We start from the raw sequence: 234,516 nt of genomic DNA on the forward strand, positions 1-234,516 counted from the left end.
ATTCATCCATTCACCTATCCGATATCTATACTAATAATAATATGATATACTATACATAATAATAATACTAATATATACTACTACTACTAATATAAATAATAATAACCATCTTTGTATAATATAATATTGATAAATTATTAAGTTTTGATGTCTTGCCAATGGAGGCTCAAATCCTCCATGGCAGGACCCTTCCATACCGCATTCTCACCGACACAGACACACAATCACGCACCGTTTCCCCCTCCCCGGGGGGGTCCAGCACCGCCAGAAGGCGCCCCAGGCTGCACGGCGAGCCCCGCCGGGGCCGGGTACCCCGACCCACCTATCCCAGGCCGGTGAGGGAACGCGGGTGATGTGGGACCCCCTCCCGCCCCTGGTGTTGAGTGCATGCAGTGATTAATGCCATAAAAACAGGAGTGGGGAGGGCCAAGTATCGATTTGACACCGACCCGCCCCCTCCCGAACTACGTGTCCTTGTCAAATGTATTTATTAAGTGTTGAATGTGCAGTGTCTATTTTGCTGTTAAAACCGTGAGGCGGGGAGTGCCGGGCCACGCGGGACAATGCCCCCCACGACCCGGTCCCCCCGCCCTTTGCCTATGTGCGTATGAATCGTGTAGGGGGGGAAGGAGGGGGAGCGGAGGCCGAAGCCAGGAAGCAGGACCAGCAAAGCCGGCCCTGATAAGACACCCGCGTCCCCCCACCGGCCATCCAGTAGACGGGGGGCCAGCCCTCCGAGCCAGGCCAGGGCCCCACCGTACCTCCACGGGCGCCCCCGGCGCCGCCGGAGCCCCAGACGGAGGGGAAACGGTCCAACATCCTCCCATTCATACTGACAACATAAGACATAGACACCTGGAATGGCTCCACCCCGCCGCCGCGCCCGCCCGTGCACCCCCCGGTCAGGGGAGGCCCGATCCCCCGGACCCGGCCCCACCCCCCCCCCCCGAGGCCACCCCGGCGGACACCCCAAGGGTCACGGAGTCCCCACATCCGCAGGGGCACTCGGCCCCCGCCCAGCGACAGAGGACCAAGGCAGCAATGCCCCCCCAGCGCCAGACAGCCACCCCCCACCCAGGCAGGGCCGGGGTGTTTGGCTGGGAACTTAACTTGTTTCGTTTTTTTACATTTGAACTAACTCGTCTTGTTGTAGGCTATGTGCGACTGCGGCATTTTGGAGGGAACTTTGAAAGAGGAAAAATAAAAAAATAAAAAGCACCAGTCTGGATCGTTAAAAAGAAAGGTAAAAGAGAGAAAGGAGAGGGCTAGTTGCTTCCTGTCCGCCGCTCACCTCATATTTTGCAACGGCGCGGTGGCTGATGAGGAGGCTAGTGTTAGCTGTAGTGCAGAAAGAAGTTTCAGCCGCCTGAAGCTCATAAAAACCTGTTAACGTTCGTGCATGGATGAGGCCAGGCTGTAGACCTCACTTTGCTGAGTGTTGAGCGGGACATTAACATCGATAAGGAGAAAGTGGTTGGGCAAGTTCGCCGCCATGAAGGAGAGGAGGGTAAAAACTTTAAGAAGACCACACAGCATGTACATAGTTCTGAACCGTTACATTGTTTTCCACGTTACTTGGAATATATTGTTCGAACCGAGGATGATGTTCTGGAGTTCGGAGTCTGTGAATTGGTGCAGCGGCAACAAGCGCAGAGACAGCAATCGGTGAGTACATAAATAATGATCAGAATGTTGTTATTGCCTTGACCACCTTAATGTACCTTGTGTTGTTGTCAACTGTAATAGACCGCCGAGTCTATTTTCTATTTGAATGCATATTGTGTGCAGTTGATACATTTTTAATAGGCTATGCGTTTTGTTGTGTTTAGACCGCCGTGTCTATTTTCTATTTATAGATCTCATTAATGGCCTTATAGACAATTGTGTCTATATTCTATCTGAATAGATTGTGTAATTGTAGTTTACATTTTATGTTTTAAGTTATATTAAATGGTTCGGCTCAGACTCTGTGAGTCACTGTCGACCAGCACCAAGGACAGCGATGCTGTCAGATTGACGGCTGTCAGGCTGCGTGTGTGTGTGTGTGTGTGTGTGTGTGTGTGTGTGTGTGTGTGTGTGTGTGTGTGTGTGTGTGTGTGTGTGTGTGTGTGTGTGTGTGTGTGTGTGAACTGGTTTGTGGCGTGAGCATTTGTGTTGTTTGCTGGGTATGATGAGGTGTCCGTTATCTTTAAGTTGTTGAATAGTAAATAATTATCATAAGGGCCATTGAGAATGCTCCGCCCCTCTGTGCTGAAACCCACGCTCCGACACTGAAGACCGCGCAGATGGCTTTTAATATGGGGACAATATCGCGTCAATACGCATCATCTAATGCAATGCACATTATTTATCATGAAACCTCAATTCGGAAGTAATGGGCGTAGCTTGTACCCAGCACTTTTCAAACTTACTCAGGTTTATGGTAAATGTCCCCAGCACTTCTGAAATCAAACTGACGCCCATGGGAGACAGGATTTAGGCTGCGTCCCAATACTCCCCCTCGCCCTCGTTTTCTTCACTAACCCTAACTTTTGCGCGTTCCGTGAAGGTAGTGGTGTCCCAATTCTCTTTTCACCTAGGGGGAGGGGGCATAACGAGGGCTAGGGGCTGAGAATAGCCCCTTCAAATCGAGGGATTTCAGATGCTGACTTGGCGAGCGAGGGGGTATGAAAATCTCCAGAATGCTTTTCGTCGTCATTTGCGGACTTAATCAAAAAAAAACATGGAGGACATTTCTTGTTTTTTTTGGAATAAAATCAATATTTAGAGTTAGTTTCTGCATAAAAATGCGTTTTGATTACATTTCCTTTTGCAAACCGATATTTTACTTTCATAATATCACTCAGTGAATGTACATCATCCTCTTTTTTGTCCGTTGTTCGCTAAGATCGCGCCGGAATATGGTTACGTAACCTACGTAAGCGACGCCGTAGGTTACGTAAGCGACGCCGTAGGCTGCGTCTATTTAAAGCTCGCCGATCCGAGGAAAAGGAAAAAGGAAAGTTTTTTTGAGTCAAATGGCGACCCGCAAAGAGCAGGAGGATATTGAAAAGAAAACCCACAAATGTAAGTATAATGTCCCATGAATAAAAAAAAAAGTTTTGTAATCACAGTGCTTTTGTATGTTTGTATGAACAGTACATAGAAATACGCGGTAGATAACATTGCCGTGTCCTGTTAACTACTCGTTAACTCTCATACTTTCTACAAATGTGTTGGATATTTCACATTACTATAAGGCAGCAACGTTATTTGGGGGGGGGGGGGGGGTGGGGGGTTACGAAGTAATTAACGTTGCTTGCTGCCTTGTTATCATAGTTCAAACGTGTTTTTTTTTGTTTTTTTTGTTCGAGGAGTTTGTGCATTGCATTAATCACATTTCATTCCAGGGACTCCGGATCAGGTCCGACACCTAATAAGCTTTAGGGCTACCAACGAGGAGAATTTTACTAAGAAGAAATATGCTGCTAAACCACTGTGGGAGTGAGTGATCTATCTGCTTGCAGAATATCTGTGATGGGGTCCTTAACCATGGTATAACTACTATTCATCACTGAAAATCTTAAAAAAATATATAAGGTAAGCAATGGTTATGGTTATGGTAAGTAATATTATCTGCTGAAGAGGTGATGCTTAACAAAAAAAAATCCATGTACAGTATTTATTAATAATCTTCTGTAAATTTTGTGTGTGTGTGTGTGTGTGTGTGGGTGTGTGTGTGTGTGTGTGTGTGTGTGTGTGTGTCTTATGCAGGACACAGCAGCCTCATGGCCTTTCTACAAAGAGATGCATGAGGTTTTGGGGGTCCAGACCTTCAATCCAGCCTCCATGTTTGTTGGCCTCTTATGAAGATCCCTCGCAAATACTCATGGTAAGTTTAGCAGTAAAAAAGTACAATCTTATTCCCCAGTCCTTCTTCCTATAGCTAGCTTGTGCTACGACCGGTGGTTCCTCCTGATTGTGAGTGATAAGACACTACAGCAGTGATTCTTAACCATAGGGCCGCGGCCCACACTTGGGCCGCGAGCGCCATCTAGTGGGCCGCCAAAAAAAATTCAGTTTTGTACATGTGGGCCGCGAGGGCCGCGGGACTGCATAGCAACTCCCAACCAAATGAGGAGAAGAAGACACTCAGCTAGCTGTACGTGTAATAGTAAGAGAAATGGTGTGTATTTACAGAGAAAATCCTTCATTTTGCACAGAGTAGGTTTAGATCCGCCAGGATCAGGGATCGATTACTTGGGTCTGCGCCCAGAGCGAGCGAGCACGGCGTGCTCATTTATCCCGGCGCGGCCGGGGAGGTCGGCTGAGGCTGCCGCTCGGGTGGTGGGCTCCGTCGTTACTGCTGAAGGATGGTAGATGTAGATGCAGGGCTGTCGTGTCTGCTGGACTGGACTGTTCGGGCTTTCGAAAAAGCATCGGAAAGTTACTGCTGCAGCGCGACCAGAGAGCTGCGGTGCGGGCTGTGCCCGTCGCAGCTGATCAGGCTCGGATGAACCCGACACACTGAGTCCTGACAACTTATTAATGTAAATAACTTAAAGTAAAATCAAACTAAGTTTTGTCCTCGCTGTATTTTTAAATATGCAACCCGGAATGGACAAATTCATCCTGTTCAGTCTTCCCACTGGGACAAAACCAGTGTCTCATACGTTCAGAGACCGTGGCGTTCAAAGTGCGAAAGTGAAACGCCACTGAAACAAAACACAAAGTTTTTCATCAAACATATCCACTCAAGTCTGAATTGAAGTCACAGAAAAATAAACTGACCATCTTAAAACATCCTGCCATGCATGTTTGGGTCCAGATACAGCTGTGAAGCAGCTTTCTCCACAATGAACATAATTAAAACTAAATATCGTTTCAGGCTCATCAATGAGCACCTCCACATGCATATGAGAACCTGACACCATCCAGCCCAGATTTAAAGTCCTGACAGGAGAAATTAGAGCTCAGTTCTCTCACTGAACAACAGAAAGTGGAGGCATAAGATTATAAGAGGAAGAAAAACTGCAAAACTGTTAAATTGTTAAGATGTGTTTATATTAATTTAGTATAAAAATGTGTTGAGACAATTAACAAAGAAAAGGGGAAATTCAAACTGCTGGTAGAGAAATAAAATAAGATAGCATTTGAAAAATAAAATAAAATCTACTTTATTTTTAAGAGAAAAAAATATGTTTAATTCAAGCATGTTAATTGGCAAATATGTACTTTTTTTAATATAACAGTCAGATGCAGATGTTGATACAACTATGAGGCTACTTGAATATATACACACACACACACACACATATATATATATATATATATATATATATATATATATATATATATATATATATATATATATATATATATATATATATATATATATATATATATATATATATATATAAGTTTTAGTTGAATACCCCTGCTATACAGTGTTAATATTTAATGGGCCCCGGGCCACTCTGTACTGAAAAAATTGGGCCCCAAGGTCAGAAAGGTTAAGAACCCCTGCACTACAGTACCTGAAGATCTAACTGTTATTTTCTTTTCTGAACATAATCGACCCTCCATCCTCACCGGTGTCCTCTCTGACAAATTCAGAGGAAAGCACAGAGGTAATTTTTATTTATACAGTGATAATGAACCTGGTATGATGTTGTGGGTGTGTATGATAGTCCAGTCATGTGTGTAATCAACATGTGTATCCATCTTTTTATCTCAGAACCCTTTGGAAGACGCCAGCACATCGGCCTCAAGCTCTGCCTCACCAGCTGGAAGAGGAAGCTGGAAGCTTCAGGCATCAGGTCCGCTTTCCCCCCGATCCCCCAAAAAAAGAAATTCTCTATGCAGGACTTCCTTCAAGCTGAGGCCGCCAAAGAAGACAGAAGATGTCAAAAGAATGAAGAACACATGGACAGGTTCCTGAACCTTTTAGAGAAAATGGTGGACCAGACACCTCATCAGCAGTAGCAGCACATACACTGCAAACTTTTTTTTTGTAAATATTTCTGTGCAAATTTTTTTATATGGAACAGCACCTTTCTTTGTTTTGCGTGCAATGTTTACTTTTTTCTTTTTAAAAATTGTATTTGAATATAGCAAATAAAGCCTTTTTTACTGCAGATTCTCTCACTATCCTTATTTTACTATTGATCTCGTTGTACAGTTTATAATTTGAGACATTACCTTACTTTGAGAAACCCCAGAAGAGAAAACTGTTGTGTAACAAGTTTTATTAGACAATTTAAAAGTATTTCCAAGTGAGTAAAACCACACAAATACAAAACTATTTACACATATGCACAGCGTTATTTGGATAAACTGAGCCCCTGTTGCGGATCTTAAGGTTACCTTTATGCCTGAAAAAATATTAAAACTTAATAAAGTGCCATATTAACAGAGCTACAGCTGAGGTTAAAACAGCTTTTAGCTCTGGGCTTCCAGATCAGGCTAGGGATGAAAACGAGGGGGAGTATTGGGACAGGCACCTGGGCCACGTGCCCTAGATTTCAAGTGCCCTAAAATCTCCCCCTTCTTTTTTAGGGGTTAGGGAAGAAAAGAAGTGCGAGTGGAGAAAAGAAGGGCGAGTGAAGGAGAATTGGGATTGGGCCTTACTCTTTGGTTTTGCACCGAGACAGTTCCAGGGAGGATTATCACTCCATGATTTGTTATAATGCACAGACTTGGCTGTGTTATCTGTGCTCCTTAGCTATGTGTTAGCTTGCTCTTAGAAAGAAGGAATAAATCAGGGGAAAATCAGCATAAAATCAATAACATAAGCAAATCAAGCAGAGGAAGTGTCTGAACTGTAAAGCAGCAGGAATGAGGAGGAATATAGTTTTATTGTCCGTACCGCCCAATCATGATCTGAACTTTGAACAAGTTCCAGTTAATTTAAGATAAACAACATTGTAAAGGTGAATGTTTGAACAACGAGCTGCAGACGAGGCTTCACTCCGTCTTATTCATCACATCAACTCTGCTGTTTGACAATAATCCTGTAAATCAGAGGAAGGAACCAGAGCAGAGGGAGGAAGGAGGAAAGTTCAAGTGTGACGGAGCAGAAATCCAGTCCAGAAGATTCCTGTTCGTCTCTGAAAGAAGATCCAAGCGAGTCCATCGGGTTTTCCTCCACAACACAGCAGAGTCTCTGAAACACTGGTGAGTACAGAAGAAAACATTTACTGTGTTTCTGTCAGCAGGAAGACAAAACTTCAACTCAGTTTACTAAATGTTATTCTGGAAAACTCAGTCTGACTCTGGTCAAAGAACAGGAACGTTTAGAGGAAAATGATTCACATGAAATAGTTAATTATTGTGGAGTCGTGACATTAATAATCTAAACTTGTGTTGAGGAAACGTTCCTCCTTTTACTGTCAGACGGGTGTTTTCTCTGAGGATTCATGACATTCTTTGTTCTGTTTCCTTCTCTCTTGTTGTTTTTCACTTCTTCATTTCATTATTGCAGCTTTGATGTTTCACACTTTCACTTTTGTTTCCAGAGAACCAACATGTCTGCTGGCAGCAACCTGAGATCTGCAGATCAGTTCCTGTGCTCCATCTGTCTGGATGTGTTCACTGATCCAGTCACCACACCATGTGGACACAACTTCTGTAAAACCTGCATCACTCATCACTGGGATGGTAATGTTCTCTACAAGTGTCCCATCTGTCAAAAGATGTTCAGTACAAGACCTGACCTGGAAGTCAACACCTTATTGAGAGAGATGGTTTCTGAGTTCAGACGTGAAGCTCAACAGAAATCCAGCAGCAGCAGCTCAGAGCAACAAGCTGCAGAACCAGGAGAAGTTCCCTGTGACGTCTGCACTGGAACCAGACTGAAGGCCCTGAAGTCCTGCCTGGTGTGTCTGCTGTCCTACTGTGAGACTCACCTGGAGCCTCATCTGACAGCTTCACGTCTGAAAAGACATCAGCTGGTGGAGCCTGTGGAGAACCTGGAGGACAGGATTTGTACGAAGCACGATAAACCTCTGGAGCTGTTCTGTAAGACCGACCAGACATGTGTCTGCACGCTCTGCCCTGTTTTAGACCACAATAATCATAAGTTTGTTCCTCTGAGAGAAGAATATGAAGGAAAGAAGGCAGATCTGGAGAAGACAGAGGCTGAGATTCAGCAGATGATCCAGAAGAGACGACTGAAGATTCAGGAGTTCAAAGAGTCTCTGAAGATCAGTAACGATGCTGCAGACAGAGAGAAAGCAGAAGGTGTTCAGGTCTTCACTGATCTGAAGGAGTCTGTTGAGAGACGTCTGAAGGAGTTCATGAAGGAGATGGAAGACAAACAGAAAACTGCAGAGAAACAGGCTGAAGACTTCATCAAAGATCTGGAACAGGAAATCTGTGAGCTGAAGAAGAGGAGCTCTGAGGTGGAGCAGCTCTCACGCTCTGAAGATCACCTCCACCTCCTCCAAAGATTCTCATCCCTGGAAGATGCTCCACCCACCAAGAACTGGACAGAGGTCAGAGTCCATCCACCTTCATATGAGGGGACTGTGGTGAGAGCTGTGGACCAGCTGGAGAAGAACCTCAGAGAGAAGATGAAGAAGCTGCTCGCTGAAGTTGAGCTGAGGAGGATCCAGCAGTTTGAAGCTGATGTGACTCTTGATCCTGATACAGCAAATCCTAAACTCATCCTGTCTGATGATGGAAAACAAGTGTATCATAGTGATGTGAGGAAGAATCTTCCAGATAATCCAGAGAGATTCTCTCAGTCTGCTTGTGTTTTAGGAAAACAGAGTTTCTCTTCAGGCAGATTTTACTTTGAGGTTCAGGTTAAAGGAAAGACTGACTGGGATGTAGGAGTGGCCAGAGAGTCGGTCAACAGGAAGGGAATAATCACACTGAGTACTCAGAATGGTTACTGGACTGTTATTCTGAGAAAAGGAAATGAATACGCAGCTCTTACTGATCGTTCAGTCCGTCTCCATCTCAGTTCTCCTCCTGAGAAGGTGGGGGTGTTTGTGGATTATGAGGAGGGTCTGGTCTCCTTTCATGATGTAGATGCTGCAGCACTTATCTACTCCTTTACTGGCTGCTCCTTCAGGGAGAAACTCCACCCATACTTCAGTCCTTGTTCCAATGATGGAGGTAAAAACTCTGCTCCTCTGATCATCTGTCCTGTCAATCAAACTGTCTGATCTTTGATGTAATGAATCATCATCAACTCTGAATGTTCAGTGTGTGTGTGTGTGTGTGTGTGTGTGTGTGTGTGTGTGTGTGTGTGTGTGTGTGTGTGTGTGTGTGTGTGTGTGTGTGTGTGTGTGTGTGTGTGTGTGTGTGTGTGTAGACAGACAGAAGGCCTTATCATGGACGTACAGAGGTTTTTTAGAATAAAAGATCCAGGTTCAGGTAGGAGTGTATGATCACATGATGTGACTTCATTTCTCATTGCAACCAAATATTCAATTAGAATGATGTAATTTGGATCAATTTATATTGTTTATTAGATAGAAATTATTTCATATTATATAGATTATTATACAGATTATTTCAGATTTGGTTGACAGCACAAATAAAGAGAGGAGAAGAGAAAGGACTTTATTACTATTTTTATTATAATTTTTATATTAATGTAAGGAGACAGAGAAGGATCTTACAGACCACAAATAAGAATGCACCTACTTGTGTGGTGTCAAGGGTCATCCACCATGAATTGCACTTCAATTTGATCAAAAACACGCTCTGGTCCAATTATTCTTTGATAATACGTTAATAATCTTGTAGGTTTCAGTTAAATTGTATTTTTCAGTCTGTAATGTGTAATGTGGAGTTATTTCACCTTTTCTTTCAACACATTCTGAATAATACACTTGAATTTAGTTTGTTAAATATTGTTAAGTTACCTTTTAAGATTTAGCCAAATATTCTTCAGGTTTAAACTGGAAAATGGAAATGGGTCAATTTACTCCCAGATGCAGATCAACTTACCCCTAAACTGGGGCAAGTTGAGCCACAAGACAACTTTTCCTTGAGAAGTCATATTTTCATTGCCCGTTGTCATGGAGACGTTATTATCATTTCCAATGACAGGATCCTGAAATTAATGTAGATGTTTCTTTTTTTTATGGTGATAAGCAATGGACAATGAAATGATAACAATTTGAAAAAAAGTTTCTATCTCTCTCTCTCTGCTTTTCTTTCACAAATGTGGGAATGATGGTCCAAACTTGTGTTAAAATGAACAAAACAGTGAAGTTTATTTTGCCTCGCCGGCCAGTGAACTCTGAGTGCTCAGCACGCCTAAAGTTCTGATCCTAGAACCAACCCTGGATCATATTATTACATTTGTTTGTTGTACTTCTACCTTTTTCCTGTTTTTGTTCCTCCTCTTTTTAAAGGAACGTTTGAGATTTTCCAGTCGAATGTAACATCATGTGATCTAATTGTAACATCTGCAAGTGTGAATGATCCTACAATATCTGATGATGGAACGAGTGAAAACTGCTGGATTGTTGAAGTTTTTACTGAATAAAGCAGAACTCTGAAATCTGTGTTTGTCTCTGATGTTACAGTCTCGATTTTAAAAAGCTCCATTTTAAGTTGCTTTTAGAGTCAGTTAGATAGTTGGTCTTGCAGGGGTTAAAACCTGTATAAATATCAACTCTTTTGACCAGAAATTCATGTTAAATGAACAACTGTGATGGAAATTCTTAGCTGAGAGTAACCAGTCACCAGCAGAACATGTTTTTACTGATAAATCTTTATTCAGTATAAGAGCACACTGGGAATGGAGAAGTCACGATGTTGGGTTTTTGTTTTCCGAGGCGACCTGAAGGCATCACTGAAGCTGCACCGTAATTACTGATCCCTGTCTGTGGAGCTAGAATAATGTCAATATTCACAAATGTACAGGACGTTTCACTGGTGCAGAGTTTTCTGAATCAATTTATATCAATCTCTGCTGGTGTTAGATTATCATTTAAAGACTTTTAGTCAAATGTAACTGATCTTTTAGTGAAAAGTGTGATATAGATGAATAGATGAATTACTTTGATTATTTTTAAAGATTAGTGATTCAGAATGATTCGTAACAATATACAATGGAAAACATTTGTAATTTAAAAATATGGATTATAAAGGAATGCATATAATAAAATAATAATTAAATAGATAATAAAAGAGATAATTGTAATAGCAAGGATTAATTCACAGCCAAATACCATTAACTCTAAATTAGCTCCCAGATGTTGAAACTGGTTTATCTAAGAATTAAATTCAAAATCAGAGGGTATTACCTGCATCACACTGATCCACAGATAATACCCTGCCAAACACTATCCATGAGGCTAAAGTAAACCTTCATTTATAACTCCTTTGTGCTTTGGTTATTATCTTAATTGGAAATTTCTCCCTGGATACTGTACATTAATGTTTTTATTTTTAATAACTATGTTTGTTTTTTGTTTCAGTTATTTCCAATAATCATTTTTAAAAACCTACAACAATGGCAGAGGACACATGAATGGAAAACAGAATCAAAAACATCTCACTGTACGACTTGGATCTGCTTCATTCTGGGTGAGATGTCAATAATGTTGTACACCTCATATATGACCTTATACTATATATACTATTATAATACCATATATACTTTTTCTTTTAATTCATATCCATACATACTGTTTCATTTACCCATATCCACTACATATATAATACTGCTCTCCTGAGCTGCTGTGTTTTTATATTTAACTGCTAGAGTTAAGTCTGATTTCATTTACCCAAGCAAGTCTCTGTTTTACCTTTAATGGCTTTTTCTGGACTTGTTTTAAGGAAGATTCACGAAGGGTTTTACAGGCATTTCCACAAATGTCAGCGTGGGTTCAGAAAGTGTATAAGAGCATAAAGCCCTGGCCTCTGAGCCAGAATAGAAACTGCTGAAGATCATCATTCCACTGTTAGCACATGATTGGACGTTTTCATCCTGCCATCATTGTCAGATGACTGTACACATCAATGATCAATACATGACTGTGACATCACTGTTGTCTGCGGCGGTTTCCAGACTTATCAGGTGAAATCACAGCTAAAAACCCTGTAAGATGTGTTTTATTACAGTCATCATTCTCTTATTCACTATTTTGTAATTTAAAGTCATTAAAAGTCTGCTTTCTTTTTTTTTCTATGACATCATCACTGTTATGAAGTAAAAACTAAACCAAAAACCCCAAATAATATGGTCATTAATTCCATTGAAGAAGATATGATGTCATCAAGTTATGATGTCATTAATTCCATTGAAGAAGATATGATGTCATCAAGTTATGATGTCATTAATTCCATTGAAGAATATATGATGTCATCAAGTTATGATGTCATTAATTCCATTGAAGAATATATGATGTCATCAAGTTATGATGTCATTAATTCCATTGAAGAAGATATGATGTCGTCAATTCCATTAACATTCCATTCCATCAACAAGCTTGTAACAGAGTTTATAAATAGAACTCCTTCTTACTAGTTCTCATCACATCTTTTGACAATGCCACGCAGACGCAGACAGAGCTCTCGCCCCGTCCGCAGGCGCCGGAGAGTCCGTAGGACCCGCGTCGCCCGCAGACGCAGGAGAGTTGTCCGACGCAGACGCTGAAGGTCAACAGATGATGGAGGGAATCCTGAATGAATGATTTAAAAAAGGAAAAAATACATAAAAATAAACAATGAAAAAAAAATAACGTAAAAAAACAAACCCAAACCCTGATCTTAGTCCCAGAGATTGAGATCTGTCTCAAGTCTCCTTAACCACAGAGGGACTAAAACTCTCAACCTTCTTATCCAAAGTCAGATCCTTGTCCTTTAGGACGTGTGGTCCACCAATGTCTTCTGTTTCTCATTCCAGCATGTCACACCTCTAAAGGTCTCACTGTTTTGATGTGTGAGACGAGGTAAGTGAGAGGTTGTGGAGGCCCTGTGGCTTAGTTGGTCAAAGCACCTGTCTAGTAAACAGGAGATCCTGGGTTCAAATCCCAGCAGAGCCTCTAAACTCATCTGTCTTTGGATGAGAAAAAGATTATACATGTCTCATTCATTCATGGTTCAAACATGGTGGTAAAATGGAAAAATTACATGTAGCTTAAAAAAATAGAAAGGCACATTGAATGTTAATGTTCAATGTTAATTCACACATTCCAGTCTTAAAGTTCTACTAAGAGATGTGGACTGCGTGAGAGGGAGGTAATGTCTGGTTCTTCTATTAGTCACTTTAATGCTTTGCTGTTCTTCACTCGTGCCACAAGGTGGGGCACTCCTCCAATTCTTCTAGAACAAATGTGTATTTCTTTACGTGGTGTGTCTGACAGTCAGTTACTTTCCAAGTTTGACCTCACTTAAAAAGGTCTCTACTTGGTTTGGGAGACTGTGCATGTAATTCAAGATGTTGTAAACCAGGCCTGGATCAAACATGCACATACATACATACATACGTACATACATACATACGAAAAAGAAACACTCTCCACGATGGCCGGTTAGCTCAGAACGTCAGATTCTGGTGCTAATAACACCAAGGTCATGGGTCAGTCCCCATACTGGCCAAACTGTTTACCACTGAAACTCTGGTTATCGTTGAAAGTTTCAGGTTATAAAAATTGTGTTTTGACCTGTCCAGGGGTCTGTCTCTCACCTGAATATTAGCTGGGATAAGCTCCAGCAGACCCCCGTTACCCTGAGAAGAATATAGCGGGTATAGATAATGGATGGATATACCATCAAGTACTTTCAGTACTAATCAGTTAGCTGGACTAGAGCTGTGGTGGTTGAATGACACTCTCTGTATTCATGCTGTGAACTTGGGATCAGATTATTCATGATAAAATTATTTTGGATTGGATTAAAAACTATCTTTTCTAATAATTTGCTTAGGACAGGGAGTATGCTTATTGGACGGCTGTGAAGTTAGATTTATTGTCCTTTGGTATTGGAATTATCTTAGCCTCTTTCCAAATCCTTGGGCAAACCCCGTTAGTAAAACATCTATTAAAGATGTGACAAATGGGAGTTGATATGTAAGCTGCAGCAAGTCGTAGCAGTTTACCATCTAGCTTGTCTGTTCCAGCAGGTTTTTCAATGGGCAGAGATGGTAATAGTTTATTTATGTCAGGGACAGCAATCTGGACAAAGTCAAACTTACAGTTCTTATGTGGTAACAGTTCCACTCAGATCCTACAGCTTTTTGCACGCGCTTAGGGCACTTCAACTCCAACAAATAAGCGCTTTTACAGTATTGTCATCAACAAATCAATCGCTTGCATTCAACTCTCACGCACAACGTTCTATACCGATTCTACAAATTAAACCTTTTGCAATTCTTCCTTATTGTTTTTTAAATCCAGCAGGTGTGCCTGATGCCTTTTACTCCAATAAAGCCACCTCCCACGCCTGTGCTCCAGGAAGACACTCACTGACACTGAGTCCAGTTGAATAAAGCTTTTGTTGCACATCATCAGCTGTTGTGCCAACGACAGTCCAGTCAGTGATCCAGTCAGATTTCACAGTTTCAAGCTTCCTCCTTCAGACCGGGATGCAATGAAGACGGCAGACATCTGAGAGCACCAGGGCAGATCTTGTAACAGAGTCAGACAGTATGCATCATCTTTTACACTCAGTAGAATTACATGCAGCTCAACAAGCAGTATGCTAGTCATTGCATATTGGGCTGGCAGTGTGAACACAGCTATAGAGACCAATGCATGTGTTAAATCAATATCACTGAAAGCAATTGGAACTCATTCGTACAAGAAAAGCTGGCGTTTGGTTTTTTTGGTCATGACAAAACTTTAAATACAGTGTCATCCACGACAACTTCTGTGTGCTAAAATGTAACGATTAGATAGCAAGATCATGTTTTATTGGAGAGGTATTAGAGTTTTAAAATCAATGGGATTAACTCATAAGAATGCTTGGTAAGATGTTTCATCCTGAGCTGGAAGACATTTTCACATCAACTCAGTGCATAATGTGTTGTTTTTGATAATACACAAGCTTGTTTTTTAACCTCTCATTCAGCACCCGGGTATTGTAGGTGTTGTTTTTTGAAGCTTTGCACATGTAAAATAAAGTGTTGAATCAGCTCCCTGTCGGACCACTTTTTTTGGAACCAGCATGAGTTGGAAATGTCTTCAAATTCCCTCACATGGCATTTTTTGTTGTTAGATTGCCATTACAGTTATAATATTTTCATGGTCCTGTGGCAAAATAATTTCACTACTTCTGCTGTGCTTTTAAACAGCTGTGTGTGTCTGGTTTTCTGGTGTTTATAATAACAAGAAAAGAAATACATCTTCACTCTAATGTGTGCTTTTACGTGTGCTTGTTCTTCCACTATTCTTCGTGACGTCATCAAAGACGTCACATTCTTTGATGACGTTCCAAGGCTCCATGAAAGAGCATTTGAACGCTACGCGTCTGAAGCTGGAGCTGATTTGCTGCAAACGAGGATGAATGTGCACATGTTCCCAAACGTAGCAACAGCGCCCTCTGCTGGTTCATGGCGGTATGGTCGTAAGCGGCAGCTGCGGCTTCACAACTGTCTTCTATAGGCACTTACCGAGTGTACTGTCACGTTTGTGTTTGTTTCATCATAACTGAACAACACAAACATCCGTATGCTGTCCTTTGACGACCGAGTTACTCCTTCAAATAAATGGATGGCGCTCCTATAGTTTATTTCTTTAGTTCAGTCACACAGAAGTGTCTCATAAACACCGACACACGGCAGCTGCAGAGTTTCAGCTCCGCTACAATCCACCAGCTCCACTTGTGAATGATCCACTGACTCTGGAACACACCGGTTTTACTCTCCGTCTCAGACATCGGGGATGTGGTTGAGAGAAGTGAACACTATATAAGAGCTATTTCAGGGTTCAGCTTTCACTAAAGTAGTTAGAAACGACAACTTAAAATAACCAAAATTAAACTTTGTAATCTGTTTCTTGGAGTGCCAGTAGAAAAACACTTTTCCAAAAATGCATTTATTAGTTATTTTCAAAAATAAGACTTCATTATATCTGTTGCAATAGTACATTTGATATATGACGTAGGTTGATATGACGTAGGTTGATATGACGTAGGTTGATATGACGGTGGAATTCTCTCCTCCTTTGATCCTTTGTGACGTCACCAGCAGTATATTTATCTGTAAATATTCCTCTGGACCGAGTCAGTTAGTTATTCACCTTCAGCTTGGTATCTTCTCACTAAGGATGTCGTGGAAACAGTTCTCATTGAGGTTGGTCGTGTTTCTTTCGGTTATTTGCTGGTATTTGGTGGTTTGTCCAGCGCGACATCAGTCCGTCTCCCTGTGTTTGAGTTTTATGTAAAAGTCCGGTAAATTTAGCTTTTTTTTCTTTCGTTTCTTTTCTTTTTTATTGTCAATAATCAATTTTAAAAAGTTCATTGCGTAATTACTGTCTGGTCGATTTAACAACAGCGGCTGGATATATTTTTCCAGTTTTTCCTCCATCCAGGCTCATCCCATTTTTCCAGTTTTTCATCAATCGACGCTTCGTTTCGTTTCTTTAATTGGAAATTTCTCCCTGGAAACTGTACATTAATGTTTTTATTTTTAATAACTATGTTTGTTTTTTGTTGCAGTTATTTTCAATAATCATTTTTAAAAACCTACAACAATGGCAGAGGACACATGAATGGAAAACAGAATCAAAAACATCTCACTGTACGACTTGGATCTGCTTCATTCTGGGTGAGATGTCAATAATGTTGTACACCTCATATATGACCTTATACTATATATACTATTATAATACCATATATACTTTTTCTTTTAATTCATATCCATACATACTGTTTCATTTACCCATATCCACTACATATATAATACTGCTCTCCTGAGCTGCTGTGTTTTTATATTTAACTGCTAGAGTTAAGTCTGATTTCATTTACCCAAGCAAGTCTCTGTTTTACCTTTAATGGCTTTTTCTGGACTTGTTTTAAGGAAGCTTCACCAAGGGTTTTACAGGCATTTCCACAAATGTCAGCGTGGGTTCAGAAAGTGTATAAGAGCATAAAGCCCTGGCCTCTGAGCCAGAATAGAAACTGCTGAAGATCATCATTCCACTGTTAGCACATGATTGGACGTTTTCATCCTGCCATCATTGTCAGATGACTGTACACATCAATGATCAATACATGACTGTGACATCACTGTTGTCTGCGGCGGTTTCCAGACTTATCAGGTGAAATCACAGCTAAAAACCCTGTAAGATGTGTTTTATTACAGTCACCATTCTCTTATTCACTATTTTGTAATTTAAAGTCATTAAAAGTCTGCTTTCTTTTTTTTCTATGACATCATCACTGTTATGAAGTAAAAACTAAACCAAAAAACCCCAAATAATATGGTCATCAATTCCATTGAAGAAGATATGATGTCATCAAGTTATGATGTCATTAATTCCATTGAAGAAGATATGATGTCATCAAGTTATGATGTCATTAATTCCATTGAAGAAGATATGATGTCATCAATTCCATGAACATTCCATTCCATCAACAAGCTTGTAACAGAGTTTATAAATAGAACTCCTTCTTACTAGTTCTCATCACATCTTTTGACAATGCCACGCAGACGCAGACAGAGCTCTCGCCCCGTCCGCAGGCGATGGAGAGTCCGTAGGACCCGCGTCGCCCGCAGACGCAGGAGAGTTGTCCGTCGCAGACGCTGAAGGTCAACAGATGATGGAGGGAATCCTGAATGAATGATTTAAAAAAGGAAAAAAATACATGAAAATAAATAATGAAAAAAAAAACATAACTTAAAAAAAACAAAAAAACAAACCCAAACCCTGATCTCAGTCCCATTATTGACTAACATGACCTTCCAGTACGTAAATATGTGTAGCAGGTATAAGACGGTAAACTGAAGTGACCTGTAAAGAGTGAATGTGAGGTAGACACTAGAACTTACTGTCTCAAGTCTCTTTAACCACAGAGGGACTAAAACTCTCAACCTTCTTATCCAAAGTCAGATCCTTGTCCTTTAGGACGTGTGGTCCACCAATGTCTTCTGTTTCTCATTCCAGCATGTCACACCTCTAAAGGTCTTACTGTTTTGATGTCTGAGACGAGGTAAGTGAGAGGTTGTGGAGGCCCTGTGGCTTAGTTGGTCAAAGCACCTGTCTAGTAAACAGGAGATCCTGGGTTCAAATCCCAGCAGAGCCTCTAAACTCATCTGTCTTTGGAAGAGAAAAAGATTATAGATGTCTCATTCATTCATGGTTCAACCATGGTGGTGAAATGTAAAAATTACATGTAGCTTAGAAAAAAAGAAAGGCACATTGAAGGTTTCTTAACCAAAGTTAATTCACACATTCCAGTCTTAAAGTTCTACTAAGAGATGTGGACTGCTTGAGAGGGAGGTAATGTCTGGTTCTTCTAATAGTCACTTTAATGCTTTTCTGTTCTTCACTCGTGCCACAATGTGGGGTACTCCTCCAATTCTTCTAGAACAAATGTGTATTTCTTTACGTGGTGTTAGGCTCAGGCTGTCAGGTCACCCACCTTTTCTTTTCATCTCGCTCCCACGTCTGGGGTCTACATTCTTTTCACTTAAAAAAAAAAACTATTTATGTTAAGCATAGGATAAAAAGTTGAACTCGGAGTTTGAGGAAGTATTTTCACAATCGTTATTTTAATATCGGGACTCTTTCCAGCGGCGCCCGTGTCGAGGAGCGCTGCGGCTGCGTCACGTGATCACACTGGACCAAATAACAGCGGCCCCTGATGTAAACAAACCTGACGTAATCCAATGTGGATGCCACCTTCTCTTCCCAAATATGTAGAAAAATACAATATAATGAGCCGAAAAGTGCACAAAAATGACTAAAAACAGTGTTATATGATGCCACAATGAAGATGAATTATAAACTAAAGCGAAATAATAAAAAGTGCCCATAATGTGATTTCGTTTTTACCATTGTGTATCTATCTTTCTCCATAGACATCTCTATGCAACACTATCCCATTAATGTCACGACCATGATGTCACTTTAATGCTTTGCTGTTCTTCACTCGTGCCACAAGGTGGGGTACTCCTCCAATTCTTCTTGACCAAATGTGTATTTCTTTACGTGGTGTGTCTGACAGTCAGTTATTTTCCAAGTTTGACCTCACTTAAAAAGGTCTCTACTTGGTTTGGGAGACTGTGCATGTAACTCAACATGTTGTAAACCAGGCCTGGATCAAACATGCACACACAGGTGATCATCAGGTGCAGGGGAACTAGGAGCTGGGAATCCACACAGTTTTTCAACCGTGCATGGAGTGTGTGTGTCCGCATGGTTTGTTCTGTCGCCAGTAGCCTAATGTGTTGTTTTTGATAATACACAAGCTTGTTTTTTAACCTCTCATTCAGCACCCAGGTATTGTAGGTGTTGTTTTTTGAAGCTTTGCACATGTAAAATAAAGTGTTGAATCAGCTCCCTGTCGGACCAATTTTTTTGGAACCAGCATGAGTTGGAAATGTCTTCAAATTCCCTCACATGGAACTTTTTGTTGTTAGATTGACATTACAGTTATAATATTTTCATGGTCCTGTGGCAAAATAATGTCACTACTTCTGCTGTGCTTTTAAACAGCTGTATGTCTGGTTTTCTGGTGTTGTTTATAATAACAAGAAAAGAAGTACATCTTCACTCTAATGTGTGCTATTACGTGTGCTTCCTCTTCCACTATTCTTCGTGACGTCATCAAAGACGTCACATTCTTTGATGACGTTCCAAGGCTCCATGAAAGAGCATTTGAACGCTACGCGTCTGAAGCTGGAGCTGATTTGCTGCAAACGAGGATGAATGTGCACATGTTCCCAAACGTAGCAACAGCGCCCTCTGCTGGTTCATGGCGGTATGGTCGTAAGCGGCAGCTGCGGCTTCACAACTGTCTTCTATACGCACTTACCGAGTGTACTGTCACGTTTGTGTTTGTTTCATCATAACTGAACAACACAAACATCCGTATGCTGTCCTTTGACGACCGAGTTACTCCTTCAAATAAATGGATGGCGCTCCTATACTTTATTTCTTTAGTTCAGCCACTTATAGGCTCTGCAAAGCGATTTAGTCTTTTTCCTATTCACCCGTTCAGCCTCTTATTTCAGACACTCACAATGTGACAGCAACCCCCGGTGAACATGTGGGAGTGAAGTGTCTCATAAACACCGACACACGGCAGCTGCAGAGTTTCAGCTCCGCTACAATCCACCAGCTCCACTTGTGAATGATCCACTGACTCTGGAACACACCGGTTACTCTCCGTCTCAGACATCGGGGATGTGGTTGAGAGAAGTGAACACTATATAAGAGCTATTTCAGGGTTCAGCTTTCACTAAAGTAGTCCGAAACGACAACTTAAAATAACGGAAATTAAACTTTGTAATCTGTTTCTTGGAGTGTCAGTAGAAAAACACTTTTTCAAAAATGCATTTATTAGTTATTTTCAAAAATAAGACTTCATTATATCTGTTGCAATAGTACATTGATATATGACGTAGACTTGATATGACGTAGGTTGATATGACGGTGGAATTCTCTCCTCCTTTGATCCTTTATGACGTCACCAGCAGTATATTTATCTGTAAATATTCCTCTGGACCGAGTCAGTTAGTTATTCACCTTCAGCTTGGTATCTTCTCACTAAGGATGTCGTGGAAACAGTTCTCATTGAGGTTGGTCGTGTTTCTTTTGGTTATTTGCTGGTATTTGGTGGTTTGTCCAGCGCGACATCAGTCCGTCTCCCTGTGTTTGAGTTTTATGTAAAAGTTCTGTCAATTTAGCTTTTTTTCTTTCGTTTCTTTTCTTCTTTATTGTCAATAATCATTTAAAAAAGTACATAGCATAATTACTGTAACTGGTCGATTTAACAACAGCAGCTGGATATATTTTTCCAGTTTTTCATCAATCGACGCTTCGTTTCGTTTCTTTAATTGGAAATTTCTCCGTGGATACTGTACATTAATGTTTTTATTTGTAATAACTATGTTTGTTTTTTGTTGCAGTTATTTTCAATAATCATTTTTAAAAACCTACAACAATGGCAGAGGACACATGAATGGAAAACAGAATAAAAAACATCTCACTGTACGACTTGGATCTGCTTCATTCTGGGTGAGATGTCAATAATGTTGTACACCTCATATATGACCTTATACTATATATACTATTATAATACCATATATACTTTTTTCTTTTCATTCATATCCATACATACTGTTTCATTTACCCATATCCACTACATATATAATACTGCTCTCCTGAGCTGCTGTGTTTTTATATTTAACTGCTAGAGTTAAGTCTGATTTCATTTACCCAAGCAAGTCTCTGTTTTACCTTTAATGGCTTTTTCTGGACTTGTTTTAAGGAAGCTTCACAAGGGTTTTACAGGCATTTCCACAAATGTCAGCGTGGGTTCAGAAAGTGTATAAGAGCATAAAGCCCTGGCCTCTGAGCCAGAATAGAAACTGCTGAAGATCATCATTCCACTGTTAGCACATGATTGGACGTTTTCATCCTGCCATCATTGTCAGATGACTGTACACATCAATGATCAATACATGACTGTGACATCACTGTTGTCTGCGGCGGTTTCCAGACTTATCAGGTGAAATCACAGCTAAAAACCCTGTAAGATGTGTTTTATTACAGTCATCATTCTCTTGTTCACTATTTTGTAATTTAATGTAATTAAAAGTCTGCTTTCTTTTTTTTTCTATGACATCATCACTGTTATGAAGTAAAAACTAAACCAAAAAACCCCAAATAATATGGTCATCAATTCCATTGAAGAAGATATGATGTCATCAAGTTATGATGTCATTAATTCCATTGAAGAAGATATGATGTCATCAAGTTATGATGTCATTAATTCCATTGAAGAATATATGATGTCATCAAGTTATGATTTCATTAATTCCATTGAAGAAGATATGATGTCATCAATTCCATGAACCATTCCATTCCATCAACAAGCTTGTAACAGAGTTTATAAATAGAACTCCTTCTTACTAGTTCTCATCACATCTTTTGACAATGCCACGCAGACGCAGACAGAGCTCTCGCCCCGTCCGCAGGCGCCGGAGAGTCCGTAGGACCCGCGTCGCCCGCAGACGCAGGAGAGTTGTCCGACGCAGACGCTGAAGGTCAACAGATGATGGAGGGAATCCTGAATGAATGATCTAAAAAAGGAAAAAATACATTAAAATAAATAATGAAAAAAAAAAATGTAAAAAAAAACAAACCCAAACCCTGATCTTAGTCCCATTATTGACTAACATGACCTTCCAGTACGTAAATATGTGCAGCAGGTGTAAGACGGTAGCTAAACTGAAGTGACCTGTAAAGAGTGAATGTGAGGTAGGACACTAGAACTTACTGTCTCAAGTCTCTTTAACCACAGAGGGACTAAAACTCTCAACCTTCTTATCCAAAGTCAGATCCTTGTCCTTTAGGACGTGTGGTCCACCAATGTCTTCTGTTTCTCATTCCAGCATGTCACACCTCTAAAGGTCTCACTGTTTTGATGTCTGAGACGAGGTAAGTGAGAGGTTGTGGAGGCCCTGTGGCTTAGTTGGTCAAAGCACCTGTCTAGTAAACAGGAGATCCTGGGTTCAAATCCCAGCAGAGCCTCTAAACTCATCTGTCTTTGGATGAGAAAAAGATTATACATGTCTCATTCATTCATGGTTCAACCATGGTGGTGAAATGGAAAAATGACAAAATGACAAAAAAAAAAGAAAGGCACATTGAATGTTTCTTAACCAAAGTTAATTCACACATTCCAGTCTTAAAGTTCTTCTAAGAGATGTGGACTGCTTGAGAGGGAGGTAATGTCTGGTTCTTCTATTAGTCACTTTAATGCTTTGCTGTTCTTCACTCGTGCCACAAGGTGGGGTACTCCTCCAATTCTTCTTGACCAAATGTGTATTTCTTTACGTGGTGTGTCTGACAGTCAGTTACTTTCCAAGTTTGACCTCACTTAAAAAGGTCTGTACTTGGTTTGGGAGACTGTGCATGTAACTCAACATGTTGTAAACCAGGCCTGGATCAAACATGCACATACGTACGTACATACGAAAAAGAAACACTCACCACGAAGGCCGGTTAGCTCAGAACGTCAGATTCTGGTGCTAATAACACCAAGGTCATGGGGTCAGTCCCCATACTGACCAAACTGTTCACCACTAAAACTCTGGTTATCGTTGAAAGTTTCAGATTATAAATATTGTGTTTTGACCTGTCCAGGGGTCTGTCTCTCACCTGAATATTAGCTGGGATAGGCTCCAGCAGACCCCCGTGACCCTGAGAAGAATGTAGCAGATATAGATAATGGATGGATGTTCCATCAAGTACTTTCAGTACTAATCAGTTAGCTGGGCTAGAGCTGTGGTGGTTGAATGACACTCTCTGTATTCATGCTGTGAACTTGTGATCAGATTATTTATGATAAAATAATTTTGGATTGGATTAAAAACTATCTTTTCTAATAATTTGCTTAAGACAGGAAGTATGCTTATTGGACGACTGTTAGCATCTGTGAAGTTAGATTTATTGTCCTTTGGTATTGGAATTATCTTAGCCTCTTTCCAAATCCTTGGGCAAACCCCGTTAGTAAAACATCTATTAAAGATGTGACAAATCGGAGTTGATTTGTAAGCTGCAGCAAGTCGTAGCAGTTTACCATCTAGCTTGTCTGTTCCAGCAGGTTTTTCAATTGGCAGAGATGGTAATAGTTTATTTATGTCAGGGACAGCAATCTGCACAAAGTCAAACTTACAGTTCTTATGTGGTAACAGTGACCACTCAGATCCTACAGCTTTTTGCACGCGCTTAGGGCACTTCAACTCCAACAAATAAACGCTTTTACAGTATTGTCATCAACAAATCAATCGCTTGCATTCAACTCTCACGCACAACGTTCTATACCGATTCTACAAATTAAACCTTTTGCAATTCTTCCTTATTGTTTTTTAAATCCAGCAGGTGTGCCTGATGCCTTTTACTCCAACAAAGCCACCTGTGCTCCAGGAAGACTCTCACTGACACTGAGTCCAGTTGAATAAAGCTTTTGTTGCACATCATCAGCTGTTGTGCCAACGACAGTCCAGTCAGTGATCCAGTCAGATTTCACAGTTTCAAGCTTCCTCCTTCAGACCGGGATGCAATGAAGACGGCAGACATCTGAGAGCACCAGGGCAGATCTTGTAACAGAGTCAGACAGTATGCATCATCTTTTGCACTCAGTAGAATTACATGCAGCTCAACAAGCAGTATGCTAGTTATTGCATATTTGGCTGGCAGTGTGAACACAGCTATAGAGACCAATGCATGTGTTAAATCAATATCACTGAAAGCAATTGGAACTCATTCGTACAAGAAGAAAAGCTGGCGTTTGGTTTTTTTGGTCATGACTAAACTTTAAATACAGTGTCATCCACAACAACTTCTGTGTGCTAAAATATAATGATTAGATAGCAAGATCATGTTTTATTGGATTGGTATTAGAGTCTTAAAATCAGTGGGAATAACTCATAAGAATGCTTGGTAAAATGTTTCATCCTGAGCTGGAAGACATCTTCACATCAACTCAATGCATAATGTGTTGTTTTTGATAATACACGAGCTTGTTTTTTAACCTCTCATTCAGCACCCGGGTATTGTAGGTGTTGTTTTTTGAAGCTTTGCACATGTAAAATAAAGTGTTGTGTTGTTTTTTTGGAACCAGCATGAGTTGGAAATGTCTTCAAATTCCCTCACATGGAACTTTTTGTTGTTAGATTGCCATTACAGTTATAATATTTTCATGGTCCTGTGGCAAAATAATTTCACTACTTCTACTGTGCTTTTAAACAGCTGTGTGTGTCTGGTTTTCTGGTATTGTTTATAATAACAAGAAAAGAAATACATCTTCACTCTAATGTGTGCTATTACGTGTGCTTCCTCTTCCACTTTTCTTCGTGACGTCATCAAAGACGTCACGTGTCTTTGATGACGTTCCAAGGCTCCATGAAAGAGCATTTGAACGCTACGCGTCTGAAGCTGGAGCTGATTTGCTGCAAACGAGGATGAATGTGCACATGTTCCCAAACGTAGCAACAGCGCCCTCTGCTGGTTCATGGCGGTATGGTCGTAAGCGGCAGCTGCGGCTTCACAACTGTCTTCTATACGCACTTACCGAGTGTACTGTCACGTTTGTGTTTGTTTCATCATAACTGAACAACACAAACATCCGTATGCTGTCCTTTGACGACCGAGTTACTCCTTAAAATAAATGGATGGCGCTCCTATAGTTTATTTCTTTAGTTCAGCCACTTATAGGCTCTGCAAAGCGATTTAGTCTTTTTCCTATTCACCCGTTCACAGCCTCTTATTTCAGACACTCACAATGTGACACCAACCCCCGGTGAACATGTGGGAGTGAAGTGTCTCATAAACACCGACACACGGCAGCTGCAGAGTTTCAGCTCCGCTACAATCCACCAGCTCCACTTGTGAATGATCCACTGACTCTGGAACACACCGGTTTTTTAGTCCGAAACGACAACTTAAAATAACGGAAATTAAACTTTGTAATCTGTTTCTTGGAGTGTCAGTAGAAAAACACTTTTTCAAAAATGCATTTATTAGTTATTTTCAAAAATAAGACTTCATTATATCTGTTGCAATAGTACATTTGATATATGATGTAGGCTTGATATGACGTAGGTTGATATGACGTAGGTTGATATGGCGGTGGAATTCTCTCCTCCTTTGATCCTTTGTGACGTCACCAGCAGTATATTTATCTGTAAATATTCCTCTGGACCGAGTCAGTTAGTTATTCACCTTCAGCTTGGTATCTTCTCACTAAGGACGTCGTGGAAACTGAACAAACCATGAGTCAAAGCTCACAGGGATCGTGGAGAGATGATGCCGTTCACAGTTCTCATTGAGGTTGGTCGTGTTTCTTTTGGTTATTTGGTGGTTTGTCCAGCGCGACATCAGTCCGTCTCCCTGTGTTTGAGTTTTATGTAAAAGTCCGGTAAATTTAGCTTGTTTTTCTTTCGTTTCTTTTCTTCTTTATTGTCAATAATCATTTAAAAAAGTTCATAGCATAATTACTGTAACTGGTCGATTTAACAACAGCGGCTGGATATATTTTTCCAGTTTTTCCTCCATCGACGCTTCGTTTCGTTTCATTTATTGGACATTTCTCCCTGGATACTGTACATTAATGTTTTTATTTTGAATAACTATGTTTGTTTTTTGTTGCAGTTATTTTCAATAATCATTTTAAAAACCTACAACAATGGCAGAGGACACATGAATGGAAAACAGAATCAAAAACATCTCACTGTACGACTTGGATCTGCTTCATTCTGGGTGAGATGTCAATAATGTTGTACACCTCATATATGACCTTATACTATATATACTATTATAATACCATATATACTTTTTTCTTTTAATTCATATCCATACATACTGTTTCAGAAACTTTATATTCTCAACATTTATAACATAAAAACTTTATATTCTCAACATTTATAACATAAATATTTATCAGACATGTGTTTTTATTTATAAGGTCTTAAAGGAGGAAAGCATTCCTGCTCACCTCAAAGACTATTTCACTACAAACTCTCAGGTCCATACTTATGCAACCTGTCGAGCGTTAGATCTGCATCCTCCAACATGTGTTACAACCAGGGGTAAATATGCAGTACGGTACAGGGGTGTCAAACTATGGAATACACATTCCCATTTAGCAAAGTACAAGGTTTTAAAGGATGTCTGAAACATATGGAGCTAGAACAGTCTCATAATTCACAAATGCACAGGACAAGTTTTACAAATGCACAGACCGATTTGCAAATACACACACCGTTTCACACGTGCACAGAACAAGATTTACAAATGCACAGAACGATTCACACGTGCGTAGGACAAGATATACAAATGTATTTTTGATGCACACACAAATATAACCTGATTTACAAATGTTTTTTTGTCTGTGAGCTGCGCTGGATTTGTGTGTGACTTTTGAGACTCCCTTGACGTGACTCGATCCACAAATGTGGGTTTTTTTTAACACGGAAGGATCTGCAACCAATCAGATGTCTTCCTTTGTTTCAGCCAATCATAAGAGCGCATCCCACGTGGGGGACCCAGAGCAGTGGATAACACATGATTTACTCTAAACCAATCAGATTAAAGGGGCGGATACACCTGCTGTTTGAACTGCGTTCACTTAGAAAAGTGATTAATATTTCGAGTTGGTGGAGTAAAAGATAAATAAATATCAACAGGAGATAAAAGATAAATAAACAGGATGGAGAGGAGATCACTGTTCTTATTTTCTTGTGATCCCGGTAGATAAAACAACGCGATCGGAGATGGTTTGTCGGGCTGATCAACCAGAGCTGTCAGGAGAGCTCTTAGTCCTGCCGATGCAGCAACTGATGATGCGAAACAGCGGAGCTATTTCTGTATTTGAACTACAGGTGTCTTTCAGGAGAACGAGCCTGTTGACAGGGGCGAATATTGCTGCAGGTCGTTCTGGCTCTGGCCGCGAGTGGCGCTGGTCCCAGTCAGACACCAGCTGACCACAGTGACCAGACGTGGAGGTCAGAAACAAGCAGCTGTTATCCTCACATTCATGAGGTGACATCGCCACCACACAGAGACAAATATGTGTCAAAACAGCGGTGGCAGATCAACACATTCCCGGTGCAGATAGAGTCATGCTCATGGGAAGATGCAGCCGTGATGATGCTGGTCGGGGTTTAGTCCACCGATCATCAAACATCTGAGCTGGATACAGAGGTTCTTCGGTTATCAGTCGACTGATACCGACTTTACTCCAGATATTTCGGTAAATTAATCTCCTGACATGAGCTGCTGCTCCACCTGGCCGCTGCAGCTCGTCCCCGTCAGGCAGCGCAGCAGCTCTCTGCTGGTCTGTCTGGTTCTGAGCTGAATCAGCGGGACAATCCCATCAAACACGTCGTGAAACCAAACGGAGCAAATATATGAAAATCTCCGCTGTTTCTCATCAGTTGCTGCATCGGCAGGACTAAGAGCTGTCCTGACGGCTCTGGTTGAACGGCCCCACAAACCATCTCAGATCGCGCTGTTTTCTTTAGATCACATGAAAATCAGAACAGTGATCTCCTCTCCATCCTGTTTATTTATCTTTTATCTCCTGTTGCTGTTTATTTATCTTTACTCCACCAACTCGAAATATTAATCACTTTTCTAAGCGAACGCAGTTCAAACAGCAGGTGTATCCGCCCCTTTAATCTGATTGGTTGCAGATCCTTCCGTGTTAAAAAAAACCTATTTGTGGATCGAGTCACGTCAAGTCATACCTGCCAACACTCCCATTTTATGCGGGAGTCTCCCGATTTTCAACCATTTCTCCCGCCCTGCTCCCGATTTGTAATTTCTCCCGCTTATCTCCCGATTTTAAAGTGAAATCAGCCCCCCCAAAATTAGAGCACATTTTTCCCTTTCCAACGATACCAATATTGTGTTTGTACAATTTAAAACTGCGTTAATTTGGGGCTGATGCAGCTGCGTCTCTCTGCCTGCAGTCACTGCATGTGTCCAGCATGTCCCGCCCACAGCTCCGTCTGATTGGTTACACACAGAGACAGGCACGGGAAACAGCCAATCAGCGGTGAAGGCTGTGCATGCTCTGTGAGAACAAACAGAGGAGCGGAGAATTAAGTTTTGCCGGTTAGAGAAGCTCCGCAGAGCATATGTATGTTTCCAAGGTAAGTTAAGGCAGCAGACTCTCCCGAAATTGTAATAAACATCCCAGTCCTCTACAACTCACAACTACTAGTAACGTTACTGTGAGCGTGTCTGTTAATCACCTCAAACAAGGTTGCTGATAATATTGACATGAAAATAGTCCGTGATAGTAGGTGTGTGTGTGTGTGTGTGTGTGTGTGTGTGTGTGTGTGTGTGTGTGTGTGTGTGTGTGTGTGTGTGTGTGTGTGTGTGTGTGTGTGTGTGTGTGTGTTGTTTTAATTTAAGAATACGTTGTGACTTTGTTATACTGTACATTTTGTACAATGAATATGGCTTGCATTGTGTTCAGTGAAGCAAAGCATACATAAGTCTTTGTGGCAACAACAAATAAGACTTTCTAAAGTTGATATCTTTCTAGTCATAATTGAGTACAGTATAATGATATAGGCTTTTATAAACTGCTGTGTGTTTAATTGTTATAGCTAATGATGCCATATGATGACATGAGATGGTAAAATAGAAGTAGGCGTGTTGCCAGGATGATTCTCTCACACGTACATCGTCGTCTACCTCACACTAAAAAACTGCAGAAACTTCACTCATCCCAGTGATCAGCCCCAAACATTCTGATCAGATTACCCCTATTAAATTGTTATTCTAGCTTTTCAAAGTGCACCAGATTGATGCATTTAAATGCATTATGCTAAAAAAATTTCAAGAAATTTGGCTCCAAGAAGGCTTTAGAGTTATTTTGGGAGGTACATTTTAGCACATTTCATTGTAGCTATGCATTTAAAGTTCATTTAAAGTCGTCTTTTTTTATATCAGGGCGGGATGTTGTGAGTGGAGCATTCCAACCGCTACCCCAGAAAATCTCCCTCTTTTTCACAGCCCAATGTTGGCAGGTATGACGTCAAGGGAGTCTCAAAACTCACACACAAATCCAGCGCAACTCACAGACAAAAAAACATTTGTAAATCAGGTTATATTTGTGTGTGCATCAAAAATACATTTGTATATCTTGTCCTACGCACGTGTGAATTGTCCTGTGCACGTGTGAAACGGTGTGTGTATTTGCAAATCGGTCTGTGCATTTGTAAAACTTGTCCTGTGCATTTGTGAATTATGAGACTGTTCTAGCTCCATAGAAACACCACTTAATTTTTGTTTCTCATGATTGGACTTAATTTAATTTTTGTTTCTCATGATTGGACGTTTTCATCCTGCCATCATTGTCAGATGACTGTACACATCAATGATCAATACATGACTGTGACATCACTGTTGTCTGCGGCGGTTTCCAGACTTATCAGGTGAAATCACAGCTAAAAACCCTGTAAGATGTGTTTTATTACAGTCATCATTCTCTTATTCACTATTTTGTAATTTAAAGTCATTAAAAGTCTGCTTTCTTTTTTTCTATGACATCATCACTGATATGAAGTAAAAACTAAACCAAAAAACCCCAAATAATATGGTCATTAATTCCATTGAAGAAGATATGATGTCATCAAGTTATGATGTCATTAATTCCATTGAAGAAGATATGATGTCATCAATTCCATGAACATTCCATTCCATCAACAAGCTTGTAACAGAGTTTATAAATAGAACTCCTTCTTACTAGTTCTCATCACATCTTTTGACAATGCCACGCAGACGCAGACAGAGCTCTCGCCCCGTCCGCAGACGCAGGAGAGTTGTCCGACGCAGACGCTGAAGGTCAACAGATGATGGAGGGAATCCTGAATGAATGATCTAAAAAAGGAAAAAATACATAAAAATAAATAATGAAAAAAAGATAACGTAAAAAAAACAAAAAACAAACCCTGATCTTAGTCCCATTATTGACTAACATGACCTTCCAGTACGTAAATATGTGTAGCAGGTATAAGACGGTAAACTGAAGTGACCTGTAAAGAGTGAATGTGAGATAGGACACTAGAACTTACTGTCTCAAGTCTCTTTAACCACAGAGGGACTAAAACTCTCAACCTTCTTATCCAAAGTCAAATCCTTGTCCTTTAGGACGTGTGTTCCACCAATGTCTTCTGTTTCTCATTCCAGCATGTCACACCTCTAAAGGTCTTACTGTTTTGATGTCTGAGACGAGGTAAGTGAGAGGTTGTGGAGGCCCTGTGGCTTAGTTGGTCAAAGCACCTGTCTAGTAAACAGGAGATCCTGGGTTCAAATCCCAGCAGAGCCTCTAAACTCATCTGTCTTTGGATGAGAAAAAGATTATAGATGTCTCATTCATTCATGGTTCAACCATGGTGGTGAAATGAAAAAATGACATGTAGGTGACCTATTATGGCATTTAATGTATATTTTAAACAGGCCTTGAATGTCTTAAAAACAATCTAAAGCTTGTTTTTTCTACATAAATCATAAATCCAGCCTGTGGGCCCTGTCACTAGTTTTACCGCTTCTAACCTCTTTTTCTGCGCCTCATTTTTAGGGAAGGGGGGGGTATGATAATGAGGCTCTGTGCTGATTGGCTCCCTGAATGACGTGTAGCAGGGGAGGAGAATAAACCTGCTCCGCCAGAGCAGCCCGAGCCTGTAAATTATCACAACACTGAATTTTCACAAATGGAAACTTTATTGTTAAAAAAATTAAATATGAGTTGTATATAAATAACATTTATGCACTATTTAAGCCGGATCTGCACAGCGGATTCTGAACGCTGGCCTCGCTGGCCACGCCGGGCGCCCGGCTGGAGCAGCGCGCATCACCGCGGCTTTAAATCTGACCGGTTCCGACCGGCCGGGACCGCAGGAACCGGCCTGGACTGGTAGCAGGGACTCCCGGGGACCGACCAGCGGAATTTCAGCAGGATCTGCCCGGCGGATTCTGCGCGACGAGCGCCGCAACCGCACGGCGGGCGCACGGATCGGCTCCGGGGCGCATCCTGTGATCTCCGTTACCGGTGATCAAACCGACAGATTTGCCTGAAAATCTCGGAGGGTGAAGCTGGTCCAGCCTGGGACAGACCCCCGAGGACCCAGCTCCCAAACCACCCGGGAACCTGGATGATTTAACCCGGATCCGCTCCGCCGCGGCGCCGCGTCCGACTGGCTGAAGGAAAGACCGCTCCAGCAGCGGAGAGAGCTGGTTGTGGGCGTGGTTTCAGCAGCGGAGGCTGAACCTATGGAAATCTGCTCCCGTCGTTACGTAACGACGGGAGCAGATTCTCATCGGCTCAAAAAAAACCACGTGACACTGGGGGATTCTGTCCGGCGGGGGTCAGAGACCCTGCAGAAATTCATGGTATTTTGTCTCCCCTGTGCTGGCAGGGTGAGGGGAGAACACTTTATATATGTTAAAACAAGAAAAAACATGTTTTTCATAATAGGTCCCCTTTATGAAAAGCACATTGAATGTTTCTTAACCAAAGTTAATTCACACATTCCAGTCTTAAACTTCTTCTAAGAGATGTGGACTGCTTGAGAGGGAGGTAATGTCTGGTTCTCCTTTTAGTCACTTTAATGCTTTGCTGTTCTTCACTCGTGCCACAAGGCGGGGTACTCCTCCAATTCTTCTAGAACAAATGTGTATTTCTTTACGTGGTGTGTCTGACAGTCAGTTATTTTCCAAGTTTGACCTCACTTAAAAAGGTCTCTACTTGGTTTGGGAGACTGTGCATGTAACTCAACATGTTGTAAACCAGGCCTGGATCAAACATGCACACACAGGTGATCATCAGGTGCAGGGGAACTAGGAGCTGGGAAGTCACACAGTTTTTCAACCGTGCATGGAGTGTGTGTGTCCGCATGGTTTGTTCTGTGGCCAGTAGCCTAATGTGTTGTTTTTGATAATACACAAGCTTGTTTTTTAACCTCTCATTCAGCACCCGGGTATTGTAGGTGTTGTTTTTTGAAGCTTTGCACATGTAAAATAAAGTGTTGAATCAGCTCCCTGTCGGACCACTTTTTTTGGAACCAGCATGAGTTGGAAATGTCTTCAAATTCCCTCACATGGAACTTTTTGTTGTTAGATTGCCATTACAGTTATAATATTTTCATGGTCCTGTGGCAAAATAATTTCACTACTTCTGCTGTGCTTTTAAACAGCTGTGTGTCTGGTTTTCTGGTGTTTATAATAACAAGAAAAGAAATACATCTTCACTCTAATGTGTGCTATTACGTGTGCTTCCTCTTCCACTATTCTTCGTGACGTCATCAAAGACGTCACATGTTTTTGATGACGTTCCAAGGCTCCATGAAAGAGCATTTGAACGCTACGCGTCTGAAGCTGGAGCTGATTTGCTGCAAACGAGGATGAATGTGCACATGTTCCCAAACGTAGCAACAGCGCCCTCTGCTGGTTCATGGCGGTATGGTCGTAAGCGGCAGCTGCGGCTTCACAACTGTCTTCTATACGCACTTACCGAGTGTACTGTCACGTTTGTGTTTGTTTCATCATAACTGAACAACACAAACATCCGTATGCTGTCCTTTGACGACCGAGTTACTCCTTAAAGTAAATGGATGGCGCTCCTATAGTTTATTTCTTTAGTTCAGCCACTTATAGGCTCTGCAAAGCCATTTAGTCTTTTTCCTATTCACCCGTTCACAGCCTCTTATTTTAGACACTCACAATGTGACACCAACCCCCGGTGAACATGTGGGAGTGAAGTGTCTCATAAACACCGACACACGGCAGCTGCAGAGTTTCAGCTCCGCTACAATCCACCAGCTCCACTTGTGAATGATCCACTGACTCTGGAACACACCGGTTTTACTCTCCGTCTCAGACATCGGGATGTGGTTGAGAGAAGTGAACACTTTATAAGAGCTGTTTCAGGGTTCAGCTTTCACTAAAGTAGTTGAAACGACAACTTAAAATAACGAAAATGAAACTCTGTAATCTGTTTCTTGGAGTGTCAGTAGAAAAACACTTTTTCAAAAATGCATTTATTAGTTATTTTCAAAAATAAGACTTCATTATATCTGTTGCAATAGTACATTTGATATATGACGTAGGTTGATATGACGTAGGTTGATATGGCGGTGGAATTCTTGCCTCCTTTGATCCTTTATGACGTCACCAGCAGTATATTTATCTGTAAATATTCCTCTGGACCGAGTCAGTTAGTTATTCACCTTCAGCTTGGTATCTTCTTGATTTGAGTTTTAGAGTTTTTGAGTTTTTTGTAAAAGTCTGGTAAATTTAGCTTTTTTTTCTTTCGTTTCTTTTCTTCTTTATTGTCAATAATCATTTAAAAAAGTACATAGCATAATTATTGTAACTGGTCGATTTAACAACAGCGGCTGGATATTTTTCCAGTTTTTCATCAATCGACGCTTCGTTTCGTTTCTTTAATTGGAAATTTCTCCCTGGATACTGTACATTGTTTTTATTTTTAATAACTATGTTTGTTTTTTGTTGCAGTTATTTTCAATAATCATTTTTAAAAACCTACAACAATGGCAGAGGACACATGAATGTAAAACAGAATAAAAAACATCTCACTGTACGACTTGGATCTGCTTCATTCTGGGTGAGATGTCAATAATGTTGTACACCTCATATATGACCTTATACTATATATACTATTATAATACCATATATACTTTTTTCTTTTAATTCATATCCATACATACTGTTTCATTTACCCATATCCACTACATATATAATACTGCTCTCCTGAGCTGCTGTGTTTTTATATTTAACTGCTAGAGTTAAGTCTGATTTCATTTACCCAAGCAAGTCTCTGTTTTACCTTTAATGGCTTTTTCTGGACTTGTTTTAAGGAAGCTTCACGAAGGGTTTTACAGGCATTTCCACAAATGTCAGCGTGGGTTCAGAAAGTGTATAAGAGCATAAAGCCCTGGCCTCTGAGCCAGAATAGAAACTGCTGAAGATCATCATTCCACTGTTAGCACATGATTGGACGTTTTCATCGTGCCATCATTGTCAGATGACTGTACACATCAATGATCAATACATGACTGTGACATCACTGTTGTCTGCGGCGGTTTCCAGACTTATCAGGTGAAATCACAGCTAAAAACCCTGTACGATGTGTTTTATTACAGTCATCATTCTCTTATTCACTATTTTGTAATTTAAAGTCATTAAAAGTCTGCTTTCTTTTTTTTCTATGACATCATCACTGTTATGAAGTAAAAACTAAACCAAAAACCCCAAATAATATGGTCATTAATTCCATTGAAGAAGATATGATGTCATCAAGTTATGATGTCATTAATTCCATTGAAGAAGATATGATGTCATCAAGTTATGATGTCATTAATTCCATTGAAGAAGATATGATGTCATCAAGTTATGATGTCATTAATTCCATTGAAGAAGATATGATGTCATCAATTCCATGAACATTCCATTCCATCAACAAGCTTGTAACAGAGTTTATAAATAGAACTCCTTCTTACTAGTTCTCATCACATCTTTTGACAATGCCACGCAGACGCAGACAGAGCTCTCGCCCCGTCCGCAGGCGCCGGAGAGTCCGTAGGACCCGCGTCGCCCGCAGACGCAGGAGAGTTGTCCGACGCAGACGCTGAAGGTCAACAGATGATGGAGGGAATCCTGAATGAATGATTTAAGAAAGGAAAAAATACATAAAAAATAAATAATGAAAAAAAAATAATGTAAAAAAAAAAACCAAACCCAAACCCTGATCTTAGTCCCATTATTGACTAACATGACCTTCCAGGACGTAAATATGTGTAGCAGGTATAAGACGGTAAACTGAAGTGACCTGTAAAGAGTGAGTGTGAGGTAGGACACTAGAACTTACTGTCTCAAGTCTCTTTAACCACAGAGGGACTAAAACTCTCAACCTTCTTATCCAAAGTCAGATCCTTGTCCTTTAGGACGTGTGTTCCACCAATGTCTTCTGTTTCTCATTCCAGCATGTCACACCTCTAAAGGTCTCACTGTTTTGATGTCTGAGACGAGGTAAGTGAGAGGTTGTGGAGGCCCTGTGGCTTAGTTGGTCAAAGCACCTGTCTAGTAAACAGGAGATCCTGGGTTCAAATCCCAGCAGAGCCTCTAAACTCATCTGTCTTTGGATGAGAAAAAGATTATAGATGTCTCATTCATTCATGGTTCAACCATGGTGGTGAAATTGAAAAATGACATGTAGCTTAAAAAAAGGAAAGGCACATTGAAGGTTTCTTAACCAAAGTTAATTGACACATTCCAGTCTTAAAGTTATTCTAAGAGATGTGGACTGCTTGAGAGGGAGGTAATGTCTGGTTCTTCTCCTTTTAGTCACCTTAATGCTTTGCTGTTCTTCACTCGTGCCACAAGGTGGGGTACTCCTCCAATTCTTCTAGAACAAATGTGTATTTCTTTACGTGGTGTGTCTGACAGTCAGTTACTTTCCAAGTTTGACCTCACTTAAAAAGGTCTCTACTTGGTTTGGGAGACTGTGCATGTAACTCAACATGTTGTAAACCAGGCCTGGATCAAACATGCACACACAGGTGATCAGGTGCAGGGGAACTAGGAGCTGGGAAGTCACACAGTTTTTCAACCGTGCATGGAGTGTGTGTGTCTGCATGGTTTGTTCTGTCGCCAGTAGCCTAATGTGTTGTTTTTGATAATACACAAGCTTGTTTTTTAACCTCTCATTCAGCACCCGGGTATTGTAGATGTTGTTTTTTGAAGCTTTGCACATGTAAAATAAAGTGTTGAATCAGCTCCCTGTCGGACCACTTTTTTTGGAACCAACATGAGTTGGAAATGTCTTCAAATTCCCTCACATGGAACTTTTTGTTGTTAGATTGCCATTACAGTTATAATATTTTCATGGTCCTGTGGCAAAATAATTTCACTACTTCTGCTGTGCTTTTAAACAGCTGTGTGTGTCTGGGTTTCTGGTGTTTATAATAACAAGAAAAGAAATACATCTTCACTCTAATGTGTGCTATTACGTGTGCTTCCTCTTCCACTATTCTTCGTGACGTCATCAAAGACGTCACATTCTTTGATGACGTTCCAAGGCTCCATGAAAGAGCATTTGAACGCTACGCGTCTGAAGCTGGAGCTGATTTGCTGCAAACGAGGATGAATGTGCACATGTTCCCAAACGTAGCAACAGCGCCCTCTGCTGGTTCATGGCGGTATGGTCGTAAGCGGCAGCTGCGGCTTCACAACTGTCTTCTATACGCACTTACCGAGTGTACTGTCACGTTTGTGTTTGTTTCATCATAACTGAACAACACAAACATCCGTATGCTGTCCTTTGACGACGAGTTACTCCTTAAAGTAAATGGATGGCGCTCCTATAGTTTATTTCTTTAGTTCAGCCACTTATAGGCTCTGCAAAGCGATTTAGTCTTTTTCCTATTCACCCGTTCACAGCCTCTTATTTTAGACACTCACAATGTGACACCAACCCCCGGTGAACATGTGGGAGTGAAGTGTCTCATAAACACCGACACACGGCAGCTGCAGAGTTTCAGCTCCGCTACAATCCACCAGCTCCACTTGTGAATGATCCACTGACTCTGGAACACACCGGTTTTACTCTCCGTCTCAGACATCGGGATGTGGTTGAGAGAAGTGAACACTATATAAGAGCTATTTCAGGGTTCAGCTTTCACTAAAGTAGTCCGAAACGACAACTTAAAATAACGAAAATGAAACTTTGTAATCTGTTTCTTGGAGTGCCAGTAGAAAAGAACTTTTCAAAAATGCATTTATTAGTTATTTTCAAAAATAAGACTTAATTATATCTGTTGCAATAGTACATTTGATATATGACGTAGGTTGATATGACGTAGGTTGATATGACGGTGGAATTCTTGCCTCCTTTGATCCTTTGTGACGTCACCAGCAGTATATTTATCTGTAAATATTCCTCTGGACCGAGTCAGTTAGTTATTCACCTTCAGCTTGGTATCTTCTCACTAAGGATGTCGTGGAAACAGTTCTCATTGAGGTTGGTCGTGTTTCTTTCGGTTATTTGCTGGTATTTGGAGGTTTGTCCAGCGCAACATCAGTCCGTCTCCCTGTGTTTGAGTTTTATGTAAAAGTCTGGTAAATTTAGCTTTTTTTTCTTTCGTTTCTTTTCTTTTTTATTGTCAATAATCATTTAAAAAAAGTTCATAGCATAATTACTGTCTGGTCGATTTAACAACAGCAGCTGGATATATATTTCCAGTTTTTCCTCCATCCAGGCTCATCCCATTTTTCCAGTTTGTCATCAATCGACGCTTCGTTTCGTTTCTTTAATTGGACATTTCTCTACAACAATGGCAGAGGACACATGAATGGAAAACAGAATAAAAAACATCTCACTGTACGACTTGGATCTGCTTCATTCTGGGTGAGATGTCAATAATGTTGTACACCTCATATATGACCTTATACTATATATACTATTATAATACCATATATACTTTTTTCTTTTCATTCATATCCATACATACTGTTTCATTTACCCATATCCACTACATATATAATACTGCTCTCCTGAGCTGCTGTGTTTTTATATTTAACTGCTAGAGTTAAGTCTGATTTCATTTACCCAAGCAAGTCTCTGTTTTACCTTTAATGGCTTTTTCTGGACTTGTTTTAAGGAAGCTTCACGAAGGGTTTTACAGTCATTTCCACAAATGTCAGCGTGGGTTTAGAAAGTGTATAAGAGCATAAAGCCCTGGCCTCTGAGCCAGAATAGAAACTGCTGAAGATCATCATTCCACTGTTAGCACATGATTGGACGTTTTCATCCTGCCATCATTGTCAGATGACTGTACACATCAATGATCAATTCATCGATATCATGTAACGTCACACAGTACTCGCAGCGCCATCTTGAGGACCGACTTCCAACATGCCGTCTATCTGTTGTGCCGTGGGATGCGACAACAATAAGTCTAAAAAAACGGGATTGAACTTTTATAATGTCCCCAAAAACACTGAGCGTCGAGAGAAATGGTTTGCTGCTATCAGGAGGGACCACTGGACTCCTACAGAGCACTCCAGACTTTGCAGTGAGCACTTTGTTTCGGGTAAATAACCAGGCTCGCCACCCATCCCTTGAAATACAGAATTGTTACGTAATTGGGAATTAAAAGTTGCGTTCCGTATTGAACCAACACGGAACGCAGTTTATTCTGTATTTCACAATTGTCCCATGCACGTCTGTCACACACAGGAACAACGAACTAACAGTAATAAACAAAATAAAGGAGAGGATATATTAAAGACAGCAACATGTGTTGGTTCGCTCTGTTATTTATTAATGTCATGTCATTTCATTCGTTTCAGTAAATTCAACTAAGGTGAAAACAAATATATTAGATATATTATTTCCCACTGCATGCAAAGTGATATATTCCAAGCCTTTATTTATTATATTTTTGATGATTATGGCTCACAGTTTATGAAAAGCCCAAATAAAAAATCTCAAAAAATTAGAATATTTTATAAAATCATTAAACAATTCAATCATCAAAATGATAACAGATAAAGACTTAATATATCTTGCTTTGCATGTAATGAGACTATGTAATATATTAGTTTCACCTTGTAAGTCTAATTATTGAAATAAATTAACTTTTACACCATATTCTAAATTTTCTAATTTCACAGCCTGATGTGAGGTAGCGGTAAGCTTCGGTACTTTTAAAAGCTTTGAGAGCTTCGCCGGTGTATGGAGAAGGATTGTGGACCAGGTAGATATGTCCGCAAACGACAAATCTGGCAGGTTTTTGGCAGACTGGAGTGGAGTCAGTAATTGATTAGATATTAGATACGGATCGAAACCTAAAGTGTCAATTTTCTGTAGATACCGTTGCTGTTCTTCGGGAGTTAAATGAGTTATTAGGTGAGACGTCATATTGGCTGCGCGACGTGAAGGTCCCCGGCGTTTTATAATAGATCCATGGTCCCCGGTCGGTCCTCAAGATGGCGCTGACAACAAAAAACGTCACGTGACTGAAACCCATGAATACATGACTGTGACATCACTGTTGTCTGCGGCGGTTTCCAGACTTATCAGGTGAAATCACAGCTAAAAACCCTGTAAGATGTGTTTTATTACAGTCATCATTCTCTTATTCACTATTTTGTAATTTAAAGTAATTAAAAGTCTGCTTTCTTTTTTTCTATGACATCATCACTGTTATGAAGTAAAAACTAAACCAAAAAGACCCCAAATAATATGGTCATCAATTCCATTGAAGAAGATATGATGTCATCAAGTTATGATGTCATTAATTCCATTGAAGATATGATGTCAACAAGTTATTGTAATAAATGTTTCAGGCGGTCCCTTTAGGTACAAATGAGGCAGAGGAAGAAGGTGTTACCAATAACAATCTTTATTTAGAACATTTCATAGGCAGCCTGCTTCAGAACCTGTAAAGGAGCCAGGATAAGTCAGCGGAGTCTCCAAGGGCGGGAGTACCCCACTGATTACTGTTCATGTACGTGAATTGGGGAAGAACCAAACACTGGCAACCACTACACACCACTAAGGCACAGCAACAACACACCACTTAAAGTCTTAAGACCAGCTCTCACAGCAAGCTAGGACACTGCAAACCCCCCCAAGTATCACAAGGGTAAGCAGAGGGCAGCACCCAACCTTCAAACTCCTCCTGTTCTCCCTGATTCCCCCCAAACAGGATTCCCACTGGCTGTGGCTAAAAACGCTAAGATCACTCAACCATTCACACTCAGACATACACACTTAGAAAAAGGCATTTAAAAGACTTTGCTTCCCAGAGGCTCGAGACCCTCCCCCAGGGTCTGAGCTTAGCGCTGGTCTGGCACAAAGAAGTCTCTCTCGTTCACCAGCCCAGTGCAGCGAGGTCTCCGATGGCGGCCGGAAAACCTCTTCCACAGCTGGAGAGGGGATAATGGCTCCTAGATGGACCCCGCTAACTCCCTTCTAGCCCTGCCTGCGCAGCAGCCTTGCCCTACGGCCCCACTGACTGTCTTCGCCGCCGGCAGCCCTAACCAGCTGCGATCGGCACCCTCCCCGCAGGATTAATTGAGCCAGAAACAGTTCGCTTGGCTGGGCTAAGCCCAATAGCAATCACCAAGCTCCTCTCCAGTCACACTGTTCCACACTGACTGAGCTCTTTTAAAAGCTGACCTCTTGCAGCTCACCTCTTGCCACACAGGTGCTGCCACTCAGGCAATCAGTGCTCTGCAGCAGCACTACTACTGCTGCTGCTGCTCCTCTCCTGTTCTCCCCATAAACCCACCAAACTTCACTACATTATGATGTCATTAATTCCATTGAAGAAGATATGATGTCATCAAGTTATGATGTCATCAATTCCATTGAAGAAGATATGATGTCATCAAGTTATGATGTCATCAATTCCATTGAAGAAGATATGATGTCATCAAGTTATGATGTCATTAATTCCATTGAAGAAGATATGATGTCATCAATTCCATGAACATTCCATTCCATCAACAAGCTTGTAACAGAGTTTATAACTAGAACTCCTTCTTACTAGTTCTCATCACATCTTTTGACAATGCCACGCAGACGCAGACAGAGCTCTCGCCCCGTCCGCAGGCGCCGGAGAGTCCGTAGGACCCGCGTCGCCCGCAGACGCAGGAGAGTTGTCCGACGCAGACGCTGAAGGTCAACAGATGATGGAGGGAATCCTGAATGAATGATTTAAAAAAGGAAAAAAATACATAAAAATAAATAATGAAAAAAAAAAATAACGTAAAAAAACAAAAAAAAAAACAAACCCAAACCCTGATCTTAGTCCCATTATTGACTAACATGACCTTCCAGTACGAAAATATGTGTAGCAGGTATATAAGATATACATTATGTAAATGCATTCCATCAAATATCCCTCACGCCATATTATTTTAGTGTCACTTTTATTTTGTTATTTTGGTTTTATTTTGGTGGGGTCCTCGCAACTGCGGTGACGTCATCCACCTTTCGCGTGTTCTCTCTCTCTTTGCCTGAGAGCTGAGAGAGGTGCGTGGTTTATTGTTCTCCTGCTACAATTTCGTATTATAAGTGTCTTTAAGTTATACAAACGGTGGAATATTTTTGTAGTTTAAAACTTTGTTACTGTGTGTTTCTTTTGTGTGCAGTTTCAGCGTTTTGGCGATCGTGATCGTTTAGAGTTAGTTTGTTGAAGGTTTGTTTTAGCAGCTTTGTGAGGACTCTCCACTCTACTCTGCACTGTGACACACACACACACACACACACACACACACACACACACACACACACACACACACACACACACACACACACACACACACACACACACACACACACACACACACACACACACACACAACCACTGCAGCACGTTTGTTCACACTTCCTCCTTGCAGTTGGTGTCGTGGAGGCCGTAGTGCTGTTACAGTCAAGCACTAAAGCCTTGTGTCTTTTCATGTTTATTACAGAATAAACATGCCACTGGCTGAATAGCATCCCTGAGTCCCCGTGTCCGGCTAGACCGGTTACATTTGCATCTTCAAGAAAATTTCCATCCAGTTTGGATCGGCCTGCAGGACATGGTGAGAGAGAACACCTTCCTTTGGGTCAATGGAAATGGTGTCACGGTGGATGTAAATTACTGGAAGGAAAATGAACCTAACAACGCCATCACCTCCTGGGACAGTGATGGGGCAGGACAGGACTGTGTTGCCATTGTGCCACCGAAAAATATTGAAAAGGAAAGTTGGTTAAACTCCTGGGATGATATCATCGGTGCTGGACGACGGCGCTACATATGTGAGACCACGGCTCTCATCTTACCCAGACCTTGATCCTGCTAATGCTCCTTAAAATTGGCTCCAAATATTTTTTACAATGTTTATTCTTAATAATTGTTTTATTTAGTTTATTTATGATACAACATCGACTTCTTGCTATCATATTGCTATATATACTTGCTTGATATTACAAAGTATATTATGTACCTCACCGGCTGCAAAACCAGTTTGTCCCAAGGCCGCTACACCTGGAGACACAACCAGGTCCTAAGACAACTGGCCATCATTCTGGAAGGAAGGAGGACCACCAACAATGCCCTCCCTCCCCCAATGCCTAGACGCTCAAACACCACCCCGTTTGTAAGAGCAGGACAACTCCCAGCAAAACCACCTGCAAGATTGGAGGAAACCCTGTTGGACTCGGCCCGGGACTGGAGGATGCAGGTTGACCTAGACCAGAAACTCATCTTCCCGGCTGAGATCATTACAACTAGCCTCAGGCCAGACCTGGTCTTGTGGTCAACCTCCCAGAAGGCTGTGTTCATTGTTGAGCTAACTGTACCATGGGAGGCAGCAGTTGGTGAAGCATATGAGCGCAAACGACTGAAGTATGCGGACATAGCAGCTGAGGCAGAGCAACACGGCTGGCGTGCCCGGGTGCTTCCGGTTGAGGTCGGGTGTAGAGGCTTCGTTGCCACGTCCACAACCAAGCTTCTGAAGGGAATGGGAGTGCGAGGACAGGCCTTCCGACGAGCCGTCAAATTGCTGTCAGAGGCTGCCGAACGAAGCAGCAGATGGATATGGATCAAGAGAAAGGACCCCACCTGGGCTGCAAAATGTCCCTAGGGGTAAAAGCAGAGGGGGGCACACCTGGGACGCCAGGTGTTGCCGTTGAGCCCTCCTGAGGTGTCGTGGGCTTATCAACGAAACACCGGTGAAGGGGGGTGCCCACCTGAAGACCCCAATGAAGCGTTTACCCCTTTACCCCTTTACCCTTACCCCCCCACCCACTCACTACCAAGTGCTGATCGATCTAAGGGATTGTACTATCTAGTCCTATGAGCTCAACTGTTTTTATTGTGATGAATGACTTGTCACTTAGTCTCAGAGAAACCTATCACGTGCAATAAATAATGGCAGTTACATGCTGTAACAATGCACCTTCCAGCAATAATCATGTCTGCCTCATTCTGCTGCACCTCTCACTTTTGTATAATGGGTTTTATTTTATTTTTATTCAGAGCCGTCTTTTTTTTTCTACCTCATACTGCTGCACCTTAGTTCTTAATTGTATATATGTCAATAAGTGCCACATTTGTTTATTTACTGTTTGATATTCTAAATTATTCTGTTTGATATTCTGTTTGATATTCTAAATCTAAAGAGCGATATAACCGGAGTCAAATTCCTTGTTGGACGATGTTCGAACCCGGCCAATAAAGACAATTCTGACTCTGATTCTGATTAAGGACATAGTATTGTACATGTGTTATATATTGGTTATGTTTGGATTTTTATTTTAGCTATGTCTTAGCTATGTTTTTTTTATTTGTCATAGATACCTGAGAGCTTTGAAAGGCATTTAGAATTAAAATATATTATTCTTCTTTTTCTTATTTCATCTGTGAGTTTTCATGAAATGAGTGGTAATAGTGTGTGTATAAGTATATTTCAATCCTTGAATCCTTCCCTTTAAACCCAGAAAAAAGTCAATGCAGACCTTAGAGATGATTAAAAAAGTATTTGAAGTGTAGGCAATAACGTTTTGTACAATTTTAAAGGATATGGTGAAACTGACCAAATAGCTTCGTATATCAGTGTTTGAGTCTGTTTGAGTGAATTAATGTAATGATAAGTAGCCTTTTTATTTATTTATTTGCAGTAGCCATCTGTATTTAGATTAAAGCACTCTGACATTTTGTTTAAGTCTCTGCTGTAAGCTTTTTGATCATCAGTGATCACCATTTTGATCAGAGCTTATATCCTTGTTCAGAACACACTTGTTCAACTCCACTTGAGTAAAACCTTCACATCCAAATTGGTGGAATGTAACCAAATTCCAAGAATATCCAATTTAAGAATAAAGGGCCAATCCCAATTCTCCTTCACTCGCCCTTCTTTTCTCCACTCGCACTTCTTTTCTTCCCTAAGCCCTAAAAAAGAAGGGGGAGATTTTAGGGCACTTGAAATCTAGGGCACTTGGCCCAGGTGCCTGTCCCAATTCTCCCCCTACCCCTCGTTTCCATCCCTACCCTGATCAGGAAGCTGAGAGCCAAAAGCTGTTTTAATTTCAGCTATAGCGCTGTTAATATGGCACTTATATTCCATATAAAAAAATGTGCACAGAAATATTTACAAAAAAAAAAGTTTGCAGTGTATGTGCTGCTACTGCTGATGAGGTGTCCTGTCCACCATTTTCTCTAAAAGGTTCAGAAACCTGTCCATGTGTTCTTCATATAGTTTTGTACTTGTGTGGTTTTACTCACTTGGAAATACTTTTAAATTGTCTAATAAAACTTGTTTCACAACAGTTTTCTCTTCTGGGGTTTCTCAAAGTAAGGTAATGTCTCAAATTATAAACTGTACAACGAGATCAATAGTAAAATAAGGATAGTGAGAGAATCTGCAGTAAAAAAGGCTTTATTTGCTATATTCAAATAACATTTTTAAAAAGAAAAAAAGTAAACATTGCACGCAGAACAAAGAAAGGTGCTGTTCCAAATAAAAAAATTTGCACAGAAATATGTACAAAAAAAAGTTTGCAGTGTATGTGCTGCTACTGCTGATGAGGTGTCTGGTCCACCATTTTCTCTAAAAGGTTCAGGAACCTGTCCATGTGTTCTTCATTCTTTTGACATTTTCTGTCTTCTTTGGCGGCCTCAGCTTGAAGGAAGTCCTGCATAGAGAGTTTCTTTTTTTGGGGGGATCGGGGGGAAAGTGGACCTGATGCCTGAAGCTTCCAGCTTCCTCTTCCAGCTGGTGAGGCAGAGCTTGAGGCCGATGTGCTGGCGTCTTCCAAAGTGTTCTGAGATAAAAAAGATGGATACACATGTTGATTACACACATGACTGGACTATCATACACACCCACAACACCATACCAGGTTCATTATCACTGTATAAATAAAAATTACCTCTGTGCTTTCCTCTGAATTTGTCAGAGAGGACACCGGTGAGGATGGAGGGTCGATTATGTTCTGAAAAGAAAATAACAGTTAGATCTTCAGGTACTGTAGTGTCGTATCACTCACAATCAGGAGGAACCACCGGTCGTAGCACAAGCTAGCTATAGGAAGAAGGACTGGGGAATAAGATTGTGCTTTTTTACTGCTAAACTTACCATGAGTATTTGCGTGGGATCTTCATAAGAGGCCAACAAACATGGAGGCTGGATTGAAGGTCTGGACCTCAAAACCTCATGCATATCTTTGTAGAAAGGCCATGAGGCTGCTGTGTCCTCCCCACTGTCTGTCCCGGAGCGCACACACACACACACACACACACACACACACACACACACACACACACACACACACACACACACACACACACACACACAATTTACAGAAGATTATTAATAAATACTTTACATGGATTTTTTTTTGTTAAGCATCATCTCTTCAGCAGATAATATTACTTACCATAACCATTGCTTACCTTATATTTTTTTTAAGATTTTCCAATTTTTTGCCAATTTGTGCTGTGGTCACCTTTCCCTCCAGTTCCAGCTCTTTGATGAGTTTCCTGTAACAGAAAACAGTGATGAATAGTAGTTATACCATGGTTAAGGACCCCATCACAGATATTCTGCAAGCAGATAGCTAGATCACTCACTCCCACAGTGGTTTAGCAGCATATTTCTTCTTATTGAAATTCTCCTCGTTGTTAGTCCTAAAGCTTATTAGGTGTCGGACCTGATCCGGAGTCCCTGGAATGAAATGTGATTACTGCAATGCACAAACGTCCTCGTAAAAAAAAACAAACAAACAACAAAAAGAAAACGTTTGAACTATGATAACAAGGCAGCAAGCGACGTTATTACTTCGTAACCCCCCCCCCCAAATAACGTTGCTGCCTTATAGTAATGTGAAATATCCAACAAATTTGTAGAAAATATGAGAGTTAACGAGTAGTTAACAGGACACGGCAATGTTATCTACCCGACTCATCATGAACAGCCACATATTATCTTACGTTAACTCAGAATCAGAATCAGCTTTATTGGCCAGGTTCTAACATTGTCCAACAAGTAATTTGACTCCGGTAATTTCACTCTTTGGTATTAAAAATAAACAATAAACAATGTGGTATTTCTGTGTACTGTTCAAACTGTTAAAACATACAAAAGCACTGTGATTTTTTTAATTCCATGGGACATTATACTTACATTTGTGGGTTCAATATCCTCCTGCTCTTTGCAGGTCGCCATTTGACTCAAAAAAATGAAAAAATGCTTGCTTGCTCAAAATCGAGACGAGTCTGTAAAGGATGTTTTCCTCGGTCGGCGAGCTTTAAATAGACGCAGCCTACGGCGTAGCTTACGGAACCTACGGCGTAGCGTACGTAGCTTACGTAACCATATTCCGGCGCGATCTTAGCGAACAACGGACAAAAAAGGGATGATGTACATTCACTGAGTGAATATTATGAAAGTAAAATATCGGTTTGCGCCGAGAAATGTAATCAAAATGCATTTTTATGCAGAAACTAACTCAAAATATTGATTTTACTCCCAAAAAAACCAGAAATGTCCTCCATGTTTTTTTTTTTGATTCAGTCCGCAAATGACGACGAAAAGCATTCTGGGAAATCTTCATACCCCCTCGCTCGCCAAGTCAGCATCTGAAATCCCTCGATTTGAAGGGGCTATTCTCAGCCCCTAGCCCTCGTTATGCCCCCTCCCCCTTGGTGAAAAGAGGAATTGGGACACCACTACCTTCACAGGAACGCGCAAAAGTTAGGGTTAGGGAAGAAAAGGAGGGCGAGGGGGAGTATTGGGACGCACCCAAAGCCTGCACATTACAAATCTGTAGGAGCATCAAAAGCACAGTTACCTGGGCCTTGATATGGTAACACATTTTATATTATATCCATTATTCATTAAATCCAAAATAATAAAAGGGTTCGATATTGCAGGAGACCTATTATGGCATTTGGCACATTATGGCACTTTATATATGTTAAAGCAAGAAAAAACATGTTTTTCATAATAGGTCCTCTTTAAGACTGACATTACATCAGGTTCTGGAAAAAGTACCAAGTTCAGGGTATCTACCTGAAGCCTAGCATGGCCTTGTAATTGTGAAAATATCTCCTCTCAGCCCGCCACCTGATTATGTCCAATTCTGTCAGGCCATAAAGACACAGGTGGCTAGTATAAATGATTAAAACACATATCAAATATTTCAATTATTCCATCACACAAGTTTTTTTTTTGTATAATACAGATGAAGGAAAAGCAGAAGGTTTAACTTCATTTTTTTTTAAAATGTTTTTAGAGAGGGCAGTTTTGAAGAACTTTTACCAAACAAAAAAAAAAAAAAACTCAGATCTCTGCAGGCTTTTAAGCCTGTTAACTATTGTAGTTGCATTAAATCTTTTTGTGTTTTGGTTTATGTACAAGATGATGTTGGCTGACAAAGCATTTTAAAGATGTTGGGAAAGTTCCCGTTCCTTGTCTGTCGAGTACATACGTGAGTCCGGAGTGAATCCGATGACAGCAGAGAAACGTACAGATTGTTAGATTTGATAAACCTTCTTGAGGGGTCTGTTCAGGGGTTAAGTCATTTTTCCATACAGAAATGTGAACCATTTCTTTCTTGAATATGAGAGTTTGATGCTGCTGTGAACAACCGAATCAACTCTGTATTTTTTATATTTTGGACCAGGGATCAGTTGTGCCTCATTGTGCATTTAAGTAAGTAAGTAAGTAAGTAAACTTTATTTGTAGAGCGCTCTTCACAGACCATGGTCACAGAGCGCTTCACAGTTAAAATAAAAACACAGTTAAGGGATACATACAAATTTAAGATTAAAAAGGCCAAGACAACACATTTACAATCATAACAGCCCCAAGATAATTAGGCAAAAGCCTGCACAAATAAAAAGGCCTTTAGTTGCCTTTTGAAGGAGTCAACAGACTCCATGGAACGCAGAGAGACTGGAAGATCGTTCCAAAGCCTGGGAGCAACGGCCTGGAAGGATCGGTCTCCTCTGGTCCGGAAGCGAGTACGAGGAGCCATCAGCAGATTCTGATCCACAGACCTCAGAGCCCGAGCTGGGGTGTAGGGCTGGATCAGATCGCTGATGTAAGGTGGAGCCTGACCATGCAAAGCTCTGAAAGTTAAAACCAGAATTTTAAAATTTACCCTAGAGGAAACTGGCAGCCAATGAAGAGCTTTGAGAATAGGGGTTATGTGTGACCTCCTATTAGCGCGGGCCAGAATTCTTGCTGCGGAATTCTGCACTAGCTGCAGGCAAGACAGCTCCTTCTTGTTTAGACAAGAGAATAAACTGTTACAGTAGTCCAAACGCGAGGACACAAATGCGTGAATGACCAGCTCCAAATCCATTTGCGACAACATTTTCCTGAGTTTCGAAATATTCCTCAGATGAAAAAAGCAATTCCTTGTCAGCTGTTTGCAGTGTTGCACTAATGACATGTCTTTGTCAAACACAACACCCAGGTTTCTTAGGCTCGGTTTAACAGACTGGCCCAAATCACCCAAATACTGGTTAATCCCAGGAATGGAGGCATCAGGGGCAATAACCAGGGTTTCTGTTTTGTCTACGTTTAGCTGCAAGGTGTTCACACTTAGCCATTGTTTTATCTCCACCAAGCAATGAACTAGGGAATTTAGCCTGTGGAGCTCAGTAGGCTTGAAAGAGTAGTAAAGCTGAATATCATCAGCAAACATGTGGTAGGAGACATCAGGAAAACTCTGGACGATTTTTCCCAAGGGAATCAAATACAACAAAAATAATAAAGGACCCAAAACAGAACCTTGGGGGACTCCACACAACAGATCTGCTGACCCAGACCTTATTTGGTTAGCTGTAACACTAAAGCTACGCCCAGAAAGGTATGACGAGAACCACTGTAGAACTGAACCTGACAGTCCTACTTCATCCCTCAGCCTTCTCAACAGGATTTGGTGGTCGACGGTGTCAAAGGCTGAGGACAGATCTAAGAGAACTAGAACAGTGCATTTTCCTGAATCAGCAGACATCATAATGTCACTGGACACTTTCAGCAAGGCTGTCTCCGTAGAGTGATGTTTGCGGAAACCAGACTGAAAAGTCTCATGGATGTTGTTTTGATCCAGGAATAATGACAGCTGCTCAGAGACCACCTTCTCTAGGATCTTGGACAAGATTGGTAGCTTAGAGATCGGCCTGAAATTACCGAGGACAGTCGGGTCTAAGCCTGCCTTTTTGAGTAAAGGCTCCACTATAGCATGCTTAAAAGCATTGGGAAACACTCCAGAGGACAGAGAGAGGTTAACCATTTTGGTAACCCAGGGGCCAATTACATCAAACACTTTCACAAAAAGCCTACACGGAAGGACATCCGATGAGCAAGAGGAGAGTTTCATCTTGGTCACCAGTGCTGATATATCAGCAAGAGTCACAGACCTAAATGAGGACCACAAGCTGGAGACAGGCTCAGCGACAGCAGGGGTTCCACACAAAAGGGGAGGGATTTTCTCCTTGATCAACTTAATTTTCTCAGTAAAAAATCTCAATAATGCATTGCTGTCCGCTTCACAAAAAACAGGAGTAACTGGTGCAGCAGGACACACAAGAGAATTGATTGTGTTAAAAAGCACTTTGGGATTTTTCTTGTTAGCCGTTACCAGTTGACGAATAAAGTCTGATCTGGCATTTTCCACCATCTCATTATATGAGGCCACAAGATCCCTGAGATGGAGTCTGTGCACCTCAAGTTTAGTGGATTTCCACAGGCGTTCAGTCTTACAACAAAGTCTCCTTAGACTCATGGTGTCTTCATTTGTCCAAGGGCACACTTTTTTCCGAACTGACCAGCTTGATTTAAAAGGTGCCACCTGATCCAGAATTTTGACACAATGGTTGGTAAAACACTGAGTAAAATTGTCCACATCAAGGCAGTCCATAAACAAAAGAGGGTCAAACATGGCAGAGAAACTGTCTGCAGTATTAGCAGAAATAACACGCCTCTGAGACCTAGCTTCTACTGAGCTGGATGTCCTGTACAGACACATTTGAAATGTCTAGTCCAAGGGTAAAAACTAAGTCTAAAATGTGGCCTTTCTGGTGTGTGGGCTCAGAAACATGTTGCTCAAAATTAAAAGCTTCAGTCAATGATAAAAGTTCCTTTGCGGAGCAAGATGAGCTGTCATCAACATGAAGGTTAAAATCTCCAAGGATAAGAACAGATTCCAACTTTATTATGGAGGATAAAAAGTCACTAAAATCCTTCAGAAACAGAGCAGCAGGTCCAGGGGGACGGTAGATTGACACACAGCAAAATGGATTTGAAGATCCCACCATGACCATTTGGGACTCAAATGAAGTCAAATCCTGGGTCTGGGTCATTTTGCATGTGCAACTGTCCTTATATATAACGGCCAGACCCCCCCCACGACGGCAGGGGCGGGGTTTCCCGACAACAGAGCAGCCAACTGGACAGAGTTCATTAAGATGAATAAACTCTTCCTCTCTCTGCCATGTCTCCGAAAGACACATTAAATCCAGCTTTTCTCTTGTGAAAAGATCGTTCTGAGAGAAGGATTTATTTGTAATAGACCGGGCATTCAGCAGGCCGACAGGGGTGTAGCACCAAATTCTGGGCCCTGTACACTCTCGATGTCAGTGGGCCCCTACCCATGCCCGCGAGGCGCGTGAGAGAAAAAAAAAAAGCGGGGTGGGTGTATTTATACAATCTATCAACTACAATCAGATCAGATTATATTGATGAGTGGTTCTGAATTGATGCATTTGGCCTACTTGTGCTCAAATACCTAAAACATTGGGCTACATCTGGGCTACATTTGGCTGCAATAAGTTGCAGAGGCAAAAATGTTTTAAGCCATTTTTCAGCCAGATTGAGAAGAATAGCTAATTGTTTTTCTATGTTCTCACCACCCAGACCTATCTCTTTCTCTCTCTATCTATCTATCTGTGGCAAAAATCACAATCACAATCAATTTTGATTAATAGTGATATCACAGTTATTTAACATGATTATTCATTGGCTTTGGTAACATCATGAATTTATTGAACATTGACAATAGCTTTTAAGCACAGCACTGCACCGCAATGCTAAGGCTTTTTACCAGACAAAAATAATAAATTGCGTTATTGCTCAATTAATATATTACTAGTGTGCACTTGAGCCTACAGTGATATTGGTATGTTATTTACATGTTGATATATGCAGCAGCAATATTGCTAGATGGATCATTCATTAAATCTCAGCATGGAGTTTCATTTTATTTTCTGTAATGCAAAAATGTCATACATTCTGGATTCATTACAAATCAACTGAAATATTACAAGCCTTTTATTATTTTAATATTGCTGATAATGGCTTACAGCTTAAGAAAACTCAAATATTCTATCTAAAAAAATTAGAATGTTCTGGGAATCTTAATCTTAAACCGTAGGCCATAATCAGCAATATTAAAATAATAAAAGCCTTGCAATATTTCAGTTGATTTGTAATGAATCCAGAATGTATGACATTTTTGTTTTTTTAATTGCATTACAGAAAATAATAATAATATTCTAATTTTCTGAGACAGTCCTGTAAACTTGCTGGCGTGGTTGTGCTTGAACCACTTCTGAATATCCATCATTACTTTGTGTTAACGGAGCAGAAGAGAGCAGCGTCTTGCAGATGAGTGACGTACACTGGCTGATTTATGGTTCCGCGTTGCACCAACGCAGGTCTTACGGCGTAGAATACGCGGGGACGCGAACGTACGGTGCGCGTCGCCGCGTACCCTACGCCGTCAATTTAACGCGGAACCATAAATGAGGCTTAATGCGCGCATTTGTCAGTTTTCTTTCCATCTTTTCAACTGAGCATGCAAACACATAAACTGAGGGTGCAATGCTTATGCACCCTCGTAGAACCGGGCCTGTATGAGCAGCAGCTGTCTGGAGTGGACAATGTTAACTTTAATTGGACTTTGTGTGACAAGCTAAATGGGTTCACCTTTGGGAAAGAAAGCAGTCAGCAGCTGCCCCCCTCGTTCTTCCGTCTTTCTTTTTGTTTCCTCTCTTTCTTTTTCTGATAGCCCGATTTATGTTTTTTGGGCAGCATGATGTCCTGCACACAGGTGTCTGATCTGGGCGCACTGTCTGACCTGTTGCCAGTCGCTGTTGGGCGGACTAAACCATTTTGCATCTCCAAGAGGGGGGGCCCAGAATGTCTAATATGTTGGGAGAACTGTGACATTAAGTTCATTCTCTCATTTGATGTTATCAATATATTTGAAATAAATTATGACACCAATTAATTGGAGGGCCCAATTCATTCGAAATAAAAAATAAAAAATCTGGATTTTCATGGGCCCCTCTCTCTACTCGGGCCCTGGGTAGTCAGGTCCACTTTTCCCCCCACTACCACGCCCATGCAGGCCGATATGCAGGGTCGATGACGTCAGGGAGGTAGTGTCCGTGGAGCGCATCGGGATTGGTCGAAGGCACGTCCAGCGGTCACGTGGCCTCCAGCTGGACCTTGCGGGAGCCGGTGTAAACACGGAAGAGCGTGGAGGCGATGAGGACCATTGACCACTACTCCAGCGCTGTGTAGGCTCCAAGACTGTCCTTGTGGTCCAAACAGACGAAAGCATGAATGTGCTGTCGCACACATTGAGGAGAGGGACCCGGCGCAGACACCTTACACGTTGTCCATGGCCGGCGACAGCAGAACCCAGGCGTGCTGCAGCGCGTCGTCGCTTCACCTGGACACCAGAGCGCGAGCCTCTTCTCCTTGATTTCTTACGGACTGGGCCCGGGGCCCGACAAAGCAGCCAGAACTCAGGTGAGTCGGGGTTGATGAAAAAGGGAGGAGGAAACGCTTGTTTGTACCTGCCCCGTGTATCAAACATGCCCTCCATAGACTCCTTGATGCGAAACAGAGCGTCCCGATCATAGATCCGTAAAGCTGAGACACATCCATATGAAATACGGGCTGATATGATCACATATGTGGAGAAAATGACCATTAGAACGCTATACAGCAGGAGACGAGCCGTGGCACTGCCAGTCACAGGCGCCATGACAGCTGTCACTATGTATAGTGACCAACACATTTCTATGTGTTGTGATCGAATTCATCACGCCGGGTTCTTTAATTGAGCTGGAAAAGGTAAATAAAAAGACACAAGACTGGGATAGAATTAAAGTAGGCCTCATGAGGGAGGGAGATACAGCAGCCTGCTTCTCAATCGTCCTGCTGAGATCTGCCCGTCTCTGTCTTGAGAACAAGTTTTATTACACTTGAGAAAGGGGGGAAAGGGGTGGCCCAAGTTTTTATTGCTCAGGGGCCTCTCTTATCAGTGTCTGGTACAGCATGGTACTTTCAGTGTAAAGACAGAAGAATGCACCTTAGTTTCACATACAGAAACATTTAGTTAATCAGCACATGGAGTTTACATATTCAGTTTGATTTTAAACTATTCTTTATATAATCAATCATAACAATCCCCCTTTTGATCTCTAATCAGAGATCACCCTATGTATCTTCTTTCTTCTTTATTGTTCCTCTTCAGGGTCAGAGGTAGACTATTCTGAACACCCGGTGGACCCTGCCTTATGAACGCTGCCGTGCCAGATCCAGCCGGATCTGGGGTCCTAATCTTCGTGGGGGGGGGGGGTCTGGTCTTGCCCACTGCGATCGTTGACACCACGTGTCACCTTTCCTGTGGAGTCGGATGACGTGGGAGGTCCGTTCTGGGTCCTGTCCACCTTGGCTCCGACCACTGTCTCTTGATGACTCACAGGGGAACCCATTCTGTCTGTGAGGTCCGTGTCTGTCCGTCCATCTCCGACCTGTTTGGAGTAAGCAGATACCAAACTTTGCAGTTCGGAGAAGTGAGCTTTCTGACCAAATTGTTATTCGTCAGTCTCCTTCATGTAGGGCGCATTCTGCGGCCCTAGAAAAAGTTGTCCAGTCTGTAGTTTGTACGGGTCAGTCCGTGGCCCGCGTTCACCCATGTCATTTTTGGTCTGTGCACAGATTTTTGCCAATTTAGTCTTCATATTCGCATGTCCCATCCAGCGTTTCCCAAACGCCTTCCTGATGTCACCCACTACACAATACTCAACTCCAGATGATTCAATACATTATCCTACAATTTCATACAGATAGTGTGGAGCAATAATTGCTTATTTATGAACATTACTGATTTCTTTCCCTTTGGGCCCTGTATGTACACCCACTTCAACAATCCAGACATGCAAATTACTCTGTTAAATCCTTTACGCGTTGAGGGGATACTCAGGATTGTCCACACGATTAACATTTCCTTTATAGAAAAGTGACATTTCTACGTAACAAAAAGTAAAAATCATTCACTCATATGAAACTACGGCATATTTGCCCCAAAATACTGGTTGATGATCAAATGAATTATTACAATAACTGAAAAACATATTCCTTCTTATTAAGCTCCTCCATAGTTCACTGTTGAATGTTACATAAAGACATATCTTCGTACAGAATAAAGTTGAAAATGATCTGCCTCCGGGGCTAAACACTGACATGTTTTCCTGGAATGTTCAATGAAACAACCTTTTTCGTATCACATAACAACATCCATGAAATTCAAAATCTCCTTGACAATGAGCTTTCTAAGGTGGATATTTGGATCAAAAATGAACAAAACCTCTCTTACTATTAAGAAAACAAATTATATATCATTCAGTTTCAATAAAGAAACAAAAGAATACGGAAAATCTGGCCTTTCAGATCAAAATAAATGATAAAGAAATAAAGAAAATAAACTCTACAAAGTTCCTTGGAGTCCTCATTGATGACTGTCTAAACTCTAATCGTCATATAGATCACTTTTGCAAAACTAAATATCTGAGAATCTAAAAAATGTCTGTCTGCTTTTCAAACCGAGACGCCTGCTTCCACGCTCTGCTCTTCTTATTCTTTATAAACCTTTGTTTGGACAACATCTAAATTTCTGTACTATTATTTACTGTAATACTTATCCCAGCTATCTAAAAAAATGTGACCTTTTACAAAAAAAGAAAAATTACTCGTGCCATTCCTGGACTGAATTTAATTCACCTAATCGCCATCTGTTTGCCATTCTGGTATTCTTTACCTTAAAGAATATAACTACTCCCATAATGCTTGTACAATATATCAGGTGGTCTCAGGTTTAACTCTACTCATTCCAATCTCCGTTTCCCATCTCAAGGCCACTTACTATTTATATTTCTTATTAAGAGCTGTCTTTACCATGTCTACCTCTATACTGTTGCACCTTTCACTTTTTTAATCGTATATATTTTAATACATGCCACACTTTTATCTACCGTACATTTGTTATGTACTGTTGCTACTTTTAAATCTGAGTGGAAAGCGAAATAACCGGAGTCAAATTCCTAGGGCAATGTTCAAACTTGACCAATAAACCTGATTCTGATTCTGATTCTAATTCCTTCAATCCTTCTAGCATCTACTGTTACCCATGTTTCGTCTTCCTCGTTTACTATCGCATATGCTAATTGTAACCCTTCGTTCCAGTATCTAAAACAGTATCCGTCTACAAACAAATTAATCGCTTTGTAAAAATGGTGTTTTCACTAAGTCTTCCCTGACTTTGTCGTAACGAACGATTCTTTGCATGCACTTGTGTGGTTTTCCCCCTATGATATCCTTTGTGTGTGTACTAAATATTTGATGCTTCATTTTCTTAATTTCTTTTGATTAATTTCTTTAACTGCTACATGCTGTATACATGTAGGTTCGTGTTTACACGTCATACATAATTACCAACCTTACTCCCCCTTTTTCTGAAACAAGATCACTTGTTGGTGATCCTGTTACAGAAAATCTAAATCCTAACGCCTAGGTGTTTCACCATGTCGTACAACTATTGGGTGGTAATTATAATTTTGCTTTGGAGGCATTAAATCCTTAGCCTGATGGCCTAGACGCAAAGCCAATGATACATGAGGGCAAGCTGCATCCGTCAGTTCATACCACCTTAGTCGTCTATAATGTGAGTGCAAGACATAATGTTACCATTAGGTGTATCGTAAAATAATGTGATATGTAAAGGATTGGGGGAACCAGCGTAAGGACACCAGGTGTCGACTCAGGGGCGCCACTGTTGATAGACCGTATATCGGGCCAGGAGTAACCGATGTTTCTGGTTCAAACAAAGTCCAACATACTGTACTGCTTCAGCCAGACCTGGCTGAGGAGATAACATGCAATGTCCGCTGGATGGATAACCGACGCATTGTGTTGTACCTCCGTCCAGAAAGGTTAGCGTCCAACCATCCAGACCACACTGAATCATCACCCCCAAGGTGATCAGTTGGTCTGTCCCCATCAGGTCACAAGGAGCTTGCGGAATGTCTCAGGGTTTGCGTCTCACCCTCATCCTGAGGGGGCGTGTGAATGGTTGAGTCTGTTTTTCTTCCTCCGAAGCAGCCAGTCCCCTGTTGTCTCTTTGTGGGGCGTGTCTTTTCCTGGGTCTCTATGGCAACCCCCTCGCCAAACCCCCCGGGCCCCTCCTTGTCCACCCATCCCTCTATGGTATGTGGTAGTGGAGGTTGGGTGCTCAAGGTGGTTCATAAAATTTGTGTGTGTTTAATGCTGATTTTACTACCAGTACCTCTTGGCTTGACCTCAGCCACGACCCTGCGCCTGGCACTCTGAAAGTTCCCCCTTTTTTTTTTTTTTTCTGTTTCACCCGACATGTTTACGACATGGTTTAGTGAAGAAAGGGAGTCCTTTTGCTTTTTACGACTGGTCTGTCCGTACCCCTACATTCCTTCGTTATCTTTTCCGACCCTCTTGTCTTATCCTAGTGGCTTTTCAGTTTTCACTCCTTTAAATTCCCTAGTAAACTTTTTTTGCGTCCTTAGGCTTCTTTCTCGTTCATATTAATCCGAATTTATTTGAAAGTCCTTGGTTCACTAATGGAGGACTAACTAATGCTTGTCAATAGAAAATAATCTTATAAAATCTACCAAACTATACTAAAAGATATAATAAGACCTAACCGAAGGCTATTTATAAAAAGTTATTACATGAAAATAAACATAATATAAAAGGAACTTGGGACATCCTGAACAACCTACCGGTAATTAAACAAGGATAATGGTGTGAATCAGAACATAAAGCCAACTATTATATAGAAGCCCTACTCATATTTATTTTTCCTCTCTCAACAACAGTTACAGTAAACAGAAAGTGACAAACCCTGTTCAAAAATGTAAAAGTAAATTATCCACTGACTGTCCTAATATTAATAACCGTAGAAAAATCCTAAATAACATTGTAAAACCTCTAACCCATATCTGTAATTTATCATTTCAATCTGGTCCTTTTCCTAAATAAAATAAAAATTGCAAAAGCACTTCCACTTCCCAAAAATGAGAGTAACCTCAACTATACAAATTACAGACAAAATTACATCATCCCACTATCACAGATTCCAAAATCTGTATTCATCAACACTTTATATCAACTAAGACGTTAATATTATTGTGCCCTCACTTGAAACTGTGAATGTGAGCCGCCCCTAACCAATTCACCACATTTCACTAAGGGGGGGGGGGGGGGCGCTCCAGTACACAGACAAACATTCTTAACCTAAACAAACAAACTCCCAAAAAGTCCTCTCTCGAAGTTCATATACCGGTATGCTTTATCAAATAAAAAAGTCTTCTTTATTAGACACAGAATGCATCATTTAAAGAAGCTCATTGTTAATGTTATCTTAAAAAATGTCAACAGAGAAGCTGAAGCTCATGTATTTTGAACAGATAAAAAGTCTCCTTTATAGACACAGAATGTATCATTTAAAGAAGCTCATTGTTCATATTATTTTAACCAAGTCAACAGAGAGAGGCTCATATGAATTTAAATATTTTACTTCTTAACATTTTATCTTATAATATCCAAATATATTCTAAAATTTGTCACCTATTCAACCCCTAAATAAGATTATTATCAGCATAATCTCTAGCTTTTTTAAAGCATTACTGGTTATCTGTGCTGCCGAAAGACCCAAACAGCCCTTCCTCCTTCCATCGGAGCAACAGGCTGCATCTCTGCTTCTCTGCATCTCCAAGCACCATAAAATCTGCTAACGATCAAAGCAGGTCATGATCTGACAGAGGACTTTTACGACCATGGCATTTGAACCTGCAACTTCCACGAATCTCTCTTTTACCTTTTCTGTCTTTAACCGGATTTTAAAGCCAACTACGAAGTCAATTAAATCATACTTTTCTTTCTCCTAAAATGACAGAATATATTTCAACTGTTCACAAAATGTCATGAACATAACGTACAATGCACAAAGGCACACACACACATTATCTGTCACACACACACACACACACACACACACACACACACACACACACACACACACACACACACACACACCCTATCTCTGTCTCTCACTCTCTCTCTCTCTCCCTCTGTCTCTCACACACACATCTACACATACACACCCCAGCACACACACATAATCACAGCCCCTCCTCTCTCACAACAAGGCGAGCAGCCACTGCTTAATTTTTTTACATATATTCCACAATATTACCATCTCTATATCTGTTTTTCAAGCCCATGTCAACATAGATGTTACAGTATTCTTCACGGCGAAATACCCTCAACTTTTAAAGTTTCTCGGGCATTTTAAAACCTCTCTACAGTTTCCAAAATGCTATTCCATCCTCAATGCATACCATCAACTTTTTTTTTTTTTAAGTTTCTTTGGCAGCTCTTAGAATTTGGGTGGTCTCAATCCCTGGACTCTAACCAAGCAAATCCGTAGTGCCCGTCGGTACTACGGTGGGGCAGCCATGCCCGAGACTTTCAAAAATGCCAAATGGCCTCAAACCATGACAATTTTGGGGCCTCTAACCCTTAATAAATATTCCTCTTAATTTCTATATATTTCCTCTTTATTTCTATTCCAGCTTTGTCCTTTCTTCATTAAATTTAGCAGTTGTCATTCCTTAAATTTAGCAGTTATTAAATTCAGCAGTTATCATTCCTTAAATTTAGCAGTTATTAAATTCAGCAGCTGGGTGTTTACTTAAGACTTTGGACACGGTCTTGTTTTGAGTATCCAATGCAGATAAACGGTCTGCTCACCCTGAATTTGCGCGCAGCCGTGTCCTTCGCCTTTTTCGCAACCAGCTGTTTTTTCATAATTACCTGTTTCCTGTTTCTCAATCCCGGACGAGCCCCCAAATTGTTGTGATCGAATTCATTACGCCGGGTTCTTTAATTGAGCTGGAAAAGGTAAATAAAAAGACACAAGACTGGGATAGAATTAAAGTAGGCCTCATGAGGGAGGGAGATACAGCAGAGCAAAGCTCTGCAGCCTGCTTCTCAATCGTCCTGCTGAGATCTGCCCGTCTCTGTCTTGAGAACAAGTTTTATTACACTTGAGAAAGGGGGGAAAGGGGTGGCCCAAGTTTTTATTGCTCAGGGGCCTCTCTTATCAGTGTCTGGTACAGCATGGTACTTTCAGTGTAAAGACAGAAGAATGCACCTTAGTTTCACATACAGAAACATTTAGTTAATCAGCACATGGAGTTTACATATTCAGTTTGATTTTAAACTATTCTTTATATAATCAATCATAACATATGTCATATATTTAATTAATTGTTTAATCAAGCGATTCTACAAGGCCTTATCTACCCAAACACAGGTATTTCTACAAACTGATTATTCAAATGAATCTATATTGATCCAACTTGGATTCAAGAATCCAATAAATCCAATAAATCTTCAATCCAATAAATCAAAATTTTCTCCAATATTGGATAACATTTTGATTTCCCAGTTGACTTAACTAATTGATGTTTTGGGGATGTGGGAGGAAACCGGAGTGTCCGGAAGAAACCCACTCAACATGGGGAGAACACCTGACTCCCACAGGTGGACTGTGAGGCTGCAGTGCTGATCACTGAAACCTCCATGCTGCCCTGGATTTTTAACATTTATTTTCAAGTTTTTATTTTGGTTTGGGGTTTATGGGAGAGTATGTTGGAAAAAAGGGGGAACTATTGGTCTGATCACTGCTTCTGAAGAAATTTGTAAAGATGTTTGATTTTTTCATCTCCTCTTCTAAAAAGATAGAAAGCTTTTCTTGAATATCCCTCGTTTCCTTCGCCAGTTGGCTTCTTTCTTTATCGACTTGCATTAGTTGATAATGCAAATGTTTATTCATTTCACCGATCTCTCTCTCTCCTCCTTCAAGTCCTCCTTAGTCTTCAGCAACTCATCCTCATTTTTCTGAACGTGCAGTTTCTTCTCCTCCAATGTCTCCATTTGTTGGGCGAAGTCCTGCAGCAGGTTTTGCCTCTTCATCAGGAATTCCTCAAGCTGTTCCTTGAAACGAATGTTTGTTTCCCTGATTTCTGTCCTCTCCAGTTCCAGTTGTTCCCTCTGCTCTTCCAGTAGTTTAGTGTAATTCTCTAAACGTTTCACCAGAATATTGTTTTTACATTCGAACTGCATCAGCAATTCACTTGTAGTATTTTCCTAGACTTTTCCAAAGCCTTTGATACAGTCAATCATCAGGTTTTGCTTCAAAAATTGGTCAAATATGGTTTTCAGAACACAACATACAATTGGTTGAAAGATTATCTCTTCAATAGGTATCAATTTGTTTGCATTAATAATTGCTATTCTGACAAAGCTAGACTTACCTGTGGGGTCCCTCAAAGGTCTATTCTGGGACCATTGCTATTTCTTATTTATGTTAATGATTTATGTAATGTTTCAAATACCCTCTCACCAATTATGTTTGCTGACGACACAACCCTTGTTTTCTCTAACGGTAATTTTAATTCATTGATAAGAGAAACAAATGTTGGTCTAACTGCCTATATGAAATGGTTTAAGTTAAATAAATTGTCTTTAAATATAAAGAAATGCAGATTTATAATTTTCAGTGGCAAAAAATCTTATCCAAAAGATTTATCCAAAATTCAAATTGACTATGTTGATATGCTCCAGGTATCTTCAATGAGATTCCTGGGAGTTCTTGTTGATGAGAACCTAAATTGGAAAGGTCAAATTGATTGGGTCAATACAAAAATTCACAAATCTTGGCATTATTAGACGGATAAGACATTTGGTTAAAACTAATTGTCTTCTCACTCTTTATTATAGTCTAATTTACCCATATCTTTCTTACTGTAATATAGTCTGGGCCAGTACTTTCCCCACAACATTACATGAAATTTTGGTTTGTCAGAAACATTTTGTCAGGATAGCAACTTGTTCAGATTCATACAGCCCCTCCTGTCCAATGTTTCAGAAACTTTATATTCTCAACATTTATAACATAAATATTTATCAGACATGTGTTTTTATTTATAAGGTCTTAAAGGAGGAAAGCATTCCTGCTCACCTCAAAGACTATTTCACTACAAACTCTCAGGTCCATACTTATGCAACCTGTCGAGCGTTAGATCTGCATCCTCCAACATGTGTTACAACCAGGGGTAAATATGCAGTACGGTACAGGGGGGTCAAACTATGGAATACATATTCCCATTTAGCAAAGTACAAGGTTTTAAAAGATGTCTGAAACACCACTTCATTTTTGTTTTATAAATGGAACTGCTCTGGCATAAGTAATGGATGTACTGACACATTTTATCGTCTTGTGTAATCTCCTTGAAATTATTTTTTGTTTGTGTTTATTTGGTTTGTTATTTAGTCGTTTATTTTTGTTTGTTTCTTAATTATTAAATTGTATTTAATTTATCGTTATTCATATATCCGATCATTTTTCTTTTGAGTAAATTCTTTGTAATTTTCATTTATTTCTATCATCTATAGATTTCTAATTGCTCATTTGTATATTTTGTTTTTATAAGTATGATATTAAATTGTATGTTAACTATAGGTGGAGGCACCTGATAAGTTCTTTGCGTTGTTGCCTCTTCCTGCACTTTAATTTGTAAAGTTGTTACTTTTATTTGTGTAATTTTTAACTGCAAATAAATAAATCTAAACTGTTTCTTCATTTTCCTCAGTTTTGCCTTTGATTGCTTCAATTCAGATGTCTCTATTTCCAAGGCTTTCTTTGTATCTTTGACCTGCTCCAGTGTCTCTTTTAAGGACTGCTCCGTCAGATATTACTTCTCTGCTTCAAGTTCTTCACGTATTTTCACCGCACTTATTTCTATGTCTTTGAGTTCTGACTTTTGTTCTCTCAACTCTGCCCAACTCTCTTCAAGTCGTTTATTATCTTCCTGCAAAATGTTTTTCTCCTGCAGTATCTTTTCCTTCTCTGTTGCACTTGTTGAAAACATTCCTCCATTTTACTCTTTGTCTCATTTATTTCTCTTTTCTCAAGTTGCAGTTCTTTCTTTAGCTCTTCTAGTTTTTTTTTTGTGCCATTCTCCATATTGTTGCTGCAAACTTTTATAGTCCTCTATTAGGGGTAAATCCACAAAGAATAGATTGCCCCCGCAAATAGCGCTGTGAATTGCGCTGCATTTGCCCCCGCAATTTGCCCCGCTTTAAGGTCCTATTCACAAAAGATTCTGCTCTAATGATATACCGGAGCAAACGCGCCCATAAAGTTTTGCGGCTGAGTGCAATTTGCACTTGTCTGAGTAAGTGAGCGGAGGTGTTTCCAGTGTTCTCCATATTTCAGCACACAGATTGGTCCAAAATGAAAACTGCAGAAATAAAAAATAAAGCGAGTGAAATTAAAACGCTGTGAGGCGCAAGGGCTGCAATTTCCACTGGGAACAGGGGGGGCATGTCCCCCCCCACTTTTCAAACTCATGCTTCAGTCCCCCCCAGCTTTTTTACAGTTTAAGAACTAACGGTAGGCTCAGCCTGTATTACAAATCATCTGCTGGGGACACTGTGCGAAGAGCCCCGCTCCCCCTCCTCCCTCCTCCCTCAGTGCTGCTCAAGGAAGATTTATGGTTCCGCGTTAAATCGACGCAGAGCATACGGCGTAGGGTACGCGGCGACGCGCACCGTACAGTGCGCGTCGCCGCGTTCCCTACGGCGTAGGCTCTGCGTCGATTTAACGCGGACCATTATTTACGCATAATTAGGCTTAACTAGTGTGTGCGTATGTGACAGACACGCATGGGACGATTGTGAAATACGGAATAAACTGTTTTATATGAATTCTAATTCCCAATTACGTAACAATTCCGTATTTCAAGGGACGGGTGGCAGCCCACCCGTCCAGCTGCTGCAGCTCCAGCAGCAGCTGAGAGTCCTGACTGACGCTGAGCTTCACAGGGACACGATCAGCGCTATTTTATTATAAGTCTGATATATGTTGTGATATGTGATGACATTATTAAGCTGTTAAACACACACATTCTAGATGTATATGTTTATATGGAATTGTTTGTAATAAAGCAGCCCCTTATAGGATGAATCCTGAGCTCCTGTTATTTTTATTTTTAAATCCGAGAGAAGTCCACAACCCCACTTGATCTGACTGTGTACAGTCATGTCTGACTATAGATTTCACCCTTAATATCATTCAGTATCACACTGGCTTGAATGACATTGAGAGAGAGAAACAGAGAGATGGGGAGTGAGGAGTTTGCGCGCAGTTAATACAAGCTTTGAAAAGACGGTATTTGCTCCACTATTTTTGCGTGTGGCAAATAGCGCTTGCCTTTGTGAATTAGGCGCTTTTTGCAATGAGGCTTATTTGCATAGAAAGGGGGCAATTTTGCGCCGAATGTATGAATATCACCTAATTTGCATGCATGCAAATGGCACCGGCGCAGACTGCCACTATTTGCTTGGCAGCGCAGTTTGTGGAGCAATTCGCCTTTTGCGGGTGCTTTGTGAATTAGACGCTCTCTTTTTGTCTCATTTGCACCGGTTTAGCGGCCGCAAAAGCCGTGCAATCCTTTTGTGGATTTGGCCCTAGTGTTTTATTGTTTCAGTTCCTCCTCTTTGGTGTTGGATTGATTTCAGTTCTTTCTTTTGTGCCTCTAAACCGTTAATATCCTCCTGCAGCACGTTTTCCTCCTCTGTCTGCACTAATTTCTTAAAAATTATAACAACAAACCATTAAGAGGGGTCTCTCCAGATTTTTATTACGGTTCTCTGTACAGATGCTTTACTTTCTTTCAAGTTCCTTCCACATGTGTCGCTTTTCGTTTGCGGGAGCTGGCTTCATACGATCCATTTCTATCAACCAAAGATTTGGTATCCAGCTGGTCTTGTGTGAATCTCTTTTGTGCTGAAGGCCCTTCTTCTTTACTGAATCTGGGTTCATGTGCTCTGTTTCTCTCTGACAGTTTTTTAGTTTTACTAGAAGCTGTGACGTTTACTTCTCTCTGTGGAGCTGTGACTCTGCCGGTCACCTCATTGCTGGTGTAGCAGGACAGTCCTCGGTCCTGTGATGTCACTTCTAGTGGGCAGTGACGGTATAAAAGGGGGGTTGCAATACCTGTCTTTCTCTTGCTCCCGGGGGCCGGGCTTCATTGCCACTTGACGTCCGTCACTTCAGCCCCTGGGTGTGGAGGCTCGTTTGGGTGATTGCTGCATGCTGCGTCTTCACAGGTGCAATTGACGTGGAAAGTGTCAAAGCTCACGTCGCGCCTGTCCCTGTGTTGAATGCTGGCTGCATGCTGCTCACCGCTTGTACCTTTCTGTATGCTGTTTACTGCCGGTAAGTGAGCTTTCTCCCCCCCTGCGTCATCCTCTTTGGCATTGCACCCGCAGCAACCTGTGTGTTTGTTTGCAGGTTGCGCACATGCTGCGCTGACCGCTCTTTCCATGCCGTATTGGCCAGGACTGCCTGATCGGTTAAAGATGTCCATGTAGCCACCGCTAAACCCCTGCTGCTTTGCCTTGCTGTGTGCGTCTTCCTTCTTTTGGAGCTGCTTTGCCTTTTGCCGGAGCACCGTGTCGCTTCGGATCTCCGTGACATCAGACGCCGCTTTGGGCTGCTGAATGACTGCTTGCTCGAGCTAGCTGGCTGGGCGTATTGCTGCTCCGCACGCTGTTGCTGTTGAGCCACATTTTAGTGTCTGTGTGTGTGCGCGTGTGTATGTGAGAGAACAGTGTGGGACGTTGTGTATTAGTAGTTTTGTGTGTTTGTTGGTCCTGTTTATTTGTATTTTATTTCATTTAGGAACTTATTGTTGGTTTAGTTTCCGTTATTTATATTTCTTTTGAGGTATCTGTGATTTTTGTATATTTTGAGTGGCCAGCAAGTGATTGTTGAGCCTAATTACGTTTAATTTAAGTCTATTAATTTCCTTTTTGTGTTAATTTGTGTTAATTTGTCAAATTGTTCCCTAACTGTCCTCTGATTTCCTCCCTCTCAGGTGCTGAGCTGACGGTGGTGGATTGGTGTCTGGTGGTGGTGCCCCTGCCTTTTGTTGTGTGCTGTGTTAAGTTTTTCACTTTATTTATTTTATTGCACGTGTGGTGTTCCAAGTATCCCCTCTCAGTTGACCCATCCACACCAGAAAGTCTCAGCCCTGATTGGTCCCCTTTTAAATCTCCCCTCGTGAATGATTTCCTTTAATAGATCATTTTTATCTAATAATAAAAACAAACCTATTTTTGTATAAATTGAAGCACCGTCTCTGCCTCCCTTTGTGACGAACCTGAGTGCTTTTTTTCTTCTGAAATAGCTTACTTTAATTTCCCTGGGTGAAACTCCCAGGGTGGCGTTGTTTGGCAACAGTACAAATCGTTTAACATATAAACTTTGACCTAAACTACCTCTTCGTGACGCCACACTGGTTTTCTTGTCCAAGCTGGCTGCTGCTGCTGCTGCTGGTTTGTGACAGCTGCCGCCATCGCTTCCAGAGGTTCCGGCTCCGGCTGGGACCGGCTCAGAAAGACACGTGTAAAGGACGCTGTAAATATTTAGATAGGAACCTCCGAAGCCGGGTGTTGTCCGCTGGGGGGAGGAATTACAGAGACGCACAAACACGAATTTAGAGCGAAACACACATGAAGGGAGAGAAAGACAAAAGAAAGAAATAGAGAAGAGTAATTCTACTACCTGGTCACGGTCGCACACGGTAATTGTTTCTTTGTTTGCACTTCTTTGTTGTTCTGAAACTGCTGAGTGGTTCGCGATGTGCGTTAATTAGCATATGAATGGTCCGTGATTAGCATTTACATGTATAAGCTATGGACTGTTATCACCTGCTTCACTACTTGAAGCCAGCACTTCTTGAAGCTATGATTGGTTATGTTTACCTTTTGAGTTTGTATTATTTTGTATTGTGAAACTTAAAGAGTTCGGTTACATAAGTAAAATTAACAGATATTTAAGTTATTAAGTGTGTTAAGAAAACGGGAATGTAAGAACAAACTAGAGTTTAATTGATTTATTTGAATGTGTGCAAATATGCTCTGTGTTTGAAGAATATTAATTGAAATGACTGTTTTCTCATTGTGTTTCACTTTATTTTTCACTGTTTTAACAAAGTGTTGAAAGAAGAATAAAAGCACTTTAAATTGACACCAGTACGAAGCGTGGACTATATGATTGGCCAGGGAAGTAGTTACAACACGTGACCTAACCCCTGAGGCTGCATTAGCAGGTTTTTTTTTGTTTTTTGTTTTTAATTTTAGAATTTGTTTGTTTTTTTATTTTGTTTGTTTTGTTTGATTGTTGTAGTTTTTGTTGTTGTTTTTGGATTTTATTTGTTTGTTTCTATTTTATTTCTTGTTTGTTTTTTTTATTGTTTTTTGTGTTTGATGATATTTAATAATAAGTAAATATTTATTGGATATCCTGATTGGTTTATAACTTTATAGCATTAGAAGGTTTTTTTTGTTTGTTTTAGTTTTGTATTTTTGTTGTTTTTTTTATTGTTTTTGTTTTTTCTTTTTTTGCTTGTTGTTTTTTTGTCTTTGTTTTTTGTTGGGTTGTTCTTGTTTTTTGCTTGATTTCTCTTTTGTTGATTTTTTTTCTTGTTTTTTTTTATGTTTAAAGGAGCTTGAGGCCGGATTGAGGCAGAATTTATGAAAAAAATTCGTATACGTTTTAATTATTCTAGTAATAATGTCAGATGAAGCGTTCCAAACCCAAAAGAATGATTCCTCTAGTGCAGCCTTTCTCAACCTTTTTTCAGTCATGACACCTTTCAAAAGTGAATAAAATCTCACGACACCCCAGAGTAAAATATAATTAAAAACCACACTGCATCGCTGTAAATGCATATGACGCGCACGTATGGTGCTTTGAACGGCCGGTTCACACCGACGTCCAGCGGTTGGAGTTCCTTCGTCAGACCTCCTGGAATAACAGCCAGCACAGCGTTCATATTTTTCATTTCTTTCTTTACATTGTCTGTGAGACGGCCCCTTGTCACGCGCCCCCTTCTCCCTTTAACGTTCTCATGGTGGCCTCAATTACGTCCGCCTTAAAATAATACGATGGGCGCATTGCGTTATTGGGCGCGCGGCACATAAAAAAAAAAAAAAAAAGACGTTTATGCCTAATGGTCATCAAAATACCGTATCTTATTTATTTATTTATTCATTCATAGGCAAAAATTATGTATTTATGTATGCATTCATATATGAAATGTCAGTAATAGGTAATTTTTTGACGACACCCCTAAAGCAGTCAGGGGACACCCCAGGGTGCCGCGACACCCCTGTTGAGAAAGGCTGCTCTAGTGTATCTCTCCGTTGCCTTGAACAGGCTGTGTGCTGCAAAATGTGCTGCAATTCGGTCCCGAATTTCCCGCGCTGGGCTGCGGATGTGACGTCACATGACGCTGCATGCATGTTCTCCCCGTTCTCCCGTGCCAGTGTGAGTACCAGATTGTATCGGGCTGCAATATTTTCCCCGGAAGTGTGCATTTTTTCCCCGCGATGGTATTTTTTTGCCATGTTAAGCTAGGAAGGTAGTTTTTCACCATGTCTTCACATTCAAAACGTCTTTTTTGGCAATTGCGGATTAATCAGTGAGCGCTTAGTTGACATTACATTTTTTTAATTATATTTATATAATGTATTATGACTATTTTGCTTAGACATTTACAGATTCAACAATGAGAACATATAGAGACATACACTTCTGTTAGTCAGAAGCAGCAGATCATAGTGGAGGTAAAAGTGTACTGTGTTTTCCTCTTAGGCCGGTGTCTTCCAAACCCCATCATAAACCAACTAAACCATGGATAACTTCAGCCATCATGAAATCCGTAAATACCAAACATAGTCTGTATAAAAAATATCTCCTTAGTCCAACATCATTTAATCATGCTCAATTAAAAAAATATAGAAATAAATTAAATCACATTATTAGAGGAGCGAAAAAACATTACTATAATGAAGAACTCCTAAAACATAAAAATAACATGACTCTTCTATGGAGAACAAAGAATGCCCAAAGAATTTAAGGTTGATAGGGGGGTTATTTCTGACCCTCAAGAAATTGCCAATAGTTTTAATACTTTTTTTTCTGAAGTTGGTCCTAATTTGGCTTCCAAGATTCCACCCAGTACCCACGATCCCCTTCAATTTATGAATGATCCTATCCTTGAAAATATGCATTTCCCAATGGTATCAGAGGATGAGGTTTCGAAGACATTACTTGCTTTGAAGGATTCTTCACCAGGTTATGATAATATTGATTGTAAATTATTGAAAATCATTCATGAGTCTATTTTACTACCTCTTACTCACATTTTTAATCTCTCATTGGAACAAGGAATAGTTCCTTTCGAACTAAAAATAGCTAAGATCATCCCTATTCATAAAGATGATGACCCTGCCATTTTTAATCATTATAGACCTATATCGATTCTGCCTGCTATATCCAAAATACTTGAAAAACTTGTTTATCATAGATTAATTGAACATCTTAATAAATACAACATTATTTATACACATCAGTACGGGTTCAGAAAGAAGCACTCAACATATATGGCACTTATACACCTAGTAAATGAAATTTATAATGCTAGAGATAGAAAGGAAAATACTATTGGTATCTTTCTGGACTTGTCCAAGGCCTTCGATACAGTCGATTATCATATTCTTCTTCAGAAACTGTCGCATATTGGAGTAAAAAATAATGCATTTCTATGGTTCAAGAGTTATCTTAAAGACAGACAGCAATTTGTATTTTACAATGGAATTAATTCTCCACCCCTTCACTTGCAATGCGGAGTGCCTCAAGGTTCGACTCTGGGGCCCTTGTTATTTTTGATATATATTAATGATCTTTCAAATGTCTCCGATAAACTGTCTAAAATCCTTTTTGCAGATGACACAAGTGTCCTTTATTCTCATAAAGATCCCGACACCATTATAAACGTCCTGAATGAAGAACTTGGTAAGCTGTCTGTTTGGTTTCGGTCTAATAAATTATCACTCAACATAAAAAAAACTAACTTCTTATGTTTTGGTCTTAAACCACATTCTTTGAACAAATCTTCTAAAATATATATCGATAATATCCCTATAACTAATGTGTTCTCCACACGATTTCTTGGCATTATGGTTGATGAATCATTATCTTGGAAATCACATATTATGTTTATATCTACAAAGATTGCTAAGAGTGTTGGTATTTTACGTAAAACCCGTCATTTGATCAGCTCTGAGGTAGCCATTATGTTATATTATTCCATGATTTATCCTTACATTAATTACTGTAATATAGTCTGGGCTAGTACCCATCATACCAAACTTGAGCCTTTATACCGTCTTCAGAAACGAGCAGAATAGAATAGAATAGAATACTTTATTGTCTGTCCCAATGGTGACAGAAATTCTTCTTGGACAGGGCTCACAACCACATTCATACATTCCCATAAGGACACGTTACAATATAAAAAGAATAAATACGTTAAAAACAGTAAATAAGTTAAAACAGACATGACAGTGCCTGTTAAAAGTGCAACAATCTATTTAATATTGTTCAGAATGGTTGTGGCAGATGGGATGAATGACTTTTTGTAAATGTTTTTCCGGGCCAGTGGAATTCTATACCTTCTGCCTGATGGCAGTAGTTGAAATGAGTGGTGAAGGGGATGAGAGGGGTCTTCTGTGATCAGAGTGGCCTTCCTGATCACAGAGCGGTTGTAAAGATCAGACAGGGGGGTGTGTTGTGATCTGCATATTTTGCTGGCCTGGTTTATTATGCGTGAGAGTCTGGTTTTGTGTTTGATGGTGAGCAAGTTGTACCAGGATGAGATGTTGAATGTAAAAATGGATTCAATGAGTGAACGGTAAACCAGAATTAAAATGTCTTTGCTGATGTTGAATGTCCTTAGATTCCTCAGCAGGTGGAGACGCTGTTGTGCCTTCTTGTAAATACCGTCCGTATGTTGTGTGAAGGACAGACAGGTGTCGATCTCAGTCCCCAGGTATCTGAAGGACTGGACCTGCTCTACCAGCTGCCCCTGGATGCTGAGTGGCTGGAAAAGAGATGGCGTTATTGCTGCCTTGCTTCTGCCTCCACAGCACAGCTCCTTTGTTTTGGCAATGTTCAGCTGGAGTGAGTTCTCAGTGAATGTTTGGACCAGGTCGCTGACGGCCTGCTGGTACTGAGTCAGGGCATCAGAACCAGTCATGTGGGCAACCAGTGCCATGTCGTCTGCATATTTAAAAAGTGACATTCCTTCTCTGCTACAAGAGATGGTGTTGGTATATGCAGAGAAGAGAATGGGAGATAAAACACAACCTTGAGGAAGCCCTGTGTTTAAAACCAGTTTGCTCGATTTAAAACCATTCACAAGCACTTCTTGTGGTCTGTCCTGTAAAAAGTTAAAAATCCATAAAAGCAGTGTTGGGTGCACCTGAAGATCTGACAGGCGGTGCAGCAGGGTGCTGGTGTTTACAGTGTTAAAAGCAGAGGAGAAGTCCATGAATAAAATCCTGGTGTGTGGGTGTGTAGAGTCCATGTGCTTTGTGACGGTGTCTAAAAGTGTGAGACTTGCATCCTCTACACCACGTCTTGCTCTGTACGCAAACTGGAGGGGGTCCAGTTTGTCGGCCAACATGTCGGACAGCTGGTCACCCACTACTCTCTCCATGCACTTGCAAAGCACTGAGGTCAGCACCACTGGTCTGTAGTCCTTCAAGTCCTTTGCGTGTGCTTTTTTGGGGATGGGGATTACTGTGGACTCTTTCCACTGGTTGGGGGTACAGCCAGAATCCAGGAGGAGCTGGAACAGCCTGGTGAGAACTCCACCTAACTGGGTGGAGCAGTCCTTGAGCACCCTGCCTCCGAGCCTGTCAGGTCCTGGGGCTTTGTGTGGGTTGACTCTGTGCAGGATGGAGGTCACCAGCTGTTCGTCTATGACGACGGTTGAAGGAGAGCTCAGGGTTGGACAGGTCCAGTTGCTTGGTCTTCTGTTGTTGTTGAACCGGGTGAAGAAGCTGTTGAGATGTTCTGCAAAGGAGATTGGGTCTGAGCAGTTGACCACTGCAGGTTTGGTGGGTCGGCCCATCATGGTGTTTAATCCCTGCCATGCTTCCCTTGCATTTCCAGATGTTAGCTTCTTCTCCACTTTGTCCTTGAAGTTGATCTTGGCCAGCTTGGCCTTCCTCCTGAACTCCTTTTCCAGTTCCCTCACCCTAAGCTTGTCTCCTTGTAGGAAGGCCTTCTTCTTTAGAGATAGACAGTGTTTCATGTCCTTTGTAATCCATTTTTTATTGTTCGGGTGAATGGTTATTTGTCTGGTGGGAGTGACAGTCTCCTCACAGAATAAAATATATGAGGTCAGTGTGTCTGTCAGTGCATGGAGATCACCACCACAATCATTAAAAAATAAATCCCAGTCTGTGAGGTCGAAGCAGCCCTTCAGTGTTTCAGTTGCTTCGTTATTCCAGACTCTGATGGTTTTTGTTAGGGGTTCTCCGGTTTTTAGTTGTGACCTGTATTTGGGCAGTAGCAGGATGACGTTATGATCTGAACGGCCGAGTGGTGGGCGTGGCTTTGAGATATATGCATTAGGGATGTTACCATAACACAAGTCCAGTGTGTTCTGCATTCTGGTGGGAGTTGTGACATATTGCTCCAAGCTGGGGAGATGTGTGGTGATGTCACATCTGTTAAAATCCCCTAACAGAAACACAGGTTGCTCTCCAGTTTTATTGACAGCTCTGTTGTAGCTGTCAGCTATGTGCTCAGCAGCCAGATTGAAGTCAGGCCCTGGTACGTAAACTAGGATGATGGTGATTTGGGAAAACTCCCGGGGTAAATAGTGCGGTCTGAATGACACCGTCAGCAGTTCATAGTGTTTACAGCTCATGGTCTCTCTCACTGTAAAGTTGGTTGCCCACTTGCTGTTGACAGCTATGCAGAGCCCGCCCCCAATCGACTTCCGTGTTTTGGCTGCATCTCTGTCAGAGCGGATGATGTTAAAACCGTCCAGTTCAAAGTCTGTGCCCTCAGAGAGCCATGTCTCTGTGAAACAGAAGAGACTGGTTTGCCGGTAATCCGTGTCAAACTTTGTGAGTGTGGAAAGCTCCTCCGTCTTGTTTCGGAGTGATCGGACATTTGACAGCGTTATGGCCGGTAGCGGCAGCCGGCTGCCTCTCCTCCTCAGTCTGTTTCGTATCCCTCCTCTGGATCCTCGTTTCCTTCGTGTCCGCTTCCTCTTGTGCTCCCGAAGTAATTCACGGGGTATGTTGTTTAAGAGGAGGGAAGTTGCTGGCTATGAACTCGATGCGCAACAAAAGAACAGAGCATCATATGAACTTATGATGTCATGAACTTTTCATTCGAACCATTCACTATTTTAAAAGACCTCTTTGATTGGTGAAGGGGTGTGCCATCTTTCATCCGCAAACTGAGCAAGTATGCCCTGCCTCTCAACAAGAATTCTGCTCTCTCTGTCCAAGTTAAAGTACCCAGAGGAGCTTTGAATCCTTTGCCACAGGGATTGCGACTGTTCAGGATGTCGAAGAGCCTGTCAATCATCTAAAAAAAACAAATGGTTCTATTTACTGAAAGCCTGCATCTATCACCATAACAGGGTGTCTGCAGGTATCAGAGTACACTACATTATCTAATTTCAATATATACAAGTAAACATTTTAGTACTAGTGTACGCTTTGCTTGGATTTCCCTCTACAGGTTAAGTATGAAAGGTAAGTATGAGAGTTGGGTTTCACGTAGAATATGAAATGTTATAAAACAATGTTTGCATGTTGCATTACCTCAGTGAATTCAGCTGTTGCTTCACAGTGTTTAAACTGTGAATAGCCAAGGTCCCTCAACGTGCGCAGAGCCACTGTTACAGAGCGACTCAGTGTTTGTGCAGCCAGGGACACCTTCAACTTCTGTCCATCAAAGTGGACATGCTTACTTGTGATCTTGCAGACGGTGGAGTTGGAACAAACTGTCACACAATGTCGAGAGAACGAGACAGATTCAGGAAATTTCCATCAGGGGATGAAAAAAGAAAAAAACAAAAGAAAATGGAAGAGTTTAATGCCTCTCTGAAAGGCACGTTTGATAAATTTGTTACAAAAATCACCGATCCGCCCGGGTCTCAAGCAGCCATGGGGCCCCGCGTCGAGGTAAGCCCAGATGATGATGAGGCAGGGGAAGGTATCCAGTATTTTGCTAATTGGAGAGTTAAAATTGCGCATATAGACACCCGATCCGACCCGAAAAACCCAAAAAGTTTGCGCGAGGGCCCCCCTGGCCATTTCACATAGGGCCTCGCAAATCTGCCAAACGGCTCTGCATACGCATACAAATACATACATATACACATACAGACATACATACTGCAGCACACTTTGTCTTACTGCAAATTGTATTGGTCTTTGTAGATTTGACTTTTTATTTAACTATTCAATTTAATCAACACATTTAATTAAGATTTTCTGCAAAATTCTCACAATCGATAAGATAAGGATAATTTAATAGCATTTAATAGAGCATTGTAATAACGTATAAATAATAAAAATCTAAAAATAGTCTGATAGACTGTTTAATATACAACACATGACTTATTTTGGAATACAAAGAACCAACTTAACTATGACTATACTATGTAAAATGTGAATTAAGTTTTATTAGTAACTTTGGTAAGTTTAAGATTTCATAAATAACATCGATGGAGGGGGGCCCAAAAATCACAGTCTGCCTAGTGTAGTCCATTTATTTAATCCGGCTCTGGACACGGGGGGCTGGAGCAGCCCCCGGGTCTCGCACTCAGAAGGCACGCCGATTTTTTCCAGTGGCCAGCCGCGGTACTGCAACAAAAAATCCCATGGGGCCCAGAAAGCATTTTTCCCATAGACCGCAATAGTAAAAGAAAGCCTCTAAAACTGTTCACAGGACACCTCCAGCTGTAATCACAGGCAATTACTAATCTTTGTATTCTATATTTTTAAGTCATGGACTTTATATCTGTCAAAAATGTTTTATAACGGCCAGAAAAGTCAAAGAAAAGTCTCTTTCTGGGCGTGACGTCACGGCTGACGTCACAGCCGTGTCCGTGCATTCCACGGATGTTTATATTAATATATATTATGTAATTATATTATATTAATACATTAATAATATATGTAATACTATACATGTAATAATATACATTAAAATACATATTATATTAATATTCGCGTCATTGCCCCGGGGCATGATGGGAGGCCCCAGAGCATCATGGGAGGTGACTCAACTGCGCATGCTCTATGGGCCGCACAACGCAGAAGTAAACCCGGAAGTCAGGAACTTTTTCAGCGTATGCGCTGAGTGAGCAAATTGCATTGAAATGAATGGGCGGCCATTTTTGATCTCCCATCCAGATTTTATTAATAGATCCATGGGCTGGAGGCAGGCTGGAAGCAAAGTGCGCGCATGGGACAGAGGGGGGCATGGGCGGGACTTAAAATGAAGGCATCTGATTGGTTATTTCCCCCCTGCCAATCCTCTGGTCCTCTGACCAATCCGTGCCATTCGGTGTGCAAAAAACAGATTGGTCACAGGTTTACAGGTGTACCTGTTTAGACTTCAATTAAATCTTCCTGTGTGAATTAAGGCTGATTTATGGTTCCGCGTTACACCAACGCAGAGCCTACAGCCTAGGGTACGTGGCGACACGCACCGCACGGTGCGCGTCAACGCGTACCCTACGCCGCAGGCTACGCCGTCGATTTAATGCGGAACCATAATTCAGGCTTTAGTGTGAAGATGAGGTGACCCGGATCCCTCTTCAGGGCACTAAAGGCTGATTTATGGTTCCGCGTTACACCAACGCAGAGCCTACGGCGTAGGGTATGCGTCGATTTAACGCAGAACCGTAAATCAGGCTTTAAGATCCGTTTACACCGTGTCATAAATGCATGCGAACGTCCGACTATCGCGTCGAGCTGCGTGACATTGGACGCTCTCTGTCCACACTGAACCCGTTAAACTCACGGCCAGTTAGGACAGTCCAATACAAAAAAAATAAAGCAATGGAATTTATTTTGTCGCCGAAGCTCCCTCGCATGGGACACGTTTTGTGTGCGCAGCCGCTGCTCTTCTGGCCGTAGCGTGGCTTTGTTCCCTCCCCTGCTACAAGTCATTCAAGCAGCCAATCAGCGCAGAGCCTCATTATCATAGCCTCCCCTCCCCTTAGAATCTCTCACAGATAATGAGGCTAGAAGCGGTAAAACTAGAGACATGGCCCACAGGCTGAATTTCTGTTTTATGTAGAAAAAACAAGCTTTAAAGGTATTGTGACATAATTTTTAACATGCTTTTAATACTATTAAAAGTCTTGGCCAATATCCCTCAAATGTGTCTAAAAGGGTGTAACAAAAAAAAACTCCAGTACTCCATGCCTGGCTTTTTATGACGGTGTTTTTTTGCGCCGTGAAAAGCGCGTCCTTTTCCCCCTTTCCTGTCAATCATTGCCCCGCTCCTCCTCCCAACCTCCTCCAACCCAACTGCTACACACTTCTGCCGTCTCCACACACACACCGAACCACAAACACCCACACACACAGCCCAGACAGGGCGACTACAGCCCGGGGATGAAGTCCGTGACCAGAGGACTCGACTGGAAGGCAGCACCGTAGCTCCCCGCAAGCAATACGCTAACAGCGGCGTCAGAGAGTTAAGCCGGGAGCGACAGGCGAAGCATGCACGGAAAAGCAGCACGTGAAGCAGTCCACCGCAAACAATCACAAAAATAAAGGCATGCGAGGCAGCAGTGTCCCCTTATCTTAAGTCCAGTCAGTGGCCGCGGGTCTTTTTAGCAGTTGTCCTCCGGTGATGAGAACAGAGGGGGCTCTAAACACTAAACAGCTCCGTGTTAAGCCTGATTTATGGTTCCGCGTTAAATCGACGCAGAGCCTACGCCGTAGGGTTCAGCGTACGGTGCGCGTCGCCGCGTAACCCTACGCCGTAGGCTCTGCGTCGGTGTAACGCGGAACCATAAATCAGCCTTTATGGTGCGCTGGAGAGGAGAGGAGACAGGGAGCTGGGTGGAGGGGGCGGTGATTTAGCGGCCCTTTACGTCACGGCCCGCCACCAAACCACATGCGCCGTTTTTGCATAATTATGCGGAAAATCCCAGAAAGCACACAATACACTGAATGTTAAAAGTTCGTTTTTTTTTGGGTGTAATTGATGTCAAGACACCCAACAAAACACAAAAAATCAAGAAAAATTTGTTTTTCATGTCACCAAGGGCGAAACTTTAGTTTCAGAGGTGGGGGGGACACAAGTAGGAACGGCAAATTTATGCGTGTAGCTGAAGCGTGGATGTGCAGTGTGGCTTTGTAAGACTATCTGTGTGTGAATGCTAACAAGCAAACAATTTTAGTATGCATTTACTTTTTTAGACACTTTTTTAACTTTTTTTTGCCCCTTTTGGGAAAATGCTGGATCTGCATTCTTGGCCAGGCTTGATTTTTCATTTTCAAAAGCTTGGGCACAGAAAAAACATAGGATTCCATTGACTCCTTGTTTAATGGAGCCAAGGAAACAGCACCACTTCTCTTGATCTTAAGGTTTTGTTGCTGAGATGCTGTTCTACAATCACTTTTGGGCTAACATGTTTGGGTTCCTGCCTGCACTCCTTCACTTGTGCCTGTCTCCACATATTTCTCCTTTGAAATATGAAAATAGATCATGTTCATTTCTTCCTTTCCTTATAAACAAACCAAAATCACCTAACCATTTACAACATATTAACCTACATGCACTACATTGCTGCTGCTTTCCCCTGCCTCTCTCTGAGTTTGAGCCTGTGGTGTAAGTCCAACATTACAGTTAGTGAAGTAACAGCAGAGGGAAAATCTGCTTTCCATACTCTGTCCCGTAATGCAAAGTTCTTTTTACTTTACTGGAGTAATATTGTTCTAAAGTAACAATACTAATAGCCTTTTCCTGGCAGTCTGTTGTCACCTTCAAGCTGTGTGTGTGTGTGTGTGTGTGTGTGTGTGTGTGTGTGTGTGTGTGTGTGTGTGTGTGTGTGTGTGTGTGTGTGTGTGTGTGTGTGTGTGTGTGTGTGTGTGTGTGTGTGTGTGTGTGTGTGTGTGTGTGTGTGTGTGTGTGAGTATGGGGAGGTACCGTATTTTCGCGACCATAAGGCGCAACTTTTTTTTTTTTTTTTTTTTTTAAATGTGCCGGGCGCCTTAAGAAACGGTGCGCCGTGTCTATTACCTGAATTACGGTAATGTAAGGCCGGCCATGAGAACGGTAAAGGGAGAAGGGGGCGGGTGAAGCTGAATGAGACCATCCACTGAGCTGTTTAATGCGAAACAGAAGATGAAAACTTTTAAGGATTTGCTTGATGTGTAAAGTGAAATAAAATACAATCAAACTAAGTTTTGCTCCCGCTCTATTTAAATAAGCACACTTGTTCTGCAGCGCGCGTGTGTTTTGCATGTCGGAACCGGTGACTTTCCCCGGTTAAAGCAGCGGCTGGAGCAGCGCGGTGATGGGCGCTGCTGCAACCCGACTTCCTGGTTCCCCAAGCGGTCCAATCGACCTGGTTCCCGGCCGCTTTGCGAGCAGAGATTTCTGGGGTCTGTCTCAGGTCTGATCAGCTTCACCCTCCGAAATTTGCAGCCAAATCTGTCGGTTACAAACCCGGTACCGGACCCCGACATGCACGGGTGTGTATTCGCGGCGACACACACAGATTCTCATTTATGTAGCGCTTGACTGGCGCAGCTGATGGACAGAAACCTATGGTGATTTTTAAAAGAAAAACTTTGCATAAGACGTTTCCAGCCGGAGTCATTATAAGGACGAATGGAAAGGGGGGGCTGGATGAAGGGATGATGATGATCAGGTGGCTGAGACAGGTCTGGAAATTCGGACTGGAGCTCCTGTCGGATACAAACCCCGGTACCGGCTCCCCGACAGCGCGTGTGTGTGAGCGGGTCCAGCGCGGGGGAGCAGACGGGGAGCGGACCCGGGACCAGCGCGGAGCGGGACCCGGGACGCGGGACGCGGGACCCGGGACGCGGGACCCGGGACGCGGGACGCGGGACCCGGGACGCGGGACCCGGGACCGCCGCGGTCGGGATCCGCAGCACAACGCAGCACAACGGGGTATGAAACGTTTATTTTCTTACCTTTATTTATTCAGGGGTCTGTCCCAGGTCGGAACAACTTCACCCTGCGAGATTTTCAGGCAAATCTGTCGGTTTGATCTCTGGTAGCCTAACCAAGATGCAGAGGATGCGCTCAGGAGCCGCCAGGCTCCCGCCGCGGGTTTGCCGGGCCAGGGCGCACCATCCCCGGGGCAGATCCGGCCGAAATGCCGCTGGTCTTTCCCCGGGAGCCCCTGCTCCCATACAGGTGGGTGGCTTCGGTCCCAGCCGGTCCGAACAGGTCACATTCCCGGTTAAAGCCGCTGTGACGCGCGCTGCTCCACCCCGCTGGGGAGAGACGGGCTCTGCGCGGTGGAGGATCCGCACAACGGGGTATGAAAAGTGTATTTACTGTTGTGCAGAAAGTGACTGACACAGAGGAAATTCGGACTGGCGCAGCTGAATTAGCGGAGCTCTTTAATGCAGAAACAGAGGTTTTGCTCCCGCTCTATTTTTTAAATAAGCGCTTGTGTGCTTGTGTGTGCGTTCCGCATGTGTGTGCGTTCTGCAGCGGGTGTGTGTGTTTTCCGGCCGGCGTGTTTTGCGGCACGCGTGTGTGCAGCTCTGCTCTGTAGACTGCGCCTTTTGGGTCGGTGCGCCATATGTATGTTTTAAATCTAAAAATGACACACAAAAATGAGGATGCGCCTTTCCACACGGTGCGCCGAATGGTCGCGAAAATACGGTATTATAGTGTTGGTTCTCACTCACTCACTATTTTTATATTTAACATCTTAGCTAACTAGCGACAATAGCATATAAAGTAATGTTGAGTAATATTTGGCTACTCATCTCTGCACAGCCTACCTGCAACACAGCAGTGCTGCTGCTTTTTTGTACCGCTGCAAAAATGGATTTTAAACTGAGCTGCCGGCTCCTCTCCATCTCTGCGCCGCGTCCTGGCTGTCTGTCTGTGAAGGCTGATTTATGGTCCTGCGTTAAATCGACGCAGAACCTACGCCGTAACCCTACGGCGTAGGTTCTGCGTCGATTTTACGCGGAACCATAAATCCGCCTTGAGCAGCACTGAGAGGGGAGGAGGGAGGGGGAGCCGGGCTGCGGGGCTGCCGGGCCGTCTTCGCATCGCCTTCGCACAGGGTGTCTTGATGATTCGCAATTACAGGCTGAGCCTACTGTAACCCAGTAGATAATTGGGACTAGAAATATATATATGAAATCCAGTAGAAAATTGGAACTGGTAATATTATTGTTTCTTTGAAAATGTTTATTTTATTTATTAACTCTCATTGGGTTATTATTATTTTATTTATTTATTTTGCACACACCCAGTCTTTTAATATTATTTGTGAAAGAAAGTATTTCCACCCTATTCTCGCGAGAGTTAGCGCGAGAGAGAGAAATGCGGCAGAACAACTGAGTCATGGCATAGATAACGAGCAGAGAATACAGAAGAAAGTCACAACTATTAAACAAAAAAAACGGTTATTAACTCACTTAGGAGCACAGAAGAACTCTGAAAATATACCTTCCGGAAGCGGAGCAGTGTTTGAAGACCTGTTAGTTGTTTTCGGCAAGGGACCTGGTGAGTTACCTGAGCTAGCTCGCGCTAGCTAGCGAATGCTAACAGCGAATGCTAACAGCCGCGCTGCTACATGTTTTATCAGTCCATGAAATGGCGGAGAATTTGTAAATACATGAACGTGACTTACAACTACTTTTCAGTGTGTGTGTGTTAAGAGGCAAAGCTCTTATTTTGCTCGGATTATCTGATGAACAATGAGGTTTGCAATTTATTTTGCTGTTCTGTGTGTGTATTTTCTGTTTTATTCTGAGATGCACTGTTATGAGGTATGTGTTAAAGCCTGCTAAAGGAGTTAATTCATAACAAGGCAGATACTCTGAAGTCTTGAATGTATTATTTTAATGTGTGTTAAAGGTACATTTTGTTATTTTCAGTTCATGGTTAAACAGTGTTGAAATTCATTTTATTTAATCTGGTAAACAGATACAAAAATACCATAATTCATGGCAAACTACTGAGGTACTTACCTTGAGGAAAAAAGAGAACTGTACAGTTAAAAAAAAAGATTATTCATCTAATCGTTACTGTGTTCCAGTAGTGTGTGATGAGATTTGGATATGGCCATAATACAAAGTTGATGATTTGAAAGTAGTAATAGTCCTGTTTTTATACAGGCTAGGTTTTTGAGAACCCTCAGAACTTGATGTGGATCTGGATTCTCCTCGTGGACGGAGATGGCGAGCCACTGGAAACACTCCTAACCCAAGGAGCAGAGAACGAGCACCTGAGCCGAGGAGGACAGCCAGCCTTCCAGCCTTAATTGAGTGTGTTGTGGTAGGACCACTGCACATACCCTTGACTATTGAGCCCTGACTGTTACAAATCCCCTGACTTGACTTGACTCTGAACTATCGCGCGCTGCAGTTTTTTTCCACCCTAAAGGAACATTTTTTGATTTAAAGGAACGTTTCCGCGAAAAGGAACATTTCAAAGGACATTACTGTACAATTATTTGTACGGACAATTTCTGTTTTTTATTTATTTATATTTGAAGATCAGTTGAATATTACTGGATTTGTTATTTTATTTTGATACAACCTTTTCACATGAATACAGTTCATTTTCCATTTAAACTACCTTGTGGCTCCATTTATTCATTGTGGTTGTCGTTTTCCTTCAAACCCTCCTCTACGAACCTAGTACTAGCCCATTCATTATTAACCCTGTTGCACCTAGCGGGTTACACTACCGTTAGTTTTTAACTATAAAAAGTGGGGGGGACAAAAACATGATTTTGAAAAGTGGGGGGGACATGTCCCCCCTGTCCCCAGTGGAAATTGCGCCCATGCATGTCACGATACCTTTAAATTGTTTTTAAGACATTCAAGGCCTGTTTAAAATATACATTAAATGCCATAATAGGTCCCCTTTTAAGACAATGAGGGGCCGGTGTGTAGGAGCCATTTCTGTTTATTGTTGACAGTTAATTTAATTATTGGGTTGTGGTTACATCATTTAGACACTAGGTGGTTGTGATTAGAGTTCACCATATATAGAAGTATAGGAAACAGGAAGAGGAAGTCAAACAGTTCTCACCAGACGCCCAACAGATCACAAAGACAAACAGAACAGAGCTGTGCCTGCAACAGAAAACTGGTATGTTAACCTTTTCTTCAATAAACCACCAACTTACTGCAACTGCCACTGCCTGGAATTTAGTCATTTGGGTCTGTGTTGGTTCACTCCTGCCCCACCTGTGAAGTAATGAAGAAGCTTTGGAAATAGGCAAACTTTTTGGAAATTTTCATTACACCGTCTTATTCATCACATCAACTCTGCTGTTTGACAATACACTCAACACACACAATCACAGGAAGGAACCAGAGCAGAGGGAGGAGGGAGGAAAGTTCAAGTGTGACGGAGCAGAAATCCAGTCCAGAAGATTCCTGTTCGTCTCTGAAAGAAGGTTAAGCGAGTCCATCGGGTTTTCCTCCACAACACAGCAGAGTCTCTGAAACACTGGTAAGTACAGAAGAAAACATTTACTGTGTTTGTGTCAGCGGGACGACAAAACTTCAACTCAGTTTACTAAATGTTATTCTGGAAAACTCAATCTGACTCTGGTCAAAGAACAGGAACATTTAGAGGAAAATGATTCACATGAAATAGTTCATTATTCTGGAGTCGTGACATTAATAATCTAAACTTGTGTTGATGAAACGTTCCTCCTTTTATTGTCAGACGGGTGTTTTCTCTGAGGATTCATGACATTCTTTGTTCTGTTTCCTTAACTCTCGTTGTTTTTCACTTCTTCATTTCATTATTGCAGCTTTGATGCTTCACACTTTTACTTTTGTTTCCAGAGATCCAACATGTCTGCTGGCAGCAACCTGAGATCTGCAAGCAAGCAAGTCTCTGTTTTACCTTTAATGGCTTTTTCTGGACTTGTTTTAAGGAAGCTTCACGAAGGGTTTTACAGGCATTTCCACAAATGTCAGCGTGGGTTCAGAAAGTGTATAAGAGCATAAAGCCCTGGCCTCTGAGCCAGAATAGAAACTGCTGAAGATCATCATTCCACTGTTAGCACATGATTGGACGTTTTCATCCTGCCATCATTGTCAGATGACTGTACACATCAATGATCAATACATGACTGTGACATCACTGTTGTCTGCGGCGGTTTCCAGACTTATCAGGTGAAATCACAGCTAAAAACCCTGTACGATGTGTTTTATTACAGTCATCATTCTCTTATTCACTATTTTGTAATTTAAAGTCATTAAAAGTCTGCTTTCTTTTTTTTTCTATGACTTCATCACTGTTATGAAGTAAAAACTAAACCAAAAAACCCCAAATAATATGGTCATCAATTCCATTGAAGAAGATATGATGTCATCAAGTTATGATGTCATTAATTCCATTGAAGAAGATATGATGTCATCAAGTTATGATGTCATCAAGTTATGATGTCATTAATTCCATTGAAGAAGATATGATGTCATCATGTTATGATGTCATTAATTCCATTGAAGAAGATATGATGTCATCAAGTTATGATGTCATCAATTCCATTGAAGAAGATATGATGTCATCAAGTTATGATGTCATCAATTCCATTGAAGAAGATATGATGTCATCAAGTTATGATGTCATTAATTCCATTGAAGAAGATATGATGTCATCAATTCCATGAACATTCCATTCCATCAACAAGCTTGTAACAGAGTTTATAAATAGAACTCCTTCTTACTAGTTCTCATCACATCTTTTGACAATGCCACGCAGACGCAGACAGAGCTCTCGCCCCGTCCGCAGGCGCCGGAGAGTCCGTAGGACCCGCGTCGCCCGCAGACGCAGGAGAGTTGTCCGACGCAGACGCTGAAGGTCAACAGATGATGGAGGGAATCCTTTTCTACCTGTAAAGAGTGAATGTGAGGTAGGACACTAGAACTTACTGTCTCAAGTCTCTTTAACCACAGAGGGACTAAAACTCTCAACCTTCTTATCCAAAGTCAGATCCTTGTCCTTTAGGACGTGTGGTCCACCAATGTCTTCTGCTTCTCATTCCAGCATGTCACACCTCTAAAGGTCTCACTGTTTTGATGTCTGAGACGAGGTAAGTGAGAGGTTGTGGAGGCCCTGTGGCTTAGTTGGTCAAAGCACCTGTCTAGTAAACAGGAGATCCTGGGTTCAAATCCCAGCAGAGCCTCTAAACTCATCTGTCTTTGGATGAGAAAAAGATTATACATGTCTCATTCATTCATGGTTCAACCATGGTGGTGAAATGGAAAAATGACATGTAGCTTAAAAAAAAGGCACATTGAATGTTAATGTTCAATGTTAATTCACACATTCCAGTCTTAAAGTTCTACTAAGAGATGTGGACTGCTTGAGAGGGAGGTAATGTCTGGTTCTTAGTCATTTTAATGCTTTGCTGTTCTTCACTCGTGCCACAAGGTGGGGTACTCCTCCAATTCTTCTAGAACAAATGTGTATTTCTTTACGTGGTGTGTCTGACAGTCAGTTACTTTCCAAGTTTGACCTCACTTAAAAAGGTCTCTACTTGGTTTGGGAGACTGTGCATGTAACTCAAGATGTTGTAAACCAGGCCTGGATCAAACATGCACATACATACATACGAAAAAGAAACACTCTCCACGAAGGCCGGGTAGCTCAGAACGTCAGATTCTGGTGCTAATAACACCAAGGTCATGGGGTCAGTCCCCATACTGGCCAAACTGTTTACCACTGAAACTCTGGTTATCGTTGAAAGTTTCAGATTATAAATATTGTGTTTTGACCTGTCCAGGGGTCTGTCTCTCACCTGAATATTAGCTGGGATAGGCTCCAGCAGACCCCCGTGACCCTGAGAAGAATATAGCGGGTATAGATAATGGATGGATGTTCCATCAAGTACTTTCAGTACTAATCAGTTAGCTGGGCTAGAGCTGTGGTGGTTGAATGACACTCTCTGTATGCATGCTGTGAACTTGTGATCAGATTATTTATGATAAAATTATTTTGGATTGGATTAAAAACTATCTTTTCTAATAATTTGCTTAAGACAGGAAGTATGCTTATTGGACGGCTGTGAAGTTAGATTTATTGTCCTTTGGTATTGGAATTATCTTAGCCTCTTTCCAAATTCTTGGTCGGACCCCGTTAGTAAAACATCTATTAAAGATGTGACAATCGGAGTTGATATGTAAGCTGCAGCAAGTCGTAGCAGTTTACCATCTAGCTTGTCTGTTCCAGCAGGTTTTTCAATTGGCAGAGATGGTAATAGTTTATTTATGTCAGGGACAGCAAACAAAGTCAGACTTACAGTTCTTATGTGGTAACAGTGACCACTCAGATCCTACAGCTTTTTGCACGCGCTTAGGGCACTTCAACTCCAACAAATAAGCACTTTTACAGTATTGTCATCAACAAATCAATCGCTTGCATTCAACTCTCACACACAACGTTCTATACCGATTCTACAAATTAAACCTTTTGCAATTTTTCCTTATTGTTTTTTAAATCCAGCAGGTGTGCCTGATGCCTTTTACTCCAACAAAGCCACCTCCCACGCCTGTGCTCCAGGAAGACTCTCACTGACACTGAGTCCAGTTGAATAAAGCTTTTGTTGCACATCATCAGCTGTTGTGCCAACGACAGTCCAGTCAGTGATCCAGTCAGATTTCACAGTTTCAAGCTTCCTCCTTCAGACCGGGATGCAATGAAGACGGCAGACATCTGAGAGCACCAGGGCAGATCTTGTAACAGAGTCAGACAGTATGCATCATCTTTTGCCCCAGTAGAATTACATGCAGCTCAACAAGCTGTATGCTAGTTATTGCATATTGAGCTGGCAGTGTGAACACAACTATAGATACCAATGCATGTGTTAAATCAATATCACTGAAAGCAATTGGAACTCATTCGTACAAGAAGAAAAGCTGGCGTTTGGTTTTTTTGGTCAAAATTTAAATACAGTGTCATCCACGACAACTTCTGTGTGCTAAAATGTAATGATTAGATAGCAAGATCATGCGTTATTGGATTGGTATTAGAGTTTTAAAATCAATGGGAATAACTCATAAGAATGCTTGGTAAAATGTTTCATCCTGAGCTGGAAGACATCTTCACATCAACTCAGTGCATAATGTGTTGTTTTTGATAATACACGAGCTTGTTTTTTAACCTCTCATTCAGCACCCGGGTATTGTAGGTGTTGTTTTTTGAAACTTTGCACATGTAAAATAAAGTGTTGAATCAGCTCCCTGTCGGACCACTTTTTTTGGAACCAGCATGAGTTGGAAATGTCTTCAGATTCCCTCACATGGAACTTTTTGTTGTTAGATTGCCATTACAGTTATAATATTTTCATGGTCCTGTGGCAAAATAATTTCACTACTTCTGCTGTGCTTTTAAACAGCTGTGTGTGTCTGGTTTTCTGGTGTTGTTTATAATAACAAGAAAAGAAATACATCTTCACTCTAATGTGTGCTATTACGTGTGCTTCCTCTTCCACTATTCTTCGTGACGTCATCAAAGACGTCACATGTCTTTGATGACGTTCCAAGGCTCCATGAAAGAGCATTTGAACGCTACGCGTCTGAAGCTGGAGCTGATTTGCTGCAAACGAGGATGAATGTGCACATGTTCCCAAACGTAGCAACAGCGCCCTCTGCTGGTTCATGGCGGTATGGTCGTAAGCGGCAGCTGCGGCATCACAACTGTCTTCTATACGCACTTACCGAGTGTACTGTCACGTTTGTGTTTGTTTCATCATAACTGAACAACACAAACATCCGTATGCTTTCCTTTGACGACCGAGTTACTCCTTAAAATAAATGGATGGCGCTCCTATAGTTTATTTCTTTAGTTCAGCCACTTATAAGCTCTGCAAAGTGTATCCTTTTTCCTATTCACCCGTTCACAGCCTCTTATTTTAGACACTCACAATGTGACACCAACCCCTGGTGAACATGTGGGAGTGAAGTGGGGCGTCTCATAAAAGTAGTCCGAAACGACAACTTAAAATAACGGAAATGAAACTTTATAACCTGTTTCTTGGAGTGCCAGTAGAAAAACACTTTTTCAAAAATGCATTTATTAGTTATTTTCAAAAATAAGACTTCATTATATCTGTTGCAATAGTACATTTGATATATGACGTAGGTTGATATGACGTAGGTTGATATGACGGTGGAATTCTCTCCTCCTTTGATCCTTTATGACGTCACCAGCAGTATATTTATCTGTAAATATTCCTCTGGACCGAGTCAGTTAGTTATTCACCTTCAGCTTAGAATCTTCTTGATTTGAGTTTTAGAGTTTTTGAGTTTTATGTAAAAGTCCGGTAATTTTAGCTTTTTTTTCGTTTCTTTTCTTCTTTATTGTCAATAATCAATTTAAAAAAGTACATAGGATAATTACTGTAACTGATCGATTTAACAACAGCAGCTGGATATATTTTTCCAGTTTTTCCTCCATCCAGGCTCATCCCATTTTTCCAGTTTTTCATCAATCGACGCTTGGTTTCGTTTCTTTCATTGGAAATTTCTCCCTGGATACTGTACATTAATGTTTTTATTTTTAATAACTATGTTTGTTTTTTGTTGCAGTTATTTCCAATAATCATTTTATAAACCTACAACAATGGCAGAGGACACATGAATGGAAAACAGAATCAAAAACATCTCACTGTACGACTTGGATCTGCTTCATTCTGGGTGAGATGTCAATAATGTTGTACACCTCATATATGACCTTATACTATATATACTATTATAATAACATATATACTTTTTTCTTTTAATTCATATCCATACATACTGTTTCATTTACCCATATCCACTACATATATAATACTGCTCTCCTGAGCTGCTGTGTTTTTATATTTAACTGCTAGAGTTAAGTCTGATTTCATTTACCCAAGCAAGTCTCTGTTTTACCTTTAATGGCTTTTTCTGGACTTGTTTTAAGGAAGATTCATGAAGGGTTTTACAGACATTTCCACAAATTTCATCATTCTCTTATTCACTATTTTGTAATTTAAAGTAATTAAAAGTCTGCTTTCCCTTTTTTCTATGACACAATCACTGTTATGAAGTAAAAACTAAACCAAAAACCCCAAATAATATGGTCATCAATTCCATTGAAGAAGATATGATGTCATCAAGTTATGATGTCATCAATTCCATTGAAGAAGATATGATGTCATCAAGTTATGATGTCATCAATTCCATTGAAGAAGATATGATGTCATCAAGTTATGATGTCATTAATTCCATTGAAGAAGATATGATGTCATCAATTCAATGAACATTCCATTCCATCAACAAGCTTGTAACAGAGTTTATAAATAGAACTCCTTCTTACTAGTTCTCATCACATCTTTTGACAATGCCACGCAGACGCAGACAGAGCTCTCGCCCCGTCCGCAGGCGCCGGAGAGTCCGTAGGACCCGCGTCGCCCGCAGACGCAGGAGAGTTGTCCGACGCAGACGCTGAAGGTCAACAGATGATGGAGGGAATCCTGAATGAATGATTTAAAAAAGGAAAAAATACATAAAAAAAACAAACCCTGATCTCAGTCGGTTACTACGGAGCCCCTAAAGGGACACGGATTTTTTTTTTTTATATAATGAGTTTTAAGCGTGCGCGTGAAACCTTTACGCGCGCGCGTAAAACCTTTAAGTGAGCACGCAAAGTTGTTTACGTAAAACGTTTATGCACTCGCTAAAAACTTTCACGCGCTCTCGCAAAACTTACAAGTGAGCGCCTAAAAGTTGTTCTACGTGAGCGCGTAAAAACAAGTACATGATGGGAGTTTTGCTGGAACAGGAGACCCTCCAGTTGCTCCTGCTCTGTTTATGAATGGAAATGACATTACAGGATTTAGCTGAGCTATATTTTAACCTGGGACTCACTTTGCTTGCAAGTAAACAACTTTACGTGCTCACTTAAAAGGTTTTACGCGCACGCGTAAAGGTTTCACGCGCACGCTTAAAACTCACTATAAAAAAAAACAACTCATTATATATAAAAAAAAATCCGTGTCCCTTTAGGGGCTCCGTAGGTTACAAACCTTGTATGTCAATGTTTTCCATCAAACGTTTACTGACTGAAATGGGCTTGACCAGTAAACCTGCCTGGCCTTGCCTTGCTGGGAGCTCCAGTTGGTCCGGCCTCTCGGCTCTCTTCCACTTCTCTCCTGCATCCAATCTCTGGATACAACATCCTGAGAAAATCACCTAATCTGCCTCCCGTATTCCTCCTCTGACTCCTGGGATGTATTTCCCCACAGTTTGATCTTGAATAGAAATAGAATAGAATAGAAAGCCTTTATTATCATTGTACAGGTACAGTGAAATTAGGCAGCAGCTCCGTCAAAGTGCACACATGCAAAGACAATGTAAACAAGAAACATAAGTATATATATATACACACTATAAACAAGAGTGAATGGGAGGATAAAAATGTACATGAATGGGTGGGAAATACTCCCTTGAAAGGATGGGAGTATTGCACATAGATAGTAGAATATTGGCATATTGTGGATAGAAGGTAGAAAATATTGCACAGAAATATATGAGGTAGCTTATAGGTTGAGAAAGTTCACAGCTTTGGGGAAGAAGCTGTCCCTGAATCTTTTTGTACGGGTTCGTAAGGACCTGAAGCGCCTCCCAGAGGGCAACAGGTCGAAAAAGTGGAAACCAGGGTGGGTGTTGTCCTTTAAAATGTTCCTTGCCCTGCTGAGGCAGCGGGAGCTGTAGATGTCGGACAGGGATGGCAGAGAGGGCAGAGGGCAGCCGATGATCTTCCGTGCTGTGTTTGCCACCCTCTGCAGCCTCTTCCTGTCTGCTTCTGTGCAGCTGGAGTGCCACACTGTCACGGCATGGGTCAGCAGGCTCTCTATGGTGGAGCGGTAGAAGGCCACCAGCAGCTGTGTGTTCAAGTTCACCTTCCTGAGCACCCTCAGGAAGTGCAGCCGCTGCTGAGCCTTCTTAACCAGTGCAGTGGTGTTGACAGACCAGGAGAGGTCTGCAGTGATGTGGACGCCCAGGAACTTGAAGGACTGCACTTGCTCCACACATTCACCGTTGACTTACAGGGGGACGGGGGCGGCTCGGTTCCGCCTGAAATCCAGGATGAGCTCCTTGGTTTTGGTGGTGTTCAGTGCCAGGTTATTCAGTGTGCACCACTCACCAAGTTTAAGGACCTCATCTCTGTAGGCCGCCTCGTTTCCCCCTGTGATCAGCCCCACCACCGTTGTGTCATCGGCAAACTTGACAATGACGTTCTCTGGGTGGGCGGGGCTGCAGTCCGATGTGTAGAGCGAGTACAGAAGTGGGCTCAGCACACAGCCCTGAGGAGAGGGTGCTGAGAGTGCGGAGGAGGAGAGGTGAGGACCGAGCTTCACGCGCTGGGGTCGGTTCACCAGAAAGTCTTTGATCCAGGAGCAGGTGGATGGTGGGAGCCCCAGGGTGGATAGCTTGGGGATTAGAATGTCCGGTATTATAGTATTGAAGGCTGAGCTGAAGTCGACGAAGAGCATCCTCACGTAGCTCCCCTGTTTCTCCAGGTGACTGAGCTGATAAACCTTAGATTCTCTAGTGCAGATATAAAACTACTGCATTGAAATTTGCTTTGCCTCCCTCTCGTCGAGATTTTCCATTCTATTTGAACTTTTTAACTTTTAACTTTAACATCTGGTGGAGAAATAAAGTATACATTTGAATTGATCTGGGCCCCTCTGGTGGCCAGTGAAACAAATTTAACAAAAATTGATCAAGAGCTTCCCTCTAGTGGAAGACTAAGGGCATTGCATGTTTGACACTGAGATAATAAAGGTGAATGGCCAGGGATCCCATTGAATGAATGTAACATCACAACTAAATACCAAAGGACCAGGTACCATTCAGAATGATATTAATAAACATAGAATAATAAATGTATAATATACAATACAATAATAATTAAATACATAATAAAAGAGATAATTGTAATAGCAAGGAATAATTTACAGCCAAATACCAATAACCCCAAATTAGCTCCCAGATGTTGAAACTAGTTTATCTAATAATTAAATTCTAAATCAGAGTGTATCACCTGTATCACACTGATCCACAGATAAAACCCTGCCAAACACTATCCATGAGGCTAAAGTAAACCTTTATTTATAACTCATTTGTGCTTTGGTTATAATCTTAATTGGAAATTTCTCCCTGGATACTGTACATTCATGTTTTTATTTTTAATAACTATGTTTGTTTTTTGTTGCAGTTATTTTCAATAATCATTTTTAAAAACCTACAACAATGGCAGAGGACACATGAATGGAAAACAGAATAAAAAACATCTCACTGTACGACTTGGATCTGCTTCATTCTGGGTGAGATGTCAATAATGTTGTACACCTCATATATGACCTTATACTATATATACTATTATAATACCATATATACTTTTTTCTTTTAATTCATATCCATACATACTGTTTCATTTACCCATATCCACTACATATATAATACTGCTCTCCTGAGCTGCTGTGTTTTTATATTTAACTGCTAGAGTTAAGTCTGATTTCATTTACCCAAGCAAGTCTCTGTTTTACCTTTAATGGCTTTTTCTGGACTTGTTTTAAGGAAGCTTCACGAAGGGTTTTACAGGCATTTCCACAAATGTCAGCGTGGGTTTAGAAAGTGTATAAGAGCATAAAGCCCTGGCCTCTGAGCCAGAATAGAAACTGCTGAAGATCATCATTCCACTGTTAGCACATGATTGGACGTTTTCATCCTGCCATCATTGTCAGATGACTGTACACATCAATGATCAATACATGACTGTGACATCACTGTTGTCTGCGGCGGTTTCCAGACTTATCAGGTGAAATCACAGCTAAAAACCCTGTAAGATGTGTTTTATTACAGTCATCATTCTCTTATTCACTATTTTGTAATTTAAAGTGATTAAAAGTCTGCTTTCTTTTTTTTCTATGACATCATCACTGTTATGAAGTAAAAACTAAACCAAAAAACCCCAAATAATATGGTCATCAATTCCATTGAAGAAGATATGATGTCATCAAGTTATGATGTCATTAATTCCATTGAAGAAGATATGATGTCATCAAGTTATGATGTCATTAATTCCATTGAAGAAGATATGATGTCATCAAGTTATGATGTCATTAATTCCATTGAAGAAGATATGTTTAGTTTAGTTTAGTTTAGTTTAGTTTATTTATTTAGCAATATAAGACATATATGAACAAAAAAATGAAAAACAATGAAATAACATGCAAGGAAAGGAAGAAGCCTGGTGGCTTATATAGAATCCTTTCCATATATGAATAAAACACAAAACAAAGCTACACAAGGGAGAGTAAAAAAAACAAAAAAAACACAAGAAAATGTAACTCAGATCAAATAATGAACATTACAAAGATGAAACAATAAGAAAGTTCTTTAAATGTTTTTTGAATATTGGCAAGGATGGTGATGATTTAAGAGATTTATTGAGTGAATTCCACAAGTGGCTCTGTAAGTGATGAAAGATTGATGTTTCCATGTTCTACTAAACGGTAAATTAAAATCATCTTTGTGCCTTGTGGCATAAGAATGAATATCGGAATTAACATAAAATAAATTATGAAAAGAAGAAGGAAGATCTTGAATATAATTTTTAAATTTGAATATAAATAAACATGTTTTGAAAATGTTAATTTTATTGACTGATAATAATGAATATTTAATGAAAAGGGGAGCAGATGGCTCATATCTGTTTGCATGTGATATAATTCTGAGAAACCTTTTTTGAATAATCAATAATTTATTAATATATGTTGAATGTGTCGAAGCCCAAACAATGTTGCAGTAATTAAGATGAGGGAAGATTAAACTATAATAGAGAGTTAAATGAGAGGAAGGAAGAACAAAAGGACAAACTTTTCTCAAAATACCAAGCATCTTCATGGATTTCATGCATACCGTATCAATATGTTGTTTCCAATTTAAACAATCATCGATAATGACACCCAAGAATTTGGTATGAGTAACCTGGCAAATTTCAGAGCCATTGATTATAATTCTAGGTTTTTCTTTGGGGAATGTTTTGTTTTTGTTACTAAAAATCATGAAGTTGCATTTTTTTATATTAAGAGTAAGCTTGTTCAGTTGAAACCATTTGAAGACATCCAATAATTCATTGTTAACATAATTGACAAGGGTATTTAAATCCCTGTGTGAGGCAACGAGATTAGTATCATCAGCAAATAAAATCGGAAGAAATGTATTACAGTTCATGGTTAAATCATTAATATAAATCAAAAACAATAAAGGACCAAGTATCGAGCCCTGTGGAACCCCAACTGATATTTTTAACTTTATGGAATAGCAACCATTGATGCAAACATATTGTTCTCTGTCTTGTAGATAGTTTGAAAACCACTTGAGAGCAACATCCTGTAGGCCATATCTTTTAAGTTTAGAGACAAGAATCTCATGATTTACTGTATCGAAAGCTTTTGTTAAATCTAAGAAAACACCAAGAACATATTTCTCATCTTCTAGAGCAGAAGAGATATTGTTGACAAGCTGTAGCAGGGCGTGTTCCGTTGAGTATTTCTTGCGGAAACCATATTGGTGGCAATAGAGGATGTTGTTCTGAAGAAGGTGATCCGAAATTCTGGAATAAATAAGTTTTTCGAGAATTTTAGAAAAACAGGGAAGTATTGATATAGGACGATAATTGCTAAAGTGATTAGAATCTCCCGATTTGTGTAACGGCAAAACTTTTGCTGTTTTAAAATCACGTGGAACCACACCAGATTGTAAAGATAAACCAAAAATATGAGTTAAAGGTTGAATAATAAAATCAATAATTTCTTTAATGAAACTACTTTTAAACCCATCATGACCTTCAGCAGAGTTTTTTAAATTTAAGACAATACCCCTCACTTCAGCAATGGTCGGGGGATCAAAACTGCAGAGTGGAGAAAACTGACCCTTAATCAAACTAGATGGTTTTGCATGAGAATCATTTATGTTCGCTGCCAGCGAAAGGCCAATATTTACAAAGAAGTCATTTAAGCCATTTGCAATTTCTCTCTCATTGAGAGGAGCACCTTCATTTCCTAGCACCTCAACTGGGACTGTTAATTGACGTGTTTTACGTTTTAACAATTGATTAATGACACTCCAGGTGGACTTGATGTCACTAGATGCTTGGTTAAATTTGTCTGAAAAATATTTCTTTTTTGCATACCTTAGAGATTGAGTAAATGTATTTTTACATTCCTTTTAAGTTTGCACATTAAATGGTGTAGGACTTAGAATAGATTTTTTATATAGTTTCCTTTTTAGCAGAGAATGTTTTCTTAAATCTGATGTAAACCAAGGATTTGCTTTAGGATTTCTTTTCTCTTTTTTAGTAGTAATCATTGGGAAGCATTTCTCAAAGACAGGATTAAAAAGCAATAAAAATGACTGGTAAGCTTTCTCCACTTCTTGCAGCCGTAAAACAACATCCCATGACACATCCTTTATGGAAGATATGAAAAGTTCCACATTCCTTTTGGAATATTTGCGATATCTTATTTCCTCTTGTACCAAGTTGTTACTAATCGTTTTATCATTAAGATGAATTATTTGAAAAACTGGGAGATGATCTGAAATATCATTTAACAACAGACCAGAAGTAATTTCAAGATTCAAAAAATTGATTAGGATATTATCAATGAGTGTGGCTGATGAAGAAGCTATTCTGGAAGGTCTGTGGATTGAAGGATAAAAATAAGTAGAGTAAAGAGCATTAAGAAAATCTACAGTAGTTGACTGCTTGCTATTGAGAAGATTAACATTGAAGTCACCTAGTAATACACACTTTTTCCGCTCCTTGCAAATCATTTCAAGCGTGTGATAAAGTGCATCATTAAAAATGGCCAGATCTGACTCAGGTGGTCTGTAAATGCACCCAATTATGACGTTTCCGCCATCAAGGGGTAAGAAAGACGGAATTTCTACAAACACAGCTTCCACAGAAGTATTTTCAAAATATTGACTTAACTCTTTTCTTTCCTTGAAGTTAAAATGATCTAAAATGTAAAGAGAAACGCCACCACCTGATGAGGTCATTCTACAAGAATGAATAGCTCTATAGTTTTCCAAGGGATAGAGACAAGTAATATTATCGTGAAGCCATGTTTCTGAAAAAGCTATTACTGAAAATGAGAAATTTAATATGGATAGATACGGTAATCTGTTAGTTGATCATAATGTTGAGGTATACTACGAATATTAAGGTGGAAAAAAGAAAAAGAATTTGGGTTTTGTACTTTTGCAGATTTTTTAAATTGATCTTCCGTGTAATATTCACAGGAAATTTGCACATTTTGCGGGTCAACATGATTAGAATCAGGATTAAAGAACTCATCATAGATGCCATCCTTATCGATACATAAATCAAAGGGATTGAAAGCTGGTAAACCAGATATGGGTTGTGGAGACACATACATATAGTCAGTCATAATGGAAGGAGAAAAAACGAAAAAACTGTTAAAAGAAAAAAAATTAAAACCTTGGAGCGAATAACATAGATCTAAGTTTGGCGAGGAGGGTGAACAACCAATTTATCAAACTTCAAGTAGGTGATGTTTCCTTTCTGACGTTCAGCCTTCATTCGAGGCAACAGATCCTTACGCTTCTGCCTGATGCTTTCAGAGAAGTCTTCATTGATGAAAATGTTTGAGCCCTGCAGTTTCTTGGTACGTTTGAAAATTTCTTCCTTGTCCTTGAATCTGAGGAGCTTTGCCACAATTGATCTCGGGCGTCCTGTAAGCTCATATTTACCAACACGGTGAGCTCTCTCAATTTCAATGAGTTTAGGGTCAATTTCAAGATGATTGGCGAACACTTTTTTGACTTTGGTTTCGGCGTCAGGCCTAGATTCTGAATTTACATCAGGAATGCCATCAATAATCACATTATTTCTCCTAGACTGGTTATCCAGGTAATCTAGCTTAGTAGACATATCATTAAAGGAGGTTAGAGAGGCCGACAGCCTTGCTGCTGCTGCTGGCTGGTGGTATGATGTCATCAATTCCATGAACATTCCATTCCATCAACAAGCTTGTAACAGAGTTTATAAATAGAACTCCTTCTTACTAGTTCTCATCACATCTTTTGACAATGCCACGCAGACGCAGACAGAGCTCTCGCCCCGTCCGCAGGCGCCGGAGAGTCCGTAGGACCCGCGTCGCCCGCAGACGCAGGAGAGTTGTCCGACGCAGACGCTGAAGGTCAACAGATGATGGAGGGAATCCTGAATGAATGATTTAAAAAAGGAAAAAATACAAAAAAATAAACAATGAGAAAAAAAATAACATAAAAAAAAAACAAACCCAAACCCTGATCTTAGTCCCAGAGGGACTAAAGGGACTAAAACTCTCAACCTTCTTATCCAAAGTCAGATCCTTGTCCTTTAGGACGTGTGTTCCACCAATGTCTTCTGTTTCTCATTCCAGCATGTCACACCTCTAAAGGTCTCACTGTTTTGATGTCTGAGACGAGGTAAGTGAGAGGTTGTGGAGGCCCTGTGGCTTAGTTGGTCAAAGCACCTGTCTAGTAAACAGGAGATCCTGGGTTCAAATCCCAGCAGAGCCTCTAAACTCATCTGTCTTTGGATGAGAAAAAGATGATAGATGTCTCATTCATTCATGGTTCAACCATGGTGGTGAAATGGAAAAATGACATGTAGCTTAAGAAAAGCACAACTTTGGTTAAGAAACATTCAATGTGCTTTTTAGCTTAAGAAAAGCACATTGAAGGTTTCTTAACCAAAGTGAATTGACACATTCCAGTCTTAAAGTTCTTCTAAGAGATGTGGACTGCTTGAGAGGGAGGTAATGTCTGGTTCTTCTTTTAGTCACTTTAATGCTTTGCTGTTCTTCACTCGTGCCACAAGGTGGGGTACTCCTCCAATTCTTCTAGAACAAATGTGTATTTCTTTACGTGGTGTTTCTGACAGTCAGTTACTTTCCAAGTTTGACCTCACTTAAAAAGGTCTCTACTGGGTTTGGGAGACTGTGCATGTAACTCAACATGTTGTAAACCAGGCCTGGATCAAACATGCACATACAGGTGATCAGGTGCAGGGGAACTAGGAGCTGGGAATCCACACAGTTTTTCAACCGTGCATGGAGTGTGTGTGTCCGCATGGTTTGTTCTGTCGCCAGTAGCCTAATGTGTTGTTTTGATAATACACAAGCTTGTTTTTTAACCTCTCATTCAGCACCCGGGTATTGTAGGTGTTGTTTTTTGAAGCTTTGCACATGTCAAATAAAGTGTTGAATCAGCTCCCTGTCGGACCACTTTTTTTGGAACCAGCATGAGTTGGAAATGTCTTCAAATTCCCTCACATGGAACTTTTTGTTGTTAGATTGCCATTACAGTTATAATATTTTCATGGTCCTGTGGCAAAATAATTTCACTACTTCTGCTGTGCTTTTAAACAGCTGTGTGTGTCTGGTTTTCTGGTGTTTATAATAACAAGAAAAGAAATACATCTTCACTCTAATGTGTGCTATTTACGTGTGCTTCCTCTTCCACTATTCTTCGTGACGTCATCAAAGACGTCACATTCTTTGATGACGTTCCAAGGCTCCATGAAAGAGCATTTGAACGCTACGCGTCTGAAGCTGGAGCTGATTTGCTGCAAACGAGGATGAATGTGCACATGTTCCCAAACGTAGCAACAGCGCCCTCTGCTGGTTCATGGCGGTATGGTCGTAAGCGGCAGCTGCGGCTTCACAACTGTCTTCTATACGCACTTACCGAGTGTACTGTCACGTTTGTGTTTGTTTCATCATAACTGAACAACACAAACATCCGTATGCTGTCCTTTGACGACCGAGTTACTCCTTAAAATAAATGGATGGCGCTCCTATAGTTTATTTCTTAAGTTCAGCCACTTATAGGCTCTGCAAAGTGATTTAGTCTTTTTCCTATTCACCCGTTCACAGCCTCTTATTTCAGACACTCACAATGTGACACCAACCCCCGGTGAACATGTGGGAGTGAAGTGTCTCATAAACACCGACACACGGCAGCTGCAGAGTTTCAGCTCCGCTACAATCCACCAGCTCCACTTGTGAATGATCCACTGACTCTGGAACACACCGGTTTTACTCTCCGTCTCAGACATCGGGATGTGGTTGAGAGAAGTGAACACTATATAAGAGCTATTTCAGGGTTCAGCTTTCGCTAAAGTAGTCCGAAACGACAACTTAAAATAACGAAAATGAAACTCTGTAATCTGTTTCTTGGAGCGTCAGTAGAAAAACACTTTTTCAAAAATGCATGTATTAGTTATTTTCAAAAATAAGACTTCATTATATCTGTTGCAATAGTACATTTGATATATGACGTAGGCTTGATATGACGTAGGTTGATATGACGGTGGAATTCTTGCCTCCTTTGATCCTTTATGACGTCACCAGCAGTATATTTATCTGTAAATATTCCTCTGGACCGAGTCAGTTAGTTATTCACCTTCAGCTTGGTATCTTCTTGATTTGAGTTTTAGAGTTTTTGGGTTTTATGTAAAAGTCCGGTAAATTTAGCTTTTTTTTTTTCGTTTCTTTTCTTCTTTATTGTCAATAATCAATTTAAAAAAGTTCATAGCATAATTACTGTAACTGGTCGATTTAACAACAGTAGCTGGATATATTTTTCCAGTTTTTCATCAATCGACGCTTCGTTTCGTTTCTTTAATTGTAAATTTCTCCCTGGATACTGTACATTAATGTTTTTATTTGTAATAACTATGTTTGTTTTTTGTTGCAGTTATTTTCAATAATCATTTTTAAAAACCTACAACAATGGCAGAGGACACATGAATGGAAAACAGAATAAAAAACATCTCCCTGTACGACTTGGATCTGCTTCATTCTGGGTGAGATGTCAATAATGTTGTACACCTCATATATGACCTTATACTATATATACTATTATAATACCATATATACTTTTTTCTTTTCATTCATATCCATACATACTGTTTCATTTACCCATATCCACTACATATATAATACTGCTCTCCTGAGCTGCTGTGTTTTTATATTTAACTGCTAGAGTTAAGTCTGATTTCATTTACCCAAGCAAGTCTCTGTTTTACCTTTAATGGCTTTTTCTGGACTTGTTTTAAGGAAGCTTCACGAAGGGTTTTACAGGCATTTCCACAAATGTCAGCGTGGGTTCAGAAAGTGTATAAGAGCATAAAGCCCTGGCCTCTGAGCCAGAATAGAAACTGCTGAAGATCATCATTCCACTGTTAGCACATGATTGGACGTTTTCATCGTGCCATCATTGTCAGATGACTGTACACATCAATGATCAATACATGACTGTGACATCACTGTTGTCTGCGGCGGTTTCCAGACTTATCAGGTGAAATCACAGCTAAAAACCCTGTAAGATGTGTTTTATTACAGTCATCATTCTCTTATTCACTATTTTGTAATTTAAAGTCATTAAAACTCTGCTTTCTTTTTTTCTCTGACATCATCACTGTTATGAAGTAAAAACTAAACCAAAAAACCCAAATAATATGATGTCATTAATTCCATTGAAGAAGATATGATGTCATCAAGTTATGATGTCATTAATTCCATTGAAGAAGACATGATGTCATCAAGTTATGATGTCATCAATTCCATTGAAGAATATATGATGTCATCAATTCCATGAACATTCCATTCCATCAACAAGCTTGTAACAGAGTTTATAAATAGAACTCCTTCTTACTAGTTCTCATCACATCTTTTGACAATGCCACGCAGACGCAGACAGAGCTCTCGCCCCGTCCGCAGGCGCCGGAGAGTCCGTAGGACCCGCGTCGCCCGCAGACGCAGGAGAGTTGTCCGACGCAGACGCTGAAGGTCAACAGATGATGGAGGGAATCCTGAATGAATGATCTAAAAAAGGAAAGAAATACATAAAAATAAATCATGAAAACGTAAAAAAACAAACCCAAACCCTGATCTCAGTCCCATTATTGACTAACATGACCTTCCAGTACGTAAATATGTGTAGCAGGTATAAGACGCTAAACTGAAGTGACCTGTAAAGAGTGAGTGTGAGGTAGGACACTAGAACTTACTGTCTCAAGTCTCTTTAACCACAGAGGGACTAAAACTCTCAACCTTCTTATCCAAAGTCAGATCCTTGTCCTTTAGGACGTGTGTTCCACCAATGTCTTCTGTTTCTCATTCCAGCATGTCACACCTCTAAAGGTCTTACTGTTTTGATGTCTGAGACGAGGTAAGTGAGAGGTTGTGGAGGCCCTGTGGCTTAGTTGGTCAAAGCACCTGTCTAGTAAACAGGAGATCCTGGGTTCAAATCCCAGCAGAGCCTCTAAACTCATCTGTCTTTGGATGAGAAAAAGATTATACATGTCTCATTCATTCATGGTTCAACCATGGTGGTGAAATGGAAAAATGACATGTAGCTTAAAAAAAAGAATGGCACGTTGAAGGTTTTAAAGAGATGTGGACTGCTTGAGAGGGAGGTAATGTCTGGTTCTTCTCTTAGTCACTTTAATGCTTTGCTGTTCTTCACTCGTGCCACAAGGTGGGGTACTCCTCCAATTCTTCTTGACCAAATGTGTATTTCTTTACATAGTGTGTCTGACAGTCAGTTATTTTCCAAGTTTGACCTCACTTAAAAAGGTCTGTACTTGGTTTGGGAGACTGTGCATGTAACTCAACATGTTGTAAACCAGGCCTGGATCAAACATGCACACACAGGTGATCAGGTGCAGGGGAACTAGGAGCTGGGAAGTCACACAGTTTTTCAACCGTGCATGGAGTGTGTGTGTCCGCATGGTTTGTTCTGTCGCCAGTAGCCTAATGTGTTGTTTTTGATAATACACAAGCTTGTTTTTTAACCTCTCATTCAGCACCCGGGTATTGTAGGTGTTGTTTTTTGAAGCTTTGCACATGTAAAATAAAGTGTTGAATCAGCTCCCTGTCGGACCACTTTTTTTGGAACCAGCATGAGTTGGAAATGTCTTCAAATTCCCTCACATGGAACTTTTTGTTGTTAGATTGCCATTACAGTTATAATATTTTCATGGTCCTGTGGCAAAATAATTTCACTACTTCTGCTGTGCTTTTAAACAGCTGTGTGTCTGGTTTTCTGGTGTTTATAATAACAAGAACAGAAATACATCTTCACTCTAATGTGTGCTATTTACGTGTGCTTCCTCTTCCACTATTCTTCGTGACGTCATCAAAGACGTCACATGTTTTTGATGACGTTCCAAGGCTCCATGAAAGAGCATTTGAACGCTACACGTCTGAAGCTGGAGCTGATTTGCTGCAAACGAGGATGAATGTGCACATGTTCCCAAACGTAGCAACAGCGCCCTCTGCTGGTTCATGGCGGTATGGTCGTAAGCGGCAGCTGCGGCTTCACAACTGTCTTCTATACGCACTTACCGAGTGTACTGTCACGTTTGTGTTTGTTTCATCATAACTGAACAACACAAACATCCGTATGCTGTCCTTTGACGACCGAGTTATCCTCAAAATAAATGGATGGCGCTCCTATACTTTATTTCTTTAGTTCAGCCACTTATAGACTCTGCAAAGCGATTTAGTCTTTTTCCTATTCACCCGTTCACAGCCTCTTATTTTAGACACTCACAATGTGACACCAACCCCCGGTGAACATGTGGGGGTGAAGTGGGGCGTCTCATAGTAGTCCGAAACGACAACTTACAATAACGAAAATGAAACTTTATAACCTGTTTCTTGGAGTGCTAGTAGAAAAACACTTTTCCAAAAATGCATTTATTAGTTATTTTCAAAAATAAGACTTCATTATATCTGTTGCAATAGTACATTTGATATATGACGTAGGTTGATATGACGTAGGTTGATATGACGGTGGAATTCTTGCCTCCTTTGATCCTTTATGACGTCACCAGCAGTATATTTATCTGTAAATATTCCTCTGGACCGAGTCAGTTAGTTATTCACCTTCAGCTTGGTATCTTCTCACTAAGGATGTCGTGGAAACAGTTCTCATTGAGGTTGGTCGTGTTTCTTTTGGTTATTTGCTGGTATTTGGAGGTTTGTCCAGCGCAACATCAGTCCGTCTCCCTGTGTTTGAGTTTTATGTAAAAGTTCTGTCAATTTAGCTTTTTTTTTTGGTTTCTTTTCTTGTTTTTTGTCAATAGTCATTTAAAAAAGTACATGGCATAATTACTGCAACTGGTAGATTTAACAACAGCGGCTGATATATATTTTTCCTTTTTTATAAAGTCATTTAAAATATTAATTACATTTTACATGAATTAAATCTTTTAATTATTATTTAGTATTGTGCCCCCCATAAGACCCACTTGTTTAGCTTCAGCTGCAGTGGTTTGCAGGTGGAAGATGAATGTGTTATTGTGGACAGATTAGTTTGGTGATTTTAGGTTGGAAGCGCTGACTTAAAACCTTTGTAGTGTATATCATTTCAGTTGTATATGTGAGTGGATACATTTCCAGTTGTATGTATAAGAGCAAGAAAAGAAGAAAGAAGAAGAAACCAAAAAAAAAAAAGCTAAATTGACAGAACTTTTACATAAAACTCAAACACAGGGAGACGGACTGATGTTGCGCTGGACAAACCACCAAATACCAGCAAATAACCAAAAGAAACACGACCAACCTCAATGAGAACTGTTTCCACGACATCCTTAGTGAGAAGATACCAAGCTGAAGGTGAATAACTAACTGACTCGGTCCAGAGGAATATTTACAGATAAATATACTGCTGGTGACGTCACAAAGGATCAAAGGAGGCAAGAATTCCACCGCCATATCAACCTACGGCATATCAACCTACGTCATATCAACCTACGTCATATCAAGTCTACGTCATATATCACATTTACCATTGCAACAGATATAATGAAGTCTTATTTTTGAAAATAACTAATAAATGCATTTTTGGAAAGGTGTTTTTCTACTGACACTCCAAGAAACAGGTAATAAAGTTTCATTTCCGTTATTTTAAGTTGTCATTTCGGACTACTTGCTGCCGTGTCGGTGTTTATGAGACACTTCACTCCCACTATGGAGAAAATAATGATTAATAACGGTTTGGATCCATATGAAATCCCTACTAAAGAGTGGAGCTCCACTCTTTAGAAGGGATGTACTGCTGCAGTTCTGCAGAACCCACGTCTCCAGCTACCTTGTTTAGGAGTGTTTGGCAGCTGCTTTGGTAAATGTTTGAATCGCCATGTGTTTCAATAAATTAGTATAATAGTACAACATGTGACTCTGCCTTGTGCCTTTACACACACACAGTACATGTTTTGTGTCACTCTTACTTCTCTTTTCTTTTTTTTCTGCTATATTATGCTGAAGAGACTCAGAGGCGTGAGCAATATTTTTGTTTTCCTCGTGAGATTACTTTTTTCCTCTGCAGCTACAAATAGAGTTAATATCTTTTCCTCAACAAACTAGTTTTATCTGAAGATTGGGGTTAATCACAGCGCAGAGAGCTGGCCAGTAACTGCGTTTAGCTGGAGAAGTGGGGAATAAAACCCGTATGAATAATCTGACCCCCGTCTGTGTGCGTGTTTGTTTGTTTACTGTGGAACGTTATGTTTGGTCGTTACAGCCGCGATCCGACCGAGCCGACGACTCTTTTACTTTGTTATGTCAGGTACTCGGCCTCCGTGGTTCTTCCTCCGAGCAGGAAAGCGGTGAAAAGTTAAACCATTAGCGATCTTTTCCCCACGTCTGTTGTGTGTGGAGCTGCTGCAGCCACAACGCAGCAACGGGTTACCAGCTTCTGCGGAGCTGCGTTCCACGCCCCGCCCATTTTCGTCTCGACTACGAATCGGGAAGGAGGGGGAAGTGATGTATGCCGTAAAGCAGTCAAAGCCGTAAAAATGTGTAGTTTTTTAGTGTGGCAGGGTTCCTACCATGCACCTCAAAGTTACATAGTGCCAGTGAAGGTGATACAGACCCCCCCAGACCATGAAAGAGGTTCATTAAACCTGTTGTAAGTTGATATACCATCACAATGACTCTGGAAATATGATATTAAGGTGGAAAAGTGCTGCTTTAACAGAACAGCATTCATGTTATTCATTCTGTGTATAAAGTGCATTTACAAGATCTAACAATCATTATGGTAGAGGACCATAGTAAAACGGCTTTTTAAGGAAATCAAACTTTTTTTGTTAATGTTTCCTTGTAAGATGCTAAATAAAAGCATGGGTTGGACATCAGTGTGCTATGATGCTTGATAAAACTTCTATAGTCTCTATATATGATCCCAGTGCATCAGTTACAGAAACTCCTGGAGCTGGCAGCATGGCAGCCTCTTCCAGCGATGGCTCACGGGCCAGCTGAACCTTGGGGACTGACACAGTGATGGTTCAGGGATCAGCTGAACCTCGAGGACTGACACAGTGATGGTTCCTGGACCAGCTGAACCTCGGGGACTGACACAGTGATGGTTCAGGGACCAGCTGAACCTCGGGGACTGACACAGTGATGGTTCCTGGACCAGCTGAACCTCGGGGACTGACACAGTGATGGTTCAGGGACCAGCTGAACCTCGGGGACTGACACAGTGATGGTTCCTGGACCAGCTGAACCTCGGGGACTGACACAGTGATGGTTCCTGGACCAGCTGAACCTCGGGGACTGACACAGTGATGGTTCAGGGACCAGCTGAACCTCGGGGACTGACACAGTGATGGTTCCTGGACCAGCTGAACCTCAGGGACTGACACAGTGATGGTTCCTGGACCAGCTGAACCTCGGGGACTGACACAGTGATGGTTCCTGGACCAGCTGAACCTCGGGGACTGACACAGTGATGGTTCCTGGACCAGCTGAACCTCGGGGACTGACACAGTGATGGTTCCTGGACCAGCTGAACCTCGGGGACTGACACAGTGATGGTTCCTGGACCAGCTGAACCTCGGGGACTGACACAGTGGCTGTTTCCGAATTCGGACACTACCGCACTACATGCTACATACTGCAAAGTATGTACTGAATACTGCCTACTAAATGAACGATTCAGTACGCTGCTCCAGCAGACCGTTCACACAGCAGTGTGCTACAGTGTATCCCAGAATGCATTTCGCACCAAAACGACAGCGAAAGCTGAGATTTAAAAGCAGACCAGAAGCTGTTTTAATTTCAGCTGTAGCGCTGTTAATATGCCACTTTATTATGTTGTAACATCTTTTCAGGCGTAAAAGTAACCGTTAAGATCCCCACCCTGGGCTCAGTTTATCCAAATAACGCCTGTTAAGAGATATGATCCGATGTTTCGGGAATCATAAGAGCCGCCGGTCCCGGGCAGCATCAGCAGCTCACGGCCGGGGGGACAGACGTGATCGCTGGGTCAACCCACAGCGTCGTCCCGGGGAGAAACCTGCAGCTCTGTGGAGCATCACCGCTGGCTGAAATAAACCATTTAGGAAGATAAATGTTGGTTTAATAGATGAAATCTAACAGTTGTAGCTGTCACCTTAGTTTGTCTGAATATAAAGTGAAGCTTCATGTTTTTACTAGATAGATAGATAGATAGAACTGTATTCATCTATCTAGTAAAAAAAGAAAACATGAAGCTTCACTTTACATTCAGACAAAACTACAGACGAAACAAAGCTACAACTGTTAGATAATTATATATATATATATATATATATATATATATATATATATATATATATATATATATATATATATATATATATATATATATATATATACATCCAGTACATCCACTGGTCTTACATCATATGCATCAAAACACAATAATAAAAAACAGTTTTCTGAACTTATCAATATGACTCTGTCCTTCACAGGATAAGTACAATGGATCACTGAAAAAACTCAAAATCTTAACAAGAATATTTGTCTTATTTCTAGTTAAAATGTTTCATTTTATTAAAAAAACTCCTTACACTTAAAACAAGACTCATCACTGAAAAAAACATCAATTTTCACCTGTTTCAGGTAGATTTTCACTTAAACTAAGTGGAAAAATCTGCATGTGGAACAAGATTTTATTGCTTGTAATTAGAAGATAAATCTTGTCCCATTGGCAGATTTTTCCTACTTATTTCAAGTGAAAATGTACTTGAAACAGGGGAAAATTGTCAAATCAGTTATTTTTCTGGTGTTATTTTTCTCGTGATGACTCTAAATGTTGAAATAGCAGTAATACCACATTCATTGATGAAATGACATAAGGGATGGAAAGGGATTTTAATAAATGTATTAAAATGAACATATCAGTCTATTGAATTTCATTTTATTTTATTATTAACAAAGTTCTTCTCCTCTCTGTCGAGTCGCTCTCTCTCGGTCTTCTCCTCGTCCAAATCCTCTCTCTGCATCTATTTATTTCAGCTCCCGGACAAATTCTCTGTCAAAACACAGCAATGAAAAGTAGTTATTTCATGAAAATACAACGAACTACCGATATATAACGTTGTCATAACACTTAAATCACTTTTATTTACCAAGCAAGCACGCTAAGATAACTAACAAGAACCTAACATACTATTAAAAACCTACCTTAAATCCTTTTAGGGAGGCATTTCGCTGCCCACTGAAGAGGCTTTTTTTTGGAGGACCGCCACACCATCAGCGCCTCGGTGTCCTTATCTGTCCCTAATAAAGATAGGTTATATGTTTTCTTCTTGACGGCTCACTATCGTTAACGGTAACGTTACTTTGGCTGACTTATGGTTACGTTATCGCTTTGTAACGTTATTAGGACAAATATGCCAAGTTCTACATTCATTACAAATGGGCAACGTAGCTTTGTCACAATTTTTAATCATTGTCCTTACACTAAATTGAATTAAAAAGGTTATATATTAAAGTTACTTACATTTATATTCCTCCTTCTCCCTCTCCACGGTGCAACTAATCCTTTCTGCCATCACATCACATCACTGTCCGGTTGCAGCTGTTTTGTCCTGCGTTTGTGTTTTCTCAATAAAGCTTTGGGAAAAAAAAGAAAAAGTGCTGCCCGGCCGAGGCCGCATTGCATTCTGGGATATAGTAGGCGAGGTAGACTGGTCTGATGCATGCTTCGGATTTTTTTCCAAATCAGTAAAACATCCGGGTATTTTTCGCACACTGCATATTTCCTTCTGTTCACATACAGCATACTACTTACTACATTTTGGCCAAATCAGTGTATACTAGTAGTACAGTATGCGAATTCGGAAACAGCCAGTGCCTCCATGAAGACTGTGAGGTCCGTTCCAGTCGATCCCATAGTCTTCATAAACCTGAATGGAGGGCAAGCATAATCAATCTTGTACTTAAAACTAGTCTTACACATTGTTACACAAAATATTTAAGACTGTTATTTTTGGTCACCAAGTTGGTGAGAAATTAAATGTTGCCTCTTCAGTTTTGTAAATAGCTGTTAGGGTTTGGCACACCCTTCCTCCACCAGAGGGCGCCAAAGTCTGGTCAGGCTTGGCCAGAGCACCACAGCTGATCCCTATCATCGTCCCCACACCTGACACCACTCAGCCTCGTCACCCAGTCTGCTCTTAAGCCTGCCTCCCACAAGCTGCAGTGTCGGATTATTCTCTCCAGCTCAGAGCCCTGTATGCTGCCTGTTTTGGTGGTCTTCCATGGTCTCCTGTTCGTGGACCTTCCCTTCCTGGGTCCTTTGGATTACTTTTTCCAGCCGTGAGTTTCGCTCCGGTCTGCGTCCTTTGTTGGATTTTCCAGCCGTGAGTTTCCCTCCGGTCTGCGCCTTTTGTTGGATTTTCCAGCCGTGAGTTTCCCTCCGGTCTGCGCTTTTAGTTGGACTTTCCAGCCGCGTTTTTTTGGTCTGTGATTTTGTGTTTGTCTTCCTTCCTTCCTGTGGAGCGCCTTTTGTTAAATAAACTTTGTTATACCTGAACCTTGCTCGTGTTGTCCTGCATTTGGGTCCGCCTTCCTTCCCCCGAGCCTAACACTAAAATACAACCAGAAAGCTTCCTGATTAGATCCTGAAAACATCCATGAAGAGTTGAGATTCCAGCACAAACAGATGTCGAACAGCTGAAGGTGAAGAGTTTACTGTTTATCTACAAAAAGTGACTGATGTGAGTTAGTAATCAGTTTTCAGAGGGATGAAGACGGCAACGACAGATAACATCAGGTAAACCAGGCATCATGAAAGTCACGTGACAGTAATCAGGTGGAAAGATCAGAACTGTAGGAGGAGCAGCAGAACTGGAAATACAGGAAAACTTCAATGTCACATGGTTGAGTGAATCAGAATGTTTGTCAGAGCGACAGAAGAGCTGCAGCAGAGACTAAACCTGTCTGATTCTGGGTTTCTGAGTAAATTCAGACTTCAGAGTTTGTTCTCAGCAAAGTCTCTGAAACACTGGTGAGTACAGAACGAAACATTAACTGTGTTTCTGTCAGCGGGACGACAAAACTTCAACTCAGTTTACTAAATGTTATTCTGGAAAACTCAAACTGACTCTGGTCAAAAAACAGGAACGTTTAGAGGAAAATGATTCACATGAAATAGTTCATTATTCTGGAGTCGTGACATTAATAATCTAAACTTGTGTTGAGGAAACGTTCCTCCTTTTACTGTCAGACGGGTGTTTTCTCTGAGGATTCATGACATTCTTTGTTCGGTTTCCTTCTCTCTCATTGTTTTTCACTTCTTTATTTCATTATTGCAGCTTTGATGTTTCACACTTTCACTTTTGTTTCCAGAGAACCAACATGTCTGCTGGCAGCAACCTGAGATCTGCAGATCAGTTCCTGTGCTCCATCTGTCTGGATGTGTTCACTGATCCAGTCACCACACCATGTGGACACAACTTCTGTAAAACCTGCATCACTCATTTCTGGGATGATAATGTTCTCTACAAGTGTCCCATGTGTCAGGAGATGTTCTACACCAGACCTCAGCTGAAAGTCAACACCTTATTGAGAGAGATGGTTTCTGAGTTCAGACGTGAAGCTCAACAGAAATCCAGCAGCAGCAGCTCAGAGCAACAAGCTGCAGAACCAGGAGAAGTTCCCTGTGACGTCTGCACTGGAACCAGACTCAAGGCCCTGAAGTCCTGCCTGGTGTGTCTGCTGTCCTACTGTGAGACTCACCTGGAGCCTCATCTGACAATGTCAGGTCTGAAAAGACATCAGCTGGTGGAGCCTGTGGAGAACCTGGAGGACAGGATTTGTACGAAGCACGATAAACCTCTGGAGCTGTTCTGTAAGACCGACCAGACATGTGTCTGCATGCTCTGCTCTGTTTTAGACCACAAGACCCATGAGTTTGTTCCTCTGAGAGAAGAATATGAAGGAAAGAAGGCAGATCTGCAGAAGACAGAGGCTGAGATTCAGCAGATGATCCAGAAGAGACGACTGAAGATTCAGGAGTTCAAAGAGTCTCTGAAGATCAGTAACGATGCTGCAGACAGAGAGAAAGCAGAAGGTGTTCAGGTCTTCACTGATCTGAAGGAGTCTGTTGAGAGACGTCTGAAGGAGTTCATGAAGGAGATGGAAGACAAACAGAAAACTGCAGAGAAACAGGCTGAAGACTTCATCAAAGATCTGGAACAGGAAATCTGTGAGCTGAAGAAGAGGAGCTCTGAGGTGGAGCAGCTCTCACGCTCTGAAGATCACCTGCACCTCCTCCAAAGATTCTCATCCCTGGAAGATGCTCCACCCACCAAGAACTGGACAGATGTCAGAGTCCATCCACCTCCATATGAGGGGACTGTGGTGAGAGCTGTGGAGCAGCTGGAGAAGAACCTCAGAGAAAAGATGAAGAAGCTGTTTGAAGCTGAGCTGAGGAGGATCCAGCAGTTTGAAGCTGATGTGACTCTTGATCCTGATACAGCACATCCTAGACTCATCTTGTCTGATGATGGAAAACAAGTCTATCATGTTGATGTGTGGAAGAATCTCCCAGATAATCCAGAGAGATTTTCTACATGTGCTTGTGTTTTAGGAAAACAGAGTTTCTCTTCAGGCAGATTTTACTTTGAGGTTCAGGTTAAAGGAAAGACTGACTGGGAGGTAGGAGTGGTCAGAGACTCGATCAACAGGAAGGGAGGCATCACTCTGAGTCCTCAGGATGGTTACTGGACTGTTTGGATGAGAAATGGAAACGAGTACAAAGCTAATGATCCTCCAGTCCTTCTCCATCCCAGTTCTCCTCCTGAGAAGTTGGGGGTGTTTGTGGATTATGAGGAGGGTCTGGTCTCCTTTCATGATGTAGATGCTGCAGCACTTATCTACTCCTTTACTGGCTGCTCCTTCAGGGAGAAACTCCACCCATACTTCAGTCCTTGTGTCAATGATGGAGGTAAAAACTCTGCTCCTCTGATCATCTGTCCTGTCAATCAAACTGTCTGATCTTTGATGTAATGAATCTTCATCAACTCTGTGTGTGTGTGTGTGTGTGTGTGTGTGTGTGTGTGTGTGTGTGTGTGTGTGTGTGTGTGTGTGTGTGTGTGTGTGTGTGTGTGTGTGTGTGTGTGTGTGTATAGACAGCTACTATAGCCACATAGCAGATGTCAACCCCCCGCCAAAAAAACAACAAAACACTGGGTTTGTATGCGTATGTATATATATGTATATATATATATATATATATATATATATATATTAAATATAGAAACAATGCACATATATATGCCTTAGGTTTTTTACCAGCATGGTATCAACCAGTAATATGTGTGCAGACAAGGTAAAAAAAAAAATAAGAATGCACCTACGTGTGTGGTGTCAAGGGTCATCCACCATGAATTACACTTCAATTTGATCAAAAACACGCTCTGGTCCAATTATTCTTTGATAATACGTTAATAATACGTTATGTTCTTGTAAGTTTCAGTTAAGTTGTATTTTTCAGTCTGTAATGTGTAATGTGGAGTTATTTCACCTTTTCTTTTAACATATTCTGAATAATACACTTGAATTTGGTTTGTAAAATATTGTTAAGTTACCTTTTAAGATTTAGACAAAGGTTTAAACTGGAAAATAGAAAATGGATCAATTTACCCCCAGATGCAGATCTACTTACCCCTAAACTGGGGCAAGTTGAGCCACAAGACGACTTTTCCTTGAGAAGTCATATTTTCATTGCCCGTTGTCATGGAGACGTTATTATCATTTCCATTGACAGGATCCTGAAATTAATGTAGATGTTTCTTTTTTTTGATGGTGATAAGCAATGGACAATGAAACGATAACAATTTGAAAAAAGTTTCTATCTATCTCTCTCTGTTTTTCTTTCACAAATGTGGGAATGATGGATCAAACTTGTGTTAAAATGTACAAAACAGTGAAGTTTATTTTGCCTCGCCGGCCAGTGAACTCTGAGTGCTCAGCACGCCTAAAGCTCTGATCCTAGAACCAACCCTGGATCATATTATTACATTTGTTTGTTGTACTTCTACCTTTTTCCTGTTTTTTGTTCCTCCTCTTTTTAAAGGAACATTTGAGATTGAGATCATGTGATCTAATTGTAACATCTGCAAGTGTGAATGATCCTACAATCTCTGATGATGGAACGAGTGAAAACTGCTGGATTGTTGAATTTTCTCCTGAATAAAGCAAAACTCTGTGATCTGTGTTTGTCTCTGATGTTACAGTTTTGATTTTGAAAAGCTCAATTTTAAGTTGCTTTTAGAGTCAGATAGATAGTTGGTCTTGCAGGGGTTAAAACCTGTATAAATATCAACTCTTTTGACCAGAAATTCATGTTAAATGAACAACTGTGATGGAAATTCTTAGCTGAGAGTAACCAGTCACCAGCAGAACATGTTTTTACTGATAAATCTTTATTCAGTATAAGAGCACACTGGGACTGGAGAAGTCACGATGTTGGGTTTTTGTTTTCCGAGGCGACCTGAAGGCATCACTGAAGCTGCACCGTAATTACTGATCCCAGTCTGTGGAGCTAGAATAATGTCAATATTCACAAATGTACAGGACGTTTCACTGGTGCAGAGTTTTCTGAATCCATTTATATCAATCTCTGCTGGTGTTAGATTATCATTTAAAGACTTTTAGTCAAATTTAACTTAACTTTTAGTGAAAAGTGTGACATAGATTAATTACTTTGATCATTTTTAAGGACTAGTGATTCAGAATGATTCATAACAATATACAATGGCAAACATTTGTAATTTAAAAATATGGATTATAAAGGAATGAATACAAAAAAATAATAATTAAATAAATAATAAAAGAGATAATTGTAATAGCAAGGAATAATTCACAGCCAAATACCATTAACTCTAAATTAGCTCCCAGATGTTGAAACTAGTTTATCTAAGAATTAAATTCTAAATCAGAGTGTATCACCTGCATCGCACTGATCCACAGATAATACCCTGCTAAACACTATCCATGAGGCTAAATTAAACCTTCATTTATAACTCCTTTGTGCTTTGGTTATAATCTTAATTGGAAATTTCTCCCTGGATACTGTACATTAATGTTTTTATTTTTAATAACTATGCTTGTTTTTTGTTGCAGTTATTTCCAATAATCATTTTTAAACACCTACAACAATGGCAGAGGACACATGAATGGAAAACAGAATAAAAAACATCTCACTGTACGACTTGGATCTGCTTCATTCTGGGTGAGATGTCAATAATGTTGTACACCTCATATATGACCTTATACTATATATACTATTATAATACCATATATACTTTTTTCTTTTAATTCATATCCATACATACTGTTTCATTTACCCATATCCACTACATATATAATACTGCTCTCCTGAGCTGCTGTGTTTTTATATTTAACTGCTAGAGTTAAGTCTGATTTCATTTACCCAAGCAAGTTTCTGTTTTACCTTTAATGGCTTTTTCTGGACTTGTTTTAAGGAAGCTTCACGAAGGGTTTTACAGGCATTTCCACAAATGTCAGCGTGGGTTCAGAAAGTGTATAAGAGCATAAAGCCCTGGCCTCTGAGCCAGAATAGAAACTGCTGAAGATCATCATTCCACTGTTAGCACATGATTGGACGTTTTCATCGTGCCATCATTGTCAGATGACTGTACACATCAATGATCAATACATGACTGTGACATCACTGTTGTCTGCGGCGGTTTCCACACTTATCAGGTGAAATCACAGCTAAAAACCCTGTAAGATGTGTTTTATTACAGTCATCATTCTCTTATTCACTATTTTGTAATTTAAAGTCATTAAAAGTCTGCTTTCTTTTTTTTTCTATGACTTCATCACTGTTATGAAGTAAAAACTAAACCAAAAACCCCAAATAATATGGTCATCAATTCCATTGAAGAAGATATGATGTCATCAAGTTATGATGTCATTAATTCCATTGAAGAAGATATGATGTCATCAAGTTATGATGTCATCAAGTTATGATGTCATTAATTCCATTGAAGAAGATATGACGTCATCAAGTTATGATGTCATTAATTCCATTGAAGAAGATATGATGTCATCAAGTTATGATGTCATCAATTCCATTGAAGAAGATATGATGTCATCAAGTTATGATGTCATTAATTCCATTGAAGAAGATATGATGTCATCAATTCCATTAACATTCCATTCCATCAACAAGCTTGTAACAGAGTTTATAAATAGAACTCCTTCTTACTAGTTCTCATCACATCTTTTGACAATGCCACGCAGACGCAGACAGAGCTCTCGCCCCGTCCGCAGGCGCCGGAGAGTCCGTAGGACCCGCGTCGCCCGCAGACGCAGGAGAGTTGTCCGACGCAGACGCTGAAGGTCAACAGATGATGGAGGGAATCCTGAATGAATGATTTAAAAAAGGAAAAAATACATAAAAAATAAATCATGAGAAAAAAATAACGTAAAAAAACAAACCCAAACCCTGATCTCAGTCCCATTATTGACTAACATGACCTTCCAGTACGTAAATATGTGTAGCAGGTATAAGACGGTAAACTGAAGTGACCTGTAAAGAGTGAATGTGAGGTAGGACACTAGAACTTACTGTCTCAAGTCTCTTTAACCACAGAGGGACTAAAACTCTCAACCTTCTTATCCAAAGTCAGATCCTTGTCCTTTAGGACGTGTGGTCCACCAATGTCTTCTGCTTCTCATTCCAGCATGTCACACCTCTAAAGGTCTCACTGTTTTGATGTCTGAGACGAGGTAAGTGAGAGGTTGTGGAGGCCCTGTGGCTTAGTTGGTCAAAGCACCTGTCTAGTAAACAGGAGATCCTGGGTTCAAATCCCAGCAGAGCCTCTAAACTCATCTGTCTTTGGATGAGAAAAAGATTATACATGTCTCATTCATTCATGGTTCAACCATGGTGGTGAAATGGAAAAATGACATGTAGCTTAAAAAAAAGGCACATTGAATGTTAATGTTCAATGTTAATTCACACATTCCAGTCTTAAAGTTCTACTAAGAGATGTGGACTGCTTGAGAGGGAGGTAATGTCTGGTTCTTAGTCATTTTAATGCTTTGCTGTTCTTCACTCGTGCCACAAGGTGGGGTACTCCTCCAATTCTTCTAGAACAAATGTGTATTTCTTTACGTGGTGTGTCTGACAGTCAGTTACTTTCCAAGTTTGACCTCACTTAAAAAGGTCTCTACTTGGTTTGGGAGACTGTGCATGTAACTCAAGATGTTGTAAACCAGGCCTGGATCAAACATGCACATACATACATACGAAAAAGAAACACTCTCCACGAAGGCCGGTTAGCTCAGAACGTCAGATTCTGGTGCTAATAACACCAAGGTCATGGGGTCAGTCCCCATACTGGCCAAACTGTTTACCACTGAAACTCTGGTTATCGTTGAAAGTTTCAGATTATAAATATTGTGTTTTGACCTGTCCAGGGGTCTGTCTCTCACCTGAATATTAGCTGGGATAGGCTCCAGCAGACCCCCGTGACCCTGAGAAGAATATAGCGGGTATAGATAATGGATGGATGTTCCATCAAGTACTTTCAGTACTAATCAGTTAGCTGGGCTAGAGCTGTGGTGGTTGAATGACACTCTCTGTATGCATGCTGTGAACTTGTGATCAGATTATTTATGATAAAATTATTTTGGATTGGATTAAAAACTATCTTTTCTAATAATTTGCTTAAGACAGGAAGTATGCTTATTGGACGGCTGTGAAGTTAGATTTATTGTCCTTTGGTATTGGAATTATCTTAGCCTCTTTCCAAATTCTTGGTCGGACCCCGTTAGTAAAACATCTATTAAAGATGTGACAATCGGAGTTGATATGTAAGCTGCAGCAAGTCGTAGCAGTTTACCATCTAGCTTGTCTGTTCCAGCAGGTTTTTCAATTGGCAGAGATGGTAATAGTTTATTTATGTCAGGGACAGCAAACAAAGTCAGACTTACAGTTCTTATGTGGTAACAGTGACCACTCAGATCCTACAGCTTTTTGCACGCGTTTAGGGCACTTCAACTCCAACAAATAAGCACTTTTACAGTATTGTCATCAACAAATCAATCGCTTGCATTCAACTCTCACGCACAACGTTCTATACCGTTTCTACAAATTAAACCTTTTGCAATTTTTCCTTATTGTTTTTTAAATCCAGCAGGTGTGCCTGATGCCTTTTAATCCAACAAAGCCACCTCCCACGCCTGTGCTCCAGGAAGACTCTCACTGACACTGAGTCCAGTTGAATAAAGCTTTTGTTGCACATCATCAGCTGTTGTGCCAACGACAGTCCAGTCAGTGATCCAGTCAGATTTCACAGTATCAAGCTTCCTCCTTCAGACCGGGATGCAGTGAAGACGGCAGACATCTGAGAGCACCAGGGCAGATCTTGTAACAGAGTCAGACAGTATGCATCATCTTTTGCACTCAGTAGAATTACATGCAGCTCAACAAGCAGTATGCTAGTTATTGCATATTGGGCTGGCAGTGTGAACACAGCTATAGAGACCAATGCATGTGTTAAATCAATATCACTGAAAGCAATTGGAACTCATTCGTACAAGAAAAGCTGGCGTTTGGTTTTTTTTGGTCATGACAAAACTTTAAATACAGTGTCATCCACGACAACTTGTGTGTGCTAAAATGTAACGATTAGATAGCAAGATCATGTGTTATTGGATTGGTATTAGAGTCTTAAAATCAATGGGAATAACTAATAAGAATGCTTGGTAAAATGTTTCTTCCTGAGCTGGAAGACATCTTCACATCAACTCAATGCATAATGTGTTGTTTTGATAATACACAAGCTTGTTTTTTAACCTCTCATTCAGCACCCGGGTATTGTAGGTGTTGTTTTTTGAAGCTTTGCACATGTAAAATAAAGTGTTGAATCAGCTCCCTGTCGGACCACTTTTTTTGGAACCAGCATGAGTTGGAAATGTCTTCAAATTCCCTCACATGGAACTTTTTGTTGTTAGATTGCCATTACAGTTATAATATTTTCATGGTCCTGTGGCAAAATAATTTCACTACTTCTGCTGTGCTTTTAAACAGCTGTGTGTGTCTGGTTTTCTGGTGTTTATAATAACAAGAAAAGAAATACATCTTCACTCTAATGTGTGCTATTACGTGTGCTTCCTCTTCCACTATTCTTCGTGACGTCATCAAAGACGTCACATTCTTTGATGACGTTCCAAGACTCCATGAAAGAGCATTTGAACGCTACGCGTCTGAAGCTGGAGCTGATTTGCTGCAAACGAGGATGAATGTGCACATGTTCCCAAACGTAGCAACAGCGCCCTCTGCTGGTTCATGGCGGTATGGTCGTAAGCGGCAGCTGCGGCTTCACAACTGTCTTCTATACGCACTTACCGAGTGTACTGTCACGTTTGTGTTTGTTTCATCATAACTGAACAACACAAACATCCGTATGCTGTCCTTTGACGACCGAGTTACTCCTTAGAATAAATGGATGGCGCTCCTATAGTTTATTTCTTTAGTTCAGCCACTTATAGGCTCTGCAAAGCGATTTATCCTTTTTCCTATTCACCCGTTCACAGCCTCTTATTTTAGACACTCACAATGTGACACCAACCCCCGGTGAACATGTGGGAGTGAAGTGGGGCGTCTCATAGTAGTCCGAAACGACATCTTAAAATAACGAAAATTAAACTTTATAACCTGTTTCTTGGAGTGTCAGTAGAAAAACACTTTTTCAAAAATGCATTTATTAGTTATTTTCAAAAATAAGACTTAATTATATCTGTTGCAATAGTACATTTGATATATGACGTAGGTTGATATGACGTAGGTTGATATGGCGGTGGAATTCTTGCCTCCTTTGATCCTTTGTGACGTCACCAGCAGTATATTTATCTGTAAATATTCCTCTGGACCGAGTCAGTTAGTTATTCACCTTCAGCTTGGTATCTTCTCACTAAGGACGTCGTGGAAACAGTTCTCATTGAGGTTGGTCGTGTTTCCTTTGGTTATTTGCTGGTTTGTCCAGCGCGACATCAGTCCGTCTCCCTGTGTTTGAGTTTCTGAGTTTCAGAAAATTCTGTCAATTTAGCTTTTTTTTGTTGTTTCTTTTCTTCTTTATTGTCAATAATCAATTTAAAAAAGTACATAGCATAATTACCGTCTGGTCGATTTAACAACAGCGGCTGGATATATTTTTCCAGTTTTTCCTCCATCCAGCCTCATCCCATTTTTCCAGTTTGTCATCAATCGACGCTTCGTTTCGTTTCTTTAATTGGAAATTTCTCCCTGGATACTGTACATTAATGTTTTTATTTTTAATAACTATGTTTTTTTTTTGTTGCAGTTATTTTCAATAATCATTTTTATAAACCTACAACAATGGCAGAGGAAACATGAATGGAAAACAGAATAAAAAACATCTCACTGTACGACTTGGATCTGCTTCATTCTGGGTGAGATGTCAATAATGTTGTACACCTCATATATGACCTTATACTATATATACTATTATAATACCATATATACTTTTTTCTTTTCATTCATATCCATACATACTGTTTCATTTACCCATATCCACTACATATATAATACTGCTCTCCTGAGCTGGTGTGTTTTTATATTTAACTGCTAGAGTTAAGTCTGATTTCATTTACCCAAGCAAGTCTCTGTTTTACCTTTAATGGCTTTTTCTGGACTTGTTTTAAGGAAGCTTCACGAAGGGTTTTACAGGCATTTCCACAAATGTCAGCGTGGGTTTAGAAAGTGTATAAGTGCATAAAGCCCTGGCCTCTGAGCCAGAATAGAAACTGCTGAAGATCATCATTCCACTGTTAGCACATGATTGGACGTTTTCATCCTGCCATCATTGTCAGATGACTGTACACATCAATGATCAATACATGACTGTGACATCCAGGGCTGGGGCCTCATTTAAAATGGAGTGCGTAGGATTCATACTAAAAGTGCACGTACGCCCAAAAGCCGAAAATGGCGGGCGCAAAAAAAAATCTGGATCTATAAAACCGCGTGCACGCACACTTCCACGCAATGTTCCCTTTATGAATCACAGTCCACCTGGAAAGCTGCGCAGCTGAATCCGCCCCATATCCCGCCCTCAACACGCCCATAAATCCATATGGATGAGCCTACTGAGCATGCGCAGTGGCTTCCTGCAGCCTGTTAGGGATGAATCCGGATGAATGAATGAACGTGTCGAGCTACCGTGCCACTGAATTTCGCTGAGATCTGAGATCTAGATGTTGTGGATGATGTGGAGAGAGGACAGTGAAACGAGATTAGGCCTATTTGGTGGTCACAGTAAAAGTAGAAAAAGTATATAAATAGTATAAAATAAAGCGAGTAAGTGGCAGCACGTCGTTGCTGCCCGTTAGTGCCACGATCGCACGACGCAATTTCCACTGGGAACAGGGGGGACATGTCCCCCCCACTTTTCAAAATGAAGTATTTGTCCCCCCCACTTTTTACAGTTTAAAAACTAACGGTAGGCTCAGCAAATCATCAAGACACTCGGGACGGCGGCCCGGCAGCCCCCGCTCCCCCTCCTCCCTCCCGTCTCCCCTCAGAGCTGCTCTAGGCTGTTTTATGGTTCCGCGTTACACCAACGCAGAGCCTACGGCGTAGGCTCTGCGTTGGTGTAACGCAGAACCATAATTCCGGCTTAAAAGTAAACAACATGAGCACACGTACCCGTGCATGACAGGCAGACACACACGGGGAGAAGGGACTATTTCTTTAATTTTTATTTTTTTTAAAACTTTATCCTTATGAACGCAATTGTTATATAGTCCAACTTTCCTTATTTTAATCAGAACACTTTCTTTTTTCCTCTTCGGCGTGGAGTAGTGTGCTCGGAGCGGCACACCATCCCCCCCAGTCCCGTTATAGATGTACTTAGTACTGTTTCTGAGTAGACCAGCAAACTTGTATGGCAAGCCGTTTTAACATTTAATAGCTAGACTGGATATGTGTTGCAGATATCTGTAATTCAATTCTTCCTAGTCAAAAAGAACATTTCAGATATCTACAATGATATATTAACCCATTTTAAACAGGGGGAACGCATTCTGACAGCGTGAAATACTGCCGTCAGAATGCGTTCCCCCTCTGTTTATCATGAAGGGATGCTCACACATCTTTCAAATTCATACTGCTGACTTCTTTCACAACCACAGATAAGTCCTGTGAATTTCAGGCTCATGTCATCATATTTGACCATTTTAAACAGGGGGAATGCAGCGCTGCCTCTGTTTTTACTAACTAATGACCCTGAATTGCCTAAACAGTGGGTTCTTCCAATATATGTATATATACAGAAAGTCTTTGCTGCGATGGCATCACTGTAGGTAAACATTTCTCCAAAAAGATTGATGTATTATTTCACCCACCCACTATTAATCACAGCATTATTAAAATTTAGTGACAATCAGGAATCCAAACACCACTGTCCCTGTCAAAAAAGCAACTTAAATTTGGAGTTGCTAATTTAGTTTTATAGAATATATAAGATATTGAATATGAACTCATCATTCTTCAAATAGTATAAATAATAATATCAATAATAAGCCACGCGCTCTAATGTTGTGACTACTCCAGCCAGAGCTGCCTGGGAGACTTGCGAGGCCCTGTGCGGAATGGCTGGGGGGGGCCCTCGCGCGCTCGCTACGCTCACGCGCGCAAAATTTTTTGGGTTTTTCGGGTCGGATCGGGTGTCTATATGCGCAATTTTAACTCTCCAATTAGCAAAATACTGCATACCTTCCCCTGCCTCATCATCGACGCGGGGCCCCACGGCTGCTTGAGACCTGGTCGGATCGGTGATTTTTGTAACAAATTTATCAAACAAGCCTTTCAGAGAGACATTAAACTCTTCCATTTTCTTTAGTTTTTTTTCTTTTTTCATCCCCTGATGGAAATTTCCTGATTCTGTCTCGTTCTTTCGACATTGTGTGACAGTTTGTTCCACACTCCACCCGTCTGGATCAGAGCAGCTTGTGTCTGCGCTTGGTCTGATCAGTTGTGTTGAACAACAGACACGCGCATCATTGCACATATATTTATTGATATGCAAAGACTAGTACACATTTAGGTCTGTAATGGAACGTGACTGTTGATATTTATAAGGGAAAAAACGAAAAAAAACGAGAAAAAAAAAAAAAGACGGCCCATAGCGCAGGCCCCTTGGGGCGCGAGGCCCCTTGGGGCGCGAGGCCCCTTGGGGCGCGAGGCCCCTTGGGGCGCGAGGCCCTGTGCGGTCGCACGGTTCGCACACCCCTTGCGGCGGCCCTGACTCCAGCCCATAACCGATCTAACTCATCAAAACATAATCGGCCAGTGGTACCAGTTGAAGTCAGGTAAAAAACTAAATCAAATGGGCCGATGGGCCTGCCCGGGCCAAAAAAAAAAAAACAATTTTTTTTTTTTTTTTTTTTTTTTTGGCCTGGCCCGGCCCGGCCCAAAATCACCATCGGCCCACCGGGCAATGCCCGGTATGCCCGATGGCCAGTCCACCCCTGGTGACATCACTGTTGTCTGCGGCGGTTTCCAGACTTATCAGTTGAAATCACAGCTAAAAACCCTGTAAGATGTGTTTTATTACAGTCATCATTCTCTTATTCACTATTTTGTAATTTAAAGTAATTAAAAGTCTGCTTTCTTTTTTTTTCTATGACATCATCACTGTTATGAAGTAAAAACTAAACCAAAAAACCCCAAATAATATGGTCATTAATTCCATTGAAGAAGATATGATGTCATCAAGTTATGATGTCATTAATTCCATTGAAGAAGATATGATGTCATCAATTCCATTAACATTCCATTCCATCAACAAGCTTGTAACAGAGTTTATAACTAGAACTCCTTCTTACTAGTTCTCATCACATCTTTTGACAATGCCACGCAGACGCAGACAGAGCTCTCGCCCCGTCCGCAGGCGCCGGAGAGTCCGTAGGACCCGCGTCGCCCGCAGACGCAGGAGAGTTGTCCGACGCAGACGCTGAAGGTCAACAGATGATGGAGGGAATCCTGAATGAATGATTTAAAAAAGGAAAAAAATACAGAAAAATAAATAATGAAAAAAAGATAACGTAAAAAAAAAAAACAAACCCAAACCCTGATCTCAGTCCCATTATTGACTAACATGACCTTCCAGTACGTAAATACGTGTAGCAGGTATAAGACGGTAAACTGAAGTGACCTGTAAAGAGTGAGTGTGAGGTAGGACACTAGAACTTACTGTCTCAAGTCTCTTTAACCACAGAGGGACTAAAACTCTCAACCTTCTTATCCAAAGTCAGATCCTTGTCCTTTAGGACGTGTGGTCCACCAATGTCTTCTGTTTCTCATTCCAGCATGTCACACCTCTAAAGGTCTCACTGTTTTGATGTCTGAGACGAGGTAAGTGAGAGGTTGTGGAGGCCCTGTGGCTTAGTTGGTCAAAGCACCTGTCTAGTAAACAGGAGATCCTGGGTTCAAATCCCAGCAGAGCCTCTAAACTCATCTGTCTTTGGATGAGAAAAAGATGATAGATGTCTCATTCATTCATGGTTCAACCATGGTGGTGAAATTGAAAAATGACATGTAGCTTAAAAGAAAGGCACATTGAATGTTAATGTTCAATGTTAATTCACACATTCCAGTCTTAAAGTTCTACTAAGAGATGTGGACTGCTTGAGAGGGAGGTAATGTCTGGTTCTTAGTCACTTTAATGCTTTGCTGTTCTTCACTCGTGCCACAAGGTGGGGTACTCCTCCAATTCTTCTAGAACAAATGTGTATTTCTTTACTGGGTGTGTCTGACAGTCAGTTATTTTCCAAGTTTGACCTCACTTAAAAAGGTCTCTACTTGGTTTGGGAGACTGTGCATGTAACTCAAGATGTTGTAAACCAGGCCTGGATCAAACATGCGCACACACATACATACATACATACATACGTACATACGAAAAAGAAACACTCACCACGAAGGCCGGTTAGCTCAGAACGTCAGATTCTGGTGCTAATAACACCAAGGTCATGGGGTCAGTCCCCATACTGGCCAAACTGTTTACCACTGAAACTCTGGTTATTGTTGAAAGTTTCAGATTATAAATATTGTGTTTTGACCTGTCCAGGGGTCTGTCTCTCACCTGAATATTAGCTGGGATAGGCTCCAGCAGACCCCCGTGACCCTGAGAAGAATGTAGCGGGTATAGATAATGGATGGATGTTCCATCAAGTACTTTCAGTACTAATCAGTTAGCTGGGCTAGAGCTGTGGTGGTTGAATGACACTCTCTGTATGCATGCTGTGAACATCTGATCAGATTATTTATGATAAAATAATTTTGGATTGGATTAAAAACTATCTTTTCTAATAATTTGCTTCAGACAGGAAGTATGCTTATTGGACAGCTGTGAAGTTAGATTTATTGTCCTTTGGTATTGGAATTATCTTAGCCTCTTTCCAAATTCTTGGTCAAACCCCGTTAGTAAAACATCTATTGAAGATGTGACAAATCAGAGTTGATATGTAAGCTGCAGCAAGTCGTAGCAGTTTACCATCTAGCTTGTCTGTTCCAGCAGGTTTTTCAATTGGCAGAGATAGAAATAGTTTATTTATGTCAGGGACAGCAAACAAAGTCAAACTTACAGTTCTTATGTGGTAACAGTGACCACTCAGATCCTACAGCTTTTTGCACGCGTTTAGGGCACTTCAACTCCAACAAATAAGCACTTTTACAGTATTGTCATCAACAAATCAATCGCTTGCATTCAACTCTCACGCACAACGTTCTATACAGATTCTACAAATTAAACCTTTTGCAATTTTTCCTTATTGTTTTTCAAATCCAGCAGGTGTGCCTGATGCCTTTTACTCCAACAAAGCCACCTCCCACGCCTGTGCTCCAGGAAGACTCTCACTGACACTGAGTCCAGTTGAATAAAGCTTTTGTTGCACATCATCAGCTGTTGTGCCAACGACAGTCCAGTCAGTGATCCAGTCAGATTTCACAGTTTCAAGCTTCCTCCTTCAGACCGGGATGCAATGAAGACGGCAGACATCTGAGAGCACCAGGGCAGATCTTGTAACAGAGTCAGACAGTATGCATCATCTTTTGCACTCAGTAGAATTACATGCAGCTCAACAAGCAGTATGCTAGTTATTGCATATTGGGCTGGCAGTGTGAACACAGCTATAGAGACCAATGCATGTGTTAAATCAATATCACTGAAAGCAATTGGAACTCATTCGTACAAGAAAAGCTGGCGTTTGTTTTTTTTTGGTCATGGAAAAACTTTAAATACAGTGTCATCCACGACAACTTGTGTGTGCTAAAATGTAATAATTAGATAGCAAGATCATGTGTTATTGGATTGGTATTAGAGTCTTAAAATCAGTGGGAATAACTCATAAGAATGCTTGGTAAAATGTTTCATCCTGAGCTGGAAGACATCTTCACATCAACTCAATGCATAATGTGTTGTTTTTGATAATACACAAGCTTGTTTTTTAACCTCTCATTCAGCACCCGGGTATTGTAGGTGTTGTTTTTTGAAGCTTTGCACATGTAAAATAAAGTGTTGAATCAGCTCCCTGTCGGACCACTTTTTTTGGAACCAGCATGAGTTGGAAATGTCTTCAAATTCCCTCACATGGAACTTTTTTGTTGTTAGATTGCCATTACAATTATAATATTTTCATGGTCCTGTGGCAAAATAATTTCACTACTTCTGCTGTGCTTTTAAACAGCTGTGTGTGTCTGGTTTTCTGGTGTTTATAATAACAAGAAAAGAAATACATCTTCACTCTAATGTGTGCTATTACGTGTGCTTCCTCTTCCACTATTCTTCGTGACGTCATCAAAGACGTCACATTCTTTGATGACGTTCCAAGACTCCATGAAAGAGCATTTGAACGCTACGCGTCTGAAGCTGGAGCTGATTTGCTGCAAACAGGATGAATGTGCACATGTTCCCAAACGTAGCAACAGCGCCCTCTGCTGGTTCATGGCGGTATGGTCGTAAGCGGCAGCTGCGGCTTCACAACTGTCTTCTATACGCACTTACCGAGTGTACTGTCACGTTTGTGTTTGTTTCATCATAACTGAACAACACAAACATCCGTATGCTGTCCTTTGACGACCGAGTTACTCCTTAAAATAAATGGATGGCGCTCCTATAGTTTATTTCTTTAGTTCAGCCACTTATAGGCTCTGCAAAGCCATTTATCCTTTTTCCTATTCACAGCCTCTTATTTCAGACACTCACAATGTGACACCAACCCCCGGTGAACATGTGGGAGTGAAGTGTCTCATAAACACCGACACACGGCAGCTGCAGAGTTTCAGCTCCGCTACAATCCACCAGCTCCACTTGTGAATGATCCACTGACTCTGGAACACACCGGTTTTACTCTCCGTACAGACATCGGGATGTGGTTGAGAGAAGTGAACACTATATAAGAGCTATTTCAGGGTTCAGCTTTCACTAAAGTAGTCCGAAACGACAACTTAAAATAACGAAAATGAAACTTTGTAATCTGTTTCTTGGAGTGTCAGTAGAAAAACACTTTTTCAAAAATGCATTTATTAGTTATTTTCAAAAATAAGACTTCATTATATCTGTTGCAATAGTACATTTGATATATGACGTAGGTTGATATGACGTAGGTTGATATGGCGGTGGAATTCTTGCCTCCTTTGATCCTTTATGACGTCACCAGCAGTATATTTATCTGTAAATATTCCTCTGGACCGAGTCAGTTAGTTATTCACCTTCAGCTTGGTATCTTCTTGATTTGAGTTTTACAGTTTTTGAGTTTTATGTAAAAGTCTGGTAAATTTAGCTTTTTTTTTTCCGTTTCTTTTCTTCTTTATTGTCAATAATCATTTAAAAAAGTACATAGCATAATTACTGTAACTGGTCGATTTAACAACAGCAGCTGGATATTTTTCCAGTTTTTCATCCATCGACGCTTCGTTTCGTTTCTTTAATTGTAAATTTCTCCCTGGATACTGTACATTAATGTTTTTATTTTTAATAACTATGTTTGTTTTTTGTTGCAGTTATTTCCAATAATCATTTTATAAACCTACAACAATGGCAGAGGACACATGAATGGAAAACAGAATAAAAAACATCTCACTGTACGACTTGGATCTGCTTCATTCTGGGTGAGATGTCAATAATGTTGTACACCTCATATATGACCTTATACTATATATACTATTATAATACCATATATACTTTTTTCTTTTAATTCATATCCATACATACTGTTTCATTTACCCATATCCACTACATATATAATACTGCTCTCCTGAGCTGCTGTGTTTTTATATTTAACTGCTAGAGTTAAGTCTGATTTCATTTACCCAAGCAAGTCTCTGTTTTACCTTTAATGGCTTTTTCTGGACTTGTTTTAAGGAAGCTTCACGAAGGGTTTTACAGGCATTTCCACAAATGTCAGCGTGGGTTTAGAAAGTGTATAAGAGCATAAAGCCCTGGCCTCTGAGCCAGAATAGAAACTGCTGAAGATCATCATTCCACTGTTAGCACATGATTGGACGTTTTCATCCTGCCATCATTGTCAGATGACTGTACACATCAATGATCAATACATGACTGTGACATCACTGTTGTCTGCGGCGGTTTCCAGACTTATCAGGTGAAATCACAGCTAAAAACCCTGTAAGATGTGTTTTATTACAGTCATCATTCTCTTATTCACTATTTTGTAATTTAAAGTCATTAAAAGTCTGCTTTCTTTTTTTTTCTATGACTTCATCACTGTTATGAAGTAAAAACTAAACCAAAAACCCCAAATAATATGGTCATCAATTCCATTGAAGAAGATATGATGTCATCAAGTTATGATGTCATTAATTCCATTGAAGAAGATATGATGTCATCAAGTTATGATGTCATCAAGTTATGATGTCATTAATTCCATTGAAGAAGATATGACGTCATCAAGTTATGATGTCATTAATTCCATTGAAGAAGATATGATGTCATCAAGTTATGATGTCATCAATTCCATTGAAGAAGATATGATGTCATCAAGTTATGATGTCATTAATTCCATTGAAGAAGATATGATGTCATCAATTCCATTAACATTCCATTCCATCAACAAGCTTGTAACAGAGTTTATAACTAGAACTCCTTCTTACTAGTTGTCATCACATCTTTTGACAATGCCACGCAGACGCAGACAGAGCTCTCGCCCCGTCCGCAGGCGCCGGAGAGTCCGTAGGACCCGCGTCGCCCGCAGACGCAGGAGAGTTGTCCGACGCAGACGCTGAAGGTCAACAGATGATGGAGGGAATCCTGAATGAATGATTTAAAAAAGGAAAAAATACATAAAAAATAAATCATGAGAAAAAAATAACGTAAAAAAACAAACCCAAACCCTGATCTCAGTCCCATTATTGACTAACATGACCTTCCAGTACGTAAATATGTGTAGCAGGTATAAGACGGTAAACTGAAGTGACCTGTAAAGAGTGAGTGTGAGGTAGGACACTAGAACTTACTGTCTCAAGTCTCTTTAACCACAGAGGGACTAAAACTCTCAACCTTCTTATCCAAAGTCAGATCCTTGTCCTTTAGGACGTGTGGTCCACCAATGTCTTCTGCTTCTCATTCCAGCATGTCACACCTCTAAAGGTCTCACTGTTTTGATGTCTGAGACGAGGTAAGTGAGAGGTTGTGGAGGCCCTGTGGCTTAGTTGGTCAAAGCACCTGTCTAGTAAACAGGAGATCCTGGGTTCAAATCCCAGCAGAGCCTCTAAACTCATCTGTCTTTGGATGAGAAAAAGATTATACATGTCTCATTCATTCATGGTTCAACCATGGTGGTGAAATGGAAAAATGACATGTAGCTTAAAAAAAAGGCACATTGAATGTTAATGTTCAATGTTAATTCACACATTCCAGTCTTAAAGTTCTACTAAGAGATGTGGACTGCTTGAGAGGGAGGTAATGTCTGGTTCTTAGTCATTTTAATGCTTTGCTGTTCTTCACTCGTGCCACAAGGTGGGGTACTCCTCCAATTCTTCTAGAACAAATGTGTATTTCTTTACGTGGTGTGTCTGACAGTCAGTTACTTTCCAAGTTTGACCTCACTTAAAAAGGTCTCTACTTGGTTTGGGAGACTGTGCATGTAACTCAAGATGTTGTAAACCAGGCCTGGATCAAACATGCACATACATACATACGAAAAAGAAACACTCTCCACGAAGGCCGGTTAGCTCAGAACGTCAGATTCTGGTGCTAATAACACCAAGGTCATGGGGTCAGTCCCCATACTGGCCAAACTGTTTACCACTGAAACTCTGGTTATCGTTGAAAGTTTCAGATTATAAATATTGTGTTTTGACCTGTCCAGGGGTCTGTCTCTCACCTGAATATTAGCTGGGATAGGCTCCAGCAGACCCCCGTGACCCTGAGAAGAATATAGCGGGTATAGATAATGGATGGATGTTCCATCAAGTACTTTCAGTACTAATCAGTTAGCTGGGCTAGAGCTGTGGTGGTTGAATGACACTCTCTGTATGCATGCTGTGAACTTGTGATCAGATTATTTATGATAAAATTATTTTGGATTGGATTAAAAACTATCTTTTCTAATAATTTGCTTAAGACAGGAAGTATGCTTATTGGACGGCTGTGAAGTTAGATTTATTGTCCTTTGGTATTGGAATTATCTTAGCCTCTTTCCAAATTCTTGGTCGGACCCCGTTAGTAAAACATCTATTAAAGATGTGACAATCGGAGTTGATATGTAAGCTGCAGCAAGTCGTAGCAGTTTACCATCTAGCTTGTCTGTTCCAGCAGGTTTTTCAATTGGCAGAGATGGTAATAGTTTATTTATGTCAGGGACAGCAAACAAAGTCAGACTTACAGTTCTTATGTGGTAACAGTGACCACTCAGATCCTACAGCTTTTTGCACGCGTTTAGGGCACTTCAACTCCAACAAATAAGCACTTTTACAGTATTGTCATCAACAAATCAATCGCTTGCATTCAACTCTCACGCACAACGTTCTATACCGTTTCTACAAATTAAACCTTTTGCAATTTTTCCTTATTGTTTTTTAAATCCAGCAGGTGTGCCTGATGCCTTTTAATCCAACAAAGCCACCTCCCACGCCTGTGCTCCAGGAAGACTCTCACTGACACTGAGTCCAGTTGAATAAAGCTTTTGTTGCACATCATCAGCTGTTGTGCCAACGACAGTCCAGTCAGTGATCCAGTCAGATTTCACAGTATCAAGCTTCCTCCTTCAGACCGGGATGCAGTGAAGACGGCAGACATCTGAGAGCACCAGGGCAGATCTTGTAACAGAGTCAGACAGTATGCATCATCTTTTGCACTCAGTAGAATTACATGCAGCTCAACAAGCAGTATGCTAGTTATTGCATATTGGGCTGGCAGTGTGAACACAGCTATAGAGACCAATGCATGTGTTAAATCAATATCACTGAAAGCAATTGGAACTCATTCGTACAAGAAAAGCTGGCGTTTGGTTTTTTTTGGTCATGACAAAACTTTAAATACAGTGTCATCCACGACAACTTGTGTGTGCTAAAATGTAACGATTAGATAGCAAGATCATGTGTTATTGGATTGGTATTAGAGTCTTAAAATCAATGGGAATAACTAATAAGAATGCTTGGTAAAATGTTTCTTCCTGAGCTGGAAGACATCTTCACATCAACTCAATGCATAATGTGTTGTTTTGATAATACACAAGCTTGTTTTTTAACCTCTCATTCAGCACCCGGGTATTGTAGGTGTTGTTTTTTGAAGCTTTGCACATGTAAAATAAAGTGTTGAATCAGCTCCCTGTCGGACCACTTTTTTTGGAACCAGCATGAGTTGGAAATGTCTTCAAATTCCCTCACATGGAACTTTTTGTTGTTAGATTGCCATTACAGTTATAATATTTTCATGGTCCTGTGGCAAAATAATTTCACTACTTCTGCTGTGCTTTTAAACAGCTGTGTGTGTCTGGTTTTCTGGTGTTTATAATAACAAGAAAAGAAATACATCTTCACTCTAATGTGTGCTATTACGTGTGCTTCCTCTTCCACTATTCTTCGTGACGTCATCAAAGACGTCACATTCTTTGATGACGTTCCAAGACTCCATGAAAGAGCATTTGAACGCTACGCGTCTGAAGCTGGAGCTGATTTGCTGCAAACGAGGATGAATGTGCACATGTTCCCAAACGTAGCAACAGCGCCCTCTGCTGGTTCATGGCGGTATGGTCGTAAGCGGCAGCTGCGGCTTCACAACTGTCTTCTATACGCACTTACCGAGTGTACTGTCACGTTTGTGTTTGTTTCATCATAACTGAACAACACAAACATCCGTATGCTGTCCTTTGACGACCGAGTTACTCCTGAAAATAAATGGATGGCGCTCCTATAGTTTATTTCTTTAGTTCAGCCACTTATAGGCTCTGCAAAGCGATTTATCCTTTTTCCTATTCACCCGTTCACAGCCTCTTATTTTAGACACTCACAATGTGACACCAACCCCCGGTGAACATGTGGGAGTGAAGTGGGGCGTCTCATAGTAGTCCGAAACGACATCTTAAAATAACGAAAATTAAACTTTATAACCTGTTTCTTGGAGTGTCAGTAGAAAAACACTTTTTCAAAAATGCATTTATTAGTTATTTTCAAAAATAAGACTTAATTATATCTGTTGCAATAGTACATTTGATATATGACGTAGGTTGATATGACGTAGGTTGATATGGCGGTGGAATTCTTGCCTCCTTTGATCCTTTGTGACGTCACCAGCAGTATATTTATCTGTAAATATTCCTCTGGACCGAGTCAGTTAGTTATTCACCTTCAGCTTGGTATCTTCTCACTAAGGACGTCGTGGAAACAGTTCTCATTGAGGTTGGTCGTGTTTCCTTTGGTTATTTGCTGGTTTGTCCAGCGCGACATCAGTCCGTCTCCCTGTGTTTGAGTTTCTGAGTTTCAGAAAATTCTGTCAATTTAGCTTTTTTTTGTTGTTTCTTTTCTTCTTTATTGTCAATAATCAATTTAAAAAAGTACATAGCATAATTACCGTCTGGTCGATTTAACAACAGCGGCTGGATATATTTTTCCAGTTTTTCCTCCATCCAGCCTCATCCCATTTTTCCAGTTTGTCATCAATCGACGCTTCGTTTCGTTTCTTTAATTGGAAATTTCTCCCTGGATACTGTACATTAATGTTTTTATTTTTAATAACTATGTTTTTTTTTTGTTGCAGTTATTTTCAATAATCATTTTTATAAACCTACAACAATGGCAGAGGAAACATGAATGGAAAACAGAATAAAAAACATCTCACTGTACGACTTGGATCTGCTTCATTCTGGGTGAGATGTCAATAATGTTGTACACCTCATATATGACCTTATACTATATATACTATTATAATACCATATATACTTTTTTCTTTTCATTCATATCCATACATACTGTTTCATTTACCCATATCCACTACATATATAATACTGCTCTCCTGAGCTGGTGTGTTTTTATATTTAACTGCTAGAGTTAAGTCTGATTTCATTTACCCAAGCAAGTCTCTGTTTTACCTTTAATGGCTTTTTCTGGACTTGTTTTAAGGAAGCTTCACGAAGGGTTTTACAGGCATTTCCACAAATGTCAGCGTGGGTTTAGAAAGTGTATAAGTGCATAAAGCCCTGGCCTCTGAGCCAGAATAGAAACTGCTGAAGATCATCATTCCACTGTTAGCACATGATTGGACGTTTTCATCCTGCCATCATTGTCAGATGACTGTACACATCAATGATCAATACATGACTGTGACATCCAGGGCTGGGGCCTCATTTAAAATGGAGTGCGTAGGATTCATACTAAAAGTGCACGTACGCCCAAAAGCCGAAAATGGCGGGCGCAAAAAAAAATCTGGATCTATAAAACCGCGTGCACGCACACTTCCACGCAATGTTCCCTTTATGAATCACAGTCCACCTGGAAAGCTGCGCAGCTGAATCCGCCCCATATCCCGCCCTCAACACGCCCATAAATCCATATGGATGAGCCTACTGAGCATGCGCAGTGGCTTCCTGCAGCCTGTTAGGGATGAATCCGGATGAATGAATGAACGTGTCGAGCTACCGTGCCACTGAATTTCGCTGAGATCTGAGATCTAGATGTTGTGGATGATGTGGAGAGAGGACAGTGAAACGAGATTAGGCCTATTTGGTGGTCACAGTAAAAGTAGAAAAAGTATATAAATAGTATAAAATAAAGCGAGTAAGTGGCAGCACGTCGTTGCTGCCCGTTAGTGCCACGATCGCACGACGCAATTTCCACTGGGAACAGGGGGGACATGTCCCCCCCACTTTTCAAAATGAAGTATTTGTCCCCCCCACTTTTTACAGTTTAAAAACTAACGGTAGGCTCAGCAAATCATCAAGACACTCGGGACGGCGGCCCGGCAGCCCCCGCTCCCCCTCCTCCCTCCCGTCTCCCCTCAGAGCTGCTCTAGGCTGTTTTATGGTTCCGCGTTACACCAACGCAGAGCCTACGGCGTAGGCTCTGCGTTGGTGTAACGCAGAACCATAATTCCGGCTTAAAAGTAAACAACATGAGCACACGTACCCGTGCATGACAGGCAGACACACACGGGGAGAAGGGACTATTTCTTTAATTTTTATTTTTTTTAAAACTTTATCCTTATGAACGCAATTGTTATATAGTCCAACTTTCCTTATTTTAATCAGAACACTTTCTTTTTTCCTCTTCGGCGTGGAGTAGTGTGCTCGGAGCGGCACACCATCCCCCCCAGTCCCGTTATAGATGTACTTAGTACTGTTTCTGAGTAGACCAGCAAACTTGTATGGCAAGCCGTTTTAACATTTAATAGCTAGACTGGATATGTGTTGCAGATATCTGTAATTCAATTCTTCCTAGTCAAAAAGAACATTTCAGATATCTACAATGATATATTAACCCATTTTAAACAGGGGGAACGCATTCTGACAGCGTGAAATACTGCCGTCAGAATGCGTTCCCCCTCTGTTTATCATGAAGGGATGCTCACACATCTTTCAAATTCATACTGCTGACTTCTTTCACAACCACAGATAAGTCCTGTGAATTTCAGGCTCATGTCATCATATTTGACCATTTTAAACAGGGGGAATGCAGCGCTGCCTCTGTTTTTACTAACTAATGACCCTGAATTGCCTAAACAGTGGGTTCTTCCAATATATGTATATATACAGAAAGTCTTTGCTGCGATGGCATCACTGTAGGTAAACATTTCTCCAAAAAGATTGATGTATTATTTCACCCACCCACTATTAATCACAGCATTATTAAAATTTAGTGACAATCAGGAATCCAAACACCACTGTCCCTGTCAAAAAAGCAACTTAAATTTGGAGTTGCTAATTTAGTTTTATAGAATATATAAGATATTGAATATGAACTCATCATTCTTCAAATAGTATAAATAATAATATCAATAATAAGCCACGCGCTCTAATGTTGTGACTACTCCAGCCAGAGCTGCCTGGGAGACTTGCGAGGCCCTGTGCGGAATGGCTGGGGGGGGCCCTCGCGCGCTCGCTACGCTCACGCGCGCAAAATTTTTTGGGTTTTTCGGGTCGGATCGGGTGTCTATATGCGCAATTTTAACTCTCCAATTAGCAAAATACTGCATACCTTCCCCTGCCTCATCATCGACGCGGGGCCCCACGGCTGCTTGAGACCTGGTCGGATCGGTGATTTTTGTAACAAATTTATCAAACAAGCCTTTCAGAGAGACATTAAACTCTTCCATTTTCTTTAGTTTTTTTTCTTTTTTCATCCCCTGATGGAAATTTCCTGATTCTGTCTCGTTCTTTCGACATTGTGTGACAGTTTGTTCCACACTCCACCCGTCTGGATCAGAGCAGCTTGTGTCTGCGCTTGGTCTGATCAGTTGTGTTGAACAACAGACACGCGCATCATTGCACATATATTTATTGATATGCAAAGACTAGTACACATTTAGGTCTGTAATGGAACGTGACTGTTGATATTTATAAGGGAAAAAACGAAAAAAAACGAGAAAAAAAAAAAAAGACGGCCCATAGCGCAGGCCCCTTGGGGCGCGAGGCCCCTTGGGGCGCGAGGCCCCTTGGGGCGCGAGGCCCCTTGGGGCGCGAGGCCCCTTGGGGCGCGAGGCCCCTTGGGGCGCGAGGCCCTGTGCGGTCGCACGGTTCGCACACCCCTTGCGGCGGCCCTGACTCCAGCCCATAACCGATCTAACTCATCAAAACATAATCGGCCAGTGGTACCAGTTGAAGTCAGGTAAAAAACTAAATCAAATGGGCCGATGGGCCTGCCCGGGCCAAAAAAAAAAAAACAATTTTTTTTTTTTTTTTTTTTTTTTGGCCTGGCCCGGCCCGGCCCAAAATCACCATCGGCCCACCGGGCAATGCCCGGTATGCCCGATGGCCAGTCCACCCCTGGTGACATCACTGTTGTCTGCGGCGGTTTCCAGACTTATCAGTTGAAATCACAGCTAAAAACCCTGTAAGATGTGTTTTATTACAGTCATCATTCTCTTATTCACTATTTTGTAATTTAAAGTAATTAAAAGTCTGCTTTCTTTTTTTTTCTATGACATCATCACTGTTATGAAGTAAAAACTAAACCAAAAAACCCCAAATAATATGGTCATTAATTCCATTGAAGAAGATATGATGTCATCAAGTTATGATGTCATTAATTCCATTGAAGAAGATATGATGTCATCAATTCCATTAACATTCCATTCCATCAACAAGCTTGTAACAGAGTTTATAACTAGAACTCCTTCTTACTAGTTCTCATCACATCTTTTGACAATGCCACGCAGACGCAGACAGAGCTCTCGCCCCGTCCGCAGGCGCCGGAGAGTCCGTAGGACCCGCGTCGCCCGCAGACGCAGGAGAGTTGTCCGACGCAGACGCTGAAGGTCAACAGATGATGGAGGGAATCCTGAATGAATGATTTAAAAAAGGAAAAAAATACAGAAAAATAAATAATGAAAAAAAGATAACGTAAAAAAAAAAAACAAACCCAAACCCTGATCTCAGTCCCATTATTGACTAACATGACCTTCCAGTACGTAAATACGTGTAGCAGGTATAAGACGGTAAACTGAAGTGACCTGTAAAGAGTGAGTGTGAGGTAGGACACTAGAACTTACTGTCTCAAGTCTCTTTAACCACAGAGGGACTAAAACTCTCAACCTTCTTATCCAAAGTCAGATCCTTGTCCTTTAGGACGTGTGGTCCACCAATGTCTTCTGTTTCTCATTCCAGCATGTCACACCTCTAAAGGTCTCACTGTTTTGATGTCTGAGACGAGGTAAGTGAGAGGTTGTGGAGGCCCTGTGGCTTAGTTGGTCAAAGCACCTGTCTAGTAAACAGGAGATCCTGGGTTCAAATCCCAGCAGAGCCTCTAAACTCATCTGTCTTTGGATGAGAAAAAGATGATAGATGTCTCATTCATTCATGGTTCAACCATGGTGGTGAAATTGAAAAATGACATGTAGCTTAAAAGAAAGGCACATTGAATGTTAATGTTCAATGTTAATTCACACATTCCAGTCTTAAAGTTCTACTAAGAGATGTGGACTGCTTGAGAGGGAGGTAATGTCTGGTTCTTAGTCACTTTAATGCTTTGCTGTTCTTCACTCGTGCCACAAGGTGGGGTACTCCTCCAATTCTTCTAGAACAAATGTGTATTTCTTTACTGGGTGTGTCTGACAGTCAGTTATTTTCCAAGTTTGACCTCACTTAAAAAGGTCTCTACTTGGTTTGGGAGACTGTGCATGTAACTCAAGATGTTGTAAACCAGGCCTGGATCAAACATGCGCACACACATACATACATACATACATACGTACATACGAAAAAGAAACACTCACCACGAAGGCCGGTTAGCTCAGAACGTCAGATTCTGGTGCTAATAACACCAAGGTCATGGGGTCAGTCCCCATACTGGCCAAACTGTTTACCACTGAAACTCTGGTTATTGTTGAAAGTTTCAGATTATAAATATTGTGTTTTGACCTGTCCAGGGGTCTGTCTCTCACCTGAATATTAGCTGGGATAGGCTCCAGCAGACCCCCGTGACCCTGAGAAGAATGTAGCGGGTATAGATAATGGATGGATGTTCCAACAAGTACTTTCAGTACTAATCAGTTAGCTGGGCTAGAGCTGTGGTGGTTGAATGACACTCTCTGTATGCATGCTGTGAACATCTGATCAGATTATTTATGATAAAATAATTTTGGATTGGATTAAAAACTATCTTTTCTAATAATTTGCTTCAGACAGGAAGTATGCTTATTGGACAGCTGTGAAGTTAGATTTATTGTCCTTTGGTATTGGAATTATCTTAGCCTCTTTCCAAATTCTTGGTCAAACCCCGTTAGTAAAACATCTATTGAAGATGTGACAAATCAGAGTTGATATGTAAGCTGCAGCAAGTCGTAGCAGTTTACCATCTAGCTTGTCTGTTCCAGCAGGTTTTTCAATTGGCAGAGATAGAAATAGTTTATTTATGTCAGGGACAGCAAACAAAGTCAAACTTACAGTTCTTATGTGGTAACAGTGACCACTCAGATCCTACAGCTTTTTGCACGCGTTTAGGGCACTTCAACTCCAACAAATAAGCACTTTTACAGTATTGTCATCAACAAATCAATCGCTTGCATTCAACTCTCACGCACAACGTTCTATACAGATTCTACAAATTAAACCTTTTGCAATTTTTCCTTATTGTTTTTCAAATCCAGCAGGTGTGCCTGATGCCTTTTACTCCAACAAAGCCACCTCCCACGCCTGTGCTCCAGGAAGACTCTCACTGACACTGAGTCCAGTTGAATAAAGCTTTTGTTGCACATCATCAGCTGTTGTGCCAACGACAGTCCAGTCAGTGATCCAGTCAGATTTCACAGTTTCAAGCTTCCTCCTTCAGACCGGGATGCAATGAAGACGGCAGACATCTGAGAGCACCAGGGCAGATCTTGTAACAGAGTCAGACAGTATGCATCATCTTTTGCACTCAGTAGAATTACATGCAGCTCAACAAGCAGTATGCTAGTTATTGCATATTGGGCTGGCAGTGTGAACACAGCTATAGAGACCAATGCATGTGTTAAATCAATATCACTGAAAGCAATTGGAACTCATTCGTACAAGAAAAGCTGGCGTTTGTTTTTTTTTGGTCATGGAAAAACTTTAAATACAGTGTCATCCACGACAACTTGTGTGTGCTAAAATGTAATAATTAGATAGCAAGATCATGTGTTATTGGATTGGTATTAGAGTCTTAAAATCAGTGGGAATAACTCATAAGAATGCTTGGTAAAATGTTTCATCCTGAGCTGGAAGACATCTTCACATCAACTCAATGCATAATGTGTTGTTTTTGATAATACACAAGCTTGTTTTTTAACCTCTCATTCAGCACCCGGGTATTGTAGGTGTTGTTTTTTGAAGCTTTGCACATGTAAAATAAAGTGTTGAATCAGCTCCCTGTCGGACCACTTTTTTTGGAACCAGCATGAGTTGGAAATGTCTTCAAATTCCCTCACATGGAACTTTTTTGTTGTTAGATTGCCATTACAATTATAATATTTTCATGGTCCTGTGGCAAAATAATTTCACTACTTCTGCTGTGCTTTTAAACAGCTGTGTGTGTCTGGTTTTCTGGTGTTTATAATAACAAGAAAAGAAATACATCTTCACTCTAATGTGTGCTATTACGTGTGCTTCCTCTTCCACTATTCTTCGTGACGTCATCAAAGACGTCACATTCTTTGATGACGTTCCAAGACTCCATGAAAGAGCATTTGAACGCTACGCGTCTGAAGCTGGAGCTGATTTGCTGCAAACAGGATGAATGTGCACATGTTCCCAAACGTAGCAACAGCGCCCTCTGCTGGTTCATGGCGGTATGGTCGTAAGCGGCAGCTGCGGCTTCACAACTGTCTTCTATACGCACTTACCGAGTGTACTGTCACGTTTGTGTTTGTTTCATCATAACTGAACAACACAAACATCCGTATGCTGTCCTTTGACGACCGAGTTACTCCTTAAAATAAATGGATGGCGCTCCTATAGTTTATTTCTTTAGTTCAGCCACTTATAGGCTCTGCAAAGCCATTTATCCTTTTTCCTATTCACAGCCTCTTATTTCAGACACTCACAATGTGACACCAACCCCCGGTGAACATGTGGGAGTGAAGTGTCTCATAAACACCGACACACGGCAGCTGCAGAGTTTCAGCTCCGCTACAATCCACCAGCTCCACTTGTGAATGATCCACTGACTCTGGAACACACCGGTTTTACTCTCCGTACAGACATCGGGATGTGGTTGAGAGAAGTGAACACTATATAAGAGCTATTTCAGGGTTCAGCTTTCACTAAAGTAGTCCGAAACGACAACTTAAAATAACGAAAATGAAACTTTGTAATCTGTTTCTTGGAGTGTCAGTAGAAAAACACTTTTTCAAAAATGCATTTATTAGTTATTTTCAAAAATAAGACTTCATTATATCTGTTGCAATAGTACATTTGATATATGACGTAGGTTGATATGACGTAGGTTGATATGGCGGTGGAATTCTTGCCTCCTTTGATCCTTTATGACGTCACCAGCAGTATATTTATCTGTAAATATTCCTCTGGACCGAGTCAGTTAGTTATTCACCTTCAGCTTGGTATCTTCTTGATTTGAGTTTTACAGTTTTTGAGTTTTATGTAAAAGTCTGGTAAATTTAGCTTTTTTTTTTCCGTTTCTTTTCTTCTTTATTGTCAATAATCATTTAAAAAAGTACATAGCATAATTACTGTAACTGGTCGATTTAACAACAGCAGCTGGATATTTTTCCAGTTTTTCATCCATCGACGCTTCGTTTCGTTTCTTTAATTGTAAATTTCTCCCTGGATACTGTACATTAATGTTTTTATTTTTAATAACTATGTTTGTTTTTTGTTGCAGTTATTTCCAATAATCATTTTATAAACCTACAACAATGGCAGAGGACACATGAATGGAAAACAGAATCAAAAACATCTCACTGTACGACTTGGATCTGCTTCATTCTGGGTGAGATGTCAATAATGTTGTACACCTCATATATGACCTTATACTATATATACTATTATAATACCATATATACTTTTTTCTTTTAATTCATATCCATACATACTGTTTCATTTACCCATATCCACTACATATATAATACTGCTCTCCTGAGCTGCTGTGTTTTTATATTTAACTGCTAGAGTTAAGTCTGATTTCATTTACCCAAGCAAGTCTCTGTTTTACCTTTAATGGCTTTTTCTGGACTTGTTTTAAGGAAGCTTCACGAAGGGTTTTACAGGCATTTCCACAAATGTCAGCGTGGGTTTAGAAAGTGTATAAGAGCATAAAGCCCTGGCCTCTGAGCCAGAATAGAAACTGCTGAAGATCATCATTCCACTGTTAGCACATGATTGGACGTTTTCATCCTGCCATCATTGTCAGATGACTGTACACATCAATGATCAATACATGACTGTGACATCACTGTTGTCTGCAGCGGTTTCCAGACTTATCAGGTGAAATCACAGCTAAAAACCCTGTAAGATGTGTTTTATTACAGTCATCATTCTCTTATTCACTATTTTGTAATTTAAAGTCATTAAAAGTCTGCTTTCTTTTTTTCTATGACATCATCACTGTTATGAGGTAAAAACTAAACCAAATGATGTCATCTAGTTATGTCATCAATTCCATTAACCATTCCATCAACATGCTTGTAACAGTTTATAAATAGAATTTGAGTTTGATATGTGTGTCTGTGTCTGTGTCCGAAAGATAACTGAAAACCTTTATGGACTACCTGTATTTTTAAGCTAAAACTGAAGGAACGTGCGTCATAACGGAGAAGCATGACGCAGGCTGACGTCACACCCACACAGCCGGCATCTGCGTCCTTTTTTTCCCATAATATTCCTGGTATTTTTTATAAAACTTGTAAACAATATAGTTCCAAACAACAGGACAGAAGTAGCTACAATAATAGAAACAAATAAATTAAATTAAAATAAAAAAGGAAAAAATGACTGTCACCTGCGTCCGTGTCCATAGACTGTGAATGGGGTGACGTCATGCGTTGCCGAGCTCGACTGGGTTTTTTTTTTTTTACAATAAAACATTATTGAAATAATTAAACAATACAAATACAGTTAATGTAACTTTGTTATATATATATAACACACACATATACTACAGACAGACAGACACCTCTCTTCTTTATAGGTCTGAGTACAATCTTGCTCATATCCTTAAACTGTGAAAAGTTTCCTCTGGTCACGACTTGAGCTGAAACGTTTAAGATTCCAGCACTTTAAAATTAAATTTTAATAAACCAAAATACCGCTCACCTGTCAGATCTAATTCATGACAAAATAATAAAACAAAGTTAAAATGCTGTACTTGTACACAGTACACTTACCAGACTGATCCATCTGCCCCTGCACGTCACGGTAACTGTTTCCAACTATACATATTTTTAAAAGAAATGACATTGAAAAGAGGAAAGAAAACATCTCCAGATGAATTCAAGTTTAAAGTCCTTCATATTAAAACAGTTTTTATTAATTTATTCTTTATTAAAATAAAATCAGAAGAAAATCAGAACACAGCAGAAGAAGCAAAAATAAACAATAGATTATGGAATGTACTTTAGTAAAGAAAATAAAAGCTCCAGCTGGTCCAACATGGGGGCTTTATTTCAACCACAGTCAAATAAAGCACCACTTTATATATTTATATATTTTCATATTCATATAAAGATATTTCGTATATATTTATATACTTCTATAGTTTTTCATATACACCTTCAGGCAATGACTAGGGGATTCTTTACAGAATCAAATTTCTTGAGGTTCTCTTAATTTACAGGTAAACTTAGTTTCTGGATAATTAAACCACAGAAAAACTCAAGGCAACTTTCTTTTGCCTCGTTCATAAAGTACAAAACTGGCACAGAGGACGACCATTTTTATACACAGTAAAAATGCAATAAAATTAAATTACATACAGAGGAGACAAAAGTTATGTAAACCTTTCCCCATTACAGCAAACCTCAAACAAATAAAATCACTGTCCAAAACAAAATCAATCCAGTATAAAACACGCACACAAAACGAAAAACAAAACAAAAAAAAAAACATTTTTTTTTCGTTTTGCCCTTGGGAAGAAAGAAAATGTGCTGCAGCTTGAATGACTTGGTTTTTCTTCTTTGTCAGACAAAGGGTTGGCTTTGCGTGGAGTCAGTTTCTATCAGAGCGATAAAACACAGCGAGAATTACTGAAGCTGAGAAAAGAGCCGACCGACTGAACGTCGGTGGAAGGCAACGAACAGCAGCACAGAAACAGCAGAGGAGCTCAAACAGGGAAACCTCCAGCTCCTCAGAGCAAGATTTAGATTTCCAAAAAGAGAAAAGAGACAAAAGTTTGTTAGAGATCTCATGGCAGCTGTGAGTTGACGTGGTCATGAAGAGGGCGCGCCTTTGACGGACAGTTTGGTTACTATGGCGATGGTGGCTTCCACTGTCCTGTACAGCATGTCCAGCATGTCGGGTGGGGGGCCGGTGCTAGGGAACACGGGGGGAGAGGAAGTGTGACTGCTGCAGGTGTCTGAACCCTCCCCCACAAACCCCAGGGCTGATGGGAAAGAGGCGTCCTCTGAGAGGGCTTGGGCGGAGCTGCTGCTGCTCTTAGACCCCACATCCTTCTCCTCTTTAGGCCCCTCTGAGGAGCCAGGTGTTGTTCTCTGCCCCGGCCCCCCCTCCTCATCCTCCTCCACCGTCCCCCCCTGCTGCTGCGGCTCACACTCCTCCCCTTGAACAAACCCCTCCCCCGCCTCCTGCAACAGGCACGAGGAGGAGGAGGAAGAGATGGAGGAGGAGGAGGAGGAGGACGCCTCCATCTTCTCCTCTTTGGGGAAGGAATCCAGGTTTCCGGAGGTGGCCGGGGTGGAGTCAGGAGAAGGTGGGTCCTGCTCCGTCCCCGGGTCTATGAGGGAGGAGGAGTCTCGTGTCTCCGTGTCCGAGGTGCTGGTGGGGGTCAGCGCCTCCTGCCCGTCAGGCTTGGGCTCGCTACAGGCCGGGAGAGCGGAGGAGGAGGAGGTGGAGGCGGCGGCAGCTCCGTCTCGGTCGCCTTCACTGCTCACCCTTCGCCGCTTCACTGGAGTCGCTCCTTCATCCTCAGCTGAGAAAAAACAAATGGCATAAAAAAGGCAGAATAAATGTAAGAAAACAATAATAAAATTAAAGCTGCAAGCAGCGATGAACGGGCCCTCGCACTCATGGCCACCGCCCCGATAAGCATATCAGAAATGACACCACCCACGACTTCCTATGTCAAACCATTCAAAAGTTACGGCAGAGAAAAGTTTTCTGAGCCGTTAGGCCACGCCCATTAATGCAAACCATGAAATATCAAATTTATCACCAGGCCTGGCTTGGTGCAAAATTTGGTGACTTTTGGGGAACTATCAAATATGGACCAATCACATGAAGGGGGGGCGCGCTTTTTGGCGTCTAGCATCGCCTCGGTAACACTTTTGAAAGAGAAAAGTAATGCACGTGATCGCAGGACGGAGACGCATATTTTGATGTATAACACACCTGGGTGCACGTTACGGTTCGGGCCGTATTAACTGCCGAAGGAATGGCATAAATTGCGCCAAAATTACACGGAATCAACAAAAATTACATGTGGGGTTCCCCAAGGTTCCGTCCTAGGACCCCTCCTATTTAACATGTACATGCTGCTGCTAGCTCAGATAATAAACAATAAGTTACTATAACCAGACCTCTCTGGTCTTCTGGTTCAGGTCTGCTCTGTGTCCCCAGAACCAGAACCAAACATGGAGAAGCAGCATTCAGCTTTTATGCTCCACAGATCAGAAAACTGCAGAAAAACCCTCAGTTCCTTTAAGTCATGGTTCAAATCTCATTTATTAACAGCTGCCTTAAGCTGAATTATTTAAATTATTCAGAATTTTGAACAATTTAACAATTAGATTTTCCTTAAAGGGGACCTATTATGAAAAACAGGTTTTTTCTTGCTTTAACATATAAAGTGGTCTCCCCTCAGCCTGCCAACTCAGAGAAGGAGGAAAGCAACCAAATTCTGCAGTGTCTGTACAGCCGCCCGGATGAGCCGTCCAGTGTGATGTGGATCTACGAGCCGTTCAGATTCTGCTCCCGTCGTTACATTTACAACGGTTGTCCTCCGATGCGTGAAACCACGCCCACAACTAACTCCGCCGGCCGGAGCTTCCGCCATTTTTTCGTAGCGGTGTATCGTGATGGCATCTGTTCGAGCTAGACATGCAAATTGCTCTGTTGTTGGTTGCTTTGTGCCCTCATTATCATAGCCCCACCCACTCAGAATCCTGCATAGATAATGAGGTTAGAGAATGGGAAGATAAAGACATGGCTCAGAGGCTGAATTTCTAATTTATTTAGCAAAAGAAATCAAAAGCTTGTTTTTAAGACATTCAAGGCCTGTTTAAAATAGGTATTAGATGCCATAATAGGTCTCCTTTAAGTTTCTTCCTTATTGATGTTCTCTTTGACAAATATGACCCATCATTCACTGAAGTTGAATTAAACATTTTATCAAGAGAAGAAAAGCTCTCGTAACAGAGTGGTACACTGCCAGTCGTGGGCCCAGTATATTCTTGGTGACATCGTTTATAGAAGGTCATTCCTCAGTGACATGATCCTCAAATCCTTTCAGTCAAACAACACCTGGTTCTAAACGTGGTTTCAGGTCACGTTTCAGCTAAACAACGCAGTGGTTACTGCACCTTTGGACTTGTGGTCTTTGGCCTCCTGCTCCAGCGTGCTGCGCTGTTGGAGACAGAGACGACAGCGAGCCAGCAGCTCCTGCAGGGCCGGGCAGAGCGCTGGATCCATGCCCTGAGGAGGCTGAACGGACAGCAGCAGCACCAAAGCCCTCAGGTCCTGACACACACACACAAATACAGAGAGAGGAGGAGAACATTCAATGAAAATCTGAAAGCAACAACCTCTAGAGACGAGCAGTTTTTAGCCTGGAACTTGCTGCTTGTGTGTATTTTGTGCGTCCGTACAGCATTGAGCAGGCTGCTGGTCTTGTTGAGCTCCACGCGGTGAGCGGCCAGCTCAGGCTGGAGGTTGCTCTGCTCACTCAGCAGGCTCGTCACCAAAACACCGATCAAGTTAGAGCAGCTGGGCCCAGAGAGCACCTGCACCTACGAGCACACGCGTGGCTTTTATTACGTTGTATCTTTACATTCTGCTACGGTGCCATTGCCCAGACCGCTTGTGTTCTGTACCTTGTGCACGAAGCAGGTGAGGAACGAGTAGGCCACGTTGTTGTTGAGGAACGTCCTCTCGTCCATGAGGATACACTTGATGTACTCGCTGAAGGCCGGGTCTTCACAGACCAGCTTCACACACGTTTTAGCCATGACAGACTGAAAATAGAAACCCAAACAACTCGTATCCTGTTCTCTGTATTTAACAATAACTCCCAGCAGGGCTGAAACTGTTCCAGGAGTTAAATGAAAGCACCGGGCGTATTATACCTGTGACTGACAGAGCTCCGTCCACAGTTTGGGGAAGAGTGCAAGGTGAAGAGGAAGTCCTTCATATGCTATCAGCACACCTGCAGGAGAAAAGGAGTGTGTGTCAGTGTGTGTGTAAAGCTGGGCATGTTGGGCAATGTGACACCTCTCCCACACACGTACTCAGTTTAACAAGTGTATCGGTAAACTTCTCGCAGTTGATGGCGACGCGGCACAGCAGGTGAATGAACTGATGGTAGGACAGGAAGTAGTCCAGCAGCATCCTGTCGTACACCTCGTCTTTACCCTGGGACACACGGGGAGAGTTCAACTTTAACACCAACATCCAGGGGCTTAACAGTGAGCCGGTGCTGATGAGAGCGAGTCCTGACGTGTAACCGTACCTTACTGCTCTCCACCAACGACGGCAGCAGACACATGTTGAGCTCCGGCCTCGGAGGGCGGATGTTGTTTTTGGCTCCCATCAGCTTGATGTTTTCTCTGCACGGCAGGTACGGACCAAACGACACTGCGGACAGACGAGCAGGGTCAAAAAATAATAATCCCACAAACTTAAGTGAATGATGTAAAATGATATTTACAGGACTGTCTCAGAAAATTAGAATATTGTGATAAAGTTCTTTATTTTCTGTAATGCAATTAAAAAAACAAATATGTCATACATTCTGGATTCATTACAAATCAACTGAAATATTGCAAGCCTTTTATTATTTTAATATAGCTGATTATGGTTTACAGTTTAAGATTAAGATTCCCAGAATATTCTAATTTTTTGAGATAGGATATTTGAGTTTTCTTAAGCTGTAAGCCATGATCAGCAATATTAAAATAATAAAAGGCTTGAAATATTTCAGTTGATTTGTAATGAATCCAGAATGTGACATTTTTGTTTTTGTAATTGCATTACAGAAAATCACCATATTCTAATTTTCTGAGACAGTCCTGCAGAAAAAGAAAAGGCCGGGCGATGAAAGCGTGATGGAGGAGACTCACTGGGGATGTTGCTGTGGTGGTAGGTGCAGTGGTTGTGCTGTAAGAACGGGACGAGGGTGTGCAGGAAGTCGTGCGGACTCAGCAGTACGAGCTCCTTCAGCACATCTGCAACAAGCAGAGCAACACATGACCGTTTAGCTTTGGTTAACTCTAAATCCTCTGCCCGTCTGCCTTGGATTTAACTGCAGCATGAAAATAAGATGATGAATGTTACCCAAACAGGCGTTGCGCAGCTCGGGAGGGCTGTAGGAGTTGAGGAGCGTGAGCAGCTTGTGTGCAAAGTCGATTCTCTCCTGCCACTGAATCAGAGCCTGCTTCACATCTGAGCATGGAAAGGGAGAGAAATGAAGGTTCAGAGCAGCTGGACCAACTTATGGACAAATGTGATTGTGTCTGCATTCACACGTGAGCTCGTCACTCAGAGGAAGTGGTGCCCGACCTTTCCGCTGGAGATATGGCCGAGTGGCTTTGAGGACAGAGAGGAAGATGGAGAGCAGCTCCACCAGGTCTCCAGTGACATGACACGCCGTCGCTTCGTGGTACATCATGTGCAAAGTGTTGAAGGACTGCAGACACACGTGGAAAGTGGTTGTTACTTTATGCATTCAATTCTAGAGTTACAGAAAGGACGCTTCAGGGGGTTTGACGCTGCCGTGTTAGATGTTAATTTAGGGCTGTAACGATTCCTCGAGTAACTCGATTACAAAAAAATCATCAAGGAATTTCCTCTGCCTAGAGTCGTCGTTTAATTAAAAAATATATTCAAGGCTCACGTTTCACATTGATTATTTTTTAGTGTCACAAAATGTGCGGAAGAAGACGGCCGGCGGTGGGCTTTTAGTAACGTGTGTATTAAGTAACAGTTTAACTACAGACGCCGGCTCGGGACCGAAAACGGTGACAGTGACGATGAGCAAAAGCAGCAAATCGAAAGAAATAAGAGTAAGAGACAGAAGATGTCGAAGGTGTGGGATAATTTAAATTTTTTGATTGATTTTTTGATACTTACAAAAAATAACTGGGAAACAATTTTATTTAATTCTATGTCTCCAGAAATTTTAAGATTTTTTTTAAAGGGGACCTATTGTGGCATCTAATACCTATTTTAAACAGGCCTTGAATGTCTTAAAAACAAGCTTGTTTTTGCTAAATAAATTAGAAATTCAGCCTCTGAGCCATGTCTTTATCTTCCCAGTCTCTAACCTCATTATCTATGTGGGATTCTGAGTGGGCTGAAACGATTCCTCGAATAATTCGAGTAATTCGATTACAAAAAATGATGGAGGAATCTCCTCTGCCTCAAGGAAGCGGTTAATTTTGCAGCTCAAAGCAGGTATTTCGCCCGGACTATGTTTAATGCAGCACAAAGTGCTGACGTCAGGCACGTAAAGGAAGAAGAAAGAGGCGGCGGATATGTTTGGTTTTGGCAGTGAATTTGGTCAACTGGTGTAAGTTCAGGGTTTTTAAATGCACAGCCATGAACCTACTGTATTATGTTCTGTAATTTGTCTTAGTAATGTCAATTAACATTTAACATCTTATGTATAAGTATAATTGCTCTAAACAAAAATATGTTTTATCCAATTACTCGATTAATCGATTTTGCATAATATGTAAATAAATGTCATTTTTCTTATGAAGGAAACAAATTGGTTGTTTTTAATAAGTGATCCATCTTGTTTTCCATTTATAATTGGGCTTTAATTAAGCAAAAGTAAGTTTTTTCCGATTAATCGAGGGAATATTCGATAGAATACTCGATTACAAAAATATTCGAAAGCTGCAGCCCATATTTTCATCTCTTTCAATATATTCTATCTTATTAACTACTCCAGATTTTTAGAAAGAAGGTTCAGAGATAAGCTTGTATTCCCTTGTACCATTAATACCACTGTGACTTTAAGCCACAAATGGAGCTTAATTTTAAATACTGAGTTGGAAGAAGTTAAAAGATTGCGCAGGCAAATGTCCAGACGCCCCAAACCCACCTCAGTCATGAGGATGAGTCCCCTGTTGAACACCACCAGCAGCCGGTCCTCGTCGTTCTCCAGCAGAACTCTGAAGGCACTGAGGGATCAGCAGACACGAGGGTTCAGACACAAGCACCAGTTCCAGTAAACGTGGGTGTGGGTTTGTGTGTGAGCGAACCTGATGAGGGTGGTCCAGCAGGACCGGCCGTCCAGGCAGCGCAGGTAGCAGCTGATGGTGGTTTTTTTAAACTGTTTAATGTCCTCCACCTCTTCTTCTCTCATGTCGGCTCGCTGCGCCACAAACAACTGCATCAAGTTGAAGAGTTCCTCCACTGCCTGCAGGGGGGGGCACAGACACAGGCAGCATGAATGGATTTATTTCTATTCGGTGTACTCTTACCTGTAGGGGAGAATTGTCCTTATTCTGGTATCTCGGGACGCTTTCACTCTTCAGTTTGTCTAAACCAAATAACTTGATGAGTTGGAATTTGGTTTCTAAATGCACCACTTCCAACAATCAAAGAACATCCCTGATGCTTATTGGTAAAAAAAACAACAGTAAATCCAGGAGGACAATCCTGTGTTGGGGAGTGCTTGTTTTATGAAACTATTAGCACTTTTACACTAGTTCCTACACAGCCTGTCTCCACTCGCCCTCGTTTATTTCGATACCCAGAAGAGAAATAGGAGGTTGGAGTGAAGCTGCTGTGACGTATTTGATTGTTAACGAAGAAGACAACAACACTAAAGATGTAGAACCTGGAGGAGATGATAAATGTGCTGCTGGATATGTGGCTTGTGTTTGATATCAAGTTAAAAAAAAATTAGTGAAAGAAGTTTCAAGCGGTGACGCTTTTTTTTTGTTTGTCTCGGAAAAGTTACAGGAAAAGTATCTACTCGGCACGTTAAACCCCTAGTGGAAAAGAACCAAACCGAGGCGAGCGGAGTCAGGCTGAGTAGGTTCTAGTGGAAATGTGGGTCAGTTTGGAAAAGGAAGCCCGGCTTTGGATGGAGTTTTGATGCACTCGAGCCGCCAAAGAGAAGTGGAAAAATGTGCAGGAGTTTATTGCATAAATGTGCATAACGGTAACATCATCCGAGGACACTAAGTGATGATGAAATCATGGTCAAGTTTTGGTTCTGTGTGCATTCTTACCAGGACTTCACCAGTTTTCAGCAGACAAAATAAAGTACGCCGAGTGGGAAAATAAATTTGATTTTGTTTTAAATGGATAAAAACCAGAAGATGTGACAGCATCCTTTGAAACCATTCTTGCTTTCCTACATTTAAATTCTTATATTACTTTCCCCAGAATTAGCAAGTTTTAGGGCTGGGCGATATATCGAGATTTTAATATATATCGATATATGCAATATGGTACGAGACAATATCGTTTATATCGATTTAAATTTTTTTTTTTTCATGATTTTGATATAGCTTATTTTGTGACAAATTGACTTGAATGTTTTATTTGAGATTTGCAATGTTTTGTTATTTGCACAACTGTCAACCTCAGTGGAAAAGTCTGCCTGTTACTGTCTACATTGTATTAATTGCACATTGTATTTTAATTTAATTGTTATGCAGGAAAGGGATATTTGTTTTATTTTATTCAAGAAGCATTTTTATTCTATATATGCAGGCAGTTTATTTTTATTTCATTTGTTTTATACATGTTGATATTGTGCAGACCTCTGTTAATAAAGGAACCTGTGTGACATTTGGCACGAGGCTTTGTATTAAAACTGACTGTTTTTTTAAGGGTTTGCCTCAGAAAAAAATGAAGCTAACAGAGATGCTATGCTATAATGCTTTGGGGGAAACCCTAATTATGGCACAGAAAAAATATCGATATATATCGAGTATCGCCATTCAGCTAGAAAATATCGAGATATGACTTTTGGTCCATATCGCCCAGCCCTAGCAAGTTTAGCCTTTATACTTGTCACGTGGGACGTTTGCAGAGGACACATCGAATAAATCTAAACATATACAAAGACCTGACATGGCCGGCGTTAACATCATCACCGAGGGAATGTTATCCTGGAAGAGCACACGTTTGTACAAGTGTCTAATGCAAACATTAGAAACCTGCTGGCTAGAGCAGGTACGGCCGTGTGTCTGGTGAAGTTCTGACTGTCTGCTCACCCCGGGGTACTGGCTGGCGTGGGGCGTCAGGTTCTTGAAGGCCCATTGGATGTTCTGGTGCGACGCCAGCTGGCGGGTGAAGGCGGGCGACTGCTCGCAGCACATGCGCAGGATGCCGTAGTACGCTGGCAGCATGCCCCGGTTAAACAGCACCACCTCCTGGTCGTCGTGATCGGCCAGGATGTAGTTGAAGGCAATGTTCTTGGTCACCACGGGGTTCTGCACCACCAGCCTCACGTTCTCGGGACAGTCCACACACACGTTGTACCAGAAGGACAGCAGGGCCTGCTTGTTGTGGTTGGTGGCGATGGCCGGCTCTGATAGTTTGGGCTGAAAGAGAAACAATCTCAACCTGAATAAGGTTTTTTAAACAAGTTTATCAGAAGAAAAATGACAATTATTATTATTACCAAATGATTCATTACAATCTTTCTTTTCACTTTCTTTCTTTTCATAACAAATCTCCAAACAATGTAAAATAGAAGAAGTCCAACCAAAGGAGTAGGCCTGTGTTGAAAAAATTGATTTCCCAATTCTAAATCGATTCTCATATTAATTCCTAAAAATCGATTCATATGTCTAAAGATCAATTTTTTTTTCTTTTATTTATTTATGTATTATTTTTTTTCATCATTACATTACAACTTTTGGTTATTTTTTTGTGTATCCCCAAAAAAGGAATGTTTTGTTGGACACGAGAATAACTGGTGCCATGTTTTTGCCTTTAAATATGTTTAAAGGTATGAAAACATTAAAGTGTTAGGTTATAATTGCATAAATTGTCTATATTTCATTACTTTATATACTGTCTTGGGGTTACATTTGCAAAAAATGCTAAAAACCAAATGCTCAAAAATTTAAAACCGAAATAGACTGAAAATGGAACAAATAAAAATGGAATGTGGGAAAAAATAAAACCGATTTCATCCGTCCCTGTTTCCTCCCTGGATCTGTTTGGTAATTCTGACCCACGATGTTTCTGAAAGCAGTTCTATCAGCATTCTGGGAGATGATTGGTCCTTACAGCATCATTAGTTGCCAATACTTGCCGTTTGATCTCAATATAATACTAGTAGTAATATTTTGCATAACTACAGTCATATAATTCATGCAACAGCTCAAAAAACAGTTTTAATAACACTAATAACACTAATAACTAATAACACTAACACAAATCAATATTGGAATCGAATGGAATCTTGATAATCGATTCTGAATCTTAAGAATCGGGATCAATTCTTGACATTTGAATGGATCCCCAGCCCTACAAAGGAGAACTAAATCAACTTACCTGGAAGAGGTTCCAGAGGTCCATGAAGTATCCAGAAAACATGAGTTTCTCTGTCTTGGAGATGAGGCAGTAGGTCATGAAGCTGAAATACTGCACCAGCTTGGTGGTGCCGTGAACGCTGGCGTCCACGTACAGCTTGGCGCGACCCAGAAGCCCCAGCAGCAGGTTGTAGACCTGGTGGAGGACCACCGTGGTGTCGGGAGACAACGGCAGCTCACGCGTTGGCAGGTGGAGTGAGCGCGTGGAGCGGAACATCTGGCGGAAGGAGTTGCTGGGGATGAGGGAGACCAGCAGGTACGCGGCGGCTGGGAGGAGGAGAGACGGGCGCAGTTAGCACCACAAATCATTTCTCTGTTCATTCACAGCATCACGGCTCCATGACTGCGTTTCCAGCATCAATAACCCTTTTAAAACCCGAATATTGGCAATAACCCGGTTTTGCACGGCCATGTAAACACCAATAACCCCTTTGAATAACCCGAATTTGCTCATATTCCGGTTTTTAAAAACCCCAACATGACCCCTGGGTTACTCCTTTTAAAACCTGAATATTGGGTCATGTAAACGCCAAACGGAATATCCCCATCAAACGGAACATGAATTTGTTTTGGTCTTTTGAGTCCAGGAAGTTCTTATAAACACGGAGAAACACAAGACCAGGAGGAGACTAATCACTTCATAAATGTAATGAAGGATATGAACATTTCTGCATTTGTAGACGGTAGAAAGTACCGGGATAGAAGATTTACAAGAAGGTGAGAGAAAAGTTGTGCGAAGCAGCATTTGTTTTGAATTTGGATACAGGAAGAAGAAGCGGAAATGACGCTAATTGCGTCATCACGTTCTCCGTGCGTCGCTGGTTTGATCCAGATATCCCGAATGATGAATTACCATGTAAACAGGGATAACCCTGTTTGCTCACTCATGTAAACGGAATATTCCGAATGTTTCAGTAACCGGAATATTAGCAATAACCAGAATTTTGACTGCATGTAAACGTAGTCCATGTTTTTACTTACAACAAATAATAACTGTTTAATAACAGCTAAAACGTGGATTTTTATGAGTTTGTGTTTCAAATCAGACTTTTGTCCTTAAATAATCAGACGTGTTATTTCTGCTGAATGAACTTGGTCTCTTGTTTAAAGCATCCATGTCGTGTGGAGGTCTCACATGTGCGGACTCGGGGGTAGTTGTGCGCCAGCAGGAAGCGCTCCACCCAGTTCTCCATGTTCTGCAGCACCCAGCTGTGGGCCAGCTTGTTCCTGGGAGTCTGCACAGCCAGCCAGTCCAGACACTGGGACGGGTTGTACTCGATCACCTGACGGAAAACACAGGAAACGTTCAAATGTGAAATTCAACAAACAATCGCAGTTTCAATTCAAACTTTTTAGTGAGAAATATTTGATCATTATTTAATTTTCTTTGCTCTCCAGTATTAGCAAAATTGTTTAAAAGAAAAAAAGAAAAAGAATAAAATAAATGTGGCAGGCTGGACGAGTAGAAATTATTTATTTCCCAGATTTGAGAAAGTGAACTCAAATCAATGTTTTTTTTTGACACTTTTCAAAGCCTGCAGATATCCTGTCCTACACAGCCTTGTGTTGTGGTTTAGTTTGGATGTTGTGTCAGTGTAACAGGCTCAATTTACCTCCCAGATTCTCTGGAGGATGTAGGAGGCAAAAGAGGGCATCCCAGGAGGTCCGCCTGCAAACTCCATGAGCATCGTCAGCAGCTTGAAGAAAGGATTTGCAGCCTGGTGGAAGAAATAATGGAATAAAAATTCCAAAAGGTTATCGATAAGTACCTTTTATACACTGTTATTTATAATAAAAAAGGAGCATTATGTTTACAAATGGCATTTAGCTGATGAAAGGCTTCTGTAAAGAAAACCAAAACCAAGACTCTGAACAATGAGAAAAGAACAAGTGCTCCCCTGTCAGTTGTTAGTTTGCGTATTCTTACCTCGGGAGTGAGCTTGGCGATGGAGGTGAAGAGCATTGACACGATCTAAGGAGAGAACAACATTAATCTCACATTCAGACTTAGAAAGTAACATTTGAAATACAGCTGCTATCTGAAAATCTAAATTAAAAGTGATGTGTGCCCTCTTGACTCCACATCCAACCTGTTCCCCTAAAACCTACATGTTCAGCCAGCCGGTTGTTATAGCGACAGAGGCTGAAGATGAGGTTGCAGGTCTGCCTGATGTTGATGCCGTCTCTGATGTGCTGGAAGAGGAAGGGGAAGCCCTTCCCTCCGGTCAGCGCTGCCATGTCGCTCTGGGAAAGGGTCAGGTGTCTGGACGGAGAGGAACCAGGTTGACGTTGTAATTCTGCATGAAAGGACCCGGTTCATCATTTGTGCATCGTGTACTCTCACCTTTCGGAGCGGGACTGCTCCACCAGCAGAGCAATGAGTGCGATCATTTTCTCCAGAGCTGCAGGACGGTATTTCTCCTCCGCCAGAGACAAGATGTCCTCCTCTTCATCCTCCTCCTCCGCCTCTTCTTCAGACAGAACCTCCACCTGAGGCTGAGGGAGCACATTAACCCTTCAACTTCGTTACCTCACTCAAAGGGTTTGCATATTTAAATCAGAAATAAAAGCTTCAGCGTGGGATTACATTTTAATGCAGAAATAAAGTACACCAATTCAAAACAAGAGCACCATTCAGACTAATGTTATCTGTGTGTTAACTCACATTCTCAGGGCCTTTGGTTCCCATGTAGAAGTGCACCATGATGGAGATGGCTTGTAGTGATAACAGGAACTGACTCTGTGGGCAGAAGCAAAGACAGAGAGAATAAACCTTTGATAAGTGCAAGAAATAGTGCTGAAAACTGAGAAAACAAAGAAACTCAGACATTTAAACACAATCTTGGTGGTGTAGCACAGGCCCCCACATCTAACAAGTTTCTGACAACTGTCATCAGCTTTTCTTCAAATGCGTTTCACAAATGTTCTGAAAGTACTGCAGAGAAATACACTGGACAGATTGTATTGAAAGCCACGGTGAAAGTGAGACTTTATTTGGTGTTTAGTTCACACTGACCTCTTCCTCGCCCATCTTGGCAAACTCGTAGAGAAAAGCAAAGTACTCGGTCAGGTGCTTGCTGTGCGGCTTGACGCCGTGCTCCATGATGGACAGGAGGGTTTTAACGAAGCGAGTGACACAAGATCGGCTTCCGATGTCTTCCACCGGGCCGTCCATGTCGTCGGAGCTGAAAACACACAGAGATGTAACATGTGTGTTCTGGTGAGAGCAGCAGGGCTGGAGTGATGTTTCTGAGAGTGTTTGTTCAGGTGAGACGTACCCGTCCTCCATGCCGGGCTGCAGGTAGAGATGAGCGTGCACCGGACGAAGCCTCTGGATTACGTGAATGCATAACCTCTGGAACATCTGGAAGATAGAAAAGGAAAGCCAGAGAGAATTTCTGACGTGAAATTCTCTGGTCAGAGAATGTTATCTTATGTTTGGGTTTGGACAGGTAACAATGAAGAATTGACCTGTCTGACAATCTGATTGGGGCATTTTATGAGGATCTGCATTGGCCACCAGTTGTCATCAGCCATCCGGTCCAAAAACCACTGAAACAAAGGAAAACAGCTCATCGCTTATGATGCAGAGCAACAGTTTCTGTGCCGTTTCATTTCATATTGGTAAAAATCATGAAATAATTATCATAAAATGTATTTAATGTGCACAGTATGAAAACAGAAGGCAGCATCCTGATACTCAAAGAGGGAAAAAACAAACCTCGCAGGCAGCCTGGCTGTTGTTAAACTGTTTGGTCAGGAGTTCGATCCACTGCAGCATGGTGGGCTAGAAGGAGCAGAGGAGTCAGTTTGTCTTCTAGAAATCTTCCAACAGCTGGAAATTAAGAGTAGGATAAAACGAGTGTGCATACCTTCTCCTTGGAGTGAATGAAAGTCTCAAGAACAAAAGATGTGCTGAGCTGCAAAAGGACAGAATAGCATGAGAACCTGAACAACTCTAACTCCTGGAAAGATGTAAACACTCCCAGAAGTTTTATACGAGTCTCAGACGGACAGCAGAGGCAGAAGAAGAATCTAGAGAGTACACCCAACACATTCAAGTCTGGATCAAAGTGGGTGGGTAACGTGCTGAGATCAGATAGGGCGGTTTTAATAGATGATGACGGTGAAGCTACATTATGGTGCTTGGCTGCAAAAACAAAACACATTCAAGGTTCCTGTGATTTTCCATCTACGGATAAACACCTTTATGTTCATTTTGTAGATAAATATTCCAATCCAAATCTTACAACACTGCAGCAGCTCATTCAAACCACTCAAGTTTCCGGGAGGCGACCAGCAGAACGCTCAGCGCTCATTAAAAACAGCCGGCAGAGAGGCGGGTCACCGACGAGTCTGTCAATTCTTACGCTTCGTGCATGGTAGGGCTGGGCGATATATCGAGATTTTAATATATATCGATATATTTTCAAACGCGATATGGTACGAGACAATATCGTTTAGATCGATTACATTTTTTTTTTTTTTAATAAAGGTTATTTTGTGACAAATTGACTTGAATGTTTTATTTGAGATTTGCACAAATGTTTTGTTATTTGCACAACTGTCAACCTCAGTGGAAAAGTCTGCCTGTTACTGTCTACGTTGTATTAATTGCACAGTGTATTTTAATTTAATTGTTATGCAGGAAAGGGATATTTGTTTTATTTTATTCAAGAAGCATTTTTAATTCTATATATGCAGGCAGTTTATTTTTATTTCATTTGTTTTATACATTTTGATATTGTGCAGACCTCTGTTAATAAAGGTACCTGTGTGACATTTGGCACGAGGCTTTGTATTAAAACTGACTGTTTTTTTAAGGGTTTGCCTCAGAAAAAATGAAGCTAACAGAGATGCTATGCTATAATGCTTTGGGGGAAACCCCAATTATGGCACAGAAAAAATATTGATATATATCGAGTATCGCCATTCAGCTAGAAAATATCGAGATATGACTTTTGGTCCATATCGCCCAGCCCTAGTGCATGGTGCACTAAATAAACTGGCCATATGTTGTCTACAGGTCCACTCATAACAATATTCAGATACTTAACTACATCTATTCATGGTTTCATGTGCACCACCAAACTGCCCAGAGAGGGAAGAAGAGAACTGAAGGAGTCTTTATTTCTCAAGAGGGCCGGTTCATATTGTAAACAGGGACCTCAAACTGTACTTAAAAAGTGTTTACTGTAACATTTCTCACCTTAGCAGTCATGAGGGAAACAGCTTTTGGATCCGGCAGAGTGCTGGGGATGCTGCTACACAGCTGCCACATGAACCTGGAAACAAGCAGTGTTCAGCTGTGGCCAATAACAGATCCACTGGTCGTCATCGTGTTACAGTAACCAGTTTCTTACTCACCCAAAGTAGGTGTGCTCAAATATATTCTTATCCTGAAGAAACTGCATGTTGTCATGCCAAATCCACTGAAAGACACAGGTATGAACATTTTAGAGTTACAAGGAAATACAAACATGCTTTAATGATTTTAACTCAAAGAAGGACGTGCAGTACCTCGAGTAGATCAGGTGACACGTCAAAACTGAAGTCTTTGCCGTTCTCTTCCTCCAGCTCCACTCTCTTGTAGAAAAGCATGTAGGCACTGTGCGTCTGCAAATACAACCAATGTCAGTGACCGATGTCTCAGCGGCTCAGACTACACAAGGGGATCAAAGGCAGGAGGAGAATAATAATAATAATAATAATAATAATAATAATAATAATAATAATAATAATAATAGGGAAACAAAAACCAGGCTGGAAATCCTGCTCAGTTCTCCTCACCTTCTCAAAGGAGAAGTCCATGAACTTGTCTGTGACAGAGTCGTACGTTTTAGTCTGAGTGGGGGATAAAAAGACTGGAGTCAGTGGTGACAGAGTGAACACAGAGGTTCTATTTGTCCTTCATGTGCAGCGCGTACCGTCATCTCTCCTCCAAAGCACTCGGAGGCCAGCTGGGCCGAGTCAAAGGGTTTCACCTCGGCATCGTTGAACAGATACCTGCAAAGTTCATACAACAGTGAGCACGAGACCAGCGGGTCTGACACCTGGAGAGATGGTGACGACTCAGCGATGCATTTCCGGCTGAAACACGTCTGCACTCACCACTTGTTGTTCTTGTAAGCGTGGGGGTTGACGATGTCCCTGATGAAGCTGTAGTAATGTCCTCCGTCTGCGGTGCCCGTGTGCACCGTCACACCAATCAGGTCGTACTCGTAGCTCTCCGTCACGTTTCCTTCCCTCTCTTCCCGAAAACCTGCATCACATGGCAGACAACATAAATTAAAAAAGAGTGGAAGACTTTTTCCCTTACACCGTGACTAAAACACACACCTTTGAGGGGGAATTGTAGATTTGTTTCTTCAGAAAAACTCAAATATTTTCAACATTGAAACGAACCTTCTTTGCGTTCCCCTTTGCCCATGAGGAAATCCTCGGTGTACGGCGTCATGTCGAGCCGCAGCGGAAAGGAAAAGTGTGTGTTGACCTTCTCCTTCATCATGGTAACCATGTTGAAGGTGTATCTCATGGTGTTGAAGCTCAGGATGCGTGGCAGTTTCTTGAAACAGGCCCTGTGTGCGGAAAAACGGCACGTGAGAGCGGTTGTGATCAGTTTTATGCTTAAAAAAAAAATATATATATATATATTTTTGTTTGGATTTGTTCCCACCTTTTCTCCGCGCGGACCTTCTTGCCACACTGAGAACACGTGTACATGTTGTCGCCCTCCAGAGTGTCCTTGATGGTCACCTCATCCAGAGACTCCTGTAGATTAGACGATGTTGAGAATCCAAGTCTGACCCCAACTCCTCTAAAAAATAAAAATCAATATACTCACGTAGATGTTCTTCATATCTGCCACTTGACACCTGACGGTGTAAAACTCCTCTGCCGTCTGACTGACGTGGTCACAATCCTGCAGGAAAGAGTGTTTGAGGATTTCAGTTCTCCTGGATGAGCCAAGCGTGTACGTGTAGACACGCATCTGATCCATTTTAAAGCTTGGATTATAACATTATTTAATAAAGAAACATGTCAAATATGAATACTTTATCAAATTATATTTTATACTTAATCTATTAAAAAAAAATAGGATTCTTAAAGAAAAAAAGAGAAATCTCAGCTTCAAATCTCACAACAAAACAATCCAATCCAAAAAATACTAACTCTCTTTAGAAACAGAGCATTTCCGAGTTAAAACCAAAGAAGAATCTTGGACTCACCAGAGAGACAACGTTGTTGGTGATGACCCCTCCAAATAAAGTTTTCACTGTGTGTTTCTGTGAAAAGGAAAAAGCATTCTAGTCAACACACAAGTTATTTTGTTCAACTTCAGGGTATCATGATATTAAACGTCATTCTAAAGCTTTGCTTTCCACAATTAAACGTGGTTATAATTTGCACCGATCTGCCACTTCTTGTACGTGTGCTTGTGAGTTTACCAGCTCCTGGGACATCTCTTCTATCTTGGTGATGAGGTCGGTGAAAAACTCCGTCATGTCTTTTTGCTCGCCTGTGTTGAGAGGCTGTTTGTCCATCGTGTAGGTTTTACAAAACGGACGGGGGTTGTACGCTTTCCTCTCACTCTCCTGGTTAAAGGTAGAGACGGACAGCAACATTGGTTCCAGTTCAGAAATGCAGTTTCTTTTCTCAGAGCAACACCCAGTCTTTTTATTTATTAATTAATTGATGTATTCATGTATTTAATTATTAACTACTTGGGTACTATTGTGAAAAAGAAAAAAGAAAAAAAAAACAGTAGAAAAGGACTTGAATTGGAGGATTAAGACTTACCATGAGATATGTGAACATCTTCTGCAGCTCCAGCAGTGTGGTCTTGTGTTTGATCTCCTCAGCATACTACACACACACACAAACACGTGTAAGAGTTTAAATAATGATCTCCTGACATGATCCGTCTGCCAACTGTGTTAAACGCTCTTACCTTGGCAGTGAAGACGGCCTGCCGGGCCTCGGGGATCATGTACAGCTGCTGGATGGTGGAGGCCAGGTAGCAGGTTGCTCCCAGGTTGGTCAGGCCCACGAAGCGGCACTCGGCCCGGACGTCGTCGTGAGGCCAGTAGTCCCACTTGTACGGTGCGTGAGAGGCTGCAGGGGAAACGTCAGAGGGATGCTTGCTTTGTGACAGTTCTTCTTGATTTGTTAAGTTATGGCGAGCTTCACAGATTCAATGCAGCTCCTTGCTGTGGTTTGAGAGTACGGTACTTTATGATGGATTTCATCCTCAGGAGCCCATGGCCCGCCATTTTTCTCTGCTTAAACACGACTAGCATTGGCCTCAAACTCTACACAAGTGTGTCAATGTCTCACTGAGCCAGGTGTGTTTGACCAGAGAAACATGGACGGTCTGTCCTGACCTGGACTCAGTTACTCACAGTTGTCCCAGTCTGTCCAACATTAGTCTCACCTGAGAGACCAAATCATGGATAAAGACTTGATTCTCTATAGCAAAGCTTAAATTGAGCCAGATCATCGTCTCAGACTACTGACTCAGAGTGTATCACAGTTTCACAGTAACAAACAGCTGAACATTATTTACACATCATTTCAAATCCAAATGTTCTCATTGAAAACACTTGTCCTGCTCAAACTCAAAATGTTTCCATTTGTTCATTTTTATTTCCTTACAATATCCCATAATACACTTTTCCTGATGTTTAAAGTTTCCAAATTGAATTAAACTGTCAAATACACAGTTTTCATGTTTGTTATGTATCATTCAATGAGTGCACAATTAAAAACGTGTTACGAAAGATTGGGAATCAGACCAGGAACTGTCTGTTCACGTAAGCAGAGTTTATACATGTGTGAGTGAGGGCTCCTGAATCTCAGTAAGGGGCTTGATCAATACAAATAGGCATCAGAGTAGTATAACAGAGAGCTTTCGGCCTAAAGATGCTGCCCTGTTTTTTTTTTGTTTCTTTTCTTTGTTAAAGCAAACAAAAGTGAAAAAGGGAGGAGCCAGCCTGCTCACCTTGCATGTGCTGTGACATGACCCAGTTGTGAAGGAGCCGGTAGTTTTCCACCGAGCCCTTCACCATCTCCACCAGCAGGTCGTAGGCGGCCGCCCTCGCCGCGTGAGACTTGCACTTGGGTTGAGCGCGGTCGGCCAGGCTGGGGAGGAGGAAGAGCAGGTTGTAGACGTCCCGCAGGAACTCTTGCCCCTCACGGGAAAACTTGAAGGGAGGCTTGTGTTTGAGAACGCTGGTGGCGAGACGCAGGAGACCCGTCAGCCCGTCGTCCTCGATGCTGCCGTCCTGCTGGTCCAGGATCTCTCGACTGCAGTAAAGAACAACACTGAGATGACACAGAGCTGGGGGGGAATTTCAGCATTAACACTTTGGTCTACAGCAGGGGTCGGCAACCCGCATGCGGCTCTTTAGCGCCGCCCTAGTGACTCCCTGGAGCTTTTTCAAAAATGTTTAAAAATGGAAATCGATGGGGGAGGGAAATATATTTTTTGTTTTAATATGGTTTTTGTAGGAGGACAAACATGACACAAACATTCTGAACGATTTCCAAAGCTGTAAAAATGTGTAGAATAAATATTAAATTTCAACATTTCTGTTAACGAAGATTTGCGTCGGAGCCTGCAACAGACGTTTCTACCAGCAGGGGGCGCCAGGCAGGAGCTGTTGGAAACAAACTGGCCAAAGGGATTGTTTCCAAAGGGAAAAAGAGAAAAATTACTGAGGAGAAAAGAGAATTCAAAAAAACAAAAAATCAAATCCTTAAAATAGGTAAAAACTAAACATTATGAAGATTTAATTAGTTTAAATCCGGATTAAATCCTTTTTTATTTTTATTTTAATATTGTTGCTGGTATTTCTATGTAATATATGCTGAGTCATGTTTGTTACATGTTGACCCAAATATGTCATTTAAATTCTGATTATGAAAAAATTTACAACAAAAAGTGGATTAAACTTGAATAATTCATGTATTAACAAATTGAAAACTACAATAAAAAAAATTAATTAAAACATAAAAAAAAAAAATCCTTAAAATATATAAAAACTAAACAAAATTAAGCTTTAATTACCTTAAATCCTTAAAATATATAAAAACTAAACAATATGAAGGTTTAATTACTTTAAATCCTTAAAACATATAAACACTAAACAATTTGAAGGTTTAATTACTTTAAATCTGGATTAAATCCTTATTTATTTCATTTTTTTTAAAATATTTTGCTGGTGTTTCTATGTAATTTATGCTTAGTCATGTTAGTTGACCAAAATATGTCATTTAAGTTGTGCGTTTCTACCAGCAGGGCGGCAGGTGGCTGATGTCTTCATTCTAAGGCTTATACAAGACTTTTCATTGTTTGCGGCTCCAGATATATTTGTTTTTTGTGTTTTTGGTCCAATCTGGCTCTTTCAACATTCTGGGTTGCAGACCCCTGGTCTACAGCCAGAGGACCGTTCATCTTTTATGGAGACGATGATGAATAATATTTTTGCAGCTGTCTGACCTCCTGATGCAGTCAGCAAGGTGTCTTGCCAGAGCGTCCAGGTCCAGCAGCGTGGTCTGCATCGAGCCAGGCAGCGACAGACAGGGAGAGACCTTCTGTGAGTTCAAACAGACCAACACTAGCAACAGTTCAACACAAAACCACAAACTCTACGATAAATCTGCTGATTACATCATCATCATCAGTACTGGTGTCTGACGGTCCCACCTGGCTGGCGTCTTTTACATGGATGTTATCGATGAGCTTGCAGAGCAGCCAGAAGTATTCCTTACAGCCAGTCTTCAACAGCGGCTCCTCTTCATAGTCCTCCACCTGCAAAGGCAAGCCCCGATTAACACAGAACTACTCAGACTGCCCGGGATGCTTTTTTTTTGTGCGTGCCAGGGCTTCTGTGCACAACTTTTACGGTAACCGATCGTTTGTGTGACTGAAAACCGTAAACATGTCCCAGCATCTCCTGCATCAATCCCACTTGAGGGACAATGTCTCATAGAAATAACTGGATTCAGTGTAGCAAAGCTCAAATTGAGTCAAATCATCGTCCCTGAGGACTACAGACACAGAGTGTAGCCTGCAAGTATTTTCCCCCCTCTATACATGTCCGGTGCAGTGGTTTTATAGGAAGATCAGACTCAAGAGGCCTGTGAATGTGCGTGTGTGAGACCTACCCGCAGAGGTTTGAGGGCCTGAGCATCGGGTAGAAACTTGAGCAGCGTGGAAGCAGCGAGCAGCAGAAATGACCTGTTGATGGATTCTCCTCCCTCCAGACCGGACAATGAGAGCTTGTAAAGGCCGTTGCACGCCTCGTGCCTCACTGCCGGCTAAAGACAACCACAACAGCCAACCGTTTAATGAAAACACTGGGCACACCTGCACGACGGCTGCAAACAGCTGAATAAGGTCATCACTGAATGAGAACACGTTTTTTCTTAATCCAAATGTCTTAAAGCGTGATGACTTGCTCTAAGAGCCGTGGGTGTTGTAACCAACTCACCTCCGGCACCAGCAGGGTGAGTTTCTTCAGCCAGTCGTGGAGGTGCTCGCTATCAGCCAAACTGGACTTGACAGTGGACGAGCAGTGAGCCCAGCTCACCAGCAGCCACATGGAGTAGTGCGTCACTGCAGGGGAACAGAGATCATTGAGATGTTGTGGATATAAAGAGCAAATAAAGCAAAGCAAAAAATCAATCGCTACCAGATAACATTCAGAAATTATTTATTGGGAGGGAAGGGGGTTAGAATTTAAGGAGAAACCTAAACTTCAAATCTTTATTTGTGCGTACAACAAAAATAAGTTTTTGTGTATCAATTTGTGGAATCAAATTGTGGAATGATTTGAATTTGGAGTTAAAAGAATGTACAAACATAAAACAATTTAAGAAGAAATATAAAGACTTTGTTTATTTGAGGTATAAAAGTGAAGACTGTGTTTAAAGATCAGCAGCTGTTTGTGTTTTGCTTTTTCTTCATGTTGTCTTTGTATGTTTGTATAGATAATACGCATTATATTTATATCAGTTATATTTATATTATAGTTATATTATATTTATATCATAGTTATATTATATTTATTATAGAGCTTACATTTGGTATTAAACAGGATATTTTTGTAAAAATGATATATATTTATTTATACAAATTAGTGTATAGTATAAATCCTTTTCAAACATGTAACTGAAATATGTCTTTTTGATGTGTTGTTTTTTTTCTTTATGTGGTGGAATGCCCACCTGTATTTGTTTCTCTTATCTTTTTTTCTTGTTTTTTTTTAAATACATGTTCGAAATAAATAAAAACGAACGAACGAAATATCTTTTGCTACAGCTTCATTACTGTATTGACAAATACTGTAGTTTGGGCTATGGCCAGTATTTCACTTAATGGTCCCGTTTCTGTTGAGGGTGTTTTATAAAAATAGAATGACGAAAAGACAAAAAGCTCATAAATTGTCACCTTCGTGCCGGGATCTGTGGTCAGATTGAGCCTTGAGGACTCTGCAATGAAAACAAAGCATATAAATCTTCCTCATTTCATTAGCAAATTAAAAAGGACTGATTAAAAGACTGTACTGTATAGCACACCTGTGAGCGAGGTTGTCATACGTGTAAGCCACATTTATGAGACGCTGGATCAGGTTGGTGCCTTGGACCAGACTGAGGAACACCTGTGAGGAAGCATCAGAAGGAGAGTCAGAGCTGGTTCTGATGGTTCTGGTTCTGATGGTTCTGGTTCTGATGCAGAGACTTTCACCTGGCGGGATACTCACCTCTGTCAAGCGAGGGATGTGCAGACCTTTCCCATGATCCACAGTGGATTTGCGGGACTTGCCAGGCCAGGCCCGTTTCCGTTGGCTGTCGGCGAGGCCGGACCAGGAGAAGACGTCGTGATAGGCCAGGTCCAGGTCTGCAGGGTCCACGGCAAACTGGCAGATCAGCTTCAGCAGGCAGGCCAGGCAGTCCAACAGCCACTACACACAAACATGGCGTTGATGAGACATTTACAGCAAAACAACATGCTTGATATCATTTCTTTGCCAATTTGTATCCAGAGAGCTAAGAATAAATCTAAGTTAAACGTTTACAAAAATGTTTAGTGTCAATCTGGATCTGCATCTAGAATCTTAATTTTTAGTTCAATCCTGTTGGAGGGGCACAGTTTCAAACTAGGGCTGGGGATCGATTCAAATGTCAAGAATCGATTCGATTCAGATTCTTAAGATTCAGAATCGATTATCAAGATTTGATTCGATTCAGATATTGATTTGGGTTAGTGTTATTAAAAAAGTTTTTTGAGCTGTTGCATGAATTATATGACTGTAGTTCTGCAAAATATTACTACTAGTATTATATTGAGATTCAACAGCAAGTATTGGCAGCTAATGATGCTGTAAGGACCAATCAGCTCCCAGAATGCTGATAGAACTGCTTTCAGAATCATCATGGATCAGAATTACCAAACAGATCCAGGGAGGAAACAGAGACGTATGAAATCGGTTTTATTTTTTCCCACATTCCATTTTTATTTGTTCCATTTTCGAGAAGAAAATGGAACAAATGAGAATTAGGTTTTTAGCATTTTTTGCACATGTAACCCTAAGACAGTTTATAAAGTAATGAAATATAGACAATTTATGCAATTATAACCTAACACTTTAATGTTTTCATACCTTTAAACATATTTAAAGGCAAAAACATGGCACCAGTTATTCTCGTGTCCAACAAAACATTCCTTTTTTGGGGATAAACAAAAAAATAACCAAAAGTAATGTAATGATGAAAAAAAAAAAGAAATCGATCTTTAGACATATTAATCGATTTTTAGGAATTAATATGAGAATCGATTTAGAATTGGGAAATCGATTTTTTCAACACAGGCCTATTTCAAACTGCTCTTATGTGAGATGTTTAAGATCACAATATAGCTACCTGACGTGCACTACAAAAAGAAAAGGCATAACTGATAAAAGGTGTGTTGCTTCTGATTGGCCGTCTCACCACAGTCCAGGACTCCTGGTCTTTGGGCTCAAGGATGCCAGAGTTGAAGATCTCCAGGAGCATCTGCAAACCTCCGGATGAAACAAACTGAAAAAGAGGATGTAAAAAAGGTTAAAACCAATTCAAGCGAGGGGTCTGTGTCACGTTTCCTCCGTCTACCTCAGGTTAAACAAGCTGGCTCTTAGCGTCGCGTCAAGGCTGCACTTTACCTTGCAGCTCCAGGTGTTCTTGCTGTTCTCTATCTGATCCTCACTGGAGTCGTCAGAGTCCGGGTACAGATCGCTGTAGCTGCCCTGCAGACACATTCAGGGTTCAACACAGATGACGGAAAAAAGCAACTTGAAGATTTATTTTAGGGCTACAGAATATCTGTAGTAGTGTTCAATGCCTTGAAAAAGGTCTATGACCGAAACTTTGGCTCAATAAACACGAGTACGGTGAGAAGAAGGTGTGCGGGAGTTTTCTTTTTAAAAAAGGGCTACAGTAAATGTTGGTGGATTTTATGTACTGCGCTGCATTCCACTCTAAAATCTGGGTAAATACAATGTCGTTCTACACTTCAGCTTCACTGTTGTAGACTGCTCCGACTAGGAATTTACCACAAACGGTTCATAATTATTACATTTTCATAATTTCATCCCTATCTAGTGACTCTAGTAGCTTGACTTAAACCACTAACATTACACCTCATGAAAAGAAATGAAAAAGTGAGACAACTGCGATGAAAAACACAAAAGTTGGATTTACATTTAAAAATTTGTATTCATTTGTTAACATTTAAAAAATACAATTAATCAGTTATGATATCAAATAGTATCTGCCAATGAAGCAGCTGTTGCAGGCTGCTTTTTTTCTTCTTCAGTAAAACCATGTTAGGATAGAAGTTATGCATTTCCCCCCACCCAGTGTCTTTGCCTGGTTGCTGTTTAGCAGCAGAAATGTGATTATACATTATGAGTCAGATCAATATCACAGCATTTAATGGTGTTACCAATATCATTATATGTAATATCTACTGGACAAGGCAATATTTTACATTTGTGTGTAAAAAAGGGAGCTTCAAAGAGGTGAACAGCCTTAATTTGAAGATGTAAAATGCATCAAAGGAGCATTCTTGGTAGCTGCTTTTACAGCCGTTGAAACTACAATATGAAAAAATAAATAATTTTAACTTTTTGTAAGTGTGTTGTCAGTTCTGCTTGGTCTCGCCTCAATAAAAGTGTTTCTCTGTGTTTCTCTTACAGTTGACTCTCTGTGGATCCGTCGGTTGGGTTTTCCCAGAGCCTCGATGATCTCCAGAGCGTACAGGAGCTTGTGGGGACTTTTAATCCTCAGCAGCTCCTTCCAGCACAGACCTTCTCCACTCTACAGTCAAACAAACAACACACTCAGCGTTTGTCGTATCACAGCAGAGTCATGGCAGGAACTTGATGAGCCGAGTGACTGACCGTTTCATCAGAGATGTTCTGGAAGGCCTGCAGCATCTTGGGACACGTAGGAAGGAGCATGAGCAGCTCCCAAACACGCCGGGACAGATTCTCTGCATGGAGGTGAAGCTCCTCACATCGGACATTCTGGATTAAAAAAGCACACGCAAAAACCTTTTCCTTTTAGTTTGTTTAGCAAACGTAAAACTAAGTGGCAGATATATTCTAAAACCAGATTAATACAGAATAGTGATTATGTCTTGTGGCTGATTTTCCAAATGCAAAACATGAAGTGTAAAAACTTCTGCATTTCTGTCACATACTGTGCACCCCGTTACATTTACACAACCCCTCCTCACCTCTGGGCTCTCCTGGACCTTCTCCGTGCTGGGAGTGGGTGGTTTGAAACAGGCCAACATCTCCAGCAGGTCAAAGAGCGTGGTGAGGTGTGGCTCCTGCAGGAGCAGCAGCATGGGAATGTGCTCTTTCTGAGGAGGAGGCAAACAGGAGGCCGGCAGCTGCACACCCTCTCCCTTCCTCTCCCTCCGCGGAGCTCCCAGAGAGACAAACACCATCTGGGACAAAAACAGAGCAGTTAGGAATGATGTTTTTAGATTTCAAATGCTACCTGACCTAAGAAACAAAGTCAAGCAGATGTGGGACAAAGAGCCAGAACGTTACCTGCATGTCTTTAAAGCCCAGCTCATGTAGCGTCTTTTCATCATAGTCTGTAGTGAGTTCGTGGCCAGAGGAAATCATTCTGACCGGTCCCATCAAACCACCTGCAGGACGGAGGACAGTCTTCATACAAAGGCCACTGCTGCTTAACTGATGCAGAAAGGCTCCGTCTCTGAGTAAACAATAGGAAAGATGGCTGACCTGGGAACTCCCCCGGCTGGCGGCTGCTCTGGCCGAACTCCTGCAGCTGAGCTTGCTGGTTCATCTGCTCCTTCTGCAGGTTCTCGTACCAGTGGGTCACCTCAGCTCGCAGGTCTGCAACCTGGTCACTTGGATACATCTCAATAGTCATCTGGGAAACAAAGCCAAGACATATTAACAGAAGCTAAATGCTGCTAATATAGCAAGTAGACAGTTTAGACTGAATAGTTTTTTTTTATTGAAGCAAAAGGCAGAGGACTAATAAAAGCAAGCAGAAAATGTGTCTTTGATGCCCCCATCTTTTTTAAAATGAGAATTCCTCGGTTTAGAAATTCTCCAACGTAAATAACTGTCCCTACATTTTCTTATCCTAACCTTTCATGGCCCTTTTGAGTCTATACAATAAAAACCTGAGTATGTATTCATATATCGAGAGACAAATATATCAGATCAAAAATGAAACGCCAAGGATGAGTTTCATTTGTGGTGTTTACTGCCACCCAGTGTGCACTTGGTGTTACTACACATTACAACACTTAACATTGATCCCATACAGGACTGTCTCAGAAAATTAGATGATGATAAAGTTCTTTACTTTCTGTAATGCAATTAAAAAAAAAAAAAAAAGTCATACATTCTGGATTCATTACAAATCAACTGAATTATTGCAAGCCTTTTATTATTTTAATATCGCTGATTATGGTTTACAGTTTAAGATTAAGATTCCCAGAATATTGTAATTTTTTGAGATAGGATATTTGAGTTTTCTTAAGCTGTAAGCCATGATCACAATATTAAAATAATAAAAGGCTTGCAATATTTCAGTTGATTTGTAATGAATCCAGAATGGATGACATTTTTGTTTTTGTAATTTCAAGACAGAAAATCACAATATTCTAATTTTCTGAGACAGTCGTGTATATAGGATCAATGTTTTTAACAATATAATCCCACTTACTTTACAAGAAGCTGTCCTGCATACACAAGTCAAATACTGCAGTATAGGATTTAACACATTATACACAACCTGGACAAAGTTACTTAACATGTGGTTAATCGGACTCTGATGGAGCCTATGAATAGAGGCCTTACAGTTATAGCAAAGCTATTCTTGATTTATTCTGACCAACACCTCACCCTCAGGCTTAAGAGGATAAGTGGAGATTGTTAGTTTTTTGTTTCAGATATAAACTTGTCACCTTGTCGGGCAGGCCGGCGGGCTGGCAGACAATCCTGAGCGGCAGAGACTGTTTGTCACTGAGAGCCTTTAGGTGGCTGCTGATTCCCGTCCCCTCGATCTGCCACTGCCTCAGGTGGTACGCAAACCTGCCACACAGGAAACAATGGTTTCTTGGTAGGTAGAGGACCATGTTATTGTTGGATAGAGTGATCTCCACTGTGCGTACCTGCGTCGGAAGGCCTCCAGGTGTGTTTTGAGCATGAGCAGTCCCCTCTCGATGCTGGTCAGGCTGGAGTGAGCGTCTTTTTCCAGGTTAGCCGAGGCCATCAGAAGACTCTCCATGCACTTCCTGATGAACTCCTGCTCCTTCTCCAGTCCTGTTTTACCAGCTGTAAATTTAATCATTGTTCAACTCTATACTCAAAGGACAAAGCTTAATGTGTAAACATATGTTTAGCTGTTTTTCCCCTCATCTACTGATTTATACTCGGGACAAAAAAAGGACATGTGTTCGTGCCAAATGTATAGACTCACTGACCATTAATGTAGTAGGAGTTGATGTACTGGATGGCTGCACGGCTGATGTCTGCAGATTGAGCTCTCAGAGCGATCCCCCACAGCTGGTCCATGCCGCACAGCTGGAGACGAACACAGGAGCGAATAAAATAAAATAAAAATAAAATAAAATTAAGTGAAACTTGGCCTGGGCCAGCGGAGCTTGTAGCCAGATCTGTGCATGTGTTTGTTGCTGGAAGACGGAAGTGAAGTGTGCGTACCTCACAGCTGGAAGCATTATCAAGCGCGCTGGTTGCAAGCCGAGCCAGGTTACAGAGGTGCTGAAAGAGGTTGAGGCCCGTCATGCTGATAGTTTCTGGCTTTAGCTGAGGCATCTGCAGACAGAGTTACATCCATTAACAAATCAATAGACAAACCTCCGTCTAAACGCTGTCCAGTCAATACAGTTGTGTCTGTGGTGAACTCTATTCTTTAAAGGTTAAGCAAAACATATTCAAGCCACAGGAATATTGTTTTCAGTTACTTGGCAAACAGAGTGCACATTTCAATTCTGAAGTCACGTGTCCACTAGCCCAGCGGTCCCCAACCTTTTCTGAACCAGGACCGGTTTAATGTCTGACAATATTTTCACGGCCCAATCTAAAGGTGTAGTTGATAAAAACTAAATAAAATGACAAGATCGGCACTAAAAACTGTGGTATTTGCTATATTAATAATAATAATAATGAATAATAAATAATAAAACATAATTTTTGAAAAAATAAAATGGAAATTGTAAATTACCTTTAATATGAATATTTCTATAAATGTGTTTTTATGTTTGTTTTCTCATAAAGTTATTTAAAGCCAGGCTTTTACTTTATTGTTATATATTAAGTAGACCAATGTTTAGTGCTTTTATTTTGAAGGCATCTCGCCGAGACCTTGTAAACATCCGGCGCTTCGGACTTTAACGGTAAAAGTTTAACGGCAGTAGAAAGTGTGTCTGAAAGACTAAACTAGTGTCAGGAATGCTAAAGTGGAGCCTAACTGACACAAAAAGCACCTGCTGATGAGGATTTGTGCAAATTTGATGCCGTATTTATGTCCAGCTTGAGTTTGGTCGCTCATGTATTGTGGTAGCTTTATTGCCGACCAAACGAGCAGCTGTCGGTCTGTATTCAAGTTAAATGAAACATATGAATGTAGAAAGACTAACTCTATTTTATTTTATTTTATTCCTTTATAGCTCTTACAGTGTGTTTGCAGTGTATTTACATCCAAGGAATAAAAACATTGTGAACCATCAGTTTGAGAGTCATCCATCATCAGTCGGGGATACAGAAATTATTTTTTCCTTCTGTGCGGCCCGGTACCAGATGACCCACGGTCCGGTACCGGGCCGGGGCCCGGGGGTTGGAGACCACTGCACTAAACCACCAGCCATTTTACGTGCACATGCATCCCTCTCACTTGCACTGGAGGCGTGTACTTCAAAATTTCACATTACTGCCACATCTGAGGTTCTTTTCAATTTTGTCACTTTGTGTAATACATAAATATAAAACAACCGTGTCAATGCACTAACCCTAGCAAACTAAAGTAGCTCTGCTCTCAAGCTCATTCCTCCTCTGCCCTCCCAACAGGCAGAGAGAGATCGTTAAGTGAGAATTCTGCCACGGCTACCATCAGCTTCTCTGCCACGGTTTTTAAGAGGGAACAAAGCACTCGCTTACTGCGTTTCAACACTACCACAAGAGCAACGGCCCAGAAACATTCTTTTAAACGCAATAATGTAGCAAATGATGCCAGCCTTGACTGGATAACGCCCCGGGGTTGGACGCCTTCTTCCACATACATTTGGGCCAAGCTCAACTTATCTTGATGGCTGCCCTGTCATTAAACATTTAATTAAAAACAAGTTAAAGTGTCAAAGCAGAGGGTGAAAATCTAAGTTTCATTAGTTGAATGGATATACTAAAATAATTTCACAGGCAGTTTTGCTCATAAATCTACAGTTTGATCCATCTGGTGTTTATACGTCCACAATAAACGACTGATGATTGCAACAGCCCTTCCACTAGTTATTATGGTTTATTGATGATGTAACAGAAGACAGGCGCAATCAAATACATCCTCAAGTTTATTTGAAATTGCTGTTTCTTAATTGTAGAAATTGAAACTTGACCCTGAAACTGAAAACAAGCTTTACCTTCTCAAGAAACAGGTGCTTGTACGTCTCCATGCCCATTGCATGCTGGTCCTTGCTGCGGACCTGGTTGAGGAACCAATGCAGCGCATCGTCGTAGCACTCGGCGTCCTCCACCAGACAGTGCCAGAGGATGTCCACCTGCTCCAGACTCAACCCTGAGGGAGAATATAGACATGAACAGCTAGAAAAACAACCCCGAAGACTTCTTCAGTTTAAAAATGGTAATCTATTATATTATATTTGTGTAGGAGTCTCTGTTTTCAAGAACCCTGCAGTTTTTCCTCCAGCAAAGCCAGGAAAGCCTCCATGTCTGTGATGAGGCTTTCCCAGAGTCCATAAATGAACACTGACAGGAACTGAAGCTCTTCAGGTCAAACTGGGCTCAATGTGGCAAAATATTACAGAAAACCGTATTCTTTTATCTTCTGTGTTACATCATTCTCTCTTAAACAGGGCATTGTTCTCAGCTCAGGTTACATAATCAGCTCTATTTCAACAATGTTCCCCAAAGAACCAGGAAAAACACAACAGTTCTTTTCCAAACAACTGGGAAAATCTGCTTTTGTTTGAGAAACACACATTTTGGCAATGCCAAGAAAAAAGGAAAGAGTGGAGAACCATTTGTTTGCTCATAACATTTCAAATTCCTGATGCCCCCCCCCCAACCCAAAAGGCTAAAAGGATTTAATCACATCTGTGAATTATCAGAAGAAATAACCTAAACACTTATTGGCCTCCACTGTGAGAAGGTGGAAACAATTCCCACATGTCTCAAAACGCTGGGAACCAAACCTTAACATATCCATGAACATAGTTGACAGTGATGAGACAATATCCTGCATCTCCACCTGAACAGCTAGTGCACTTTAAGGACACAGGAGCTCAAACCAACACACGCGACAGCAACTGCAGAGATTAAGTGCTATTTTGTTGTAAATACTACACGTTTAAAATGACTCAAATCAAATCAGGAATCGTTCTGTTCACTGAGCAGCAGAGGTGTTTAATCCAGGTGCCAGAAAGTAAAAACCCTGGCATGTTTCTGGATCAGCCTGTCCATTTAGAACAGGGGTTTTGGCTAACAACCATCTACCTGCAGAGGAGCTGGTTTAGTGATTGGTTGGAACAACTGCTGGACTGGATTTTTACTTTATGGACCTGGATTATACACCTCTGCTGAGCAGAAAAAATGGATGGACTTACTGAAATGATCTGGTGACCCCAGCGTGGAGAAGACGCAGGTGAGAAACTGCAGACGGACCTGGACCTCTGCACTGTGGCTGTACCTGATATTAAAAAAATAAAAATAAAAAGAAGCATGTCATTTAGTTTAAATTGTTGTGTTGCCCTTCAGTGTTTTAAATATTTCCAAATCCTCAAAGTATATCATGCATTTTTCATTTCAGGATCTATAATTATGTTATTTGTGCAACGTATTCTTCATCTACAGTAGTGTCATGACAACCGTCGTTCAGTAATGTTTTTACCAGTCAGAACAAAAACACATCAGTTCAATACCACACAGTGCTGTTTTCTAGTCAAACCACAAGTAAAGGACGTCTTCAGAAATTATTCATGGATAATAGGAGCAAAGAGCTTCCTGAACACAGAAACATCTCACTGCTGGACTAACGCACACAAGGGGGTTGATTAAAGATGCCAACTAACTAAAAATAGCAAACGCTTGACAATAAGTCATTAAGCCCAGACACCACCTGCAAGTGGCTTGCATATTGTCTGAAAAATAGTTTACCTGAATTTATGAGAGCTACCTCTGAATGACTTAAGCAAAATAACAGACAAGGACAGTTAATCCTGCTGAACTAAATTTAACTGAAAAAAACTTTATTCAATGTAGAATCAATTACGTTTAACTGAAGACCCCACATACCTTATTCAGACCAAACTAGTTTTAGTATAAAAGAAAAAAAAAGATAAAATAAAACAAAATTAAGACAGGAAAAGGAAAAAAAAAAACAAGACTCACAGAGCAAACTTGTGCCGGTGCTCCCGAACTTCTTGGATGTAGTGTTGGAGGTTATCGAAGAACAGTTTCATCATGTGTAGCTCTTTTTCAGCCCACCTGACACACAACCAACAACTACATCAACACTCAACGCAGGAAGAGAAACTCTGCCACGGAGGACGCAAATATTCTTGGCTACTTTCTATCAATGAGTCAATTTAGAGAAAAAAATTTTGGACAACAAAAAAAATGAAAAAAAAAAAAAAAAAAACATGCAGCAGTTTAAGATAGTAAGAAAAAAAAAACAACCAACCAATTGCAGTTATGATCTGACTCAGACACGGGAAAGGAGTTACTTACATTGTGATCCAGTGAGTGTCGTAGCTGGAGCCAAACTGTTGAAAAGTGCCGAAAAGTTTGGGTAGAAGACGCAAAGAAACCACAACTGACCTGAGGGAAGACGAAAAGATGGAGTCAACTTTTCCACAGGGGAGCACACACACAAAAAGAGAAATTGTATGTATGTACGTATATATATATATATATATATATATATATATATATATATATATATATATATATATATAAAATATTAATCTTTATGAAATAAGTCAACTTAATTTTAATTCTCCAATGACCAGAGGAACCACAGAAGATTAAGATTCAGCATCTAATTCTAATTGACATTGATGATTTTCAATTTCTATGCAGAAGAAACATATACGTTTTATTTCTAAGTTTCCTAAAGGCTGACATTTGTCTAATATAAAGCATGTTTTTTTTTTAGATTTACAAAAAGCTGACCCCAGTGCAACCCTCCAATAAAAAAGTTAATAAATGTAGTTGCTCACCGATGATGGGCCAGGTTGTCAAGGCAACCCTCGATGAAGCGCATTCGTATCTGTCTGTCGGTGAACCAACAGACCAGCGAACACAAAAGCTTCTCTGCCTCGTTGATGAGACCCTCAGACAGATGAATCTAAACACAAACAACACATTCAAAACAATGTCATGGAAAAGAAAGCGATTCTAAACACATTCACGTCTAAGTATTTGATTCGTTGTGGATTCATTTTGATGTTCTCATTTTTCTTCTTATTTTTAACAAATATTTTTAGGAGTGTGTGGGATCTAAATAAAGCAGATCAAATAATTTAACATTTTCTGATCATTTTAGCTCATAAGGAATCTCTCATACTGTGATTATAACTCATCAGTCTTGCAGCTAATAGAAAACCAAGGCTTTTTAGGTGCCATGACAACAAACATGATAATAAGTGAGCCTGGAGGTCTTTGCTGGTTGTTAAAAGGTGGTATATTATAAAACTAAATCTTTGTCTGTGCTTGAAAGTATATACTTGGATGTTTGAGGTCGCTCCGAACCTATAAAAGTGTGGCAAAAAAAACAAACAACAGAAAACACAACCCTGTTATTTTGTGCAGAGCTACTTAGGCTTGAGAAGGTCACGGTCAGGAAGCTGTTCAGATTTGCAAGAGACTGGTTTGTTACACGCCCAGCTCAGAGCACAGTTTTTCAGACCGTCGTTTTTTTTTCTCCTTCCAGCTTCAACTTCCACTCAAGCTACTTGGAAATGGAAGGACAAATATTTTACCGTATATCTCGCCCTATAAAAGGCGAGCTTAAGATCCTTACATTTTCTCAAAAATCGGCAGTGCGCCCTATAATCTGGGACACCTTATGTATGAATTTTGTTGTGCTTACTGACCTCAAACCAGTTTTATGTGGTACACTGCACTCAAAAATCTGTCAAAATGTTTTAGTGACTTTGGTAGAGATGAAGTCGCTCCGCTTGTTGATAGTCGGAACGTTCAGCTGACACATTAAAGTCGATCCTTGGTTGGATACGGGTTGTAACGTCGGATAACTCGTTATGTAGCGCTGGCAAGCAACCATCATCCAACATCTAGTAGTTACCTTGATATAATCAGACATCAAGCAAACATTAGTTTTTTTTTAGCGTAAACCTATTTTTCAAATCTGTATCATAATTCAATTATAATCAAATGTTGGAATACGACGTTGTTCCAACCTCACACTAACTTCAGGTGTCCGCTATCGCTGGCAACGATGAACCAATCAGAGAACAGGACGTAGTACGACGCTTACCCCCTCCACTTTTTATTTGTGGATTCGTGGAAGATGAATGATTTAAAGTGTGAGTATTTTTCTATATTATTTGCAACTGAACGAGTTATTGTGAATGAGTTGAATAAAGTTAAACTTACCAGACTATTTTGTTTCACTTTATACGTTTGTTTTATCATGTGCCTTATAACCCGGTGCTTCTTAGGGTTCAGAAAATAGGTACCGGTACTCTCTTTTGAAAAGACGTAAGGAGCAAATTCTTATCAGCAGGCACGTAGTGGAGTTCACGCAATTAAGAAAGAAATCAGCTCATAATTCTGCTCAAGTACTTGGTTTACTTTCTTTATCTCCACTTTAAGAAACAGACTTCTTGTTGGTGTTTCCTTTGTTATTTTGTTCCTTGTCAAAAATGGAAGTTCCCATTGTTATTAAATGCAATGAAACTGAAACCTGGTGTGGTGCCAAAAACTATAAATAAATGTAACAATGGTTAGAAATCCCCTAGTTAAAAGCAATATTTCTCAATATTAGGCACTAAAAACCTTATATACACAGTGATATATATATAGTGAAGGCCAGAGTTTAACTGAACTGATGGAAGAACAAGAAGCTGGCTGGCTGCTGCCGTACTTCAGCATTCATATCTGAGATCTGCTGTTTTAACAACTTAAGCACAAAACTGTGCTTAAAAAAAGTCAAAGGCATAAAGACATGGCTGAAAATGGCAGCTGTTTCGCTCTGGTATTTTGGCATAAAACATTTCAATAAGACCTCAGGAAAATGTATCAACTTCTGCAACAAGGGAACAATGTCTCTTTTAAAGTTTTACATATCAATTGTGTGTGGAACATGAAAAAAAGGCGTACCGCATCTTCATCTTGCACCAGGTCCCAGAGCAGTGTGTTCCCCTTCTTACAAACATTATCAAGGTTGATATCAGTGACAGCGTGGCTGGAATATTGATGTTTATGAACAGCTGGTCCTGCCGAAACAGAGAGCATTCAACAATTTGGCCTCTCTGGCTCCGATCGGTTGATTTTCAGTTTTTTATTCAACTATTTAGGATTTTAAAAACACAAAGATTTCAAAAACCTGATTACTCCAAATGTTAGTGAGAGGGGCTCACCTTGCACCAGGTGCTCATGATAGATAGAAGCCAGGTTGGGGAGGTGCTGCTGAAGGTGTGAGCTGAGTTCAGCGTGGGAGTTGATCTGGACCAGCTCCTCCTCACAGCCGGACTCCTCCCCGTCAAAGTCGGCCATATTCTTCTCCGACTTGGCGCTGACCTGGGAGCTGCTGCAGCTAACGTCATCAGCACTCAACATGTCCTCCACCATAGGACTGAGGGAGAGAAGAAACAACTCATTTAGCATCTAAAAATGGCTGAATTACAATGTCCAACTACAGAGCAGCGTCAGGTCAGAAGACTGTTGATGAATTTAGATATAAAAAGCAACACAATGAGAAGAATCTCACCCCTCGTGATGGTGATGGTGGTGGTGGTGATGGTGGTGATGCTGGGGGCCGATGAATCGGCGGCAGTTGAAGAGCTCACTCCCCATGGCCTCTCCCAGGAAGTCCCCGGGCCTGGGCAGACAGGGCGGCTCCTGAGGCCCCTGGACCATCTGAGAAGGGCTGATGTCTGCAGACTGTTGCTGAGGCTCCGCCCCCTCGTGACGAGCAGAGGATGAAGCGCAAGCGTCCAGCATCCTCATACGACCCTCTAAAGACGTGGATGCTGCCGTAACCATGGCAGCAGATGTTTCTGGACTAAAGGGCAGCACTTTGGGCTTGCTTCCTGCCCCAGAAGCGATGGGTCCCACTCCGTGACCCGGGCCCTCACTCAGAGCCTCCCCTGCTTTCCTCTTCCTCGACTCCATCTGCTCCCGGGCTTCCTTTTGATGGCTGCCTTCAGCGGCAGACCGGTTTCCTTCGTCTTCTTCCTCTTCCTCGTCATCCTCCTCTTCCTCATCATCCTCCTCTTCTTCTTCATCCTCCTCTTCCTCCTTTAACGCCTCACTATCTGCCATATCGTCGGAGTGCATCTCACTACCGGGGCTCCCGGCCGACTGGCTGGCTCGGCTGGAGGCGGCTTCGTTACTGGACGCCTCGCTGCGGCCGCTGCTGCTGCCCGGCCCGCTGCTGCCCTCCTCCACGCTGTTGGCCGTCTCGTCAGAGCTGCCCTGCATCGACTCCTGCGGAAATAGTTTGGTTTTCTTAAGTTCCCATTATATTTTGATATGCCACAGGATGCAAGCAACATCTGACTTGTACCGTAAAACTAAAATGGTATAGAAAGTTACCCAGCACATGAGGAGCTCACAATTTCATGAGCAATTTCAGGTGCGGATGTGACTCATCTCTGACAGACAATTTAGCTCAGAAATAACTCAATCCCAAAAGAAATGAATTAATTTAATGATGTTTTCATTGTAATTAATTGAAGACAGAGAGCAGTTACTTCATCTTGCCTTCATATCAATTTTGAGCCGTTCATTTATTTTTGTATTTATTCAAGTCTAAAACAAAATCTCTTGGCAACTAAGCTAGTCTCTGCGAGTGTAAATGTCAAATACTTTAAACTTTATTTATACAGCACATTTAAAAACCAAAGCGCTTTACAAAACAAATATCAAACGCATTACACACAGTAATATTAAATGGTGAGTAAATATAATGTAACACCCTAAAAATTAAGCAATAATCATAATAATAATTAAAAAAAAGTGTTAATATATTCTTTTAGACCTGCTTTACCTTAAAAATCAAAACTAAATCAAAGCTTTTTCAAGGGATATTTCATGTTTCTTAAAGTGGGCTTGTCAAATGTCTTATTTTGACGTAAGACATTTAACCCTGCATGCTAAAAATTACCATGACATTTCAAAAAGGTGCTTGTTAATAGTGTTGTCCCGATCGATCGGGCCAGATCGATCGGGCCTGATCACGGCATTTTCAAAACATCGGTATCGGCCAAAAAAGTATCGGGACATACCTAGTTATTTATGTTTTAAATATATATATTAAATCGTTTTATATATTGTTGCATTTAATGTCACTTCCGGCCGGCGTGACGAAGTAAGCGAAACCAACATGGTTTCCATGTTTGAATTGTGAAATGTTATATATGTTCATGTTCATTAAGCTGCTGCTATTCATTTCATGCCATTCAGAATGTTGCACTAAGGTTAAGCCAAAAAGTATTTTAATTTTCTTGTGTTTGTGACTTTGACTGGATGTCATTCAACCACGTCTTTTGAAGTTAAATGTATTTATTTTTGTTATTGCACTATTCTGCACTTTTTGTTTTAGTTTACAATTTCATGTTTTTACATTTTGTGGCACCAGAGCTGATAAGCTTTGTTGAAATATATATATGTTGTTCTCCAATGGACAATAAAAGAAACTTGGGATAATTTAGTTTTAGTCCTCTTTTTTTTTGTAATTCATTGCCAAAATGGATCGGGAAAAAGTATTGGAAATGTATCGGGAGCCAAAAATAGTGATCGGATCGGGAAAAATCAGGATCGGCAGATACTCAAACTCAAGTGATCGGCAGCTAAAAAAATCTTGATCGGGACAACCCTACTTGTTAATGTTCCAGTTTTTTATTTTTAAATTCCATTACCTTGCAGGCTATTTTAAACCGTCCAAACCCTGTAATCAGTCATGCACACGTAATGCGTGAAACTTCCACAGGGTTTGAGCGAACTGTCGTCACTAATCCCAGACATCCATGCTATGACCATTTTCTACTGCAGGAAAGTATGCTAAACAATAAAAAACACCAAAAAACCAACTGAAAGTGCTTATTTCACTGTGGTTTGCATGTGTTCCTGGGTGTACCTCTGTGTCCGACAGCCTCTGCTGGTTCCTCTTGCTGCCCGTCACCATCATCTGGTCGTCCATCTCAATGTCACTGCCTCCGCTGTGCTGCGTGTCGCTGTTGTCGCTGCTGTCTGGACTTGCAGCCGGTGAACCTGAGACCAGATCAGAGTCATTTATTGAACAACTTAAAACACTGACGACCACCGAACACTCGCCAACAGCAGGTACAATGAACAAATTAATGTGAAACGACAAAGTTATTGAGCTGAAATTCCTTGGTAAATTGCATTTTTGTTTCAAGTTGAGATGCAGGATGAAATGTGGTGTTTGACAAAAGAAGTTCAGAACTGAAAAAAATTGATGTGGCTCATTTTTAAAAAGGCACCAATGGATCAAAAAGCACTGATTCAAATTTCTTGAATAAAATAATGAGGATAATACAAGACAGGGGTATGAAGAGGTCAAAATAGTTCTCAGTGGGATCAGGGAGCTCTTTCATTACTTTCTGACATTTTATACGCATAATGAATAATTTAGCCATTGGGAGTGAACAAAGTGAAGCTCAAAGATTATTTTTGAGTGCAGACTTACAGCTGTTTATGCAAAACCAATCAATACCCGAAGCTTTATACTAAAAAGAATCCAGACTGACCTTTCTTGTTTCCCATGGGAATGTTGGTGTTCAGCAGGGAGGCAAAGGAGCTCTGTTTGGAGAGCTGGGCTTTTGCAGCAAGGGCGTTGTTCCAAAGAGCCTTGATCAGCATGGAGGCCAGGTATAATGTCTGAGGAGGAGGAGGGCGGGGTCACGTCAGCATTTTAATCCCAGGGGAAGGTTGTTTTTGGACTGTGTGTATGCAATACAGTACCTGCTCGGTGTGGGCGCTCGGATGTAAGCCAGACACCAGGTTTAACACATGACGAAGAGGCACAGGGTCCAGGTTTTTAATGAGTGATGGGAAAAGGTCATGGATGTAACGGCTGCAGTGTTTCAGCTAGAAATAAAAAAAAAAGAGAAATACACTGTCAGACTGAACCAACAGATTATTATGCTAACACAGTGGACTTGACTACAATATTTACATTTAATCTGTTTCCAAGGGCTTCTGATAGAGCTAAATCATTATTACCTTAGGATGTTTGCTACAAATTTATAAAAAAAAAAAAAAAGAAAGTAAATTCAAATGTCCCAAAGCCACTTAGCACTGGTGCAGCTACATCTAATGCCACCCACTGCTCTGTGGTGTTCCCAAGAATAACAAGCAGATTGATGGAGTAGGATAAAACCGTGAGCAGATGAGAGTGAGCAGTCACCTGAGCTGCAGCCCAGATACAGTCTACGTGCTGCGTGCTGAGCCGGCCTTCTGCAGCCAAGAAGTTCAGGATCACTTGGCACTGCTTAATGATCTAGAGAGGAAACAAATATAAGAAAAAACGTATGACTTAAACTTGTTGCACTGCTCGGTTTAAGTAAGCAAAAGAATAAAAAGGTCTGAATTAGATGAAACATATGAGTTCACTGGACCAAAGTTCTCACCTCGATGTGCAAATTGGGTCCAAATATGTGTTCCACTACGTTGTTGTGGATCAGCCAGTCAGCCAGTTCCTTTGCTATGGACCTGAGCGGGTGAAGCACAATCTCCATGAGCAGCCGTGACAATTCAGTCAAATAATTCACAGGTTATAAAGACGTTAGCATAAAGAAGAAAGAATAAGCGGAAGATCACTCTGTTTCACTCTTTGGTCACCATAGCACACCATATTTGCATGCATTGCCAACAACAAGTGTTAAACAACATCTTTCAGAAATGGTATTTGACACCCTTGTGAGCACGAGTGCCTGACCCTTTGGAAATAACTTACGTTTCTGTGTCGGACACCAGTGACTCATTGTTGCACACATCATTGAAAGTGTGGAGTTGATTCTGAGGAAACAAACAAACATGATGAGGACATGATAAACCCCATCTGTACAAGCACCTGAACAATCGTTATCTACACAGGCTAACGAGCATTAAGCGAGTCTTAGGGCTGACAGCCGTAAGATTTTGTTGTATTTGTTGTGACTCGGTCCCTCTTCACTATCAAGTAAATGGACAAATCCCCCGATCCAGGACTACAGGTCATCCAAACCCACATGTGCATGTGTAGTTGAGCTCGTCCGTGTTTACAGTGGAACTCACTGTGATTTGGCTAAGTCCAGCCAAGCGCATCGTGAGAGTGGGGGACATGAAGTATTTGAAGGCCAGGTCCAGGCTCTCCTTGTCGAAGCACAATGCGCTGTCCAGCGGCTCCTTCACTGTGCTCCACATCAGGTCGGCCATGTTGCGTGCTGCGCTCTGTCGCAGCTCCTGGTCCGACAGCTTACACAGATACCTGGAGATAGCAATACAACACTTACTTTATCATCAAAAGGACTATCAACCAGAAACATGTGACTTCCATGTTTACCACAGAAAAAAAGGAACCAAATAAGCAGACTTGATCAGCATACCAAGATATAACACCACAATAGAGGAATTGTTCCTCCACCGAGACCAAAGACTAAATGATAATATTTTGAAATATCTTGTTTATGCTGTACTTTCTAAAGCGGGAGGATCTCTTGAATGACTGGTGAAATCCAATAGAAGAAAACCAATGGTAGAATTCAAGACAATAGTCAAATCAAAAGCATCCATCGCGCTTTGTGCATGTCAGACATCTTTGTGGTTATGGTCTAGAGCAGAAGTCGGCGAGCCGCGGCTCTAGAGCTGCATGCGGCTCTTTAGCGCTGCCCAAGTGGCTCCTGGAGCTTTTAAAAAAATGCTTGATCTTTTTTTTTTTTTCCTTTTTTCTTCCTCTTTTTTCTTACTTTTTCCTTTCCCTTTTAATCTAAATATTTTTGACTTTTTTTTTCTCTACATTTGGCCTTTTTTCTCGACATTTTGACTTTTTTCTCGAAGTGCATAATGAAAAAAAAGTCTTCCCCCAGTTATAACTAATATAGAAACATGCAACATGTGTTGCCTTCATTCTAAGGCTTATACAAGACTTTTCATTTTTTGCAGCTCCAGACATATTTGTTTTTTGTGTTTTTGGTCCAATACGGCTCTTTCAACATTTTGGGTTGCCGACCCCTGATCTAGAGTTACGTCAGCTGGTCAGGGAGGTTCAGCAACATTTTCTGTCTTAAAATGATCTGAATTCAGGTTGATGAGGTTTTCCATCATTTTTTTTTTTTAATCCTGATATGGGCATTTTTCAAGATGACAGGATTAATCAGAGCCACACTGCAAAAGAGCAAGAGAAATCATTACCACGCGCAGACTGACTACCACAGTCTAGCCATCAACTCCTCTGAGAATCTTTGGGATGTGATGGAGAAAAGGTCTCAGTGGAAAATTAATGCAAGGAAACCAAAGTTGTGACCCTGCATACGTTTGTAGCAGTAGTGTGGAAAAAAGCCATAATCCCAGCTGAAGATAGTCCAACAAAATATCAGAGTGATGACTTCTTTTGTCCAGGCAGAGCATGTAAGATTGACTTGACAACATTCCTCTCGTAGAGGTGTGTGGGCGGATGTGGAGATAACGAGTGCTGCAGACTCATCCACTCAGCATACTGGGATAGTTGTGTTGTAGTTTTCTGATCTGCTGTGATCAATTGTTGCTTAACAAATGTATTTTTGGCCACCTAAATACAGTTAAAATTGCTGTTTGGATATTAAAGAATGTTTTCCTCCACAAAAACAGTAAAATCAGGAAATGTTTCTTTAAAAATATCACTCAGCCACAGAATTTCACTGCTCAAAGCAGATTAGTGAACATGACACCAGATCATCAGCCTTGAAAGCGTCACATGACCAGGCTTGCTCAAACTGCATTCGCCGAGGTCACGTGAGGAGAAGCTGACTGGAGGCCTGGCAACAGTTGCTACGGTGACAGAGGCTCTTCCTAGCAACAACTGTGTGGCAGTTTTGTATGAGGTGGACTGACAGAGTTAGAGACACAGAGACAAGTGGGAGGAGGGGGGGCAGAGAGGAAGAAACCTCACTTCAAAAGACAGAAAACCTTTAATCATCACATCCTCCTGGAAGACAGCCACACACCTCACTGTTTCACTAAGGATTTGAACGTGCACTGACTAAGAAACTAAAACCTGAACAGGCAGAAAAACAGAGGATTGAGAAGCTTAGTAATGGTCTTGTTCTAAGATGATCCAAATTATAATATTTGAGCAGAGAAGCTGTGGGGAGCTACAGCAACAGGGAAGCAGGGTGTTCAACAAAATGGCAGCTTGGCAGTCCATTAAAAGAGGCGGTAAAAGCTCTCAGATACCTGTGTAAAAATAGTGCACATATACTCAAATGCATTCTAGGAAATTGCTAGGAAAGTTTACAAGAACCCGTTCTGACAGTTTCTTGTTTGGTACCAGCAAACGGCTGAAACAACACTGTGAAAAGCACCAGTTTGAGGCTGCGGCTTTGTTTGCAACCTAACCAACAGTTCTGTTACTTACCGTATTACGTAGGTGCGGAACGGTATGATGTGCTGCATAACTGCAGGAATGTGCAACCATATCCGTATCTGTGAGAAAAGCCGAAGCAAAGCAAATTAATAAAATCACACTCGCAAACTAAATGGTAATTTAATATGTAAAAAGAACATGTAAACGTGCTAGATAACACGTCACACCGTAAAGAAAATTGAAAAAAAAAAAAGGTACAACTCCAGTAAGGGCTAGTTCATACTTTTTAAAATGTTTAGCTCATGGCTGGAAATGATTTACACAATATTATAATAATCTGAGCTACATTTTAGACATACAGGACTGTCTCAGAAAATTAGAATATTGTGATAAAGTTCTTTATTTTCTGTAATGCAATTAAAAAAACAAAAAAGTCATACATTCTGGATTCATTACAAATCAACTGAAATATTACAAGCCTTTTATTATTTTAATATTGCTGATTATGGTTTACAGTTTAAGATTAAGATTCCCAGAATATTCTAATTTTTTAAGATAGGATATTTGAGTTTTCTTAAGCTGTAAGCCATGATCAGCAATATTAAAATAATAAAAGGCTTGCAATATTTCAGTTGATTTGTAATGAATCCAGAATGTATGACATTTTTGTTTTTGTAACTGCATTACATAAAATCACAATATTCCAATTTTCTGAGACAGTCCTGTAAATCCAGACAGGAACCATTTAAAAATCCTGCTGAGCACTTGAGACCCACATTGGAGACGATGGTGATGAAGGCGTGGGCGATGGGGAAGGGGAGGCTCTCTGGAGAGCCCCACTCGAAGCATTCCTTCATCAGGGTGAGGCCGTGCTTCCCGCAGAACAGACACACGTAGCGCAGCAGGTGAAGAGGCACCTCCACATCCTGATCAACACCACAGCAAACATGTAGTCAACCATCACACGTTCATTATTGCAGAAAAAACACAAAACACAAATGTCTGGGCACAAGAAAATATGAAATCCAAGTCAAAATAAGTCTCAAGAGATATATCCCATTAAAATGAATCTTAAACTGTGGAAATTTAAATTAAAAAAAAGAAGAAATACTTGCTACTTATTTTGGGGGTAAAACTGTCTAAGAGTGCCAACACTGGCAGAGATGGTCATGTCTACAAAAAGTCTTAAATTCTGACTTTGCTGAAACATAAAACGATGAAACCCACAGTTTCCTGAGCAGAATAAAAGGTTTAATATTTTTTTCAGACGTTTTCAGACATCTGTGTTGGACCAGACCAAATTCACGTCTGACATCACTTGTGAGTGCTGTTAAACTGAAGCCGGCAAAGCTTTCCTTACAAGCCGGCAGAACAGAAGTGATAACAAAGGAAGATTAAAAACACACAAGCTAATGTAAGAAAACACACTGACACAATCCTGTTACCAAGGAAATTTTGAGACTCAGCACACCATAATGTAGGCGTTGACAAAATAACCACAGAAGGCAGGAAATGTGGACAATACTTAACTGAAACGGAGAAAAGACCTCAACGCAACCAAAATAAACACGGGAACAAAAACTGTAATGTGTGGCATATTTGACTGAGTTATGAACTCTCACTTCCAGAGACACTCAACTACTACTAATTCTTATGTTATGAATTTAGTTAGAATAAATTAAAATACCCACAACTTATGACGGTGCTACCTTGTATATAACTGTTGTATTTTTGAACAAGCTACACGAATAAGTCCTAAATTCAGTACGGTGTCCATAAGATGGCCAACAGCCTCATCTTTCAGTGTCACTTTTCCAAGGATGGTGTGAAATTTTAAATACTTCTAGATGGTTTGGGGTCACAATCTGCCCAAGGCAGCCACTATGCCGGATAAGGTTACATTTTTTTTCCCCCCCACACTAAATTAGCTGATGGGTTAAGAGGGCTTGTAAAACCTTTATTGCTTGAAAAACCACACTGGAAATACAAAATTACAACTAACGCTCTTCTGGCATGGGGCTGCAGGGACATTTGAATTGAAGTGGGGGCAACTACAGTCTGAACTCATTTTGAATTAATATTTGTTAAAGAGTAATAGCCTTATTACAACCACCTAAAATAACAAACAATATTGTTCATTGGTTGTGAAATCAGTGAGAACAGTCATTGACTGCAGCATGTTAACCCGTCCCTTTTCCCATTTAAATACCTACAAACCAATTGACCCCTTTAGTTACTGATGCAATCTCGCTGCCGTTTAAAGTTTTACAAGGGCAACTGCCAGTGTGACACTTTGCTCCAAGCTGTTTTCTATACATTTTGGACACAAAGATCTAAGTTTGTATCTTGTGCTCAGTAGGTGTTTGAGGTAAACTTGATTAACAATAGCCAACTGCAGCACGAACTAGGTACATTTATCTGAGGAAAATCATCATGATTGTAGTTAAATAACTTTAGCTAAAGTTAAAACCACTGTTGAGTTTATTATCGTACAAATAAATGAAGACATCTTTGATGATGTTGTGGACATTAAGTTGGATTTAGGAGGATGTTAAGCTACCCTTTTGTTTGGATTTAGGAAGTGGAATAAAACAAACCTCATTGACCACCAACTCAGAATGCACAGATAAGTATTATCTTAGTAACTCTAGTTTTTCTGCTCACGGATAATTAATACTAATATATTTCATCTTTTGTACCTTGGACAATATATTTGTGACTCTTCTCTCTGTTTTTCATTTAGATATTCAACAGTCATTGGCTCATCTGTGTTTGACGCCAATTAAACAAAATCACTACCTCTGCTGTTGGACAGAAACTTCTACACTTCTCCTTAAGAGAAGAAAATAGCAGCTGCCGACTTTCAGGATGCTTCATAAATGATGACAGTGATGACACACACATAAAAAACATTTTAAAAAACGTGTTGAAGGAAGTAAGTAAAAACTTAAGCGGTAAGACTCTGCAGTGCAGCCATTTTCCTGTTAATTTGTACTTCAGTCTGTTGAGAACCACTAAAAATTAATTTCTACGTAATCTCCTCTGTGACCTCGGACAGCAACAAAACCACTTTTCCACCTCTTCCTGGGTCATGTAACAACACAAGTCACATGCAGAATACCAAAGTCCATATCCTCCTGCAAATCCCAACATGCCTCAACAAAGCATCTAGATCTCACCCCCCTCACCCCTCACCCCTCTCTCCTGCTGGGATCTGGTTCATCCAACTTCCCAATAAAAATCACTTCACAATGGAAAAAACAACAAGTATTAAACATAAAACTGTTCAATACAAACCACAGCTTACAGCGTATTACACAGAATAAATATTCTGAAGTTGTTTTAATAAATCATTTTCTGCTGAAGACGTATTTTTATTAGTAACAACCAATCAGAATGTAACGGATTAGCACATGAGAAGACTTAAGCCAGTGTAATGAGAGAATATTTCTTACATTCATGTCACAAAAGGATCCAAGGATGTTGCTTTCATGAGTAGATATGTCCTGAAAAAAACACAAAGACACAGACATGGTGGACTCAGGAAAAAAAAAGCATGGTAACTATAGCTGCAATAAAAATGGTAATAATTGTGTACAGGTGATATAGTCAGTGATTTCTGACTCACAACCCACTCTTAAAGGACTGTTTTGAGACATACTGATCAACAGGAAAAAAAAGGGCAAAACTAAACATTGTTTTACATCCAAAAGCTTGCCCTTTCTTTTCAGAAAGCTTTAAAAAGCAAAATAATCCATCTTCACATGTCAGTCATACCACTGGCTAGCAAGTGCAGTACAGCACTTCTTGCCAAGTCTTACACGAGAAGAATAATTGATTTTCCACAAAACACTAAATGATGAGCAACATGTGAATCACTATATGAAAAGGGTCTGATTTTCCACCCAGATCTGTTTATCCTGGTTCAGGTCTGCAGTAACTTATGCCCCATTTGGACAGGATTAAAATTACCTGGGGACCAGCGGTCATTTGTAAAAATCACGGAGAGGACGTCTGTGTTTTTAATCCCGTTCGAATGCGCCATGTCTGATTCTGGAGAAAGAATTCCACCGCAAATCACCTAGCCTACTTCACCAAACACCGAGGCCATGGGATGATTGTAATCCTGTCCGAATGCACGTCAGTAATTCACTGATGTGTGGCCTGAAATCTCTCCTCACCTTTTCTGCCTCTTTCACTCTTTAGTTTTGCCAATTGTGGTACAGTTGGATATTATGTTACAACTTCTGCCTAAATCTACCCCATATAGTGTAAAGGTCTGATATTTTTTAGATGACAATCATACAGAAACTAAACATTAAGCTTCACACAGAGACTGAAAAAAGAAGTCCAGATCAGAAGAAGAATGACAATGAGATGGAGACACTTGTGGCTCCACCAAGCAGTAGGAAACTTTTTATCTTTCATCAAGCTCAAAGCATATCTGACATCACAAAACCTTTAAGGCTTCATCAAAAATTCCAGTTACATTTACCGTAGATTTTACTGTTACCATGGCAACTTAAAACATAGGCAAAGACACCATTTGCTGATTTTGTCCCTTCGCAAAAAGTGACGTGTTGTCACTGAAATCTAATTTGATTGTCTGATTAAATGCGTTTAACTCCATAAACAAATTTAACATTAAATAAAAAGGTAATTGTTTAATAAAAAGCAAGGCCTCAACGTCACTTCTGGGATCAATGTCTGTAAATTACGGTAAAACACAAACTCATCCAGTGAGAACGCTCTGAACTAAATACAGGGGTGTCGGGGTGTAACTTCAGAATTACTGCAGGAAGTTTCAGTCCAGTGTGAATAGAACATTAGGTTGAGTCTTCTCCTTTATTCTTGTAGACATTATTTTTCACATTGAATGTTCTCAAATGCAAACCTGGGGCTAGTGATGCACCGATTGTTCGGTAACCGAAATTGTTCGGCCGAAAATGGCAAAAAAACACTTTCGGTGTTCGGTGGCATAAGTGAGAAAAAAACCGAACAATTAATAACGGCGTTGTAATATAAGGAAATAGACTGGCCGCTCCCGTACCGGTTGCACCACAAACATAAATCGTTGGCCAACCAAAAAGTAACCACATAAGAATTTTACCTAACATTCACCAGGAGGTGGAACCAAAACAACATAATGCTGGGAAATTAAAAAATGTTCAGTTTTTTATGTTCAATAAATATTTTCTACCTTGTAATTTTGTAAAAGATTTTTTTCTTTGAAAAGCATGCTTAAATCAAATGTATTTGATGTATGCAATGGTGAAAAAATTGGCAAAATAAATGAAAAACTGCGAAGAACCATGTTCGGTATTGTTCGGTATTCGGCCAAGTGTTTATTATTATTTTCGGTTTCGGCCACACATTTTCATTTCGGTGCATCACTACCTGGGGCTAATAAATTGTAAAAATACTTATGATCTGACCTTCATCTTTCCACTGAGTGAAGACTGAATTTTAACAAAGTACATGCAGATCAGCAATCAACAAATGCACCATCCAATAACTGAAAACAAAGCCACAGCCAAAAACAGACAAGAAGTGAGCAAAGTTCAGACTAAGCAAAGTGGTTCCTCAGATCTGGGACTGGTTCTTACCTCTATGGTGGGGTGTGTGTTGTGTTTGTAGGCTGTGTAGAGGGGGAACTGGATCTGAAAAATCTTGGCTGCACAGAGCAGCAGCTTCTCTCGTTCCTCCGTACTCCAAGAGCTGAAGGGATCCTGGCAGTCACTGCTGTCACTGCGTCCTCCGGCAGCGCCGTCGCCCTCCCCAGAGTCATGGCTGCGATCTGCCGGTCCCAGCGCTTCCACTTGGGCTGCGGTCGGCTGATTAGGCTCCTGATCCGGACCCTGGATCTTGTTCTGGTTTAGGTCCGGCATGTCGACATCCTCTTCAGCAGAGTCTCTCTCCACATTAACAGGTTCGTCCTCCCCGGGGGAGGGGGGCTGGGGGAGGATGCCAGGTGGAGACTCATCTCCGCCCCACTCAGACCCCGCTCCCTCGGCTGCAGACACGCCCCCTTTGTGCGTGCGGTCTTGGACATTGCAGAGACGGTCTCTCAGGTTGCTTATCTGAGCAATGACCAGGTTGATGAGCGCGTAAACTAGTTGATTAAAAACCTCCAAATGCTTGTACTCTTTGAAGCAGCAGAGACATTGCCTGGAAAGAAACACAGATGAAGCAGAAAGCTTTAAAGAAAGAAACAGCTCAATACTCAAACTACGGTATGTGCAGAAGGATCTCAGTGATTGGTGCCAATATTAAACATGTTTGACGTGGTCGATATGAAACTTGTTAATTTCTTTGCCCCCCTTTATTATGAACACATTTTATTGACGATAAAAAAAATGTAATCTGGCTGTCAATTCTGCTCTCCCTTTTTCTGTTTATGCATTTGTGCAGAAATCCAAAAACAGCCCTGATGTTATCACCTATTCTATGAAAGGAGAGATGACTTGACTAGAAAAAGGCACAGGGTCAAATATGTACAATGGTGATGATTTTTTGTTACATTATAACCTATGAGCTCTTTCCTGTTAGCTGTAGTTAATGGGTATCAAATAAAAGCTGCAGGTCTCTTAGATAGCCGTCCCAGCTCCTATTGACTTGAAAAGAAGTAAACTCGCTTAATATTCCTTTCATCTTACATAAAAAACTACAACCAAAAGCAGCTACAAAGTGCTTACCTTGGTTGTTGTTTATCGCCATTACGGAAATTATGTTGAATTTAGTAATCACACATCCAACAACAGTTTAAAAATATGGGATAAACACTGAGGATTTTTTTTTTATTCATTCAATAGTTAAATAAACAATTAAATAAAATGTAAGACGTTAATTAAACCATATTACGGCCTACAAGTCTGATTAATTTAAGTTCCTTTTAAAGAGTTTATTTTTCTTGAATAATTCTTAAGTGAGGGACAGCAGGGTATAAAAGGTTAAAACTCAAGTATGGCCGACACCTGACACCCTTGCTCAAGGGTTAAACTCAGTCATTATTTTGCCTCCATATCCATATTTTCTTCACTAAAGTAGCACAGAGAAGCCTTTGCCATTTTTATCCCATCAGGTAAAATAGGCAATGGGGGTCCAGTCTCTTTTCAGAAAATGTAATTTTGTTTGGTCTCCTCTCCTTGGTCACTTTATTTTCTCATCAATATCATTTCAATCATGAGTGCTGCTGTAAAATTCTGGTAATATAGATTTTGTTGAGCATTATTTAGGTAAACACATGAAGAAAGGGGCTGCACACCGTACAGCTTTAGAGACGTTTTCAGTAGAACATATAAAGGAAAGTGAAGTCATGAACATTGTATGTCATTTAGGGAGACATCGGTCCGACTGCATTAGAAACAGCACTGACCTCTGGGTCCAGGAGCTGATGTAGCCAAGCACTCGCAGAGCATGTTCCTTCTTTAGCTGGAAGCCACCTTCACTGCCATCTGCATCTGATACTGGAAAAAGAAAAAAAAACAAAACAACTTATTAGTCAACACCTCTAAGTAATCTAAAATATCCATTAAATCCACTTACTCTCAGTGAAACAAAATCTTCTTTTACAGAACTAGTGAAATACTGAATGTTGATCTAGTTGACGGCTATAAAAACCAACCAACAAACCAAATCAATAAGCAAGTGAGCATGGTCAAACTCAGAATACAAAGAAGAAGCAAATGAGATGAGCTGAAGTTCTTCCATTCGTCACACTGCAAATAGGCAAAAACGTTCACGTTCCACACCTAACCCCCATCAATGTGTTTCAAACTGCACCCGCACCCACCCAGCAAGCACAAGCAACGGCAATCAATGGAAGTAATCACAATTTTCTCAGACTTGATTAAACTCCTTTCGTGCAAAGCGCAGATGTGAGGCTCTCTCCGCGGAGAGTAAAGATGCACTGATTGTAACTCCAATTCGTGGCCAATTGTGTGTAATTTTGACCAGACCGGCAGTTTGGTCGGATCCAATTTTCCTTTGAACAATGCTAAGCTGATACTACACAAAAGTCAACATGAATTTATATTCCTCTTAGTAAAAGGGTAAATTGCAACCACGTGCTGTTAATCACAGTTTAAATCCAGGCACTTTCAAGGTTCTTTCAATAAAATTAAATCAAAATTACACCACTTCTTAATGATCTCCATTAGCCATTTAAAATATGGAAACAACATAAAAACTACACAATGTTCAGAACAAAACTATATTAATTAGAATTCCATTCTATTTAATTGTAGGTAGGTATTTTTGTTTGGACCTTTTGTCTACTTAAATGCAATGAGCAAGATTAGGTTGGATTTTGGAAAGAACACGATGTCTCTAACGTTTTTCAGAGAGTAATATAACAGACTCAGGGGGATGGTGTTCTTTTCAACAAGCAGGTAAGCAAAACAAGTCGACTCACCCGGAGCACCAAACAACGGAAGACACACTGTTTGTAGATTGCTCAATTGAAACTTCTAACTGTTTGATAAAGACCTAGTAAATGAGATGGTGGTTAAGTCTGGTCATACTCCAAATCTTGTAGTGTGTAACGCTAAGTTGCCAGTGAATTGTGTGCTGTGAACTTGCTATGACTACAGAACTCCCAATCATAACACAAACACGCCATATTGTCTGACAACAGTGAAAATTATAGTCTGGATTTGGTCTTTTACGCCTACAGTGGATTATTGTGGAGTTGGAAATGTCACATTTTGTCTTGCACCATGTGGAGTGTGTGGTAATAGTCAATAAAAACCACAACACTCTTAAGAAAATTGACATCAGAAGTATATCATGGTGCACTCTCGTGAATTTCCAAACGCATCTGATGTTATTCATCAAATGTAGTTTAGGTTTGTCAAAATGCATCTTTTCTTGCAGTCCAGAATCCCAACTGTCTCCCAGCATTCCTATTTCCACAGTCATTTACATATTCTTTGCATTATTTATGACAACTTAGTCCAGTTGGATTACCATCTAATGAATAATGCAGGATTCCTTACGCTGCATCTTTACAGCAGGGGGAGAACCTGTTGCACAGCTGCAAATTCAATGAGATGTTTCCAAAAAGCTGAATTCATGCTCATATTTTCAAATGAACAAAAAAAATTGTCTTGCCAACATAGGAAAGGCTTATGACGAGAACTGGCAGCACTAGCTGTTAGCAAGAGGAAGTGTGTGTTTTACAATTTAATTTCAGCCATTCTTGTCATAACATCTTATTTCCGGGACATCTATGATAAAATAAATAATGCAAGCTAGGAAACACTGTAAGAGGAAAACAAGCACAATACTGGACAAATCTGAAACAGACCAGATGAACTTAGAATAATAATAATAAAAAAGGAATATCAGAGTTGAACATAGAAATATCCAAAAACTAATATGCAGACACTTGACCAACAGATGTTATCCCAAGTTTGTTGGCATTATTTCCCCCCTCTCCTACTATTAATGTAGTAGTAGATAGAAGTATAGAACAAAAGGAAATTAGAAAAAAAGTCAAATATTTTTATGAACGCGCATTTACCTTGACAAACTTTCATGGTGCCAAATGCCTTTCACTGTACTTTGTAAACTTTTCCACTTAATGATGTGGGATATTAGCACAGGACAGCTTGAGTCTAAAGTTACTTTTATTGTTCCAGCGTTCACAGATCCACATCAGTCCCACCCAGCTTCAGGGAATCAAGTGTCTCCACTGAATCACTGCCCTGGATATGGCAACAAAAACAGATGACAAAACAGCATTTACGTTGCCATTTTGACCAGAGAAAAAATTCCACACTAAAACTGAACCAAAATGTTCTCGTTTCTACATGCGAACACCTCATCAGAACGCAGTGCTCCTCTGAAATATCAGCGGATCTGACTGCTTTCATGGAGCAGTGAGGAGAGTTGTTTCATTCAGGCACCGCTGCAATGTGCAGATTTCATATTCTTTACGTTACATAAACCAAAGAGCAAGAGCAACAGAAGCAAAGGAAGGAAAGCCATATTTGATAGTTGTCTGCCGCAGCGAGGAGACAACCTTTTGCTCAGAAACAGATGACTTATAAAAAGCTGTCTTATATAAAAATTAAATAAAGCTGATACAGGTAGTTTTGTTATTATTTTTTTTAAATGTACCTTTAATCAGATTATATCCTGTGATGGTTATTTATCCAATCACCAGGCCGCAGTGTGTCTACATCACTGATTAGAATTCACTCGTCTTAGTAACACCTTTCAGTGAGCAGAGCTGGTGCCTGGATACACTCCCTTTATTCCCATTTATGTGCTGGTTATTCTGCTTGAGTTGCCTCTTATTTCTATGTAGGATCTTTTGGGTTCAGCTACTGAGACCACCACGTTTCTTCATGACATCTCTCACAGTTCCTTTCACCTCATTACTTGGATCTTGCTCTGATATGACACTTGCTAGCCTTTATATATGCAGGTGTTTCAAATGTCCAACTATTTGAACTTTCCTGGATGAATTTGAATTATGGTGAAAAAAAAGAGCGCAAAGATAAAGTATCAATGTTACCTCAGTTTTAACTAAAAAGAAGGGGACAAAAAAAACATCTAAAATGGTTATGGATATTTTAGATGCACTGTATCAGAACAGAACAGCTATTATGAAAAAGAGTTTTTTTCTTGCTTTAACATATATAAAGTGGTCTCCCCTCAGCCTGCCAACTCAGAGAAGGAGGAAAGCAACCAAATTCTGCAGAGTCTGTACAGCCGCCCGGATGATCCGTCCAGTGTGATGTGGATCTACGAGCCAATACGATTCTGCTCCTGTCGTTACGTAACGACGGGAGTGATTTACATCGGTCGTCCTCCGATGCGTGAAACCACGCCCACAACTAACTCCGCCGGCCGGAGCTTCCGCCATTTTTTCATAGTGGTGTATCGCGTCATTCAGGCAGCCAATCAGCACAGAGCCTCATTATCATAGCCCCGCCCACTCAGAATCCTGCATAGATAATGAGGTTAGAGGATGGGAAGATGAAGACATGGCTCAGAGGATGAATTTCTAATTTATTTAGCGAAAAACAATAAAAAGCTTGTTTTTAAGACATTCAAGGCCTGTTTAAAATAGACATTAGATGCCATAATAAGTCCCCTTTAAGTTGTCAGTTTCCTGACTTCAGAAGTATAGAGATCGACTTTTCGTTGCCCTCTTAATACATCCATGCTTTAAGTCTCCTTCTGCTGGTATAAAAATTGCACTTTGACCACAACTCCTTCTGCAAGTCTCCGTTATACTTGATGTTTGGGTCAGTGGTTACTGCAACTCCAAGACAACTTTATTTTTCTCTCTTTATAAAAAAGATATAAACTTCCACTAGTGGTGGAAAACGCATATTTAGTCAATAATATTTCAATAGTTCAAAATCTATAAACAACTTTTCTCAAACACATTTTTTTCCCAAAGTTGACTTGCCACACACAACTTCAGGTTTTCATACAGACTAGGTTTTTGAAGTTGCTGAGGAGGGACAAGAATGAGAGTTAGACTCCGTTTCTTAGACTGTTGATATATACAGGATCCGAGTTGCCTTTCAGAGGTGGTAATCAATATCAGACAGTAAGAAATTCAGCTGAAAATACAACCAGTAACATCTCCAGTTAAGGCAAGCATGTGGGCGCACTTTGAATTCTAGTGTTCTGGGTAAGAGAGAGAGAGAGAGAAAAAAAAGAGCCAAATGTGACTCATTTTATAAGCATAAATGTCTTGGCTCACGTCATCTCACAGCACAGACACTGAACAACTAAAAGAGCAGCTGCTGACCAACACAAATCGCCCTCCATTTCTAAACTCTCAGTAAACTCTTAAACAAACAGTCCCATTTATCCAGACTAACATCCACACAACACAGTTGACAACAGGGCAAATGAGCCAAAATATCTGATAGCCATGTCTGTTATAAAAGTAATATCCCTGTCCAAAGATGTAAAGCTAAAAACTGAGGAAACTTTGGCTTCAAGTACCTAGACTCAACACAAAAGAAAAGCTGGCATTCTGGGTGATAAGAGATGCTGAGAACCGGAGGCAACACTATCACGTACATTTTTAAGAAGAATGGTACATTTGTGAGCTTAGCCCACATTTCACACACTTTATAAAATATAGTTTCTAAATACTTCAACAAAACAGTACATAAATATATCACACAGTGGAGGAGGAAGGGTTGTTTTACATCCCAACTCATTTAAAAGGAACATTGTATCGTTAAAAAAAACCTAGATCAATTTTTAGATAACAAAGAGAGTAGGATCAAAAAGGGATGAATCAAGGCAGTCGTGAGCTCAAATGTAATATATACATTTGCAGCAAAATGGCAATTAATTAAAAATGAACTGCTATTTTAAGCCTCTGACAAGACTCATATTTCCCTTCGACTTAAATTTCAAGTGAACTTTATTTTTTCAACCCGTGGACATGAATAAAGTCCAAAATTAGCACTGTGATGAACAAAGAATTGATTTTGCATCAAAGGATGCGAGACCAAGATTTTCCTGTTAAAAATAAGATTTTACTTGAGAAATACTGTGAATGGGTCATGCCTATGAGGCATCAGGGATAGGACCCTCCTTAAAGTTAAGCACCTAAATGAAATCAAGCTACTATTTGCACATTTGATTGTGTTTGTGACCAACCAACATTTCCCAATGAAAAGGCCCTTTGTTTTACAGCTATGGCACCCAGACCTGGATTATCTGCCGAGCGTCTGAAAATTCACCTTTTCAGATTTAGACACACTGATACAGGAGCCATAATCTTCATCTCACCACTAATTTCATAAAGATATCGCTCATCTTAAGCTGAAAACTGTTCCATTTATTCAAAAATTGCTAAAATAGTTAGATTTTGTGTAAAGAAAAAGTCCTGGATTAGAGCAGAGTTAAACAAAGCTGTTTGAATACAAATCCCTGTTGTTAAACTTGATTGTCAGTAACTAACACATGCTGCTGCAGCAAATCTGAGGTCACAGGTCACCTCCGACCCGGCACATGGACCTGCCAGTCATTTTGACAGGGCTGTCACAGCTGACGGTGTCCTGCTGAGGAACCCCAGCCCATCCCTCCACAGTTATTACACTGGTTTGTGATGGGAGGTTTAGCCCCTCCTGCCATGTACAATATGAAACTTTGCCAATTTCATTATTGAAGAGGTGAAAACCCAATCAGCAATAACTCAACTCAGAATCAAACTACACCTAATCAAAGTGAAAATATGCCAGCACACAGCTTTCCCCGTCAGCTAAGCTTTGATCAATATAACATGAAAACATGTTCAATAAGCAGCAAACTTTCCCAGCCCAGCAAGGTCAAAGCATTATATATTCTTACACTGTCCACCCACAATTGTGCACTAACTGTAGGTTAGCATGTCAAAGTTTTGCAGTATCTAAATCTTGAAGAAGTTGTTAGTTCAAGCTTTAAAATGGAATCGTTGGCAGAATTGAAGGGGAAAAAAGAGAGCATTAGATATTAAATTGGGAGAACATGCACCATGATGTACAGTATAGCTGCATTAGCTAGTAAAATCAGGCAACATCAGTAATGCTAAAATTATACCCAGCTCTAACTGTGACATGTGGCTCACTTGTTTCATCCAGCTCAATAATACGAAAGGAATTATCTTTCTCTTAAGAGTCCATGCTGTGTGATCTTTGTAAAATGAACTCAATAATACACCCCGTGGCCATATGTAGCTTGAGGTTTTCCGTTATCACACCCAAGTTGATTTTTATCATTTGGTCTTTAGATGAAAGCAAAAGCCAACACTGCATCTTCTTTTTAAATAACTGTATTTATTACTCATTTCATGTGGAAGAGTTAAAGAACTTGACTTGGCATGAACGAGGCCTTTATGTTATCCAGTACCTTTAAAACGGGAGTGGGATGTCTGATCGAGAGTATACATTTTATGAGGCTATAAAAAAAACAAAAATCAGACATACACCATCACTTTGTCTCATTCAGTCAGCTGTTCAGATCTGCAGTGAATAGAGTATTAGGATCATCCAGCCTCCCTGCATTTACCTCCACCCTGGTTTTTTTTTTTGTATACTGTCCTGTACCTCACAAACAGGTTTGCCATAACCTTAAAAAAATAATAAATATACACCCAACAGAAGAAAGAAGTAGAGGCGAGTGTCTGACTCCAATAAATCTTGTTGGCGTGAACCAGCGTGCTAAAGAGGCATTGTACTTTATTTATGGAATAAATCAACCAAAACATATTACAGACATGTCATTAATACTTCAGGATATTATCCTAATGTGTGAATAAGAAAAAAAGTCAGAATACATCTCCTTTAAGATGAACGCTGACAGAAACTGCAAGAACGCCTCATAAAATATCAGAAACTAACCGCACTGATACCCACATTAATGTGGTCCACCCATGTGCTGACTGGCCAACCTGCCATCTTCACCACCCTCTACCTCACCTGAGCAGCAGTCTAAAAACATTAAAACAGGATTTTTCGAGGATGACCAGGGTTTAGAAGTGACAGTGTTCAAGTACAGGATTACCTCCAATGCCTCTGCAGTGAAATGCTCGAGCTTTTGCACTCCTGAAACTTCACTAGAGTTAAGAAGAAACGTAAAATCCCCTTGCCTATGAAAAAAAACAACCTTGACATAAATTGATCAAACATTTTCCACATTTCAACGTAAATGAAAGTTAATAAAAAGATTGACAGAAGCACTCAAGACCTGTGACAGGTTAATAATATAACCAGTAATAAATGAAATTAATGTAAACAGGAGCTTGAGGTATGTTTGTATCTTTAAAAAAAAAAAAACATCTTACTCTTAACCAGAGTATTTATTTTGATCAAAAATAACCTCCAACCAACACAGTCTCAGTAAAAAAAAATACATTTAAAAAATCCTTGTCATTTTAAGTGGAACCACCCAGATCTAAAAATATAAACGCATATGTTAAATTTTCAAAGTACTGTTGTCTCATAACCCGAGTACAGAATTCTTCCAGCCTCTCCATCCACATATTCCCCCAAACTCAACTTGAAATCACGTTACATTTTCTGTAGACGTGAGATCATGAAAGTCTTGCTTTTACTTTCTCTGAATCAACATATTTCATGAGTTACTGAGTGCAATTGTTTAGTCAAAAATATATCCGTTGTAGTGGGGAAATGCTTTGGCTCAATCTCAAAGAACAGACATCCTAAGAGAAAGACGGCTGGAAGTTGGTCCCATGTACAGAGCTTCAAAGAGACAAAATTGTGTCAATTTGTGGGGAAAAAGGCGCACCTCCATTCATTAGCTGGAGCACAAATAGGCTATTTTCAGCAGCAGGATCCACCATAGTCTAGCATTTTTTTTTTTTCACTTCTGATATTTAAGTACCGGTAATGAAATATGTCCAACCTGTTAAAGAAAATATTTTTTTTCCTTGTAATACGTTTAAATAAATCAAATTATCAGCCATACCATCAATTCAACAAAGATAAGAACCCTTGCTAAAAATATGTGGCACATTTAGTTTTTTAATATTAGGGGAAAATTAAAAAAAAATAATTTCTCAACGTGTCTTTTTAACTGACAAGTGAAGAGAAATCCCTGGGTGTTTGGTTTAGTGGGCTTTGTTGTGGTCTTGTCTATCAAAGTAGATTCTTCCAGAGCCTCCATTTCACTTCATACACAAGCGGGTGCACACAGACAGAAAATAAATAAAATAAACTCTCCCCACTTGATGCAAATAGGCCTCGCAAGAACCGCAGCAGTGTTTCAGAGACCTTGGTGCTCCGGACTCTGCAGAAGAGCTGCAAGGCCTCGTCAGCACGCCCGGGATTAATGGCTAAGTTTTAGCAATAAAGACAATGTTGTATTTACGATTAGCTCAGTTAAGATGGCACTGATCTGGTAGAAAAATGGTGCGTGGGAGCAATATAAAAATATAATTCATCACCAAAAACTAAAACTAGAGATTTGGGGTAAAAGGCAGCTGACTATATTAAACTGGAGCAGCGGATTTCCGACGTGTTTGTGACACAAATGTGCGTCTCCCTGCAGCGTTTATCCCCGGTAGTCCGGCTCCAAACAGCGGCTCTCCAGCCCGAGACCCGGTGTTCTGACCATTTCTGCTACCTGCCGAAAAATGCTACTTTGTGGTTCTGCGCATGCGCACAGACGATTTTCAAAGTTTGATTGCCACGCTAAATTGATAATATGGGATGTTGAGTATTTGATCCTTCAAAAATACACTACCCATGACATGAATCGCATTAGACTTTGTGAACATTATACGATAAAAGAGGGATAAAAAACAATTATATCGCTTTATTTGATATTCATTCAGTCATTGGCATTTATTTAACCAGGCAGGTCATTAAGAACATTATTATTTACAATGATGACCTAGCAAGTGACAAGGACCACTTGGGAGAAAGGGAAGTGGGCTAGGGAGTAAAACATAGTAAATTTGTAGCTCTACAAAAGGTAGAAACCCATCAGGGAGCATTTTTTTGCAAAGCAGCAGAAATGGTCATAACACCGGCTGTAGCAGCACCGGGCCGAGGGTTGAGGGCTGTGTTTGCTGAACAATGGCTGCTGCAGCGACCGCTACAGACCTGACAAACACACCAAACTCAGGGCCAGCGGGCTCAGCTGCTCCCCTCAAACCATCCGTGCAAATGCAACCAAGTAGCAGCATGTAAATCCTGCAGAACCCCTGCCAGCATGAGTAAAAGCAGCGGCTCCAGCCGCGTCTCCAGCCCTGGTGCATGAGAGTCTGAGCTGTTTGACAGACAGGCCCCACACTCAAATACACCCAACTCAACACCTAAACTACATTGTCACCGAATGAAAAAACATGCAGCTGAAATCTCATCCCATCCTCTTTGTTTGTTAGCAGAAAACAGCCAAAGTGCAAAGCGGGAGGAGCGAGGAAACAGAGTTATATCCATCGAGCAGCGAGCTATCACGCTCCCAGCGGAGCTAACGCGCTAGCGGCGGCTGCTGCAGATGGAACAGAAATATGCGTTTACTTACTTTCATTTAAAACCTCCACCAACTCGGCGCAGTTTTCACACATTGTTCATGAAGAGGAAAGCTGAGTGCTCAAACCATGGCCGTGGGAGCTGTTGTTGTCGGCTGTGGTGGTTGTTTTGGGGTTAAAAAGGCCCGGTGGAGGGAGTGATTGGTGAAGGTTATTACTCCTCTCAGTAAGACCCGGGGACGCGGCGCTGGCGCTGACTAGCGTCCAGGCGAGGAGGATGGACGCCGACAGCTAACAGGCACTGAAAGAAGTCGAGTCAGTCTCCAGTCTGAGCGTTACTTGAGAGTAGACACGGCAGCCATGTTGGAAAAAGGCGGGGGGGGGTCGGTGGAGCATGGAGGAGCTTCGCGACGCTCCGGAGCGTCTCCTCCGACAGCTCGGCCTTTTCCGCCAGTCTCGCGAGACTTCAGGATCGAGCCTCGTTGGCCTTTTACGTTTACATGATGTTCTGAGCAAATAACTGACACTTTCATTACGTTACGCAATAGGCTGGAAACAATTCTTATACAGGACTGTCTCAGAAAACTAGAATATTGTGATTTTCTGTAATGCAATTACAAAAACGTCATACATTCTGGATTCATTACAAATCAACTGAAATATCGCAAGCCTTTTATTATTTTAATATTGCTGATCATGGTTTACAGTTTTAAGAAAACTCAAATATCCTATCTCAAAAAAATTGAATATTCTGGGAATCTTAATCTTAAACTGTAAGCCATAATCAGCAATATTAAAATAATAAAAGGCTTGCAATATTTCAGTTGATTTGTAATGAATCCAGAATGTATGACATTTTAGTTTTTTTTTATTGCATTACAGAAAATAAAGAACTTTATCACAATATTCTAATTTTCTGACAGTCCTGTAATACTAAATTATTGTGAGAATCAAGCGACCACATCAGTGAAACCAAACCTCAACAATAAAGCTCGTCAAAGTTGAACCAATTACATTTCTTAAAAGAAAAAAAAAATTAAACAAAAAGGTCTTACACCAACTAGTTTTATGCAAATATATCCATTGCACAGGTATGCATTTTAATTATAAGATAAGTCTCATAAAATTCAAAAATCCTAGTTGTATCTAGGTAATGAGAAATAAAAACGCCACACAGATGTTTTGTAAAAATAGCCAACTTTATATTGTCAGAGCACTCAGTTTTACAATCAGAATGATTTTCCTTTTCATCCAAATGCAGACCAACCGAAACACTGACTCATTCAGGGAGCCAGAGTTAAAAAAAAAAAAAAAAAGACAACTAAACAACACTAGAAGCAAGGAAGTTCAGAATTACCCCTTGAGCCTCACATTCATCCTGTACAGTGCACGAGGCACCTCTGAAACCAGTTATATATATTACATATTAACAAGGAGGATAGGAGTTAAACTGAGGTGACAAAGGAGTAAAAATAACCTTTAATTCTTTAAACTTCACACATGTGTAAAATAACATGGGAACAAACAAAACTTTAATGGCAGAGCATTAACAAAAGATGGCATATTGCAATACACACAAAAAAAGTGTAAAATAAGTTTCTTGGGTTAAGTTGGATAACAAAAGAATGCACTCAAGAATAGAGCAAGGGGGAAGATTCTCATTTACATATTGACATTAATTTGGTCAACAAACAACCGAGTCATGGGGTCATTTCTTTAACCCCAAATTCTTTTGTTTTTTCCACACAAACACGTACAAGGGAAACAATTTATCAACAAGACCAACTCCCCTTTTAGCATTGTTCGTTACACGCAAGTTGCTTCAGTCACACATCTCTTCGGGCAGCTCGTGGGGGTTCAGGATGCCGGGCACAGACATCTGGAGCTTGTGTTTCTCCTCCTGGGCTTGGCGAAGAGATGCCTCTCTTTCCTCCAGGAAGAGATCTGTTGTGTCCTCGCCAGCAAACTCCTGCAGGATCACACAAGCACAGGTTGAACAGTATTCATGTTGAGCTTTCACCTTCAGTCCGCTGGTCCAGCTGCTCGCAGAGCGGCCCTCTGCTTGGAATGCAGAATTAGCAGTTGTACCGTTAGTAGATAAATAACATCTAGAATGACCTGTAGTTGAATAAGGAGACTTATCACACAGTCATATTAAGTTTTAAGAGGCTTACTTTATCTCCTTTTTTTTCATTTTTTATAAAAACTCATATTAAGTCTAAAAACAGCAAACCATTCACATTGCTCCCACGGTTACGAAGTCCTCTGGTCACTCACCTTTATCTGCACGAGGAAGTCCCTCAGGTGTTCCTTGAAGGCCGGGATGTCCTGATTCAGGCTGAACAGACCCGTTACAAACACTTTCACCTGGGCGCTGTAAACAAGACATTCAATCAGGCTCAAGCCATCCCAGCACGTACAAGCTGAGCAAACCAGCACCGACACCTGTTTAAACCCTGCAACAAACGTCCTTTTCTGCTCATCTTATACACTATTTGATGTAGGCTTCTCTGACTTTTTTTATGTCTTTAGGGCCAATCCCAATAAACCCCCTACTTTCTACCACTAGCCCTAAAAATGAGTAGGGCCCTTGTAATCTGCCCTAGGGATTGGGACACCACTTGCTACGTCACTGCGTGGTTTACGTTGGGGTACGTAAGCGACTGCGTAGTTACGTTTGCACATACGTCACACCATATCAGGAAGCCGAAAGCTAAAAGCTGTTTTAATTTCCGCTGTAGCGCTGTTAATATGCCACTTTATTAAGTTTTAATATTTTTTCAGACGTAAAAGTAACCGTTAAGATCCCCAACCTGGGCTCCAAATAACGCCTGATAAGAAATTTTCTCCGAAGTTTTCGGGATGAGAACAGCCTGTCGGCTCGGGAGCTGATTTATGGTTCCGCGTTAAATCGATGCAGAGCCTACGGCGTAGGGTGTGCGTTGCTGCGTAACCTACGCCGTATGCTCTGCCTTGGTGTAACGCGGAACCATAAATCAGCCTTTATTCTGGCGAGGTTTGAAAAAGACTTTGCAACAACGAGCAAGCGAGTGATTATGTACATTCACTGAGTGAATATTATGAAAGTAAAATATATATTTCTCGCTAGAAATGTAATCAAAAACACATTTTTAGTGCAGAAACTAACTCAAAATATTGATTTTATTCACTAAAAAAATAAGAAATGTCCGCCATGTTTTTTTTTTGATTCAGTCTGCAAATGATGACGTAAAGCATTCTGGGAAATTTTTCTAGCCCTCGGTCAGCTAGTGAGCATCTGAAATCCTTTGCTCTGAAGGGCTAGATTCATACACACTACCCCTCGTTTAAGCAACTACATGGAAAGAGGAATTGGGACACCACTACCCTCACGGGAACGCGCAAAATTTAAGGGGAGTGCTAAAAAGTAGGGGTAGTGGGTGTATTGGGACTGGGCCTAAATAAAGTTACAGCTTGTATTTACTATTGAGCTCAGTTTAATGTTAATAAGTCAATCAAATACCTGAACAGGTTTCTGTAGCATACTTACTCTTGTAGGTGTGGGAAGGCCATCTTCAGCAGGTTAGCGATGTACTCCTGGACATGTGTCTGGTTGTTGGTGGGGTTGGCAGAGTTCAGAGCAACGCTGACTTTCCCCTCTTCCACCAGGTTAAACATGTACGCTAAGATGGTGGCATGCATGGTCAGACCTGGAGAAAAGGCAGACAGGCTCAACGGTTACTTTTATCTGCATGTTGACAACGTTTTATGGAACTGAAAAGACTTTTGAAACCCATTTCACACACACGGAAAGTCTTGCTGTGAAAGCAAATATGCTAGATGTCAGCTTGACTGATGGTTGGACCGTTCAGCTGACACATTAAAGTCGATCGTTGGTTGTAACGAGTTGTAACAACGTTAGATAACTAATTATGTAGTGCTGGCAAGCAACCATCATCCAACATCTAGTCCATGTTATCCTAAATCAGACGTCAAGCCAACGTTTGATTTTTAACATGAACCCAATTTTCAAATCTGTATCATAATTAAATTACAATCAAATGTTGAAATACAATGTTGTTCCAACCTCACACTAACTTCAGGTGTCCGCTATCGCTGGCAACGATGAACCAATCACAGAAAAAGACGTAGTAGGATGCTTACCTCCTCCACTTTTTAATGGTGGATTTGTGGAAGACGAATTATTTAAAATATGTGTTTTTTCTGTTTTAGTTACAACTGAACGATATTCTGAGTTAATGTGAATGAGTTGAATAAAGTTTGACTCACCAGACTGTTTTGTTTCACTTTACATGATTTATCATGCTTCTTATAACCCGGTGCGCCTTATGTTTGAAAATCAATCCGTTCATTGGTATTGCGCCTTATAATGCGGTGCACCTAATTATCCGAAAATATGGTAAGTGTAATACTCGTGTTTCACAGCCAGCGGCCTGATGGCCAGTCCTTTTACCTGCGGTGTGTGATGTATCCGTGACCACAGAGAAGATGTGCTGCAGGATGTCACAGAAGTACGTCTGGTAGAAGCTCTGTGCAGCTGCTTCTTCTGCAGACACATTCTGCAGGAGCGTGTAGAGGATCTGTAGACCTGCTCAACAAGCAGAGACAAGCAGAGATGTAAGAGCAGCTTCAACAATCCGCTCTACTCGCTCCCCAGTGCACTTATGGTCAATTTCTATAAAGTCTACATTGAATACAAAACTAGCCATTACTTTATACGTATCCTTTTATGACTCATCTCTTGTAGCTCCATTGTGTTATTTTCTCACATAAATTGTTTGTTGCTTACTAACTCTACTGTGATCCAGTGGAAAGTCTCATCTTAAATTCTGGTTTTGTATTTTCACAGTCTGATTATAATCTTGTAGTTACAAATGTTAGTCTGCAAGAGAAATGTCAGAGTGAATCCAACTAGCTATGCTGATTCAGGGTCGGACCTGTGTCGGCCACGTTCCTCATGGTGTGCTTGAAGGCCCAGATGATGGAGTCCAGAATCAGCTTAAACTGGACCGGAGAGATGGACAGGAAGGCTGGGAAGCACTGGGAGGTGGCAGCTTGGAGGAGATAGAAGAAATGGGTTCTGTGCTCTGGGAATTCTTCAAAGTCCTGTGGATACAGGCGGGAAACGAGAGGGAGATTTAGTGTTGACGTTTCCGGATTTACGGTTGGCCTCTAAAACTATTCTGTAACCAATGATTCAAACTGACCTTGTTGATCATGTTCAACGTGCACTCAAAGACGGCATCAAAGATCTTTGGGATTTCACTGGTAATGTGGACCCCCAGCTTGTTGACAATGGTTGCCATGGTGCTGAGGACCTCAGGCTCTCTGGCCGCTGGGACATTCCTCTGGTAGTCGATGAGCACGGCCTCCAGCAGAGGGGGCACAAAGTTCTCTGCCACCTAGAGAACAGAGGAACACAGAAACACATTAGGAGAATTTGACTTTTTCATAATTTGATAATAATGCTTATAATGTGAATATTTTAAATTAGGCTTTAGGAATGCCTTTAAAACTACTTGAAAAACTGCCATAACCATGACTAGTGTAGTCAAAGAAAGTGTTGAAGATTCCCTCCATTGGAATCCAGAGTGATCGTTTTAAATTGTGAATATTGGAGATTTTAAAATAGCAGAATTTTCAAAGTTAAAAAGGTCAAAAACCGATCATTTCAACAAAATTCCCAGCAGAGCAAGTGATCTGCTGAGTTGCTCGTGACTTTTAACAGCCCCAAACTTTTATGAAATCATCAAAGTTACACAATTGGAGTCAAAAACTGACTGTAAATGCAGCACAAAAATGTCAAAGGCTGCCAACATGGGACCATTCCAGGTCTAAACCTTTGTGTTTTAACCACAAATGCAAACACTAATGACTATGACCTCTCAAATCTCAGGAAACCAGCAGGGTGGATCTCGTCAATGCTGGTGATCTAGAACGAGGTATTTAACTATTCATCAAAACAATGCATAGTTGTAATCAATTTTGAGCCATTTAAAAAGGCCTGGAGAGGTTATTTTACGAGCAGGAAAAAAACAGATACACTTGGAGAAGCATTTTAATTCTTTACAATTTAAATCTAGGGGTACAGGGAAAGGCAGTTTAAAGTTTACTAGCAGCAGGTTTATTCTCAATGCAAAGTGAATGTTTTTTTTTGCTATAAACGCATGTTAATTTAAAACACACTTAAATAAAAGCATTAAACTTTTAAATCTACTCTCCATAATGGGAGTTTGATAATGATGAAACAACAATAGTCTTACCATCTGAGGGTCGTTTGAGCGACTGACCCAGTCTGAGATCAGCTTCAGCGTCTCCCTCTTCACAGTCCTCATACTCCTGATCAGAGGCTGCTTCGTCACCATCTCACCTGTAAAAATCATGAAAAGCAATGAGTCTAAATGTCCAAAGTCAACAAAGATCGGGAATAACAAATACTCAACACACTTTTCAGAAGTCCCAGCTAACATGACTAGACTACTAAGATTTTTTTCCATCACAAGTGATTGACATTAAAAGATGAAATAAAAGATGTGTCAATATAAAAGGCTCACGGTTCCTTTGTCAGTCTATTCCTGAACTCTGACATGTTTCCTTGATGCTTCTGCACACCAAACTTCTGCTTTGATTACTGATTAAAGATGGAAAGATTTTTTCAAATTCTGTTTGTGGAGGGGTCTAAAAGACTGCGTGGAAGCTAAAAGAAGACAGGAAGGTGGTGCAGAGGAGCTGACCGTTGGTTTGGACAGCCGAGGAGATGTTTTCACTAAGACACTTGTAGACGTTGAGCATGTCCAGGTAGATGCGGCCCAGCTGAACAACGAAGGGATGACCCACAGCTTTACAAGCTCTGACGTTTGTCTTGAGGATGCTGCCCAGCTGACGCACCGTTTCAGCGTCTTTCAGGATGTCCACATTCTACCACACAAAGTTCATATGAAAGATTTAACAAATACAAACTAACTTATGAATTATGCTGCAGGATTCATGGAACGAGAACGCACCAGGAGATGACAGTTTCAGTTTCTTACCTTAGTGGCCTGTTGGATTATACTGTCCCACACCTGATTGGGAAGCAGCATATACTTTTCTATCAAAAGATCCTGAACAGACTGGTCTGTCTGAGCGCCGATCATGTAACCTACGGCCTCATAAAATGTGTGGACCTGTAGACGGAAAAAGAAACATGACTAAAAGAACTCTGGTGACATTGTGTCTAGGTTGAGAAAGTAGAGAAGAAAAAAAAAAACCTTTCACTACAAAATACATTCTGAAACAGGGATATTTATAAAAAAAAGAAAAAGAAAAGAAAGAAAATCTGGAAATATGGTAGGAACCAGCCCGGGCAGGACTCACTTGCTGAGGCTGCAGGTCACAAATGATGGTGTTGATGTTGTTGAGGATCTCATCAATGAAGGGCATCACCTCTCCCACCTGAACCTGGACAAAATGACGTCTGCACTTCTGGGCAATCTTGATGAAGGTGTCACACGCCATGTCCTGCACGCCATCGTGGGTCTCTGAGTGAATAAAAAAAAGGGAGAAAAGAAAACCATTGCAGGTCTCACTGTTCAATTGCATTCATGTATTAAAGAAGACAAGTCATGAAAAATGAAAAGCTTCTGGGCTTGAGAAAATGTATGTGTTAGTTTAAACTCAAAACCCCTACCCAAAATAACCCTGTCAGTTTGTTTGTGGCCATCTATGTCTGAAAATATGTCCTTCAATGAACCGATCCCATTCTCCATGTAACATTTCATCACAGAAAAGGCTTAAAATGATCCAGCCTCTTCATCTCCATCCATTAACTTCTGCTTATCCGAGTTCAGGTTGTGGGGACAGTAACCGAACCAAAGAGCCACAGACATCTCTCCCCTCAACCACCCGCTTTGAGGGAATATTGAAGTGCTCCAAAGCTAACAGAGATATAATCCTTCCAGTGTGACCTGGGTCTGACTCACAGCCTTTGGACATGTTATGAGTTACTCAAACTCCTCTACCTGAGGCAACACCTCGTCCCAAACCCAGACGGCCTTTCCTTTTCCAACTGAGAACCAGTGTCAGACCTCTCCACCCATAACTTCAAAGTATATTGTGCTCACCCTCAATCCGAAGTGGGAAGCTGGACATTTTTTGCTTTTTGCTTTGCATTTTCAAAACACTCATCAAGTGTCATATGGTGAACTTAAAGAAATGAGCCAATGCAGCTCCAGCAGTGACTTCGCTAATGTTTTACAACCTGACTGGGAAATTGAAATTCTTGTTTGTATTTTTTATGCTTTCCCTGCCTGAATTTGGAAAATGTTCCTCTTTTGCATGGAGAACATCCGTCATGCAGCACCAGAGTCCACTTATAGAAAAGATTAATGAAGAAAGAAAAATATTTTAGTTTGAAAACTGGACAAATTTAAAGCAGCATAACAACAATTCTGCAATTTCTAGCTTGGCAGCTCCCCTATAGATAGTGTAGATTAAGTCGCTTTTAGATCACTGTCCAAGTTTTACTCTTGTTTAGTCACTCAACTTCCCTTCTGTCATTACTTTCTTGAGTGTGGCCTCTGAGCAGCTCGGTACGGTCTGGTACAGTTCAGTAGGGTTTAGAACCGTCCAGTCCATTCAGGTGAGTGTTTCCACTGCAAGTCGGAGCGCCACGGCCCATGCGGGGCAGTGTTGTTTTCGTCAACGATGACGAAATTATTTAATCGACGCACCTTTTTTTCATTACGATAACAAGATGGTGACGAGTTTAACATGGCTCTTTGAAGGCTAAAACATGACGAGACGTGTTTGAGTTTTCGTTGACCAGACGATCTAGACGAAAATGTTAGTGGGTCAGACGTTCAAAATGCATGACATTTCTGCCTGCCTTTGACATGTCTGCCAAACATTTTTAAATATCAGCAATAGTGAGTTACACAAAGTCCTGTTAGCATATCATATACATACAATGTTACTTGACAATTGGCTTGTGATCAATTTCATATGATCAATTGCTGACTTCAGTCTAAAATTAGCTTGGTTGCGCTGCTAACCCTGGCTGAAGTTAGTTTAGTTGTGCTGACATCAATTTAGTAGCTTATGTGTGTGTTACGGTAGCCTGTGTGTCGTACATGACGGGATTTTGGTCGGCTGCAAGTGTAATAAGTTATCATATTGACCCATGTTTTAGTGACTGTCTGAAACGTAGATGAAAATATAGCATTTGAGACCTGTTGCTGTTCCCCATGTGTCTAAATGAACAGCGCACTTGGCTTCTTTTTGTTTTGCTTCTGTTTGGTTGCTAAGTGATGCGTATATGTCATAAGTATAATATTTATATATTAATATTTGTATATAATAATATTATATAATGTCATTTTGTTTCGACGAGAAATAGCGGAGCGGTGGTGGTGGCTACTGCTGCTACTGCTACTGCTGCTGTGACACGTCACTTCCTCCCAACGGCAGGAAGTGACATGTGCGCTCTTAATAGTACGTCCAAATTAATGCATACTACTGATATTTACTCAAAAGTGTGCCGAATTTAAGTATACTTTTTAGTATATACCGTTTATTATGGCATTTCGGACGCACCGTATGACTAAATCTAAAATGGCTGCCAAAAACAACACTGATGCGGGGTGTAGACCAAATGCTTATCGTGGCATCATAGTAGCGCAACCACAAAAAAAGCGAAGCTATCATAGAAACACTACCAACAGCAGCAATGGAGGTCATCCAGCAGCTTGTTTTTATTAAGCTTTGCTTTTGGTACTTCGTATGTAAAATCTGATTGTGGGCGGCTCGTGCTGGTTTCGCGCTTTTGTCGTGGGTAGTGATGTTTTTTCTGTCCAGTCAACGGATTTATCATGTGATGCCAGTAGCTCCGCCCCTTACCGTACCTTTTCTCTATGGACCTACAAATTACAGGGGCCCAAAAATGATACGGTAAAGTTCGGTTTAACTGGACCATAGGCGCCGGAACCGTGGGTGCTTCGGGACCCGAGCACCCACGGAGATGGCCGAGCACCCACGGGGAGAGCAGAGTAGGCGAGCCCTCATGTCAACAATCACTGATTGGCTAAAGCGGTTTTCAAATAGAGGGCGCACAGCCGGCGCCGGCTTTCCCATTCAAGTGTATGTGCTGCCGCTGCGCAAGAGCGCGCTCCTGACGCACGGCGGGCGCAACGCGGCTTTCACCTAGAACTCGGCGCAGAGCCTGCGCGCATACACCTGTGTAGGCTACACATTTGTTGCAAGTTGCTTAGCGACCGAAAAAAAGTTTTTCCGGTCATGGCGCGGTTTTCCCACTCATTTGGACGTACAGTAGCTACAGCTCGGTTTGCAAAATGCATGTGTCCCTGATTCAAAGAAAAGCTCTGGCTTTAGTTCTTCTTCTGAGGAGGAGGAGACGAGCAGCAGCAGCAAGGAGGGGATGGGTCCATGAAATCCTCATGAGAACACAGGATTTGGGGGAATACAGGCTCGTTCGGGAGCTACAGCTCCATGATGGCCAGGTCTACTTCAGGCTGAATCATATTTTATTAAAAAACCTTTCCGAACTATTTTGTTGTTTTTTAGCTCATGTCAGTCATTTTAGCGGACCTGTAGTGCTTCAGTTTGCAAAAGTATTGACATGTGGTCTTTTCATAACCATATATTGATCAATGATTCAATTGATCCCCAGATGAGGCATGGAAATGCTATATTTTATTTTAAATTGACATTTTATTGTTAAAAGAGCAAAAGAATATCACATTTCTACCACTTAAACAGGTGTGTCCAAATTCTGTGAGATTTCTCTCCACTTTTGTCCCTTTTTATTGATGTCCCGATAGTCCTGCAGTCTCATCCCACAGCTCCTCACAGACTCACAGCCAAGATCATTCTTTCTTCCATGTTGATCGTCTCTGATCTACAAGCTGCAACTTTTTTTTCTCCCTCCACCTTCTCTCCTACACCGCCGAGATGCCGTCACAGGGCGCACGGTGAAATTAAAAAAAAAAAATAATTTCTACTGTTGTAGATTAGAAACGATCAAGAGGGAAGAAAGAATGATCTTGGTTATGAACTATAGAAATATAGCCTCCTTTTTCTCAGATGAACACCCGAATTTGTTAAGAATTTGATTATTATTTGTGTGTGTGTGTGTGTGTGTGTGTGTGTGTGTGTGTGTGTGTGTGTGTGTGTGTGTGTGTGTGTGTGTGCGTGCGGCGTTCATGTCCGTTACCGCTGTTGAATCTAGGTTGCTGAATTGCTGAATCTCGTGCGAAACGACACTACATGACATTCAGCACCCACCAGAAAAAACATAATTCGGCGCCTATGAACTGGACCATTTTATAATGGAAACGCACAAAATACAGTACCGAACCGCTCAGTGGAAACAAGGTTTTAGTTGCTCTGAGTGTTAGTTACATTGTTGCTGAAGCGTTACATAGCTGTCACAGCTGTAACAAGAGACAACAGGACGGGAGTCCAAAGTAACTTAAACAGGAGAAACAGGAGACTGTGGGAACTAAATATGGCTTTCTAAAAGTGAACAAAAATCACTTCAGATCAAACGGAAATTAACATTTTAAAATAAAAAAATTGACTAGTGCTGCGTTAATGACGGGGGATAACTGATTGGATCAGAATATTTCTCCCCTCAGTTCTTACCGTGCATAAACTCAAACAGCTTGTTGACAACAGTCTTAAGGAACTTCCAGTGGGCTCGCAGGAAACGGGGATATTGGCCCACAATGTACATGATGTTTGATGCTATGATGGCCTTGTTGTCTTTCCCTCTTTTCTGCTCACATAAGCCAAGCAGGTCCTGCATATAAAAGCACACAGTTATTATTTTTCACAATTAACACAACAGTGTCAATAACAGACATGGAAAAGACTGCAAAAACTAGTATAAGTTAAACCGTTTAGAGGCTGAAAATAATGTTTCCATAACACTGGTACAAGCCAAGCAAAGAAGTTACCCCTCGTAGAGGTTATCCCACCTTGATGACGGTGACCAGAAACCTCTTTTCATCCTCCTCGTGCATTGCTCCACTGATGGAGCCGATGGCCCAGCAGAGCATGTTCAGGTTTTTCCACGACCACTCGGTGCCGTTCACTTGGTTGTGGAGCTTCTCTGTCATGATGTGTTCAGTGTCTGCGTAGTCCAGATGTGTCAGGTAGACTGTGAGCAAGAGGATTGATGGGTTAGAAACTGAATAGGTGGTGCCACTGTAACCAGAGACTAAACAAGACAGAATATTGCAGAAGCAGGTGGAGCTTTTGGTATAAATAACTGCAAGGTGTGACACTTAATGATCCACCACCATTATAAATGATGGACTAAATGCATTTGTTTAAAATGCCCAAGTTTCATCAACTCAATTTAAAATAAACATCAAAACATTTGAAATGGTTGCATAACATTTACAGAAGCACAATTGAGTTCGGCATGGCTTAAAATGACAAATAAGGCACATTTTAATAAATCCTGTGTAACTGAACTCGAACCACACATTTACTAAGAAATGAGAAGTGACTCACCAAGCGTCTCCCTCATGTTCTTGTAAAGGTTGATGGCATCTGTGTCCTTCATGAACTCTCTGACCACCTCGCCCTGGTCGTTCTCCACCACCAGCACTTCCTCCGGTTTGGCCATACGACTGACCATCAGCAAACGCACCTGTGATGCCAGAGGAGGCAGAGAAAGAAGGACGTCAACTGACTGAGCCCATCGACTCACCCTAATGCACCCGACCTTTTAATTATGCTTAACAAAATGTATCTTTGTTTTGGTAATATGGATTAAAGCAATAAAAACAAAAACACATGACAGGAAATATGATTACAGAACTGATAAAGTATTTTGATTTCCGGTCATGACTGAGGACCACTACAGCTGCTGAATAAAAACTTTATAAAAACACATTTTGCCCAACCTGGGAGAGCACAGGCAGGTAGAGGTGTCTGCGGGGCGGGACGTCAGACAGCAGCGGGCTGCTGGATGTTGAGAAGGGACTCTCTCTGTACAGCTCAGCTGCCAAGTGGTTCCAGTACTCCAGGCAGATCTTAAAGATTTCTGTCTCCTCCACCTCTGACACCAACAGCATGTAGTGCAGGGCCTTGAAGAAAGACAAAGGGCTATGGTCATACAAGAGCATGTAGAGTGATCGTCTTTGCTGCAGCTCCAAGGTTTGTAAAATTATACTCTTGCGCTGCAGGGACATTACAAATGTTGTGGCTCACATCATCAATAGAGATTAAATAGTTAAAAGTATAAAAATATTTCTTCTTTCCCTTTTTTAATTAAGAGTAGCAAGTGAAATATGGCAACAGTGTATTTCTCATTTACTGTCATTGCTGAAGTCAGGGACCAAAGGGGGAAAAACATTTTAAAAAGTCAAATGACATCTTTGTAGAAGTTTTCCCAGGAGTCAGTAACACAGCTGTTGATAATGAAATTAAAGGTTGCCAAAAAAAGCCTCCATCTGGGAGGAATAGTTGATAACAGTTTTATGTTCACCGTCCACCAAACAAAACAGAAAACTACAGAGAAAACATCCACTTGTCAAGTGTCTTGTTATCCTCCTACCTCCATGAGGCTGTCACGCAGGTTGGGTCTTTTCTCAATGATCTGGCCATGTTCTTTTAGGAAGGTGCAGAGGAACAAGCTCAGGTTCTGGATGAAATTCTGCTCATCATCCTTCCCATTGGAATAAGCCATCCTGATGTTGGTGTTCAAAGGCAGCATCTAATCAAATTAGACAACAATAGCACCCATTATGATTTACTCATCCAAAGTATTATTTATTCTTGCCTGTTTTGCCCATATGGCACACATACATACACACACACACACACACATATACATATATATATATATATATATATATATATATATATATATATATATATATTGAACTTGATAAAAACCCACAAAGCGTTTTCTGTGAGCCGCACATGCCAGAGAGTACTGTAAATAATCTTTATTGGAAGAATTCAATGAACATGTCAGATAAACAATTAAAAAACAAAAAAGAATAGAATTAGCAGAAAGAAGTTTGCAGATTTTTTTATGATTTAATGTGTATTTGTAAGTGTGTAATTAAGCACAACTTAAAATGAGCATGTGTACCTGTTTAAGTTGGCCCATAGTGAGCGTGAACAGGTTGACAAACTGCTCTTCGTACTGGTTGACGCTCACGCCAGCAACCTCCGTCAGACATTTCAGTGTCACATTGCGAAACATGGGCACATTCAAAAACTGAAACAGAAAAAAAAAGCAGGTCAGATCAGTGTTGGAGTAGTTGCTCAGGATGAATAGAGGTTAATCTAACTCTTGTTGGTTTCAGACAAACATCTATCATTTTGCTTCTTTTTACACTGGTTAGCTCTTGGACAACAACAAACAAGAGGGGCTGATTTTAACCACGACGGCTGACCATATGAGTGTACTGTGTTGGGGCTCTGACATCCCAGATTTAGTCAAGAAAATAAACTAAATTATCTCACAAAGTCATGATTATTTGAAACGGTGGTCCAGCACACCCAGAATACAGTGTAATGTGACCCCAATCACGCTACTGAAGCTCATTGATTTGCTCCCTGGAAGATAGCGATACAGGATGTAACCCCGGTTCTGTGTTGATGGCAGACAAACGTGCATAAACAAGACATTACTTAGCCTAGAACTCTAGACATACTGTTAGTATATTTAAATCTGCTCTGCAGGTACATCTCGCTGCCCTCTGCTGGAGCTCATCTCTGCCCAAAAGTTGTGGAGCCAATGAAATCCGTCTATTCTTGTAGGGAGTCTCGGGCTGGCTTAACGTGATGACAACAGAGCGGCGACTTAATGTAGATGTAAACAGTGTAGGTGGCTGCAGCTGAGGAATAGTGGCCGTTTAATTCAGCTTTGGTAGCGATAGCTTAGATTCAGACCTTTTATTCAAAAGTTTAACAGAAGACATTATTCAAACCATTCCTTTGCAAGGTAGATGTGTTTGCCAACATGCCCTGCAACTTGCCATCCGTAACGAGAGTGAGACTGGAGTGCAGGCTGATATTTGGCTGCCCTGAATCCTGCTGCTGCTTCGGCAGACAAAAAGGCGAGACACATTGGCCACCAAGGTCTTCTGAGACAATCTCTTAGGAACGGTGGTGGATGACGCTTATGTCATTCACAAATGGTAAACTTCCTCTAACAATAACATAAGCTATAAAGAGGAATAATCTGAACACAGTTATGTGCATCTGTCTACCATTAGCTGTACCCAGCTGTGTTACACATGGTCCCTGGTGTGAGAGACATGGGCTGCGTGTTTGAGCATACAAGTCATTCTCAAATTCTGCTTACAAAAATCACAACAATCACTGGAATAACTTTTTATTACATTGCTTCTCTCTCGCTCCACCGAACTCTACTAAACAACTGACTCTCCCATTGCTCTGATTGGTCGAGCACTAACCAAGTGGATACAAAGGCAGCTTGGATCATTTTTGGACCCTGCATCTTTCTAGTTGTAAGTCTGATCTAATCTATCAGGCTCACCATTACTGGCAATGAAAAAGGATTCAACTGGTTTGTGTAAGGGGTCAAACTAAAATCTACTTCAAATTATACTGCTGTTAAAAAGCTGTACACAAGTCTGACTGGTAATGATTATGATTTTGAATTATGTTTTGATTAAGTGAATAATGATTACCTTGTAGATCAACATGTTGATGAGTTTGGTCTCAAAGATGTAACCTAAAGGAATCCAATTCAGAAAACGTAGGAGAGTTTCCAGTGTGGCATGGACCAGCGGTGCATTCTGGGAGTTTTCCTGTATAGGAAAAAAAATAAATGTAGAAATGCACTAAAATACTATTACACAGCAAAGGAAAATCCTAATAAAAGACTCTGGCCTGTTGTTAACTGTCTTACCATTACAAACTGGCACAGCTGGAATATCTGGGAGAACTCGTTGCACATGCTGAAAAGAGGAGACACAACCTTATAATTACTCTGATTAATCAAAACTTCTGCAGAGGTGTGATACAAAACAGGAGTAAGACTTCACAAAACAACCGTTCACTATGCAAGTCAATATTTGATGAGTGACCTGTCTTTGAGGTGCTTGGCCTTCACTTGGGTCATCTGACCACTGGAGAAGTCAAAGACCTCCTCGCTGAGCAGCTTCAGGATGATCATGTTGTTCTGACAGAGGCTCTCGCTGGTCCGACTCGCACCCACAATATCGCTGATGAAGGTGGGCCAGTGTTTGGGCCATTCTTGTTTTAAGATCTAAACCATTCCAGAACAGGAAAACCAGTCAGTTACCATAACCAACGCTTCAATGTTCCTTCCTTTAAAGTGACAATCAAATCATTACCTGTACAAGGATCATGTTGAGTTTTGAAATATACACCCCTTCTTTCTAAAAAAACATTACAGATGAAAACAACATTAATCTACAGAACAATGATTAACATCAAATGTGTGTAAAAGTGCTTTGCTGATGTCACCTCACCTCTATGTTGACTGGATCAGAAGAGGTTTTGATGATCAACCCAACAACATACTTCTTGATTCCTGAAAGAAATAATGTGGGTCAGCTGTAAATTGCAGCTAACATTTTTCACAAAACAGTAGGACACACACGGACAAGGAAAATAAACAAACTTCTACATAATGCTATTTTCATCTAATACAGATGTGCATTATGGAAAACAATGCGTTTAGTACTGTATTGTGCCTAAGGTAGTAATAACTGAAGTTAGACTGATTCTTCTTCTTGGTGGAGTAACTGGGCCTATTCTTGTCCCTTTTATAATAATCATTATTAAACATTAACACCTGAAAATATCAAGCTGATTGACAACCAGCTGTCTTGTTAAATGAGCAACACTACCCCCTTGTTTTATGGAATAAATTATATTTCAATGTTAATAAATGTTTATAAGAGCTAAGCAAACATGTGCTTCAGTTGGCTGCAAAATAGATCAGTTATAGACTTCCCTGAATTAAAAAGATTTGCATCGATCAAGAAACCCGTACTGATCAACCCCTGATCATATTTCTTATCCTGTTTATTATTAGCCTTAAAGTGCATTTTCATCACCAGCACTGAAGATTTAGACAGCACATGGCTAATTAAGGCTACTATGTGCTATATATATATATATATATATATATATATATATATATATATACACATATACACACACATACACCACACACTATACTACTATGTGTATACACACACACTTCATAGCCCTTTTTTCCATTACTTCTGGAGTTTTCTTGACAGCCACAGTCTGCTGTGTTTCCTGTTCTCATTGAAGTATTAATATCTGACTCTGAATGTTATCTACAAGCAACTATTCTTGCAGGACATCTTATAGATAGATTTGTACGAGCTCGTGAGGATATTATACTTGATATGTCTGAGGAAAGGACACCCAAAAGAGATCCTAGCATATTGATAAAGATTCCTATGAGAAAATAGCACTTTTTACCTTCACACTGATTTCTGGGAAGAATCTTCCAACGCGTTTTGATGACCGTTTCCAGAATCTGCAGAGCATAATACTGGAAGAAAAAATAAATAAAAAGAGAAAAATAGGGGGAAAAAAAAAAGATTGGTCACAATCTTATACATGTACATCCAAATCCATGATCATCTATTGAAACATAGACACTAGGTGCCTCAAATATGAAATTATGAATGCAGAAGTGTAATACAATAAATGTGCATGCCATATGCACCAAGAATCATTAACCTATTGAAAATAAAATAAGAAGACATTTTCAAACACTAGAAATGACAGTGCTTTAGATGAATTATGCCTAATCAAACACATTTACTCTCATCATAAAATCATCCCATGACAGGAATGCAAGAACTTAAACATGTAAGACCTGTTACTGCAGCAAATCTATGCAGTCTGTATTAAATACAGAGAATGGTGGTTAGTGAGCATGAGCATCAAGAGCTGTGTGTGTGACCACTGATCATAAAAGACTTAGTAAAATGCTACTTTCAATTATTAAAATAATTGCATTTGTACTCCAAGGAGTAAAAATATTATTGTATTTTTACATTTATTGTATTGTTTATTCTTTTGTGAAGCACCTTGTGATATTCACATCTGTAAAAGGCGCTATAGAAATAAATTTAACTTACATACGCCAGTTTATGGCGTCCTTGGCTCTGAGGGTGAGTAGTTTGCGTATTTCCTCGTCTCCCCAGTTACTCATCTCACAAATATAGATTCTACATGTTACCTCCTGCTGCTGCCGTTTCCCTCATCAATTGTTTGCATGTTTTATAAAATGATAACAACAAATAAAAAAATAATATAAAACTCCCCGGGTGGGTTGTACTCAGGTTACGCGATCAACAAATTCCTCCCACAGCCCGCCATCCTGCGTTAGTTCTGTTTACATTAGACCTGACCCGCGGTTAATGTATGTTCGGAGGTGAGTCATTGGCAGGGCCAGCTCAACACGACACCCCGCGTCACTCAAGGTGAAAAAGACAGGCGACACACGAGATCTGCGGGTTAAATGCGGGGTATCCGCCAATGTAGGGGCTCAAGACGCCTTCACCTTGATTCACATGCATGGGTCCACTTATCCAGTGGTCCTGATGGACCACTACTACTATTACAACATGTGCAGCTCCACAGCTCTTTACCATTACACATAAAATGTTCATACCTTAGTTGTCATGTTCTGAGAGAATTCCAAGATGGTGTCAACTCTTGTCCAGGCATCTGGATGGTCTTTGAGGCTTGTGAGCACTTCTTGGGCCACCCGTTGCTACAAGAGACATGGGGTAATGCTATGTCAGCCTAAAAACATATTGGCCTTAATTCTAAACATCTCACAAAACTAGAACTTCTCCAAAAAGCAGCATCAGATGGTTATGCAGATATCCTTTTTTTTTCTTTACACACAATCAATTAATTTCATGTAGAACCTAACAACATGCAAAGAGCCCACAATCAAGTGGCCCAGTTCTCACCTGGGATCCGATGTCATGGTACATGGAATTAACAACATTGTCCAACAGGTTGATATCAAGTTTCTGACTGAAGTCCAGCAGCTGTCTGGCTGGATGATCTGCCAACATGGTTATTTCTGCTGGCATAGGGCTCCCTGCAGAGAGAAATCGTTTGAACTGGTAGTCGTGACAAATGTACACATACAATGCACAAAAATAAAATAGATGTTTAATATGCGAGTTACAATAAGAGTTATTACAACTGTGTTAATTAAATTTAACCAGAGGATAAACCAGGAGAATAAATCACACATATCCAGCATGTGAGTACGTGAATAACAAGCAACGTGAGAAGTTTCTTTGGATGAAACAAACTATTTCAGTGCTGAGAGCTGGAGACAGCTTAGGATCTTGAACAATACTAACAGAAGGGACCGTAACCTTTTTTATATTTCTTATTGTTTGCACTATTGTTTCTTATTTGTCTTGCACTGGAGAGGTGATGCTGCGTTCAGTCTCACTGTACCCAGGTACATTGACAATAAAGTATTCTTTTTTTTTAAACATGTTTCTTTATTGGGTAGTCCATGTAATGCATATTACACAATAAACCTTTTTTAAAGGATTCGACAGAATACCCAGTTTTATATTTTACCACACACACAAAAAAAACACCAAAAAAACAAGTAAAATAAATAAGGACACACAAAACTTAACATAACAAACACCCCAAAACACACACACTGCAAAATACGTAATTATAAACAGGTCCCAAAGTAAGTACCAATCAAACTGAATCAGACTGAAGACAATAATAATAATAGGAAAAATAAAGTAATAAAATAAAATACAGGACACACAAAACAACAACAAAAATAAATAAATAAACCATAAAGTATTCTATTCTATTAAACACTGATAAAAGTGAGCAGTGAAGGTGAAACAGCGCCCCCGTGTGGCGGGCTGGTGTGTGGCTCTCGGTGGCTCTGCTCCACCAGAGGAGAGGATGGCTGGTTTAAACAATAAAACACAATAACTACCTGCTATTACGCGCTACAGAACAGTCCCAGACACTGAGACAGATGAGAGAAGGTTTTAATACGAGCCTTGACCTGGCCAGGGGAGTAAATGACTAAAAGCTCTTACCTGGTTCGTGTGGTCTGCTTGTCTTGAAAGTGCAGCTTCGCCAATATGAGCAGCGGAAGACTTAATGAATCAAGTCTTTAACTATGCAGTAAATGTGCACCGTTATCTCATCGCACACCTTTATATTCTACTCTCATCATTCGGAGCTACGAGCTAATGCTAGCTGTGCTAAGTGTTGCTAACACGCGGCGCTAGTGGGGAAATAAAAGTGTGTGTGTTGGATGATTGTAGAATATCGGCGATAAAAAACTACCTTCTCTTTAACAACAACCTGGTGTTTCTTCTCTTCATCCACAACGGAACTCGCCTCTCATTAGATGTTACATCCAGGCTGCTAGCAGCTTAGCATGCTAACGGCAAAGTCAATGGAGGGTTAGCTGTGCTAGTGAAACGGCAGATTAACCACACAGACTCACGCAGTCTCATTTACAGCGGTATTCCGAGTCAAAAAAACGAAGTGAGAGAGTCTGGTTTTATTTCTGCTTCTATTGGCACCACAGTGCTGCAGGTGGGATGTTTTATGTGCTGGTGCTCGCAGCTCATGCCTCCCAACCGCAGACCGGTCTAAACCAGTTGAGACCGGGATATTCATCCTCGCTGCTGCTGCTGTGGCGCCGCGGAAAGTTTGGACTGAGGCCCCGCCCACCCGACACCTCATTGGCTGGGACACGACCGACGTCATCAGCTGTCATCGACGGGGTGGCGTCACCGGGCCGAGGCAAGGCAAATTTATTAGTACTCAGTACTCCGGCCTTTAAAAATGAATTCAAACAATACATTGCAAAAATCCAATACTCTAGAAATAGAGAAGCCATTCAAACCACTAAGTTATGTGCTATGTATAACATTTTTTTGAACTGATCTATAATTTCTGTCTGTGATTATGTTTTGTTTGTTTTATAATGTATTGTTGACAATTTGAAATAAAGTATTGCAAAAAAAAAAAAGAACTCAGATAATTTTTTTTTGTCATATTTTACTTATTCACTAGTTTATGTGTCATTCTCCCTACTTGTGTTAATTTTTACTGGAAATGTATATTTATTTTTTGTTACGTATGTAGTGGAGCATTTTCTGATGTTCTCAATAAAAAAAAAAAGAACTCAGGTAAATGATACCTGTAAAAACAATTAAACTGCTGCTCCTGTTAAATTACACCATGAAAACGTACAGAGCACGAAGGTTTAACTGAATCTTCATTTACGACGAAAGAGTTTTAAAAGTCCATCCATCCATCCATTAAAAATGGAAAAAAAAAAGTTTTAAAAGTAAGTAACAGTTATCTGAACGTATTTCAATAAAACTAATTTTAAAAATAAAAAAAAATAAAAAATTAGTACTCAGTACTCGAGTTGTAAAAGAAAATCAGGGGTGGTGGATTTTATCATATGGGCACAGATAATTTGAAAACTCTTATTTCTAGTTAAATTGTCTCATTTTAGTAAAATAATCTCATTACACTTACAAAACTCATCACTAGAAAAAACCTGTTTCAAGTAGATTTTCACTTGAAATAAGTAGAAACATCTGCCAGTGAAAAAAAAAAATTTTTTTTGCTTGTAATAAGAAGACAAATCTTGTCCCACTGGCAGATTTTCCTACTTATTTCAAGTGAAAATTTACTTGAAACAGGTGAAAATGGTCAAATAAGTTATTTTTCTGGTGTTATTTTTCTGGTGATGACTCTAAATGTTGAAATAGCAGTAAAACCACATTCATTGATGAAATGACATAAGGGATGGAAAGGGGGGATGACAGTTTTACAGGGGGATGATTTTGACCATTTTTATTTCAGGGGGGGATGCCATCACCCCTCATCCCCCCTCAACTCGACTACTGTTTATAAAGCACATTTCACATGATGAGAATGGACTCAATGTGCTCAAAATACATAAACAAACAAACAAATTTACAATAAAAGAAATAGATAACAAGTATTTCATTTAATTTAATTTTTATTTATTCTGATCATGGAAATATGCAAACAAAAGAAACAAACAAGTAAAATGACAACACAATCAAAAGCATATTCCATAACCAGAAAGGAGCAGGAAGAAGAAAATCTTATTCTACCTGCCCCTCCCTCAAAAACTAAATTGAACAATAATAACAGATGGTCGGCACAATTACTTAGTTAATATCACAAGGAAAGAAAAACAAAAAAATCAAAGATAGCTTGTCTGTCTCCATACGCATATATTATAGGTTTTGACTATTTCATTCATACATTGCTATTTTTTTCTCTTTAAATTTCTTTTTAAACTGAAATATCTTTATACAGCCCTTTACAGTTTTTCTCAGTCGCTTTGGTGCTATTCTCAGATCACTCTTAACATTTGCACAACACTTAGTGCATTTCTCAGAACAATTATCACAAACTGCAAAACCTAGTGGATGACCTGCAAAAGCGCGTCACTTGCTCAAAATGGATTGTCTATCCCTCAAAAGCAAGTACTCATGTCAATGAAACTGTCAGTGTCGTCAAAATGAGAAGTCCTGTCACCATCGTTTATGAGCATGATAGTCAAATGGCTTTGTCATGTTTTCATTAGGACACTATATTCTCTAAGAGTTTTCTAATGTAAAAAAAAAGATCAGGACTTGGTGACACTACCTGAAAATGCTCAAGGCAGAACTATACACTACTTGTACAGCCATTTGAAAACTACAGTAAAGTTACACATTGCTGTAGTTAGGGGAGTAACTGAGTACAAGACACTGAATATGTATGTTTCACATTTTTACTGTATGCTCTTTGCAATTCTACAGCATTGTGCAAAAGAAAAATACACTACAGTCACTAATTTACTGTAGAACAAACATAAGAAACACCTTTTTGGTAAAGCTGTGCACAAATGTGAACAATACACTATAGCAGTACATATTCTAACTGAACATAGGTACAGTAAATCATTCTGGCACATCCAGACGTTCCTGTCTGTCTGGCCACATATTTTCATCTACATCACAACGGATATCATCCCTTGCAATGCAACGAGGAAAGTATCTTCTGGAGTGGCGAATCCACCCTCTGCATGAATCTGCTGTGATGTCGTCACATGCTGCATCCATGGCTGCTAGCAGGGCCATTTGTGTATGTGGACGCCGGTCATAAACCTTCCACCTCCAAGCAGAAAAAAACTCCTCAATCGGATTAAGGAATGGGGAGTAGGGAGGGAGATACTCGACCAGCATCCTGTCATCATGTGCAGCAAACCACTGCCTGACCAGAGGTGAAAGGTGAAAACGGACATTATCCCATACAACAACATAATTGCTCTGTTGGCCTCCACCCCTCTCATTCTCGGGGATTATATCCCTGTAAAGAGAGTCTAAAAAAGTGAGCAGGTGTTGTGTATTATATGGACCAATGCGTGGGATATGGGTGAGGACTCCATTCTCCGAGATGGCTGCACACATTGTGATATTTCCTCCGCGTTGGCCTGGGATGTCAGTGGTTGCAACTAAATGCTTCACACACCTCCTCATGAGTGAAAACTGAAGTTCACCTGAGAGCAATTGTTCAATTTAGAGAGATTTCCAGGAAAAAATCATAAAGAAAGGTATTACAGTAAATTAGCTTGACACAATTTGATAACTTGTTCAACAATTTTGTATGTAATGACTAAAGCAATGAAATGAGGACTATTAGTTTTTTAGGAAATGACTATTCAGCGTCCATAAGTATAGTTCATTTTGACTGACATGACATAAACAAATGATAATGTTGTAAAACAGCAGAGAATTGTATGAGAGCAACTGATACATGTCCAAAAGCATTTGCAATTTGTTCAGAGGAAGGAGAAACTGCTACTATGATGTGGACAAAGGACTACATGTTGTGGAGGTTGAACTAATAGTTATGAGAACTTTCATTCTGATCTGAGAATAGCACCAAAGCGACTGAGAAAAACTGTAAATCATAATGTAATGAATTCCATAACTTAATTCCAACAATTGAAACGCTCATCTGCTTTTAAGTTGTTCGGGCAAATAGATGTTTAAAATTAAATTTTCTACGACTATCCTCATTATTTGAACTGAAAGTAAACATGTATTGTAAGTTTTCTGGTAATGCCTTACATTTACCTGTGTACATGATTGTGAGTGTCTGTAACTTAACCAAATCATCGAGTTTCAGTAATCTTGATTCAATAAATAATATGTTGGTGTGTTCTCTGTAATGCGTATTGTAAATAACTTGAAGTTTTCGTTTCTGTAATAAAAATAAAGGATTCATATTAGTTGGATATCTGTTGCCCCAGATTGCAACAAAATAAGTTAAATAAGGCAAAATTAATGAACAATATAAAATTCTAATTACTGTATGATTTAACACAAACTTATCCTTATTCAAAACAAAGTATGACAAGAGAAAAACAATAATAACAACCATAATTCCATTTTAACAAAAGTGCAATCAGGTCACTTGTTGATTTTGATAGATAGATAGATAGATAGATAGATAGATAGATAGATAGATAGATAGATAGATAGATAGATAGATAGATAGATAGATAGATAGATAGATAGATAGATAGATAGATAGATAGATAGATAGATAGATAGATAGATAGATAGATAGATAGATAGATAGATAGATAGATAGATAGATAGATAGATAGATAGATAGATAGATAGATAGATAGATAGATAGATATCCATTACAATAGACAGACAGACAGACAGAGTTTTTCCTTTATAAATCATTGATTGTTTGGATCAACAATTTCAGCTAAATATATCATATAGCAGACAAACACAGTTTATATTTGAGAAGTGAAATGAAGTTTATAGGATTTACAGAAAGTGTGCAATTATTACTTAAACAGAAGTGGGCAGGTGCATAAATTTGGGCACCCTAACAGAAAAATTACCTCAATATTTAGTAGATCCTCCTTTGGCAGAAATAATAGCCTCTAAACACTTCCTATAGCTTCCAATGAGGGTCTGATTCTGGTTGAAGGTATTTTTGACCATTCTTCATTACAAAACATCTCCAGTTCAGTCAGGTTTGATGGTTTCCGCTTATGGACAGCCCACACACCACAAATTTTCAATAATATTCAGGTCTGGGGACTGAGATGTCCATCCAGAACGTTGTACTTGTTCCTATGCATGAATGCTTTAGCAGAATTTGAGCAGTGTTTAGGTTCATTGTGTTGTATCCAGTATCCAGTATCCAGCCCCGGAACAACTTCAACTTTGTCACTGATTCTTGAACATTGTTCTCAAGAATCTGCTGATGCTGACTGGAATCCATGAGATTAACAAGATTGCTAGTACCTGGACTGGCCACTGGACTGGTGTTTGTCTTGGAATGCTGTGTTCTTCTTCCGCCATGCACACCACCCCTTGTTATGTCCCAATAACTCCATTTTAGTTTCATCAGTCCACAGCACCTTATTCCAAAATGAAGCTGGCTTGTCCAAATCTGCTTTAGCATACCTCAAGCAAATCTGTTTGTGATATGTGCCCAGAAAAAGCTTCTGCCGCATTACTCTCCCATACAGCATCTCCTTGGGCAAAGTGCGCTGAGTAGTTGAACGATGCACAGTGACACCATCAGCAAGATCATGTTGTAGCTCTTTGGAGCTGGTCTGGTGGTTGAGTTTGACTGTTGTCACCATTTTTCTAGGCCTGCCACTCCAGGCTTTAACTACACTTGTGCCTGTGGTCTGCCATTTCCTCACTATGTTCCTCACAGTGGAAACTGACAGCTGAAATCTCTGAGCTAGCTTGTTGTATCCTTCCCCTAAACCATGATGTTGAACAATCTATGTTTTCAAGTAATTCGACAGTTGTTTTGTGCCTCCCATGTTGCCACTCTTCAGAGAAGATGCAACGAGGAGAACAACCTGCAACTTGCTGCCTTAAGTCTTAAGGTGGAGAGCCCCCCGCTTCTGGAACTCACTGCCACAGGACATACAACTGTCAGACTGTCACCACCTTCAAATCCTGCCTTAAAACTCACCTCTTCAGACATGCATACTCACAATAATCTTGGGACTGGAATGACCTCACAACACTATCACTGTTGTTTTATGTATTGTACTTTGCTATGTTTTGAATTGATTGCCATGTCTTTATTGATTGTTTTTATTGTCCCTTTGTACGGCAACCTTGAGTGTCCTGAAAGGCGCCTATAAATAAAATGTATTTTCTCACGATTGGCTTTACCTGTGTATATAGGTCAATTTTGTTTTCCAATAATTAGTGCTAAAGTTATTCAAATCAATAAATAGCAAGGGGTGCACTATTATGCACCTGCCTACTTTTGTTTAAGTAATTAATGCACACTTTCTGTTAATTCTATAAACTTAATTTCACTTCTCAAATATCACTGTTTGTCTGCTATATGATATATTTAACTGAACTTGCTGATCCGAACAACCAATGATTTATAAAGGAAAATCTTGATATTGATCAGGGGTGCCCAAACTTTTTCATATCACCGTATATGTGAGTGTTTTAAACATGGTAATAAATAGAATGATTACTAAAAGATGTGTCAATACACGGTAAAAACTATATAGGTTCTCATCTGTTATGTTATGATCTGTCAAAGACAAAAACGAAGGTAGAAGCCATAAACATTATAAAAACATTGTTAGTGCTGTAATAACACAGTGCTCATTTGATTAACTTTATTGTTTTACTCAAGCCCCAACGATAAATTTGGGAATTGAAATATCAGAGAAAAAATAACTAAAAACAGTAAAATCAATTAAATTTAGATAAGTCAGCGACATCAAGTCATGTTGAATGTTCACTATCTTGTAATGTCAACTTAATATGTGATTGAAACCAAATTCAATGAAATTTCCTAAAACCGAAAACAGCACTAGGTCTGTCTTTGGAATGGAGTTTGAGCTAGTTCAAGGTAGTGAGCAAACTCCAACTTCAGAAACATTTTAAAGTTTTGAAATTAGGGCTGATATTGTACAGAAAGATAGATTTACTTTTGTGGCAGTATGATGTCCTGCTGTGCTCAATTATACCACAGGTGGAATTTGCACTCAATTTCAGGCCTCAGCCTATTAGCACGGAGGGTGAGGGAATAAAAGGCGGTTGTGTTCCCTCCCCTCGCCCTCTCACTTCCTGGTTCCAAGCTCTTCCGGTTTCCCGGCGTTTCCTTCGCAGCGTTCAGTGCAGTGGTCCATTGTGGTCTAGTGGATGGTGGCGATCCTCTCTATGTGTGTCACAAGCTTTGAAAAGACAAGTGCTTCCTGAACGCATCGCCAGCGCACCATAACACGGAGCTGTGTAAAGCCTCCTCGGTTCTAATCACCGGAGGACAACTGCTAAAAAAGACCCGTGGCCACTGACTGAACTCAAGATAAGGACAGGGGACACTGCTGCTTCGCATGCCCTTTTTTATTTGTGTGATTTGTTTGCTGTGGACTTTATTTGCTGTGCTCCGTTTCCTTTTTGCTTTGCCTGTCGCTCCCGGCTTAAACTCCGACGCCGCTGTGAGCATATTGCTTGCGGGAGCTGGGTGTTCTAGTCCTGGTCCCGGGCTTCTTTCCCCGAGCCGCAGACCCGGGCTGTAGTCTCCCTGTCTGGGCTGCGTGTGTTTGTGACAGAAGCTTGTAGCAGTTGCTGCAACAGTGTGGATGAGAGTGAGTGAGTGAGTTTACTATAGGGCTGTTTTGTTTGTTTTGAGATTAAGCTGGATATTTGTTTCAGGTTTATTTTGTTGAGTTGGTAACTCTGGCCAGAGACCCCTTTCTTTATTTCATTTACACCATTTGGATAAATTGCTCATTACTTTTGCTTTAGTTCTTTGGTACCTACAACGGCTTTTGTTCATTGTGTTAACAGTATTTCATATTTTCTGCTGAAGGAGTTGTGTATTATTGTGTCTAACTGTTTTTCTTTTGTTGTGCAGCTGCTGGGAGCCGGTGGTGGTGGTGGCATCCCCGGTGGTGGTTTCCCTTCGTGTGCTGTGGTCCTGAGTTTGGTTTTTTGTGCACCTCACCTTTTGCTGTGCGTGTGTGTGAGTGGGGTGTTCCTTTTTAATTTTGGATTCCTCACCCCTGTTCCCCCCTCACCATCGGTAAGCCTCAGCTATTAATACAACCTGGTGTTATTTCTGTTGGCCCTTTTGTTACAATTTTAACCTGTTTTTATATACAAATAAATGGTCTATGGCCTGTTGAATGGTGAACCACGTCTCTGGTATTTCCTTTGTATAATTTACCTGTGTGTCCTTATTAAATTTAGTTAGTTAGAATTCCCTGGGTGAAACTCCCAGGGTGGCGTTGTTGGTCCTCCAATTTTGTAGATTCTGCTATTTATAAAAAGTAATAACAGCCCCTCGTAACGCCACACTTGGCGTTGTCGGCAGGATATACATTGTGAAGGTAGAGACGTGTGTTCTGTTTTGTTTTTGTGTCCTGGTTTGCCATTCTGTGAGTGAAATTTGTGTATGTGGAGGCATTGAGTTTAAGGCGAAGCAGCAGTGGGTTTCCTGTTTGTTGCGGTAAGTTTAGTGTCCCGGGTTTATCGAGAGCGGTAATATAATGGAAGGAGAGCTGGAAGAGTTGAGGGACTTAGTGGCTCAGCTGAGGGCTGAGAATGAGAGGTTGCAGCGGGAGCGGGCTACGGCCGCGCCGGGTACTAGTGCTGCACCTCCCAGTCTCACAGAGCCTCCGCCAGGACCTTCCACCTCTAGCGCTTCTGTCATGGAGAGACTGATCTTAGTACCCCGAGATAGGAAGTGTCCAAACTTCAGGGGTAGGTCAGGGTTAGGGCTAGAGGAGTGGATAGAGGAGGCTCAGGCATGCATGAGAGCTCGCCATCTGTCCCCATCCGATCAGGCATTTTTTCTTTTCGACCACTTGGAGGGAGAGCCTCGTGATGAGATCAAACATCGGTCTAGCGCAGAGAGGAGTGACCCAGCTGAAATTATTGCTGCTCTGCGGGAGCTGTATGGTTGTTCTGACTCGTATGTTGCTTTACAGGAGGCCTTCTTCTCACGACGCCAGCAAGAAGGGGAGACTCTTCAGGAGTTCTCCCTGGTGCTCATGAATCTGATGGCTTCTGTGAAGCAACAGGCTCCAAGCGACACGCTAAATACCGATGTTTTGCTGCGGGACCAGTTCGTTGAGAATGTTATCGACGGTTCCCTTCGTCGAGAGCTGAAGCAGCTTGTACGCAGGCGGCCGTTTGCCTCTCTGCTTGAGGTAAGGGCGGAGGCAATTAGATGGGAGAGAGAGGGGTCGCCGGGAGGTGTGCGGGGCCGGAGCCATTCGGTTCCCTCGGTGCTGGGTTTACAGTGTGGTGTGCAGGGTGCCCCTCTGGTGGAGAAACCATCCCAGGCTGGTGAGCTACGGGAGGTGAAAGACATGTTAAAGCTCCAACAGGAACAGCTTAACAGGCTCACTGAGACTCTTGCCCAGCTGCAGACCAGCCAGCACCGTTATCCTTCTCCTTACCGTGGCCCATTACTTTGCAGGCGGTGCCACCAACCTGGCCATTTTGCAAAGGAATGCAGAGCGGGGCATAATCCACCTCGCCCTACATCTGCAGCGCCTGCTTCCTCTCAGCCAGGCATGCATTATGAGTCAGCTCAGCATTCGGGAAACTAGCGCCCGCCGAACTGCAGAGTCAAAGTTCGGAGGGGGTAAACATCGGCTCACCTGCTGTGGGAGGGGAAGAGGCTAAGCTAGTTGCTGCTTGTCCACATATGGATGTGATCATGGGGGGAGTAGTGGTTCCTTGTCTGGTGGACACAGGGTCTATGGTGTCCACCATTACGGAGAGCTTCTTCCGGCAGCACTTTGGGTCTTGGGACCAAGAGAGGCTTCAGTCTTGCCACTGGTTACGTCTCAGAGCGGCTAATGGGTTGCCTATACCCTACCTCGGTTACCTGGAGCTTGAAGTCGAGCTTTGTGGCGAGGCGTTGCCACGGTGCGGGGTATTGGTGGTCAGGGACCCTGCGTCGGCTGATGAATCCCTTCATGCGCCTGGTGTTTTGGGGATGAACATCCTGCGGAAATGCTACGGGATGCTGCTTGGGCAACATGGTCTCGCCCTATTTGACTTACCCATCATTACAGAAGCACCAAAGGCTGTGGTGCAGGCATTGCAGAGGTGCCATCACGCCCCTGCAGGCCCTTTTTCTGAAGCTGCTGGTAAGGTCAAGGTGCGAGGCCGGAAGGTTTGCCGGATCCCTGGTGGCACAATGCAGGTGGTTCTGGCTACCTGTTCTGCACAGTACTCCGGCACTGTGGCGCTTTTTGAGCCCTCAGACCAGGGATTTCCTGCTGGCCTGCTGGCCTCCCCGGCACTGGTTCACGTTGAGGACGGTACTGCACACATCCCCATTGTGAACGTGGGTTCTTCCGACGTGCTTTTGTACCCACGAACAGTGGTAGGTGTCCTTAGTGAGGTCCGTGTGGTAAGCTTGCCCCCTGGTGTAGAGGTTTCGTCTCATACGGCCTCTGTGGTTTCCCAGGTCGTGGCTCCCCCACTACCAGATCAGGTGGAGGCGGTCGACTTGTCAGCCCTGTCTTACGACGAACAAGAAGAAGCGCGAGGTCTTCTTCGGAAACATGTCTCTGTCTTTTCATCTCACGATGGTGACTTGGGCTGCACTGATTTGATTTCCCACGAAATTCCTCTCTTGGATGACGCCCCCGTCCGCCAGCGTTACCGTCGTATTCCACCGTCAGAATACGAAGTGGTTAAAGAGCATATCAACCAGCTGCTGGGCGCACAGGTCATCCGCGAAAGCAGCAGTCCTTTTGCCTCACCGATTGTGCTGGTTAAGAAAAAGGATGGCAGCCTGCGGTTGTGCGTAGACTACCGACAGCTTAACAGCCGGACAAGGAAGGATGCCTTCCCTCTTCCTCGTATTGAGGAGTCACTTGACGCGTTAACCGGAGCTCGTTGGTTCTCCACTATGGATTTAGCCAGCGGCTATAATCAGGTTCCAGTTGCGGAGGCCGACCGACCCAAGACAGCTTTTTGTACTCCGTTCGGGCTGTTCGAGTGGAACCGCATGCCCTTTGGGCTGTGTAACGCGCCTAGCACCTTCCAGCGGCTCATGCAGAGGATTTTCGGAGACCAGCAATGTCAGTCCCTGCTCTTATATCTTGATGACATTGTGGTTTTCTCCTCTACCTTTCAACAACATCTGGAGCGTCTGGAGGTGGTGCTGCAGCGGTTACAACAGGAGGGCCTGAAGGCTAAGCTGTCAAAGTGCTCCTTTTTCCAGCGAGAGGTCAGTTATTTGGGGCATGTCATCTCTGCCAGTGGTGTTTCCACTGATCCGGGCAAAGTGGAGGTGGTAGCCAACTGGCAGCCCCCCACCACCATCTTGGAGTTGCGGTCCTTCCTCGGTTTTGCAAGCTACTATCGCCGCTTCGTGGAGGGGTTCGCCAAGTTGGCTGCCCCTCTACACCGTCTTGTGGCAGAACTGGGGTGCTCTAAGTCCAAGAGGTCACGTCCTGTGTCAGACAAGTGGACGTCAGAACATCAGCAGAGCTTTGATGCCTTAAAGTTTAAGCTCACCAATGCCCCCGTGCTTGCCTATGCCGACTTTACCCTCCCCTTCATCCTGGAGATAGACGCCAGTCATGGAGGCTTGGGAGCGGTACTCTCACAGGAGCAGGAGGGAAAGGTGCGGCCTATAGCATTTGCCAGCCGAGGTTTGAGGCCGACAGAGCGCAACCCAGTTAATTATAGCTCCATGAAGCTAGAGTTTCTGGCTTTAAAGTGGGCAATGGCGGAAAAATTCCGTGAGTACTTGCTTGGGCACAAGTGTCTGGTTTTCACGGATAATAATCCCCTTAGCTATTTGTCCACAGCTAAACTTGGTGCACTGGAGCAACGCTGGGCAGCTCAGCTTGCAGCTTTCGATTTCGAAGTTCGCTACCGCCCTGGTAAGAACAACGCCAATGCAGATGCCCTGTCCCGCTTGTACCCCCCTGTTGCAGCGAACCTGGAAACTGTACTCCCTGGTACGTCACTTCCACCACCCTTGAAGCGAGCTCTACAAACTCGAGGGCCCGAAGCTTGTCAGGCTGCTGTCCAAGCTCTGCCTCAGCACCTTCCTGCTGACATTGGCGCACTTCAGCAGGGTGATCCCGTGCTTTCAGAGGTGTTGACGTTTTGGCAGCAACAACAATATCCCGACCAGGGCGAACGCAGGCGGCTGTCCCAGCTAGCGGTGGCGCTTCTCAAACAGTGGGATAGGCTGACTGAACAAGCGGGGGTGATTTACAGAAAGGTTGCACGGCCCGATGGTGGAGAAGCCGTTCTCCAGGTGCTGTTACCGGCTGTGTTAAAGGAGAAGGTCCTTACCGAGGTTCACCAAAACCATGGCCACCAAGGTGTAGAGAGGACCTTGGAATTGCTAAGGCAGCGTTGCTATTGGCCGGGTATGACCGCCGATGTGAAGCGTTGGTGTCAAACCTGTGAGCGGTGCCAGGTGGCCAAGGACCCAGGGCCATCGGTCCGAAGCTTCATGGGGCATCTGCTAGCCTCGGAGCCAAACGAAATTTTGGCTTTGGATTACACCATGCTTGAACCAACCCATAACGGGCTGGAGAATGTCCTTGTGCTGACCGACGTCTTCAGCAAATACACCCTTGCCTTCGCCACTCGTGACCAGAGAGCTTCTACTGTGGCCCAGGTCCTAGTCACCGAGTGGTTCTCTAAGTTTGGTGTTCCAGCACGAATTCATTCGGACCAAGGTCGGAACTTCGAAAGTGCGCTCATTCGACAGTTATGTGAACTGTATGGGATTGAAAAGTCCCGTACGACTCCGTACCATCCCGCCGGGAATGGGCAATGCGAGCGCTTCAACCGCACGCTGCATGACATGCTGCGCACCCTTCCAGCCTCTAGAAAAAGAGACTGGCATTCTTGTCTACCACAGGTACTATATGCCTATAACACCACTCCCCACCAATCAACTAGGGAGTCGCCCTTTTTCCTTATGTTTGGCCGTGAGGCAAGGCTCCCAGTTGATTTCCTGTTGGGGAGAGTGCAGGCCCCTGTTGGTGGGACTGTAAACGACTGGGTGCAAGAGCACCAGTCCCGGTTGCATCTGGCCTTTGACAGTGTTCGAGATAGGTTAAAAGTCGCAGCTGAGCGCCGGAAAAGGAACCATGATCAGACTGTCCGGTCTGAACCCCTGGTGGAGGGTCAGTTAGTGCTGTTGCGAGACCTTGGCAGGAAAGGTCGTTGTAAGATCCAGGACAAGTGGAATCCAGTGGTGCACAGGGTGGTTCAGGCTCCCCCTGGAGAAGGTCCCGTGTATGCCGTTGCTCCACTGGATGACCTTGCCAAGGTCAAGCGGGTGCACCGCACGCTGCTTAAGGCAGTCGTTGGGATTGCTTCCCCAGACAGCGATCATGCTTCTCCCCCTACTCCACCTGGCCAGCTGGAAATGCAAGACGAACCATCAGATGATGATCTGTTGGCCTTGGTTAGGGAACCTCTTCTCCCACCAGCTGGTCCAAGGGAAAGAGAAGCTCCAACTGCACCAGCCTTGGCTCCACCTGCAGCTGCCACAGTACTTGTTCCCCCTTTCCATCCAGCATCCTCAGCCGCGTCTCCCCCGGAAAGCAGAGGGTCTGAGTCGCAACGTACACCACAGCAGGCGATGTACCCTCCTGCTGATGTGATAATATCCTCACCCTCCGCTCATTCTGCCCCCCCAGCAGTCTATTCCACGGGGAGTAATGAGACTGCAATTCGGCGGACAGCCCGATCTACGGCTGGCCATCACTCAAATCTCCATCATCTCCCCAGACCTGCCAACGAAGGGGCCAATCCGACGCCCCTGGCAGCCCATCTGAATGCAGTGTCTGCCTTCTTTAGACCTTGGCACTAACCCCTACACTTTTCTAATGCATCGTCGGGTCGACGATGAAAAAGGGGGGGGTGGATTGTGGCAGTATGATGTCCTGCTGTGCTCAATTATACCACAGGTGGAATTTGCACTCAATTTCAGGCCTCAGCCTATTAGCACGGAGGGTGAGGGAATAAAAGGCGGTTGTGTTCCCTCCCCTCGCCCTCTCACTTCCTGGTTCCAAGCTCTTCCGGTTTCCCGGCGTTTCCTTCGCAGCGTTCAGTGCAGTGGTCCATTGTGGTCTAGTGGATGGTGGCGATCCTCTCTATGTGTGTCACAAGCTTTGAAAAGACAAGTGCTTCCTGAACGCATCGCCAGCGCACCATAACACG

At 41.0% G+C, this 234,516-nt stretch overlaps 4 protein-coding genes and 12 non-coding genes across 17 annotated transcripts; 14 read left to right on the forward strand and 2 right to left on the reverse strand.

Annotated features, from left to right (window-relative positions):
• The first annotated feature begins 6,915 nt into the window (after positions 1-6,915).
• LOC133446917 (E3 ubiquitin-protein ligase TRIM21-like) lies at positions 6,916-9,288 on the forward strand. The gene is made up of 2 exons (XM_061725135.1): positions 6,916-7,155; positions 7,497-9,288. Exon 2 carries the CDS (start codon positions 7,506-7,508, stop codon positions 9,150-9,152), a length of 1,647 nt encoding a protein of 548 aa, XP_061581119.1. The 5' UTR covers positions 6,916-7,155; positions 7,497-7,505; the 3' UTR covers positions 9,153-9,288.
• Positions 9,289-12,918: 3,630 nt separating this feature from the next.
• trnat-agu (transfer RNA threonine (anticodon AGU)) lies at positions 12,919-12,992 on the forward strand. Its single transcript has one exon. It is a non-coding gene; the product is annotated as a tRNA-Thr (tRNA).
• A 5,126-nt stretch (positions 12,993-18,118) lies between these two features.
• trnat-agu (transfer RNA threonine (anticodon AGU)) lies at positions 18,119-18,192 on the forward strand. Its single transcript has one exon. It is a non-coding gene; the product is annotated as a tRNA-Thr (tRNA).
• Positions 18,193-22,575: 4,383 nt separating this feature from the next.
• On the forward strand, positions 22,576-22,649 carry trnat-agu (transfer RNA threonine (anticodon AGU)). Its single transcript has one exon. It is a non-coding gene; the product is annotated as a tRNA-Thr (tRNA).
• Positions 22,650-30,889: 8,240 nt separating this feature from the next.
• On the forward strand, positions 30,890-30,963 carry trnat-agu (transfer RNA threonine (anticodon AGU)). The gene has a single exon. It is a non-coding gene; the product is annotated as a tRNA-Thr (tRNA).
• Positions 30,964-35,703: 4,740 nt separating this feature from the next.
• Positions 35,704-35,777, forward strand: trnat-agu (transfer RNA threonine (anticodon AGU)). Its single transcript has one exon. It is a non-coding gene; the product is annotated as a tRNA-Thr (tRNA).
• Positions 35,778-82,320: 46,543 nt separating this feature from the next.
• Positions 82,321-110,773, forward strand: LOC133446926 (E3 ubiquitin-protein ligase TRIM21-like). The gene is made up of 2 exons (XM_061725147.1): positions 82,321-82,710; positions 108,959-110,773. The coding sequence occupies exon 2, from the start codon at positions 108,968-108,970 to the stop codon at positions 110,606-110,608; it is 1,641 nt and encodes a 546-aa protein (XP_061581131.1). The 5' UTR covers positions 82,321-82,710; positions 108,959-108,967; the 3' UTR covers positions 110,609-110,773.
• trnat-agu (transfer RNA threonine (anticodon AGU)) lies at positions 84,324-84,397 on the forward strand. Its single transcript has one exon. It is a non-coding gene; the product is annotated as a tRNA-Thr (tRNA).
• Positions 96,769-96,842, forward strand: trnat-agu (transfer RNA threonine (anticodon AGU)). Its single transcript has one exon. It is a non-coding gene; the product is annotated as a tRNA-Thr (tRNA).
• trnat-agu (transfer RNA threonine (anticodon AGU)) lies at positions 100,519-100,592 on the forward strand. The gene has a single exon. It is a non-coding gene; the product is annotated as a tRNA-Thr (tRNA).
• A 3,619-nt stretch (positions 110,774-114,392) lies between the features above and the next one.
• trnat-agu (transfer RNA threonine (anticodon AGU)) lies at positions 114,393-114,466 on the forward strand. Its single transcript has one exon. It is a non-coding gene; the product is annotated as a tRNA-Thr (tRNA).
• Positions 114,467-122,046: 7,580 nt separating this feature from the next.
• Positions 122,047-122,120, forward strand: trnat-agu (transfer RNA threonine (anticodon AGU)). Its single transcript has one exon. It is a non-coding gene; the product is annotated as a tRNA-Thr (tRNA).
• A 5,208-nt stretch (positions 122,121-127,328) lies between these two features.
• trnat-agu (transfer RNA threonine (anticodon AGU)) lies at positions 127,329-127,402 on the forward strand. The gene has a single exon. It is a non-coding gene; the product is annotated as a tRNA-Thr (tRNA).
• Positions 127,403-135,015: 7,613 nt separating this feature from the next.
• On the forward strand, positions 135,016-135,089 carry trnat-agu (transfer RNA threonine (anticodon AGU)). The gene has a single exon. It is a non-coding gene; the product is annotated as a tRNA-Thr (tRNA).
• A 5,189-nt stretch (positions 135,090-140,278) lies between these two features.
• usp34 (ubiquitin specific peptidase 34) lies at positions 140,279-200,591 on the reverse strand. Its single transcript, XM_061725160.1, has 78 exons — positions 200,263-200,591; positions 190,628-190,718; positions 188,859-189,420; positions 186,708-186,758; positions 184,029-184,178; positions 183,304-183,371; positions 180,987-181,179; positions 180,667-180,728; positions 180,341-180,422; positions 180,118-180,210; positions 179,673-179,798; positions 179,459-179,588; positions 178,825-178,958; positions 176,455-177,173; positions 176,105-176,319; positions 175,845-175,960; positions 173,723-173,850; positions 173,232-173,321; positions 172,893-172,988; positions 172,109-172,191; positions 170,906-171,060; positions 168,975-169,088; positions 168,737-168,836; positions 168,425-168,587; positions 168,218-168,344; positions 167,019-167,169; positions 166,821-166,921; positions 166,499-166,714; positions 166,161-166,286; positions 165,955-166,077; positions 164,922-165,005; positions 164,713-164,799; positions 163,485-163,685; positions 163,300-163,382; positions 163,172-163,212; positions 162,213-162,337; positions 161,887-162,039; positions 161,426-161,530; positions 161,219-161,313; positions 159,719-160,023; positions 158,669-158,832; positions 158,518-158,583; positions 158,166-158,312; positions 157,947-158,003; positions 157,562-157,639; positions 157,394-157,488; positions 157,123-157,295; positions 156,829-156,979; positions 156,645-156,723; positions 156,508-156,561; positions 156,238-156,333; positions 156,085-156,149; positions 155,927-156,002; positions 154,590-154,637; positions 154,439-154,504; positions 154,189-154,269; positions 153,996-154,081; positions 153,734-153,902; positions 153,383-153,457; positions 153,062-153,213; positions 152,827-152,980; positions 152,645-152,689; positions 152,331-152,435; positions 151,853-152,000; positions 150,680-150,984; positions 149,389-149,718; positions 147,418-147,575; positions 147,258-147,336; positions 145,709-145,835; positions 145,484-145,591; positions 145,270-145,374; positions 144,660-144,784; positions 144,439-144,562; positions 144,277-144,356; positions 144,025-144,165; positions 143,800-143,940; positions 143,515-143,671; positions 140,279-141,905 (listed from the first exon to the last, which is right to left on the reverse strand). Exons 1-78 carry the CDS (start codon positions 200,303-200,305, stop codon positions 141,187-141,189), a joined length of 11,016 nt encoding a protein of 3,671 aa, XP_061581144.1. The 5' UTR covers positions 200,306-200,591; the 3' UTR covers positions 140,279-141,186.
• An 804-nt stretch (positions 200,592-201,395) lies between these two features.
• On the reverse strand, positions 201,396-220,919 carry xpo1a (exportin 1 (CRM1 homolog, yeast) a). 2 transcript variants are annotated; one of them, XM_061725182.1, is made up of 25 exons: positions 220,571-220,919; positions 219,193-219,326; positions 218,886-218,987; positions 217,682-217,754; positions 216,694-216,755; positions 216,556-216,600; positions 216,286-216,467; positions 216,108-216,156; positions 215,887-216,006; positions 214,317-214,445; positions 213,774-213,932; positions 213,121-213,303; positions 212,726-212,864; positions 212,185-212,366; positions 211,850-212,006; positions 207,566-207,729; positions 207,241-207,375; positions 206,944-207,127; positions 206,473-206,579; positions 205,417-205,611; positions 205,147-205,315; positions 204,663-204,797; positions 203,739-203,898; positions 202,487-202,583; positions 201,396-202,178 (listed from the first exon to the last, which is right to left on the reverse strand). In XM_061725182.1, the coding sequence occupies exons 2-25, from the start codon at positions 219,316-219,318 to the stop codon at positions 202,032-202,034; spliced, it is 3,201 nt and encodes a 1,066-aa protein (XP_061581166.1). In that variant the 5' UTR covers positions 219,319-219,326; positions 220,571-220,919; the 3' UTR covers positions 201,396-202,031. The 2 variants fall into 2 exon arrangements, with proteins under 2 accessions (XP_061581166.1, XP_061581156.1); XM_061725172.1 differs by having other exon boundaries at positions 220,318-220,919.
• Positions 220,920-234,516: the final 13,597 nt, after the last annotated feature.

The sequence above is a fragment of the Cololabis saira genome, chromosome 1 (assembly GCF_033807715.1).
Source record: "Cololabis saira isolate AMF1-May2022 chromosome 1, fColSai1.1, whole genome shotgun sequence".
Lineage (NCBI taxonomy): Eukaryota > Metazoa > Chordata > Actinopteri > Beloniformes > Belonidae > Cololabis > Cololabis saira.

What these genes read in the sequence shown, in the direction of transcription:
- LOC133446917 (XM_061725135.1), top strand. Translation starts at nt 7,506, where the DNA reads ATGTCTGCTGGCAGCAACCTGAGATCTGCAGATCAGTTCCTGTGCTCC.
- LOC133446926 (XM_061725147.1), top strand. Translation starts at nt 108,968, where the DNA reads ATGTCTGCTGGCAGCAACCTGAGATCTGCAGATCAGTTCCTGTGCTCC.
- usp34 (XM_061725160.1), bottom strand. Translation starts at nt 200,305, where the DNA reads ATGTGTGAAAACTGCGCCGAGTTGGTGGAGGTTTTAAATGAAA. An exon ending in CTGGACTTAGCCAAATCACA is followed by an intron (nt 180,729 to 180,986) that starts GTGAGTTCCACT and finishes TTGTTTCCTCAG; the next exon opens with AATCAACTCCACACTTTCAA. An exon ending in GAGCAGTCCCGCTCCGAAAG is followed by an intron (nt 152,981 to 153,061) that starts GTGAGAGTACAC and finishes CTCTCCGTCCAG; the next exon opens with ACACCTGACCCTTTCCCAGA.
- xpo1a (XM_061725182.1), bottom strand. Translation starts at nt 219,318, where the DNA reads ATGCCAGCAGAAATAACCATGTTGGCAGATCATCCAGCCAGACAGCTG. An exon ending in GCTGTTTGAGTTTATGCACG is followed by an intron (nt 207,730 to 211,849) that starts GTAAGAACTGAG and finishes TTATTCACTCAG; the next exon opens with AGACCCACGATGGCGTGCAG. An exon ending in GTGACCTGCAGCCTCAGCAA is followed by an intron (nt 207,376 to 207,565) that starts GTGAGTCCTGCC and finishes TTCCGTCTACAG; the next exon opens with GTCCACACATTTTATGAGGC.